This window comes from Eulemur rufifrons, chromosome 4 (assembly GCF_041146395.1).
Source record: "Eulemur rufifrons isolate Redbay chromosome 4, OSU_ERuf_1, whole genome shotgun sequence".
In the NCBI taxonomy this organism is placed as follows: Eukaryota; Metazoa; Chordata; class Mammalia; order Primates; family Lemuridae; genus Eulemur; species Eulemur rufifrons.
Genome location: NC_090986.1, coordinates 41,493,917 through 41,782,274, shown reverse-complemented (window position 1 = coordinate 41,782,274; position 288,358 = coordinate 41,493,917). Strand labels below are relative to the sequence as shown.

The 288,358-nt window shown below is 38.0% G+C and overlaps 1 protein-coding gene across 5 annotated transcripts; it reads right to left on the bottom strand.

Annotated features, from left to right (window-relative positions):
• Positions 1 to 88,132: 88,132 nt before the first annotated feature.
• TBC1D4 (TBC1 domain family member 4) lies at positions 88,133 to 266,063 on the bottom strand. 5 transcript variants are annotated; one of them, XM_069467150.1, is made up of 22 exons: positions 265,168 to 265,994; positions 151,893 to 152,477; positions 150,258 to 150,347; positions 146,839 to 146,943; positions 140,297 to 140,429; positions 135,718 to 135,809; positions 135,339 to 135,449; positions 133,575 to 133,694; positions 125,916 to 125,990; positions 123,696 to 123,922; positions 121,742 to 121,906; positions 119,149 to 119,172; positions 112,653 to 112,813; positions 109,762 to 109,971; positions 107,775 to 107,777; positions 106,403 to 106,561; positions 104,561 to 104,719; positions 101,916 to 102,160; positions 98,051 to 98,210; positions 95,484 to 95,653; positions 92,288 to 92,464; positions 89,009 to 90,501 (listed from the first exon to the last, which is right to left on the bottom strand). In XM_069467150.1, the coding sequence occupies exons 1-22, from the start codon at positions 265,645 to 265,647 to the stop codon at positions 90,268 to 90,270; spliced, it is 3,885 nt and encodes a 1,294-aa protein (XP_069323251.1). In that variant the 5' UTR covers positions 265,648 to 265,994; the 3' UTR covers positions 89,009 to 90,267. The 5 variants fall into 5 exon arrangements, with proteins under 5 accessions (XP_069323248.1, XP_069323249.1, XP_069323252.1 ...); XM_069467149.1 differs by lacking the exon at positions 107,775 to 107,777 and adding an exon at positions 106,988 to 106,990; XM_069467147.1 differs by lacking the exon at positions 107,775 to 107,777 and having other exon boundaries at positions 88,133 to 90,501; positions 265,168 to 266,063.
• Between the last annotated feature and the right edge of the window lie 22,295 nt (positions 266,064 to 288,358).

The window sequence follows — 288,358 nt, the reverse complement described above, 5'->3', positions numbered from 1 at the left end:
GGGAAAAGAAGACCTATTCAATAAATGGTGCTGGGAAAATTGGACAGCCACACATGCAGATCAATGAAACAGGACCCCTATCTCTTACCACTCAAAAAATTAATTCAAGATGGATAAAAGACTTAAATCTAAGGCATGAAACCATAAGAATTCTAGAGGGAAATGTAGGAAAAATCCTTCTAGGTATCAGGCTAAGCAAAAATTTATGACTAAGACCCCAATGGCAATTACAACAATAACAAAAATAAATAAATGGGATTTGATTAAACTAAAAAGCTTTTGCATGGCTAAGGAAATAATCAACAGAGCAAACAGACAACCTACAGAATGGGAGAAAATATTCATGGTCTACACATCCGATAAAGAGCTAATATCCAGAATCTACAAATCAGCAAGAAAAAATCAAACAACTCCATTAAAAAGTGTGCAAAAGACATGAACAGAAGCTTTTCAAAAGAAGATAGACAAATGGCCTATAAACATATGAAAAAACACTCAACAGCCCTAGTCATCAGGGAAATGCAAATTAAAACCACAATGAGATATCACCTATCTCAGTTAGAATGGCTTTTATTAAAAAGTCCAAAAACAATAGATGCTGGTGTGGATGCAGAGAGAAAGGACACTTATACACTGTTGGTAGGACTGCAAATTAGTACAGCCTCTATGAAAAACAGTATGGAGATTCCTCAAAGAATCTAAAAATAGAGCTACCATTCGATCCAGCAATCCAACTACTGGGTATCCACCCAAAGTAAAAGAAGTCTTTTTATCAAAAAGATACCTGCACTTGAATGTTTATTGCAACACAATTCACAATTGCAAAGATGTGGAATCAACCCAAGTACCCATCAATTCAAGAGTAGATTAATAAAATGTGTTACATGTATACCATGGAGTACTACTAAGCCATAAAAAGGATGAATTAATACCTTTTGCAACAATTTGGATTGAACTAGTGACCATTCTCCTAAGTGAAGTATCTCAAGAATGGAAGAACAAACACCACATGTACTCGCTATTAAATTGGAACTAACCAATGAGCATACATGTGCACAGAGGGATGTAAAACTCAATGGAAATCAAGCAGCATGGAGAGAGGAGTAGGGATGGGGCAAAAACCTACCTAATGGGTACAATGAACACTATTTTGGTGATGAGCACACTTACACCTGTGATTGAAGCATTACAAAAGTGATCCATGTAACCAAACACATTTGTACTCCCTTAATATTTTGAAATTTACCAAAAAAAACCTACTAGGAAAGAAGTAGTGCTTCTTATCATTTATAACTAAACATAGTTTATATTCATAAAATAAAGTATATATTTCAGCTTGCTTATGAACCTAATTTAGATTAGTAAAAGCTTATAACAAACACAAGAGATAGAAAGATAGAATTAAATACCTCACTTGGAATGGTTGTACACATTGCATATATGCTTTATTTTATTTCTCATCATCTCCTAGCCTATAAAGTCTATATAGAAATGCATGGGCAAAATTGAATATAATGTAAGCCAAAGATTTTGATTTGAAATACTTTATTAATTCTCTGCATGTACACACATGGTTTAGTCTTCAAATCATGATTATTTTAATATATAATACACATTGCAAAATAAAACCAAGTTAACCATTGAAATATTGATGGGATACGGAGCAATCCTATTCTGTATATCAAAAAGTGAATATGGTTGATTGTTTAGATGTTTGGTACAAATAAAAGAAATGCCAACTAAGAAGTCAGCTACTTTTAAATTGTTTCCTTTTTCAGGTGCTGTATTTTGCCACCTTAATTGTTTTGTATTTCCTGTCTAGAAGGAACATCCATCGAATGAAGATTGTCTTTATGTTTTCTATGGGATCAATTACATTCCCAGCCCTCAGTAAATAATTCCTTAGGAATAATTTGCCAGTGAATGTCTCCTGCAAGCCAGAAAAAGAGGCCTCGCCAGAGACAAACCCTGATGGCACCTTGATCTTGGACTTCCAGCTTCCAGAACTGTGAGGACATTTCTGTTGTTTACACCACCTAGACTGTGGTATTTTGTTATGGCAGCCTGAACAGACTAACACTGTTACCATATCATAAACAGATTTTACAAAATAAGGAGATTTTTTTTTATTTATTCCAAATCACATTTATTCACTTAGAAATCAATGATTTTAGTGGCAGAAGAGGCTGTAAAGATCATGTTCTCAAATCCACTGATTTTACAAATGAGGAAAGTTGAGATTTAAAATGAAAAGATTACAAGGGCAGATCAAATTTCTTTTTCTCATATCACCAACACTGCATGAGTCGTTCATGCTTCTGGTTTCTCACCAGCTTTACTCTGACCTCTGATGTAGTCTTTCTCCAGGACAACAACAAAAAAAAAATGATAAATTCTGTGAAAAACTAAACTACACAATCACCTCTACAACTAACAAATAGCCAAACTAAATTTAAAAGGTAATAATAGACTAAAAATGATTTGCATTAAATATAACATATTAAAGTTTCTCTTCAATATATAGAAAAGACAGATGTATAAGACCAACAGCAAGACTTCCATCATTAAAGGAGAAAAAGGTACCACAGATACTTCAAATGCAAACAGAAAAGAGATATGGGAAAATACTTCTCCAGGATAAATACTTTACATTTAAGACAATTTCAAGAAATAATTTTATGCTGATAATGACAATTTTAGAATGCCTGGCATGATTTTATTGAAAATGATACCCTGAACCAAAGCTGGTGACATGAATAAAGCAACACGTTTGTGGAAAACAAAATTCCAACATGTATCAAAAGCCCTAAAGATGTCTATGTCACCTGAGTTAGATTCTTATTCCTGAGAATTTCAAAAGAAGCAAAATGATAAAAGCATACAGAAGTTTATTGAAGAATTATTTGTTAAAATAAAAAAATAGAAACCTGTCTTCATCCTTAATATTACAAGAATAGTTAAAGAAATAATTATATATCAAAGTAGTATAGTATTGTATGATCACCAAACATTATAACTTTAAGGATTTTTTAGAAACTTTAAGGATTTTTTGGAAACAACATAGCATAATGGTTGAAAACAGAAGTGTTGAAATCCAATGAACCAAGTCAAGAATTGAATTCTGTCTCTGTCACACACAAATTAGATGAACTAAATTTTCTCAACTGTAAAATGGAAATAATAGGGTAACAGTGAATACCCGAACACTTACTGGGTGCAAGTAATCTTCTAAACTTATCACAGTCAACCATCATTATTTGCAGATTTCGTATTTGCAATCCTCCTATTCAATATTATTTTCTTTGTAACCTCAAAATTAATGCTCTTGGTGTTTTCAAGATTGTTCCTGGAACATGTGCAGAGGAGTGAGAATGTGAGGCACCAAGTGCCAGTTCCCAGTTGAGATGGAATAACAAAGCTCACCTTGTTCCAGCTCTCCTACACAGGTACACAGAGGATGGACATGCTAGGGGCGGTGCAGGCTAATGCAAGAGCAAGCTCTGGCTCTGGGGCCAGGGGGATGGGTTTGAATCCCAACAGTGGTACCTGTTAGTGGAGCAGCCTCAAGTCAAGGTAAGTCAAGAGTTCTGAACCTGTTTTCTTTTTTGTAAAATAAAAAGAATATAATCTACCAGGATGAATTGATTTTGTTCCTGAACCATACTGGGTCCACTCACCCAGCGAAGCAAAGCCAGACACTGAAGCCTAAAGTTGCAGCAGGACAAAGAGGCATTTTTATAGCATGGCGCCATGTAAGGAGAGTGGGCAGCTAATGCTTATGGCCACAACTCCCTGATGGCTTATAAACAAGGGTACATTTTAAAGGCAGGGGTACATTGCAAGAAAGCAGTAGCTGCAGGCAAAATTATAAATCAATACATGGAGGTTATACATTAGCCTGGCCCAAAAAGGTGGGATATCCTGAAGTGTAGGCCTGTGGGTCATAGATGGATTTAGGGATTCTTGGATTAGTGGAAAGGAATGTTAGGATGTGTGTGACTTTCTCCAGGCTGCTCAGGAAGAAATTTATAACAAAGAACAGCTGGCAGAGTTCAATTCCTCAATTCTCCCTTGCCTGCATTTTCTATCTGGTGGGGGCTTCTGAAAAACAACTCAAGTACATATGTTAAGATGTCCTCTTTTAGGTTCCACCAGGAACCAAAACACCTCATGACTCTGGCTTGCTTGGATGGCCATGGTTATTAATATTTTCCTGTTCATCAGGGTTGTCCATTATTTTTCTAGCTACGTGTCCAGAACTTCCCCTGAGGGGACTCAAGATTTTTCTTTATTTTTATGCTGGGGGCGTGGGGGGAGGTGCTGGCAGGCCCCTAAGAGGGGTCCCTGCTCCATCTCAATTTTAAGATTTAAGATTATAATCTGCACTCTGGGAGGCCGAGGTGGGCGGATCGTTTGAGCTCAGGAGTTCGAGACCAGCCTGAGCAAGAGCGAGACCCCACCTCTACTAAAAATAGAAAGAAATTATATGGACAGCTAAAATATATATATAGAAAAAATTAGCCGGGTATGGTGGTGCATGCCTGTAGTCCCAGCTACTCGGGAGGCTGAGACAGGAGGATCGCTTGAGCTCAGGAGTTTGAGGTTGCTGTGAGCTAGGCTGATGCCACGGCACTCACTCTAGCCTGGGCAACAGAGTGAGACTCTGTCTCAAAAAAAAAAAAAAAAAAAAAGATTATAATCTATGTGAGAGGGGGTGTGTGTGTATGTGTGTGTTTGTGTGTGTACACATTTCCCCTAGAGGCAATGTTTCGGTATTTGCTAATTTAGTGTTCCAGGCAACTTTACAGAGAGTAACTACAGGGAATAATGAAAATCGACTATAGGGCACTGACTCATTTAATACTCACACAAATCCTGGGAAACAACACAGAGTTGAAAACTGGAGGAAACGGCTACCTCCAAAAGCACTGGGCATACGGAAAGGAAGCAATACAATTACTGAAGCTGATACCTGGGAGGTCAAAGGAGATCACTGGGAGTGGGTGCTTGGAAGGGGCTGCCACCAGCCATGGCTGTTTCTGAGCATACAGGAGGCTGGTTTCAGGAATGGCAAAAGAAGCTGGAGGCTGGGGTCTCTAACCACAATTGGAGTTAACTGCCACTGGTGGGACCACACTGTCAAAAAGAGGGGAAAAAAAGTAAGAAATCCTTTCTTCCTCCTTCTTCTCCAACTTCAGATTTCCCTCTAGTCTTCCTGTTGGCAGAACCTGTCAGCAAACTAGCAAAGGGGTCTGGGAGTTGTAGTTTGCAGACTCACAGCTTCAGCATCACCTGGAAGACTGAAAGGTATGGATCTGAAAGGTTGTAAGTACATTTGTTAGCCTGAGTTCCTCAGAAAGCAGAGCTTGAGGGGAAACCTTAGGTTGCCATTTTATTAGGACATTCAATTTCAGGAAAACAGGAGTGAGGGAAAGGAAGAATGGGGCAGGAGAACAGGGAGACTCAATAACAGCATGTTAGCAAGTTGCCCACCATTTGGTATCACATGCAACAGGTTGCTCCATCTGCCAGAACTATCTTCCAAAAAGCCTACAAACTGCTGTGTCTCAGGAGGGAAAAGAGAGGACAATTTATCTGCTTGCTCCTGGCCCTCATTGACCAAATACTGGCCATATAGGCATCTCTCGTACATTCCACATTGCCCATGCATTGGGGACGGGGTGAGTCTTGTAGAGTTTCACTCCTCGAGGGCAACAGAGAAAGCCCAGGACAGGAGAGGAGAGGCGAATGGTGCAGGGACAACAAGAGGCACCACCGGGTTGTGCTCAGGTGAAGTCAGTTGCTTCAGACATGGCTGGGTAAAGCCACACAAATTTGGCCTTACAGTGGCTGGGGTAAAACAAATGGCCAAAGGCTCAAAAGACAACTGAGGCCAAGATTGTCCCAGTTGTTGGATAATAAGTATCTGATATAGTAAATGACAAGGAATGTGGGTGTACATGGGTGTGTGCACTGCAACATTTTGCTACATGAGGTATCAGGTACAACAAGGGGACTCAGACAATTCACAATCCAAATGGTCATTCTTTTTCCAGGATAAATGCTAACCTGGACAGAGTTCTGGAACAATTGCCCTAAACTAGGGGCTGCCTCTGACAAACTGAGATGTATGATATATGTAGATCTAGCTAGAGCTACATAAAAAGTAAAACTTCTGTTTAGATGAAGCACAAAAAAGGATTTTTTAAATGACTATGTTATTTTTCTATAAAATTTTGAAATTAAGTTTAATTTAACATTAAACTTAATTTTTAAAATAATCATTGATAAAATCATGGAAATGATATGCCATATGTGTAATATTCTGTATTTATTGTTATTCTTGGCCATTATATTTAAAACAATGCAAACATCTCTCTGGCTGTGGGTTTAATTCAGGACCTAGCCCTTCCTAGTGATCCTCGCTCTTAGCTATTATTGTACTGAAGTTCTATTTCTGAATCAGCTAAAGAGAAAACCAGCACCTCTGTTCAAGGCATTCCTTCTGAAAACAGTTTATTTTTTTACCTTTGTTAATTACCATTAAGCACAAAGGATCCCAAGAAGAGAGCCTCATAGTCCGAAAGGCATATATAATATTAAAGAAAATATTATTCTGACACTTTTTAAAATGGCAAGGAGGACTTTATTCAGGACAATTGCAATAAAAGAGAGAGATCAAGCTAAACACTAAGTACATCAGGGATTGATAGCCAAGGAGCAGAGCGAGGGGGTCAGTGGATGGAACACTAACTACTAAGAGGAGACATCAAGGTTAGGGAGATTTTTGTTACACCAACTTGACAGGATTCTTGCTGAGGGTGGGTCAGAGTGATCAGATACCAGCAGTGGATGGATTCTCTCCAAACTAATGTAGCAGGATTCCTGCTAAAACTGGACTTGGCAAGGATGAAATGGAAGCCTAAAGTTCAAAGCCATGTCAAGAAGAGGGTTCAGAGGACCCTAACTCAAGTTTGGTCAAGCAAAGAGTCCTTGTCACTAAGAAGGTAATTAATGTAGGGAAGCAACATGGAAACCCTCTCCCCATGGACTTCAGGGTTAGGTCCTAGCAGGTGACCTCATCTTTATTAATACTTTTCTGTACCTTCCAAATGTGTTACTTTAAAGGCCACAGTTTGCCTTATACATTTTCATGGGCAGGTGTTTCTGATACAATTTCAGGGAACACAAATCCCTTCTTTAGAGAAAGAAGGATGGGCTGTGCTGGCGGGCTAATGGGTTTCAGTGGGAGGCCCATAGCCCAGTATTCTGCCTGAGCAGTCCTCAGCTGGACAGCACTCACAAGCCCAGATGCCAAGCTGTGGACAACTGTCTCCAGGCAGCGCCATCTGCTTCCCTGCGAATCTCCCCAGGCATTTGGTTGGCAGCTTTAGGGTGGACTTGGGGTCACTCATGTGAGGAGAGTATTGCTGGGAGGCTGTCTGGCTTTTCTTAACCCTTGGAAGTTCATTTCCTATCCTTTACTCAAGTTAGCATTTGATTAGATTTTCTTTCTTTGAAGACAATAGTAGTTAAGTTCTCCTCAGCAGGAACTTAGCAGAAAGTAAAATTGAGTTCAATAATCTCTCCTTACTGTTGAGAGAATTGTGTTTCTTTTGTAGGACAGGCCAACACCCTTCTCAAAGGGTATATGGCAGACCTCAAGTTTGCACAAAATGCTTCAGGAAAAACAAAAGAGGTCCAAAAGTCAAGGAAGTTTGGGACATCATGCATATCACATCTTCTTGACAGAGATTCACAATGCACATTAAGTCGTAATGCTGTAGAAAAGTCCTACAGTCAAAAACAATTAACTTTAACATGGCTTAACCCAGTATTTCCAAAGCTTAGGAGAAGACAAAATTTCAATTAATTCAGTCATATTGCAACCCATAAATTGTGTAATTTGCTCCCAAAAAGGGCTTATCAGAATACACCGAGGCACAGCCAATCATCAAAAGAGCTTGGTAGCCTCAGGGCAGCCAGTGTAGGTTGCACAAGAGAGGAAAAATGTCTTCTCTTTCTTATATATTCTGTGGTGATTAGAATACCATGTGTATTTTATGAGCTTGGCAGAATTAATTTATTCTTCTTTTCCTGCGTTCAACAAATATTAACCATACTCAAACCGGACACACATTAAAGAAGCATTTATAATGAAATGCAATGTGCATCACACCAGAGTCAGGATTTGCTTCTGGGATGTTTTCTTTAAAAGACTTGTTAATGATTGAGTGCCACCCAGTATGGAGAACAGGCAAGTCTCCTGACAAAAAGCCTCTTCCAGCCCAACAGAGCAGTGAACAGGACAAATCCATCAGAGGGTGGTAAAAAACTAGCAAAGGAGTACTAACAGTGAAGATGAAAGACAAGGAATAAATCATGAGAATTTTTTGGAATCAAAACATATAAAACTCATCATAGCCCCCCACTGCATTCAACTTCTCAACAAAACTGTGTACAATGATAGAAGAGACTATCTTAAAATTTAGACTATTTTAAAGATTAATAAAGGATCATACTATTTATTGAGCCTCCTACATTCCAAGCAATTTGCTAGGATCTATATATTCATTTAATTTGTGCACTTCTTGAGGGCTGTGGCGGTTTTACTCAAATTGTTTCTATCACCTTGGTACCTGACACCATGCTGGTACTGCTAAGGGCAGGGTAAATATTTGTTGAATGGAGGAAAAGGAGAATAAATGAATTCTTCCCATCCCATGATTTAATCTTCAGGATAAACTCATGAAGAAGACACTAAACACCCTAACATTTTCAGGAAAAGATTGCCTTGAACTGTTCCTAAGATTGCCCAGTCTTTGAAAGCCTGGTATTCTGTGATCAATTAAGTACTCCTTAACTTCTTATAAACCACCTCTTAGAGAATTATTTCCCATTTCTATTCTCCATGAATGGAACATTTACTAAACACATCCATTTCATCTTGTCAATTGCCGTTTCAAATTTCTAGGTTACTATTTGAATTCTTGGAAAGAACATGTAGAATTCTAAGTTAAATATATGCAACATGCTGTATTCTAAAGTTCATCACGAATAGATATCCCCTCTTCCTCCAGACCTTGGCTAATATCACTCATCTTTCTTACGTTGAGCTTGGCTTGCTCAAGTAGTTGCTTTGGGACTCAGACAGCTCAGGGCCCACCCCAGGTTAGTGACTCCTCTATAGCTAGCCAGCCTGCCCCCTGCCTGGACTCTACTTGCATATGTAAGTGCCCACACACAGGCACACCCATATACACACGCACAATGCACACACACACACACACACACACTACTTCCCAGTTATTTTATTTCAGGCAAGTCATTTAGATACTTTGATTCTAAATCTTAAAATTGACTATGGGTCATCAAAAGAGATAAATAACTAAAAGAGAATTGTAAAGCACAAAAATAAAAGCAACCCAGCCAATGAGTAAGCTAAGTAGGCTGTGATACTTCTAGTTAATTCTCCTGGTTTTACTTTAAAGGCCCCTTGACCTTATTTATATAGCAGTGTATCTCCTTCATATTGCATCCTTAATGAGCTTATTTATCCTACATATCCAATGAGACTGTCTTGTAAGTAACATATACTATGTTCTGACAGATGAAGTGGAGAAAAACCACTTCAGCCATTGAAAGATTTACACTTTTAGCTAAGAAAGTGGAGCTTTTATTTCTGGAAACTGAAGTTTGCATCTCAAATTTCAGAGTTTTTTGAATGCAATTAAAGATGGATTATTTAGCAAACACATTAGAATTCTTGCAAATAATATACATCAATTAATTATATTGAGTACTTAACTGTAAGACCTTGTTTGCCTTTCTTGATAATCCCTAAACAATGATATATACGAGATAGAGATTAAATGAACACCTCATATCTTTACAAACATCAACTATCTTGAATCAGAGAGTCAAATTGTCTGGCTCTAGTAAAATCTCTTATTTTCTGTTTTGTATGAAAGAGAAGTCTTAGTGAATACTGAAACGTCTCAAAGTCAGGTAGCAAAAAGAAGGGGAAAAAAAAATCAAAGGATCAGGATAATTCTCATCAAGGTGATCTGCTCCCTGAAAAACTGAGGGCTGACATTCAGTGTGGACTGTGTGCTTTTAAAAGACCAGTTTTAGGTTTTCTCCCCCACTTGTCTTTATATGACTGCTCCAGATTATGGAGATCGGGCCTTTCTTCACTCTCTTTTAAATGGAGGAACACGTTAACAGAGGGTTAGCTCTCTCCCGACTCCTTCTTCAGGGCACGCAGTAATTCCCCTCTTTGAAAGAGATTAAGTTCCATGCAACCTAAACTTCAAGGAGGACAAGGCAAAAATCCAGGTTGTTTCCTGTAAATTCAGTGTTCTCTGCCTTTTGTTAAACAATAGTGATTGGACAGAGGCTGCTGTCATCTGTAGCCACCTCCTGTAAGGTGACTGCTGCCACTGCTGCCCCGTGTGTGTGCCCTGGTGGGCAGGAAGACAGGCACACGGCTGGGGGACCCTGGAGCCTCAGAGCAGGAAGGATTCATGGGTAGAACAAATTGACAGCTATAGAAAACAGACTGGGTGTTGAGACAAATCAATAATGATTTTAAGAAATTTAAACCCTGGCTGAAAAGGGGTGAAAAGCATGTAAGGCTGGAAGGTTGGAAGTAGGAATGGAGGTGCTAACCTGCCGAAGGAACTCCTGGGGGTTTTCCAGCCCAGAGCCCTCTGATTCTGTGTGACCATTCTCTAACTCCTTATCAGCTCATTATCTCAGATGACAGGGTTCCTGGCCTTCCTTGTATAAACAATTGCTTAGAGAAGAGAAGTAAATGGGTGGACCTGGGCTATCTTTGATTGGTATCTATTGCCTCTAAAAGGATTACTATATGAAAGCCCTGGGGTTGTCAGGGCGCTGATACAGGCTCACACCTCACACAAAGCAGCCCAGAGATGTTTTCACAAAAGAAGGAATGACACAAATACAAATAATCACACTGGAGGAAGTCCCCTCCTCCTTTGCAAGCATCCAGTTACCTAACATTTCTCCCTTGTTCCCAAAAGGACTATTTCAGAACATACACTGGGGAGCATGACCCAAAGCAACATGGAAATATGTCCCAGATTTTTAAAAAAATGCACTGTATAAGTGAATAAAAAACAAATTCTGAAGAATATTCAACACGGAACTACCTCCTCAACTGACATATAAAAGGTTTTTAGTAACATATTAATTTGATTAACATGCTGTTTAAAGCCAGCCTCACAAATTGAAGGCTTTGTTTTTATTTGAGCATGGAAGATGGTAAGAGGTTTTTGGTGGAGAAAAATCCACAGAGTAAGGAAATCATGTAACTCCCAAAGGCTAAAATATTTTCTTCATAGTCCTACCCACTCACAGAGACCCTCAGGTTGTCTGAGTTCATTCATTCACACGTTCATGACCATGCTAGCTCCATCCATGGGAGCTCAGAACCTCACTGGCAGCAAGGAGGGCGTGGGGCCAGAATAACAGAGGATGCTGGGCTGGCACTGTGAGGAGAGCTCTTTAAAAATGACTGCATTGGTTTTGCTGTGCCTGCTCTGGCCCCAGCTGTTCTATGTCAAGGTATATCCCTCAGATAGCATGCAAGGATACCAGTAAGATCTATGTTCATTTGGCTTTTTACATCTTAGAAAGGATGGCCTTTCATATTATTCAACTGATGAACATAGCAATCTGTGAAGTTGGCAAAGCAGGTATTTTTAAAATGCTAATTGATTTGCTCAAGATACCACAGCTAGGATGAGGCAGAGCCTGTGCAAGAACTCAGGCTCTGATACTTGGTCTGGGGCTTTTGCTGCAAGCTTTAGTGCAAAAGAGGCCCGGACCATTCTCAGGATATGGAAAGAATAAACCTTAAAGTCACCCCCAAGAGAGAGGCAGATAGACTTGATTTTCCCCTCTCTTGCCTGAAAGAGTTCAGTGATGACAAAAGCTTTGATTCAAATAAAAACTAAGCACTCATCATGTGGTAGGATGAATAATGAATGGGCCCCCAAATATGTTCATGTCCAAATCCCTGGAACCTGTGAGTGTTACTTCACGCCATGAAAGGGACTGTGCAGGTGTGACTGAGTTAAGACTCTTAAGATGGGGAGATTATCCTGTATTATTAAAGTGGACCCAACGTATTAATAATCACAAGGGTCCTTCTAAGAGGGAGACACAAAGGACAGAAAAGGTAGAAAAGGCAATGGGACCATTGGAAGCAGAAGTTGGAAAGAAGATACAGTGACAGAAGCACAGGTCAGAGAGAAAGAGAGATTGGGAAATGCTTCCCTGCTAGCTTTGGAGATGGAGAAAGGGGGCCCCGAGACAAGGAATTCAGGCAATCTCAAAAAGCTAGAAAGGGCAAGAAAATAGATTCTCTTCTAGAGCCTTCAGAATGAAAGTAGTCCTGCCAACATCTTGACTTTTGTCCAGTAAGACCTGTGTTGAACTTCTGACCTAGAGAACTGAGAATGAATTTGTGTTGTATGCTATTAAGCCAGTAAGTTCGTGGCAGTTTGTTACAGCAGCAATAGGACACTAATGTACATCATGGCAGCTTGCCCTCTCAATAGCTGCAAAATGTGTTTCCACAAAACTGAACCCACAACTTGCCATCTTGGCCCATTCAAATTTAAAAACAACAAGTAAAAGGCAATTATGTTGACTTATAGAAAAAAAAAAACAGCTAATATTTGTGTACTTAGCATGTGCCATGTAATGTTCTATATCCTGTGTGTGTGTGTGTGTGTGTGTGTGTGTATTTATTGACCTTTCTGTGCCTCATTGCCCCAAATGTAAGATGAGTATAATGAAAGCACCTGTTTTATACACTCTGTTGTGATAGCCAGCCTCCAAGATGGCCCCTGACAATCACCATATGTCCTGGTGTTCCTGTCCTTATGCAGTTCTCTCCTGCATAGATTAGGCTAACTTGTATAACCAATAAGATATTGCAAAAATGACAAATAATGACTTCTAAGGCTAGGTCAAAAAGCAACTGTATCTTCTACTTTGCTTTCCTGAATCATTCACTCTGGAGGAAGTCAACCACCAGCAGCCCTAAGGAAAGAAAGGACCATTTATTAAGAACTGAGGCTCCTGACAACAACCTGCACGTGTCAGTCATGTATGTGAGCCAGTGAGTCACCTTAGAAGCAGATCCTCTGGCTCTGGTCAGGCCTTCAGATGACTGCAGCCCCAACCAACATCCTGACTATCACCTCACGAGAGACCCTGAAACCAGAACCACCCAGCTAAGCTGCTCCCAAATTCCTGACCCTCAGAAAGTGTGTGAGATCATCAATGTCTATTGGCCCTTTAAGCCACCAGATTGTGAGACTATGTGTTACACAGCAATAGATAACTAATAAATTATTATAAGGATAAAATTGGCTAATATTTTAACTATTAATAATATAAAGAGTACTTAGAATAATGCATGGGATATACTAGATATTATTTAAGTGTTTATAGAATTAATTGGTTCATAATAGGTATGAATAAGCTACTATGAGCTGGATCCTGATAAGTAACTGAGATTACAAAGATGACAAATGTGTGATCCCTGTCCTCAAGCAGGCTCGCATTGAAAGGGAAGAGGGTAGAAAGAAATACATACATAATTGATACGTTTTGCATGGCACATGTACAGAAGATTGAATAAGCCATTAAAATATATAGTTTCTAATGCATTTATATCAACATAAAATGTTTCAACAATTAGAATGAATGTGTCAAGTGCCTTAATTTTTCTGTAATTGTTTTTCTCCTGCTTCCATTTACTTCTTCCCTTAAACTATGAACCAAACAGATTAAGAAAGGGTGGCATTTCCATGTAATGATAAGTTGCAGTTCATGTTTTCAGGAAGCTCTGAACATTAAAATTGCCATTATTCATTTATACTGTTAATTTTTGCATTCTCTACGTTTAGCCCATATGTTGAAGTCTTTAAGAAGATATCCTAAATCACTGAAAAGGTAAAATAAAAAATATCTTTAAAGGAAGTTAAATTTGTTCTTTATTTTCTTCTTATCATATGAGCCATTTGAAAGCAAATCCACCACACCAGCCTTTATCAAAGTAATGTTGAGATGCATGAATCAAAAATTATCTGAGTGAGTCTAAATGAGATGGAAACACCATGTCCATATATCTCTGCTCTTTTTGTGCCAAGAGACCCAGCAATTTAGAACACTGATCAGTGCAGTAATGGTTCAGGAGATTATTTTCATTTTTTAGCCTCTGCAACTAAGGTTCTCATTAGTTTTTTTGCAAATTCTGCAGTTGATAGAGCCAAAACCAAAATATCCTCTTAGCTGCTAAAAAATATATATTGAACATTCATTTTAGCATGTAGAAATGGTTTAAGAAAAAGAAGGGGGAGAAAGAACACCTGTGACTCTACAAGGACAATCTCTGGTTTCATGGAACACTGAGGATGTCGGAGCTATCAGCTCTTATAATACCTGCCTGCAGTTAATTTAATTTCTCCATTCAAGTTAAAATGAATTGCATAACTGAGCAGCCAAATACTTTCCATCTTATTAAACCAATAAGTAAGTTATACACTATGCTTTTCCAGTCATCCTATCTGGGCTCTTCACTCATGGCCCAAAGATTTTAATTGCATAACCAGCTGTTATTGTCACTTGAGGCCCTGTGTGGAATAATTAGGGAGAATACACTTAGTCAACCTAAGAGAACTCTGCTAGAATTACATTCTGCCCATAAATGTGCAAATAATCATGAGTGTGCATGTGCGTGTGTGTAGATAATGGCAGAGATACAGCTTTAGGCCCCCAAATACCACAGATACTTTCAATGCTGTACAAATTGGGAGTAGAGAGAATTCCTGGGCAGAAAAAGTTGATCCACCCAAATGGGTGCTCCAAATGATAGGCCAATTTGTGCACAAAAATAAACAGAAGGACAAAATAGCATTGTGAAAAGATCAGGTGTGTTTGAGAACAGCAGGAAGATGAGTCTTGAAGAGAAGCCAGAGCTGAATCTACAGTAAATGGTTCTGGCAGGATTGTGATGAACTTACATGCAAAGCTAAGGTCACTGGATCCCAACTTGAATGTAATAGCAAGGCATGAATGTCTAAGGATTTGTATGTATATGTGGGAGGTGGGGGCAGATCAAATTTGTTTCTTGGAAAGATAACACTGGCAGTGGACAAACTGGGAGAAGAGAGATTGGAATGTACTATGAGAAGTAATGAAGTTTTGAGCCAAATAAATAAATGTAAAGTTATCTAAAGAACTAGTAATAAACTTTATTTAAACCCATTTCTGAATTAAAAAATAAGCCTTATTAAACTAAATAGACTAGAGCAATTAGGAAGGAAGGAAAGGGAGGAAGGAAGAAAGGGAGGAGTATTAGTAGAAGAAAAAGCAGAATGGGGAAAGACATTTCTAAAATGTAAAATCAAACACACTTTGTGGTTAGTTTGTTGTGAGAATGAATAAGAAGAAAAAACATGGCTTGATAATTAGTTTGAGACTCAGTCTAAGAAAATGGTGAAGGTGACTTATGGAGATGCAGTTGGAAATGTGGGTCCAAGGTTTAGGACAGGTCAAAGTTGAAAATCAAAGATTTAGTAGTTATCAGAATATAGAAAACTACATTTATTAAGTACTCATTCCCTTCCAAAAACTCTGCTAGGTACTTTACACATATGGCCTCTTTTAATAAAAAGCATCATTAATAAAAAAATTACCTTTTACAAATGATAAACAAAGGTTCAGGAGGATAAGTAACTTGCTCAAAATCATAAGGTTGGTGAGTGATTAATCTGGGATCCAAAATCAGTAGATATTTGGCTTGGTGTCTGCTTAATCCATCTTAGTACTTCAGAAGACTTCTTATTCTTTCACAATCAGGATAAAAGGTTGTTGATTAAACAAATAAGGATCATTAAAATGGACGCATTAAACTTTAAATGTTTCATTTTAACTTGAGATAGATAGATAGATAGACAGACAGAGATACCAATCTTTAGATGTTGAGCCAAGATCTCTTTTTTCAGTATGGGTCCACCCATGGAGATATGCACCTCCATAAATCACACACATAAATCAAACTTACTATCCATTGTCTATGATTTCTAGTTTGTATTTCTTAGAGAGAAACTAAAAACATTTTGTGAGGCAATATGAGCGTAGATAGATTTCCCAATATATTTCTGTAGCAATTGCCCACATCTAATTTGATAGCAAGATTTAGGAGCTCATTTTTATCAAGTCTTTCCAAAGCATTCAAGTTAATTTTCATAAGAAACACAGCTTTTTCTTTTTGTACTCAAAGTCTAACAATTTATTTATTATCTAAATAAATTATGTCACTGTAGTAGGCACTCCTGGAATTAACTGGTTTGGAAATAAACACAGATCTCCTGGTAAGAAAACAACTCAAGTATTAGGAGCAGAAATATGCTGATATACATGGAAATGTTGCCTGTAGTGTACAAGGAATGTTTAATATCACCTGGGCATCAGTCCTCATGCATCAACAGGGAATGAGAGCATCAATTAACCTAGTAAGACTGTTAACTGAAAATATGTTAGGAGAGCTCCAACTCTAGTCTTATGAGAATTAATATTTGGAATAATAATCCTAAATTATAAACATTTTTGAACACATGAATCATTGTATATAAAAAAAGAATAAGACCTAGTTTCTGCCTCTTGAGTTTAAAATATAATCATGGAACTTACAGATCCTTGATCATAGGAGAAATATGCAAGAAGCTTTTTGTTGAGTACTTGCAAATACTCCCTCACACTATTCTAAATGTTTACATATATTATTTCATAATAACTCTTGTGTAGATACTATTAAGACCTTTGACTTGTCATGCAAGGAACATGCAGCAGAGAGAGCTTAAGTAATTTGCAGAAGACCCATTTGGAAGTGATGAGTAAATTTCAAACCCAGGCTGTCTCCACATTCTGAGCTATTAACTATCTCCATAGCCTGAACTATTAACCACTATCATATATCTATAATCTAACATGTGTCAAAAACTGGGCTGTGCCATTCATCTGTTTTATCTAATTTTGATCCTCGGATTACTCTTTTTGATATGTGTGTATATGTTAATAGTACCATTTTATAACATATCCCATGTAACAGAGATACAAAGCAGCAGAGATAGAATTCAAATACAGATAATTTAACTTTCATTTTAATATTCTTTATGCATCACTATCTCCCATTATGATTTATAAAGAACTACGTATTAATCTGTATGAAAATACCATGAAAATAACAGAGGAAAATATTAATGAATTACCTACATCTAACTTAAAGAACCAGTTGAGATGCTTAATAGAATGATGGGATGCCATAATGCTCAGATTAATTATCCCTGTTTGAAATAATAGAACATAATTTCTCCCCCAAAAAACAGAATTTAGATAATCTTTCTGTTGTGCCATTATAGAAAAATCAAATGAAGAAAATAAAAACCATCCTTAATTCCATCATCAGATATAATCTCTGTTAATATTTTTTAATATTATCTTCCAGATTTTTGTGTATGTTTGTGTGCACATGGGAATTTCTCCTACATAATTTTTTAATGTGATTTGGCAATAAAGTAATTATAATTAGGGAGCTCCATTTACATTATGTGGAGGAGTGTGTTTGTGATTTTGTGCTTTGTTTATCATCCTTATGGGTGATTAATGTGATGAGAATTTGAAAGAGATTCTTATAAAGATGGGAAATATTTCTTGGCTTTCTTCTTATCTCTTTCTGGCTGCTGCCTCTTATTTTCTTTGGCACGTTCCTTCTCCTCTGACAACCAAATGTTGATTTGCCTCAGGGCTCTGAACTGAGCTCTCTACTCTTCTTTACATTTTCCCCAAAGTGATCTCATCCACTCCCACAGTTTTCATATTACCTATGACCTCATATTTCCTGGATTTGTATTTCTAGTCCATTCCCTTCTGTGCTTGAGATCTGATATTTACAAACATGTACTTGACATCTTTATTTGAATATGTAAAATTTATCTCAAAATCAACTCTTGACATATGCTTCACACCTATTCCTCTTCTTGTCTTTCCTCACCCAGAACTTTGAGGGGCATTTGTGATATGTCCCTTCCACTCACATTCCATAGCCAATCTATTACAAAATCTACAGGTAATATCTCACAAATCTATCTCTAATCTTTCTACTCCTCTCCAGCTCTACCTTTATTCAAGTAACTGTCATGTCTCAGTCTAGTAGACAACAGTTTTATGTCTCAATATTTCCACTCTTAAGCCCTGACATCTCTTTTCCACATAGAAACTGAAATGATCATTCTAAAATTCAAAATGGATCAAGTCATTCCATTGCTTAAAATCTTACATGGTTTCTCACTGCACCTAGACTAAAACCTCAACTCCTTAGCATTGTTTTTGCATGACGTGACCCTTCTTATTTCTCCAACTTAATCTCAATCCATACTCCCTAGTTCATTGCTCTTCAGATACCTTCTTCCAGTTCCCCAAATATTGTAGTCCCTCCCTCAGGGCCTGGGAAAAACCACTTTGGTATTACCAAAAGTTGAACAGTGACTACCAGTCTGGACAAGAAGGCACAGACCTACTTCTCCCTGTTCTTTCCTGCTAAACACTATAAACCCTGGAAATAATACAATAGACAGCAAAAAGAGAACCCTCAAAGATGGTAAGTAGAACGCAAACTTGTTTAGAACCCCAAGACTAGAGGATCAACATTGCGGCAGGGTGTTGTGTGCCTCCTCACTTCCCCAACAAAATTTGAAAGTCACCAAGACCTAGTGTTTTTGGATCACAAACTAACTGCTAAAGCCAACCTTGGTGCCTTCTTCCCCTGACTGAGCAGGAGCCTCTCTGACAACATTAGGTTGAAACCAGAACTGGAAAGGGGGATCCATCAGGAGCCTCACTAACAAATGGCCCAGGGAAGGGAACTGATCTCTTTACTCTCTGGGCCTAAGACTCTCCTCCCTCACTGAGAGATACCAGAGATACCCAGGAAGACTGGAAGAGAGATGCAGGCACAGCAAGGGGTATAGTATAAATCTCACTGACACCCCCCCCAACTCCCCCACCCAGGCCTAAGACTCCCCTGCTCTATGTAGGGGCACCTAGTAGCCCAGCCTGGGAAAATTTTTTCTGTCCTCTCAGCCAGCACCAGCAGGTACTAGTGGGAGCATCAAAAGACAACTCATGCAGACCAAAACTAGCACTGCAAAGCCTCTGAATATTGAGCTGTCATTTTAACAACCACCTGAAAAAGTAGGGTGGGATCTGCATGTTAAACATTTAAACATGTTAACATGTTAAACAGCTTGCTAAAATAAAAGATTTAATTAGGACCCAGAGACTCCTAACATAATGGACAAAATTTCCAGGATATAATTGCATTCCTTGGCTACTGGCCTCTTTCTCCACTTTCAAAGCCAGGAGCATAGCATCTCTAAATCTCTATCTGACTCTCCCACTACTGCTTCCATCATCATATCCCTTTCTACTCTGCCTCCCCTTATTATAACACTGTGATTACATCAGGCCACCCAGATAATCCAGGATAATCATCCAACCTCAATATTCTTATCTTAATCACATATACAAAGTCTCTTTTTCCATGTATAGTATTCACAAGTTTTAAGGATTAGGACATACACATCATGGGGCCAGGAAGTGGAACATTTTCTTTTCCATGCCAATAAATTGTGATATACCATATCTATACATCATAATACTCAAAGCAACCACTATGAAAACTATACAAAGAGTTAGTCAGAAACACTATGAATAAATCAAGATCACACCCTAAAAAAAATTCAAGTAATCTGCAGAAAGCAAAAAAGAGAAACAAAGGAAAAAGAACAAGAGGGGAGAAAAAACCAAAATATATTAATATGGCAGACTGAAGAACTCACATATCAATATTACCTTACCTGTAAATGGTCTAAGTGTACTAAACAAAAGACAGTAGTTGGCAGAGTGAATTTTTTAAAATAACCCAATATATGTTGTTTACAATAAACTTGCTTCAAATTCAATGACATGTTTATTGAAAATAAAAGGATAAAAAATGTTATCTGATAAAATCATTAATTTAAAAAGCAAGAGTGCTATATTAACATTTCAAAAAATAGATCACAGAGCAAAGAGAATGACTAAAGCCAAAGAAGGAAATTACATAATGATGCAAGGATCAATACAGGAGGAAAACATAAAAATTCTATATGGGTATCCACCAAAGAACAGAGCCTCAAAATACATGAAACAAAAACTGGGAAAGCTGAATGGGAAAATGGACAAATCCACAATTATAGTTGGAGACTTTCAACATCCTCCTCCCAGAAAGCAATTAAATTACTAAACAGTAAATTTGCAAAGATATAGGATCTCTGAATGACACAATCAACCAACAGAATCTAATGGACACAGACAGATTCTCCACCCAATGACAGCAGAATAAATATTTTTTTCAAGCACCCATGGAACAGTCACCAACTAAGACCATATTTTGGTCATAAAGTCAACCAAAAAAAATTAAAATTATGCAGAATATGTTCTCCGATTATGTGAAATCAAAGAAATCAATAACAGAGAGAGAATAGTAAAATTTCTAAATATGTGAAAATTTAAACAACACATTTCTAAATAAGCTATGAGTCAAAGAGGAAGTTTATAAAGAAAAAATTTTTAAAGTACATAAAATTAAAAGAAAGCAAAAATACAACATATTGTTGTATTGTTGCTAAAGCATTGCCAAGAGGGAGACTTACAGCATTAAACGTCTGTATTAGAAATAAGAAACTGCCTTAAATTAAAAATCTAAGTTCTTACCTAAAAGAAAAAATATAAACCAAAAACAAGTAGAAGGAGAGAAATAAAGAAAATATTAAAAATCAATAAAATTGAAAATGGAAAAGCAATAAAGGAAATCAATTAAACAGTAGTTCTTAAAATATCAGTAAAATTGTTAAAACCCTAGTAAGATTGACAAAAATAAATATGTACAATTATTATGTGTCAATAAAAAACAAAATAAAACTTAATAAAAGGAGAAAGATGACACAAATCACCAATATCTGGAAAGAAATAAAGGATATTGCAGATCATGCCATTATTAAAAAGATAGGATGTTGACTCAAAATAAGTGACTGAAGCAAAAATCCCAATTGATGGAGGTTTATTAAGCCAAAGCTGAGGATGTGCCCAGGAAAAACACAAACCACAGACACAGCTGTTGCTGTTTTTCCAAAGGGGAATTTGGAAGGTCCAGCACTTAAAGGCATACAGAAAGAAAAAAGGTGAGTATGGGAGGCAGTAGTGAGACAAAATGATTACATTCTTGAGAGACTCAGGAAAGTCTACATTTTACATGAGATAAGGTAAATGTTAGTACAGAAAAAGGAGGTGAAAGAAGCATCAATTATGTAGATATCTCTGGGTAGGTGGAAGAATGTCTGATCCTGTCTTGTCTCTGTTCTGCAAGTGTAAATATAAACTTATAATTCATTATTAGTGTGAAATTGGAACAGACTTTTGTCTTTAGGAGCTAAACATAGCCTGCAGACCTAAAGGTACAGTTTGTATGGCCTTGCATATGGGAGGTGAGTAAGGAATTTCCTTAATGGATGACCCCTGGGGCCAGTTCTTCATAGATGCCTGAGGCCTTCACTTTCTCCTTTACATAAGAAGTTGGGGTGGGGGGTGGTCCTGAATTTAATTTTCTTTTTATAAGGTAATATTACAACCTTAAGCTCATAAATTCAATAACTTGGAAGAAAGTTATCAATTCCTTAAAAACACAAACTGCCAAAAGTCAAGCAAAATAAAATAGATACCAAAAACAGAGACATTAAGAAAGAAGAAATTTACAGACCAATAGCTTTCATTAACATAGATGCAAAAATCCTCAACAAAATAGTAGCAGCTTGAATCCAACAATGTATAAAAGAATTATACACATGACCAAGTGGGGTTTATTCTGGGTATGCAAGGCTGGTTCAACATTTGAAAATCAGCCATTATAATCCATATCAACCATCTAACAAAAATCATATGGTCATATCAATGGATGCAGGAAAAGCATTTGACAAAAATCTAACACCAGTTCATGACAAAACTTTCAGCAAGTTAGGAAGGCAGAAGTATATTTCAACTTGATAAAAAAAATCTGCAAAAAAAGAAGGTAACATCATGCTTAATAGTAAAAAACAGAATGTTTTCTTAATAAGATTGGGAGCAAAGTGAGGATTTGCACTCTTACCACTCTCATTCAACATAGTATGCCCATAGGATACTACTCAACAAAAAGAACAAACTCCTAACACTCTGAGAGGCTGAGGGGGGAGGATTGCTTGAACTCAGGAGTTTGAGACCAGCCTGAGCAAGAGTGAGACCCCATCTCTACCAAAAATAGAAAAATCAGCTGTGCATCATGGCGTGCACCTCTAGTCCCAGCTACTAGGGAGGCTGAGGCAGGAGGATCACTTGAGCCCAGGAGTTGGAGGTTGCAGACGATGCCACTGCACTCTACTGAGGGCCTCAGAGTGAAACTCTGTCTCAAAAAAAAAAAAAAAAAAAAAGGAGGAAACTGAACTCTCCTCCTCACTCCCCTCCCTTCATATAAAAAAGAAAAAAAGAACAAACTATTGGTATAAACAAAAGCTTGGATGAATCTCTGGGGTATTATGCTGATACCCAAAAGTTACATACTGTATGATTCCATTTACATAACATTTGAAATGGTAAAATTTTAGAAATGGAAAACAGATTAGTGGTAGAAAAGGGTTAGGGACAGGGTAGGGGTTGGGGCCCAGGGACAAAAAGAAAGTGGGTATGATTATAAAAAAGCAACAGTCAGAGACTCTCAAATGAAAAAGATTTGAAAATAAATAGAAATCGCTATTGTTAAAAGTGAAAAGCATGCTATAGTGGATAGTAACTCTTCAGTGAATATTTTTAAGTGATTTATCAATCTACATAGATAAATGTTATTAGACTGTGAGAGCCAACCACTGTTTTGCTTTGTAGACAGAGTGCATTTATATCAGTTAAATTCCTTCCAATATATGTGTTTACTCTCAAATAGAGGCAAAGCTAAATAAACATTGTGAAGTATATGCTTCTGGAATTCTGATAGCATTTATGATATGAATATTAATACTGTATATACACTTTACTACATGATTTTATTTATTTAGAATTAAATTCAATAAAATGTCTTTCGGTTTGCTGCTCCAACCTATGCAATTGTTCTTGCAGATCTGAGACAACTGACAACAGTTGGGAATCTATTCCTCCTCACACTCGACATGGAATACTTGTTCACATGTCCCCTTGTGTATTTTTGATATAACTAAATGACACCAATTATGTCTGTCTTAAATTATACTAACCTCAACAAAAATGTATTGCCTTTATTGATATCCTTACTACAGATTTGCTAATTAATCTGTCCCTACTGTCACAATTCTATATATAAATGACTGCCAGTTTAGAAATTATTTAGCCATATATCCCTCTAAAATTGCAAAATTTTAAGTCTATTATTAAATGGAGCTTTCGTTTTTTAGTACAAAAGCAACAAATTCCCATTATAGAAAATTCAAATTAAAAAATTCAAATGCAAATAAATCCATAAATTTTTCTACCCATAGAAAGTCACAACTAACACATTGCGTTCTGTCATTCAAGATTGTTGTTGAAGATGGCCGACTGGAGACACTACTTGTTAGACCCTTCCAGCTGGAAGGTAGAATAGTGGACTGAGGAGAGCAGAGAGCAATTGCAGCTCTGGCGTGGGTCATGGGGAGCAACAACAGAGATGTCTGGGGACCCCACTAAACAAAACTGCGAAGCTAAGAAAGAAGAAGAAGGGAGAAGACAGCAGCACGGGCCAAACTGAGAGAGGCTCGGAGCCCAGGGAAAGGGTAAGAGGATTTTCCCCTCCCCGACCTAGGTGCCTTCGGTGAACAGCCAGACACAAAGCATATTGGAGGCACTGCCACCCTCCAGGAGCTCAGGCACAGCAGCTAAATAGGAATAGTGGGTTGAACAAGCAAACTCCTGCAGTTCCTATATAAAATCAGGTATTGGAAGCTGCACTGAGACATCATATAGATCAAACCCACCATTTTACATTTAAGAAAAATAAGATTCTTAGATTTCATGAATTTCCCTTGGCCACACCCTTAATATCTACTTCTGCCAGTACTAAAACCTAGATCTTCTGATTCCTCCGGCTGCTAGAGAATTAAACAGATAAATGATCTCTTTCCCTTCTGAGAGAGGATGAATGAAATGCTTTGGCTGTGAACAGCTGGGGGAAATCTCCATGCTCAGCTCCTATTCTGTTTACACAAGTTCAGCCTGTGCTTGGCCTGATTCAGAGACCTGAATATGTCACCCAGCACCCCTTGGGTAAAGATGGGGTCTTTTGATAGCCACTGAGTTGTGCCGATAGCTACAGATGTGGAGTTTTGTGGATGACCGCCACAGCTCCCTCCATCTGGGGGGTGCTTTGGGGAAACTGTCTTCAGACCGTGCTTTCCTCTCAACTCTACAACAATCAACACAGACGCGGGCTTCAGTGACCAAATATGGGGTTTGTCCCCACACACCAAGCAGCGAACACCAGCTGGGTGTCCTGTAATTCAATTAGCCGAGATAGTATCAGAGCCCATAGGATGAGGGCTCAGTCCCCAATACTGTCCCCCTCCCCAGACACCAGTCACAAGTCTGGGCTGCCAGGGCTTCTGACCTACCAGCTTCAAGTTGGGGTTGCCATGACCTCCTCCGTCTTTGGGTTCAATTAATTTGCTGGAGTGACTCACAGAAGTCAAGTAAACACTTAGCATTTACCAATTTATTATAACAGATATTACAAAGGTTGGAGATGAAGAGATGTGTAGGGTGAGGTATGAAGGAGGGGCGCGGAGCTTTCCATGCCTTCCCTGGGTGTGCCACACGCTAGGAACCTTCTCGTGGTCAACTAACCAGAAGCTCTCCAAACCCAGTCCTGTTGGGTTTTTCTGGAGGCTTCATCACATAGGCATGATTGACAACCGTGTAGAAATGTGATTGGGCAAAAAGAGCAAGGCCTGTCTGTTCAGACTCTTCCTGGCCTCTCCATGTAGCATTCCGTCCTCCAGGCCATGGGGCAGGACCCTCTCTGGAATGAGGGTCTTTTGACCCACAATCAGATTAGAGTCCTGCCTTGAGCAAGTGAAAGGATAGGAGATGAGAGAGAGAGAGAGAGAGATTCTATCCCCTAAGACCTGCTCCTGAGGCCTAAAGCACCCCCACATTAAAACAAGGACTGTGTGGAGTTATGACCCAGGAACCATGGATGCAAACCAATACATATATCATAACACCACGGGGGGAAAAGCAGCTTTGTTAGTAGATGATCGCCAGGTATTTAACAAACTGTCTCATGGATTAAGCCAATAAAATAGAAAAGGTGAGAGATTAGACAATAAGAAGAGGGAATTTAAAATAGAAGAATGGCAGTAGTCCTTGGGAACTGGCAAAGTCTGATGCCCTTGGTCAACACATGCTCATTTGGGTCTGGCAAGCTACTTCTCCCAGATTCCAAACCACTGAACTTCCTTACGTTTTGGCCCACAAGGAAATGTTTCCAAGTCTCTGCTTTCCATGAGGCTGATAATATTAATGCTGTAGTTCTATTCTTGGGATTCAGGGAGCAGCAGAGGCCAACCTTCCTCTGTTGCCCTTGCCAACCAGCTACACAATGAGTGTCTAGCCAAGACCACGTGTTTAAAAAGCAAGACACATAGTGAACACCAAAAACAGTCCTAATTTTTCAACCTATGCCTTTCTACCTTGTCAGGCTGCATGGGTGAGTAAGATTTATTGAATCTGCATTAGAGCAACTCCTTCAGTGAAGAATGGAAGAATTTGAAGAGAAAGGCAGCATCAACAGGAACTGCTGAATATTTTGCTTGTTGAAACCAACTAACGAGAACCATATGCCTTTTCAATGCTCTGCTGAGACTAAGGCTCACAAGGTCAGAGCAGACTCTTCCCGCTTATCAGGATTAGCCACCACTGTCCAAGAACTTGATTTTAAAGTGCTTGATTACCCAGCCAAAGAGGGAGACTCTCCAAAAGGTTATAGAAAGGGAAAGTGTTTTTGCTGTGACCTGGTTAAAAACTGAGGCAGAGTGAAAGGCAGACACAAGGAATAGAGAAAAGGCTACATTGCAATGACTTACTGGAAGGAAAGAAGAGGCCAGATACCAAATCATTCTTTAAATGAAACAGCAGAAATCAGAAATGTTCTTATTCATTTACTCTATTTGCTGTATATGTATTTGGGGCATTTTTTAAACAATTCAATCTCTGAACCAAATTAAAATTATTCCCCCACTTCCCCCCTCCAAAAAAAAATTACATTGAAAAAAATCCTTCTCTGAACCATCGTTGCACATCTAATTATAGCATACACTACTTAGTGCTGTGATCGTAACCATTTTAAGAAGATGAAGATTCTCTTTGCTCAGTAGGGGAGGGACAAAAGGTCTGTTTTTCAGGAAAATATAGATTGCCAAATGAATGTGACTTGAAATAAAATCAGCTTTAACTCTGCTGGAAACCGACCCTGTGACCTCGTGCTTCCCAGACCCTCACCACCACACCCACAGGCCTTCATTTCATGTTTCACCCTGGCGGGTCCCCAGGATACCAAGCTACAGAACTCTCTCCCATTAGCTGCAGGAATCCAGAATATCCATGGCAACCGGTCTCTAACCCCAGGGAGAAGGCAGCAGAATTGAAAGGCTCCATTCTGTTTCTACATCCACAGCTCAGTGAATTGACAGCTTGGTGGTTCTCTTAGTTCCATTAGATTAGGATGCACTTTTCTCTCTTCCTTTGTGTCATCTTTTTACCTGGGTAGGTCTCAGCTGCGGTTAAGGAATTTTTCAAATGAGTATTTCCCCTCTCTCACACTGCTTCCACACCCATTCAGAAGCATGCTCCTTACACATTCCTTGCTTTGCAGCATTTTTCTAAAGAAAACAAAATGTAGTCCCACTATTGGTCTTTTTACCTTCCTACAAAAACACCCCAAATTTGGTGTGTGTGTTGTGCGAATTACCAACAAATATCTGATTGTGAGCAAAGCAAATCCTTTGTATGACAAAATCTTATAAAAACTGGCAAAGTGATTTTAAAAAAAATACATATAATTCTATCACGAAATTAAGTTGTAGCATCAAATAACTATAATCATGTTTAAGTGATTGTTTGTGCTACAGATATTTAGATGGGGTAACAGATTGCATAGGGCTCTCACTGTTTGCCAAAGGAGGCTGAATAACTAATTTGTACTCCCATGCCCTGTGGAATGGCAGCTGAGTCCCCGGTGGATATGGAGAGAACTTGCCAGAAGCAGACCATTTGGTCTGCAGAATCAAAACAAGGCAGAAGTGTTATCTACAGTATGCAACGTACGGTCATATGTTTCTTCCATGGTGGCCTAATAACAGGATTGCAAAAGGAGGTCAATCTCTTGGCCATTATTTCTTAAACCTTGAGTAAAGTGGGCCCCTCTTATAAAACTGAGAGCTATAGCTTCTCCTCCCAGGGTAATGTATATATGTGTAAAATGGGAAGTTAAATATGACATTCCCTGTTGCTCACAATTCTGGCAGAAGCCTTAAAGGAAGAAAATATGATTGGCACCAAGAACCCCCCTTCTCAATGGAGAAGTCACTCCCTAAAGCAGTAACTGTGGAAGTACAGGTATCCCTGGTGGCATCCCAGGTTTCCAAAGGGGAAAATGGGCACACATGGTTTTAAGAATTAATTTCTTGATTCTCAACTTTCTTAGATAGTTTTTCTTAAAATTTTTCTATGAAAGGGATGGTGCCTTCCATTTCACGGAAGCCCTTCTCTCTTGTTTTACAAGAAAGGCAGATGTCTCATCCATCCCTAACTCAACTCTGCTGTATTGCTTGGGATGTGAGTGGCTCCTCAATTCCAAACAAAACCACGATATGCATATTCATTCCTGTTAAGTTACTTCTCATCAAAGCCCCAGGTTTGAGTCTCAGCATATTTTGTGTGATTTCAGGAATGAAAAGGTAAAAAGATCCACCTTTATTAATTTGCTGATCTACTAATAACAAGTTAACATATCTTTGAGTAAAAGGAATACAAGTTGAAGATAGAGTATTACATTTTCTTGAATATTTGTTCAGACTGTTAAGAGAAAAATTTTTAACTTTTGCCAAAAGATTAAAGAATACTCTAAATATCTATTTGATTTTTACTGTTACTGTCATTCATTAACCTCTTCTCTCTTTTACTTCTTAACACCATGCACTTGTTTTATTTGGATTTACTTAATAGGAAAGTATTATAGATTTCACTGCAAATAATGCAATTAAGACTTGTAATAAGTTCTTTGTAGCCCCATACTAACTCGTAGCCAATACTTTCTTTTCTGGTTGCTATTGATTTCCACTAAACCCTAACTCATCCTCAAAATTGGAAGAAGAAGAAGAAGAAGAAGAAGAAGAAGAAGGGAAAGAGGAAGAAAAGGGGGAGGGGGCGGGGGAGAAAAAATAGCCTCATATCTCTCTCTCTCTAAAAAGCACGTTTCTTTCTGTTTTTAATATTATTTTAACTTTATTTAATGGGTGATCAAGTTAATAGAAAACATGAAATCTGGATTAAAAAGAACGTATAAGAATAAAAATGTATTATAAAATTACATGATCAAAGAAAACTAAATAGATAAATGTTCATTCCCTATTTTCCTTTGATGTCCAAAAAAAAAGTTTAGAAGGATGAAACCATTATAATAAAATCCATCTTGTATTTCTTTTTCTCCCTTTTTCCCCTTTTTAAAAATTTTAATAGATTTAGGGGGCACAGGTTGAATTCCTTTACATGTATACATTGTGCAGTGGTGGAGTCTGTGCTTCAGTGTACCCATCACCCGAGTAGTAGACATTGTACCCATAGGTAATTTTTCATCTCTCACCCTCCAAACCTCCTCCCCTTGTGAGTCTCCAATGTCCACTATACCACTCTGTGTGTCCTTGCATAGCCATAGTTTAGCTCCCACTTATAAGGGAGAACACGTGGCATTTGTTTTTCTGTTCCTGATATACTTCATTAAGGATAATGGCCTCTAGTTCCATCCAAATTGCTGCAAAAGGCATTATTTCATTCTTTCTTATGGCTCAGTAGTATTCTATGGTGTGTATATATAGCACATTTTCTTTAGCCACTCATTGGTTGATGGGCATTTAGGTTGATTCCATATCTTTGCTATTGCAAATTGTGTAAATAGCACATTTCTGATAAAAGTTTTTTCCCAAGAACCCTGAAGAAGCAACACAGAGAACTGGAAGTACGGGTTGAGTAGGGGGGTGATAAGTAGATGTGACTAATAGAGTTAAGCCCAGAGTCAAGTGAAATGCAATTTTGTAATTCCCAGCCATGGGACCATTCCTAAAAATGCACAAAAGAGTCCAATGACAGAAAGAGTCCATTTTTCATATCTTATCCCTCATAGCCAGACAGCATCAACACCAGATTAAAAAATAAATCCCTTTCTTGTTTTTCTTAGTTCTTTCCTCCCCTGAAGGGGCTTCAAAAACAGCTAGCCAATGGATGAAAAACAAAGAAATATTGCTTCCTCCAGCTAGAGGACTCTAAGCAGGTACTGCTAGCACTAGAGAGAAGCAAACTGGACTGGAGATTGTCATTATATGTTTAAGAAGTTGGACTGTATTTTTTAATTATTTGAAAGAAAATCTTGAATCCTACCCAAAATTTCTTCTAGTTAGTGGAGAATAACAAGAAGACACAGGAGATTTGAATGGAGCAGTGGTAAGAAAGAGCAACATTGTTTTTGGCTTCCTCCCTACTGACCTCAGTATGTTCAATAAGCCAGTTATATGTCCATGCTTCCATCATCAGGAAAAGACTTACACACACCTCTACACACAGACTCCCTCTTGGGAGGCAGGCAGTGATAAGGAAAGACTCCTTGAGAGAGAAGAAATCACATTAAAAGGAAACTTGAGTTGATGTCACATTTACCTGTGACATTAGAACTAGAAGATAATGAGTTAATTTAATTGGTTACTTAAATTTTTTTCCACCAATAGCAGGAATGGGGGAAAGAGGGTTGGACACAATTGTATCTGCTATTAAAAATAAGAAAAGCTACACTTTTGCACATCTAGTTTGTACTGCAAAATGTAGAGAATGATCAGAGAGCTGGAAGTAGATGAGATCATTGAAGTAGCGAGGTGGGGATGGACACAAAACAGAACAGAACCAACATTTAAGAAATTGTCCAAGAACCCAAGGAAAGGAGGAGAATATGTAGCTGGAGAGATGGGGAACCAGGGAGAGTAAAGTCGTGGATGCCAAGGAAAGAATTAATAGGAGGGAGTGGTCTATGTCTTTGAATGCTCACAAGAGCCAAGTACTATATGACTGAAATATGCTCTTTGGAGTTAGCAACGAGAAAATTGCCAGTAGCCTTGGCAGGAGCAGTTTGGAATGGTGAAGTCAAAACTCAGAGTGAAGAGATTAATTTCTTTAAAAAATCTAGCAGGAGAGAAAACTATTTTCAAAAAGTCTTTTAATAAAGAGCATATGGTAGGTTGCATTTTAATTATTCACTTCCCTTACTGTAGGAGAATTATGCATCCCTACCCATTACCTTGTAACTTGCAGTGCTTCTCTGCAGGAAGTGGATACTCCTCCATCCTATAGACACTGAGGCTAGTCTTGTGGGTAGTTTTGTGTAATGGAATGTGAGTAGAGTGGGATGGAAGTAGGTGGAATAGCAAATTTAGTCAAGAAAGATATTATTATTTAGATGAGAGAAAGTAAGACATATTTAAATGCTTATAGGAAAGGATCAGTAGGAAGGAAAAGCCTAAAGATACAGAAGAGATGGGATGATCAATGAAACAAAATCCTGAGAAGTAAGATAGGAACAGACACCCAAAATAAATGAGGAAGACTTTCCCACTAGATCAAGGTCACCTATCCCATCAACAAGAAGGAAAGAGTGGAAACAACCCAAGTGCCCATCAATACATTAGTGGATTAATAAAATGTAATATATGTAGACTATGGAGTTCTACTCAGCCACAAAAAACAATGGTGATCTAGCACCTCTCGTATTATCCTGGGTAGAGCTGGAGCCCATTCTACTAAGTGAAGTGTCACAAGAATGGAAAAACAAGCACCACATGTACTCACCATCAAATTTGTATTACTTGATCAAGACTTGAGTGCACATATAGTAGTAACACTCATCAGTGCCAGGCAGGTGGGAGGGGGGTGAAGGGGATGGGTATATTCACACCTAATGGGCACGGTGTGCACTGTCTGGAGGGTGGACACACTTGAAGCTCGACTTGAGTGTGGGGCAAAGGCAATATATGTAACCTAACATTTGTATCCCCATAATACGCTGGACTAAAAAAAAGGAGAAAGGATGGATGTGAGAAAGATAAGTTTGCAGGTTAAGCACTTAGATGGCATCTAATTTCTGTATGAAGAGGGATGTGACGTCACTTGTTAACAGCCAGGGAAGAGAAAGATAGGGCAGGAGAGGAAGGAAAAGGAAATGGTATTTTTGGAGCATAAAGAATTATTTTTAAAAACCTACTCCGGAAAACCAGAAAGAGCAAAAAGCAGAAGAATCAGAAGGCAATATTGAAGACCAAACTGAAGCTGGTGACCATTAAATTTTGTGGTGAAAATATTCATGATTGTGTGATTTTCCCCCAGCTCTGCTCAGCACACAGAGATAGGGTTGGGGAAGGTGAGGCTGGGGCTCCACCAGTCAAGTGGGCTGGAAGGTAACTCAGGAACTGAGTACTGGCAAGGAAGGATTGATGCACTTTATCACCCATGTCAGATTTTCAGTTGCCCTTTAGTCTTCCTATTATCCTGGCTGCCTCGGTGTACGTTAGACACTAACTCCTTTATTCTTTGCAGCAACCTTGGGATTATTACTTTATAATTACTCTCCACAGATAAGGAAATTGAAATGCAGAGATATTACACAATTTGACCAAGATCACCCAGCTAGCAAGTGACGGAAGTTGTAATTAAAATCCACATTGCATGACTCCAAGTTCAATGGACTTTTACCCACCACATCACTGTTGCTTCTCATTATTCTTGCTCTTTCTTTCTAAGCCTCTGTAAAAAAAATAACCCCTGAGTTTATGATTAAAATTACCTATAATCGTGAGTTCCAAGTAGGAAGTCCAAGTCGCTGATGAAAACTTAAAACCTCCAGCTAAGATTTCTAATTTCTTCCCTAACCTGTGTGAAGCTAATCAAATAAAGACTAATAGCCATGCAAACTCTTAAAATAGAAGTCTAGTTGACATCTCATTCCCTTCCCTTCCTCTCATCCCTTGTTCTTACTCTTATAAGTGTCCTTGCTGAAGAAACAGAGGATACAATGAACTGAGCCTTGAGAAGATCACTTTGAGCTGCCTGTTTCTGCTAAGACCCCTTAAATAAAAGAGTAGGGTCAGGTTGTAGTATCGGAACGCCACCTCCCACCTATGACAGCAGCCAGAGCTGCTGCTGTGTTGCACGATTTCAGGTACACCACTCATACCTTCTACATGGATGCTGCTCCCTGAAAGGATGCAGTTGTCACATTGCCAGTGTTCAATTTTTGACACTGTAGACGAGAGATTTCCAAGATTGGTCAATTTGAAAATATTCTGACCCTCAACCTCTGGAATTTCTATATTCTTTTTTCATTCTTGCTCCACAGATTTCCTTCTCATGACATTTACCTGGCATAAGGTCCCTTAACCTCTATCCTGCTTTGCCAGCCATGGAGTTTTGAACATACTTCCCTTAATTGGGCTAGTCCAAGATGAGGCAGAGACTGCTGGTTGCCTTTCAATATTCAACATTTGGTCCTTCCTTCTTTCTCAATAACAGTGTTGGGGCTCTACCCTATTAGTAATAAAATGCTAATATTTTTAGCGGAGTACATCACCTCCTAGAACAAAATGTTAGATTTCCCAGTTTCCCTTGCAGATAGATGTGGTCACATAACTAAGTTCTGGCCAATGAGACACAAGTGGATGTGTTATAGGCAATTCATAAAAAGTATACTTAAAGGATGCTGACCTAGAGTGTCCTATTTTTTCTACCTGCCTGGAATGCGAAGTTAAAAATCTAGATTTCCTGCAGCCATCTTGGACCCTAAGGTAACTTCGAGAGTGGAAGCCATGTTCTCAATATGGTGGTGCCAAAGGAGTCTGGGTCTACCAATTACTACTTCCCTTCCTATTGCCAATATTCCAGTCCTCAAACATAAATGTCTTCCAGCTCTTCCCATGCCATCTGATTCTTAAAATACCATGTTCATAAGCCACTCTTCTAGGTATAACCTTGAAGAGGCTTCCTATTGGCTAAGTCCAAACACCTTAATCTGCCATTAAAGGGTCTTCATGGTTTGATACCCACCTCTCCAAATTTTCCTTCCCCTATTCTTTTAAATATAGCCTAGGTTTTTTTCAAATTGGTCCCTCTACCTCCAAACTATTTCTACCTCTGTGACCATTGTCAATGATTTTTCCCCTGCCTGAAAAGTCCTGATCTTCTTTTTTAGTTACCTACTACATGGAAAATATTTGCCACACTGGGAATCACTATATAAATGAAAAAAGATTTTACTTTGTTTTGTTTGAGATGTATTGTAGTATAGTGGGAAAAACATGGAGCTTCTTAACCTATTACATTGGAATACAAATGCTCTCTCTGATTACTTATTTAATTGCCTGGCCACTAGAGTCTAGTTGAGGGCAGGGATTGTGTCTACCTGTCTATTGTTGACTTCCTAGTACCTGACAGAGTACTTGACATATTTGATGAGTGAATAAATGGTGAATATCTGTAACTGCTTAGTAAGTTGCAGAATTAGAATTCAACCTAAATCTTTGAGATAGTTTCCTTGGGTCTGTTTACCTATCTATAAAATAGCAAACTGTTTTCATACAACAAATATAACTTCTGCGCCCAACCTATACATTTCTCCCTGAGATTTTTCTCATAATATCATAAACTATCCTTTTCCTCCAGATAAATGATGGCAATGTAGGCTAAACTACAGCTGCTGGTGTATACTAGACACTAAATAATGTTTGGGGGAGGAATGAAAGAGCAGTAGGAACAAAAGAAACTAGGAAGACAAGATAAATTAAAGAAGAATGGAAGATATAACAGAGACTACTATTTGTTCCCAATACCTGTTCTTCGCCTATTCAATAATTATAGAATTTTTAGCTGGGTTTATGGCTGGACACAGTACAGACTAGTTTCCTTAAAGCTAGTTATAGCCATGCAATTAAGTTGTGGCTTATATGTAAAGACAAGTTTTATGAGACAAGTTCTGGAACCTTCCCCAGAGAATGCCTGGATTGTATCTTTTGCTACTCCTTCTTCATCCCTGCTTTCATCCTGCTGCACAGAAGGTGGTGTCACCATCCTGGACTACATCCTAAGGTTGACAGAGAGGTGAACCTGTAAGAGACTGGATCTCTGAAGTAGAGCCGCAGTGTGAGCCCTATGTGGCTTACCACCAGCCTGTTGCATGAAAGGTAAACTTCTACCCTGTTTGAGAGTCACAGTGAAACCTAAATCCTAAATAACAGAGAAGTCACGAATAAAGGGATAAGGGCAGAAACAAGTGAGGGAAAGTAGGCAGTGAAGCGAACATGATCCCTGCCTTCAAGGGACATAGAGTCTACAGGCATAACCAACTCCAGAATCCAGAACTACCTGATTCATGGGGATATCATGATGGCAAATAGATAGTAGCTACCAAGAGAGTTCTTGCTTCTTGTCTCAAAATTAGCTATGGAGACACTAACAGAGGAAAGGAATTTTTTAACTACCATAATCAAAAACTGTAAGAAGTATGAGGAAACTAAAAATTGAGTTGAAATGACAGAGGAGGGATAGGTGACCAGAGAATAGGCTGGAGGTAAGCTCTCAAATTCTACTTTTCTCTCTCTAAAGCCCTGCCTAAGGACAAGCTTTGCCTGGCACTTCAACACAGACGTTTGCCCGAACACCAGCCTCACATAACATCAGCTTAGAGCAAACGCCTCTGGAGCCTTCATTCCTCAATTTCCTCCTCATCCACAACACCAAACTGCCTTTTCCCTGTGATGCTTCTCTGAATGTTTAAAGTTAAAACCTTAATCCAGGTGTCTGGTAAAATGCCATTGAGGGTGAACATGCAGAATATAAAGAATAGAGTCTTTCTTCTCTTTAAGCCCACAAGAGTGGATGAAAATTTGGGCACAGCCTTTGACCCTTACCCAAAATACAGAACAGAGAAGCTGATACCTCTAGAGGGATATGAGCTCACAAGGCAAAATAACTAGACATCTGAGGAGCACGACTACCATAAAAACAAAAGGAAAAATATCTCAAGTAGAGTTATTGGAAATGACAAAGAATTTAAAATAAGCATGGCATTAAATATCTTTCAGAAGATAAGAGAAGTTACAAGTAACATGAAAGATAAACAGGAACTTATAAGAAAAGGAGTCCACTGGAAATATTAGGTATAAAAATATAATAGTTGAAATTTTTAAATTGAGCAACAGGATAAACAATAGGATGGAAACAGTTGGAGAACAAATTTGTGAGTTGGAAGATTAAGTTGAGAAACCCTCCTAGAAGGTAGTTGGAAAAGACAAGGAGAATTAAAAAATAAAAAATATATATTGAGAGAATATCACTTTAGATATTGATGAGTTTGTTAAAATGAGCAGAGGTAAATAAATATGAGAATGAATCTTAAGTAAGGGTAATGATCAAAGTATTTAAATAGAATGTGTACCTTTACAACAAGAAAAAGAACATTTTGATCTTTCCAAGAAAAGCAAGGACAAAAAGAATACAAGCAAAATAAAAAAGATGAGTGAATGAAAGTATAAAACAAGATGGCAAAATAAATTCTAATAAATTATAGTATTTAAATTATTAAATGTTAATGGGTTACATTCACCAACCAAAAGGCAGAGACTCAAAGATTGAATTGAAAAATAATCCAACTGTGTCATCAGATTAAAACAACAAGATTCAGATTAAAAATTGAAAAGAAAAGATACAAATGGACAGAACCAAAGCATATGAATCAAAAGAAAGCTGGTTTCACCATCTTAATATCTGATAAAATTTTTATCCAATGTTCCACAGAATGTATAACCCAAAACTTGGATTCAATTCAGATCTATTGGATTGCCAAGTCTATTCTCTGAATCTGTCTATTCATAGGCTCCTTTTCAAAAAACTTCTAAAAGTAGATAAAGTTAAAAGAAGAACACAGCTCTTCCATGTGTTCCAAATTAATTCTACACACTCTGGCAAAATCTCAAGGTATAATCAGATGTTAGGACATCTATAGAGAGGCAAGTAGTCAGTAAAGTCCTAGCAATTTTTGGATTACGTTGCCCAAGACTCTATTTTGTAATTTCCCAGAAACTGCCATTGGGTAGTTTTTACAATGCCACAGTCTTTTGCTGTGAAAATGATTGCAATGTCATAAATTTGGAATTTTAATTTTACAGCACAACCACGGAGGAAAAGATGACAAACCTTTCAAAGCGGTACAAGTGCTTCTGGTAATTATCCAGAGGAAAATGGAAATAGTAAAATGCACAGGGAGAAAGAAAATGGATATACAGGGCCAACTCCTTTAATTTAGGCCACAAAACTATCTCCCACCCTGCCCATGAAAGTTTTAACATATGGCCCCTTTTACCATTAATTACTGTGTGCCCATGGCAAAACCAGCGAACTTCCATTCCTTCATGAGCTGAACCATCTGTTCTTTGAATTCAATACCAAAATCTTGGAGTAGAGCTTGAATTTGTAAGATATAGTCACTGAACTTTTGAGAAGAGAAGCACTTAAAATGTTACAGTTAGAGTTTTTTCCTACCTAATTACAGCATTTTAAACCTCACTTTCAGAAGGAATTTTATATCACTTTGAAAAGGTGAATGAAAGACAATTTATGATTTAATTTAAAAATAAAATTTTGAAGATCAAAAGAAAAACACTATGTGTAGATCCATAACTCATAAATCCACAAAAGTAATCGTTCAGCTCTCTCTGATGCATGGTCACCAGGTTCTCCTTACTTGACATTATCATTTTGATTTTTATCTTCTTAAATTTATTTATAGCCCTACCCCAAACCTGTCCCTTGAGCTCAAGATCCATCTTACACAGATATATCTTAAATACCATGCACAGTTAGATCATTCGAATGTATCTTGAAGTCAACTTTTCAAAACCAAACTTGGCACTTCCTCCACACTTGGCCTTGTTCTAGTGGTCTCTATGTCAGCAAAGGGGACTGTTGTACAAGCCAGAAACCTTGGCCCCTCCTTGCACTGCACACCTTATCTTACCTTATCTTATTGCTGTGGTCCGAATGTTTGTGCCCTCCAAAAGTCACGTTGAAAACTAAACCCCAATGTAACAATATGAAAAGGTGGGGTCATGAAGAGGTGATGAGGTCATGGGGGCTTTGCCCTCATCAATAAATTATCCCATTCATGGATTAATGAATTAATGGGTTATCACGGGAGTGCATTAGTTATCATGAGAGTCAGTCCGTTAGAAAATGCCAGGTTGGCTCTCTCTTGTGTACCCCCTCTACCGTGTGCCCTGTGCCACCTCAGAACTTTGCAGAAAATCCCCAACAGTGAAGGCTCTCAGCAGATATGGCCCATCAAACTTGGTCTTCCTAGGCCCCAGAACTGTAAGAAATAATTGGTTTCTTTATAAATGACCCAGTCTCAGGTATTTAGTTATAGCAACAGAAAACACACCCGCCTTCAAGACCTATCAATTTTACCTCTCAAACAGCTCTCAAATCCATCTGTTTGACTCTGTTACCTTGATCACCACATCAGATCATGCTGGCTCCATTGCAGTAGCCTCCGAACTGATCTTCCATGTCTATTTGAGTCCCCTCTGCAACCGGTTCTCTATGCTGCAGCCTGAGTGATCTTTTCAAAATCCAAATCTGATTATATTAGTCTCCTGCTTAAAACCAGGAGATTGCTTCCAGTTTCTCTGCATTTTTTTTTCTTAAGAAATTGTGCTGTGAAAAAAAAGAAATGGTGTTGGGTATATCTGAGGTTTGCAACATGGTGTTAAACACATACAGATAGTAAAACGGTAACTATAGTGAAGCAGATTAACATATCAATCATCTCTCTTGCATAGCTACATTTATTTACTTATTTATTTTGTTGACAAGAGAAGCTGAAATCTACTTATTTGCCACAAATGGGTGGACCCAGAGGACATTATGCTAAGTGAAATAAGCCAGACACAGAAAGAAAAATATTGCAGTTTCTCTTAAAATAAATGTTCAGTCATGGATAGGGCCTTCCAAGACATACATGATCTGATTGCTACCTCTTTCTCCAATTTCAGCCACTGGCACTATTTTAGTCCTCAGATATATCTGTTTCTTCTCACTTTAGGGCCTTAGCACATGATGTTTCCTCTTTCTGAAATGCTCTTCCCACCCTCCATATCCTCTCAGCCCTTCACCTAGCTCATCCTCACTCAGCCTTAATTACCACTTCCCTGGGAAGACTTCTCTGACTCCAGGTTTGGAAGTCAGTTTATTATACAGACACACCTCAGAGATATTGTGAGTTCAGTTCCAGGCCACCACAGTAAAGCAAACATTGCAAGAAGGTAAGTCACCCAAATTTTTTGGTTTCCCAATGCATATAAAAGTTATGTTTACACTATAGCCTGTTGAGTGTGCAATATCATTATGTCTTTAAAAAATGCACATACCTTAATTTAAAAATATTGCTAAAAAATGCTAATGATCATCTAAGCTTTCAGTGATTTATAATATTTTTGCTGATGAGGGTCTTGCCTTAATGTCGATGGCTGCTGACTGATCAGGGTGGTTGTTGCTGAAGATTGAGGCAGCTGTGGCAATTTCTGAAAATAAGACAATGATGTTTTCCACATTGATTGACTCTTCCTTTCATGAAAGATTTCTCTGTAGCATACAATGCTTTTTGATAGTACTATACTCACAGTAGAAGTTCGTCGAAAATTGGAGTCAATCCTACCAAACCCTGATGCTGCTTTATCAACTAAGTTTATGGAATATTCTAAATCCTTTGTTGTCATTTCAACAATGTTCACAGCATCTTCACCAGGAGTAGATTCCATCTCAATAAACCACTCTCTTTACTTATCCCTGAGATGCAAATTTTCATCCATTAAATTTTTATCATGAGGTTGCAGTTCAGTCACATCTTTAGGCATTACTCCTAATTCTACTTTGCTTGCTATTTCCACCACATCTGCAGTTACTTCCTCCACTGAAGTTCTGAACCCCTCAAAGTCATCCATGAGGTTTGGAATCAACTTCTTCCAAACTCCTATTCATATGGGTATTTTGACCTCCTTCCATAAATCACAAATATTCTTAATGTCATCTAGAATGGTGAATTTTTTCAAGTTTTTAATTTGCTTTGCTAAGATCCATCAGAAGAATAGCTATCTATGAAAGCCACAGCCTTACAAAATGTATTTCTTAAGTAATAAGATTTGAAAGTCAAAATGACTCTTGATCCATGAGCTACAGAATGGATGGTGTGTTAGTAGACATGAAAACAACATTAATCTCCTTGTACATCTCCTTCAAAGGTCTTGGATTGTCAATGAGCAGAATTATTCTGAAAGAAATCTTTTTTTCTGAGTAGAAGTTCTCAACAGTGGGCTTAACATATTCAGTAAACCATGCTGTAAACAATGTGCTGTCATCCAAGCTTTGTTATTTCATTGATAGAGCACAGGCAATGTGGATTTAGCATAATTCTTAAAAGCCTTAGGATTTTTGGAATGGTAAATTAACAGTGGCTTCAACTTAAAATCACCAGCTACATTAGCTAGTAACAAGAAAGTCATTGAAGCTTTGAAGCCAGATATTGACTTCTCCTCTCTACCTATAAAAGTCCTAGATGGCATCATCTTCCAATAGAAGGCTGTTTCATCTATATGGAAAATCTGTTGTTTAGTGTAGTCACTTTCATAAAAGACCTTAGCTAGATCTTCTAGATAACTTACTACAGCTTCTACATCAGCATTTGCTGTTTCATATTGTAGTTTTATGTTATACAGACGGCATCTTTACTTAAACTTTATGAACCAAGCTCTGCTAGCTTCCACCTTTTCTTCTGCAGCTTCCTCACCTCTCTCAGCTTTCACGGAATTGAATAAAGTTAGGGAAGGGCTCTGGACTAAGCTATGCTTTAAGGGAATGCTGTGGCTGTTTTGATCTTCTATCCAGGCCACTCAAACTGTCTCTGTATCTGCCATGAGTCTGTTTCAGTTTCTTATCATTTGTGTGTTCACTGGAGTAGCACTTTTGCTTTCCTTCAAGAACTTTCCCTTTGTATTCACAACTTGGCTGTTTGGTGCAAGAGGCCTAACTTTCGGCCTAACTGAGCTTTCAATATCCCTTTCTCCCTAAGCTTAATCATTTCTAGCTTTTGACTTAAAGAAACATGTGACTCTTCCTTTCACTTGAATAGTTGGAGGCCATTGTAGGGTTATTAATGGGTCTAGTTTCAAAAGTGTTGTGTCTCAGAGAATAGGGAGGGCTTAGAAAAGGAATAAGGACAGGAGAATAGCAGGTCAGTAGAGCAGTAAAAACAAACACATTTATCAGTTAAGTCTGCCATCCTATAGGGCCATGGTTCATGGTATCCCAACACAATTATAACAGTAATATGAAAGATCACTGACCACAGGTCACCATAATCAATATCATACTAACAATAAAGTTTAAAATTGTTGTGAGGATTACCAAAACACAACACAGAGACACAAAGTGAACACAGGCTGTTGGAAAATTCGCACCAATAGACTTTCTCCATGCAGGTTTGCCACAAACCTTCCATTTATAAAAAATGCAATATCTGAGAAGCACAAAAAGCAAAGCCTAATAAAATGAAGTATGTCCATACTACGTTCTTTCATGGAATTGCATTCCTTTTCTTCAGAGTACATATGTCAATTGATAATTATACAATTATTAGAATATTTAATTAACATCTGGCTCCTATCCCGCACTATAAGCTACATGAAAACAGGCAAAATGTCTATTTTTATCTCCATCACACCCTCAGCTCTTGCCACTCTATCCAGCACATAATATATCCTCAAGGTATTTTTTTTAATTTATGACTAATCTGCCATTCATTGCGACGTTATCACAAATGACATTTCAAAAATTCTTTTAAACAATAGGTAACATACACCTGCCATACTATGCAGCCACTCTACTGCTAGGTGTACTTTTCATAGCAGTTTTATTCACAATTGCCAAAAAATGTAGAAATAACCCATCAGATAGTAACCAGTGAATAGATAAACAAAATGGAAGTATCCACATAACAAATCAATATACGGCAACAATCTATGCTCAAAAATATCTTTTATGCTCAAAAGATATTTAATAAAGGAATAAACTATTGATACAACAATATAGAAAACCTCAAAATCTTTACACTGAATGAGAAAAGCCAGACACAAAAATGTATGTGCTGTATGATTTCATGTGCTTAAAATTCTAGAAAATGCAAACTAAATTATAATGACAGAAGACAGGTAAGTGGTTGCCTGGGGACAGTGGAGATCTGGGAGAAATGATTGCCATGGGGGGTGATGGGAATGTTACCTTGATGGTGGTGACCATTTTATGTGTGTATACATATGTCGAAAACCATCAATTGTATCCTTTAGACATAGGCAATTTATTGTTTGTCAGTTACGCCTTAATAAAATTTAAAAACTATAATTCAGTAGGAATCATTAATATTTAAATGCAATTGGTTCAGACTTAACATAAGCATAATATATATTAAAGATATCAGAGGAAAGGTATGAGAAAAGGGATGTAAGATCCAGGATTTTGCTATTATTTCATTATGTATTTCATTTCATATTTGTCATTCCACAACTATGTCTTATTTCTAATAGAAATCAAGAAAATAAAGCAATTAAGAAATCCTAGAACTTGTAACTACAAAACTCTAAGAATAATATTTGCTCTCACCAACTCTCAAAATAGGTAAATTAAAGATAACAAATAAAATATTTTTATTCAACTATTTATTTGCTGGGGGTTACTAGGGAGTATCATGACTTAGAGTCCAGCGTCTTTGAGTATATATTGTATATAATGGCCTTGGAAGATGGCATGAACAGAATTTAAAATAAATCAGGAGGAGCATAATTTTTTAAAAGGCAGTATTTCTAGCAATAACAATAAACAATTCTTCCACTCTTTGCCTTCCTTTCTCTTTATTTTTTATTTGTGTCTAGCAATCTTTATTTAAGTAAAAGCTCTAAGCATTTTTGCTACAGGCAAAATTTTATATTCTCTTAGTTCTGTGTTATAGAGGAGTCAGCTATTTCCATTTTTTGCAGACTAAATAGAATATTAATGGCCCTAATGATTTTTAAATACTATTTGCAAGGTTGTTTAAAATGACTGTGTCATAGCAACAATCAATAAGATAATGAATGTGAAAATACTTTCTACATGGCAAAGGGCTACCCAAGCATACCTGAAAAGATGGAAAATATTTTTCTTAAATTATTCTTCAGATGAAAGTCATTTGAAAGAATAGAATGGATGGCAAAAAATCATAACTTATGCAAATAAAAGAAGTGATCAAAACAAAAAGTAGACTAGCAGAGGCCACTTGAGAAAATGGAAGTCTACAGTCAGTTGTTTTAAAACAGGGAGAAATGATTTTCCAAATAGAAAAATAAACCAATTTGAAATTATGCTACTTTTTTAAACACCCAGAAAAGATTTTTCCTTCATTATCTTCAGTTCTGAGAATCTTTAATCCAGAACAGTGTTTGCCAAAATATTTTCATAGGCCTGTTCTCTGTGAACAAGGAGTCTCAGAGTCAAATAAGTCTAGGGTATGTTCAGTCAGCCAAAGTTCAAAGGTTATTAGAGAAATTTTCATAAACTCTGATAATAATATGAAAGACAAGATAATATGAAGAGAGGAATACATTATGCAGTCTTCTCCAAACTTACTTGACTACAGAATTATTTTTGTCTCAAAGGCTCTCATGGGTCTAACATTGTCAATCCTTATTTAGAAACACCGTGAGTTAATCAACATAGGTGATTTAATAATCCAGGAGCCCTAATGAAGACTAGAGTACAAGAGCCTAGCAAATATGTGTGTCTGTGGATACATATGTATGTACACACATATGTATACACACACACACATAAAACTTGGGTTACATTGGTTTGAGTGAATGAGAAGATTACTGATTGCTAAAGCATTGCATAAAACCAGAAGGAGTTTGGTTACAGAGAAATATGGGAGGAGCTTGTGTCTAGACAGAAGAGTAAATTGTGTGAATAAAAAGAGCTCCTTATGTTGGCCAAATAACTTCTGTTTAGTAAAACTCAACTGCTGTGAAAAACCAGAGCTCCAGTTAAAGCAAATTCCAAAACCCAGAATATGATGAGAATTCAAGAACCCAGTGACAGATACAGGTAATTGTTTCTCAAAGTGGTATTCATGGAGCCCTGGCCACCTGTGTAAGTTTTCCATGAAATCTGTCCTGACTGGTCCCTGGGTACTTTGTGCAAGAGTGGCTGGTCTCTCAGCGTTCCTCATCGCCTGCCAATGGCCTGGTAAATCTCAGTCACATCTTGAACATCAGGCTGGAACATGGAGTCTCTGGGAAGTGATTCTTAAGCTCAGGGCTTCTGTGTATAGTTGACCCATGCGTGCACTGTACAAAGGCCTCTGGCCAAGAGAGCAAGTAGGGCCCAAAATCCAATCTTCATCATACTTGCCAAGCAGTGTTCCCTGGCACTGGGCTGCTTCAGTCTGGAAATAGAGGGCCTTTGACTTTAGCAAAAGAGCACTGGTCAGTTGGCTAAGCCAGCACCTGCCAGCCTCCCTCCATGCACTAATTCTTCCACTGAGAGAGACAAATTTTCCTAATTCTCACAAAGGCACCCTATTGACTGTTGCATTTTGTTTGGGCCCACCTTCGTTGACCCTTTGCTCATTTATTTCTAACTGAGAGGTGCTTCACAGCTCTGGTGACATAAAAAAAGAGCTTTTCTAACAGGACAGATAAAAAGACACCTGAATCTGAAACTGTTAGCCATCGCCAGGGAAAAAACATCAGGAGGACTTCAGAAAAAGAAACATAACTGCTGAAAAGTAGAGATACATCAGGGAGTATTTAAAAAAAAAAACAACAACCTTGTTACAGAACTTGTCGGCCTAACCCAACAAGTCGGATGGAACATTCCTGGGCCAAGTGTCCACCCACTCAGTCTGTTCACCATAGCAGGGCACGAGGGTAGGACTGGCCGCAGGCAGTGGGGTGTCCCCAGAGAAAGTGAATACACCTGGACAAGCACACCATAAGCCATCTGCTACTATTTTTCTCTAGCCTGGAGGATAATCATTTTTATATATGTTAAACAATCCTTCTTTAACTCTTTACATTGTATTTTATATCCCAACGTCTTGATCTATAACTTTAATATGCACTTTCTTCAAGTTTAAAGTCTCCCTTTAGGTGTAAAATGGAGAGTTTTATGAGCTCTCTGAGAAAGGTCTGAACTCTGAGACATACCAGGGAGAAGGCCCAGGTGATTCATCATGGTTCATGCTCGCTTTCTGTTCCTAAGAGCAGGTACACCTTTGAAAACATTTTCACACTGATACTTACTTGGCCCCATCCAGAAGGAATCTATAAAGGGAAAAAAATAAGCAAACCCTTCCACAGTAGGATAGCTTTGTGAAGCAGTGATTTCCTCCAACTCCTTCCCAAATTCCTCAAGCAGTTCTTATTCCTGCTGGAACCCAAAAATGATCTGGCCGCAACCATGACCCTCAGAGTTATAGGAAGGGAAAACCAAACAAACAAATGATTCAATTAGATACTGACAACGTAATAGCTTCACTCTTTGCCAAGGACATTAAGGCACTGTGGTTCTATGTGCCCCCGTCCTATGACATACCCCTGTCCACCTGGTTGACTGAGGTAGTGCACAAAGCTTTGCCTTAAGGAAGGTGTGAGCTAGGTAGGGGTAGAAAGAATGAAAGAAAAAAGAACCTCGCCTGACCTCACCAAGAGCCACCAGTTCAGGCCAAGGCCAGCACACAATTCCTCCAATCTAAAAATGTGGTTTGGTAACAGACACTGTAGGAAAGTGAGACATCAAAAGAAGTGACAGTGCAGCTCCTGACAACATGAATGAAATCAGAAAGACAGGCTCAGGCAGGGTCCTTTGGAATTCCAGACCCATTCCTTCTGCAAGAAGTTCCGAGGCTTCTTGCTTCCTCATTAGAGAAAGTTTACCACTCCTTTCTGATGCCCTCTCTGTGTGCCAGGACGTTTCTCATTCCTCCCCAGGATGTTTGGGGAAGGTTTCACCGTAGGAAAACAAAGAACACACCACAACCCACATAGGACCAGGCTCCGCAGACCGCTTTCTGCTGGAATCCTCAGTAGATTTCTCCCGAGCAGCCTTGTGCAAACCATTTTCAGCTGGGTGTTTTCCTACTTGCGAAACAACATTGTCTTCCCAGCAGAGCGGGACCTATTTGATGAATGATGGCAGAGGGCTAAGGTGGAAGCGGATTTTGATTGCTTTGATTGCAAGAATCCAGGCGTTTAAAAATAACCTACATGGCTTAACTCCTTCTTTTCTTATCTGTGGCACAGTAAATGATATAAGAAAAAATGTGTGTGTGTGTGTGTATACACACACTCCAAGACACAAAACAGAAGATGAAATAGGTGTTTTCCCAGTGTGTTTGAAGCACTGTGATCACATTTACAGTCACTTTTTAAAAGCCATTTTATTACATAAATTATACATTAATATATTTCAGCAAAAAAGATTCAAACAATATAGAGAGTGAAATGTTCAGGTCCACTTTTTCCCCTCACCCACTCTCATTTTTCCCTCCAAAGATAATCAAATTTACAATTTAGCATATATGCTTTAGTCATTTTTCTATAAATGTAAATAAAGAAAGAAATATACATTTAGGATTTTTCCTAAACATAAGTTTCTGCCTGTTGCTTTTTGCATTTAACAATACATCTTTGAGGTCCTTCCATGGCAGTATATACAGTTCTGCCTCATTGTCTTTAATGGCTGCAGAATTGTTGTGCTTTGATACAGTAGAAAATTATAATTATGTTTTCATGGCTAAAAAGAACTTTGAAAAGGAAGTATACTATTTGCCTGGTTCTGTAGTGACTTTTGGAAAAATTATGTGGTAGCTTGCAAAGGCATGCTTAAACTGCTAGTCATTGAAAAAATGCCTAACAAAATGAACCACCTTGCTCACTGCTCCCCGGAAGCAGCCTGGCATGGACCCCGCCTTGTAATCTAGCAAGTCTTGGAGGAAGTATTTTTGGGTAGCAACACTTTGCAATACCTCCTTGAAACTGGTCAAGTTCAAATAATTTCCAATCCTGACAATGCCTTACATATAACTTATATTATCCTGTAATTCTTCAAGTCTTTAACACAAAGAAAAGTGTGGCGGGAGATGAAAACAGGAAATAGAAGAAGTGCAACAATGAATTCTTAGGTTGATTTTCCTGACTGTGGCTACATCTTTCCCTAAGTCCTGGAATAGGTGAACAATCTTTCATTAAATTAGGTGTTCTTGGTTGGGTTACTCACTGGTGATTATTACAACATTGGTCTCTATTGTCCCTGTGAATGACTCTCTTGCTCTTAACAAGTTAAAGATTCTTTAGCCTTTTTGGTAACCAAGTTTCAGTTATTGCACAGATATGCATCACGAAAAGTTTTCTAGAACCTTCTTTTTCTTTTTAAGAAAGTAAAATGACCCCGAAGTTTAAGAAAACAAACCAGAACAGCATCCTGCTCTCCTTGGGAGCCTCTACTTTTAAGTGAAGGTGTATTTTAGCTTCTCCCAGCGGCTAAGAACATGGTCATTTCATGTCAGCTTGAAAGGAATTAGCACAACTCTTTGATCAATGGCATCAAAGGCTAATGATAGTACCAATAATATAGATGTTGGAAAATTTTGCATTGATTTAATGCCTGAAATCAATCGACCTTTCACCATCCTCTTTCCCTTCCATTGCTCCCGCAGACTCAGATAGCATTCAGATCCCCAATCTCCAGAACCCCCTATAAAGAGGGAGTGGGATCCACTGGAGAGTCTAACAATCCATAGCTACTGAGTTTGCATCCAATCCAAGAGAAGCTAGGATGTACCATCAAAAGTACATTCCTCCCTAAAGGAAATGTCAGAACGTAAGTGGTCTTGGCACTGTGAGATGGCCTTATTTGTGGAACTTTCTGGTTCCCTCTCTCTTGCAGTCCACCGTGGTTCCTCCAGCACAACGGTCCATGGTGGCAGCAGAGCCTCACAGCTGAGACTAAGTCTGAATGCAGCTCAGCTCTCCTCCACATGCCATTTGTTCAAGTAACTTTTCCAGGGCTATGCAGTCAGGCCAATTATCTCAGAAACAAGCAATTATAACCACATTCACAGCTCCCTAAAAGGGTGAGTGCATTCTAGTAACAATTTCTCATGAAAGAAAAACAGTAATTGAAGGATTGGCAAGGCTATTGCAACAGACCAAGACCTCTGGGAAGACATTTAATAGCATGCGCGCACACACGCACGCACACACACAGACAGTCCACTTGCTTTCCCACCAGAGGAATTTTTCCTTTCCATTCAAATCTACCAAATATTTTCTGGGGGAAAATATATATATATAAGCAATAGGAAGGAAAATAGATGACATTTTGGCTGGCATTCAGGGTTCTGGTCATACATTATTGCTTCATATCTGTATGCTCATCTCTTGCATACCTATTGTTGAATGTAATTCATAATGTAAAATATTTGCACCATCCTTTATTTTTATTTTTTTATTTTTATTTTTTTTGAGACAGAGTCTCACTTTGTTGCCCGGGCTAGAGTGAGTGCCATGGTATCAGCCTAGCTCACAGCAACCTCAAACTCCTGGGCTTAAGCGATCCTACTGCCTCAGCCTCCCGAGTGGCTGGGACTACAGACATGCGCCACCATGCCCGGCTAATTTTTTCTCTATATATCTTTAGTTGGCCATATAATTTCTTTCTATTTTTAGTAGAGACGGGGTCTCGCTCTTGCTCAGGCTGGTCTCGAACTCCTGACCTCGAGCGATCCACCCACCTCAGCCTCCCAGAGTGCTAGGATTACAGGCGTGAGCCACCGCGCCCGGCCTGCACCATCCTTTAGTCCTTTTGGAGCCTAATTTAGTCCTTTTGGGAACCTACTTCACATCTTTCCTGGTAGAGCACAGTACCAGCTCAAACCAGACATGGTACTTTGAGACAACCAAACTATATCCTACCTATGCTGCTAGATCCATTGCTCTCAAAGTCTGCGACAGTCTCCCAGCTCTCGACCTTGCCTGACTATGGCGCACACACCAATATACACCTGCAGCTGTCACGCACGTATTCACATGAATATATCTATCGTTTTAGCTCTGATTGTCCGAAGGCTATTTTCCTAGGACTAGGTAGTAAATTCTTTGAAGGTGAAGACTTACTTATCTTTGTATTCTCCACAACACAGAGTATAAGGCTTTGCACATCATCAGCAGTCAGTAACTAGTTGTTGAATTGATTAGCTATCAGACATTCATGATAGTTTTCCAGATATTAGACTTCTGAAATGACAAGTAAACATATGCTTTGAGTAGACTGGTGAAAACACTGTCTACAAACATTTACTTTTGCCCAAAGGAAAGAAATATGTATTGATATTTATTTACGTATTTCTTTCCTTTGGGCAAAAGTAAATGTTTATGGAATATATGTGTATACGCCATACATATACATATATATACTGTGCATACACAAACACACACATACGCATATCCGACTACATTTGGGCGGCAAGGCCACTCATTCCATTTGGTTCTGGAAAACGAGAAAGATAAACCACCGTGGGAAAGAAAAAGAACACGTCTAATCTCACCGCTTTGTTTTTCGTGCATCCAACCAGAGTATTAGGACAGAGGGGAGACAAAAGGTAATTGAGGTGGGATTCTGGGGAAGCATTTTGTAAGTGAATAAAAGGCCACAGTGATGAGTTCAGTGGCAGAGGGGGTTTCCAAACACATCTCCAGAGACTCTGGAGTGAACCTAAATAGAAAGGCATTCTTTCTCAAAATGCATAAAATGCTAGGGTTAATATTTGCCTCCTTCCTGCGCGGGTGACACCGGTTTTTGGTTTGGACCGCAGAGCCCCGGCCCCGGGTGCGGCGGCTGCCTGGGCGGCTGGGCGGGGGCAGAGCGCCATCTACTGGCCACGGGAGCGCCCCGCACGTCTCCCGGAGCAGAGCCTGCGAGCAAATCGTGCATCATCGGGTCAAGGGGGCTTTTGGAGCCCTGCCTCCCCTTAAGTTAGGCTCCAAAGAGAAATGACAACGTGCATACACTTCCCAGACATTCCCTAGATCTCCTCCCCCAATTATCCTTAGGAAGAAAACGCAGAGGTAAAGAAATGGAAATGTTCCCCTAGAAACATGGGCGGGGGGCGGGGGGAAGCGTATTTAGTCTGTCTGGGGAAGGGGAGAGATGAGGGCTGGTTTCTGCTTCTGGAAACCAGGCTTTAGAAATAGCTTAAACTCGTGCTGGGTGCTTGCTCCGCCGCCTCAGCTCAGCTAGCTAATGAGGTTGCTACCTGGGGGCTCAGAGGTGACCCGGAACAAAGGGACAGTGGGACAGAGCTGCAGGCAGATCTGACCCGGGCTGCATTGTGAGGCCCTGTCAAACTCCGGCCCAGAGGAGGTGCTTTCACCCCCAAGAGAAACAAAAGCCCCACCTCCCCTGTGTCCCAGCTTTCTGCGGGCTTGAAAGGGCTTCTTCCGGGGCGGTCTCTGTGTCTCCCACGACTGCCAGGGACTGGCCTGCCTCCGCAAAAGTGTCTCTTTGTGGGGTGGCCTACTTTCTGCCAACGGCTCCCGACCTGTCTTCAGGCCAGGGAATAGTTGATCTTCACAGCCTTTGTTGATTTCTGCCAGAGGGTGGGCCGCGCTCCCCCCGGAAGGCATCCCTCTGCCCACTACTAGATTCACCCACTATCGAGTCTCCACTTCCAGGAGTCAAAGAACCACAGGATTATCTATTTCAAAGCAATGGCATAAACAAAGCCAAAATTCACTCCAGGACCCAAATTAGGAACAGTTTCTTAGCTATCGTGTCGGACCAATAATACGACAGATCACACTCACTTCTGTAAGGTTTTTGACACATGACGTCGAAATGAGAAGCTGTTTGCTTACAGGAAAGCACAGTGACATCAGGTTAGCGAGTGTGACGCAAGCGGGGCGCTTTACGCCATGTCCTCAGTCTGCTGCTGCCTGAAACTCCTTCTCAAGGGAGGTCTAAAGTCAGCCCCACCGCCCACCCTGTTTCTCAACAACAGTCCTTACAGACAGATTTCAGAGCCTGGCACTTCTTTGACTGCACAGACTGGGGGCAGCCATCTGAAAAAGATGAGGATCTCTTTGAAGAGAACAAAAAACACATGTTTTCAAAGGATATGATGACTTTTTCTGAAAATGAGGCAAGCGACACTATGTTAGATTAATCCCAGGTTATCTCCATTTTGCCAAATACTCTTAAAATTAAAATAATGCCAAGAAATAAACCAAAAAAGCACACTGCTAATGTATTTACAGCCTTACAAAACTTAGCAGAAAGGGTCTATAATCTAATTGTGTAGGTTTGGGCTTTTAGTTCCTTATATCCCAGGAACAATCTCTGTGAAAGCAGAGATGTATTGTTATATATTAGAATGGTGGTTATCACAGAAATTTCTAGTATATCTATGGCATTAAGAACCTGAAAAACACCTATCCTTTTTTTTTTTTTTTCTTAGAGACAGCATCTCACTCTGTCACTCAGGCTGGAGTACAGTGGCACGATCATAGCTCACTGCAGCCTCAAACTCCTGGGCTCAAACGATACTCCTGCCAGAGCCTCCTGAGTAGCTGGGACCACAGGCATGCACCACCATGCCCAGCTAATTTTTAAAGTTTTTGGAGAGACAGGGTCTCACTATGCTGCCCAGGCTGGTCTCAAACTCCTGGCCTCAAGCGATCCTCCCACCTCGGCCTCCCAAAGTGCTAGGATTACAGGCATGAGCCACCACAGCTGGCCCAAACATCTATTTTTTGTATTACACCATGCTCCTTCCTTCTTCCAACAACTCTGCAATATTTAAGACGCTCCTTTTTTTTTTACAAAACTAAATCTTAACAACCTCTAGTAGATTTGCTTAATGAAGCAACACCTAAATATTGATGTGTGTGATGTGATTTTGATAAAACAGGGAGGTGAAGGTCAGCGGGGAGGAGGGAGATGTGTCCTGATGTATATGTGTTCATTTTGGGTTGGCCACACCTCTCTTGTTAAAGTAGCAACTCCTCCTCCTGGAAAGAAAGACTTTGTTTTCTTTCCTACTTCATGGTTTGGGTTTCTCACACAGTGCTTTATAGTGAGCAAGTACTCAGCAATACTTTATTCCCAACAGCTCATGCTGCAGTTTCTAAGCAAATCTGTACCTAAGGGAAAAGCATGAAAACTATCTAACTGGTCCTCTCAGACTCAGAACCAGGTAGCTCAAGAGCAAGCTCAGAACAGCAGCATTCTCTTGGCTCCCATATGGAATCTAGGTCCCCAGGGAGGACAAAGATCTTTCCCATGGCCCCAGAGATCTCCGTGCCACCACCCTCACTCCCGCATGTTGGCTTTGCCATAGATGGGCTTCTGCTACAGGCCTTGCACCTAGAGCCTGGCTGGTCATTCCAGCCTATGTCCCCATCACTCCTGAGTGCAAAGTCTCACCTTGCACTCCTTGTAGATCACTCAGCTCTGCTCTTGAATGAGGACCGACATCTGCTTCCCTGGCCTGTCAAACGCTGAATGCCCCTATGTCTCTGACTTGGGTTCCTACACACTTTATCTTATCTTGAACTCCATAACTGTAAATTTGCTGATTTTACTTGATTTGTTAATTCTTTGCACATCTTTGTGTGCCCAAGTGCCTGGCATGTACAATAAATGTAGGAAAAAAGAAACAAATTAACAAATAGATAATATTCATATTGTTCAATTGACATCACACCTTAGGCAGGGTCTGCAGCTCTCCAGACCCAACTCAATCCTAATTAAGTACATATCACATGCCTGGTCTCAGCATCGCCTGTCCCCTGGCTTCCTTTGTAGATACAAACCCAGAGGTAAGTTGGGTGCTTCCCCAGAGCCTGTCCCATTCCAGTGGGCAGGTGTTGAACCAGGTCTAGGTCTTTCGGAAGTACCATCTAGTCATGAGAAGACAGCCACCCCTCTGTGAGTTCCCAAGTTATAGCAGATATGATAAGAGGCAAGTTGGGACCTAGCATCCCCCCAGACCCACATTTTATTGATCTAACACTTACAGAGTACTTACTTTGTGCAAGGCACTCACTTAATCCTTATAATAACCCTACGGTTATCATCTCCTTTAGTCCATGAGAAAATTGAGACACTGCCAGGTTAAGTTACCTGTCCAAAGGCCCACAGGGGCAGGCCTGGGCATTTTGCACTTTGGCAGGCTGGCTCCAGAGCCCACATTCTTATTCTCTAGGCCACACTAACTCTCTGTGCTGTGACCACCCTCGTGGCTCTTCTAGTCACCCTATCAAGAAAGAAGACAAAGATAATTTGGCAAAATTATCAAGGCCACCTAGTCCATCTGTCCTTCAGCTGAGAGGTAAAACTAAGGAAAGGCAGATTGGCGAGGGTTTAAGAAGTTGAATGAAAAGGACATGATGTCTTAGGGAGGAGTTAAGAGAGAAGACAGAGTCTGGGATGGCTCCTGTGTTATTAGTGCTGTTCGATTGGCACCTTTGACAAAGGTTAAGCTTACACGTGTAAGAGCAGGTTTGGGTGGGGAAGGAGTGGAATGTATGTACTAAGAAACACAAAGATGATTAAGACAGGCTTGGCCCAAGAATAACACACGATGTAAATGGTAACACATTTACAAAATCGCAAAATGATTTGAAAACATTTTAATCCCATAGAAATTTGCATTTACCTAAGATTTGTTTATGTTCTATTCACAGGATCATCCAAATAGATCATTGAATGCACAATATTGTATACACTTTCATGATTTCACATTTTCACACTCACACGTGGACATGATTAAACTTCCAATAGCTGGGGCCACACTCTGGCCAGAACCATCCGGGAGGTAGAGGCCCATCTGCACGCCAGATTCCCGCTCACCTCCCCAGGTGGCTTCCAGGAGACCAGGGTGTGTTGAGGGAATGCTGCCAGGCGGGCCCCAGGTGCGGAAAGCACACACAGACGTGGTCTCACCCAGGAGGGCTGGGCCAGCTGGGTCCTCCGCAGACGGATTCAGGATTGAAACCAAAAGTTTGATTTAAAGCAGGACATTTCTGGAGTAAAGGAATCACAGACCATCTAATATTAGAAACATGTGTGAGATTCTTCACTGAGACTTTGGTTGGGTGCAAGTCAAAGTACAGAAACGTTAACATTAGACTAGGGAGGAACAATTCAGATAATCTTTCTCGAAAAGACATTTCAGACCAGTGACAATGACTACAGACCCACTTACATGGAAGTAACATATTTTCACAGGTAGCCAGTTTTCCAGAGACTCACTCTCAGATTTCTGCAATCATCCTTCCTCTTGCTTTCCCGATTCCAGCCTCACAGAAAGCATGTGTGCAATCCATACCTACACTTCCTGTTTCAAAGCACCTGTAACCATTGACTACATTGTCAGCAGGCGCTTCACAGTGTTTGGTATAATTTGAGTGCAGCCAATCAAAAGCGTCTCCTTAATGAGGACATGGAGGCCTACGGTTGCCAGCCAATAAAAATACAAGACTTCTAGTTAAATTTTATTTTTAAAAAATCATTGATTATTTGAAATTCAAAGGATGTCCAATGCAATATATGGACACGTGTATTCTAAAAAAGTATTTGTTGTTAATCTAAAATTCAAATTTAACTGGGCATCCTGTATTTTACCTGGTAACTCTATGTGGGGCTACAAATTGTTTGGATTTTCACAGCTTTGGGGCTTAAAAAAAATCCCCTACACTATGCAAGTTCCCACAGGAGAGGCAAAAAGTAAGCTGCTGCTAAATATAATTTCATAAAGGACCTAAAATTCATCTTCATGCAAACCCTGCTGGAATCTTCTCCTCTTCCTATTTTCCTAATCTTACCATTCTCCAATACACCCAAACTGCAATTCTGGGAACCATCCTAGACTTCACTCTTACCCTCAGCCCCTACACTCACTAGGGAACAAATCTACGTCCTAACTAACTGCTATGGACTGAACTGTGTCTGCTCAAAATTTGTGTGTTGAACCTCTAATGCTCAATGAAAGTGATTGTATTTGGAGATAGGGCCTCTAAAGAGGAAATTGAGGTTAAATGAGGTCCTAAATGCAGGGCCCTAATCCAATAAGACAGATGTCCTCATAAGAAGAGAAAGAGACACCGAGGATGTGAACAAAGAGAAAATGCCACCTGAGAACATAGTGAAAAAGGTGGTCACCACCTGCAAGCCAAGCAGAGAGGCCTTAGGAGAAACCAAACCTGCCAACATTTTGATCTTGGACTTCTGGCTTCTGGAACTGTGAGAAAATAGATTTCTGTTGCTTAAGTCCCTCCCCCCCAGTCTATGGTATTTTGTTAGGGCATCCCGTAGACTAATACACTACATTTGTCCCGCTCCTTCTGCCACACTGCTCAGCCTCGTAGCTGAAGTATTGTCACAGTCTTCTAAGGGGATCTCCAACTCCATCGGACTCTATTAACGTGATCTTGGAGACACAGATCCATCTAAAACCCACACCTAATGGAGTCATTCTGCTTAAAGCTTTTTAACAATTCCCTGCTTGGACTTTTAGACTGTCAGTGGCCTGCCTTGGTGTTGTCCTGGAGCCAGTTCACACAGGCTCGGGATGGCCACCCGTGCACATCCCTTCTCAACTCCACCCTCAGTAGCACCACATTGGGAGCTGGAAACTAGCCAAGGTGGGAGTATTCACACCATGGAATCTGCAAACACTACAAATCACAGCTTTTTTCTTTTTAATTAGAGAAGCAGTTGTTAAACATTTACCAGCCTGTATAAGTTAGGATACGTTCGGCTACAGAAAACAGAAAATGCAAACAATGATATTAATAGATGAACCAGTGATTCTCAAAATGTGATCCCACACCTGCAGCAGTAGTGGTAGCTTAGAACTCATTAAAAATACAAATTCTCGGCCGGGCGAGGTGGCTCACACCTATAATCCTAGCACTCTGGGAGGCCAAGGTGGGCGGATCGTTTGAGCTCAGGAGTTCGAGACCAGCCTGAGCAAGAGCGAGACCCCATCTCTACTAAAAATAGAAAGAAATTATATGGACAGCTAAAAATATATATAGAAAAAATTAGCCGGGCATGGTGGTGCATGCCTGTAGTCCCAGCTACTCGGGAGGCTGAGACAGGAGGATCGCTTGAGCTCAGGAGTTTGAGGTTGCTGTGAGCTAGGCTAACGCCATGGCACTCACTCTAGCCTGGGCAACAGAGTGAGACTCTGTCTCAAAAAAAAAAAAAAAAAAAATACAAATTCTCAAGGTCTTTCCTAGACTTACTGAATCAGAAACTCACCCAATAATCTGTGTTTAAACAAGCAGTTCAGCTGATTCTGATGCCTACTAAAGTTTGACAACTATGATTTAAACTTCTGCTCTCACACTTCAGTGTTTCACGTTAACCAGTGATCTTGCTAAAATGTAGATGCTGACTCCGCAGGTCTAGAGTGGGGCCCGAGATTCTGCATTCACAAGCTGCCTGGTGAAGCCAATACTGCTGATTCACCAATCACAGTTTTGAGTAGCAAGGGTGTAAGCCACAAAGACATTTGTAATTTATTTAATAAGAAGACTACAAGGAGGTTGTTCAGAACTGGTTTAGAGGGTCAGTGATATCATCATGTACTCTGTCTTTCCATCCATTCCATTGGTGTACTGGTAAATTTTAACAACTGGCTAGGGGCGTGGAGAGGCACTGCTGTTTTGTAGCATTTACCAATTTCCATGGTGTAAATACTCCCCACCATAGTTAATTTCAACCTACTGATGGGATGCCAACTGGCCTGCAAAATTCCTGAAAATTTTACAATCAGATCTTGCAAGCTGGTATGAGCTGTCTTCAGTGCACCACTGGTTATTGGGCTGTGATTCCAGAGTACAGGAAAAGTTAACTCTGGTGGGGATGGCAGTGTTCTGAGATGGGATTCCTCAGCTTTCTGGATTCATGCAACTCAGCAATGTTTTGTTAAAGGCCTATGGATGAGGTACACACTTTATTTGTGGTTTAAATTATTCTAGACAGATGATGACTCTCATGTTTGGAAATTCTGGGTTACTATATGAGGGGGAGAAGTGCAAAAATAAAAATAAAAACCTGTGGAAAGTGAATATTATCCATAAATTAATTCACTGAACAAATGTATATTCAGTACCCATGATGTCCCAGGCATAGTGCTTGAGTAAACAAGACAGCTAGAATCCTTTTCTTAAAAGTGTTTACCATCTAAAAGTAGAGCTGATGCTCCAATCGTAAAAATGAAATTTTTGATGTAAAAGTACAACCATAATGTAGGGGAAAAAATGCCAAATGTACAAAGCAGAAGACTATGTGCTACCTGAGGGCAGGGATTTTGTCATTTTGCTCACACTTTTATCCCCATTACCTGCCATGGCTATATAATGCTCAACAGCTACCTGGTGAAAAAAATAAAAGAAAGCCATTCTTCTGGGTGGTATCACAGCTCACTGTTCAGACCAGAAGGGGGAGCAGGGAACCGTGAAATATGCACTGGAATGACTCATCAGACTCAGGTAAGGATTCATTAAAGTCATGTTTCTATAGGAAAACAGAGTCAAGAAATGGTGTCTACTATCCTGTGAGGCTCTGCAATTAGTTCAGGAAGAAATCCCATCAAATTTATAGTAAGGCCTAAACGGGACAGATGTTAAGAGACAAGAAATACCCAGATCCTGGCAGAGGGCTCTGAGTCTTCATGTTTCTTGGCATTTCCCCCTAATTCACAAGAAATTAGCCAGAAGTTAAAGAAAGCCATTTGGTCCTCTGTGTGTGGTTCTCCCAGGGTTTTGATTCGCTTCTATGAATGAATTCCTTTCTCTTGAATGTTTAACTGTTTTCCCTGCTACTCCCATGAGCTAACCCCAAACTTTGTGTCCTAACACCCCCTTGTGCAATTTAAACTAAGTAAAGAAAAGAAAAAGGTTTCAGTTTTAAATCCTAAGAGTGAGCTCTGAAAAGGATAGGTGAGGGGGACTTAAAGTAGGATCATGTCGATGGCCTGAGAGGAGACTCATTAGCTGAGAGAAGCCTCTACAGGCAAGAAATTCCACTGCACTTGAGATTCACGGGGAAAGAAGAACTTCTTTAAATTAATTGCACTTTAATGGGTCATATTGCTAAGTCTTCCCTCTATTTTTAAAACTGGTTAAGGCTAAGTTTCAAAATTGCTATAGACTGAATTTCGTGCCCCCACCTAAATTCATATGGGGAAGTGCTAACCACTAATGTGATGGTTTTGGAGATGGGGCCTTTGGGAGGTAACTAGGGTTACGAGAGGTCATGAGGGTAGGGCCCTCACGATGGAAGTAATGGCCTCATAAGAAGAGGAAGAGAAAGAGAGAGAGACAGATCTCCCTCGAGATACACGCACCAAGGAAAGGTTAGTAACCGTGAGGACACAGCAAGAAGGTGGCTGGACATCTAGACGTCAGAAAGAGAGCCTCCGTCAGCACCTGACCATCCTGGCACCCTGATCGGAAACTTCCAGCCCCCTAGAACTATGAGAAAATGAAATTCTGTTGTTTAAGCCACCTGGTGTATGGTATTTTGTTATGGCAGCCTGAACAGACTAATGTAAAAACTATTTGAATCAAAGATAAGGCAAATAATCTTTAGGCTACTTTGGGGAAGTGGGTGCTCGAGCCTCCCTCCAGCACCTAGCAAAAGCTATCACTGGCACCAGTAGCAGGAGCTGGTTGCAAAAGGGTTGGGAAGGCCACCATCTCCTCTTCCCTGCTGGAGCTGAATACAAATGAGAGAGCTAGGAGCACCCACTCTTCCCCACACCACGGCAGCCTGGGGGAATTCAGTACGATCAAAGAGCAGTACAAGTTGCATTTTTCTTATTCTGCTCCCACTCTCTATTAAAGGAACTTCAGCCTTCTCCAAAAGTCCCATCTGCCCCTGTAGAACTATTTCCAGGTGTTCCTAGGGGATAACTTGAATCCAGACTTCTCCCTTCTGTAGAACTCCCTGTGGTGAAATACTAGTGAGATGTCTTCCCCTGAAGGAGCCAGGGCACCTTGAAGACATCCTGTGTCTTCCAGAGCATTCCCCACCCACCAGCCACACTGGCATTTGCTGGGCCTGGGGCTGCCACTCTGCAGCACCCCGGAGCTGGGCGAGAAACCTTCTCCACCTGGATTTCTGAGCTGCGGCACCGGACCACGAAGGTTCCCCAGTGAGTGTCATCCTGCGTCAGGCTCGCGTGCCTTCATTCTCGCTGCCCTACACATGGGTTCTTTCTTTGAAGGCTGCTTATTCTTCCTAACACATTGGAAACTAGGGACCACCTCACCATTCTCCATGTCAGGCCAACTGTACTTGGTTGAGTTAGGGGACGCAGTTTGAGTCAAGCTGACTTCCTTTCTCCCAAGGGGATCCAGAAAGCAAGCCTTGGGGCACAGAATCTGAACTGAAATCACAGAAGAGAAGTTGTTTAGAAAACAAATAAATTCAAAGAAGGGACAGAGGGAGCACTACTTTAGCCAAAATAAGGACCCTGAAATTTCACTCCTTCACAAAAGCAACAAAAATACTAGCAAAAATGGTCAAAATCAACTTTTTCAGAACTCCAAAAATTAAGGAAAGGCTTGCAACAATCTGGAGGCAGTTTCTTTTAGATCTGACTCATTAGGAACAGCAAGCTTTGTGGCATTTTAACTCACTCTGTTTCCGTCACACTTTCCCAGGTCAACTTCACAACCACTGTGCCTGTGAAGACCAGCAGCGTAACACCACCAGGGGGGGAAACATGAGTTTGGAGCTCTCTGAAAGCCCCATTCCCAAAGAACTTGTGACAAAGAAAGCCTGGGGACACATAGTTTCACTGGCAAATACTACCAAACATTTAAAAAAGAATGCCAGTCCTTAACAAACCCTTCAAAAACAAAAAAAAATAGAAGAGGAGAGAAAATTTCCCAACTGTTCCATATGGTCAGTATTATAATAAACTAATACCCAAACCAGAAAAAGCTATCACAAGAAAAGAAAAATACAGGCCAATATCCCTTATAAATATAGACACAAAAATCCTCAACTAAATACTTGCAAACCTAATCCAGAAACATATAAAAAGAATCATACACTATGACCATGACCTGAGATTTATTCCAGGAATGTAAGTGCTTTAGTTCGTTTTATGCTGCTATCACCAAATACCACAGACTGGGTAATTAGAAAGGAACAGAAATTGATGTGGGTCACAGTTCTGGAGGCTGGGAAGTCCCGGATGACCGGCTGCATCTATGAGGGCCTTCTTGCTGTGTCGTCCCGTGGTGGAAGGCGTCACGTGGTGAGAGAGCACACATGAGAGAGAGGGAAGGGTGCTGAACTCATCCTTTGTACGGACACCACTCCCAGCCCAACTGCCTGGACAACCACATTAATCCACTCATGAGGGCAGCCCATCTCCCAACACTGTTGAGGATTGAGTTTCTAACACATGAACTTTTGAGGACACCACATTTAAACCATAGCAGCAAGGTTGGTTTAACATCTGAAAATCAATGTAGTACACCATAAAAATAGAATAAAGGACGAAACCACATGATCACCTCAATAGATGCAGAAAAAGCATTTGGCAAAATCCAACCCTCTTTCATGACAAAAACATTCAACGAACTAGGAGTAGAAAATAACTCCCTCGACTGGTTAAGAACTCACGAAAACCCTCAGCTGAGATCATACTTCATGATGGAAGCCTGAACACTTTCCCCCTAAGACCTGGAGCAAGACTAGAGTGACACTGTCATGCTTTTGCTCAGCACTGGACTGATGGTTCTAGCCCAGGGGATTAGGCAAGGGGCTGGGGGAAAGCGCCCAGATTGTCAAGGAGGAAGTAAAACTATCTCCATTCAGAACCCAGCCTTTTGTCCTGACTGTGCTGCAGCCCAGCCCCACCCTCTGCTCAGTCTCCCTTCCTTTACCCCTCTGACTTCCCCCAATAAACCACCTGTGAGCCTGTGTAGGTCTCAGAGTCTCTCCAGGACTCCTTTCAAAAAGGAGATAATGTAAATGAGTGTTATTTTGCAAACTGTGAAGTGCCACTACTGTTTTACATGCCAACACCAGCCTGTGGGTGCCCTGAGGGCGTAAATCCTGACAGCTGCAGGGCACTCCCCTAGCTCACTGGGCCAAACTCCCCCTCTCTTCACCACTCCTCAGGCCAACACTTTCCTCTGACCCCGACACAGGGCTCACAAACAGCTCAGATGCGCCATCACCAGACAAAAGCTCCCAGAGCACCCTTGGCTGCCGGGAGCACCCTGCCTCCACTCCTGTCTGCAGGGCTGCTGCTGCCCTGCCATCCTCTCGCTTCCCTCTATAATCCCTGCCCAGCCTCTGCAGCAGCGCTCCACTGTCTCTGCAAGAAACGTACAGCTAACACAGCCTCCTCCCAGGGCCCTTGCAGTTGCTTTGAAGTTCCTTTTTTTCCCCTGGGTCCGTGGCAAAGGGAGGGTGAAGCTGCCTGGGTCTTAGGATAAGCCAAGACATTGCGTGAATGCAGGATGGTGGGAGGGCTCTGCGGTGTTCTTTATATAATCCTCTCTCCCTTCCAGAAGTTGGCTTTCTCCAAGGCCCCCTTCAGTCAGCCACATTCCCCACAGGATTCCAATGACAAGTCCAACTCTATTTCTTTTTTTTCTTTCAGGCTTGTGTAGTACTTTAATGATGAGGATTGTCTCAAGAGGTAGTGGCAAGGTGGACATTCTAGGAGAAGAAACAGTACAAACAAAGGTGTGGGGGAAAAGATGTGTAATTTGTCTTGCAGACTGAAGGGAACTCACATAAGAGTATTGGAAGGAAAGGCTGGGAATGTGCATGGTAGTTGGATTGTGGAGGGGCTTAAAGGCCAGGCCAAGGAGTTTAGAATTTGCATCTCAGACCAGTAGTTCCCAAACTATTGTCCAAATAGAACTAATCCCATGAGACTAACTGTGGGTGTGGGAAGGGGAGTGTACTATGGCCAAATGAGCATGGGAACCACCATAGTAGACACTGCTTCCTGGAGAACATTCTAGGTTCTCTCAGGAGTCCTGCAGTGAAAACTACCATGTCCAGAGCTAACTTGTTTTATTTTGTTTACCCCAATGTTTTCACATCTTTAAAACCTTTACTTTGGTCAAAGACCACTAGCACATGTTGCGGGAACATACTTTGGGAAATGCTGCTTTAAGTGAGGCATTAGTAACTGAGGGTGTTTGAAAGAAGAAATTGACACAGCTAAACTAATACAACTGGAAAATTAATTTGAAGTTCAGAATGCAAGAGAACGGGAAAGAGAAATCAATAAAGAGTTTTTGGCAATAGTTTAGATGAAGGTATACAGATCTAAGTCATGGGTGCTTCAGTGACAATGGAAATGAAGAATCAAAAATTATAGAAATTGCTGGCTGGAGTTGGCAGAAATTATTTACTGACTAAATTTAGGAAGATGCCAAGGAAAAGAAAGGAGATGAGAGTTAGCACCTGGTTTCTGGTTAAAAGAATGATTTCAAGGCTGAGAGCAATAAGAGATATCAGAAGGAGAAAGGTAGTGAATTTGATTTAGATAGGGAGATTTTATTTCTGTGATATTGGGGAATTTGTTTCGCTTGTTTTACTGTGAATTGCCAGTGCTTGACCCATGCTAAGCTCTCAATTAATGTGACTGAATAAGCGAAAAGGACTCCAATAAGAAACTTTAGTAAAATACGTAAGAAAATAAAAACTATGGGGACTTCTGTGCCCAGAAATAGTGCTGAGTCTGCAACTAAGGCTGCAAAACTGAGTCATCTTGGTTTTGCACATCATCATCTGTTTCTAAGTCTACATGTAGAATAGGAAATTAGGGGTCCTAAGAGCCAGAAAAAGAAATGATGGAGAATGGAGATGTCCCCTTTCAAACCCTAAGTAAGTTGCATTTTAAAGAGGACAAATGGGGAAACGAACGATCAAAAGAGATAAAAACAGTAATCAGTAAGGTGTGGGGTGGGACAGGAAAAGCTAAGATAGTGATTGAAATGATGTCAAAGAAATAAAAGGGAAGACTAAAGCAAAATTCCTCAATGTAGACGGGATTTTTAAATATATTGTACGTGCTTATATTCTTACTATTTTTTATGTGAAAAAATACCTTCTGCCTCAGAAAAGAGGAGGAGAAAAAGAGCTTTAAAAATTGCATGCTTCAGGCTTGTGGAAATCTATTGCCTGCCAACATCAGACATGGTATTTACTGCAGTCCATATTCAGCCATGTACAGTATTTCAGAATTGCCACCTAGTAATTTAAAATGACAAGAAAAATAATATAATGGATGCATGCCTGATTTCTCCTTCTCTCAGCCCACAATAAGGGTGAGGGGTCTGAAGGCTCTTGATTATTGTCTCAGCAGAAGTAGCAAAGACTTTGAAAAGAGCGAAGCTGGATTTGATTTCTAGTTGGCCGTTTCCTTCCATGACCTGAAATGCGATGCCTCATTCCCCGGGAAGGGAGGGAGCACACTGGGAGGACCCTGGATTAGGGCAGGAGCAGGGATTGGTGGTGCTGTGCTCTGAATGTTTGTGTTTCCCAGACTTCATCTGTTGAAACCTAATCGCCAACATGATGGTATTAGGAGGTGGAACCTCTGGGTGTGATTAGATCATGATGAGGGGGGGTCCTCATAAATGGAATTAGTGCCCTTATAAAAGTGGCCCGAGGGTGCTTGTTTGCCCCTTTGCCTTGTGAGGGGACAGAGAGAAGGTCCCATCTATGAACCAGGAAACAGGCCTTCACCAGACACCGAACCTGCCAGCACCTTGACCTTGGACTTTCCAGTCTCCGGAACTGTGAGAATAAATTTCTGTTGTTTATAAGCCACCCAGTTTGCGGTATTTTGTTACAGCAGCTGGAACAAACTAAGACAGGTGGTGTTTCTGTTTTCCCTGGGTAGAGTCCTTTCCCTTTCAGGCATGTGTGCAAAGGACCTTGCACGGCACTGTAACCACGTCTGACCCAGCCACTGATTACAGACGTTCAGAGGTGCCGTATGATAGAACCGTTACACTACAGCCCCAGTCTACGTTTCCCCCAGGCCTGTCTCCCCTCTGTCCTTCCCTGGACTCTGTCCCCAGGCAGGCACATGGGCACGCTCTCAATTTCCTGATGGAGTCAGGCTCATTCACTTCGCCCGACTACACACCTCCTGTTCCCTCCGTCTGGAACCCCCTCACCCCAACTCTGACTCTTCCTTAAGGGGCATTCACCTCTCTATTTCACATTGGTGGGGAGAAAAAAATAAAAGAATTAAAAAAAAAGAGGCATTCACCACCTCAGGGAAACCTTCTTTCTTACTACTCCACCCCAGTGACTACCCACAGCCATGAAACATGCCAAAGGACAGGTGAAGATGAAGCCTAGGAGAAAATGAAGCTGATGCCATTTATTTAAAACACAGGGCTCGTCCTTAATTTTTTTTTTTTTAAAAAAATCAATCTAGGCAGTGATAATCAATGGCTACTAATATCACAAAAACAGAGACAACCGGTCATTTGGAACTCTTGTTGGAAGTACACGGCACCCACTATGAAGTGTTCTCACCCCAAAAATTACACCTAAGTCTAAGCAAGCCTCTCAATCTAACACCTGTGTGTAGGAAACACAGGAACAAAATTCAGGTTAAGGAAAACTCTACAGGATGAATGATCACCTTTTGTCAACAATGCAATTACAAGGAAAATAAAAAGAGATGCTGGGAGGAGCTTCAGATTAAAAGAGATTTAGAAGACATCTCAGCTAATTGCAATGTATGGATCTTATCTGGATCCTAATTCAAACAAACTTATTCAAAATACATGAAATTCAAGAAGGTTAAATATAATTTTTAAAAATACATGAAACATCAGGAATCAGATTTGTTAATATTAAATACTTATTCATTTTAAGGTATGAGTATTGGTGTTATGATCATGCTTGAAAAAGGGCTGTTCAGACCTCATATGATACCCCACACCCCTGAACTCACTCCAAGCCCAACAGTGAGACCCCATAGCTTAGGGATAAAAATACAGAACCCAAGGGAAAAAAGCAATGCAATTTTTGACTTCTGAGATCAAAAGGGCCTATCACAGTGTAAGACAGAAAATATTTAGGAGGAGACATGAGCAGATTGCTAAGGGATAATTTTCAAAAGATTAAAAGCATGACTCTTGGGCCAATGTAAAATTAGCATGTGTCAAAGATTTTATTCAACCCATTCATTAATGAGGAAATCAGTAAGATATTAAAACCAATTCAAAAGATAGACAGATCTCAAATAGGAATGCTGAAATAAATTTGCTAATAGATACAAAACTAGATAATATCTTATAGGGCAATAAAATATAATACTCAGGGTCACATTTTTCTATAGGTGGAAATCAACAGTGTCTCTAGTGATCAAAATTCATTTGCATTGCTATGGATAAGAATCATTTGTATTACTACAGTTTTTAACAAGTTAACTTCTTCCACTACAGTGATACAAAATAGACTAGTCTAGAAAGACAATCAAAAGTACACACCCCTATAGAATCATATAATCTCCAGAAGGTTCACTAGACCATGGTTTCTCAGCCTTGGCATCACTGACATTTTGAGCCAGATAATTCTTTGTTGTGGACGCTGTCCTGTGCAGTGTCGGATGTTTAGCAGCATCCCTGGCCTCTACCCGCCAGATGCCAGTAGCATACCACCCTGCCCAGGGTGACAATCAAAAGTGCCTTCAGACATTACCAAATGCTTCCCAGTTGAGAACCACCACGTGAGACAATACCCGGCGTTCCAATGAAAGGACTCCAGCTTCCTCTTTTGTCCACTTCCCAGTCAGAGTTTGCTGATAAGTCAGAACCACTTTTCCCCCACACCTTTTGTGCCTCCTCAAAACTAGGAAAACCCTCTGAGTTGGGCAGAAATAGAGTTTTTAGAGAAACCCAGAGGTGTGCTGGAACTCTACCCCCTTGAGTTAACTACCAAGGCTGTAGTGGGAGAAAGGACAATGGAACCTCCTTTAAATGAAGGGATCCAAGAGCAGAAAGAACCTGAACCACAGTTCCCAGATACAGTCAAGGGATACGGTAAACCTCAGAGCAAAGGTCCCCGTCTAGGTGGCATAGATTAGAAAGAGCAGGTGGCTTATCTAGGCACAAGGGGGACAACTTCTTGAGTTTTATAAGACCTAGAAGTTCAAAACCTAAATGGGACCTGGTTTGGGATGAGAAAACTAAGATTGAGGCTGAAACAAGGGGAGTGTCTCCCAGAAAGATGCAGTATGGACAGTCTCTACTGGGGACAAGTTGCGTGTCAGAAGACCTCTGGCTCCAGGGAGCTGAGGAAAGTGCCCTCGAGACCTGCAGGTCTTCTGTGAATGCGCCCACATTGCCTGTGCCGAGGGGCCGAAGGAGCAGTTCCTTTGCTGGCACAGGACACAGTCAGCACAGAGAAGAGGGCGACTCTTACCCCTCCACCGCCTCCTCCTCTGCCCGCATTCCCAACACGGTGAACCCTCAAGTCCATGGGGAGAGGCGAACAAAAAGTAAAATGTCCTGACGACGGAGCTAAGTCTGAAGTGACTGAGAAATCATGAAATGTGATCAAAATTCCCAGGTTACTGGATTGAGTTTTATGCCACATTCAGAATGGGAGTTCAGGGCCCCAGAATAAAATGTTATAGACAATAAAGTTATATTTTTGCACACTCAAGTTTACGACTATAAAGTTTATACCAGTACAGGGATAAGAAAGCTAGTTCTGCACTAACTAGAAACCTTCGGTTTTCTTACAGACAGATGTGGACCTTGCTGTGGAAAAAGCAATACTGAACTGAAGAGAATGAACATTAAATAACCAATGAAAAAATCTGGACTCTCTGTGAACTGAACCATCCCCCAAAACCGTAAGAGACACTGGCTAATGCTCATTGCATGGTTGTGAACTCCCGCAAAATGCCTGCAGCATAACATCTAAATAACAGCTGGTTATTTCCAAAGCATAATTTCTTTTTCATGCATTTTAGTCACCACAAACAAATGAGTTATATTCAGAAGATAGGAATATCTGGAAAACAGATATTTTAACATGTCAATATACTGATGGAGTTTCAATCAAATGTATAAATCATTTATTAATTCAAACAACTGCTCATTGAATATGTTATGTGCTCCATGCTGGTCTGGTCACTGGGGTTAGAGGGGTGACAGGCAGCTTAATACCTTGTACTGATGATGCTTGTGCTCTAGGGGGATAGACATAACCCCACAAAACAAATAAATGTGATAGGTACCATAAAGAAAAATAGAGCCAAGGAAAGGGACAGAGAGGAACATATCTTAGGCCAGGTATTCAAGGGAGATGTCCTTCATAAAGTGACTTTTGAGCAGAGTCATGAATAAAGCAAGGGAATGAGTTATTGGCTAACAGAGAGAAGAAATAGTAGAGTCAAAAACCCGGGGATGCAAATATTTGAAGAACATCAAGGAAGCCACTGGGGAAGGAGCAAGTTAGCAAATGCAGAGGACGGTAGGAGGTAAGGACAGACAGGTAGCTGGGAGTGAGATTATTAGGGCCCTGTAAGTCTATGGTAAGGACTTTTGTACCTGATTCTGATGAGATGGGAGCACATCAGACAGATGTAAAAGAGAAGCATGGAGTACTCTGACTTACTGCTGTGTTAAAATTAGACTATAAAAGCTATAATGGACACAGGCAGACAACTTACAGGTTTTGCAATAATCCACCCAAGAGATCATGTTGGACTAATGTAGTAATAATAGAATTGGTGAGAAGTGGTCATACTTAGGATACATTCAAAAGGTAGAGTCAACAGGATTTGTTGAGGGATTAAATACAAGGAATGAAGGAAAAGAGTCAAAAATAACTCACAAATTTTTGGCCTGGAGTTATCACTTATTGCAGATTAGGTGAAAAGGCAGCTTGGCAGGAGAATCAAGAATTTGGAAATGTTAAGCAGACATTGGATATTTGAGTCCAGAATTCAGGAATAAGGCTAGGGCTGAGCATATTATACGTGGAAGTCATCACCATATGGATGGTGTTTAAAGCCATGTCCCTAACGAGTTCCCCCAAGATACTTTCATCTGAAGGACTTCCAGATTTATGAAGAAATGTTGTTGATTTACAGCCTGAAAAATAAAACTTGTAGAATAGATATTTTTTAATCTTTTCATCTGTCAAAACACTTTCAGCAAGATAAGGAAAAAATTATTTCTATCATGACAGATAATGCTCCAGCTAGGTGAGGTTAAAAATCCAGATTTATTGAAATTCCAAAACAAGAAACTGACATTTCCCTTCTTATTGCTTTCTACCACTGCATGATAGATATTAAAAATATTTGTGCTCACTTTTCTGAAGCAGGCTCTATGACAAGTGTCACAGATACAGTTGTTAAAATCATTCAGTAAATATGTGCAAATTATTAATCATTGCCAGGTAATAAAATTGTTAAAACAAATAGAAGACAATCGATTAAAAGATCTGTGTCCTTTGCCAATGCTGTTTGTTTGAGTAATGGAAGAATTTTATAAAAGTTTATTGTGCTGTTAACTCCCATTAAAATAACTAAATTGGGAGGGTTTTGGACTGAGGCTGCTCCAGTGGCCTGGGTTCTTACGTGAGCAAACTGAAACCCAACTCAGTGTAGTGTAAACAATCATATTCTAGGAAAACAAAACTTAAGCTTAATTAATCAAAACCTGCCAACTAATCGCCAAGGACTATCCACTGAAATGATCCAAATAAGGCTACTGTTCAAGATTTTCTTGGAACAAAGGGAATGTTTGCCAAATATTTAATAATCAAAGACAAAAAGGGGCAATGTGACTTCTGATTTCTTGCAGATATTCCACTGCATGGGAATGAGCTAAATTTGAACTACCAAGAAAAGGGAAAGCTTATTTGTGACTTAGCTAAACAAAATACAAAAATTTGTATTGAAATTGAAATTTGTCATAATACATGTAAATAATAATGATTTTACACATTTTTCTAACATGAATCAATATGCAGAAGATTTTAATTGTTATGTAATTATGTAATGTAATGTAAACTGGGTGTAAGACCAAAAGAAAAATTTGAAGACTACTTTGCTGATAAATTTAATAAATAATCAAAAATAAATATTGATAAATTTGAAGTTGTTTTCCAATTTCTGAATACCCCCTTGAATTTGATGTTAAAAATACTATATTGTCATAAGTTAGTGAATTTATTTAACTTGAACAAATACAGTTTTGAAATTCACACTTAGTTTCAAAGTAAAATTAATGCTACTTAAAAAAATGAACCAGTTTTATGAATGTGAATATAAATATTATATAAGAGAAAAATTATTTTTGATACTCAATTTAGTTATTAGAAAATTTTAAGTATGTTTGGAAAAACTTCGGTATGTGAGTCTACTTTTCAACCAGAAATTTTATAAAATCTGAATCCAGATCAAGTATTGCCGATGAAGAGTCTGCATTTAGTATCAAAATTGAGATGTGCTGTAAGTGTATATAAATACATGGCAGATTTCAAACAGGAAAAGAGAATGTAAAGTATCTCATGGATACATTTTATATTGATTGCTGAAATGATAATATTTTGGCTATCTCAGGTTAAATAAATTACATTATGAAAATTAATTTACCTGTTCCTTTTCAATTTTGTTAAAGTGGCTACTAGGAAATTTAAAATAACACATGGCCTAAGATATGGACAGCCATGGAAGTGCTGGTGCATTGGAGGCCGTGGGGCAGCCAGGATGTTGCTATGTAACCAGTATGTATTGGATGGGAAATGTTTAAAGACGAACACCTCCAACCCTGGGTGAAGTGGCTTGTTTTTTTAATCCGTTAAGTCATTCACTTTCTGTTGAGACCTTAAGCAGGAAGTGGTTCTTCCCACCCAAAAAGATCAAACTCATCTGTTGTCGTTAAACTTGACAAATTTGGCAGAGAGGACACAGATAACAAGGAACATAGATCCTAAGCATTCAGATGAAAGGGAGACAGAAAGTATAACCCTGATATTTACAGGGAAGCAGGTATATCCCTGCTGTATAAAATGCTTTATAAAATATTAGGGGTATTTTATGAAGTATTTTATAAAGAAGTCAACATACCTGAATAGGACTTAAAATATAGATATTATACAGAGAGAGATATTACACCTTGAACAAGCGGGTAAGCAAAGGTCAACTTTCCACATTTTGTAACCTGAGTCCTGAAGCAGCCAGGCCAGCAGAGACTGTGATGAGTCTATAAAACCGGATCTGCAAAGTCAGAAAGAGAAAGGGACTGGCCCAGGCCAGAAGCAGGGCATTTCTGTTAGGCATACTGGCTAAATATTGCCAGCACTCATTTAGGAAAAAAAGAATTGGAAGTTAATATTAAAACTCACGATAAACTATTCAGACGTGGTATGTATGTTATGTAGTTATTATCTATAAAGTAAAAAAAAAAAATAGAGGTCTCATTCAATAATATGAGTTAATGGATTCACAACTTAAAATTTTAACATTTATATGAAAATCTAATTTAAACAACCTATCTAAGGGACATGAGAAAGAAGCTGATACCTCTTCTAATGAAACCCTTAGCTGATCCAAAGACAGTTGGGCTTTCTTCTTGCGATTTGTATATATACTTTTTTAAAAGTTCTGACTTACAATTTTCAGCTTCATTGTTTTTATTTTTTACTTATGAATCAGTTCACACTACATTTATACATTTTGTATCTAACTACAACAAAACTTTTTTTTACAGAGACAAACACATCAACTGCAGGTAACTAAACTTTTTTCAAATACTTGGAAGATTTAGAGTTTCCCTCAGACTGGTGTTACCTCTTTTATATTTTGACGTCTCAATTGGCTTAGATCACGAATATGTGCAATCTTCTGCTGAAGAAGTTCAAGTGGCATCATTTTATGTACATTTGTTACTTATTTATCTTTTGTAGCTATTTTCTATACAAATTTTTGATGGATGGAAAATGAGCTACTTCACTAATAGTCTTACCAAAAAAAAAGGCTTTTCTTTCAGGCCATTTGTGTATTGAAGTCCCCTTTGCCCCTTGAAGGGAGTTAAACTAATACTTCAAAGTATTAGTATCACCTAAATATTCACCAGTCAGACTCGTTGCTATTCCTGAGGCCTCAGAAAAGATACTACTTTGGTTAGTGCAACTTCACTTAAAAATTTATTAAGTTTATTAAAATAATTGTTATTTGGCATAGTTAGACGGTGTCTAAATGAAAATGACAGCTTTACAAATAGTATATTTAGGTGAACTTCAGAACTACCGACATTAAAAAAATGATGGCTGGGATTTATGCTTTTTGTCTGGCAGCAAACAGGTTTGTCCAGATTCTAATGTCGCAGTCACACCAAAAATTTGAATTTGATAGAAAGATACCGTGACTGAGTGGACTCTCCCCAGCAAGAATAGAGGTTGGTGCTGTAACAGGGAAAAACAAATGAACAGTCCCTCTTAAAGAATTCTGCCTGATGCCTGTTTCCATCTGGATGTGCCACAGCTTGTCCTAACACCTTCACAAGTCGGGAGAGAACCAAACATGATCATATCAACACTTGCACTGTATGTACCTACTCTGAAGAATAACAGAGGAAAGAGATTACTTGGAAGATACATTTATATATTTAATATCCTCAATAGATTTAAAAGAGAAATGGCCTGAGTATTAGGTATCTGGCCTTAAGTCTATCACTGAGTGGTATTATTTTACTTCTCTGAATTTCGTTCTTTTATTTTTCTCCTTCCCCCGCGTTTTTTTTTTTTTTTTTTTTTTACATGCGAGTATGAAATTTATGGTTCTCAGCCAGAGAATCCTATCAGAATCCCCTAATAAGTTTCTGAAAATATACATTCCTACCTCTGGGGGATTCTTACCTGCCATGACTGAGGAAGGATGGGGCTGATCAGAAAGAGGAGGTTTGTCCTGTGGCTGTTGACAAAGCTCCCAGGATGAGTCCCATGCTCTGCTGCCCTGGTCCCCACCCCATCCTCTGCCACGCTTCCCAGCCAGTTTAGAACCACATAAATCACCACGGTCCTTTCCAACTAAAACAATCCCTAATTCTATGACTCATTAAATCGTGAAATAATCTAACAGATATGGCATAATCGAAGGGATCTCTTGCCCACTGAAGTCTGTAACATTTGACCGCAACTAGCCCATAGGGGATAGTGAAGTTCTCCCGACTGAGCACTCCCACCTCCCGCCAAAGAAACCTTCACACCCTCCCTTGGACTTGCTGAAATCAGTTTCACATATCAACCAGGACCAAATTAGAAAATGAAACAGAAATGCACCACACATTTGCAGAATAAGCATGTGGAAAGTACAAAAATCAGTTTTTATTATGAAATTTGTAAAAGCAACTCGCTTCCAATTTGGAATCTTCTTCCTAATGAAATCATTTTTCTCATCCTGCCAGCTGCTCAGGGAGTGTGACTTATCCCAGTTCCCACCGTCATAACTCAGGTCCGAGGAAGTCAGAGCAGTAAATGAGCTGCCCTCTCATCACACTGAACTGATAGAGGGGATTTCATATTTTAGTCAGCCGAGAGCACATCCTGCGTGTGTTGTCTTTCTCAAATGTGTGGCCATCATTTAGCATATATGACAGGGTAACTGACAAAGGACGATTCAACCAATAAACGGTTTAAAGTGTTCCCCTAGTCTACTTTGCATTTAAAAAATAAAGTGTTGTTCTTGGATTATTTTGCTTTGATGATATGTTTTGAGATTAAAGCAACACTAAAAATTATATTTTTAAATAATAATATTTTATATATGAAAGAGAGTGCCTGAAAGATTTTGCCAGGCTTCCTGAAAAGATGCCAGCGGATCAGCTATCCATCTTAGAAATTTTATGTTTTTGTTTTTTTTGAGATAGGGTCTCCTTCTGTTGCCCAGGCGATAGTGCAGTGACAGCGTCATAGCTCACTGTAACCTCAAACTCCTGGGCTCAAGTGATCCTCCCGCTTCAGCCTCTGTGGTAGCTAGAACTACAGGCATGCGCCACCACACCTGGATAATTTTTTTCTAATTTTTGGTAGAGCCAGGGTCTTGCTCTTGCTCAGGCTGGTCTCGAACTCCTGACCTCAAATGCTCCTCCCACCTCAGACTCCAAAGTGCTAAGATTACAGGTATGAGCCACTGCACCAGGATGAACATTTTAGATTAATAGTAAAATGGTATGTAAACACAAATGGAGGCTACACTTTTACTCTCTTTCTGCAATAAAATTTTAAAATGACTTCTCTATTTTTATATGCTTTATAAAAATGATGACAAATTACAAAATGGAAGATGAAATATAGTTTAAATTTATATATATATATATATATATATGTGCATTCAGAGTACCATTAAAAAAACTAAATAAAAAACCAGAGCAGATATCTTTAGATTACATGCACAGCCTGTCACTAGCACTCACATTTCAGAAAGTAAGCAAATAGTGCAAGTGACTAGATATTTTTATGAACTATTGATAATTGGGCTTGAAATAACAGAGGATAAAACCTATAGACAATGTCATGTTTTATTCTCAAAGATAAATTCCAGCTCTGGTGTGTGTGGTTGATATCTTTACCTCTAAAGCTATGAATTTATTTGCTTTATATCTATTTATTTTACTAACTTATAATATTTTATTTTTCAAATAGCATGTATTTATTGAGAAAAATAAGGCAAAATAAAGTCATACTTTATAATATTGTCCAGAAATGGTTGCTGTTAAATATTAATACTCTCTGTGAACTTTAAGATAAAGAGAATGTGTGCTGAGAAGAAATTTTAAAATAAGCATTTATTCCAATAATTTTTGTATCTATAGATAGACATAACAAGGCATTTTGGAGCAGACTTCTTTTTCAGGGAAGAGTCACTTGACTTTCTCCTCTTAGTTACACAAAAATAAGGCTAGCAGGTTCCTATCACCTGGGAGAAAGCTATAACAAACTTATAGAACCTAACAAAGTCTCCTCTACCCTATATGCCTTGATTAGCAGAGTTAGCATTTGCAGAGAAGGTGGACAAATTTGAATAAGGGTCTAGGAGCCTCCTGAGGAAAAGAAGGAAAGTGAGCCTGATCTTTTTCCTTTTTTGAAGTTCAACATTAGTAGAATATTTGTAATGGTCTTGACAGTGGCCCAATAGTAGGAAAAAACATCAAGGGCCTCAAGAAGAGCTCTCCAGAAGGGTAATTCATTCTTTCAAAGCAAAGGGCTCAAGTCTGGGGAAAGAGCTTGTCCTCGCACAGTGTAGTCACTGAATCTAGAAGATCTTCAAGCACCAACCTGTTATGTGAGTCCCACGAAACAAACGCAAAAGAGGTAACCTTGGGATTCTGAGCATGGAGCCCCTTTGTAGCCTACGTAGGGATCTGAAGTAGCCAACAGACTGCTGCCTCCCTGTAGTAGGGAACAGAGACACTCCAGCTCCTATTCCTAGAACAGTATGTGGCCCAGAGAACGAACTCAATACAGATTCAAGGGAAGAAGGCAGGCAAGAAAAGATATGGGTTCAATCAACCAAAGCAAGGACTTCTAAAAACAGGAGCCACCACTGAATTGATCAGATTGTGTACGGAGCCTTTCACACTCAGTAAGTTTGTGCGGTTCTTGAACAATTCAGGGTGGAATGGTCCTCAAGAAAAGTACAGGGCTTTCTCCTAAAATAGAACTGTGGGATTTCAAAGGATTTAAGAAATGAGAGGGATGTGATTGTATTTGTACTTCAAGTTGGTAAAGTAACATGCATGAATATATATATATTTTAAAACAGAACATTGCAGGAAACATAAATTCTTTTAATAAATTGCTGATTTTCACTTAGGTTTATTATATGTTGATTCAAATATTCATTCATTCAATCAACATTTCTCAAAGACCTATTATTTACCAGCACAATGTGTCCTAAGTGGAGCAATACACTGCTGAGCCCTCAAGGGTTTCAAGTTTAACAGGAGGGAAAAATAAATTGCAACACACCTTGGTAAGTGCTATCGTTGAGAAATGAACAAGGCACTGTGGAAGCCCAGATTAATACTACATACAAGAGGTTTTATTTCCTATTTCCCTGACCACTCTTCAACATCCTTCATTCTTCCTTCTTTTCCGCTTTGACCATAAATAGGGAAGCCACGAAAGGCCAAGTAGGGTGCTCACCACTGTCAAACAATCAAGTCATATGAACACTGATGACATCATTGGATTTGGTACTGAGAAGGCCATTGGTGAATCATCAAAAAGAACATTTTTTCCAAAAAAAAAATATTACAATCTTTGCATTTCATCAAGTTAGGACCCAGCGTGAAGGTGCTTTTTGTAGAATTTCATAAAGAAAATTTGCTAATATTTTAGTGTATTCCACAAACAGTAGTTGTTATTCCAACTCTGGATCTCTGTCAGCTTTAGATTCAGAGCAAGGAGAATAACCTAACTGTTCCTTTTGGATACACCCTCTTATCCCAGAGCAGAGGGAAGACTGTCTTCGCCCCACTCAGAGTCTCTCATCCCCCGCGTGCAGAGATAGCTGGACACAGTGTGCAGCCCAGGCCCCTCCTCCCTAGGTTATGGATTTTGCATAAGGGGAAAAGGCTCTGTCTCTGGAGGCAGGGGGTTAGGACGGCTGTCCTTGAAAAAGACAAAGGGAATTCTTTCTTTAATTCATTCTGTAACCATTCTTCCCTCTGTGCCTCTCTGGCTTTCCAGAGTCAACATGACGCCTGTACACTGAGGATGAGGAAGAGAGAAAATGACTTCCCATTCCTCCAACTCCATCCTCACCAGAGATGCTCCTTCAGCTTCTCTCCATTATTTTCTGCCTCTTTTCCAAGAAGGAACTTAAAAATGGGAAATGGGGCTTCAGGAGTTGGAGCTTTACAAGCGGATTTTTTTTTTAAGTCACTTGATGGATACATTCACTCATCTGAATTTACCTGGTTGTAATGGCAGCTGCCCACTCAATTTCCCTTTAAAAATTCACAAATGTGTGTGGGGCAATAATTGTAGGTCTACTGGCAGATGATCTGTTTTTACAAAGTGCAGGAGTCGCCATCTAAAACCTATAAACTGTCACAGTCTGTCATCATTGCAAGGATGCGGCCATTATTTAAATTAGACTGTGAATGATTTTTTTTCCCTCTGTGATAGCTTTCAGATGATGATATGTCAGAAGCAAGCCACAATAAACTGGCGTTAAGCATTCTCAATGCATTAGTCCTGCCCATAATTTCGTGCTTTCAGGAAAGCATACTGATGACATAAAAAAGATTTTGTCTCTGTTTATGCCTGCCAGAAAAAAAAAAAAAAAAAAAAAAAAACCTTCAAAGAAATATATTTGACACAATTACCTGAATATGAGCTGGCCACTATGGCTTCTGCAGGTAGAAAAAAATAAATGAGCCTCACTTATCGCCAGCTAGGATAGATCCTTGGTGAAAAGTCTCTCTTGAATACGGGTGAAAATAATCCCTCGACTTTGTTTAGTATTCAACAGTTCATAAAGCCTTAAAGCAACATAATCTATTTTAATTTTCACAATACTGCTGTGGGTTAGTAGAGTACATTGTCTCATCATTATTCTCGTTTTACAGCTGAGGAAACTGTGGCTCAGAAAACTTTTGGTGACTCACTCAACATTCCATGGAGTTAGTCAAGGATAGAACAACCTAAACCCAGGTCTTCTACCTTCAGAACACCTCCCCTCCCTATTAACACCTGATGTTGAGTCTCTTCTGGCTTGAGTCTCTCTTTTCCATAATGAATTCAAATGTTTCAAAACTATGAGCGGTCAGGTGCAGGAGACAGAATCTTAGTGCAGTGATTCTCACGCTTCTCAAGCTGCACATTAGAATCACCCGGGGAACGTAAAAAAATCCTGGTTCTCAAGCCACACCCTAGTTCCAATATATTGGATTATCTGGGAGTGGGACCAGATGTCAGTAATTTTTTAACTCCCAAGAGATTGCGGTATGCAGACAAATGCTGCATTTGCAATTTATTTCTCTAAATTGCTGGGCATTAGAATCTCCTGAGAAGTTTGTCAAATAACAAACAGTTCATCCCACCCTGGAAGATCGGATTCATTAGACACGGGTAGAATTCAGGTGCCTGAATTTTTAACAAGCTCCCCCATTGCTTCTGATGCACACAAAGTTTGAGAACCTTTGCTTTAGGGGTTAGGATCAACTTTTGAGAAAAATGAATCTGGAATTGAGAGGGCTGCCAGCTGTGTGACTCTAGACAAGTTCTTAAACCTCTCTAAGCTTCAGTTTCCTCATCTATACAGAGAAAATAAGAATAGTACTTACATTTACAGTTGTCTCGTGATTAAATGATACGATGTGGTGGTTCTTACATCGTGATCCCTGGGCCAGCAGCATCAGCATTACCCAGGACAATGTCGGAAACACAAAATTATAGGGCCCCAGCCATACCTATCGAATCAGAAACTCTGAGGGTGGGCCCTGGCGGTATTTAACAAGAAGCCATCCCAGGTGATTCTTATACATGCTAAAATTTGATCACTGCTGTAATGCTTATAAAGTGATTAGACCAGTGCGTGGTACACAGTCTGTGCTCAATAAAAGTTAGATATTATGTTGTGATTATTCACATCACTATCGTCATCCTCATTTGTGCGACTAGCTTCTAATGCATGGTAAAAATAACCTCAAAAAATCACAAAATCACAGCTGGAAATAAAATTACAGAGGAAGAGCAGGCCCAATGTCAAGATCACTACTACAGTTATCGGCACAAATGGTCTTTGTCCTCACAAACAATACAACATTCCTGGTAAATTATGATCACCTGACCATACTATTTCGCTCTTCAAAAACCCATCAATAGTTTTAATTGCCCGTAGTTCCGAGTCTAAAGTCTGGCCTGACGTCCTTCACCAGCCAGGTGTGTGTAGCTCTCTCCCTCCGCGTGTATGTCCTTGGCTTCTTTTCAGATCTTTGAATGAGTCATGCTCCTGTCTAACTCCTCATTCCTGAGAATTACCCAGCTAAGAATCATTATCTCTCCAGAAGGGAAAAGAATGCAAATAAATCAGGAATTAGCCCAGTAGTTAGTTTAAATAACCTGCTGCGTTCCTACTGTGTGCCTACTATACCCCTAGCAAAGTGCTGGAGATTTGTAGTGGAATAAAACAGACCTCATCTCTAACTTAATAAAGTCTAGTGGGGAAGGGGGGAAAGACATTGACCATAAACAAAAAATTAAATTGCTACGTATGCGCAAAATTCTACAAAAGACAGATACAAGGCACTAAAGGAGACTATAAGGGGGTACCTGACCTGGTGCGCAGGGCAGCCGAGGGTGTGTGCGCAGGGAAGCTCCTGGGAAAATGGTGCTACCCAACCCAAAAGGGGTCCAGCCTAAGTCCGGTTGCTCACCACACCCAAAGCCAATTACTGAGACGAGGAGGATTGCCAGGGAAGAAAGGTTTAATTACAATTGAGGACAGCTGGGAGAATGGGATGGGAAGCCTCAAATCCATTTCTCTAACAGAAAGTAGGGGCTTCTAACAAGGGGCTGCGCGCGTTAGGGCAGGTTAATGAGGGATGGTGAGTCTTGGCGTCAGAAAGTCTGTGTAGGGGACTTGCAATCTCAACTCCTCTGTCTTGCAGAAATTCTGCCATTCCTGGGAAACAACTCAAAAAGGTCAAGTAATTAGTTAAAAGTTACAGGCTTCTGGTCATCAAGCCCTACTGGCCTGAGAATCTAAAACATGAGAGGGAGAGAATTATAAGAAACATATAAGGGTCGTGGAATTTTGTGTTCATAGAGCTGCCTGCAGAGGTGTTGAACCTGAGGTTGAAGATGTGTAGAAACTATACGAGAGGAAAGAGCATAGGGTAGAAAACTGTGAGCATCCCTGATAGGGGGACTAATAAGTACCAACATCCAAGGGTGGGTAAGAGCATGGTACATTCAAGGAGGCTTTGGCCAAGACAAATCAGAGTTAATGAACACCTGCCCACTTAACCTCTGGCATCAACCTCAGACTGAAGGGTGGACGCTTGAACCGCTATTAGCTTCACTCTCTGTGTCTGTCTGAACCCATGAAACTATTGTTAGATCACATTGCTGAAACTTTGGGAGACTGAGTGAATTGGACATGAACAAAATTAAACTCCTTGGAGTATTTTGGAGTCCACTTGGAATCCATATCTTATCAAAAATCATCAAAAATTAGGCAGAATCCCTGGTAAGGAAATGTGATGAAAAGTTGAAGGAAATGATATTATTTTTGCCTTGAGGAAAGACAGATGAAAAACAATTTTATATTGTTCTTCTGTATTTGAAAGACATATATATAAGAAGACGATCTGTTTTTCCTCATCTCCATTGAGAGCAGAGAGAGAAGAAATGTGTTTAAATAGCAATATTAAAAATACAGATTTGACATAAAACAATAAAAAGGGACACTTAAATAGATTCCCTAAGGCATTTCTAAATAACCTATATTTTCCTAGATTGGAGACATTTTACCTGGAAGCAGAATAGCAAACTACATAATTTCTTCAAGTAAACTTGCTATCTTATGACGTCTATTCCAAAGAAAGCCAAGATCAGTGCCAATAAATTGAGACACCAGTGCCATCTAGTGGAAAACTCAGTAATAACACACAACATCCCAATCTATGATTAAATAAATCCCTATATACTTTAAATATGAAAATTAATTTTTTAAAACCTAGATGCAAACTTTTTTCAAGATTATATTTTCACATTCATGCCTCAGCCACATTCACTGAAAAAAACCCCAAAATCATCAGGCTGATTGACAACTGAACCCCCCAGAGGGAACTGGCAGATTATAAGTACTTCAGTAGTCACAGTTTAAAGGCTAAACCCAACAGAATTGGAATGTTTCAATTAAATTCTTAACAGCCACACTGCTAGTGGACTTTCCAGATTTGAAGTCAAGTACAAATCCCCGTTGCTGAGATAAAGAGTGATTCCAGTTAGCAGGCATCAGGAAGCTAAAATGACTGACAGGCCCTTTTGGCTGCTCTCCTGGTCCCTTCCAGGTGACTCCTCTCAAACATAGTGTCATGAGAGACATCTGTTGTCAGTGGTCTTCCTCACCGTAGATCCAGACACTCAGTATAGCCAAAAATACGTAGATTCACGAGGAGTGCTTAAAGCCAATAAAACATACTTGGGGCCAGGCTCACACCTGTAATCCTAGCACTTTGGGAGGCTGATGTGGGAGGATTTCTTGAGGCCAGGAATTCAAGAATATCCTGGTCAACACAGTGAGATCTGGCTTTACCAAAAAAAAAAAAAAAAAAAAAAAAATTAGCTAGGTGTGGTGGCGCACATCTATAGTCTCAACAACTCAGGAGGCTGAGGCAGGAGGATCGCTTGAGCCCAGGAGTTTGAGGTTGCTGTGAGCTAGGCTGATGCCACGGCACTCTAGCCTGGGGGACAGAGTCAGATACTGTCTCAAAAAAACAAAACAAAAAAACTTACTTGGGATAGACAGGGTTCCTATAAGAATTAAATGTGAGAATATATATGACTTACATGTAGAAACTGTAGGTGCCAGTAATTTGAGATCCAAATCTACTCTTTATTCTCTGTTCTGTGATAATGAAGCTAGAGCCTACATTTTCCCTTTGAAGATTGCATGATGATAAAATTGAATTTTGTCAGTTGAGGGTGCTGGAGGGACCCTGCAAGAGGAAGGAGCTCTGCCTCCTGCTTCCACGGTACCCCTCTGGGTGGGCTGCCAGGGCCAGGGCAGCTTCTACAACACCCAGCTCTTACAGGACAGGCAGCTTCTCCGGCGCTGGGCTCCTCGAGCACTAGCTGGCCAGCGGTCCGCGGCATCTCCTGTGTGTGGCTTTCCTCCACACTCCCTTAGACAGCTGCTTAGTGAAGTGCCACTGGGCTGGCACCTTCCCTGGCACTCCTTTTAGGGGCTTCCCAGCCTCTGTACACTTCACCATTCAGGGAGCCATAGCCATGCCTTCTCCAATAAAATCCGGATCTCAGCCTCGGGGTGAGGCTGGGAATGGAGAGACAGGCTATTCCAGATGCATTCCTTTCTTGGGGTCTCTCTCTCAGCCATCAGTGGCTGCTCCCTGTAGCTGCTACTGCTGTATTCTTTGCAATTCTTTTCACTCACTAGCCAATTCCCAGCACTCCAGTTCCCTATTATATTTCATAAATTTTTGTAGTAAACATCCCCTGTTCAAATTACTGTATGGTTTATGTGTCCTGATTGAACCCTGATGCATATACTATACAATAAATCCATAAATGGTAAATAGGAACAGACCCGCGTTTTGTGGGATCTGAATTTTTCAGGATTTGGAGTCCCCCTTCAAAGGGAATGATATGACATTGTTCATACAGAATTAAGGATAGAATCTTGGAAAAATCTCATACACATGAGGGCCCCTGAAACATCGGCTTCACAGCAAATCCACCACTAATGGTAGTAGTTGTTTTTATTAGAGGAGTATGTGGAATGCATGTGTCAAATATCAGCTTACCCTCTTCCTTGATATCATGGTATTTGGGAAGCAGATTGGTCACCAGAGAGGTAGAGTGTTTTGAGGAATCACATATCAAGGAATATGAAAGCCTGGATGATAGTCTCTGTTTCTGCACCTTCCACACTTCCCCACACCCCCCAAACACACACCTCTTAGCTCCCTGTTGACCTTCTTCTGACTCTTTAAGGCTCAATTAAAAGGTACTTTGCTTTCCCATTGCTTTCCTGCCTGCCCTCCTGGGCACAACTAATTGCTTCCTTACGTATATACAAATAAAGCTTCAAACATACAGTATCTCATTATGGGATTCATCAAACTGAAATGTAGATATTTTTCTTTCTCTCTTTCCTAGTACAGCGCACACATTAGATATTCAGTATATGTTGTATGAATTTAATTGAATCAAACAATGTAAATTTCAGACATGCCTGAGATTAGTCGGTGCCCTTCAATTCACACTTTGTGGGTGACTGATTATTATTCCTATTCAAAGTTATGACACTGAAACGATTAATACAAAAGAAGGCACTGTCTCCCAAGTTGAATTCTATAGACACTAATCTTAGATTGCACGATACATGTGTTAATCTAATAAAACAAATTCCCCAAAATCAAAAGAGGTGATGCAACTCTGAGTTGAGAAAGTAGGTATCAGAGAACCAAAGAGATCCATAAAATGTTTTGAAATGGTTTTCATTTAAGTGATAGTAACATAGAAGTTGCATCCATAATGAGTCATTTTCCATCTTTTCTCCCAATAAAAAGGAAGACCATTTCCTGTAAGTCTTAGATCATCCTATCAGGGGCAAAGAGCCCCAAATTTTCTAATCATACTGCTTAATTACTATTATGGCTTGCATATGTCTCCTAAAATTCATATGTTGGCTGGAGATGGAGCCTTACGAAGGTAATTAGGATCTGCTGAGGTCATCAGGGTGAGGGCCCCATGCTGGGACTGGTGGCTTTATAAGATGAATAATGGAGACATGAGCTGGCACACATGCTCTTGCCCTGTCACCATGTGATGCCCTCTGTCCTGTTATAATGCAGCAAGAAGGCCCTCAGCAATTACCAGCACTGTGCTCTTGAACTTCCTAGCCTCCAGAACTATAGAAATACATTTCTTTTCTTCATAAATTACCCAGCGGGTGGTATGCTGTTATAGCAACAGAAAACAGACTAAGCCAAATACTAATGCTCCAAAATGTTAAGATTTCTTCTATCCATTCACCAAGTCACCCAGCCAGCCGACCAATGCAATGCAAATGCTAAGCATAGGTCTAATCTCAGGAATCCCTTATTCTAATCTGCCTTGTCCTTCCTTTCCCCACATTGTTTCTCAAAGTAAAGCAAAACATTTTCTGTTATACAACTTGCCTAGTCATAGAAATTCCTCCCTAAATAGATTAGGATTTAATCAAGCTACACAGGTTTCCTTTCGTCACACAAAAACATCTGAAACCATGACAGATAAATCTGATGGATAAATCCATCATGAATGGAGGTACTCAGAATGTTTGCATGTTCACGTTGCTCCTTCATCAGCCTATTAGGCCAACATGTTGTAGCTCTGGTGCCTTCCCTGCAATCATCACCTTTTCTAGTTGGAGCCAGAATATAAGGCCAGAGAAAAAGATGAAGAGCTGAACTGCAGAACATCAAGACATCTCCTCTTAGGCACTTCCGAAGGCCCCCTGACTGGCCCAATGTGTAGAACTTTGGGTGGGAATGGGGCTTGCAGGATATAGATTGGGATCCTCTCCAGGGATTTCCTTAGCCTTTAGCAGAAGTCTATTGGAACAGAAATTGACATTTACCTAATTCATTGTGGCTGGGCACCAAGGAAAAAATAAATTGCTAACTGCTATAAATTTGTGTCGATATGGAAATCCAGTAAGAAATCAGTAGGAGTTCACAGACACTCTCTGGCTTTATTTAAGGCTCTTTTCATCTATAACTTTGAACATCGTAGGTCATTGGAGACCAGAAGAATTCTAGCTAGATTTTTCTTTCTTCTCTCCTCGTGCATCCCCTACACTTCTGTCAGTTATTATTGTTACTGGTGCTATGTCAGAAACTTTCTTTACTCTTCCAACTTTCATATCAGTCAGAACTAATGAATTCACTTGCTGAAAAGGTTGATGATGTAGGGACCCTGAAGGTTTGCTGAAAGATCAACTCCCAATAAGGCAGATTAGCAAAACAAAGGGATTACGAATTTACTTACAGTGCTCATGGGGAAAACCATAGAGTGATTGCCCAATATCCCAATGAGGTCCAGAAGCTTATATACCTTCTTCAGGTTGCAGAAAGAATGGGGGTTTGGATCCTTGTAAAACAGGTTATGGAAAGGAGGGGAGAAGAATTCTATTGAGGGGCAATAAAAGATTACCAGGGAGAATGATTGAGTGGGAAGCAGAATTTAGCTTGTAAGTAGTTTTCTTGGAATTTAAATGAACTTTGGAGACCGTCATTATCTTGTAAAGGGGTCTGCTGGGATGTGGTTACATTCTTGGTGTTAGATAGTGAAATAACAGGTAGGGGAACATGGACAATTGTTCTCCTTAGTGGGTCCATCCTGTCTTTATATGATTAAGGAAAAGGTCTCTTCCAAAGCCTGCTGATTTCTAATTTTAATTCAAAATACTCATTATACCAGGGAGCCATATTTTGGGGTGAAATTCCCTGAGCTCCTTCAATGACTTGCCAGGTCAACACGTAGTAAGTGGAGGAGACAGAGCTCACTCTGGCTCTACATCATGACAAATGCTGCACCCAAAACACTGGGGTACATGGCCTTCTTCCCCACTCCACATTCCTCCTGAGGAGTTGCAGCAGGGTAAAGGTTTATGTATTAAATAGCTTAATCAATTTTCTCCCACATTTATTTGGCCATAGAACCTGTTCACCTCTTAGCACCTATGAGCATTCTCCAGGAATAAATTTGGGTAAGTCAGAGGTAATACAATTATCCTTGCTACAGAGTCATGGGAACTAGGTCTCACAGGTGCTACCAACAATCCATGCGGTTATCAATCCAAAAATGCACTGGATGGAACCAGCTCTTTCATGGAACTTGCTGTGTACACAAATAAGCTTGAGCTGGTGACAAACCAACTCAATAAAATGCTTACAAAAGCATGACGGTTTGCTCATGCTGACTTTGCCTGTCACAGGAAAAGTCAACCTGCACAGTGAAACAGCGCATGCCTGTCATCCCTTCACACAGTCCTTCAAACAGAGGATTGGCACTGTCGCACAGAAAGTGGTGTTTTAATTGCGATAATGCCTTCCGGGCAGAGGACTCTGCTCTTAATAATTCTTTTGCCCACTTCCTCCAGGCTCTGCAAGAGCAGAGGGATGAAAAAAATACAATTGTAAACAAGTATATTTTCCAAATTGGAGCTTGTGTTATATTTTGTAATCCTATCATAGAAACAGTACGTGCAATGTATTCTTTTGATTCTTTGAATGAGCGGGACAGTTTATCCAAGGACATGAATAACTAATAATAAGTTTAGCTTCAGGAGAAACAGGAAGAAAATTAAGCATATTAACTCATTCAAGTCACTGGTACCTCCCTTCCTGTCTTGCTCTGTGATTTTAAATATAAGTACTATTAGAGGACTAATGAATGCTCTAATTACGCAAGCTTTAATAGACTTATTAAACAGAGAACAGCGATTTCTCCCTATAAGTACCCAATTTAATATAGAAAGGCTAAATTAGGGAGCGAGAAGACTAGAACAGAGTAATCGCTTGCTAGACAAAATAGAACATAAATGTATTTTAAAAAATTGAATATGCCCAAGTTTATAAAAAGTTAACACAGGAAATGACCTCATTTCATTTTGAGATATCTCATTTCTGAGATGTCCTTGAACATAAAGCATAAGATGTATTTTAACTGAAATAATGATTCTTTCTGAATAATAGCACGTTCTATTGAGAATAACATCTGTGAATTTGCAAATTAACTCAATTTGAGAAGGGAGACAACATCAGACTACATAAGAATTTTACTTTGCAAAAGGAAACTTGAATATTAGCAACACTTCAATAGCTCTTAGAAAAATAATCTTCTCCTGTGTTTGCAAAAGCAGCATTATTAAGAAAACCAATTTGCCTAACATCAGACCTGTACATTCCAGGGTTCTTCCCATGTAATAATAATAACAATAAATCACACGAAAATGTCATCTACTCTGGTGATTTTCTTCCACTGTGGGCCCTTAAAGGCTCACCCATTTGATTTCATCAGCACACAAACCACAGATTTGTTCTTCATGGATAGCTTCACAAAAACCAAGGTCCAGAGACTGATGTATTTGTACACGCATGTCCACAGCAGCATTATTCACAACAGCTAAAAGGTGGAAGCAACCCAACCATCTAAGTAAAGAGGAATGCAAAAACAGAATGTGATATGGATACATACGATGAAATTTTATTCAGCCTTAAAAGGAAAGAAATTCTAGCACATGATACAACATGGATGAACCTTGAAGACATGCTAAGTAAGACAAACCAGTCACATAAAGGACAAACACTCTACGATTCCACTTATGGGAGGCACCCAGAGTAGTCAAATTCATAGAGACAAAAAGTAGAATGAATGGTAGTGACCGGGGGCTGGGGGAAGGGGTGAATGAGAGTTGTTTCATGGGTATAGAGTTTCAGTTTTGCAAGATGAAAAGAGTTCTGTGGATGATGGTGGTGATGGTTACCCAACGATGCAAATGTAGTTAATACCATTGAACTGTGCCCTTAAAAATGGTGAAGATAGTAGATTTTATGTTGTATATATTTACCATAATTTCAAATATTTGGAATCCCTGTTTTTCATTTATATGCAAAAACGGAACTGTTGCAGGGACTTGAATATTTGCAGTTTGCTAACGAGCTTAACCTTTCCCTGTGCCAGAGAGAAAAGTTAAATTGCACATGGCGGACTGCTTTGAGGGCTGGACTTGAAACAAGGGGAGCACAATGAGCTGGATGTTTAGGACACCTGTCTGACACAGAGGACACATCAGTCTCACGACGGGGAGAGACTCGTCACAGTGTCCACAGCACTCTGACTGGGGAGGCCAGGACTCCCTGTGTTCACTGTAACAATAAGGACAGCTTTGCCAGGGTTCTTGGCTAAGGTTTCCCCCAGCAGAATCTGCCAAAACCTGCCTGATTTTCTTCCTCCTGTTTTTCTAAGACTAATCAATCCTTTTCTGACTAACCTAATCTTTCTTTAGATATGCAAATATATTCTATTAGATCACAGTCAAAGCTTTCAGATCAGGAGGTATTTTGTCTAAAGTCACCTTACAGATGAGAGCAAAGATTGATTTCACTTCAAAGAATCCCATATTTCCCTTAGTTATGAGGTTTTGGAGGATACCTCATTATAGTGCCCAGGTACTAACAATTATAGATCTTATCCACATGATAATAAATAACATATTCAGTTCAAACCCATTTTTTTCCTGCATTATATTATTGGTATCTAGGAGGTCAATACTGACTCTCTCCCTAGGAGCCCCCAATTATGATATGAAATGATGGGAATTACTGAGAGATTTAAGATAGACGTATCTTTGGGAAAAGAGGACTGAAGAGAGAAAGTTGAGAGTAAGATAAACAACGTAAGAAGGAAAATGAGAAAATAGTAGCATGTACTGTAGTCACCCTTATCCACAGTGTTACTTTCTGAGGTTTCAGTTGTCTGCAGTCAGCCAAGGTCTGAAAATATTAAATGGAAAATTCCAGATATAAACAATTGATAAGTTTTAAATCACACACCATTCTGAGTAGTGTGATGAAATGTCACACCGTTCCACTCTGTTCCACGTAGGACATGAATCGTCCCCTTGTCTAGCATCTCCACACTGTCTACATTCCTGACCCAGCAGTCATTTAGCCCTCTCGGTTATCAGACCGAGTGTCAAGCCATCACAGCGCTGTGCTGAAGTATCCTTATTTGCCTTAATAATGGCCCCAGTGCATGCCGGTTGTGATGCCAGCAATATTTGGATGTGCCAAAGAGAAGCAGTCAAGTCCTACCTCAAAGTGAAAGGGTTAAATTTCTTGACTTAATAAAGAGGAAAAAAAAATGTATGCTGAGGTAGCTAAGATCTACGGTAAGAATGAATCTTCCATCTGTGAAATTGAGGAGGAAAAAGAAATTCATGCTAGTGTTGCTATTGCACCTCAAACTGCAAAAGTTATGGCCCACAGTAAGTGATAAGTGCTTAGTTAAGAAGGAAAAAGCATAAAATTTGTGGGTGAAAAACATGAACAGAAACCTGTTCCAGGCCGGGCGCGGTGGCTCACGCCTGTAATCCTAGCACTCTGGGAGGCCGAGGTGGGCGGATCGTTTGAGCTCAGGAGTTCGAGACCAGCCTGAGCAAGAGCGAGACCCCACCTCTAAAAATAGAAAGAAATTATATGGACAGCTAAAAATATATATAGAAAAAATTAGGCGGGCATGGTGGTGCATGCCTGTAGTCCCAGCTACTCGGGAGGCTGAGACAGGAGGATCGCTTGAGCCCAGGAGTTTGAGGTTGCTGTGAGCTAGGCTGACGCCACGGCGCTCACTCTAGCCTGGGCAACAGAGTGAGACTCTGTCTCAAAAAAAAAAAAAAAAAGAAACCTGTTCCAACTGATGGTATGAGGGCGCCTAGAAAATAAAAGGGGTAGAATGCAAATCTGTCAGTTGGGTTGCTCTTTTTTTTTTTTTTTTTTTTCTATTGTCATCAGCAAAAGTCTCCACTGGGAAAGAAGTTAAAAACTGGTAACAATGTACTTTCATAAGTGCCTCTTAAAACTATCTTGGTGCCTCAGATTCTATGAGGCAGAATTATCAGTGTAGCAATCTTAAGTAGTAACAATCCACCCCATGCAGATCTTTAAAGGACTCTCCCCAAAAGCTTCTTCTCTCCCGAACAGTAACAAAAGTAAAACCAATAAGCCAAGGAAACTGCAGCGATGTATTTATTGGAAATGAACTAGACATTACATTAACCTGATAAAGATGTAACAATGCAGGAAACATAACTGGTGCAACATTTTAAAAAATCACAAATGAAAACAAAATCATTTTCAAAATAAAATATTGTATCCAAGTCACCTTAATCTCTGAACACCATAATGTAACTCATAATGTTGATTCTAAACATCCAGAATAAAGTTTACTTTAAACTGAATAAACAAAAAGAAAAGGTTTCTTTCCCCAACATAAAGATTCCTTGGCTACCACCTGTGTATCATACCCATAAGGTAATTTTCATCACCAGATAGTAAAAAGATATTTGTCATATTCCTGGTAGAAAAAAAAGACCCTCCTACAAATAGAGAAATTTTCAGGAAATCCAAGCAACAAATCACTTGGTGGCCCCCAACTGAATGGGGTACCCAGAATCAGCATTTTCTCGAAACTAGAAGTTACATTAATTTTACTAATAAGTCTTTATTGTCTTTTAAGAAACTGCCTGGATTCAAGGGCATGCTGATCTGTAAGGCGAGTCATTACATTCACACTAGAAACAGTGTGCAGGGGGTTTCAGATGTTTATCTGTTCATCAAGACTTTCTGAAACCTTTAGAGCTTTACTCTCCTACTCCATAACAAATTTTAGATTGTATATAACAAACTCCCTTTGAAGAAAATTACCCCAGATAATCCATCTGTGGAAATACAAGTACTGCAAAGAACAGTGATGATAAATACTGCCTGGAAAGGCGTAAGTGCTGCATGAACTTTCAGAGGCTCTATCATAGAATCATCTCCCAAATAGAGAACTGCATGTGTACTTTGAAAATTACCTTCCTTCCGTCCATCCAGCATTTACAAATGTCCTCTAATAAGCTATCTGGGGGCTGAGGAAGTAGGGAGTCCGGATGCAGAATTGCAGGTTTTAGTCAAGCTGGTGCCACTTTCCCTGTCTGTTCTAATGGATTTCAACAGTTTGTTCCTAAACATTTCACAGTTTTCAAAAATGTTCACATGAAAGGGGACCATGACTAATAGCTTAGTAGATTCTGTCAATTGGCACAAAAAAAAAAAAAAAAGTATTTCAATACAGCTTGTCATCTTTGGAAAATCAATCACAATTGCATTTTCTTGCACTAAATTAAAGGTAGAGAACTAAATTAAGAGCTTTCACAATTTGGTGGAAAAATGCAAAACCTTGTCATTCCGTGACTATGGCACCAAGTAAACTAGGGAGTCTGTTGACAACTGTAGGAGTCATTTAAATAAAAAGGTAGAAAGCTAATCTAGACAATTTAGGTCCTAAACGAAAATTTTGAGGCATGATATTTTTAGTTTGAGTAACAATGCTGGTCTAATTTGCTAGAAAATTAGCAACATTCTCCTTTACCTTGAGCTGGGCAGACTCAGCCACAATGTCCTGCTCTCCTTATGCATGTCCAAAGTAACTCCTAACCAGACTCAAAATGCATGTAGATGCAACATGCTAGTTGGCACAAAGCAGGCGGGGAGAGAGGCCCCTACCTCCATGAAAAACCCATAGGAGCATGACTAGCACTCACTCATTTTTCTCAGATAGACAATGTCAGTAGAGCTGAAGACAGATACACATAAAGTTACATAAATGTTTCCACCTTTCCACCGTGAAGTGAAACACGCCGTTCTTTGGAGAAAAAAATACATTCATTTTTTTCAAGTATATTTCAATATACAAAGATGCTCTAGCTTTGTTTCACTTTAAAGACAAAAAGATTTCACATGTGTCCAAGGGGGATTCCACTTTAACTTCCCTTTGGTGTGGATTTCATGAAGTTTGACTAAAAAAATTGCTCTAAATATACATCTACCCATTTTGCTCTAAAAAGCATGAACTCTCTATGTTCATTTTATATATATGTACATGGAGACAACAACAAAAACCAGTCTACATATGTACAATGGCTTAGGATTGGCATGCTCTGATGACAGTGAGGTCCACCTGCTGTGACTAGGGGCTGAGCACCGGTAGGAGGTGGTTCCATTAGCGTCGGGGTCCAGCGTGGGGCCAGCAGCATGCAGGCCCTTCCTTCCCATAGTATTCTAAGGAGCACTTTCTGCTGAGACCGCGCCTCTTAACTTATGGCTTATTTCCTGACTTGGCTTTGTTGTTAGGGTTGCAGTTGAGGTCTCTCAGCAGCACTTCACAATTGGCTAGAGCATCGGCCGGCAGCAGCTTCCGGATTTGCTCCACGGTCTTTTGATAAGCCATTTTTTCTTGTTCCAGAGTCCGGATTAAAGACTTCATTTTGGTCTCTCTGGTCAAAAGGTTTTCCAGGTTTGATTCCAAGGCCTGGATTTTAGCATGAGCCACCTGTTTGGGGAAAAAAAAAAAAATCCTCCAAATCAAAAATCTGAAGAGTCTGGTTCTTCATTAAAGCAGCAGCAGCCAGGCCATATGAAGTGGCTTGGTAAAATATTATGTGAAGGAAATACTCTGGAAACCTCCATGAAATGGAGATTTATAGGTTTCTCAAAAAGATAACTAGGGTACTAAGAGGATTCATCCCCTCTCACTGAATATACCCCCTGACGATGGTAGGGTCCTCACGTCACACCCACTGATGCTCCCTGAGAGAGTGGGACCCGGCCTGGCTGCAAAACAGGAGATTCCTGCCACTACCGTGTGGTGGTAACAGAGGATTTTCACTCTCCGACTGGAAATGCACGGCTCTCTAAACCTATACTCAGAATTTCCATTCGTTTTTATGGGTGTCAGGGGCACCCAAGTAACTTGAGGATAACTACATTGAACTGCCAATGAAAACATCTGTAACAATGAAGAAGAATCATTATAAAATTAAACAGGTGCAAATCCACCTTCCCTAACAAGGAAATGCTCCAGTTAATCACCATTGAAATATACAAGTAATAAGGGATAAAACGCCAAGCATTTATTTTTCTTCTTGAAAACAGACCATGTGGGCTCTTTTTTGAGTAGGAAAAGGGATACAATTTTCTATGAGCCAGAGCTAATTTAAGACGAAGTGAAGGAAGTTAACTGTCCCTATTCTTGGGGGGGCAGCTACATTAGAGACCAATCATTTCTAACCCTTTTCTCTTTCCTAGCAGATCTTAGCAGGGGATTCACCACACAGAAGCAGAGTTTTGGGGTTTTCTAGTCTGGAGGCAGATGAAGTGTTAGAGAAAAGCAGAAACCAAGGAACTATGAGGCACTTCAGCTCCAACTCAGTCATCTCCCCCCAGGGAGAATCACCTGCCAACCTCCTCCCTTGATCATTCCTAAGCCTTGACCCTCAGGGCTTGGCTACACAGCACACCTTATACGAGCTGCAATGCAGAATATTACTTTATAATAAATTGTCTTTATAAGTGTGTGTTTAAATAAATAGATAGCATTTTATATTCTCTTACAATTGTGAGCTCCTTGATGGCAGTATGAATTACATGTTTCCATTCAATTCACTTAGAAATGCCTCCTTCTCTTTCCAATTCTTTTACTCTAGACAATTCTCATCATCCCCAATCAGATTTTTGCTAATGTCATGCCCTCTGCCCTTCTCTCCCCATTCTAATCTGTCCTCATCAAGGTTTCCAGATTGATCTTTCTAAAGCGTGGCTTGAAAACTTTCAGGAAGTTCCCTCGCAACAAGATTAAAGCCACGCCCTTTGGCTTGACACTACAAGTCACCTACAACTCTGCCTCCATCATATTTATTTTACTTGTCCCCAACACGAAGCTTAAGCTGACACAAGCTAACTCTGCTGCTCTGCCACGTCCTCCTTGCTCCTTTCTTCCGCCCACCCCTCGGATTCCAGTTCAAGCACAAGTTCCTCACAACTTTCCTAATTTCCCACTTTCACTTCTTCCTCCCTTGAACTTAACCAAATATGCACAACATGCAACAGGTATTTAACCAGATTCTGCTTTGAATTGCCACTTAACTATTTCAAGAGTATACATTTTCCCTCCCAAGTGATACTAAATTCATATGTCATGTGCAGCCTTTAGAGCACTTGGACACAATCTGATACCCAGGCCCTTGGTCAGCAATGGTTCATTCCATGTGCATCTCTACCATTCCTAGTACAGTTCTGTGCATGCATGTACTTCTGTGGTTGAAACCTTATTTCTTTACCTGTAATTTTTCTAGGAGGTCCATGTTTTGTCTTTTCAGTTGGCTATTGGCCCTCTCTAGCTTTTCCATAGGTTCACTATCCTCACAGGCATAGGATGATTCCTGCAGCTCATCCTGCAGCACGTGATATTCCACCTCATAGGCGTGTAACTGCTTAGAAATATCCATCTCGAAAACCTGCAGTGAAAGCACCATGGGTTAGACTGCCCTTTGGTATATATACTAAGATACAGCCTATATGTCCTGGTGTATTTCAGACATATTTCTAAATATTTATTAATAAGGAACATTAAAGCATCCAAAAAGGAAAACAAAAACAGCTGTGATTGTCAATACAAGAACAAATTAGATATAGATTAGACTGTCAACATCAGAACAGATAGATTATTTCTATGCAATTGAAATAACTCATTCTCATAATGAGACCAAGTTACTAGAAATGTCCAAGGGTATCTGAAACCAAGATATTCATAATCTAGTAACTATCTCCTAAAATGTAGTATGCCAGATAAACATTAGTTATTGAGTAATTATTATCTATGGTAGAGATAATCTTTGCTGATTAGTAAGCAAAATTGCATAGGGAATTACTATATTAAGAGATTAAAAACATTTCAAATGTATGTGTCAGTGGAGTAGAAAGGTCTTAATAAATATTTTCATCCACTTGCTATTCTATGTGAAACTCTTAGGAGTAATCTACATATTCTATTGCACAAAGAATTCTCAGGATTGCACACCCTGAGCACTGTCCAGAGCTGTAAGTTTTAATTAGGGCTGCTGCCACTGCCCCACATCACCGCCAAATAGGAAGGCAGTTCTCTTTGAAGTTGGAATACAGGTAATCCCTTCCCTAGTCTAAAATTGCTAGGGGAAGGAGAGGCAGCAGCTGCCATTCAAGCAGCTATTCTAATGCTGTGAAGAGAAAAAGAAATCACAAAAAAACCTGACTTACCCTACCACTATTAGAGATAATCAAATATTACAATTTTATTAAGGGGATTTCTTGACTAACTGGTCATTCCACTCAAATAATCATCACTTTTTCCTTACCTAGTGGATATGGGCTTAATGGACTATGATACATCCATTAAAAATGATGACATGGATCTATATTTATTGTCATGGAAAAACATCTAATACTCTACATGTGTTTTAATTAAAGATCAGATTGCACAATAGCACATGTAATATGATTTCACCTATGTAAAACTGTATACGTTTTAATGTGTATATAAGCAAAGAGACATGAAATAGGAAGTTTCAAAGGTTATCATGTCTAGATGTTGAGATCTGTAGTTACTTTTATTTTTTTTCCTTGTGCTTTTCTGCATTGTTTCCATTTTTTACAGTGTCCATAAGTAAAGCTCATCAAGGTCTCCTTTAATAACAGCAGTTCATTCCGTAGTTAATGAACTCTAATGGCCAGAAAATTCTGTCAAATATCAAGTTCAAACCTACCTGTCTATAAATTCTACCCACTAATCCTAGTAGTAATCTAAAAAGCCAGGAGATTTTCTCATTAATTTTAGAAGGGAGGTGATGTCTGATTTCAAATCTCTAAAACCACAATCCCTGACTGCTTGCCAGTCAAAGAAAAAAAAAGATAATTCTGAAAAATTAATAAACAAGTAAATATACAAGTAAAGACTATAAGTTTATGGAGCATTTTAACAAATAAAAACTATTCACAGATATTTACTGAATAATCTAATCATGATTTAGATTCTATGAAATGGAAAGAAAATTTTATGTGTAATAATATAATAAGAGTTCACATTCTAGTGTGAATGACCGTGTACGAAATACTTTAACTCATTGGTTATATTTGCTCCTAAAAACCATATGAATCTATTAGGATCTATTGTTACCCCCATTTCATAGGGGAGGAAGTTGAGACTGAGAGAGGCTGTAACTTGCCAAAGTCACAGAGCTGGTAGGTGACAGGACACCAGAACAAGATTCCAAACTCTCTTTCCCTCATTCTAAACTCTGTCTTCTTTCTACTATCCCAAGTGCCTCCAGGAAAGTGGTAAACTTTATCAAAGCTCATAAAGCATGACTACCATGCCTACATATCTGACCTTAAGCTCGTCTACTTCACCTGAACAGCATCAATATATAACTACCACTCACCTGGTCCCTATGGAAAGTCAGGGACTAGATACATGGTGTGCATATAACTCTCCATTGGCTTCCTAGATCCATCCTCTGTCCTCATCCATTCTACTGTACCCTGGGAGGCAGACCCCTGTGAACTGCATTCCCCACACTTCCTTTCTGGCTGGCTTCTGGTTGGGTTTGGCCAATGAAAGATACCAGCAGGAGATGAAAAGGGGCGGGAGAAAGAGGTTGGGCATTTCTTCCCTGATCCTTCTCTGCTTCGTTCACCAAGACTACCACAACCATCAGAGACCTCTCCTCCACAGTTCCGGCTCCCACGGGCCCTGGTAACTCTGTCACGTCCTCCATCTTCCACTTCCCCCCTCAGCACTAGAGGTATGAACACCTGCCCTCCGTTACTAGTTTCTGGGCACTGAACATCCGTGTTGGGTTCCCTTCACCCTGCCCACACCTCTGTAAATGGTTCCTTCATCTGAATCATTCAAGGGAGAATGTTTCCTATAGGGACCAAGACTGGTAAGTCCAGTCTCCTCATTTAAGTTTCACAAAACCTCTCAGATTGGTATTGTCCCATTTTGGAGCTGAGACAACTAGGGTTTAGAACATCATGGTGATGTGTGCAAGCCAAATAACTAATAGAAGATATAAATCCAATATTTTCTAATTCCAAAGCCTGTATTCTTCTCACATGACCTCCTTGTATATATTACTAATAAAAGAGAACTAACAATATAACAGAGACAAGTGGATCTCATTTTATTCTCAGGTCTCCCTGACTCTGTCAGTTCTAGCTTCAGTCTTCCTTAGCATTGGTTTAAACTGAAAGGATTCCTAAAAAACTCATTATGTAGCACTAAACCACATTTCCCATACATAGCGAGATAAACAATGTCACAACGTATAAATTTCACAATAGTCTCGTTTCTAAATAAAATGTATCTGATCAAAGTAAAAAAAAAAAACCTGAAAAAAAAATCTGTCAAGCAAAACTATGTTTCTATGCTAAAATATTTAATACATAATCAGCATTGCTATATAATCTTATATCTTGCTATTAGCATTTAAATCATACCTGGGTAATAATTTTTTCCATTTCAGAGGTATTCATATCAGGCAGCGTGCTTTTCAGAAATTCAACAATATTCTCAAAGTTTTCACATTCCATTATAAGTGCCTCTTGGCTGCTCAGTAGGCTGAGTGCAACCTTAAATATAACTTCAGTTCCCTGAAGAAAAATAATATCTACAAGAAGAAATATATTTTCGTAATCAAAATTATGCATCCACTATTGTAAAAAGCATGCTCTCTGTCCTAAATGTTTTTGTTTGTTTTATATATTGTGTGAAAGGAAACTGGTCAAAGCCCTATAGAATTTTTTTAAAAAATTCAATATGACTGAAACAAATAAACAGATGTTTCCCCTTACTTATTAAGAATCTCAGGTAAGGCCAGCATAAAAAAGGACAAATTATATGTTCTTCTATGTATTATTTATAATTTTAATGACAAATTTAATGCAGACTAGGTAAACTTCAAAGGCACATATTTAACTGATATTTCAATTTTTCTTCAAAACAGGATAACAAAAATCAACATAACTAATTAGTACTATCCAGACTCTCATTACCATAATTAAATAGCAAATGAACCAGTTAATATGTAACTAAATCTATATCAGAGCAGGAAATTTAAAAAAACTTTACCAGAAAAATCAAAACAAATAAATACACAATCTCCATCAGAGGAGAAAAAGAAAAGCTACCATAACTCTGAACTCTACTTTCTTACAAATACAAGCATGCAATAGTTTGGAAAAGTGCCAAATATTTTTTCACGAAAAGTTCTCTCAATCTATATCATTCTTTAATCAATAATATACAACAGGGAGTCTTAAAAAAGAGGAAACTATAGAATAATTATTTCAAACATGGTAATTCTTCTTGTTCATGCATCTTTCCCTTTCCTGACAGTCTCTTTTCTTTTCTAAATTCAAAGAAAAGTGTTGAGTAGCTACTAGATAGCCAACAGCATAATTTATATTCTCATAACAAGGAACAGAATATGGGGGACATTTGTTTCTTGAATTCTGATACCAGGCTTCTAAGGGTAAGTCTAACAGACATGCCCTGAAACACCATGGTGATTTGATATTCTCTGAGAAGAGAAACACACACACACACACACACACACACACGGATTTCTAGAAGAGCCATTAACAGGAACCCAAGCTTCAGAGAAAATGTCACTAGAGAAAAGCAATAATCTATATTCAATAAACAAGAAAAATCAAGTGAACATTTGACTCAGTGCATCTTGATTTTAGTCTTTTGCTGCACTTTGTCTATAGATTGTATTACTGCTAACACAGTGTTTAACTTTTTAAACCACAACCCCCAATGAGAAAGACACTGTACATTGTAATCTGGTTTATGTATACATATTACACATAAATTCTCAAAACTGAAGTTTCTCCAAACAACGTATTTCCTTACTATTTGTAATATTCTCTGATATCTTCACTGTAATCTATTCTATTTCATTTTTTAAACACTGATAATGACCTACAATTGGGCCAATACTCACAAATTGACAAAAAGTTCCAATTTATTAATAGCCAAAGTGCAGTTGTGAATGAATACTGACTACTTTGACCATGACTACCAGATAGATGAACAGAACATAAAAATGGAGCAAGCTCTTTCTAAGGCTATTGAGGTCCTCAACAATGTCATTAGAACAAACCTCTAGAGAATAGTTGATTTTTTTTTATTTTTGCTTTTTAAATATTAGTAATAGACTTAGACAAATTTAAATAAAGATTTATGAGTAGATTTAAGGGTCCCCAAAGGGAGCATAAACTATGTTATACTTTTTCTCTATTACCAGTGCCAAACACTGTGATCAGAGCAAGCTGGCTACTCAATCACTTGCCCTGGGCCCTGCTGCCCATGGTTAGTGTTTTTCCCTGAGCCACCCAGTCTTAGCAATTGTCTACCACGACTTCATTAGCATGGAAAAAGAGTCACTTAAGCAATGAAACAGGAATTAAAGTTACTCTGTTAACAACAAAAAGTCAGATTAAGAAATTCCATTAGAAACAACATTGATCTAGGAAAAACATTGATCTAGGTACTTCCACTGATCCAGTGAAAGAACACATTTCTGTCTTTTGAATCTAAGTTGAAGAGGACAATAAGGAAAGAGAAAGAGAAAGGGAAAGGAAAGAAGAAAGAGGAAGGAAGGAAGGAACAAACGAGGGAGGGAGGGAGAAAACAGAGGTAGAAAGACGTATATAAAAATCTGGAAAATTATACAGAGTATATCCTTAGTCTAGATTTTAAAAAATGTATACTCCAATTTTTATGCAATATAAAAATGAAAATAAGAGCTCCGTTATGGTCTACAGCGTACTCAAATATAGAAACCCAATTCTTCTTCTTTCCCTTTTAATTTCAGTTTTACTTAGGATCAATATGGTTTCAAATTACCATCAGAATAGAGCCAGGCACATTTATTCAATTCCACTAGCAATTTGCTATTCTGTGTAACACATGATAAAATAATCAGGATGTGATATGGCTAGAAGCATACACCTTGAAATAAATAACACTGTTCTCTTTGATCATAGGCATCTCTTACCAAAAACTCTGGCTACGAATCCTAATGAAAATTGAGAGGCAAACAATGTGAGGAACCAGGGGGCAGCATAAAGACTGGGGCTGATTTCATTTTCTTCAAGATGATTGTAGAGAACTCTGTGATAGTCATGAAGGAGCCTGGACAGCTGGTACATCTGAATCTAAAGTTAATTTGGAGAAGAAAAATAAAATATTATGCATTTATCTGAGTGTACATAAAATATACTAACTTTAATTTTATTGCTCTGATATTTAATAACAAATTTGCATATATTAAATACATAGTAAAAGTATTATCACTTTATTTTTATTATTATTTTAAAGTTGATGTTAAAATTCAAGTTCACTTAACTAAAGTCCTAAAGCAAGTCACTGAAAGTTCATCTAAGCCTATGGAGCAAGTTTCTCTATTGTCTGTGTTTGAGTATCACACATACACATGAAAGTGGTATTTTCCCTCTTGTAAGAAGGCATTGCTTCTGGAATTTAATCAGAACTGTCCTGGCTCAGGACTCTCACAGACAGTCCCTTCTAATTTCAGACCAATTCCAGAAAAGCCTCCATTCTGAAGAATCTACCACATGCAGGGTAGAAGCAAAGCTTATCTCTATTTGCTGGGCCCAACATCTGATTTATGATAGAGTTCTGGCTTAGATCCACCCGACAACCTGCGCTGCTAGGACAGAATGAGGGCTTAGATTGTCATAGGGCCTAAAGCTGGAGGTGTTACTGCTAATATCCAAATTATTCCAGCAGCATACTTTTTATGACAAAGGGGATTAAGGCCAAAAGTGCAGTTATTTCTGAATGTTTCTAGAATTAAAAGAAGAAATTATTTCATTTGGCTACTGAATTAATTACTGGCATTTCAAAAAATATTATAAAGACAGCATATAAAAACTTTTAGACTCTTATGTCTGTGATACTAAAGGTAAGGCAGTAGTAAATAATAAACAAATTTGTGGTATGTGCTTTAATCTAAATTTTTTACCTACACACAGATGTGTGGTGGTTCCCTGATCAGTTATATCTGCTTCATATTTTGGTATGAAATGTACACAATATTTTTTTAAGTCTAGTGGAACTTCTTTCACTAGAAGTAATCATTAAAACATCACCCTTAAACTCTATGAAAATACAGAAAAATAACCATGTGTTGTAAATTCAACAACTGTTTTCAGAGCACAGAACTAAAAATCAAAAGACTCCTTTGGAAAAGAAAATCATGAAGTACTGTACATAAATACAACAAATTATTTGTTTCACCCTTGTCTGTAACAAACATCTTTAGAAACTGAGTTTCCATACAAACTGGCAATGAAAAAAAAAAAGGAATTAAAGAGCCACAGGAAGTCATAGCTATAAAACAAGAAGCAGACGCTTAGCTGGAGTCAAACATAAAAGGTTTAAAAAAAATGAGATTATTATCTCAATAAGTCATGTTGAAAAAAGATCATACATTTCCCTTAGGCATTCACATTTTAGAAACCAGACATACTGGGCATCTATGAACAGAAGAATCAGTATTTTGGGAAGCACAAAAATCAAATAAGTCTAATTAGCAGAACAAAAAAACAGCACATCATCAAAAACATACTGTTCTTGTTCATTTGTGCTTATAACAAAGAAGCAATCCTTCAATGTTTAATTTTTCCTCCTACATTCTCAAGAGGGGCTTGAGAGCATTTCTTCCATCGAAGTATACTCTGGCAAATAAGAACACAATTTGGGCTTCCTACCAAGGAAGCCTTAATAATAAAATTGTATTTGCTAAGAAAAAATAATTCTTCAATTCTACGTTATAGATAGCACAGCAAATCTTCTGATGAAAGAGGTAGAACTGGAGGAGGAAAGGTGCAGAGACAAAGGAGACTGGGGAAAAGAAGATGGAAAAAAGTGGAGACCAAAAACTTTAGAGAGAAAGATAAAATGCTTTTATGCCTATCACAGAAAACAGCAGACAAACAGGATGAGATATAGACATTCAAAGTTAAAAGAGATCTCAACCCCCTCATTTCACAGATAAGGTAACTGAAGCCGAGAGCCTGCAGTGCCCAAGCCCACCAATAGTGAAGCAAGAAATCACAAATCCTATCATGTAAGCCCAAGCCCACTGTAATAGGCACTTACACATATAAATACTGTTGAAAGTCTATTGACTGGACCCAAAACACTAACTTCCTGCTCTAGAAAGTGGAAAAGTGTTATATCTCACTTTATAAAGTAAAAAGATCTATTTTCATACAGTAAGTTCCCCAATACTATGGCTATACAAGAATGCTGCTACCAAAGATTTTTAAAAACTTGTATTTTCAAAATTATAGACATAAAATATTTCCTGGTAATTGCAGGTCATATTAAATTAATGTATAAATCCAATTTTTACATGAACTTTTATAATGTCAGATTGACAAGGAAATTTTAAATTGAAAAATCATTGCATTTTTAAGCTGATAGCTGGATGTTTATATGTATGGACCAAAATCAAACACCACTCATGGGTACTTCCCATTCTTTGAAATTCTAATGATAGCAACCAAATTGTTATTTCTAAAAATCAGAATTATTTCATTCCTTACAAGGGTGCCAATGCGTCCTAACAGATATTAAGATACAGATAAACTGTTAAAGTAAAAAATGAAACCTTTCATAGTAATTATTTGACTTGTTCAATAGACATATGAATAGTCATCAACTAGGAATCAAATCACTATAATTACGTATCCTGGTGAACACTCAACATAGGAACTCAGACCAGAAAACCCAGTGTTGAGGGCAAAGCCCTAGGTCCCTAGCCAAAATTTCATCTTTAGGAAGTAAAGAAACATGAAACACTTCCTCTCCACCCATATTCTCAAGAAAATGCCATTTATTATAATACTCATAGTGTAAAAACACAGTCCTTTTTTGCTTGTAGATTGGCAACTGAAATATTAAATGTAAAAACTGATTGCAAACCAGGAAAAAGAGTATATTTTAAAAGCATCTTTAAAGTATTTTGCTTCTTATCTAAAGCATAAAATTATGACTAACAGGGAGTCATGTTTATATCGTTTCAAGGAAGAAGAACCCTGACAGTCCTCTTTAAAGTTTTCCTTTATATTTTTGCTACTAAAAGCTTTCAATTGCAAGGTAGCAGTTGTTTGAAATATATATCTACAGACAAAATTTAAACTGCTTGTTAGCAACCAACCCATTTACGGAAGTGATACTTAAACTAGGGGAGAAATGTGTAAACAGGGAGTTTGAAATAGGCTAAAGACAGCAGTGACCGTAAATACTGCATTTAAAATAACTGAAAATCTGAATGGTGCTTCTTCAGAACCTGCTCAGAAACGTAGACTGAAAAAGCACCACTGGCTTTCACCCTGTTCCTTTGTAAGGGCCTATCTTACATTAAGATAAAGGAAGTGAGACACAGTAAGTTCAAGAAGACCAATGACATGACACTCAAAGTAAAAGGATAAAGACATTATATTTTCAGATTTTAAACAAAGGATATATGAGCCTTTTCAATTGACAAGCTGAGGAAAAGTGAATAAAGATGGCTTGATACTTTCTCCATGGAACCTACAGACTTAAGGGATAAAGGCTTGGGTAGCCAACACCTACCTTCCTTTCTTAAATCACTTATTTACTCATTTTAGGAACTTTATGGAAAAGTTATCTTATGAGCCTCATACACTTAAAAGTTTACTGAAATCCCAAATCCCACACCAAAACAGTGAACTAAAACATGCCCCTACATCTACCCAAGTTCTAAGACAATGAGTCCAAATTTCTTTAAATCTGAACTGTAATTCAGAAAAGGGCCAAGACTTCTGGTAACAGTTTTACGTGGACCTTGGGAGGAACAACCGCCTCACCTGTAGCGACATCATGTCAGGTCTATACTGCTTGCGGAAGCCGAGGTCATACATGAGGAATTTCAGCATTTCAAAGGCTTGCTCTTCACTCATGTGCAGAAGCAGGACTCCGGCCACAAAGCTGATCCCCTGACAGTAACCCACTTCTTTGTCTAGCAGAGAATACGCTTTCAGGAGATTAAAGAGTGACAGCTGTCCTGCCCCAAGCTGAACTGAAAAGTAAGGGTGCGTAGGAAATGTCCTTCCTGCAAAGCAAAAAAAGAAATATTTTTGAGATGTTCCTGATGCCTTGGAGACCAGGCTGAAATTGCAATTCAGTGACCTTTAAGAATAAACGAATACTCCCAAACCAATGAGGGTTGCTTAAAGTACCGATCTAAGAGTCTCTCTTGCTCCCTCTCTCTCAAAAAAGCCCCAAGTCCTACAGACCAGGCTACCATTCTACCTCCACATAGGTGATACGGGAGGAAATATTTTATGCTAACCAGAACTTTTTTCTAGCAAAAAAATAAAATAAAATAAAATAAAAATTCACAAACTAATGATATATTCAGGAGAGATACCAAGAGAATGGAATATAGAATTTATTCTGATGATAAAGCAAGGCAAATTCTAAACCATATAAAGACCACCTTCTAAATGGAAACAGAATTCTGTAAGAGGTATCACATTATTTAAAAAGAAATCTTTGTAGTCCATAAAGAGAATTATTCCTGCTTTTCTTATAAAATGAAACCAGAGAGGCTTTTTGGGTTTGTTTTGCTTTGCATTCAGATTACCATTCAGGAAATACTTCTTTTTCAAATGTCCTTTGCTCTCTGTTTCTTAAAATACCTGCATGAGCCATGTAAACCACTTTTCTTTTTTCAAAATATCCAAAAATTATAGGGAGAGTAAAGGGTCAAGGCAATTTCAAATAAATTCCCCTCTAAAATATACCTCTGGATATAAAATTACCATAGAGACACTTCAGCTAGCAAACAAAGTCAGTCCTGCAGCACTAAAAGGCCAGTAATAAACACTGAAATAAACCCATCTTTCCCACCAAAGCTGTATATACTGGCATGGGACTTTCCTTGTGCCACAAAAATGAAGAGCTATATTAGCTTCCTTGTGAAATGATTACTTGTGACAGTTAGAACTCACAAAATTGCCAAATTTTAAAATGTTTTCTTCCACATATGCTTAAAGTGATTTTTCCCCCCTAGGAATTGATTAGGATTAATTCTATAGAGTAAGGAGAAGATATGAGAAAATAATAACATGCTAAAGAAACACAGATGGCCAAAAGTAGAGTCAAATGAGCAATTCTGTAAATTACCATTTTACTTTCTCACTTAAAATTTTTGCTAAAGAAAATTATAAGTATACTATCTACCCATAAACTTGACTCTAGCTCCATTTCTGTCTGACTAGCATTTCCTGCAATCTGACCTCATCCTCTCCCCTCTCTTTATTAGGACATCTTGACCAAGCCTGATGGCATTACTAATTTACGGTCACAGAACCATAGATCTGCCGGGGGCCATGGGGACTGCCTAGTTCAATGACTCCATTTAATGAAGAGGATGAGTATTCAGAAGCAAAATAATTTATCCAACACCACAGTTGGTGGTAGAATCAGGACAAGAACTCAAGTTTTCAGTTTCTCTATAAAATCCCCTTTTTAATACTACTGGGCTCAAAAATAATTTAACTGAGCTAGACCCTTTCCCAACAAAAGCTATTTGTTGTCCAAAAGGAATAGAAGTAAAAACTAGGTTTGGGCCAGTGATTTTTTGTATGCCCTAATATTAGATGACCTCAAATATATAAGGTAACCCATTAATTTTCCAAATGGGCTCAAATAACATCCCTGGCCACCTGAAATGTATCACCTGTTAGGAGTACAGATCAAATAGACAGATGCCAATGTATAATATTTAATCTAATAATTTAGATATTTTAAAATAATGAAATATATTAATTTGGAAAAATTAGAGAAAATATAATTTTTAAAATCAGACCAGTTTTACTTTCCATAAATTCTTTGACATTTAGCATTTTAAAAAGACTGCTGTCACTGGAACTTCTCCCTCAGGTCATTAGTACCCATTTCTGTAACATTAGGACAGCAACATTTTCATTCACCCTCTGGGTACGTAGTCAAGACTTCCACGACATAACCACGTATTGCATTGCTTTTCAAAGTGCTATTTAAAGGCCTGTTTTCAGCAATCCATCCGGGAATACTTAGTATACCTTTGTTAAAATTTTTGTTCCCCTTTTAACCTTTTCTAACCTATTTCAAAACAGGCATTGACCAAGACATAATTGACTATTCCAAACAAGAGTCAGTTGTTCAAAATGCAGTAACTAAGAGCACCCCATATTATGACCTTTATGATGATTCAAATACCAGATGACTCCCTCTTCAGAGGGAAAGTTTTGGGGTGAAAACTTCATTTTATACTCAGGCACAGATGGTATCTTTAAGCAGATATAAAGTCAACTTGCTCCCAGAAAAGGACAAAGTCAGCAGCTCTGTGTATGCCAGCAGACCCTCTCTGTTGACACCAAAAAAAAAAACAAACAAAAAACAAAAAAACTCCTTAAAAGGACTGATGTTTACGATTGTAAATTATAATTCATTAAGACAAACATACCTAAGTCCACGAGAATAGCATGCTGCTGAGCAGTGAGCTGCTTCAAAAGTTCTTTATAGGATATGTCAGGCGGCTGCTGTTTATTAGGCAATCGGTGTCTCAGGCGATACTGCAAAGCTAGGAATTGCCAGATTTCTCCTCGACGGCTTTTGGGAACTCCTACAATCAAAGAGAGAAATAAGCAAGGCCTTGCAGTTGATTAACTATGTAATTCTGGAATGGGCAGCTATAGGTACTGCATGCCACTCTGAGATCACATAGTACAATGGACTGACCGAAGCATATTGTGACAAGTTTCATCCTGTAGCTCCTGGTATCTTGGGAAAGAACAACAATAACAATAACAGCACTATTAAAACTAACATCAGCCAACAATGAGCACTTAATAAAACATTTATTGAGGCTGCCTTGCTAATGCACTCAGAAAACAACCCTGAGGTAGGTAATTTCTGTTAGCCCCACTTTATAGATGCAAAGCCGAGGCAGATTAGGTAATTATCCAAGTTCACACAGCTAGTAAGTGGTAGGTTTAGAGTCAGAACTCCAGAAGTCTGGTTTCAGAGGCTAAATACTGAAATCCCAAAATGTGTTACTGCCTATTTTCACCTTTGATTTGGCTTAAAGACAATAACAAATGCTAATCTTCACTGACAGTTTCTAAATATTTGTCACCAACAACTAACTTTGTAAAAGAGAATCAAATAGAATTCTTACATGATGATAAAAGAATGAAATAATAAAAATGGTAAACAATAAGAAGGCATAACTGAAGCGCTCCAGACATCACTCGGCCTTTGAGAATAAAATACTTAACACATACAGATACATTAACTCTATCGTGCTTGAAAACCAAAGGGTACCACAAGCTGTTCACGGTATGCCATCATGATGCTTTTTATGCCAGGGGACATGAAGTCAGCACTGAGAGGGACAGAATTCAGTTCTGTAAAGTGCAGGCAACTTTACTTCATTCATTAAGAGTTTTCAGTTCAGAGAGACCAGATCTGGACTAGGTTGAATGACAGCAATCTCTCCTGACCGCATGCCAGAGTTTGTTTAAGCTCTAGGGTGAAACTCCGGTTTGCTGGCATGATCTATAAGGCCTCTACAATACAGCTCCAAATCACCTGTTTTAGCCCCACTACCTCCTAGGCTCTACCATATACTTGAAGCTTGTGGTTATTTTCACTCCTCTTCCTACTGTTGCCCTTATGGAATTCCAACCTCCCTCACTCAATTGCCTAGCGTATTTCTATTCATTTTTATGGATGACCTTGTATGTCACCTTTTCTGTTGAAGTTCTCCCTAACTTCAGGTGTAATCACTCCCTTTTCACATACTGTTTGATGCATACTGTAACATTATTGGATTATAGTTAGCTTTATACTGTATGTTCATCTATTTTCCCCACTTGGATTGTGAGCTTCTTGAGAACAGTATGCATACTTTCATCTCTGTATGATGAAATCCAAGACTATACCCTGCTGCTTAAACATCTGTTGAATGAATGAATGTTAAGTATGAATTATTTTTCTGCAAGTGATCAAAGATTTGTAGCAATGCATGCACTTCCTCCTTGGAAAACAACAACACAGAGCGGAAAACAGCCGGTTGAAGTAAGCAGAACAGTCTGTAGAAAAGGTGTCTGCTGCCTCCTTAGGGATAGTCACCCCATTAGCACCGTTTTCTTACCAGTCAAGTCACTAAACTCTAGGAAGAAACCAATTACTTTTCTTTTTTTATAAGCAAAGCACAAAGACAAAATTACATCTGAGCTCCACAAATCAAAAAAATCTTTGAGGCTTTTCTTAAACAAAAGATTATTGAGATTATCCCTAATACCTTCTTTAAGAGATGTATGAATATCTTCCATATCACATCTGATTTTAGCTCTGCAGTTTAACAACTTCTTATCCCAGGTTATTAAGACCTCCTTTTGACATACACCAACTTCTTCATAGTCTAATTTAACTTTTCTGGACTGCAGTTCATCTCTGCTTGCTAAGAAAAAAGAAAGAGAATTTATGTAAGACCAATGTGTTTTTAAAATGGTACTTGTAACATTTTATTGTATTTGTAAAACCATACCAAAGGACTTTCAGGAATTAAGTGCTAACGTTTTTCTCAAAAAGAAAACAAAATAATTGAGGATACACGAAAGGGTCTAAAGCTTGAGTCATTTTGAGTGAAAAAAATACGAGGAATAACTTCCTAAGGAGATTTTACTCCGTATCTACACATGGCAACTCTATTAAGCATAAAAAAAAAAAACTATGTTGGCTATTCTATAAATTTCAATTTTTTAGCCTCAGAAGTGACAGCTCATATTTTACATACCATTGAAGTGTTAATATGTCACATATCACATATATAAAAAGACAATGCCTCATGCTAACCTTGATTTGAGAAATATTTGACCATGATAACCTCCTACATTTTTTATAACTATTCCCAGAGTTATTCACCCCGCCCTTAAAAACACTAGATTATGTATTCCTGTGTTCATTTTTATAATCTTAAAAAGGAAAATTTCTTTCACTGAAGTTAACACTAATTCCACTTTTAAACAATACAGAATTTCCTCTCATTTGATGGTCTAAAATATAGGCCCAGAGCTCATTAAAAGAAATGCCTATTAAAGCAACCATTATCTTGATTTGGTCTTTATTTTGAAAAATTGATTCCAAAAGGGGAGAAGGAAGAACAGACACATGAATATATTTCTTCTCTTTCATCAGGATCATGACAGACAGGAATTTCTCAGAGCGATCTATATTCATTCAAGCTCTCAGTGTTCAACCCACCTTACCTTCTGCAACACAAATCTTTGTCATGCATCCAAAGTCCTCGATAGCACAAAACAATAGCAGAATGAATGTTACTCTTTACTTAACGTTTGAAACCATTTCAAAAAAATTAAAATATCTTATAACAAACTGTTATTCAAGCAAGGGAGTAAAAACTCCTACTTAAAAGTCCAGACATAATCAAAAGATAAATCACACCATAAAAATATTCCTCCTGGACACCACTAGATGGCTTTCTAACACAGTTTACCTTTGCTTCTCAGTATCTACTTTATATTTCTCTACGATAACCAAATAATTTTTAAAGGAGTAGGTTTATTAAAGCTAATAACAAATACAAATAACAAATCCTACATAGAACTTTACTAATAATTTTCTCCATAATGGACAATTTTTTTTTCTCTAACCTTCTGTAGATTATTGCTCATTTAAAATAATCAATCATAAGCATCTACTACTATGTGCCAGCCATAGGCCCTGAGGATAAAATGGTGAGTAGGAACATTTAATAGCTGCTCTCAATTGGTTAACTAGGCAAGACTGAGAACCATCAAGAAATGATTATCCATTGGCTAGAATTGTAATAGGTTAAGCTATTTTTTGTCTTTGTTACTTTAGCAGAGAAATAAATACAAAAGTGATATAGGTTTCTGAGAATATATTCTAAATTTCATCTCCTTTCTTGCCCTGTAAAATAGTATTATATAACTGACCTCAGAATACACATGTAGTCACTTATATTAAAACATTCCATTTCCTTACATTAACACACATACTTGAAAAATACTGTGGCATACTGGAAAAAGCCCAAGAACCATGATGAATAAACCTGAGTTTTGGTACTTGCTCTGGCAGTTTATTCCTATTTGACCTTGGGCTAACAGCCTTAACCTTAACCTCCCCAAGCCAATCACTAACTCAGCTATTGAACGAAGAATCTAGCTAAATAATCTCTAAGGCCATTTCCAATTCAAATTCTCTATGATTTTAAAACTATCCATTGATATTTAATATAAGATTTTATTTGTACACACTCCCCATTGAAATACAATTTCATGCCTTAAAATTTTTGAAAGGATGACCATCTTTTTTTCAACCTCTTTTTCTGTTTGTAAGTTAAAGATGTAACCAACTGCTTAAAAATATCAATTCAATTTCTTTCAAAAAGTTTAAGTGGGCATAACATTAATCACACTGAACTGTTAAAAGCTATGTCCATAACAATTAATTGAATTTTTAATTTTAAAGAAGATGTATTCCTAAGGATATTTAAAATCATATGTACTTTTCATTCTGCTTAGAAAATAGTAATTTAAAAAACTGTGATCTTGCAAACTAATATTGTTAAAGTAAAAAATTGAACTGAATAACAGGTATAGTCACAGGAATCTTAAGGTAGATGATAAACTCAGAAATATGAATACCTGTACTAAAAAAGCTTTTTGGAAGACAACACAATAAAAGCAAGTGAGAGAAAAACCTAGATTATACATTTGCCAATAATCTTAAAAGTCAAATGGCTCACTTTAGCTAAATCTTTCATTGTTTTCTTCTTTTTATTTTTGTTTGACTTATGTGTTAGTCCAAAATCTTTCATTTTACAGATGTAAAAATGAGGCCCTTTCAGGTTAAGCGATTTGCCCAAGATAATGGCATTTATGCATTTTTCAAATTTTAGTAGTCTGGGCATCTCTTTGCATGTGGTTCTATCAGTACTGGAGTAAATTACTCCATTCTTTGAAAGTCTGAAAACGCATTATAGAGCATTTGGTAATCCTAAACTTTGCAATAAAGTATCACAAATAGCACAATAGCTATTATAAATTATTTGATTATAAATTTAATGATTCAATATGATTTTGTTAAATAGAAATTTATAAAGCATTAACAAAGTAGGAACTTTGATTTGATAACTGGTATTATAATAGTTGAATCGGATATAATTTTTTTTAAATGAGCATATTTCTCCCATTATGAATATAATTAACCAGAAAGTTGAAAATCATATTGAAAAAGAAGAAAATTTGCTTTTTCATATTTAAGGTTTTTTTCTTAAAGTAATGGACTATGACATTAAACTTTCAGTCATAGCAAATACATTGATTTTATGTTACCTAAATTCTGTATTATCCAAATATACTCACTCTAAGGGCTTCTTATGCTTTAAATCTGTTTGAAATGCAAACCCATATAAAACAAACACACAAATATCTTAAGCTGATGTTACCCATGTCATAATCACCTCACAAAATGGAAATAAACAAATATAATCAGTAGATATTCTATCAAAGTGTGTATACAGTCCCAGACGGAGTGTGCATATATGTGTGAGGCTGGAGGGTAGGTGTAACCTACACCCTTAAATAATAGCACCATGTCATTTAGTCCTCTAACCTTCAAGCTTCTGGTTTTCTTTTTCCATTCGAAGCAACAAGATTTGTTGGTGTATAGCTTTTCTCCACAAACTCCTCAGTTCCTTTGATTTCTTTTTTTCTTCAATCATTTCTGGGTCATCGTCACCGGCCAGGAATATAACCAGTGGTTCCTCCTCCATGGTGGGAGCAAGAGGGGACAGTGGCAGCAGCTCATTCCTGTCCAGCCCATCTGCGTAGAAGAAAACAGTGAGAGGCATTCCTAAGCAGCAACCAGACAACAGAAGTTTCTCTAGAACTGACACTCTCTCATCTTATCTTCCACACTTAAAGGTTTTCACAAAGCTACTTTCCCAGCAGCTATGGGTTTCTAGAACAAATGTTTAGAGTAAATTCACTAGACTGAATTCCCCTTCCAGATTTCCCTCTCATGGTGAAATGAAAGCACAGGTCATTTCACCACTTCTTCTTTCTACACAAAAAAGATCTGTAAGATAGGTGCTCCAAAATATACTGGCCCATCCCCTGAGTCCAACACTTCTGCAATTTACTTATGTATGTCCTCTGGCTGTGCAAAACAAGAAGATTAAGTGGGTAGGTGTTAGTGATCTCCTAAGGTCTAATTCTACCATCAAAACTCATCAAAACCAAAGCAGCTGGGCACCTCCAGGCCTCTCCTGGCTGAGGATAGCACTCCCTTTGCTCTTTCCTCCTGCAACACACCCTCTTAACTGATCTCGAGGCACCATTCTCTCCTTTGTTCTAGGCCATCCTTCACACTACTGCCAGTTATTTTCCTATTAACAAACATGATCACATCCCTTAAACCATTTCAATGTTTGCTTCCATCCCAGAAAACAAAGTGCGGACTAGTGGGAATAGCATATAAATCCCTTCAGATTCTGGCCTCCAAATAAACTGTTCAGCCTCATGTTTTAGTCTCCCATCCTGTGTGCCCACCCACCATGTTGAATTTCTCATGATTCTCTGATCTGCAAAATTTGCTCAAATGACCCTAGAGCTTTGCTTTTCTTTCTTTCTAAACATGGTTCTCCCAGCAATGAGTTTAAGTAAATATCGAATTGTTCTGTGAAGCATTCTCTGACTACCTTATACAGAGTTAATTTCATCTTTAGTAATGCCAGTTGTATTCTTCTTCTTTTTTTTTATTCATTGACCTCTGGCCTTACGCTTATTTACTTCCTTATGTTTTGTTGTTTTTGTTGTTTTAAAATCTTACTCTACGGCTCCACTTCTAGCTTTTTCAGTTGAATATTCAGTACAATTGATTTGGGGCCTTCATACTGTTAGATAAATGCATTCATGGATATTCACTGCCCTCCAAAGCCACTCAATTTTGATATGTAAGGCTCTGATCTTTGTATTTTCCTCCTCCTAGTTTCTAAGAGTATAGTTTTCAGTTCCTAAACACATATCATTTTTTTTCTTTTTTTTTTTATTTCAGCTCATTATGGGGGTACAAAAGTTCAGGTTATATATATTGCCCATGCCCCCCCACCCCCCCGAGTCTGAGCTTCAAGCGTGTCTATTCCTTAGACAGTGCACATCACACTCATCATGTAGGTATGCACCCCTCCCCCCACCCCCATCCCCCCCAGTCAGAACTTCAAGCGTGTCCATTCCGCAGACAGTGCCCATTGCACTCATCAAGTAGGTATGCACCCATCCCCTCCCCCCAGCCCCCACCTCTGTCCGATACCCAATTGGTGTTATTCCCAAATGTGCACTGAGGTGATGATCAGGAAAACCAATTTGCTGGTGAGTACATGTGGTGCTTATTTTTCCATTCTTGGGATACTTCACTTAATAGAATGGGTTCCAACTCTCTCCAGGAGAACCAAAGAGATGCCATATCATTGTTATTTCTTATAGCTGAGTAATACTCCATGGTATTGGGCATCTACCCAGAAGAACAAAAGTCATTCTATAAAAAAGACACCTGCACCCGAATGTTTATAGCAGCACAATTCACAATTGCAAAGATGTGGAAACAACCCATATCATTTTTTTAATTGTCTCTAATTCTTGATTTCCTTCTTTCTTTTCTTGGCACTATAGTCAGAGAATATCAGTATAAATGATCATGATTAACTGGAATTTATTTAAAAATATTTGTGGCCAAGTACCTAATTACATCTTAAGAATGTTCCAAGTGTGCTAAAAATGAATGAGTTTTCTCCATAGGGGGCAAAGTTCTATGTAAATATTAGATCAAGTTTGTCCAATTGTATTACTCAAATATTATCTGTATTTAATTTCTCTATATTGAATTTCCAGAGAGGAATATGTTAAAATCTCCCACAAGAGCTTCTAATTTATTTACTTCTCTCCAAAATTCTTTTAAACATTATTTTCTAACTCTCAAGTCTGTATCATTATATTAATATATAGTCTCATTATCATAGTTGTTTTGTTTATTGTTACATTTACCTTGCCCTGTGGATGCTTTTGCTTTAATTTCTAATACGCCTAATATTCAAAGAGAGCTTCCTGTGCTCTGCTTTGGTTGACATGTGCCTAGTGTATTGTATCCATTTCTTTATCGTTCGACATTTCTATGTCACTTTGTTTTATGCATGACTCTTGTAAAAGACTTTGTTGCTTTTCCAATAAAAAGACTTATGACTTCTGTTCTAGCACTATCATAGTTCCCTATGCCTTGTGAAGTAGGCCCAAATATAGGTTTTTGAAATTCACTCATTCATTCAGCAGTAGTGAATGACTAATGTGTTCTAATGATACCTGAGAAGTAAACCACTATATCAGATACAGAAAGGGAAGTTATTTCTCCACTGTAATCACTGAAATCTCTTCATATACAACATGTTTGCATCCCATTGCCTAATTTCTGACACTCGTAAGGAGTAATGCCTTAGGGAGCGCCACACCGACCTTGCTGCTGCATCGCGGAGGGAGATTTGTTCATGGGAGATGCAACCCTGAGGAAAATGCGCTGTCGCCAGGAGATCCGGCGAGGAGTGACAGAGTTTCCTCCAGCATTTAAGGACTCATTGCTGCAGGTAGATGAGGTCCTTTTTCTCCCTTCTCCATCACTGTAGAAAGCAAATAGATACACAGCTTGTAAGGAGAACCACATAACATGGCACTTCCCAACGAAATAAGAGAACAAGCCATTCACAAGTTCCACTGCGGGCAAGCAGAAGCCACAGCCAACATGGAGCAATGCGTCACCCAGGCCACCACAGTCTGGGAAAAGTGCAATGTAGGCTACAGCTCAGTCATGAGCAGCTCACCTGTTTCTACTCATTCCTTAGTAGCCAACCAGTTCTAGTTCTAATCTGAGGAGCAGAAGTACTTATAAGAAGGAATAAAGGTTGCCTAAGTAATGAACCCATGCTTTGCTAAGGAAATAAAATTAATAGCTTATTCCAAACAATGTAAATATTCCATAAAAGGCTCAGAAAGAACTTTTCTTATAGCTCTGATAGAATAGGTTGACAAAGATAGCATCTAATTGCCTATGATTGTTAAGATCTGTCTCCAAATTGTTAGCTACCAAGAGCTGGATCGTGACAAAAAATAATCTGAATATAGGCAGAACGGTCAACTTTGGCATTATTGTTAGGTGACATATTAAAAAAAAATTGGGGTAAATAAGATAGGATTGGCTAAGTTTAAAAATATTAACCAGATTTCTTTATAGCAGAGCTCCTTAGAGACTTAATATGCTGGTGTGCATTGTGACTCTCCAACAGAGAAATATGTGTATAGAAATCCCCTAACTTATTTAAGTCCACTGACCCTACAATCACGTCCTCCAATTTTGGTGGGGGAAGGTGGTGTCACATCGTTCTACATTAGTGCTTTGTGAAACTCCCATGGGGAAATACTCCTCTGCTCTAAGAATTTCATTTCCTAGAAAAGACCACTCTGTTATGCTAGGCTTCTCTGCAATAAAAAGTCATTATGACTCAAAATTACTTTTGAGACCAACTATGTTTGCAGCTGGAAGACGACACAACTGCTGTTGTCAGTGGTAGGAATACTTTACATTTTTCAGTTTCACAGTCTTTGAGCTTTCCTGAGAGAATAATGAAGATACCAATATTTACAGGCAGTGGTACCAACAAGGGAAGCTATAGGTGGGACTTTTGACGGAATAAAGAAGTTCAGTACTTAGGTCAGAAATGACGCTCAGCTAGAAAAGTCACAACTCTCTCAGACACTCAAAGGAACTCAAAATTGCTGAGGCAATTAAAAGTGAGAGGAGCACTTCAATACCTGCCTGTCATATTTTTATGTACTCTATATGTCCACACTTACAGGCAATTCAGTTCTATTCTGGATCTAGCTTCTGGAAATATGACTTCTAGATTAGCTAAGTTAAAATTAAGAAAAGGACATACCTCTGAGCTGCTATGCAGACAGCCAGCATCACGATGTGTTATTATACTTTAGAAAGTACAGTAGCTGATATATACATCTTGATATAATCAAGCCCACTTTGCTATGTATCCCGGAAAAATTATAACCCTAATATGTGTCCACTGTTCAAAACTCCCTGCAATACTGAATAAATATGTTCCCTTTCACTTCCACTTTGGAAGTTATATATATAGTTTTATATATGTAACTATATATAATAGTTATATCCTGATAAATACTCTTGAAGTACGCAGTATCTTCATTTTTGTAACACTATCTCATTGGCAGTTATTTGTTAAATGCCCAGTCAACAGGTATATTTCTAGCTTCTAGTGTAGTAATGGGTAAATAGTAAGTGCTCAACAAATACTCATTGAATGAATTAATACTTTATAAAACCAAATGAAATATTAACTCAGAAGGTTAACTTAAATGGGAAAAACCTATTGGCCAGGCTAACATGTCAGGAATAAACAAAGACCTATCTTCTTAAAACTTTTTATTGGCAGTCATGATTTTAAGTCTTTTTGGCAGAAAGTCCTAATAGCTTTGTTTCCCAAAAGTACGGACTAAGTTCTTAATGGCACTGGTAGGTATTAACCACAACAATACTGTTAATAAGCAGAAAAAGGCATCTTTTTTCTAGTAGGTGTTGTTCCTTTCCTGTATAAGGACATCTAATTTATAATCTAAGGTTTGAAAGTTAAATGAAATACTTATGGAAAAGCACTATTCCAATGCCTCACAGGGTAAAATTTAACAAATATCAATTTCTCTTGACTTTCTTAGTAACACTAACAAAGAAAACTATAATGCACCAAATCAAAGGATTCTGAAATGTTTGTATTTTAATGCTGCAATTAAAACATCTTTTAAAAATCACTTTCTGGCCGGGCATAGTGTCTCCTAGTGCTCTGGGAGGCTGAGGCAGGATTGCTTGAGCTCAGGAGTTCGAGACCAGCCTGAGCAAGAGCAAGACCAGCCTGTCTCTACTAAAAACAGAAAAAATTAGCTGCGTATGGTGGTGCCTGCCTGTAGTCCCAGCTACTAGGGAGGCTGAGGCAGGAGGATCACCTGAGTCCAGGAGGTTGAGGTTGCAGTGAGCTATGATGACACCACTGCACTTTACCCAGGGTGACAGAGCAAAACTATCTCAAAAAAAAAAAAAAAAAATCACCTTCTAATTTACCATTAATGACATATCAAGTGTTTAGAAAGTACTAAAAATAAAACTGGGCAGTACTCATATCAGTTTCATGACGTGTAAAATATAAGCCTTCGGGAAATATGTTATAAACATAGATGCCCACTGATAGCCATTTGAAAATTTCATTATATCTTAATTTTCAACCCTGCAATATATATAAACTGCCAAATGACAAATTTTCCTCCCATGTCTTAAATTTGATGGCCAGTATTAAGCCAAGAATTAGCAGTCCAAACATAAGATATAATAATATACTGAAAAGAAGAACTTATGTAACAGACCACTGAGCTTTTATCTTGTACTAAAAAACGACATCCTGAAAAAGCAGTTTGATTGCTGAGATAAGGCAAAAGCTGCTCTGCTTCATTTAATAAGGGAAGATGCATATTCAGAAGTCAGGTTCCAGGTAAGGGTTTAACCCAGTCAGTGCAACCTACAGCAGTTTACTATTTCATTTACATTTAGTCAGCAATCTGACATTCTTAAGGTGGTCATTTCAAGAATCAAAACTGTATGAAACATTTTGCATCAAAATTCCTGTACTCTGACTTAGAAACTACACTGGGATGAGGAGGCAAAGTTTATTTCTTTTGTTTTTTGATTTTTTACTACAATATTAGTTTCACTTTAAATTCTCCTTCGATTAAACTTAGTATGTAGGCAAACATAATGTCTACTTTTTGAGTGAAAATAGAAACAAAACATGTGGTGTTTACTACAACAGTAATAGTAAAACTAAGACTCACAAAAGCACATACTGCATGCCAGGTATTGATTGTTCTACATATTTTACAAGTAAGAATGAATTTCATCCTCACAGCAACCCTGCAGGGTAGGTGTTAATTACTATTGCCATTTTTAGTGAGAAAATTAAGGTAGGAAGAGGCTAAGTAACTTGGTCACAGTCACATGGATAATACGTGAAGGAGCCAAGATCAAAGCCCAGGTGGTCCAGAGCCCGGACACTCAGGCACTGTAGTTTATGATGCCAATATAAACACTCTTTACATTAGCTCTAACAAGCTCACAAGGACCACAACAACAAGGCTGTCAGGACTCCAGAATCCTCTCTATTTCTGGTGGAAAAATCAGTCTCGAATTGGCATTAAGCCTTTTAGTTAGGTACTTCTCTTTCCATTTTTAATGGAATAATTTCATTTACTTCAGCAGAGAAATAACTTCAGTGTACTATTAGGTGCTTCCTTTATGTAAATGTCTCACTTCCTTTTCTTTGCTGTGAAATAATTGCATTCCAAAATGTATAGCCCTTTTTTTAAATAAAAGGACCAAATAAAAAACATATTAATGTAGTAGAATATAATATATTGATATTTTAATCATCTCTACAAAAATTATAGAACAAGATATAACCATTCTCTTATTTTTCCATATAATCTTTTTCCTTCTTTTGTATTTTGGAATATAAACATATGTGTTATAAAATTGATTCTCAAGAGACATATTCAGGAAAAGTATTTTGTGCCAGCCTTACCTCTCTCAGAAATTTACAAAATTAGAAATAATAACTAGGAAGGAAATACAACTTGGAGAATTCCCACCCAGTTTTTATTGGTATATTCCAGATACGCTTCCTATTACTGCTCACCAATTAATCAAGAACCACATCTATGAACACAAATGATGACCTTATAAGGGGAGAAAATATCCCATATTACGTGTATCACCATGTGGGCTATTTCCAAGTTCGCTGTACACAGCATCAATCAAAAGCTATGAATAGAATATGATCCCATCAAAGCTTCAAGATAACTTTTTAATATATCCTCGAACAAGCACATATAGCTTTCACCACATCAACTATTAAATTAACATCATACTTCCTATGTTAATATGGAATTTTTAATGCATACTTGCCTACTTTAATAAGAATTAATTTACTGGCTATTGTACGGAATAAAGGTGTTCCTTCTAATGACTATTCACAGAGACACAACTTTAAGAAGGATGTAGTTATGTTTTATTTCCTGCCAGGGCAACACAGATACACCTTTGAACAAAGGTAAATTCTTCTGCCAGGACCAGTTTCACAAAGGTGTTGTTCTGCTGAGCAGCAAACTCCCTTCCATCTCCCAACCCTTGAGCACCCAATTAAAACTCCTAGCATAGTAAAGTACAAATAAATGCACACTGGATAAACCTATATCTAAATCACAATGGATTACAACTCAGGATAGATAACAATGCTTGATTAATGTAATACCAATTATTTAACAGAGAGCTGGAAAAGCTTTCTCTTTGTAAATGCCTTAAGAAAGGGTGAATGGAACAACATAGTGATGAAACTTTAGTTTTTTTCTAAAGGATCCACAGTACAATTGAACTCATAATTGCATCAGGTGCACTAACAGTTTATATAAGTTCTGGTTTTCAATCAGGTACATATCTGTTATCCTACGGAAAATCTTTGCTAGTTAAATAAAACTGAGGTTAAATCATTCTAGTGGAAATCAATATATAGTATCTGAGCTATGAGTCAAAAGAGATAAGATTAGTCAGCGGACTAATGTGTAGAAAAAAACAATGATGAGAACAAAGAATTTTATTTCCTAAACTCTATACACTAAATGCATATTAGAAAAAAAAGGTCTGTATATTGAAATTTAAAATATCTCTGGGTAGCTCTTATGTTTATTCACATTCTTACAACCTAAGATAAATAAAATAATATCAAGCAAAATATAAAACCTCTCTGAGGTTCAATCTATCCATGTGTAAAATAAGAAAATTATAGGCCAGATGACCTCTAAAGTAACAAACAGACCTAATTCTACACCTGTGGTAGACACACTAAAGGGAACACGGTAAAACTAACATTTCCATTGGGCTTTAAAAATAGATAAGAATTATTATTTAAACGGTCTTATATCTAATCACCAAAAAGTATAGGTCAATCACAAGTCTCAAAAAGTCACTTTTGTCTAATCAAGGTGGCAAAAATGATTTTCCAAGGACTTTATTTTCCTTGAACATCTCATTCTAGTCCAATCTTTAATACTATGTTCTTACTCCAGCTACAAAGAAATCTTAATATCAGCGGCCCCAAATAAGAAGACAGGCATGTATGTTTTTCGTTGGTCTCGTGATATGAGCCTGGTGTAGAAATCAAAACGATGCAGACAATAGCCTTTTGCAGTTAAGTTGTTCACCAGTGATTCTGGATGTTTACCACAAAAAAAGCATGTGAGTCAAGAGAAGACATGTCATCACAGATGTGGTTAGACTTCCATAATAAGGAACTAAGTGTTTTTCTGTGTGTCCAGACAAATGGGAGGTCTGTAAGGCTTTAGCAGTGTCTCAAAGTGACCAGTGTGACAGGAATTAAGAGGAACAGAAATAGATTAATAATCCTCTTCAGTTGAAAACGAGCTTCAATTTTATGAGTATGTTTCTTTTAGGATGCTCATTTCTGCATCTTCTCAGCATTTGGAATAATCTCCTCATGTGTACATATGTAACTCTCAGCTAGCAAATTCACTTCTATTAATTTAAAATTAAAATTAGGCTTTGATTGAAGGCCACAGCATGACTGTAAGGAAATTTCAACGTGGAATAGAGTAGAAACAGGATTTCTGTTTGCAGTCAACATCATATACGGTTATTCGTGATCTTTGATTATGCCGGGGGTCCCATCTTCCCTACTATACAGACCTCAGAGCACCCAGGAAGATGGCATGCATTCAGGAGACAACCAAAACTGCTTTTTAAACTAATGGTGATATTCAATTGAAAGAGCATGTGAATTTTTCAAGCGAAAATATTTAGACCTCTAATCACCTTGATTCTGAAGCAGTGTCCTGTCTAGTACAACAGGAAAACAAGGAATGGCATTAGCACACACAGAGTCATATGTCCAAAATCAGGATTTCGAATAAAAAGTCATTCCCATAAGTCATCACTAAGTCATAGGTAAGGTTACTTCAATAAGGAACTATAATAAATAATTATATTATTTTTATCAGTGCATATAAGAGAACTAGAATGAAAACTTTACCACAAAGTACTTTATCAGCAAAAATCTTATTTTCTCATCAAAAAGTTTTATAAGTGAATAGAAGTAATGACTGTCATTTACTGTTTTTTGACTATCATTTAGTTTTGAGCAATGAACAAATAATTTTTTAAATATAAGCTTAAAACCTGAGGAGCAATTATAAGTAACAAACAGGCCTATTGGTAAAAAGAATATATTTAATAAATGAATGTTATAAAAATATACCATATCATCATATAAAATTATAATTTGGCTACTAAACAACGAAATAACAGCAAATTTTGAAAAATTAGTTCAAAATAAGGTAAAACAAAAAATACACTTATTCTCTTTCCTCTATCATTTCAGTGCTGTGCAAATAAATCTACTAAGCAACTGTGCAAAAGATCTTGGCTCCTTCTTCTCAGCCTGCTTAAAAACAGTAACCTAACATGTTTTTAATAATTCAGCATAGCACTCCTAGAAAAGGATGCCTAACCTGAATTTAAAATTCCAAATTACATGCTTTTTAAAAAAGTAATGAGTATTATTAGCCTAAATCCTACCCTACTCTATTCCCTACTTGACTATATATAGAGATCTATTTTATACAACTAAGATATTATGTTCCCAAGTGACAAGAAAATTATAATTGATAGTATTATGAAACTCCTCCCCTCATTATTCTAAATACATACCACTAAGTAGAAACTCCTGAAAGCAAATAAATAACCTTATATTCAACAATATAAATAATCTTTTAAAAAAGAAGTCACCACTTTTGTACTCTACATCCTATTCACAGCTAACCTGTGACCTTTTTGATGGCTATTCCTAATTTTCACTTTCAGGCATAGTTCTGTTTCAGGAAGGAAACTGGGGTTCTCTATAAGTTTACTTTAACATAACAATAAGAAACTACAAATAGATTTGAATGAAAGTGTGGTATTCTCATTAGTAGGCAGTATTAATAGAGACACAGCACATTGAAATTTTTATATATGTAGACTCTTGGTTCTCTAAATGCATTTCATATTCCATATATATTATATTATTTTTGTGGCTAACTTCCTTTAAAACTTCTCCCGTTAGGTTGTCCCTGAAAGCCCTTTAAAATAGATTCTTCATCTACTTTCTTCACTAGAAATCAAATTTGATGTTTGCACATGACTTTGTGCTGATGTAGAGGAAAGTTCAGATTCAAAATTATATTAATTCAATATTATTTATCTTTCTTGGAGTGAAAAGAATGGGCACACATGTACAAAAGTTACTCAGAGATAATCTGAAGATTAGTCTACTTTAACTAGTTAGTGAGGGTTGCCTAGGTATAGGCTAAGTTTAGAATTTCATAAGTCTAAAAGAAAATAGGCCAAAAGAATATCTGAGAAGGTCTTAGTGGCACGGAGGCTGGCCGATAACACGTATTCCTCTCCTTGACTACAAGAATTGCTAATTACCACACAACTAGAAACAACCCAAATGCCCATCTGCAAGAGAGTGGATAAACTGTGGTGTATTAAATGAAATACTATACAGCAATAAAAATGAATGGGACAAGCTAGACACAAAAATAGGAATGAATCTCACAAACTTCTAAGCTAACAACAATCGCTTTAGAAGGGTTCTCAATTTAGCCCACGACTTTCCAGAGGCTGCCCATACCACACTAAGAATTTGAATGATTCATTTAATATCATGCATAATTTAAAATTTAAAAAGAGTCAATTCTCCAAAAATCACTACATCTAATAAGCTATATTTTCCATACTGGGGACAAAAACAAAACAATATAGAATGTCTACGAGATTCAAGAGATCCTTCAAGTTATCTGAGAGTTGCTATCAATGTGATCCTGTCCACTGTGACGTACATTGAAATTTAAAAAGTCTGTCATTGAAAAATCAAAGAAATGCCTAAGAAATATTCTGTATACTTAAAAATAAAGATATATTGTATTTATCATTTTAGAACTGTTGTTTCAATCAGTGGCTTTTGGGTTCCATAAAACATATCTAGAGAAGCTAAGAAGAAAAAAAAAAAGGCATGATCAGGAAAGGTTTGTTTAGTATGTGTTAGCACCAGTTCTTGTTCCAAACAACACAAAGCTTACACTCTGGGGTCCAAGGCAAGAAACACACAAATAATCAAAAAAAAAAAAAAAAAACCCACATAATTCAAAAAGATAATCATGTCATCAAAAAGCTTTGAAACTACTGGTTTAAAAGTTTTCTTAATAAAATTAATTGGAATTGAAACCAATATATTAGAAACAGAGTAGAACAAGCACAACACAGGGATGCATAAATGTCACTTCAGAATTAAACAGCCACTTTTTAGTAACATATCAGTATATCACTGCAGAAAATTTTGCTTTGCAAACAACACTGATCTCACCTGATTTCATTTTCATACTGTGGGGAGAGTCTACCTGAATTCTGGTAAAAGCTTTTCAGGAAAGAGGGGGCAGTGAAGGAAGGGGCAGAGGAGGAAGTGTGAAGACTTGGAAGACTGGAGGAAGAATTACTCTCCTTTTGTATGCGTCGAGCTGAAGGAAGAATGCTGAGTACAGAAAACACAGCAAATTTGTCTTAATTTATATTTTGGCAAAATCTTCATTCACTATGAAAAAGCATATAAACAGGTTCTTGCTATTAATTTAATCTTTCCTTTCAAGGCTCCGGGCTGGATCATACATGGAAAAAAAAAAAAAAGAAGCATGCAGTTCTCTATTTAGATGACTATGACCTAATTTCACTCTTTCACAAATTGAATTCCTCATCTATGTAGTATTTCTAACCATCTGTGTTTGTCGCTTAAAAACTCTTAACAACTTTAGGACAAAAAGTGTTTGTTTTTACATTCAAAAGACACTTCAAGGGAAAAAATTTAGGAAAGCACAAATAATTACAGGAAACAAGTTTCCAGAAGGAAAAACTGATTATCAGCAGTTCAAAGACTGACTATTTTAAAGATATAAACCCTTCTAAATATTTACGAACAACATGTTTGCTTGTTGGAAGTCATCATAATACCTTTGGCTTAACAAACATCAGTGTCCATGTTCTTTCCCGAAGACTGTGGAATTGTGCCACTATGGTTTAATCCAAAGCCCAAAATCTAGAAAATTCTTTTCATAGCAAGTTTTCACAATGACACAAATAGCATCTTTTTATATTGATAGAAATTTTTTGAACTTATACATTATAAAATGTGGAAAATGTAAGAAAGAAGTGAGATATCACTTATAGTCTAAAATAATTGATGTTTTTCATTCTTAAAAGTAATTTTTCCTGGGGGAAAAAAAAGACTTCTATTGCCTTGGGTATATATAAATAAAGTGATCATTAACAAAACCTTGGTATATAAATGGATACTTAATCTCATTCACATACAAAAATAAAATCTGAGGACAATTAATTCTGTTAACTTTATGTCATAATATCTTATTTTTTAATTTCAAATCATTCAGAAAACAGCAATGAGAATAAAACTGTATACTTAAAAGGAATGATGATAAATTTCAACACTTGATATAAAAATTAGCCTTCTTGTTTTACTTCAAGTTCTGCTTTTTTTTCCCTTTCCAACCACCATCCTTATCCAACCATTTTCTGTATCAAACTCAAAGGTAAAGAAGAGAAGCAAAATTAGTTATAAGACATGAATTCTGATCTGTACTACACAGTAAGGAGTAAATCATTCTATAATTCCAGGTTTACTCCCTTTAACATTTCTCACCAAATGTCAAATAACTTTGTTAAATTATTTTTTAAATACCATGTAAGATCATTTCTAATGAACAGTGCCTGTCAATTATGGTATGTATTGTCTTCTTTATAGTTACTACTTGATTCTATATAAAATTTGTAACAATTTTCATATTTAGCTTTAATTTACTATATAATAAAATAGAGCCAAATATCTCATGTATGAAGGTAATTTAGGTGATTTTTTAAAACCCTGGTATTTTATTCTAGGCTAACAGGAAGTTCTACTGCATTGTTATTTTCAAATTTGCTGACTTTGTTTCTCTAGAGCTGTCATCAAGACTGGGTAATGTGCTGTCAGCATGTTTTCAGACAAAACAATTGCATGATACCTTGTTTTCTCCATTTTTCTGAAAGCAAAAAAAATTTCCACCCAAAATGCGTTAACTCTTCTCTTTGGGTATGCCTTAACCTCGCCTTGTTTCCCTTAGTAAGTAAGTTAAATTGATTTAATCTTATGGTGTTTCTAAAAACTAAAACTTGGTGACAGCATGAAGTCATAATCCTTCTTGACTCCAGAGTGATCAAATGGGGTGATGTGAGGATTTGAGATGACATTCTGGAGACAGGCTGGGACTCACCTGCACTGTTCGATGGAGCTCTGCCTCAGCAGCGGGGAGCGCACACCGTGAGCCCTGCCGTCCTGTAGATGCAGCTTTCTCTTTGTACTTGAAGGTGGGTGGCTGAACGTGTGTGCCCGTCTTCGAAACTGCGGGGAGTCGGAATCCTCTTCAGGGAATGTTTGCCAAGCTGAAGACAGAGGGGAGGCTGGCGGTGTCCCCGGTGGAGAGTCCCCCGGTGAGTAGTCCTGAAACGCAGGCAGAAGGGAGGTCTTTCTTTCCTACGTGGGTCATGGCAGACCTGCCCTACCGCAGAGCTCAAAAGTGACAGTGCGCCTCATCTTCCTCCTGAGTCATGACAAACCTGTTTTTTTTTTTTCCTTTTACTCAATCTATGCTGAAGGCTAATCGGTATCACCACAACCCATTTCTTTTGATAAGCAGCTGTAAGACAACATCCGTAAAGATAGGCCAGAAAGTGAAAGGCATGATAAGAAAAGGTATTCTTTACCCTGACACTTTGTGGTAAAACGCTACCGCTACTGCACTTTGCTCATTGTAGTCAGAAAGATGAAAAGAGATCATGACCAAAAGAGGGTGGAGTCTGTGTTTACATGTCTCCCGATTTCCGTGACATATCAGTTGCATGCTTCCTGTACTGTCAGAACAATGTCACTATGCCTAAGTGTCCAAGTCTCATGGCAAAGCCTTTGGGAAAATAAAATAAAGCCTGTTAAGTATCTTCCTTCACTGTGGATATTTCTATCCAATTACATGCTCCCTGAGGTAAATTTCTTTTATAACACATGAAAAACAGGAAATGAATGAAAAGTGAGCTATGCTGGAATGCATCTCATATTGCATGGATAGACATCATAAATCTTTCAATTTAGACAGGTATGTTGTTTACGCTTCCAGAACAGGCACCGCTGTAGAAATGTTTAGCCTTATGAGCATGGGTTAGGGACAACAGACTCCCAGCCGGACTGAGTCCTCAATTCTATGAACAAAAAGTTTAATAAAAATATTTTAACATTTTTCCATTAAAAAAATAAATTGCATATGCCTCAGGTTACATGCTGCACAATACAGGAAACAGGAAACCAAACCTACTGAGAGTTGTCTATGAGATAAAGAAGATCCTAATGTTGCAGTTAACATGATAAAAAATGAGGGGAAAAAGTAACATGGGAAGAGAAAAAAAAAGATCACTGTACTAGTAATTAGTAATTATATTGGTCATTTTTATGTGACTTTGGATCAACAGTTGCTCAAACATTGTCCTCCAAAGCGTACTAGCTTCAAATAGTAAAAAGCTTGGTAGGCTGGGTGTGGTGGCTCATGCCTGTAATTCTAGCACTTTGGGAAGCGAAGATCGGAGGACTGCTTGAGGCCAGGAGTTCAAGACCAGCCTGCTCAACATAGTGAGACTCGTCTCTACAAAAACTACAAAAATTAGCCAGACATGGTGATGTGCACCTGTAGTCCCAGCTACTCAGGAGGCTGAGGCAAAAGGATCGCTTGAGCCCAGGAGTTTGAGGTTGTGGTGAGCTATGATGATGCCACTGCACTCTAACCCAGGTAACAGAGAGAGATCCCGCCTCAATAAAACCAAACAAATAGGCCAGGCACGGTGGCTCATGCCTGTAATCCCAGCACTCTGGGAGGCTGAGGCGGGAGGATCACTTGAGGTCAGGAGTTCGAGACCAGCCTGAGCAAGAGGGAGACCCCTGTCTCTACTAAAAAATAGAAAGAAATTAACCAGACAACTAAAAATATATAGAAAAAATTAGCCAGGCATGGTGGCGCATGCCTGTATTCTCAGCTACTCGGGAGGCTGAGGCAGGAGGATTGCTTGAGCCCAGGAGTTTGAGGTTGCTGTGAGCTAGGCTGATGCCATGGCACTCTAGCCCAGGCAACAGAGTGAGACTCTGTCTCGGAAAAAAAAAAAAAAAAACCCAAACAAATAAAAAAATAAACCAATAAATAAAAAGCCTGGCTGAGCACAGTTAGCCTGTGAGGGATGAGCTCTGTCCCAACATGAGAAAGCTGAGCTGAATAAAGAGCTACATGCTAATATCCAGAATCTTCTTATATAAAATAATAAATCCTCAAATATTTATTTTTTAAAAGCCATAAAGAACTCCTAATAAAATGATTAAGCATGCCTATTACCATATCAGTGTTGGTTTGTGCTAAGTCGCAAATAGTAGTAAACAAGGGAGAGCTCTGACGAGATACCTTCTCTGAAGCAAGACTGTTGGATCGTTCAAAGCTGTCCACACTTCCAAGCCGACCTCTCATTCTGTTAGCTCCCTGAGTGAAAAGAATAAAATTAAACCCTTCATACGATTTAAATTTTTACTTCAAAACTATGAAAAAGCAGTTTCAGGTTGCGTCTTCATGTTAGCCTTAAATTGATCCTTTTGTGGTTCACTCAAATTTGTTGGCTATATTAACAGCCATTACAGCACAATAAATAGAACTATTCTCAATCTGTTTCCATCATTTCTAAATTATCCGTTCGATAACTCAGACCAAGCTTCTTGAAGTGATTTTGGTTAACAGGTTACACATTAGTCATCTATAAGATTAGAGAGAGCCCCATTTAACTCTGTGTCTCACACAGATAAATACAAATTTGGAAGATACAGCAAAACAAACCAAAAAAGTTATAATGAGAATAGTTTAACACATAGAACCTCCACACAATCTAGACTACAAACATCATAATTCACATTATAAGATAATAAATACAGGTTAAAAACAAAATAGAAAATGGCATTCTAAAATTTATGGATTTTTCTTCTTTATTCCATAATGCAAAACTATTTCAATAAATTCATTTCCCTTTGGAAGACTAAATATTAGTCTGCTTCAGTATTGGTGAAATGGTTATTGATTTTCTTTCTACTTAATCCTTTGGTGTGGACTTCATAGATGACTGCACAAAAAGGGACCTGAGAGATCATCTTGTCCGTTTACTTAACTTTAAGCAGAGGAAACAAGCCAACTATTTAAGAAAAGAGGACACCAACGCAGGTTGGGAATCACATTATCTACAAGGTCTTAAGAGACAAAACAGAGGGATGCTCTACACAGCTCTAAAGCACATGGAAAAGTTCTAAAAAGAATGACTGGGAATACAAATCAGATCAATGTGACAGTGACACTGCAGAATAAAAAAAAAATGCACAATATCTGCATAGTACTTTACAGTTTTAAAGTTCGCCTCCATACATTCTTGGGTTTAATTTTGGGGGAGGAGGAGATTAAATTTCATTTTAATTTTTAATCAAAGTAATAACTGCACCAAGTTTCAAAAGTCTAATTCTGCCACCAAGCTTATAACGAAAAGTGGCAGTCATCAACCCCCTCACACTGAATCCCACTTCCCGAAAGCAAATCTTGTAACTATTTATATGGATCTCTCTGGTATTCAGTTTATAGTACTATTCCTTCATTTTTCCATTTCAGGTACTATCTGTTGACTTCCTAACTCTGGAACCCACCTCCACTACCCCTCAGCCCCCACCCCCAACACACACACTTCTCTCTTCCCCTCCTCTCTCAACATAGTTACATCACAAGCTTCAGTGAAATCAGTATTTTGTGCTTAGACTATTATAACTTTGCAAATGTTGTTTGCAGCTGGGCTACATACTTTACTATGATTACGTCTGTTTACATCTCATAGCTTTTACATTTTGTTTTTCATGGAGTTAATGACTGCTTCAGCAACTGCGACTTTATTACAAAATTCTCTAACAGATCACGCTGTGGTCAAACATCACATAATCCACCAATTACAATTTTTTCTTTTTCTTTGAGCTACCCATTATGGAGAGCTCTGTGTTCCTGGCCCAGTCTGGGCTCACCACAATTTAGACTTGCTCTACAGATCTTCCTAGTACTTTCCTTCACTATCAACCTAGAAATTTTCTTTGAACCTCTCCTCTGTTGGAATTTCTGTTCCCTTGATCCCATGGTTTCCTCTTTTTTAGTTTACTTCCTCATTTTGGTAGAGGACATTCTCCAGGTGCTTTCTGAGACAGGGAGAGTGGAAAGTAAAAATTTTTTTTAAATTTACATGTCTGTAAATGTCATTATTCTATGTTTATATTTTAGTAATAATTTGGCTGACTACTGTATATAATTCTGGTTAGAAATTTTCCTTTAGAATACGTTAGCAGTGCTCAAATGTCCTTTGGTTCAGAAGTCTAATGTCATTGTGATTCTAGAGCCTGTGTGTATGACCTATTATTTCTCTTTCGAACAGAATCTAAGCTTGCCCTTGGGCATTCTGAAATTTCACAATGTGCCTTAGCATGACTTTTACTCACTAATTCTATTGTGCATTTTCTGAGTTTACTAAATCTGGAAACTCATGATTAGCAGCTCTGAGAAATTTTTGAAATTATTTCTTTGAAAATGTCCTCCATGCATTTGCTGTTTCTGGAGCTCCTACTGTTTGGCTCCAGACTGACCCTTTAACTTTTTACCTCGTCCTCCTATTTTCCATTTCTTTGTCATTTTGCTCTATTTTCTGGAAGATTTTTTCAACTCTAGTTTCCTAGCATTCTATCGGATTTTTCTTTTTATGTCAACTATCAGAAAGTTTTAAGAGTTCTTTCTTGGTCTCTGATGACTGTTTAATACTTATATCCTATCTTGTTTCACAGAAGCAGTACTTATTCATATCTGTATATTAAATATAGTTTTTTATTTATAATGACTCACTATATAATAACTATAATAATAAAATTAGTAGCTCCATCTGATATTACTGAATGCTTAGCATTTGCCATAAACTGTCATTTTGCTGCTTTATCTCATTTAATCCTCACAATTCTATACAGTTATTTAGCTCAACTTCACAGATAAGGAGACTGAGTTCTGATACATTATGTTGCCCAAGTTTACACTGCCCCATAAAGGAAAGAGCAGCAATTTGAACCTGGGAAGCACAATTTAAAAGTGAAGCCCTTGAGCTCTTACTCACTACTACCTCCCTAAGAGTTCTGTGAAAAACAAAATTGCGAATAAAGCTAATTAGCATACATAGGTTAAGTAGAATTTTGCATCTATTCTAGAACCTCATCAAGATCCTTTCTGTTCTTCAGTTCTATGCTATACTTGACATACTTACAATAATAAACTATACTTCTGGCTAACAAATCGCTAGGTTAGCATGTGTGGCTAAGAGGAAAATACACTAAAGACCAGGTTACTTCCTGTAATTTTTAGCTGTGATTTACACACCAACATGCCTGGTTATCTCAAACAGGTTATTGGTCATAACAGGGAAAGTAGTCAGATGAGTCTCAAACCATTTCCATCACCAGAAAAGCAACTTAAATCACACAGTTGACTCATAGTAGTATTTGATATACATATGCTATTTTGTGCACAAAATAAAATTTTACTCTACCACTTCACACATTTCAACAAGTCAAGACAATGGATAGTACACCTGAAGAAAGCATAAAATCAGGACTGTTTTCCAAATGACTTGCACTTTGTATTAGTAAATATTTCTCTTTTGAAAAACTTCAACTTAAGAAAAAGAAACAGACAACAACCACAATACATGATTCTGATTTTCACCTTTGAAGAGAGAGTTTTTTGAGTTTTGGTACATTGTGATTTGGTAATGCATGTGGCAGGCCCTTTGCCTTCAGCCACTTTTTAAGAGTTAATGAGCTGAGCTTCTAAGCATGTTAAAAATGGATCCTATTTCATAAACAACTATAGTTAGCTAAATCAGATATTTTGACATTTAAAAATAGCAGCGATTATGAGCTAAATTCCACAAGTGGAGTGTAAATATTCTGCTATACAACTCAGAGAAGAAAAAAAAAAAAAAACTGATAAGTTTTAGAAGTCACAAAAGCCCTTTTGCCGCATAACCTTTCATGCCACATGGGAAGCTGCCAACCTACCCAACAAGTGCATCTGCTGCACATGGTGCAAGCAAGACCTTGTTAGGTCACAAAATTTATGGCATTTGGCATCACTTTGGGACACAAAAGCTACAGTATCCACCTTGACAAAAATAGATTGGCTGTGCCCTTGCTGAAAGAGCCATTACAACAATTCAAGGCATGCGGAAATGATACTTCAAAGTTGGCCGTGCACGTAAATGCCAGGATGCCAAGGTACTAAATGGAGATGAAGTAACATTTGAAATACCCTTTTGCCATTTTGTAAATGACAGAGGTTTTCAGCTTATCACTGAATGTACCACCTCATATTTATAATGTGAGATTTTCCTGACATACTGACATTTAATCCTCACAGTAATGGGAGGTAACTGGGTATTAATATGTCCATGTCACAAATGGGGAAACTATGGCTTAGAAAAGGTAAATAATTCATCCAGAATTATAAATATAAAAGAATTGTGAGGACCAAGCCTTGCATTCAGGTCTCCTGACACCTACTTAAAATGATCTTTCTACTAAAATGCTCACTGAACACTGTGTTCTATTCGGGTCGCTAATGCTGTTTATGACTCTATTGCTTTAAGAATTGCATTTATCTAAAGTAGTAGGCTGGGCGCAGTGGCTCACACCTGTAATCCTAGCACTCTGGGAGGCCAAGGCAGGTGGATCATTTGAGCTCAGGAGTTCAAGACCAGCCTGAACAAAAGCGAGACCTCGTCTCTACTAAATTAGAAAGAAATTATATGGACAACTAAAAATATATAGAAAAAATTAGCCGGGCATGGTGGCGCATGCCTGTAGTCCCAGCTACTCGGTAGGCTAAGGCAGGAGGATTGCTTGAGCCCAGGAGTTTGAGGTTGCTGTGAGCTAGGCTGATGCCACAGTATTCTAGTCCAGGCAACAGAGTGAGACTGTCTCAAAAACAAACAAACAAATAAATAAATAAAAAATAAAGTAGTAGTCTCAAAGTTCAGCTTGCATCAGCATCACCTGGAGGGTTTATTAAAACACAAATGACTGGACTCAACCCGCAGAGTTTCTGATTAAGTAGGTCTGGGATAAAGGCCAGGATATTATAAATTTATAAATATTGAAGGGAAAAAAAAGCATGAAATTTGTATGAAAATTTGCCTTAACACACTTCTGACAAATCTCCTATATGTTATTTTTGGAAATTGTTTTGCCCTGATAAATAATAGCATTCACAGCTGACCATGCTTGCTTCAGGGCTTTTGTTAAAATTAGAAGAATCTCACTCATTAAAGACAAATACCTACAAAATATTTTGAACCATAGCAAAGATATAAAACTAAGAACAGCAGATATCAGAAGTTACTATGTCTTTAGGCTCTATTGTACAAACATGGAATAATTCAAAACGTATCTAAGTGTTTGACCAAACATATTCTCATAATGCTATTAATGTTAGACCTAAATAATGTTTTTAATATCAATACACATTTGCAAATAGAGTTAAATGTTTACTTCAAAGCCCCTCTCTAAGTTTAAGAATATATATCATCCATTTTTCTCTTTAGAGGAACTTAGAGATCACTGAAGAATACATTTATAGACTGAGAGTGAAATATTCTTTCTGTATTAAGAAAAAATCCAAGAGACTTTGAAAAAAGTTCACAAGTGCACATTTTGAAACTTTGTTCAAAGGAGTTAAAACACCTACCACCACCTAACCAGTCTTACTATCTGGTAGTAAATGTGAAATGTGCTGGGGAAAAAAACAGCCTTACTGACAGCAGTGCACAATCGTATTGCTGACCCATGAATAGTCTGAGCTATAACACATGAACACAGGAAAAGAAAAGAAAAAAACAATACCCCGAGCAGGCTTTGTGAGGTATATGTGATAAGTAAGTCTACAAGAATCACTTTGTTTTTCTTTTTTCATTTTGCAACAATCTCAAATGTAGAGGAAAGTTATCAGTAACAGCACAAAAAATCTTTTTTTCCAAAACCATTTGCAAATAAGTTGCCAATATAAGCTCCATCATCCGGAAATACTTTAGTTTGTATTTCCTATAAACAAGGACATTCTCCCACATGCCTAAAATACAATTTTCAAAACCAGGAAACTAGCATTGATACAGTAACACTATTTAATCCTCAGACTTCATTCCAATTGCATCATTTGTCCCAATAATGGCCTTTATAGCAAAAGGATTCAATTCAGAATCTCCGTTTCCACTTAGTTTTCTTTTTGCTTTAGGTTCCTTCAGTCTGGAACAATTCGTCTTTCTTTTTTGACTCTCTTGAGCTTGACACTTTTGAAGATAACAGGCTTGTTACTTTGCAGACTGCAGCTCAGTGTGGGTTTGTTGACATTTCTGCATGATTAGATTCAGGTACCACCTCTGTCAGAACCACCACAGAAGTGGTGCTGTGTTCTTTGTAGCAGGTGGCACCAGGTTTCAATTTGTCTCATTTCTAATAATGATCGGTTTGATCACTTCATTAAGGTGGTGTCTGCCAGCCTTCTCCATTGTAAAGTGATTGTTTCTCCATTAATGAATATTAATGACATACAGTAAATATCCTGTTCATGATCAAACTTTCAATGTATTCATTTATTTTTCATATCAGAACAGACTCATGGTTTCCTATTTTATGCAACAGGTTAGATTATCTGTTGCAATCCTTTATTTTAATACTCATATGGTCTCAGATGTCACCAGTAGGAGCCCTTTTAAGGTTTTTATGTCCTTAAGACGTATCACCATCTTTATTTATTTCCTTACTATCTAGAACACCAAGATGTTCAGGTTTATCTTGTACTTTCCCTGCAGTCTTGGCATCAGCCATTTCTCTCAGAATCCTGGTTCCTTTTAGAGGAGAAGGATATATAGAAACCAAAATCTGGATACTACATGTCACCCAACCAGGCTTATTATCTGGTGTATATAGAAAAGATGCTCCCAAGTTCTCTCAGTTGGAAGAGGAAGGAGCTATATGTACACATTTATACACACACTGGATCCCACTATCTTTAATATATTTACTTATTTGATCAGTCCTGTGTGTAATCAGTCTGCATGTACACATCTAATTTGACCAGTTCCTGTACGTAACCAAGCTCTAGAACTGCCACTGCACACTCTCCCGGCCCCAGCCAGGCTGCCACCCCAACACATGGGCATCCTCACCCTGCTCAGATGCTGCCTCCCATACTGGGCACTGTTCTCCGTGAATGCCTTCTCCTCTCCACTCTGGCTCTGACACCACCCCGAGCCCTCCCTCTGCAAGGGCGCCCGCCTCCTCTGACTTCCTAAACCAGGTTGCCCTCCTCACATATGGGGCTCCTACACTCCGTGTCGAGCCACCCCCACACTCTGTACCCTATATGGGCACGTCTCCCTCCTCTGAGTCACTGTGGCTTCCCCCGCCTCACAGCCCCAAGACGCCTACCTAGCTTGATCTCACCTAACGGCTTTAAGATTGAATTGTTTAAGAACATGAAAATGAAGTGGAAAGGGAACCATTTTGCTTATTTTTAAATGCATATATAAATTTACTAAAGGAAATAAATTTCCATTAATTTATACTATTTTCAGCATTTCCTATCAGCCCCTAAGAATGGGCAAAACAGGGCTTCTTTATAACTTTATATGGGAAATGATTAAAAAAAAGTTTTATAGTATCAGGCATCAACATCCTATTTCCTCTTTTATATACATATTTGCACTACTAAGTCTCTATTGCCCAAATTCAGATAACAGAGGCCCCAGAATAAATCTAGAGCTCCGAAGGAAATTTATTTTGAGAGATCATTTTAAACAAGTGTCAACTAATTTAAAGTTATCTTAGTAGGTTTTTTTTTTTTCCCCAAAAAGGAAATCTTTTCTGAGCCACTTGAGAATGAAGCAAAACAGTTAAAAAACACAGACACATATACCTAAAAAAAATCCTCAGTTTAATCTTACCCTTGACAGTTTAATCTTACCCTTGAGAAGATATTTTCCAGGGAGCTAGTTAAGGATCTCTTAGCTTTATTTTTCAGAATGTCAAGTTTGAACCTTCCACTGCTTGTAGCATTTTCCGGGACTGCACTATTTAAAATAGTCTAAAGAAAGAAAAACAGATACATTTTCATTTGGAAATATTCAAGGTTAAATGAGGCTTTAAATATAAGCTTAAGACTAAGCCATTAAAAAACACAAAAATTCTTCAGTAGTTCTATTAAGAAGTAATCACTTCACATTAGGTCCCATAATGTGAACACAAAAGTTATAAGGAAAGGGGTTTATTTTCTAATACCTTTAGTACTGTAATATAAAGACAGATATAAGATCTTTCCTTCATGCCTTTCCTTTCCACTAATATATACCTGCTGCATTTAACAATAATTAAACTTGAGATGTCAGTTTTCACTGCTGTTATTCTGGCTAGCAACTAAAACCATCCTTTTCTAAGGTGCGTATTTTATATCTAAATTACCAAAAAAACACAGGATGCAAGTTGCAAAAAACAAAGCATCTTCCAAACAAAACTGGATTCTGCTAACGTCTGTTATAATTCCATTTTCACTTGTGAGTGGGTCATTTATCTTTTAAATCAACAAGTATTCACTGACAGAACCAAACTGTGTGAGAATTTAGGATGTGTTCATTATATTAGGTTCCCTATATATTTTACCCCACTGAAGAAAGCAGCTACTATGTATATTACCTGATCTTTAGTGCCAGAAAACTTTCAAGAGAAAAACCTTACAATTTGCTTGGGGAGGGAATAATAGCACAAGGTATATGCTGGTATCAATACTTCCTCAACTTTTCTAATAGCAAACTTTATTTCCCCTAAAATTCCAGCACCCCCCCCAAAAAAAATCCCTTCCTCTTGAATTCTTCTCTACTCCAGCTCTAAAGCAAAGACACACCCACTTTTGTACACATTACAGATTCTTTCAAAAAGCCTCTTATTGACTTGATCCTATGTATCTATTTATGTCTGCATTCCCCTTTGAAATATGTGAACTGTAGTCTGGAGGGGATATCATTCATTCATCCCTTCTTTGGTCACCCTTATCACACAGCTTAGCTCACAGTAGCTTCTCAAGCACTTGTTCAACAAATAAATGTGTATTATTTATACATATTCCTTCATGTACTCATTATGATTTGTTCTGAATATAGTGAAATAGAGACATGACCTGAATTAGTGTTATTAAGAGATAAATATATCATGATCCCCTTCAACTTTGCTGCTGGAGGTCCTGCTTTATCTATATATGCAGCGGGAATAAATTCTAAATCATGGACACAAAAATGCCACCCTTTAGTTGCAGTTAGGGTACCCTTTACATGCTGTTATTACTGCTTTGGTCCTTACTTTTTTCTTCATTGGTGTGGTCTAAGCTTTCGACGAAATAAAATGTTCATATGAATTTGAAATAAAATAATAGATTAATATAACTAAAAAATATACATTCATTCTAAAACATTTATTATTGCTTTTTTATCAAAAAGCCACAAATTCTTTTACATTTTAAAACCATCATTACTTTAGCTCAGTGTGTCAGTGCCTACTAAAATTTCCTGTAAAATGACTAGAATGCTTAAAAAAAAAAACCCAAAACACTCTGATAGGACTTTAGCCCTAAGGAAGATGAGAGCAGCAAGGGAAAAAATTCCTTTTACATCTTCTATGATATTTTAACTAAATCCATAAACCAAACACCAGGCAGGTCAAGGAGGAAATATCTTCTCACCAAAGGGCCTTCCCCAATGTGCACGTGTGTCTTCTGCTTGGCTTCACACAGCTGCCTCAGGTGTAAAATCACAAGTTCATTTTCTTCCTGGTCACTGACTGGCTTCAATTTCTGTGCAACAGACAGACCAAGAGCACACTATGGCAACACAGCTTCTCTGCTTTTATTTTATTTTGTCTGGCAGACAAACATAAAGAAAGCTGAGAGTTTTAACTACACTCAGAAGCAAAAGTAACAGAGGCATTCTAGTTCTCCCAAAGAATACTATCGGATATACATCTTTAACTTCAGGCAGAGGAATGAAAAAAAGAACTCATAAAAACAGGACCCAATTCTCAATTCCTTATATCTTATTTATGAGACCTACAAAGAATGTTACCTGAACTCTTTCAAAGATGTCAGCTTGCTCATTATCTGTCAGTGATGAGAGATGCCTCTGTATCACCAGCTTGGCTCTTGGCGGGTAGAGACCTAGGAACACCGATGAGGGAAAGTATCAAACAGAGTCTAGCAGCAGAGATGTAATGCACCACACTTCATCCCTTGCCCAGCAGGCTCTGAATTTACATCTTCTCAAGGAGATGTGTTCCTGCCTACAACAAACCTTGAAACACTACACTGAAATGATTAAAACTCGATGAAAAATCTCTCTACCAAAATCAACAGCTCCCTAGGGTGACCCTGGAGTTAGAATTACTAACACAGAATTTCTAAATGATACCAAGCACAATCAGATACCACCTAATGAACCAACAAACTGAGCCACCGTAGACACTCACAGGTGAATTAACATCATTCTAGGACTTGGCAGGGAAATAAAGACTAAATACTAGCCTTGGCCAAAATTTCTAAGCTTACAACTTGACAGTTAAGAAGAAAGAATAAGGTCGTGCGCGGCGGCGTGTGTTTATAGTGCCAGCTACTCCAAAGGCTGAGGCGGGAGCATTGCTTGAGCCCAGGCGTTGGCGGCCACAGTGCACTATGTTTGCGCCTGTGAATGGCCACTGCGCTCCAGCCTGGGCAACACAGTGAGACTTTGCCTCTTAAAATAAACAAACAAATAAAATAAATAACAAAAGAAGAATAATCATATTCAAAGGCAGGACCGCAGCTTAGACAGGGATAGCTCCCATTATGCGGCTGTTGTTCTATAGAATAAAACTTCAAGAACGGCATTAGTATTAACACATTCAGTGTTATTATTTTACCATGAAATTGTTTATTTCTTTATATCATGATATTCATAAATCTATTGCATTTTTATATTCAATATATAATTTATATTAAATCTTCGGGGAAAAAATTTCCATGAAAGCATCTCTGTCTTTATAATTTTTTTAAAAAGTTTAATTCACATTTACAATGATTCAACTGACCATTCATTTTTAAAAAACAGATCTCCATTACATAGTTATGTGCTACTTAGAGTACTGCTACTGTATTTTGATTATAAATAAAATATCTAGCTATACATAACAATAAACCGTATAGGTAGATTGGCATTTTAAAATCATTTGTTATAAGGCTACCTTTGCTACTTTTCTCAGGTTACAGTTAAATGCGTTACATGATGTTAAGCCATAATTTGAATGTTTTCAATGTATTCATTATTTTTATTTACAAAGAGTAAGACAAAGTAATTGACTAAACATTCTTACAATTTGTTTTGCTAAGTTGCATCACAGAATTTAATAATAATGTGATAGTCTATAAGCACATTGTGCAGTTTTCTAATTGTATTTATGTTTCAGAAAATAGGAGGTGACAGCTAATTGAAATAAACTGATTTGATCACATCTGGGCTATTTTTTCAATTAAAGAACTATCAAGATCTCTACACATAGTGTGGGAGAGAATCACCTGAAAATACACATTGTTTTAAAAGAACTAGAATTCACTCCATGATCGCCGGAATGCATACAGTGCTGACATGCTGTGGCCAAGCTACCACTTGACCTGTTGAAACCGCTGTGCAGTATAGAATGGCAAAAAAAGGAAAGTTTCTGAAAACGTCTCCACTCCACCTTTCATTGTACAATATCACGAGGAGACACCAGACAGGCCAAACTGAGGGACATTCAGCAAAATAACTGAGCAGTACTCTGGGAATGTCAAGGTCACGAAAGACAAGGAAAGACTGATGCATGGGTACGTGCAGACTCCAGGAGACCAGGGCGGAATAACAACCACATACTATTTGGGACCCTGACTGGGATTCTGGAACCAAAAAAAAAAAAAAAAAAAAGACCATTTGTGAGAAAACTGGTGAAGATCAAATGAAGTGTTTAGTTCGGATAACAGCTTCGTACCAGTGTTACTTTATCAGTGGGGGAGGGTAGGGGAGGAATATGTGGAAACTCCCCACAACTTTTCTATAAATTTAAAAGTAGATCAAAGTTTTTTTAGAAAGAGATAGATGGGCTGGGTGCAGTGGCTCACACCTGTAATCCTAGCACTTTGGAAGGTCAAGGCGGGAGATCACTTGAGGTCAGGAGTTTGAGGCTAGCCAGAGTAATACAGCAAGACCCTCATCTCTACAAAAAATAGAAAAATTAGCTGGGCGTGGTGGCACATGCCTGCAGTCCTAGTTACTTGGGATGTAGAGGTGGGAGGATTGCTTGAACCCAGGAGTTTGAGGTTATAGTGTGCTATGATGACACCACTGCACTCTAACCCTGGCAACACAGTGAGACTCTGATGAAAAAAAGAAAGAAAGGAGAAAGAAAGAGGAAAGAAGGAAGGGAGGGAGGGAGGGAAGGAGGGTGGACATTTTTCCAGACATATATATGCTGTATATGTTATTCAGCAAATTATTTTTTCACTGAACAGTATAATTTTAAGATGTATCCATGTTGACATACAGTTCAAATTCATTCCCATTAATTGATTCACTATATGAACATACTTTCAATTATGCTATTGATGAACATTTAGATTATTTCCAATTTTCCATTATTTACAAATAATACAGTCTTGAAAATGTCACCACCTGCACCCATATAAGAGTTTCTCTTATCAAGACATGGAACTTCTGGTTAACAGAGCATGTGCAAGTTTAGGTTAAAGAGTTTATATCAATTGTCCCCTAAAATGGCTATACCAATTTACACTCCCATCAGTATTAGATAAATGTACCAATATCCCTACAATTTCTTCAACAGTTAATCTGATGAGTATCTTGTTTTTATTTTCATTTCTCTGGCATCCATGGAGGTTCTACACCATCTCATTTTTTTTTATGAACCTTTTAATTTCGTTTTCTGAAAAGTGTTTTTTAATATGATTTATGCAATTTCCTGCTGAATGATTTTATTTTTTCTTATAAAGTTCTTAACAGAATTCTGGATGCCAATCTGCTATCTCCTTGTTTGTTACTTATTTAACTTCCAAATAAGCATTAATTGGCATGTAAATAATTTAAATTTCCAAGAAGTCAAATCTAGCACTATCTTCTTTTAATGGTTTTTGCATTTTTGTGACTTCATAAAGCCCTCTTCTTCAAGGCCTAAGAATATCCTTTTTGCTTTCTTTTAATGATTTTAATATTTTCTTTGTTTACCTGAGGAGTTCGATCCATCTAGAATGTATCTTGGACAGGATGAGTGTAATATATCTCTCCCCTTTTGCATAGCTAATTGACCCAATGCCATCTCCTGAGTTATTCAGCACCCACACACACAGATTTATTATGCTCCCTCATACATCAAAGAATGTCCCATTTTTGTAAATGTCTTATATGTTTGAAAACACTGTTCATTCTGCAAAATTATAATTATACACTTTTGAATCTGAATATTACATTGAAATAGTCCTTGATCACATAGTTGCCCAGATACTCAATAAATATTGCTGGTCATCGTTGATTATGCCATGCGCCTATGATTCCACTGCCTACTGAACAGAAATCACAATTTGCATTTACAATGTCTAGATCATTCTCTGTTTTGTTTATGCATAACTGAGGCTCTTCTCATCTATTATAACACCTATCGTACTGAACTGCATTTATTTGCTCACATGCCTTTCTTCCACTCTGGACGGGAAGCTTCTGGAAGCACAGTCTATGTCTCAATCACTTCTGTCTCCCCAGTGCCTAGCACAACGCCTGGTCCAGAGCAGACACTTAACAAGTATGTATGAAACTGTGTTTCTTCTTTTATGCAGTTGTTTTCAAGCTTTTTTGTTAGTAAGAGATAATGAGAAAAAAGGCAAGTGGTCGCCTCTCCCTCATGCCCCTTTCTCCTCTTCAGAACACATTTTTTAAAAAAACCTGCCTCCAGCCTGGGCAATATAGCGAGACCTATCTCTACTCAAAATAGAAAAAATTAGCTGGGCGTGGAGGCACGCGCCTGTGGTCCCAGCCACTCGGGAGGCTGAGGCAGGAGGATCACTTGAGCCTAGGAGTTTGAGGTTGCAGTGAGCTATGATGACATCACTGCACTCTAGCCTGGGCGACAGAGTGAGACCCCGTCTCAAAAAAGAAAGAAAAACAACCCTTATGATACCACCTCTATTATCTCTGTCATTTACAAGTGTCCTTCAAAAGCCAAGCAAGTTTCATTACAGTTCTAAACTTTTAGAAAAGGAACACATCAGGTGAGGGAGGGGGAAAAAGGAAGACTAAATAAACAGTAAACATTCTGTGATGGTTTTTGCCTCTCTTTGTTCATCCAGCAAATATCTGGTCAACTGTCACTATGTACATAGCAGAGTCTTAGGAACTGTGGGAATTATAAGTCCCTTCCTTGAGATTGCCCTCAGAAGAAAAAAAAGAGAGAGACAGTCAAGCACACAGCAGAAACTGACAAGCACACTGCAATTTGACTGGACATGAGAAATGATTCTTTGGGTTCTTGTTTCACATAGAAACAAAGGACTATTCAATGACAGTAGGGACTTTCTCATTTCCCAAATGCCAAAGCAAACTCCTCTTGTGCCAAGGCCACGTTATACTGTACCTTCAATCCTTTCACAGAGCTTATGCAAAGAGTGCATAGGGCAGGCCTCACACAGCTTGATCTGGGTCTTGGCGCTCTGCAGGGCAGCGGCGGTACTGAAAGCCTGTTTCAGAGTCAGCATTATTTCATCCACCTACAGGAAGAAATGAAACTCAGGTCTGTAAAAGGCTGCTTTCACGGTAACATTAAAATCTCAACAGCAATGTGAGTTTTTGTTCATGCTGACTACACAATAAATAATTGAATTTTGATGGCTACAGAGCTGGCAGAGAGAAAATATTAAGGCTTGAAGTTGGACTTTTCATACATACAATTGAAAGCTGGATGAAATAAGACCATCTCAACTTGTGTAATATCATACTGATCTGTTACTTGAATGCTATTTTCAAATCCCACTGAGAACCATACTATTCCAGACAGTTTCATTAGTCTATTAGGTCTTTGTTTAATTAAATGGTTGATCAGATAAAGACCTTTTTGGAAGTTTTGTCTGCCACATACAGGGAGCAACAAAATAGATTCCACACTCATTTGTGTTAAAAGGTATCCTATTTACTTTATTCTTCTGAACCACTTTTAGTGTTAAAACCAACGAAACATGTGTTTAGGTGAAGTTCTGGGGGAAAATGAGTTCCATTTAAACTCTAACTTCTGATCTATCATCATTCCACTTCTGATTTGTGACACTAAGTCCTGACATCATGGTGTCTAATAGCTGGGTCTCGCCATGAAGCCCAGTGGCTTACAAACTCCAGTCCGTTTCTTTCTTGCTCTTTCATTGACACAGTCAAGAAGAGTAAATCTAGACTTTCCTGCCTGCTTCTCTGAAACCAACTAACAGCTCATCCTCATGCATTGTTAAACCAGCTTTAGGCTGTAGCTCCCTTTCTGTGACACAGTCACCATGTATGGTGTGATTTTTCCTCCCTCCGTAGAACTTATATCAAATTACGACACTTGCATGGCAGGGCTATTTGAGCACTAAGGGCCTCATCCAAACCAGCTTTGATATTCAAAACCATTTACCAATGCTTGGTAAACCATGTTTTTATTCTCTTTTTCCCCCTTCCCTACGGCCTGGCTTAAGAATAAGTTGTTATTTAAAGGATTTAATCTACTTCTGCATTTGAGTATGAGGAACCTGGAAGAAAAAGAAACTTTAATATTAGAAGGAGAGATCAAACACTAAGTAGTCAGTCATTATTCAGTCATGTTTTATTATGCCACTAACCCTAAAAAGACTTATAAATAATTTCACATCACTCCATGAGTAAAAATGAATTATTCATAAAATATTTTATACTGTAACCAGAAAATAAGGATTTCTAATTCTTGGAAATAAAAGCACTAACTACATGTTTAATGCCTTTGCATTTTGATTTCACTTGCCTTGTTATGTATTCAAAAGCAATTTTAATTATTTATGCAGATGTGCATTTATTTCAATTTTCTTGTTTCTCATTTATTAAAGACACTGAAGGGGTTAGTAATCTGCTTAGTAATATAAATAGCTTTCACAAAGGTTATTTGTTATTTAACAATATTGCCTTGTAAAAGGCCTCCAAGTACAAATATTGAACTTTGGCGTTTTCTTCCCTATTTCTAGATGAAACAAGAGGCAATTTCAATGGTGTGTGAAATGTGGCTACCAACTTCTCCTGGCCACAAGTATCACTAAAAATTTTATTTGACTTCTAAAATTATAAATGTTTTGTCTTCTAAAAGCCACCACTTTTTCCAGAATTTTCTACAAATTCTATTGTGAGATCAGTGCAACTGAAAGTTCAAATTAGTGCACCACGAATAACTTAATTATTTTAGTCTAGATATAACAACAACAAAATCATAGGTCGTGTCAAAAGGTTAAAAGCAAAGGAAAGGCAAAGATAAATCAACCATATGCAAACAAAAAGTAAGTAACTATTCTTGGCAAAATTAAATTCCTAGTGAAAAGCATCACATGGGACAAAGAAGCCAATTTATGATCCGAGGGGGGAAATCCATAAAGAAAACAATGCTGAGAAACATTTATAGTATACACCAAACTTAGGTATTTTGTGGCATTTTAGAATAAAACTAAGAATTACAGGATGTGTAAGGACTTCAAGAGATTATCTAGATTAAATTTTTTGGAAAAATTTAAATTTCAAACTGTCCAATAAAGAATGGCTCAATCCCATTTTGACTATTGCTAACAAGGCAATGTCTACTTCCACGTCCATTCAATCACCCACATATTGAAGTGCTCTCCATATTTGTTAGATTTTTAAGCCCATTTATCTCGTTCTATACTGTGTGTAAATTCTCACAATTGCTCATGACTAAAGGCAAGTCCTACACTTCTTGTTCTTAAGCTAAATGATGTCAATTATGCCCATTTTCCTTTAGATGAGACACTTTTCATAGACTATTGCTCTTCTCTGAAACATCTGCAACTTGTCTTCATTATTTAGAAATGTAGATCTCAAATCTGAACCTGTCTCTTTACCTGCTACCCTCCCCACTTTTCTTGATCTTTAATTGTTAGATTTAATTTTACAAGTATATTCAACACCTGATGTAAGAGAAAGATAACTTCTTAGACTTTATATGTCATTCCTCTATCAATATACTAATACTTCATTTCTAATGAAATGCTATGTTTATTTCATTAACTATTAACATCATACAAATTCTGGGTCTTGAGTAGCTTGGCTCTTTTTTTTTTTTTTTTTTTTTTTTGCTTTTGGTTATATTTTCCCTGAATAATTTTGTCTGCATCTGTGGAGTTTTCTTTTTCTTCATCTATAAGTAGCAGTAACCTGGACAGGTGCAGTGGCTCACACCTGCAATCCTAGCATTCTGGGAGGCCAAAGTGGGAGGATTGCTTGAGCTCAGGAGTTTGAGACCAGCCTGAGACCCCCGTCTCTACCAAAAATAGAAAAAAATTAGCCAGGCATGGTGGCGTGCACCTGTAGTCCCAGCTACTCAGGAGCCTGAGGCATGAGGATGGCTTGAGCCCAGGAGTTCGAGGTTGCAGTGAGCTATGATGACAACACTGCACTCTAGCCCAGGCTACAGAGCAAGACTGTCTCAAAAAAACAAAAAAAGTAGCAGTAACCATAACCTGCACTTTTTTTCACACTCTTTAATTTTGGAGAAAGCACTTTTGAAGAAATATTTTCTACAAATATCAAGGGTTGGTTATACAAGATTAAGCTACCTGCCTACATCTGTTTTTAAAAAGAAAGAGAGAGAGAGGGAGGGAAGGAAGGAGGGAGGAAAGGAAGGAGAAAAAAAAGAACTGAGCATTCTAAACTTCCAGTGTAACCCTGCAAGGCCCATCAGAACACTATACTGTTTACAAATTCATAGCATTGTCACAAAAAAGAAAAAGAAAATGCTACCTGTGTATTGGTACTTAGAAAAGATAAGTCAGCACACCAGGTTTGGCAATACTGTCTTACACTAGCCACATCAATCCTAACACTGCTTAGACCGACAGTATTTAATTGACTGTTTTGTTTTGTTCTATATGTCAGCTGCTTAAGTCATCCCCTATTATGCAGGAAATTTACATCTAAGTTTTCTTCTAGCTTTCAGTTCTGATGCCTCGCTCTCCAGTTAAGATGCTTATTGATAAAATTAGAGTAAACAGGGTTTGAAAGGTCCTAGCATGGGCCTGTTTTTAAGAATAATGATGCCAAAACTCAGATTCTGACACAGCTTCAAGTAACAGGAAGGCATTCACAGCCAGTCTGGTCTGTTGCCTTAGTCACAGAGATGTTAGGTGGGAAAACGCAGCCTGTCCCCAGACTTTCTACTATGAGTCTGTTTCCAAAATTCACTCTCTATGCGTGAGGGCAAAATGAAAACACTAAAAACTAAAAGCAAAACAAAACCTGTAAAAGAGACTGGCAATAAGAAAGCTTTATTATTCATATCAATAGTTTTCCTTTTAGTGCAAGCTATCCAGTGATCAGAGACTCACCAGCATCTAGAAAACGACTGCCTGAAGTTACGAGTAACGCAGTCATTCAATTACTCAAAAAAAATTTCAAGCACCTGCTATCCTTGAAACCCCAGTGACACAACATAAATAAGAGATGGTCCTAACAGTGAAATTCACAATTGAGGGGAACAGATGGTTATGCAACCAAAGTGTGGGCATAGGCAAGATGGGTTAGAGACCTATGAACAAGTAAGAACACTCACAACAGAGCAGCTAAAGGAGCCAATTCCTAGGAAAAAGGGGGTCAGAAAAGGTTTCAGTAGGATGTGATATTTAAGAAGGGTCCTGAAAAATACGTAGTAAAAAAAGGAGGGGAAGGGTACTCAGGTTACAGTAGACCAGGACCAGGCCTGCTTTACCTCCAATAAAGCAGCAAGAAAAAGCCCACGAAAAGATAACTAAAGTACTGCACAAGCTCCTTGTTTAGTAACATGTGGGCCCTTGAGGCTGACACGGCCCACTTCTCCGCCTGACAGTGTGAAAAGCAGCAGGCCCGGTTCCGGCATCCTCTGACAAGGCAGACTCCTCACTCCACGCAGTGCACAGTGGCCTGTGGGCTCCAGCTGCACTTCTGAGAGCCCCGGGGGCCTTCAGAGAGCTAAGCCGTGCATGTAAGCCGTTGATCTCATGTGGGTCCCCTACACTGATCATTTGCTGCTTTCACTGGCAAACCAAACTAAAAGCAACATCACACCAATCATCAAAGCAGTCATTGTGGTCATGCCCAGAGAACAGCTTGTGAGACAGAACAGTATGTGTGAAGACGTCATGAAAGGGCAGGGCATTCCAGTCCAAGTGTGAAACTACAGCAGAGAAGGCTGGAGAAGGAAGATGGCCCTGCTGTGGGCCAGATGCTCTAGGCATTTTCCCTTAATAGTGAGGCATAAACTAGGTTCTGGAGAGGAAATTTTGTGAGAAAAATAAAACTTAAGCATAATGTAGAAAATGAATAGATAGCAGATTAAACCAGTGGCTGGGAGACTAGTTAGGACACTAATACAAAAGTCCAAGTAAAGAAGATGATGCCAGAATCAGACAGCAAAGAGGAAAAGGAGGAGAAATGGGTCAGGGAGACATTTCTATCTTTGAATCACTAGGATTTGGTGAACAACTGGATATAGGTGAAGGAGAATGCATTTGGGTTTCTAAACAAGGAAGTTGGGTAAATGATGCAGCCAAAATAAAACATGGGATAAATGAGAGGTTTGGGAAAGGCAGGAGAGGAAGGCAACCAAGGCAAGGTAGAAGGCTCCAACTTAGACAGGAGGAGGGACAGAGGGAGGGAGAAGTGTGAGGTGGGCGGGGCATGGGTGGGGAGCGTGGCGAGGGTGAAAGGATATCCAGTATTGGGGCATTGGCTCTTTCTCTCTTCTCCCTGGGTACTCATCCACACCCAGGTTTTCGCTGTCATTTACATAATGACAACCTCAAATTTCCATCTCAAGTCCTAAACCGAACCTATTTTGCAACGGTCACCTAGATATCAATATGTGGATATTTCGTAGGTATGGTTAATTATTTAGAGCGAGCAGGAAACTCAAATGGAACTCTCCAGGGCAGGAAACTGTTAGGGATGGGAGTTTTATATTCCCTAGAGAAAAAGGTGGAGACCCCGAGGGTGCCTTTGTAGCAATTCACTCCCACTTCTTCATTACTCCTAACCTCAGTGTCCACCTGGGGAACGTGGAAGGCTCTTGAAGGTATGACTGTAACATGTAGCAAGGACACAAGGACAGTGCTGCCTGGATGGCTTGTGTTTTGTCTAAATTGTATGTGCTTCCCTGGGAGAAATGCTGGTGGAAGGATTCTATGTCTAAGAAAATATTTTTCTGTAAACTTTTCAAAGACTGATTATCTGAAAGTTTGTGTTAAAATGGCTAAGGCAGACAGCATAGGTAGAAGAATAAGTAAAAACTTTGAGGGGAAAAAAAAATCAACATATTTCTTAGTCCCTTAGATGTATTTCCAAGCCTGCCTTATATATCTTCTCTTGAACTCCCATTGCCCCCACAATAGAGGGCAAGAGGGCCAAGGTGTTGGAGAGGATTGACTTTTAAATTCCAAAGAAATTAAATAAAGGTTAGAAAATAAGACCACAAGGAATAAAGTATTTAACAGACGAAGGCAAGAGCTAATAAAATAAAGAAAAAGAACAAAATTAGCTCTCTACTCTGTGAATACAAGCATTATCTACTCTGAGATATTACAGCAGTTAAGAAAACAGGAGATCAATGACCTTCCTTATCTTCACATACGAGCAATGGAAAAAGTAACAGCTTTTCTCCTATTTGTTTTTTCCTACCTTTTAAAAATACTCGTGGTTACATGAGTGGGCTTGCTAAACCCCAAGAAAGTATCTAGGCTTAAAAATTACCATGACAATTTGTTTTTGTTTTTCTACTATTGTGCAGCTATGAAGGGCAAAAACATATTTCTAGTTGTCTTTCCACTGCCCACTGATAGCCATTTTGCAAGGCTTGAGTTCCTAAGAGATGGGCCTGTTTAACGGCTGTGTTGGCAGGAGCACGCGGACAGCAATAACACCACTTACCAGAGATTCACTGGCGCACTGGAACACATAACAAATATACTGGCTCAGCCCCGGCTCTGGAGACTCCCGACAGATAAAGCCAAAGTGATCCACATGCTTTATACCCTAGATGGCAGGAAAGAAGTGCAATACAGGATTCATGGGAATATGTCCTTTTAACCAACGATATGGAAATCAACATCACAGCTGTGAAAGGAACTATCCTTTCACAGTTCTACGAATTTCTCTTTCCCAGCAATGAAAGGGGGACGTAATGTCATAGGAAACTTACACAGTGGCCTGTTGATACACAAAATAAAGGGGTGAGACCAACTCAGATTATTTTGTTTCCGATAAAACCCTGTGACTCAGGGCCACAGGAGGAAAAATATTGATGGTACCATCCACTGTATCTTGTGTTGAAACCACTACTCCATGTTTGCAAGTAATGGAGTTTTCGATTTATTGTCTTCTTGGAATGGCAGTCTGAGGATTCATCATAAACTCTGTTCTTGTCTACAGAGGCTAAGAATCTGAGAAAGATTAATACTGACAATACTAGAATTAAATGGCATGCAATTCCCTAAAGTATATATAAAAGTATTAGCCTATTTGTCTACTTATAAACACTCATGTATATACACTGTCAAAAGACTGATAAGTTAAAGAAATCATTGCAGGTGCCAATTATCCACATTCACAAATCATTGTACTTCCTGGACCCAGGCTAAATAACACCAGCTATATTAAATAAAAAATTCAGAATCATCTGTGACTTTCATTCAGTCGGAATACATATATACCATTAAGTAGACAACACCTTATTATATTTACAGCAAGCACAATACCTGGAAAGTCAGGTAGGCAAAAAATTAAAAGTTGCCTGGAAGTCACCTAAATCCAAGTGAAAAGAAAACAGGCTTTCGAGTCAGATTTGTGCTTAAATCTTGGTCCAACTAATCTGCTAGGTATGGAATATTGTGCTGGGTTGCTATCTCTGAGCACCCACTTCTCATTATAAGACAGTAGTAACAATACCTATTGTCAGGAATGTTTGAGATTTAGAACTAAGAAATATAGTTGCTGGAATGTTTGATAAGTGGTAACCACTACTTTTGTTATAATAAGCTCACTATATCCTATGGATTAGAAAAAGGACATCAACTCTGGTAAAAAGAAGAAGTCGGTAAGGAGGAGTGAGGTTGCGATTCACGAGGTGGAAATAAGCCATCCACATACAATAGACATACAGATCAAATTTGCCCTGTGACCACAAATCCTCCATTTGACCTTCAGATAGTCAACCTGGATTTTAATCTCTTCCTCTGACTTTTATTTCCTACTACACTCCCTTCTCACTCCCTCCACTGCAGCCCCACTGGCCTTGATTTGGTACAACTCATTAGTGAATTAAGAATATCTTTTACCAGCTTAGTACTACTTGGGAAAAATTCACAGGATCTCGTTAGCTCAGTGAGTCCTCAGGCAATGGCAATGTTTCCAGTAAAGAAAACCACTCCTTATTCCCCATGCTTTTCAGGCAAACAGTCCTACAGATTTTGAAGAAAGGAACATTTGTAGGTGTGCAGTATTAAAAAGCAGGCTGTTCCTGAATACAGCCACATTATATCAGTCCAGTGCTGTGGGAAGAAGTAATAAGAGCAGGGCCACTCACTGAGGAGCAGGTGGTTAACCTGACAATTATTCTGATTAAAGAAAGGCCTTTCCACAAATTTCCCTCGTGCTTTTGTTTCATTCCTTTTCTGAACGAGAATATCAGAATGCAAAGCTTACCTTTAAACAAAAATAAAAAAGAAAAGCAAAAATCATATTTCAACTCCCCATTTCATATATTTGGTTTGATTAATTCTTTTTTCTATTTATTTCTTATTTTGTTTTTCCTTTGGATGCTTGATGAGCATTGCAAGTTTTCTCACTGGGACTGGAAGACTTGGAGATTGTGGGGTGGGAGGCACAGCATTTGAGGATGCCTCTTAGTGCTCTGGGTGGGCAGGACCTCCATTTGGTTCATTCACTTTCTCTGCAATACTTGGCACAAGGCCCAACATGTAGAAAGAGCTCCATCATTCAACATTTACTGACCACCTCAGGGTTAGTACTATCTTAGTACATGAGATTCTGATGTCCTACAGAATAAGACAACACAGCATAAGGCACCTGCCCTCATAGACCTTATGATCTTGCAGGGACCCCCAGTAAACTGGCAAGTACAAGAATGCCAAATAAATACTTTTCAGTATACTTTAGAGCAAATAATCTTTCTACCAAATTTCTGTGTCCTTTAAATAGGAATTTAGAAATCTGCAATATATTCCTCCTATATTCAACACCTGCCCCTCTAAGTTATTAGAGTAGAACATTTTTATCTACACAACAAAATTTTATGTCTCCATATAAGAAAATAGATTAAAACAAAATAGATTAAAACAAAATATTAGAAGCAAACTCTATTAGCTGAGACTGGAGCAAACAATTCACAAGATATATAAAAACTCTCTTGTCATCTTCAAAGGAAGAATGTCAGAATATAAAATCTTTAGCAATGCTAACTCCAAAAATTTTTTTAAAGAAGGAAAATAAAGAACAAATAATAGGTAGTAGTCAAGATTTTTCAACATTAAAATATAGGTAGGAGTCTTGGCAAATCCAGCTCCTTGAAGGTATGTTAAGTCACTAGGTTAGAAAAGAAGTTAATTCTCAATTCCAGGGACTTCCTCAGAGGTGCATTTTTAACCTTCCCACACTTAGATTTAGATACTCCTCCTATTCTGACACCATCAAAAATTCTTTTTATGCTTACAATATATTTAGGTAGCTCTAACTTTTGGATAAATATTCTACATTATTGCTATGGTCATTAAGACATTAGTTTATGAATAATATTGTAATCATCTACATTTTTGACTATATTAATTATTTTTAAAACATTCAAATACATAGTTTGTGAATCAAAAATATAAGAAAATACCAAAACCTATTTTCAAAATTTAGCATTTACATTAAAATAAGTTGAAACCACTAGTTCTCCTTTTACTACCCACCATGGTATAAAGAGCAAACATGACTCAGTTACACCCACAAGTCCCACGGCCCAAGATTCTGAGGAACACTAACTGTGAAGTTATTTTCAAAAGAACTCACCACCACAAAAATTCCATCAGTGGAAGGGATTTGATGAAGTGGCATTATGAAGAGAAAGAAGTTGACTCAAATGAAGACAAACTGTTATAAAAGATACTAAGGGACCCAGACAGGATTTTGTTACTGGCCTGGACACAAACATGTGAGCACTCAGTTTAAGATAAATTTTCTTTAAAAAAAAATTAACATTTCAAAAAACATTAAAATTTAAAGGGGTTTAAGCCCAATTATTGATTTAATTGGTTTCTTCAAATAGTACAATATATTTTGATACATACCTGAGAACAGGAGGAGATATCTTTAAAATTCTTTTCTAGCACAACTGATTTTGTGTCTGGACTGATAAGGTTAATTTCAAATCGCCCAACCTTAAAAATAAAAGCATTCCAATTAATTTCAACTCACAAGCATCTAATGTATTACAATTACATATTCAACTAATAACATAGATTCAAATGCTATATCCCAGATATTCCTACTTCAGATTGGCTGTGTTCCAACATCTAATCCAACCAATACTTTACTCCTAAATATCAGCTGCCTCAAAACGCTTCTTCCCTTTGTCAAAAAAATCATGAAAATTAAATTGGTCTTCAATTGTAAGATACAAAAAAATCTTTTTTTTCAGATTGGAAATAATTGTCTTTTCAAAAAATATGCAACCTTTCCTTACCTTATGATTTCTAAAAATACCAATTATTTATTTATAAGTTATAATCATATATTCTCCCAAATGGCCAACAAAATGATATGTAAGTCATTGGGCTGACAAATCAACATTTTTGGAAATAAACAGTCATTCAGAAAAATTAACAGCAAGGACTGTGACTAGCTAAGAAGAAGAACAAATCTGATAGTCTAAACAAGAGGGGAAAGTCAGTTAACACATCACCAACGACTCTCTAGTGAGTCTTAATTACACGCCTAGAGTTAACACAAAACAAAAAACAACAAAAAACACAAAACATGAACTTCCGTTAAAGCAAATATTACATACTGGGACTGTTCATCACAGTACACTGTAGAATTTCCTTCTCAGGGGTTCTTTAAAACAGGATAAAAGGACAACCACTCTTTTTTTTTTTTCCCCCCCCAAGAAACCTCAAATCTTACAAACTGAGGGTTAAAGATTCTAGAGGGCATTGTTTTGAATTAAGTTCTTCTGAGTGGAACTTGACATTTTCTATACCCTGTACAACATTCAAAAATTATTTTCAGAATTAGAATTATCTTTTACAACAATAATATAGCTTGTATAAAATTATTTTAATTTTATTATTAAATATTTAATATTATTTTAATGGCTGATTCAGCACATTTTCATGCCAATAGTGTTTCCTTTAACCTTCTCTTCCGTGTGACAGAGTAAACCGGTGTGTTCTCAACTGAAAACACACCTATGAGTCTCGGGGCTTTGTGTTTTTCTCTAAAAATTTCCGTGTTTCTCCATGCCAAATCACACTATCCCAGATTCGCATCCTTAAATCCTCTACAAGACTGGCTTTCTACAAATAGGTTTTTTTTTTAAGCATTTATTTAAAAACCAATGCCAGGCAAATGCCTTGATAGATAGTAATAATCTATTATTCTTTCCACAGGTTTCCAAGAAGCTCCCTGACTTGCTTCTTTCTCCTCCTCCCTTGCGCCCTTACTTCTCACGACCCACACTCCACGTCTGCCTCCGGCCCCTTCTCTGCCTCCTCTCTCTCTCTCTCTCTCTCTCTCTCCCTCCCTCCCTCCCCCCACCTGCCTTACGTGCTTTTGAAGGGGAAACAAATAAAAGTTGGATAATTCACTATATAGACGTGGCCTCTGGGGGTCAGCGGGACGAGGAACTTGCAAGAAGCAGACGCCCAGCTGCTGGTCTAGCAGTTTCTGCGGAAGCCCGGGATGGCGCCCTTTCGGGCTGGTACCTGAAAGAGCATCGTTCTGTTCTTCTCGGAGTCCGACGGCTGAACGTGACTGGGAGCGCTCGCGTGTCTCCTTCGCGGCTGTGGCTTTTGGCTGCTCTCGGGAACCTTCCTTTGCACGCCGGTGACACTGCTGCACCGAGACCGAAACTCCTGCTGCTCGTCGAAGCCAGAATCTTCCAAAATCCGCTCAGGGAAGCACACCCGAGCGCTGGGCGCGGCGGGCTGGCTGGCCAAGGCAGGCAAGCCGGGGTGGGTGTTGGCGACGCCGTCCACCTCCTCGGGCAGGCAGTTTCCGGGGGATCCCGGCGCCGTCACCTCCAAGACGGCCAGGTCCTCGCTGGGGTCCGCGCCGCGCTGCTCACCCTGGATCTTCAGGCGCTGCTGTTCGTGCAGGCTGAACTTTTCGATGCAGTCATCGATGAGGCTGGACGGGGCCTTCTTGTGGGTCACTGTCACCTTCCCACAGTATAAGACTTCGAACTTCTGAGAGTTGTAAAAGGCGTCCTCGTTATCTTTGCTGGGTTTGGCATCCTCTTTCATGGCCGCTTTAGATAACTGCCTTATGCTGCTGATGACATCAGGAACCTGGAAAGCAATTCGAAATCCTCATTTTAGTTGAATATTTTGTGACAATTTACGTTCACCTAGACGTGGTTATTACCATATGGAATGCATTTTTATCCTAAATGATAAGACCCAGAAAGTAGTAGACACTACACAAGATAGAGCATAAACTTCAATTATACTATCTGACATACATGACTTGAAGGTAAAACTGAAATGTATTGAAAATTAATTGAAATTAAAATTTAATAACAGTGTTACACTTTCCCTTAAATTAGTTTCAAAAAACAAAACCATGTGACTGTATAAGCCACTGCCAACCTTTAACAAGTCATGATAATATCTTTTGATTATTTTTAAAAGTTATTATGGGCCTCAGCTGAAAGAAACTAAAATGCCAACAGTGAGGATAAAATAAGCTTTCTGGATGGAGAGATGAAAACCTAGACACCCCTCATCAGCATTAACCATCAGAGAAAACACAAATTAAAACCACAATAAGATGTGATATACCTATTAGAATGGCTAACATCAATAAAAGACCAAGTGTCAGCAAGGACATGGAGCAACCAGAACTCTCATACATCATGTGCAGAAATGTAAAATGACACCACCACTCTAGAAAACTGCTTGGCAGTTTCTTACTAGTTAAATAAGGACCTACCTCATGACCCACCCATTACATTCCTAGAGATTCATCTAGAAGACTGAAAAACACATCCATACAAGGACTTGTACACGAATATTCGTAGCAGATTTACTTACAATACCCCGAAACGGCAAACAACCCAAATATCCGTTAACAAGTGGATGGATGAACAAAATGTGGTACAATCATAGGATAAGATACTATTCGTTGTTCACGCAGTTTACTGCAACAGCATTTAACTGGTTTCCCTTGCCCCCTTCAGTCTACTCTCAAAACCACAATGATCCCTTTTAACTCATCATATTACTTGAGAGAATCAAAATATGCCATCCGAAAATATGCCACTTTGGCAAATTCATTATCTTGAGTTAAAGACACTTGAAAAACAGCTGATGCAAGAAGGGAACTCCAGGCCGGGCGCGGTGGCTCACGCCTGTAATCCTAGCACTCTGGGAGGCCGAGGTGGGCGGATCGTTTGAGCTCAGGAGTTCGAGACCAGCCTGAGCAAGAGCGAGACCCCACCTCTACTAAAAATAGAAAGAAATTATATGGACAGCTAAAAATATATATAGAAAAAATTAGCCGGGCATGGTGGCACATGCCTGTAGTCCCAGCTACTCGGGAGGCTGAGACAGGAGGATCGCTTGAGCTCAGGAGTTTGAGGTTGCTGTGAGCTAGGCTGACGCCACGGCACTCACTCTAGCCTGGGCAACAGAGTGAGACTCTGTCTCAAAAAAAAAAAAAGAAGGGAACTCCTGACTTTTCTTTTTCTTCCTGAAAGCAGGAGATAAAATTGCCATGTGAAAGGTGCCCTCCCTGTACCAGGAGGAAGGAAGACATTCTTATCACCAGAGACAGAGAGTTGAGGTTGAGAGAAACCTCACAAACTAACTAGCTGTTAAACTAATCTTTATCTTCCTAGTCACTTTTCCACAATTAACTGCCCTAGCCCAAACCCTTTTGTCATGTGACACTGTCACAATTCACTCCTCTTTGTCCAACCTAGTATATAAATGTTTGGCCCTAGCTGCTTCTTTGGGTCTTCATTTTTCTTGTACAGGCTCCAATACATATGTAGAAATTACTGAATAAAATCAATAGGCTTTTCTCCTGTTAATCTGTCTCATGTCAGTCCCAGCCAGAGACCCTAAGAGGACAGAGAGTAAATCTTACCTCCCCTACATTACTCACCTGCAAACTCTCACATAGCTCCCAATTTCATTAAAAGACAAGATCCTTACAGTGTCCTATGGAGCACTCACCAACTGCAGAGGACAGACATACAGATTAAATTTTCACTGTGACTACAAACCCTCCCTATGACTTTCAGATAGTCAATCTGGATTTTACTTTCTTTTTTTTTTTTTAAGAGAGGGTCTTGCTCTGTTACCCAGGCTGGAGTGTAGTGGCATGATTATAGCTCACTGCAGCCTCAAACTCCTGGGTTCAAGTGATCCTCCGCCTCAGCCATCCAAGTAGCTGGGACTACAGGTATACACCACCACACCTGGCTAATTTTTCTAATTTTTTGTGGAGACAGGGTCTTGCTATGTTGCCCAGGCTGGTCTCAAACTCCTGGTCTCAAGCCTCGGCCTCCCAAAGTGCTGGGATTATAGTGAGCCACGGCACCTGGCCCTCAATCTGGATTTTAATCTTTCCATCCTCACCTCTCTTCCTCTGACTTTATCTCCAACTACACTCCCATCTCACTCCCACTGTTCTAGCTACGCTGGCCTCCTTGCTATTCCTTTGATATGCCAGGCACATTCCTCCCTTGAGGTCTCTGAATCCACGCTCCTAACCCAGACACCTGTATGGCTCGCTCCCTTGCCTCATCTGAATCCATGCTCTAATGTCACCCAAGTGTTTCCGACCCTCATGTGCGTTCTGTGAGCATGCACACATTCACACTCAACCAGCATTCCTCTAGATTTTTCTCTGCTTTATTGCTCTCCATAGCACTTACCCCCTTTAACATTCTGTATAATTTATTTATTATATAAGCTAGAATGTAAGTTCTAAGAGGGTAGTGATTTCTCGGTTTTTTTTTTCCTTGTTGTATCCCCAGAGCCTAGAATAATTCTTGGCACACAGTAGGCTCTCAGTATATGTATTGGTCCCCAAAAAAGCTTCTTTGGTAATTTTTATTTTTGTAAAAAAAAGGGAAGATTATCTTATATTCAAAGGTTCCTTCATATTCAGACATATATGATATGTCTTTAAATCTTCTAGCGCCAATATGAAAACGAGAATTTCTTCTCTTTCGCATACAGTAGTCCTCCCTTATCTGAGGGGGATGCATCAGACCCCTAGTGGGTGTCTGAAACTGGGGATAGTACCCAAATCCTATGCACACTATGTTTATTCCTATACATGCATCCCTATGATAAAGTTTAATTTATAAATTAGGCACAGCAAGAGATCAACAACTAATGATAAAATAGACCAATCATAACTATATGCCATAATAGAAGTTATGTGAATGTGGTTCCCTCCCCAAAAATATCTTACTGCATTGTAGTCACCGTTCTTCTTGTGATGAAGAAGGAACAGAGTGGGACAGTGCGAGATTTCATCACACTACCCAGAACAGCATGCAATTTAAAATTTATGAATTGTTTATGTCTAGAATTTTCCATTTAATGTTTCCAAATCATGGTTGACCACAAGTAACTGAAACTGCAGAGAAGGGGGGCCACTGTAATTATTTGGGATATACTGCTAGAGCATTCATAGTTTAAAAATCACAAGAATTGCAGCTTGCTAGACCAAGTATATCCTACGAAAGGATAAAGTCCATATGCTATGGTTTTAATGACTCGCCCTGAACATTTGACAAGTCTCAGGAACAAAGTCAGGTGTTTGAGTGTACATGTGACTAGAAACCTTAGTCCTCTGTCATTTTCTTCTTGCCTTAGTATGTGATTTACCTTACCTGACAAGGGCCAAAGCTACGGACAGTGAGCTAGCGGGCATTCAACCCTGGGAAAAGTAAAATGATTCTAATGGGTTGGGCAAAGTCCTAAGAGAATGATTTCTTTTCTCACTAACTGTATTCCATTAAAAACTTTTCATCTGATTTTTAACCCAAGTACTCCTAAATCTCTAAAGGTGTGTCTACAGAGTATAAAATCATAAATATTATCTGTAGGATTTCTTTTAACCTGTAGAATTTTGACCTCATGACAAATATTTAAATGATGTAGTGCAGCCTGAAAGTTCTAGTCTACAATTCAAACTGCAAATAAAGCAATTCAACCTTAATTGTGTCAAGTGCTCTGTTTGTCCTTTTTTCTCTACCATTATATTGAGAGCTCTTGAGTGAAAAACTTCTTAGTGGCTGAATTTCTACAGTTTCCCAAGACCCTTCCCTATAACCACAGGTAAAGGCTCAACACCTAACTCTAACTCAGTAAATGACCCAATTTATATAAGCAAAGCTTATCAACTTTAATTCTAAACTGAATAGGCAATCTGATCTTCCAATAATTTGAGGTATTAATGTTATACCATAAAACAATTCTAGTTACCCTTACTACCTTCTCTCAGGTTGCGACTGGCCACAACTTTCAATGACATGACTGATCTAACAACATTCAGCTCTATTTTTGCTAACCCTTATGTGAAAGACAGTGCAAAATTTACGATTAGACAGCCTCTGACCACATACTCAGTCCACACCAGAAGGACACCCTGATCACGTAAAACAGTAAAATATCCACAGTGGGGAAATGAGCTATCGGAGAACCATGAAAAACTTTTATTGAGGCATTTATTAAGGGATCCATCAGAAGCAACACAAGAGAAATAAAATCTCTGTCCAGTACTTGCATATACATACAATATTTTGGAATAACAGTATTCTCCTACAGCACAGTGTTAACTGACATATATTTATATATACATTTATAAATATTGTCAGATGAATTTGAATCCCTCTTATATGTGTTGCATCTTTTCAACATCTCTTTTTCCTGTACCTAGAACCCTGATAAAAGTTCACCAGGATTGAGACAGGTTTAGTCAATTCCTGTTGATGACTATGACTCAAGAGATCTGCCATGGAAAGCCATGGCTTCTCACTCTGTTCATTGTTCACTCAAACTAGAAAGTGACTGTTTGTTTCCAGAATGTCTCCAAACACTGCAGAGCACTTCAAGCTACGTACTCTAGCTACATATTCTAGTTATTCATATTCTAGCTACAAATTAACTCCATTGCTCAGAATCTGTCCACAACCCACAGAGCCTGGTGTGGATTTACACCAATTCAAGGCAAGGTTTTTACTCTGTGGCAGCATTTTGTCTTTAACACCAAACAATAATACTTGAAAAAGACTGCAGCAGATTAAGGACTGAGAAGTTTGGATTCTATCCCCAGCTTGGCCAATATTTTGCTCAATACCTTTGGGAAGAGTTGTTTCACCTCTGCCACCTAGAGTTTCCTCAAGGGCAAAATGAATGGAGTACTAGATACGTGGTCAATTAGGTCTCATCTAGATTCAAATTCCGTGAGTTTATTTTTGGATCAATGTTAATATAGGAGAAAGATAACGTATAATCTGGAGAGAGAAGATCATCTTTATTATTAAACCAGAAATAGTGTTAAGTTGTTGAAATGATTCATTTCAATTAACACACAATAATTACTTCAACAACCAATAAAACGAATAGGGCTTTTTACATGCATCTCATGATATTTAGAAAAAGCACAGTGCCACCTTTAGCTAGTATTTTGTTGTTACACCTTCAGTGGCCTCACTAAAACAATTTAGATTCAAGTACTAAGACTCTGACATTAAAGCAATTCCTTCTCTCAACAGTAACAAAAATTGCCACTAGATGCCTTGAGGTCATGCTGTTATTTCTCATTAATTATCATAATTACTTAGCACACTCCAAGAAACCCATTGGTATTTTAAAAACTACATTTCACCGAACTTCAAAAGAAAACAAATTCTACAACTACCACACACTGATGTTTAAAGGCCTAAACAAACAGAGGAGAAAAATCTGGATAGTAAAAAGCACAAAGGAAAAATACCTTGGATTGGGAAGCCGGTTGAAAATTGGAGTTGTTCACGAACAGCAATGATTATGCCAAATTGTTGAAGTCCTCAGTATTAGCCCTTAGTTGCACTTAAGAAGTTCTCTTTCTTTCTTAATAAACCATCAGTAATTTCATTGTATTTGCTAAAGTCCACATTATCACTGTGGAGCCAATTATAAAACGTCCCACAAGTAACCGTTATTGCTTCAAAAGTTAAGTATTTCCTGACTCTGCAATCAGGAAATACACAGATTGTTCAGGACAAAAAAGCAAAAGCTTTAGCTTTCTTCAAAAGGAACTTTTAATTTTGATAAACATTGTTTCTCTCATGCTGTATACATAATCACAAGTGTCCAACGCTTACTAATTATGAAGATGAGAGAAGATTAATCTATAGTATGGTGTCTTTTTTCCTCATAGGGTTTACTGATAGAATAGAGGAACTTCAATAAACATTTAAAAATGGATACAAATATGAATGTGAGAATAACCTTACAAAACATATTTAAACAAAAAACTGAATGAATTCTTTTACAATTTATATGAGTTCAACTACTTGATTCATTATTAATCTTTTTAATAATTATAGTAGGCACAGCAAGATTTAGACAAGTGTAGGCACAGCAAGATTTAGACAAATGTGAAAAAATAAAAGTTGAGGGAAAACATTAGGGAACATTTCAAGCAAACTGAAACAACTTCATAATGTGAAGGAATAGCAATTTAAACTAGTTTCACTCAGAGACAGTATGGAAAAGAACTATATTTGCTTTGGAAGTAATGTATGCCTTAGAGGACAGGCAGATTTCCTTTATAATCCTGCTTTGCTTAAGAAATGATAAGATTAGTTTATAGACTGTCCAGGCAACATGGAGAAGATGTCAAAAATATAATGGCATGATATAAATTTCAGCATTTTGAGAAATGACAAATTTTGTCATTTAATGTTATAACTTGTATTTAGCTTTTTAAAATCTCATCTTCAAATAATGGAAAACCATGGGAAGGTACATAGATGCCATGAAACAGTTCGTTCATATTAAAGGAATACTAAGCATTCCTAACAATTTTTCTAGCCTGGGAAGCACACCCAGGCCAAGCTATCATTTTTAAAGTGAAGCTGTCTGACAATCTCATTTTAACTTTTATCCGAAAGTATTTCAGAGATTCTCTATATTTAGTTAAAAATCTAAATTATTATTTTGGAGTAAATTTTCCACAGTAAAATTAAATCTAATTTTGACTAAGTCTAGGTGCAAATTAGACTGGAGTAATACAGTGATTTTCAATCATATAATTATAAAACTAAAGGTGGCCTTAAGGAATCACTGGCCCCCACTATCTTATTTTACAGATGTAGAAACAAACTGTTTACATCAAAAGTTAAAGGAATAAAGAGGAAACTAACGAGATAACAAGACAGGAGGCTACTTGGGGCCAAAGAAAGCAGAATATCTCTGTGACTGAACCCAGAGTCATACGAGTAGCTTTGTTTTTGATCCTTGGGCTGTGAGCCAAGACAGTTTCCTCTCAGAGCAGGCTTTGGTTCTTAGATATTCTCAGCCACTTTGCTCCAAACCCATTTATGGTTCATTCTTCTCTAACTGCTGCTTCCTTGATGGCCTCTGAGTTAGGCCAAATATCAGAGAGAGAAATTCCTTCAACCTTTCTACGACGTCCTCCCCTCTCCTCTGTCTCACCATTCATGTGGCTGAATTCCTTCTGTGGAAGATATTCTTACCCCATGACCGTTGCAAATTTGTAAACATAACCAAATGTAAAATATACAGCAGTAACTCACAGGAAAAAATTCTGGGCAATCATGTGATTCAATTAAGAGAATGGAATCTCCTCAGAAGTGGCTGAGGTTAGTGCTTGAGGGAAATATAAATGCAACAAGAAAGAAGATGGGTGTGTGGTAGGAAGTCAGATGGCAAAAGAGTAGGCAAGGACAGTGGTTTTTTCCCTTTCAAAAGCGACGACATTATTTTTAAAGAGAAGCATGCATACCAGGCTAAGTCCACAACATACAGTTAGAGTGCTTCTCTCTAAAACTCCACTCCAATACCTCTATCTATAGAAAAGACACTAACCCCTCCCAGCCTTGGGTTTTTCATCTGCAAAATGGAAATCACGTTTATCTCAGAGGTAATCTGGGAAAAAATGAATTACATGTGAGATACGCCTGACATAGTGCTGGGACAGTGAAAGCATTCAATATTGTTTAATTAGATCAAAATATAATTCTGATTTGTGCTATTTAAGGAGATGAAAGAAGTGAGAGGCTATTGCTAAATAAAAACCCCTGCCTTCATGAAAGTTAAATGGGAGGGGGAAGGAATAGGGTAGAAAAAAATAATAAACAAGATAAGTCAAATATAACGGATTTTAGTGAAAATTTCCAAAGAGAAAAATAATCCAGGGAAGGGGGAAGTTTGGAGGGCCAGAAAATGTGGAGGGGGATAGTTGCTATTTTAGACAAAGGACTCTCTATGACATTTGAGTAAAAACCTGAAGTCAGGAAGGACATGAGCCACACAAATATCTGGGGGAGGAACCTTCCAGACAGACAGAATATCAAGTCCAAAGGCCCGGAAGAACAAATTTGCCCAGCGTATTCAGGGAGCTGTGAGGAACCAGTGTGACCGGATGGGAGTGAGCCAGCACGAGGCTGTGGGAGAGGCGACTGTGAGGGACAGGGAGATCTAAATCACACAGGCCTCGAAAGGACTTTGGCTCTTATTCTGGCGAGACAGAAAGTCACTGGTACAGTGCTGAGTGGAGGAATGACATGATGTGGCTGCTGTATGGAGAGTGGGCAAGGGAGACAGGCAGGGGCCCACTGCACTGGTGCAGGGGAAGCCACTGGTGGCTCACACAGGAGCCACAGCAAGGGGCCCGCTTTTGGATATGATTTTAAAGGTACAGACACAATGATTTGTTAATGGGTCCAGTAGGGGGTGCAGGAGAAGGAGAGGAGGCAAGGATGACTTCAGGGTTTGTGGCCAGAGGAATTAGAAAAACGAAGAACAGATTAAGGTAGGGAGATGGCTTAAGAGATCAGGAGCTTAGTTTTGGACATGTTAATTTTGAGACACTTATAGACATCCAAGAGGAGATATGTGTCAGTAGTAGGCAGTTGAATATGTGTGTCTAGAGCTCAGGGGAAAGATCAGAGCTGAGATAAAAATTGGAAGTTATTGACGTATAGACGGTATTTAAAGCCATGAGTTAGATGAGTTCATCAAGAGAGTGAGAACACATGACAGAGAGAGAGAGACAGACAGACAGAGAGGGACATAGAGAGCCAGGCAGAGAGAAAGCAGTATCCCCACGGACTCAACCCTGAGGCACACATGCTTACAGTCTGGAAGATGGAGAGATGTGAACAAAGGAAAATAGAGCAAGAGCCAGGGGTAAAAGCAGGTGAGAATGGTACCCTGGAGCCAAGTAAGAGAGGTTTCCTGAAGGAGGAAGTAATCAATATGAGATCATAGGTGACTTTGATGAGAAAACGTTTGATGGGGCTAAGGGTAAAAGCCTTACAGGAGTAGGTTCAAAAGAAATTTCAGGAATGAAGGCCAAAAACAATAGGAACAGACAATCTATTAGGGCAGGAGCTGGAGGAACAAGTGAGTCAAGAGAAGGTTCTCTCACAGATGGAAGAACTGACAGCTTCCAATTGAAAATATGTAACAGTGACAAGGACGCTGTTATCTCCAGACAGAGGGCAGAATTGCTGGAGCAACATCCTTAAGGAGGCAAGAGCGGGCGGAGTCTGGGGTCCAAGGGAAGAGGGGGGCAGGGGCAGCTCATCCGAAAGGGAAAGGCAGACCATAAAGGCACAGCCATGGGCAGATGGGGTGATGTGAGTTTGTAGAATTTCTCCTGTGACTGCTTTAATTCTCTCTGTAAAACAGAAAGCTTGCTCATTAGCTGAGATGAGGGTGGGGAAGAAGATCTAACAGAGTATTAAACATCAATATTAAACTTAATTCAAGCCTGAGTATAGGTGAAATTGTGAGATGAAGTTATCTCTAGAACCCTCCTGCTACCCTTTCTATGCTCTCTGGATGGTAAGATGTGACCCCTACCTGGAGGCATTTGCATTGTAATCTAAGGTTTAGCCGGAGATCTCAAGTATCTTAGGTGAAACTCAGGAATCTGCCAATGACTGGAAAACAGGTTTGCACTCTAAAATGAAGCCACGTAGAAAAACTGCTTTCTTTGCCTAGGAAGAGATTGGGAGCTCGTCTATAAAAGTAATATTTATATAAGGTATAAATTTTGAAAAAAGTTTGCATGTAATTAGGAAAAAAACCCACTATTCTGTACCCCCCCAAAATAAGCATAGTTTGATTATAAAGTATTTGTGTCACTTAAGAAAAATAACTCTGTATTTCTTTCCTGGGAGATGTATATTTACATGGACATGGTTTTTAGAAAGATGAAACAAGAAACAAAATCATCAAAGCAAGAAAATGAAACTTCTCATGAACATGTTATCAAGAAAGTTAATCTCCATTTTCTAGGGGCATCTAAGAAACATCCCTGAAATGTTGTTTATTTACTTATGGGGACATCATGAGACCCATAGTTTCAAATGCAGCATATCCTTCTTTCCAAACCTTAAAGTACCTTTAAGGTGAGATAAACCTACCACCTATTTATTCAATAAGGTGCTTTCTATTTACAAATTAGTCCTATTATCTGTTTAACGCTCACACTTTTTAAAGTATACAGTTCAATACCAGTTGTATTTTCTCCAAAAAAACACTAGAGGGCGCTTTCCCACATAAACTAGTTGGAGCCAAAAAAAAAAAATGCAAAAAAGTTCCTTATCATAATGAAAAAATGCCCCCACTGTTTATAAAATATTACTACTGCTGCTCTCATTTTAAGTTCATAAAATTAACCACTGTAAGGTAAATTTACTGGAATTTTGACTGACTACACAAATCTGGCAATAACATTAGTAAATTAATAAAGTTAGACTGAAAAAATCAGAGTACAGCAAAGTCAAGTCTTGATGACATTTAATCCGTTAGATATTTTTGAGCTGGATATAATAAGCATAGTAAGAAAACTGTCTTGGTCCTTCATTATGATATAGAAGAGTATAAAGTCATATAGACAAAATGCTAAAACCATACACTTAATAAGTAGTTTTAACTTATGAAATGTCTGAATTCATGAGAAGAGAAAGTTTTGAGCAAGGCTCAGTTGTGCAACGAAATGGGCCTTGGGAAAAGAGGCCAGGGAGCGAAGGCTGAACCCAGAGGGATCTGGGCATGACAAGCTCTAGCTGAGATCAGTAGATAAAGCTGTAATACTACCAGGAAACAAAAAACGCCATGCATTTCTCAGAAACCTATTTTTGTCCTGGCCTTCCATATTACTTCAGATATTTATACCACTGCAACAGATTTTTCACCTTGCAAGTGAAAATAATATGACATTCTTGAACTTTTATTTGGAGACTTCAGTTACTTATAAACATCATTAACCACTAAAGGAACATGTCTTCCTTCTTCAAAGAAGAAAACTTCTAACTGCAGGACACCCGGGGACAAAAATGAAAACACAACTTTCGCCTCTCTCCAAGATTAGGCTGGAAGGAAAGGCAATAGCAAGTGACCAGATGCCTAATCTCTGACCCAGATTTGCACTTTTCATGGGTGAAGGAAAAGCGCTGGTTTCCATATAGTTGCAATTCACACTGGAGCTCTATATGCGCGCTCTCCAGCCCTCACAGTGGAGCCAAACTCCTTGAAACAACATGAGTCATAACGGAGTGTGCCTGATCTGGCTTCTCCTAGGGAATGAAAACTTAATGCTATGACATTCTGCAGCAAAGCAAGATTGCCTTTCTGGACCTTATTTCTCCTTCCTGTCTGGGACTACAGTGACCATCACCAGGGAAAGGTTCTGATCAGAAAAGACATTTCCAGAGATAAGACTGGCTGTTAAAATGTATGTCTCTTTGTTCATTAAATATCAAAGACCCCGTCCCCTCCCCTTCTCTTGTGTGGCCTGGCAAAATGATACCAAGGGAAAGTGTATGATGACTTAGGTGACCCAAATGACATCACTCTCCTGTCATCTTTGCAGAAAACAATGAAAAGCTTGAGACTTTCAAGAGCCTGGAGAAAGTACATGTGCCTTCTATGCACCTCACACACATCTTACTGGAAACCAGATTAATAAATGTAACACTTCCACAAGCAATACAGCTCTACCTGTGAAGTCTCTGAAATGTTACCATATTGCTTGGAGAAGCATGTACCGTGTCATGACCAGCCTTTGCCCAGCCCAAGCCAAGCCCTATCCACCCACGATATGCCTGCCCTGTGGACAGAGATCTCCTCTCCCCTTCTACGGAACTCAACACCATGACACCATTACATTTCAATGAATTGCTCTTTCATGATTGTGTAAATATTTCAAGTAAACTCTGGTAACTCAGTATACCAACGCCCCCCCAAAAGATATTTTTACTTATCAAATTGTATGTGTGTCAAACATATAACTGTCAGATTTTAATTCCTTAAAGAAGCTCTCACTTTAGAATTTTACATAGAATTTGTGACACTAAAATATTTTTCAGGATGTCATAGCCTTAATTCTTTAATATCCAAAACACTTCTTTGGGTCTACATTAAAAAGATTAATGATTACAGCAATGCTTCCATTATAACCAACATGACCAAAGAAAAAAGAAAATAAGGAAATTGTTCACTGGTTACTAATAATCAGCCTGTATAATAAGATAATGGGGCCTGAAGTCATTTTCATCAACATTCCCAAACAAGGGGTCTATGTGAGCTGCGGTCTTGCCAAATTTCACAGCTTCAAAGTCACAAACCAAATTCAAAGCAAAGCAGCAGCCCTCAGTTTTTTCACACATGGACTGCTTTCAGGAAAAAGTAGTATGATCTTAATTGTAAATCATTTATAAATGACTTATCAGCTTTAATAGACACTGCTTTGTCTAAACAGCACCCATTTAACAAATGGTTTCAGTGGATGCTGCCAACACTTGCACCCTCCCCCGGTCCCATCTTCCCACCCACCACAAAGTAGCCACAGCAAAGGGCAAGTAATCCAAGTCCAGTGAACAAGTCAAGGGGGAGGCATGTGACTCGAGCCAGGTCACTCTGAGTTTCTCCCTAATATTTCGCCACCAGAAGATGAGACAACAGCCGTTTTCCATGTCAAGTCTCAAGCTGTTGAAGAAGTTAGTCTGGGACCCTAGCTGGCCAGATCCATTCACTGGAGAAAGCCAGTCTTCAGTAACACAAAATGAAAGCAAGAGGAAAACAGAATTAGAACCAAGATATGGAGAGAAAGAGCCCTGGTGCGGTCAAGTCCCTGGTGGAGACATCCTTGCAGGTATGGCAAATGAGCCCTTGGTCCTCTCCAATTCTGGGGGCCACTCCAGGATCCTTTCATACAACTGGTGTTTTCACCGTTGCCTGTAAGAGTCCTAACTAGTATACGAGTCTATGAGAATACATACTAACATAGTTAAGGAATCAGTTAGTGTTACATACAACCTGTTGAACACAATCATGATGACTGGGTGCTTCTGCTATGACTGAAACCCAAAATAGCAATTGGTTACACAAAACAGAAGTTTATTTCTCTCTCACATAAAAGTGCAGTTAGGGGTTCAGGGCTGTGTGGGTTCTTCATTATATCATTAAATAACAAAGACTCAGGTTCCTTCTATCTTGTTTCTCTGCCTTGGGGGCCTCAATCACAGGCTCCCGAAGAGTTGACAGTGTATTCCAGGCAGCAGGCTATGAAGAAGGAATGAATAAGGAGAAAAAGAGAATGAGGGGCATCCCCACCCCCACCCACCCACACACATAATAACCACTCTCTTATTTAGGAAAGGTTTCTTAAGGAAGCTGCCACACAACAAATCTACTCACACGCCACTGGCCAGACCAGAGGAATGCCTAGCAACAAGAGAAGCTAAGAAACGTAGTCCTGACTCTTGATAGCCATGTGCCTAGTTCAAAATTCCATTACTAAAGAAGGGAGAACAGACATCAGGAACAACTTGTATTCTTGTCATAATTATCAATGATGCTTTAGAGAAAACACATTAGTCAGAGCTCTTCAACAAAGAAAAGCTGGAGATAGATGCAAGTCAAATTATTTAAATCATGCAATGGTTCTAAAAAAGGACTCGAGTCAAAGCTGTAGAAATATGTACTTAATAAAGATAAGACTGAACTAGGTGTTTCAAAACTTTCCCACATTGAAGAAACAGAAACCTCATGACCAACCCTCAAATACAGTCATGGGACCATTCCTTGTTACCCAAAACTAACAAAGCGCTTCTGATGGTAATACCAGTAAGTTACACCTACAGACAACACTGAAATTTATAAATATTTTTTCAAATAGAACTATGTTCGGCTGGTGGCCTTTAAGGAAACTTTTATACATCTGTAGAGAAGGCAATAGGGCAATTACCCACAAATAACCACCTAAAACTTATTTCAACCAGTCATGTGTTTCTGCATGTTTTATTCCAGTGCAGTCACAAAGCAATGTGACTAATTAATAAATATAATTAATACAAATTAAAGTTATTAATTACATTTCAGCTAAGGAAATATAGATCCAATTCATCCCAGTAGGCCAAACACAGGCAACAGCATCATGTTAACCAGCATTTATCCTATTACAGGAATTTACTGAGCAACTGAGGGCTAACTCTTGTTGACTGTAACTTTTCATTTTAATCATTTGGAGTATGTATTATATACATCTCTGTCTTCATGAACAGTATATATTAGGCATAATATAATTTTTTTCTGTCTGACTCAAAGTGTGAACATCATGCCTTCAGTGTAACATGGTAAGGTTCTCCAGTTCCTGGGCAGCTGCTAAATAAATATCAAAAACTGTTTGCATAGCAGGGTGGAGAACCTTAAACTTCAAACAGAGTGAGGCAGTTAAATGTGAAATTGGCCCAGACTGCCTCTAGGAAATACATCCCTTTATGAAAGCTGGAGCCCTACTTGAATGACAGCTATGGCCATCTACCTGCTTATTCTCTAAAACTACAGAAAGGAGAGGTCTGACATATAAATTACTTTCTGATTCTTTACTATTTATAACACCATGCTTATTCGTAAAAGAAAATGTCTCAGAAATTCTCTTTAATGCAGGTTTCCCAAAAGGTCCTGAAAGCCAATGGGAACAAAAAGGCCCAGTTGCAACAATTATGTGACGCAAATAACACTGTACTATCCCATGGGCACTACAACTGTATCCTCAAACACAAATGAGCAAAAACAAAGAATTTAGTTACTCTAATATTATTCAAGTATGATTTAACTAATAAAAACCAATCAGAAATTGTAAAAATTTGAATTATAAAAATATTTTAATGATACTCTATTTTATATATACAGTATATGTATACATATATACATCTATATACACATACATATACTTACAAATATATATATAAAATATATATATACACACACACACACACACACACACACCTTAAACCAGGCCTAATAGAGTTCACTGGGGAGCGCTACTGCTACAATGAATACATAAAAGTAGCATGCAATAATATATTAATGGCATGCAAATATACTTCTAATTCCTAGAACCCATTTATTGACTTAAGCTTCCATTTTGAAATATAAAAATCTTATAATTTGGAGTTTTCATACTGTAAAAGTTTCAAAGCCAAAAATAACAATTACTGTACTATGTTAAAGAGCTGTACATTAGAACTATGGTTATGTGTGGCATTTGTTAGTGCAAAATCCACCAACATGATTTTATTCCTTATCCTTTGGTTAAACTTTGGCCACTGTTTTCCACACATATCAACTTGTATAATAAATATTCATCAATATATTTTGAAATTCTATTTTAATAAAAGTAAATTGAAATGATTAAAAATTCTTCAAATGCATATTAAATCTACATTAACAATTAGAAACTATTTTCAAATGTTTTGTTTTAAAATGATCAGCATATGAAAAATATCACAAAAAATCACTTACTTATTCTTATGTTGCTTTCTCTTGATCTCTAAATTTTCATAAAACTCCATAATTAGAAAAAGGAAACAAACAAAAAAAAAATCATTGAGCTAATTACCTAAACAGTGAGAGAAAACATTAAATGGTAGAACAGATTCAATGTGGCAATTAATGATACAGATAGAAATTTGGGGATGACAATACAATTCTTTTATTAACTATTAATAAAAAGATAAATATCTAGTTCTCCCTCAGTGCAGGAGTTAACATAAGGATGAAGGAAAAAAGTTATTCACAATAATAATAGTTGCTTAAGAATGAAGACCTGCACCCGAATGTTTATAGCAGCACAATTCACAACTGCAAAGATGTGGAAACAACCCAAATGCCCATCAATTCATGAATGGATTAGCAAAATGTGGTATATGTATACCATGGAATATTACTCAGCTATTAGAAATAATGGCGATATGGCATCTCTTTGGTTCTCCTGGAGAGAGTTGGAACCCATTCTATTAAGTGAAGTATCCCAAGAACGGAAAAATAAACACCACATGTACTCACCAGCAGACTGATTTCCCTGATCATCACCTAAGTGCACATTTGGGAATAGCACCAATTGGGTATCGGACAGAGGTGGGGGCTGCGGGGAAGGGGAAGGGATGGGTGTATACCTACTTGATAAGTGCGATGCGCACTGCCTGGGGAATGGACACGCTTGAAGTTTTGACTGGGGGAGGGGATGGATGCATACATACATGATGAGTGCGATGTGCACTGTCTAGGGAATGGACATACTTGAAGCTCAGACTCGGGGGGATGGGGAGGCATGGGCAATATATATAACCTGAACTTTTGTACCCCCGTAATGAGCTGAAATAAAAAAAAAAGAATGAAGACCTGTGCTAAGACTTTTACATTCAATAATTCTTATTCTCACAACTCTACAAGATAGGCCCTATTAATCCCACTTGCAAAAATAAATTGGTTTATCATCTCAATTTTTATATAAATCTAAATATGTTCTAAAAAAATGGTGTATTAAAAAATAATAAATTAGAAAACTGATAACCAGAGAAGCTATTAAGTGTTTATTTGTTTCAAATTTAGAAGATTCACATCAAATGAATATGTATGTTAAAAGAACAGTAAGGTTTTTAATATACTTTAGAATTTCTACAGAAACTTTCAAGTTTCTAAGTTTCTGCAAAATAGTCAACATTTCTAGTATGGCAGCTTCATAAATTATTGATGCCGATTGGGTAAATTTATTATTTAACAAGTCTTAGTTTCTACTTTCAGGGACAAAATGAACTAATTTAGGTTTTGAGAAACATTTTAAAAATCAGCATATAAATATCTCAATCACATAACACAATGACTGAATTTGACATCAGAAACTTTCACAAATTTCCTCTATAAATTGCCATATAATAAATAAGAAAATGAAAACCCAGAGAAGCTAAATGACTAGCTCAAAGTCACGAAGCTAAATTATTACAAGTGTGAATTTTTATATACACAGAGATTTTCCGGATGCATCTAAAGATAAATCTCTAATGTTTAATAAAATCAAAACCTTCAATGCCAAATACTATCACAATGTATGAGAGTATATTCATCCGCGTAACCGTCTGTTTAAAGTCTGCCAACCTCACTAAATTTTAAGGAATAAACTGCTGGAAGATGTCTATTTTCTTCACCACCGTACGTACACTCCATGTCTGCCACAGTGCCTAACATGAGTTCAGTACTCAATAAATATTTGATGATTGAATTGAATGCTTTAAGAATTCAACAGCCCCTGAGGTAATATGAAATCTCATATACCAAAATGTCTATTTGACTTACATCAATTACAAACATAGAACAGACTGAGATAAACGCTGTTAAAAATATTTTATGGTTAATTGACATTAGAAGTCCTTGAGGCTTTATATACCCGCATTTCAGAAAACAATTTATCAGCTTCAAAGCCTTTTTACTCTCCTGGGTCAGCCAAAACTTTCAGTTGATTATACATCAACTGAACAACACATTTATCATTATTGATAAAATTAAGATATCCAAATGAAAGCTAGTATTTAAGTATGTCTGTTTTGTTCATCTGACTCTTCTATCAAAAGGCAGATGTTTTTTAATCTGTTTCTAAAATGTTAATGAACTAGGTAAGATTAAATTTTCTTAAATCTTCTGGGGTTATAAAATTGCATTTACAAGCAATCAACTGCCCATTTCTTCACTCCACCCTCCTCAGCATATTATGTTCCTACATTTTAACTCCATCTATAACAAAGGAAAAGAAGCAAGTAAATCCACACTTTCTTATTCTTTATCATGGCTTCCATAAGACCACCTCCATGCCCTGACAAAGGAAGACTAATACAGGCCCTAAAATTCCTGGTGTTATGCCACTGGGAGAGTTTTCATCATCACCATTCAAGGAATAAAAGAGAATTTTTGTTCTAGAAAAAGGTACTTATTCCCCCCCCCCACCATTTTGTTCTAGAAAATGGTACTCCCCCACCTTTTTTTTTTTTTTAACTCCAAAATGCCCTCTCCATAACTTCTACTCTGCCCAGTTATGACTGAGTCACAGACTTATCAGGAAGACAGATCTGCGTTCCATTCCCAGCTCAATCACTTACTAGCTATGTGATTTTAGGCATACTTTTTGACCTCTCCTAACTTCAGTCTTATCATCTGTAAGATGCAGATGATACCTGTAACCTATAAAAACTGTGAGAATAAAATTTATATAAAGCGCCTAACATAGGAAGCACCTAAAACAAGAAGTTCTTAATAAATATTAACTGTTTTTGTACTTCTCCTCATCAACCAACTTCACCATGTACAAAAAGCATCCAATTTATTATGAGAAAATCATTACCTTCCCACAAGCACTAGTCCCTCCTCATGGTCCCTATTTGTCCAGGGAGTTATAACTACCACTCAATTATTTATCTTACTGTCTAAACAACTGTATCTGGTTTCCACTTTTAGCCTCAGGACACTTAATTCTAAACAAATTGCAAGGGGTAATAATATATGCTGCCTATATCAAGTTGTAGGATTCCTCAAATGACTTAGGATTCTTCTGTATGCTTGAAAAGAAACATGAGAATACCATAAATTGCTTCATATTTTTGCGTAAAATTTTCTCCAATAAAAATTTGACTTGAAAACCTCTGGCAATTCACCGTGAAATGAAATCTCCACCCCCAGCAACTTCGTCATTGTCCAAATACAAGTCAAGACTATTGGCATCCCCAAGTCTGTGCCAGCTACAAACTGCCATCATTCCAGGTCCACTTGAATCAAAAAACATTTACTGAATTCCTTCTCCGTGCACAAGAACACGAGAGACACTATGTATTACGTGCTAGGTATGCAAATATGAAAATGCAACAGTCCTTCTTCTCTGATAGCTCAAACTCTAAAATGAATACAAATACAGACACAAAATACAGAACAATACAGTGAAATAAGTGCTGTATAGCTATATGTTTACAGTACCCACCTATGAATATGGATGTGAAATTATTTAATAAATAAAATATTAGCAAACAATATACTGGAGACACAACATAATATTTGTAACAGAATAGAAAGATAGTTGACTGTTAGGAACCTGTTGAGTGAGGCTGACTTAGTAGAAGGGAATCATTTTAGGACGGGGATGTCTTAAGCATTTTTCTACTTCAGGCTTTCATTACCTCTTTCTACCTAGGATTAGCTCAAATATCATTCCTGGTTTCTCTCTCACTACCTCATTTCAAATAAATTACACTGGGCTGCTGGCTGCTTCCTCAACATTGCACAGACTTTTTTCTCTACACTTTTGCATATGCTGGTCTTTCTACCTACAAAAGCCTTCTTTCCAATAGCTTTAAAACTGTTGTTATCCAATATGGTAGCTCCTAGCCATAGGTGGAGATGAGCCTAGTATGACTAGGGAAAAGATTTTTTAATTTTAATTAATTTTAATTTATATACACATAAATTTTAAAAGATACCCTAGTAAGTTACTGAAAAACTTTTAAGTATGATAGGAACAAACTGCATGCGAATCTTCTTTTTCAACTGTTAAGTGTTATAAATTCCACATATAGATCGAGTATTTCCAATGAAAAGTTAGCTTCTGATTTAAGATGTGCTGGATATGGAAAATACATAGCAATTCCAAGGACTTAGTACAAAAAATGTACAATATCTCAGGAACTTTCATACTGATTATGTGCTGAAATTACAATATTCTGAAGATGCTGGGTTAAATATATAATTACAATTAATTTCACCTATTTTTTTTTTTACTTCTTTTAATGTGGTCACTAAAAAGTTTTAAATTACATGTGTGCCTCACATTATATTTTAATTGGACAGCGTTGCATTAGATCCTATCTTTACATACCCTTCGAGGTCAAGTTAAATGTCATCAACTCTATTAAAAGCCTATCCTGAATTCTTTAACGTGAAATGATCTCACCCTCACCCCACCCATGGCATACAGTAGGCACTCAATAAATATTTACTGAATAAACAAACAGCTAAAATATTTTATCTTCATGGTACTTAGTACATTTTGACTTGTACAGTAGTCCCTCCTTACCTGTAGTTTCACTTTCTGCAGTTTCAGTTATCCTCAGTACAGTAAGATATTTTGGGGGAATGAGACTCCATTCACATCACTTTTATGACAGTATATAGTTATGATTGTTCTATTTTATTATTAGTTGTTGTTGATCTCTTACTGTGTCTAATTTATAAATTAAACTTTATCATAGGTATGTATGCATGGGAAAATACACAGTATACATAGGTTTCAACACTAGCCAGGGTTTCAGGCATCCACGGGGGGTGCTGGAACATATCCCCCACATATAAGGCAAGACTCCTGTATGTAATTTGTCTTTTGCCTCGTGTCTCCTACAAGACTCTAGATTCCTTGTTCAGCATCCTTTCCCACTTCATTATCTGTTTCCTGGGCACACAGTCTGCCAGCTTCCCTGAACTCTTCTTTCTTACTTCCTGCTCTCCAGCTCTAAAACCATTTCAAACCTTATTTGCAGTGAGCTACAGTCCTTTCTGGACACTCCTGCAAGCACTGCATCAAATCACTCTGACAGTCACTCTCCAGTTCCTCAAAAACTCTACTTCAATTTGGGAATATGAAAAGATTAAGAAAAAAATAGAAAAAAAAAGGATGCTACTGTAAAAAGAAAGAATATGAGCCCAAAGATTTGAAAATTTGATGACAATAAAAGATTTCTTTATACAGATACCAGTTAAATAATTTTCTTATGATTGATCAATAGTGTGTGGTCCGATTCAGTAAAAAAGAATTTGGGAAAGATTCTATGTTCAACATCTCTGAAATAAAGAAAAATATAACCCTTCAATTTTTAAAAAATATATTTATCTATTTGTTTATTTAGTTTTAGAGATGGGGTTGCTCTGTCACCTAGGCTGGAATGCAGTGGTGCAATCTTAGCTCACTTCAACCTTGAACTCCTCGGCTCCTGCCTTGGCCTCTAGAGTACCTGGGACTACAGGTGCATGCCACTACGCCCAGATAATTTAAAAAAAATTTTTTCGTAGAGATGGGGGTCTCACTGTGTTGCCCAGGCTGGTCTCAAACTCCTGGCCTCAAATGATTCTCCCATCTCAGCCTCCCCAAGTGCTAGGATTACAGGTGTGAGCCATCACATCCAGCCCAATCTTTAAATTTTTAATAACTCCAGTCATAGTCAAAAGAATGTGAAGAAAAATCTTTCAGAACCCTCCTTACCTTCATTAAATATTCCTAAAAATTCCGGATGACCTGTAAATATTGGATAAACACATCTGCTCTCTTTTAGCCTAGTGAATAGAATGTGAAGAACATATAAACCTCACTATTAAATCTCCCATGCAAACTGCCTCTTAGGGGTGAGGAACCCGCAGCCTCAAGGCCACATGTGGCCCTTCAGATCCCCACGTGCGGCCCCTCAACCAAATCCAAACTTCACAGAACAAATCTCTTTTAATAATGATTTGTTCTGTAAAATCTGGATTCAGTCCAAAGATCACACTCCCACATGTGGCCCCAAGGCCGCAGGTTCCCCACCCCTGCAGGGCATATCCATCAGTAGATGATAAGGTGTCCTCAGAGAACCAGGAACAATCGAGAAGAACAAAGCCTGTACTGCTCTTCAACCTGGGAGACCTTCTGCCCATGATTCCCCTCAGGGAAACCTCCCTCCGTGGGCCTTTCCCACCTGCACCCTACCCTACAGCAGCAACACCTACCTCCAAATCTCCGACAGCACCCAGGGCTGCCCCCTGAAGAGCACTTAAGACACTGTATTTAGTCACCCAATGGTGGCTGTCTCTCCCACAAATGTGTCTCCTGCCTCTTATCTATCCCTGGCATGAGGCCTAGCACAAGGCTCTCACTCAACATGTTTGCAAAATGAATGAACTGATGAATGAGCAAGGAAAGAATCAAAGAGGAAATAGGTGGTTCTGCTCACCTTCCTAGATCACAATACTAAACAGGCTGTTCCCTGGACCCAAAGTGTTTTCATTTGGGAAAACAGTATTAATCAAATTAACAGTGTCACCTGAAAAGCAGGTGCCTGCTCTAAAAAGAGAAGCTGATAATAGTCTTTGCATGACCATGGCTAATGTACATACATGAACCATTTATAAGTGAATATCTGGGAAAGTGAGGCTTTTATAAATAATATTCACTATGGACTTCTCGTGTGCACTTTCTAGATAGTAATAGCTATCATTTAACGAGTACTTATTATATGCTAGGCACTGTTTTAAATGCTTTATATATTTTATCTCCTTTAATCTTCACAACCACCCTTTGAGATGATTCTATTATTGTCCTCATTTTACTGATAAAAAAGTGTCCTAGATGCTGCTGATTTATTTAGCCCACTCACAAAATCACATTAAGTGAATCAACAAAATAAATATGACATTTTCCAATCTTGACACAAAGATGAGATCAAAGGTTGTGTGATTATACCAGAAATTAGACATCAAACACTTGGTTTCTGTAACGGTGTTTTCTTATGATTCACTGTGTGTGCCATAAAGCCTCTCCGTCCTGCTATGATCTTGAACAATTAATGATATTTTTATAAACATCAGTTTAATTCTACCCTACAAGGCTTATTCATAAATACTAAACAGAAAACAAGAGGATTAGTAAAGTTGTGAGTGCCCTACTGCATTATCAAATATCTGTATCAGTATCTACTGGATCAAGCTGCCAATAACATCGTAAACACATAAATTCTAACTGCCACATTAACGTATTGGGCAATAAATTTGGACCAAAAACCTGACTGTTATTTAGCACCTCTAAAAAATAATGGACTACAAGAGCAGTTTTTATGAACACATTATATGCTTTTTATATGGCCTCATAGTTCTTATAAAAATGACACATGCTATAAAATAATAAAATATGCTTTTTAATACAGCTTTGTTGTTTTCTTTAATGATATTAATACATGCTCATGGTACAGTTATAAAACCGTAAAGACAAATACAAATATAAAATACTCATCCAGACAAAACCACTACTGAAATTTTAGTAAACACCCCTCCACTCATCCCTCAATGTTAAAATAGTTAATATAAATATAAAAGATGTTAAACACATAAACAAAGTTTTATGACCTTCTTTGTGCTTGAAAACATGGCTTAGGCATTTTCCCATATCAATAATTTTGGTCTTTATCGTCATTTTTAAAATGCTTTCTAGAATAGCAATTCTCACTTTTTAAAATTATTGAGAGACCCCTAAGAGCTTCTGTATGTGTGGGTATATCTATCAATATTGACCATTTTAGAAATTACCATTAAGAAATTTTAAAATATTTATTTATTAAGTCATTTAAAATAATAATAGAGCATTACATATCAACCTAAATAATATATTTTTATCAAAATATATTAAAAAACTTATTAAAACTTCATTTTTCAAAACATAAAATTTTGTGAGATGATCAGTTTGTTTACATTTTTGCAAATCTCTTTATCATCTGACTCAATAAAATGTAGCTGGATTCTCTTACCTATTTTTGCAATCGATCTGCCATGATATGAAGAAAGTCCAGCGTCACACAAATATATATAAATGGAAAGGGAGCATTTTAAGAGCCTTTCTAGATAATGGTTAATATTCTCTTTTGATACTATGCCCAAACCCAACCAGTGATAGTTTCTTAAAGGTTTATGGCAATGTGAAATCTAAAACCGTATCAGTGAATTTTCTATACACTCTTCCATTAAAATCCATTTCTTTAACTTGCACTTCAAAGGGATCTTTTAACAACGCATGACTTTGTAACTCACAGATTGGTCTTTTGGAAAATTGGTTCCACATTGGTTCACTGAGTTATGCAAATTTTGACACATTTTACTAAATATTATCAAAATATCATATTTGTTAATATTACCAGTAATCTCATCAGAATCATTAGTACCAGCAAGCTATCAAGCTCACAGTGACAAATACAAGTTTTGCCCAAATTCTAAATATTGTCACTTGTTTTCTTTGAAGTGGCAAGATCATTTGGTTCATTTTCAAGAAAATGTCCGCCAAACACCCAAGACTGACTAAGCACATTTTGTTATGAGTCGTTCTTTCAAGTAAAAATGGCGCTCCATGAAAAAGAGGCTAGTTCAGCTCACAACTTGCATTTGTTTTCTGTTGCTGCCCTAATAAAGTACTATAAACTTCATTACATTACAGTTCTATAGGTCATAAGTCAAATGCAATTATGCCTTTATGGGTCTTATAGAAAAATAAATTAAGTCCAGTACAAGTTTTACCAGACAGAAGTTATGAGGCTGGCAGACTGTGATCCTTTTGGAGTCTCTAGGGGGAAATCCATTTCCTTACAATTGTAAGGCTGAGTTCCCTATTTTCTTTCTGGCTATTAGCTGAGGGCTGTCCCACCTTCTAGAGAGCATCCACAGTCCTGGTTTGGGTCCTTCTTCTTCCATCCGCAAAGCTAGCAACAATGGGTCAACTCCATCTCACATCACATCTCTCTGACTTTATCTTCTACCTCCCTCTTCCCTTTCTAAAGACTCATGTAATTAAATTGGGCTTCTCTAGAAAACCCAGGATAATCTCCCCAGCTCAAGGTCCTTAACTTTAACGACATCTGCAAAGTTACTTTTGACGTGCAAGGTACTACACTCACAGGCTTCTGGGATTCAAGCATGGACATATTCAGGCGGCCATTACTCTGCCGATCACACAACTCATACAATTGTCCAAATGCTTTTTCTCTACACAGCCATTGTATTTGGTATGCCGTTCCCGTTTTATCAAATATTATATTTTAAAATGTGTTCTCAAGGGTCAAATTTTAATAAATTTAATAATTTCTACTGATTCATCAAGGACATTCTTAAGCAGATCTAACCTTTTTTAAAAAACTGTTACCTCCTGATGGTGTAGAATGTAATGAATATTAGTAGAGTTTGGAACCACTCATAGATTCATGCTAAAATGAAGGTGGTTTTACCTACAATTTTTTTTGCACCATCAGTGCAAATGTCAACGTAGTGAAAAAGACAAATAACATCTTAACATTATGATGAAAACAGTTTTGATTTGCTGAGTCTCTCTAAGTATTTCATGGAATCCAAGAGTTCTGCAAACCACACTTGAAAACCATGGTTCTCAAGTTTTCTGCCATGCCCACAGAAATAAAGTATTATAATGCTGACCTAAGTTACTTCCATTTTGCTCAATTATTTGTTAAACTTAAAAACATATAGGTTATACTTAGAATTGAATGCCTTCCAAAATGTTTAAACAGGCCCTAATACCAGCTCTCCAATTTACTGGCTGTGTAGCCTTATATAAATTTTTTATTAACTGCTCTAACTTTAGGTTTTTTTATGTATAAAATGTTTTACTGATAAGCACTTCAAAATATTGTTGTAAGGATTTGTGAAACTAAATGAGGCTGTATATATGCTCGGCACATAATAAGTGCTCACTAAAATGGTAGCCATTTAGCCATTGTTGCTCACCATGTATTCTGGGATCAATTTTTTTGCATGTGATTTTTTTTTTTTTTAAATAACAGACTACAATATTCCAGACTTTTCTTAACTCATCATACTTAAAATAGGACAGCATTATGCTTACTTGACTCCCATATATTTCCAGGAGTACTCACTCTACAGACTAATCCTGCTTCTGTCAGTTAGCTACCCTGCAGTCAAAATGAATTCTAAACAACCTTGAAAGAAGATTTGGAATAAAGACAAAAACATTAATCATACTATTTATGTTTCATATTAAAGTTAAGTCACCTGAATCCAAAGACAGAAGAGAAAAAGTCCTCACCGCAGACAATCCACTTTTAATTTATGGACTGGCCCTGTGCGACTACCTCGCATGAATGTTCTCACGTGTTCCTATTCCACTTCAATATGTCACTGTCCCTGTACCTGCCTTCTCATACCTTCCTCTAACCACCGAAGACATTTTTCTTTTCTTCTTTCGAGTGAATCCTTTCATCTTTACTGAGCCCCCATCCATCTCATCTATCCTTTACTGGGACTCCAATTCCAACAGACTGTCTTCATTGAGACCTACGATCATTTCTTCCCTGTGAGCTTCATCCCTTTTGCAACCTTAAAAAATTTACATTTAATTTAAAATACACACACACACACAGCCTTTGTTTGTTTATACTGCTGCATTTGATTTTGCTTTTCCTTCCTTTTGCTGCCAAACACTCTAAACATGAAGTATACAGTCATTTCTCAGACACCACTGGAACCCTTGCATTCTCGCATTTGACCCCCATTCTACAAAGCTGGCCTCTGGAATGTTACATCTAACTATCTTTTTACTAGAGCAATTAATGTTGTCTCCGTTTTTAATATTTATATAATAAAATCATGTAGGGCATATTGTCTGCCAGGCCCTGCTCCAAACACTTTGTAAGTATGAATGGATGGTGGGTATCCCTTTGCTGCACTGGATTCACCAGATTAATACACTACCCACTAATAGTCACTTGGCTTGCCATGCACAGGCCAAGTCTACAAAAAGTAGACTTTCCAATGCAACAACGTAGCAGTTTGGAGTTACTCAGAATTGGGAAATTTGTAAGTTCCACATTCTTAGATATAATTTTTTAAAATAGTATAAATAAGAACCTTTCTTGAATAACAGATACTTTCCTAGGGGAAGAATATGAGTCAGTTTATCACATGATTTGGTTTCTGAAAATGTCTACATGAGTTGCTTTGAAATGAGGGTTATAATATGACTTGGTAATTAGAATCTTACATATATAGCTAGTAGCTTATAAAGTGCTTTTCAACTAATTTTAAATTGATTCCTAGAATTACCTTATGAGAGAGACAGGACAAGCATAATTAACTTAGAGAAGGAAAAGTCATGCAACTAGTAAACACAGAGCTGATACACAAACTCTGATAATTAAAAGTATCAGAGTGGGCTGGGCGCGGTGGCTCACGCCTGTAATCCTAGCACTCTGGGAGGCCGAGGCGGGTGGATCACTCAAGGTCAGGAGTTCGAGACCAGCCTGAGCAAGAGCGAGACCCTCCCCCCCATCTCTACTAAAAAAAATAGAAAGAAATTATCTGGCCAACTAAAATATATATAGAAAAAAATTAGCCGGACATGGTGGCGCATGTCTGTAGTCCCAGCTTACTCAGGAGGCTGAGGCGGTAGGATCGCTTAAGCCCAGGAGTTTGAGGTTGCTGTGAGCTAGGCTGACGCCACGGCACTCACTCTAGCCCGGGCAACAAAGCGAGACTCTGTCTCAAAAAAAAAAAAAAAAAAAAAAAAAAAGTATCAGAGTGTACTGTCACCTCCAACCCACTCGTTTTGAGCTCAAACTCATATTACCATTTTACTCCCTTATTTACTAACATAGGCTTAGCAGAACCATCTTTTAGATTCTACAGATTTCAGATCTTGCCACAGCCCTTACGAATTCTAAAAAAAGAAAAAAACATTAATAAACACAGGAGGTCATTAAAAGCACTAATATTCATGGAAAGAACAATGGTAATTTTGCCTGTGTATTAATATAAACCTTGTTATTAAATAACACAAATATTTATATTTCATTTTCAAATACAATGGAGGCTAGATTTGCCAACCAATCTTTTACAAAATTAAAAAGTATGTGACTAATTGTTTTGTTTCATTCACTCATTTATTCACTGTTACTTCTCAGTATAAGCTGCAAATCAAATGTGTTCTTGGCAATGACCCTGACAGCGATGAAGGGCAGATTTGAGTGAAAGAGAAACAACAACAGGAACAGAACTGTAGCTAGTTAATTTCATTCAGCAAACACTTACTCAGCAACTGAAATGTACAAAATCCTTGCTAGAATTTGGCACAGTATACAATGGAGGAAAAAAAAAAAATCACTGCCCTCTTAGAGAATGAAATGCATCCAGTATAGAAGGTATCAAGTACAAAAACAACCACTTAAAATAAGAGTGTAGGCACAATACAGAAGTGTGTTTGCATGTACAAGTGTGTGAAGAAAAAAAAGAGGTTATTCAACTTGAATATATTTTCTAAAAAGAATATTGCCATTCTTTTATGTGTTAAAATAGTCCTGAGAGAGAAGTTGTAGGACAAAGGTAGAAGTTCCCTAAAATGTACTGATGGTCTCCACTCAGCAGTGGGTAAGGGTAGACATCAGGCAGACACATCTAACCACTACTTCCTCTCTGCCTCCTCACCAGGGAGGCTGTGCCTCTTAACTCTGTGGACTGTCTAACCAGGAACGAACATATAAGTGGCTGAGTTCAAACTAAAAGACTCTTTTCACAATTTTTTTAACTGAATAGTAAAGTACAAAAGTCATAATATGAAACCCATTCCTCCAGTATTATAATAAAATACCCGTATACTATCAAAGACAATTTATAAAGATTCCTTGTACTTCTCTAGGAGTTTCTGGAAACAGAAAGCCCATACACAGTTCATAATGTTCACAATCCATAGTGAAAATAAGTGATACCTTGGTATGTATCACGGCTCCAGAACCAGTTAATTTCGGGGCTCCTTCCATTTATATTGGTTGGCTTATTTAAGCTTCCTATTTCCATACAGGATCAGGTTAGTTTTGTAACCCACTGGCCCTGGACTTCCCTGCAAAGCCCCTCCTTTGTCTCATGACCTGCTGTTAATGTAGCTCCTACATTCAGGCAATGTTTTCCACAGGCTTATTTCACTTGCTTATAATTAATGTGAAGGGTAAATGTTTAACCCAGTTTCCTTCATTAAAAGCCATAAGCTACAAATCTCACAGCTCCACAAATGTAGAAAAAAAACTCACTGCAGCCTCCCAGACAGTTTCATTCATTATACTAAAACAGTAAAGCATGCTTTTCTTCCAACCATGAATGCTGTTAGTGGAGTTTATACCTCAACCTTTTCAATTCAGCAGCTGTTTCAAAGAAGGGGTAACAGATTGACCTAAAGAGCACCACTAGCCACAGGCCTAAAACCTTTCCAGATCTTGTTACTGCATTTTAAAAGATAAAGCTCAAGTTCACTGACAGAGACAAACCTTCCTGAAACAGTTTTAGGCAATCTAACCTTATCTCACCAGGGAAATAGCAAAGAGACTCTTAAATAAGGACTAAAAGGGGTAGATACTCCAGATATTTTACAGTTTTTTTCTAAAAGAGGCCTATCTATTTGCTTCATAATAATGATTGCCCAGGAAAGCCATTTAAGGAGAATTTCACAAGTTTGTCATCTAGTATAATTATCAGTTTTTAAAATGCAGTAACTAATGTCTGGATGTAATTTATAAAACTCAAAAATATGAACATCAAAAAGAAAAAATTAAACAACAATGATGAAGCAGAAATGTAAGATCATAAAATAGATTTAAGGCAAACAAAAAAATGTAATCATACTCCCTTACATTTATTTATAGCACCCTTAGGAAAAAATATTCTGAGCATTTTAAGTATTTCTTTTCCTAATATGCTGAAAAAAAATTCTGATCACAGAATAGACACATTCTCAGATGAGAAAGGATTCAGAAAGTTTACCCATAAAAGCATTTTGGAGAAGTTATTTAAAGATATGCTGGAGCAAGGCAAGAGAGTAGGATAAGAAACAGGAAGCCACAGGATCTAAGAAAGAATCCCACCTTGAGGACTGAGTGCCATCAGTCCCAACTGAAACAGCGTAACTGAGGGCTCTAGCTGAGAAGTATCTAGGAAACAAATGGTTTCGGATTAGTTAGTATGCTTGAGGTGTCAAAAGAATTTAAGGGTCTGATTAAAACAGAGAAGGCAAGAAAAAAATGGTAACTAGAGATACTGAGAAAAATAAAAAGCTGCAAAACAAAAGAAGCATAATCATGGCACACTGGGCTCCTTAGTGAATATTTACCCAGTCACAGCAGCATAAAACCTATTACTATAGTAAGGATCAACTCTTAAAATCAACCTACAAAGCATGAAATTAGTTATGGACACATCACAATATAATAATATCAATTTTAACAACATAAAAAATAAAGGGCAGATACCAGAAACTGGAAAGTGGAAGTGGAGGAAACGAGATAAAAAAGGAAAGGTGGTAAAACTGACATAGAAATTTAAGAGCTACTGTCCATAGCTGATAGAAGAGGAAACAGAGAAAATGTGTAGATGATGTGAAAAGACTAATGTAACTATGTGGTGAGGAGACGACAAGGAGGGTCAGTCAGTCTATAACTTTGGCAAGACTCGGTTTCTGTTCTTTTCTTTGTTTTTGTTTTGTTGTGTTGGAGTTGGTGTCTTTGAAATGTATCGATAAATGAACCATGACCTTTCCCAGAAAACCCAGTTCAAGTGAATAGTATCATAATCTACCAAAGTTACCCAAACCAGAAAGACCTAGGAATTATCCCTGCATAGTGGATTAGGGATGGCTACAAATTCTCTGGACTCCTCCCTTGAAAGATGAGGTTATTTGCCTCCTCTTGAATCAGGGCTGCCCTCTGGCTGCTTTGACCAGTAGATGCAGTTAAAGTAACATTCTGACATCTCCAAGCCCACTCATTAAGAAGGCTTGGCTGGTTCCACTTTCACACTCAAGCCAGCAGCTATCACAGAAGTCATGACTACCATGAGACCGCCATGCTGTGAGGAAGCCCAAGCTAGCAGCATAAAGAGGACATATGGAGGGAAAGAGATGTGTTAGCCACACAGCTGAGGCTCCGGATAAGAGAGTGAAGATGTCATCTTGAACATTTTAGTTCCAGCAGATGCCAAGTGGAGTGAACATAAGCTGTTCTTACCACGGAGAATCCAAATTGTAGGGTAGTGTCAACCTGAGAAAGCTGACTGAAAATAAAAATAAAAATAAAAAAACAAATTGCAGGGTAGAGAGTAAATAAATGTTGTTATCATTTTAAGCCACTAAGTTTGGGGAAGATTTGTTATACAATGAATAAGGCAAAAATCAGAATCTAGAAATGGGTGCTGACATGATAAAATCTAAAACACGTGGCATTGGCTTCGGGAGTGGGCACTGTGGAGCCTGAAGGGCCTCAAGGAGACAGCTAATGGGAGCTGGAAGTGGGAGCTACTAGTGCAGAAACTGCTACTGAAGACTAGAGAAAATGGGACACAAGGGTCTTAAGGGTGTTGTCCCACAGCAACCTGACACTCAGCCTAAAGTAGAGAAGAACTAATCTATCTCAAAGATATTCTAGGTAAGACTCTTGTCAAATAGAGTAGACTGCAATTTGATGTACAGAAAGCCCTTAGAATTTGGAGGAGCCATACCAGCTTTGAGTAAATGAAATGAAACATTCTAAAATGAAGAGGCTGCTGGACATCCAAACTCTATAGGCAGAAAGCAGGCTGAAAAAGATTCAGTGGCAAACATCAGTCAATTCTTATTAGAAAGAAAGGACAACACAGAGGATGGAGCCAAGAACCACAGAAAACCATTCACAGTAAGAACTGAGCCCTAATCAAGGTACCTTCCCAGCCCCCAGAAGAGGGGGCTGAGTTTCAGAATTGCTGTGGACTAGTACCTGCTACATGGCTCCGTAACCCACTCCTACAAATCCATTTTGAACAGGGGTGTCTATTGTGCTTATATTGTCCCTACATTCCCATTTTATGTTTGGGTGGAAGTGGGGGACAGACAACTTGTTCTTTCAGTTCACAGGTCTCTGCACCTGAGAAACCATACCCAACCCACCTCATCTGCCCCTCGACATGATTTAATGCATGAAATTCTGGTATTTGAGTCTGAGTTTGATGCTTTAATGGACTGAGACTGCTGGGCATCTTGAGAGTGAATGAGTATATTTTGCCTGTGATGGAATATAAGTAATTTGTGACCAGAGGGCAGACCGTGATGAATTAAATATGTGTCCATACATTCTTTGAAGGGAACTATTTTCCCTCATCTTGAGTCTAATCTGCCCCTGTGACTTCTCTGACCAATAGAATGGACTGGTACAAATGTTCTAGGACTTCTGCACCCTGATAGGAAGATCTTTGTCTTCTATTTTTGAGCTCTAAGGAAAAGCCAGCCACCATGTAAGAAGTCAAACTACCATGAGACTCACATGCTGTAAGGCAAGTGACGCCAGGCTGGGGGAGAGACCAGCAAGAGAGAGATTCCTGCCCTGCCTCTAGATGACACAGCAAGTTCAGCTGAGGCCCCAGCCAGTGAAGAAGCCATCCTAAAAATTCCAGCTCTAGCAGACGTCATATGGAGTACAGACGAGCCATCCTCACCAAGCTCTGCCCAAACTGCAGAACAGTGAGCAAATAAACAACTGTTGTTGGTTTAAGCCATTAATTGAAAAGGTGGTTTATTTTGTACCCTAAAAAAACAAAACACCTCATTTCTCTATCTCTTTTCAGCTCCTTCTATCACCAATATCCAAACCATCATTAAATCCTATCTCTCTACATCTTGAATATTTCTCTCACCAGTCCCTCCTTCTTTTTAGTACCACTGTTTATATTTGCCCATCAATTTTTGCATGGACTACTCCCAGTAGCTGCCTAATATAGCCTTTCATCCATTCACCACCACCACCACCCCCGACATCCCATTCTCCAAATCACAAAGTGTCCTTTCTAAATGCAACCCTAACACCATGTCCATGCTTATCACTCGTCACTAGTTCTTCACTGCACACAGGGTAAGTCTAAGTTCCTCAGGACGGCACACAAGGCCTTCCACCATATCCACCTTCTTCAGCTTCATGTCCCACCAAGTCCTGTGGGCAATGAGCACTCCAGAAAAAGAGTAAGTCTCACAAGAAAAACCTAGAATAAGTTTCTAGAATTTAGATGCAGATATACTGCCACTAATTAGCCGCATGAACTTGGGCAAGTCACTTTAAAACATCAGTTTCCTTTATATATTAGTGTTAGACCAGAACAAGATGATCTCGTGACCTCTCATCCATCTCTGATAGGCTGTCATTCTCAAAATGCTTTGAAAAATAAGTCAGAAAAGAAAGAAAATACGTTTCAAAGGGGAAGTTCCACATACCCCCCTTCTCCCTGCCCCAGCTCTACCCTCAAACCTGCATGACAGCATGTCTCCAGGATCAGTTTCCTTATCTGTTCTTAATTTCCCCCTTTCTTCTTCTTCTTCTAAGGTCACAGCATCTTCATAAACCCCAAGCTTCCTTGCCATGATGGCCCCCACCATAGTGGGGGATTGAGAGTGGCGGAGGACAACTGCTGTAATTTGTCTGCGTGAGCTGTTTTGAGTCAGGAACTTCAAAGTCCACCTGTACAACCATCTACAGTCAGTGCCTAATACTAAGTGATCTTGGCATTGGGCAGATTTTTTAATAGCTGAAAGTAAAGTATAATCAGAAAGAACACAGGACTTGACCTTCACACAAGAATTGCACAATCCCTTGTTATCAAAAGTTATGTACAAAATAAAAAATACAATAGTCCAGCAAAAAGAAAGTCTCTTTTTTTAAGCAATAACTAACAGAATATACAGATTACTGTACATTCTCTCACAGAATGCAGTAGGTTTATTCTCCAGAAAATGAAGATGATTTTGGTTTGAATTTTTTTTTGTTTAGCAACCAGAGAATAAAGGCGAGAAGTTCAACTAGTTTTAGTAAACATATTTATCAAACTAGAAAACTATAATACACTGTAAACTCCATGAAGACAGACACTTTTTCAATCCTACAGACTGGAACATTTGTCAAATGAATGAAGGGATGTTTGAATTAATGAAAAGTGAACATTAAGCAGTGAAGAATTACTCAAGTCATGAAACTTGTTCCTCCTCCAAAGCTGTTTAAACTAAGCTATGTGTACTCTGTGGGACGTGTAATAGTCTGCCAAGAGTGCCCCAAAGTCAGAGATAAACATAGCACAGATTTTAGTAGAATCATTCAGGCTTATAGAGAGGAGAGAAAGAGGTTAAGTAATTTTACTGCTAAGCAATTTAAAACATTTTTATATTAAAATAAACACGATACACCTGCATTCTTCCCTGTCCTAAAGCTTTGGTTGGAACATGCCAAAGGACTGAATAGAACATTTCACCATTCTTTCAATACAAGGACTAACCATTTCTGTAATAATGGCTTTAGTATAATAAATACTTCCATTCTCAGGTTATACCTTCAAAGAAAAGGATAAAATATTTAAAGTTGAACATTCTGATCATATTCCCCATTTAAAAAGTCATTTGTCTACCTCAATTCATATATTTTAATTGGTACATATACTTTTACTTTAAAAATCATTTCATTTTCCATGTAGTCTTCCACCCTTAGTAAACACACACACACACACACACACACACACAGAGAGAGATACACACCAAAAAAATGTATCATGATCTGTGATGAAAAGATTTTGAATAAATTATTTTGTATGTGTATTTTAATTCAGGCTAGCACAGAATAAAAGGTAAAATTTATAAAGAAGGTAAATGTAAGAGATACAGGAGACTTCTTATATACTGCCTAAGCACAAAAGGAGAAAATGGAGATAAAGTTACACATACACAAGGCGTCTGAACATCTTCCGTCCCCTGTCAAATCAGAGGAAGCTGTGAGGGCTGCCAGCCATCAGGCCCCGGGTTAATGAGCTCTGCAGTCCAGTTTCACAGTATGTCTGGCATTTACAGTCATGAGGAAAGAACGTGCAGCCCCCGTGCTCCCCGGCCCCTCTCTCAGGGACTGTTCCAGGCAGGCAGTTCCAAAATAAACCAAACCAGGAGACTGAACTGCCTTTCACCCATGAATGAAGACCTATTCCTGCACATGGTCAGGTACCAACAGGTCCAGGGTCAATGCATTTCTAATTCTTCACCACCCACCAGATCCTCAGCTTCATGACATTACTCATTTTATTTTTAAGAGAAAAGTTTGTGGGGTTACTGGGCAGCGGAAAAGATGATTAAGATAATTATTAGTTCTAATTTCATAGCTAGCAATAAAATCATTTGCTAAAAACTAGTTTTCATTATTACCAGACAAAATATTTTTATTATTGGCTCTATTCATATTGCTTAAAAAAACTATATTTTAAATGTTTTGGGGTTTTCTTGTATACTACCATATGGTGACAAAACTTACTATTTTTGATTTTGCAAATACCTTAAAGAATAAAGGCAGGAAGTATAAATAATTTTGTTAAACAACTCCAACATTTCCAAAATCCACATGATGCTCCAAAATAATTAATGCATATACAAAGAAAATGATTTTCTACTTACTATTATTCTGTATTTTCTTATGATACAAATTTCAATTACATTAGTTTTTATCATTAATAAATTATATTTTTTCTTCTTCCTAGTTGCATTCTACTGTATCAATATAAAAGAGTACTTATTAATAAGCTCAATCTTCCATCTTTTTTGGGGTTGACTATTAAAAGTTTTGTGTTTACTTTTTAAAGAGTTCCAGCAAACTGACAAGAAAAACACAAACTTCAGTGGGACAAGAGGATATAAACAGAGAATTCTTAAGAGTACTAAAATAAATATAAGGAAGAGATGTTTAAATTCAAAAGATAATTAAAGAACTACAGGTTAAATCAAGAAGATGTAGCTTTGGAAAAGATTATGAAACAAAAGATTATACACAATGCTAGAGAAGGTTCAGGAAACCAGGCACTCCTATCCATTGGTGGTATATTAGTGTAAATTAAACTAGGCTTTCGGTAAAACCACTGGCTAAAATGTTTAAGATCTCCATACAACTTGAGCCCATAATGCAACTTTTAGCAATTTGTTCCCCCAAATCATAAATATTAAAATATATTTCTGTAAATTATTAAATTCTTAAGTATAAATTTTTTTAAAATTCTTATTTAAGTTTTTTTTAAAATCTTCTTAAAAAGAGGGCACAAATAAATGATACAACTGTTGATGGGCAGAGAATTACCAATTATTGGAAACAATTTACATGATATTTATATATATTGTGTGTATATATAGCATATATATATGGCACATGAAAGAAATATACTGATTAAAGCCTATTCATTCTGAGAAATAGCAATCACTAAATTTTTTTAAAAAATGACACAGTGAGAAAAAGAGTTCAAAACTGTATACACAGTATTATTATAACCCTTTTTTTCAATTCTAAACAAGACTGTGTTGAACAACTTTAATCTGTAGGAGACATATGACAAAAAAAGAATGAAGATTCAACAACATATTTTTCAGTCATTTGCTCCTAGCATTTATAACATGGGCTTAAGTTCATACTTTATGTCCCCCTAGAAAGTTCTGCCTTCCTAAATTTTCTGGAAAACACACAAGCACATGTGATGTATGATGCATATTTCTGCAAAAACTTCTGCACTCATAAATTCTGATGAGTAGATTTTACATTTCCAAAGTATCTGTTTTGTTCAGTTTCCAGTGGCTAACTTTTGCCACTCTCCATCTTCCTCTTATAGATTATTCATTTAAAAAAATGCTCAAATAAAGAATTCTCATTAGCACTACTGGTCAGACTTACTATACTATATTACATATGGGAAAATTTTATCTCAAGGACTATGTTTCATGGTCAACTGTTCTCATCATTATTTTTCAATTTCCTTCAATACATAATTTTGTTAATTCTGACAGAACTCACACCAGAAACCTTTGTGCTGCAACTCTCCTAACACTTAGAAATAATAAGTCTTGGTGGAGCTCTAGCTGGTCTTGTGAACGGCTGCTTCTATTAGGGGATTTTGTGAACATGCATTATGGATCCAGATATGGCAATTGGTCTCTGAATAACAAAAAGAATAATCCTGCCTATGTTAGAATGGCTTTCAGTACTCTTTAAAACTTTGGTTAGAATTAGATTTACAGCCCATTAAAGGTGGAAGAGACCATAATCTAGCCCACAGAAAATATACACAAGAAAACCATGTCCTGGAAAGTTAGACAGCTTACTCATGGTAATATTGCCATTTCAATCTGATATTACAACATTTTTTTAAAGATTTATTTTATTTTAGAATAGCTTTAGATTTACAGAAAAGAAGATAGTATAAAAAGTTTCCCTCTAATCCATACCCAGTTTCTCCTATTGTCAACATCTCCTATTGTCAACTAGTGCAGTACGTTTGTCACAATTAATGGACCCATCTGAATACATTATTATTAACTAAAATGCAAACTTTATTCAGATGTCCTTAGTTTTTTCCCAAATGTCCTTTTTCTGTTCCAGGATCCCATCGGGGATACCACATTACATTTAGTCATCAAGTCTCCTTAAGCTCCTCTTGCCTGTGACAGTTTCTAAAACCTTCCTTGTTTTTGATGACCTTGACTGTTTTGAGGGACAGTCATCAGGCATTTTATAGAATGTGCCTTAAATGGAATTTGTCTGTTGTTTTTCTTAAGATTAGACTGGGGTAATTGCTTTTAGGGAGGAAGACCACAGAGGTAAAGTACCATTTCTAATAAGAGATTTAATAGAAGCATTAAAAAAAGAAAACAACAAAATGTTAACAATACTTGGGTAATGAGGGACTATGAATAACTTTTTCTTATCTACATTTATCTAAGTCATTCTTTTAAATATTTCATTAAAATCATTTTTTGTGACTCCAACAGGAAACACCTAAAGGGACACCCTGTAGTTAAAAATGGAACAGTAGTAGAAATATGGCCATCTGCTGTCCCTCCTCCTGTGAACAGAAATGGGAATGGTTACACTTGTCCACCAGCTGCTGCTGCTGCTTCTCCATGCCACCAGCAGCCATGCAATTGATTTGACAGCTGTGAAATGACTTCTAGGTAATGGCACATTCATTTAAGCTAGGGGCTGAGAAGCGAAAACTATTTGAGTAGGGTTGTAGTATCCCCTGACATCTTTCTTACATACCGGCCATCATGTATCTAACACTCTTATTGATACAAAAAGGAAGAATTCAGCTCTTTAAATCTCATCTATATGGACAGAAGACCATTAAGTATTAGATGAAAAAAAAACAAGCTGCAGAATAGGAAAAATAGTATAATTTTTACAAAAAGATAGAATTTATACATCACAATAAATCACATATATATGTACTTTTTAAGTCTAGAAGGGTATGCGTCAGTCTATAATTTCCTCAGGGGAGGAAAACTTGAAAGGGAAGTTTTTTTATTTTATATTTTTATATTGTATAAACTTTATCATAATCATCTTTTATTACTGCCAAAAAAGGCAGCAAATAATAATACATAAAAAGTTTAAGCCAAAAACTCATTTATTTAAAGAGTTAAATTGTTAACCACTACATACAAAATAAGGCACAGTTCCAAAGAGTTAACCAATAAAGGAAGTTTCAATCAACTTCAAGCATGGCATACCAAGATTATAATGCTTCATTTATCTTTTAAATATTAAATGTCATTGTTTTGTGTTTTGTTCCTTTTTTTTTTTAATTGAAATTAAATGAGCCTGTCTGTATTCCTTGCACATCTCTCTTCCCTCGGCTGTCATTATTTTAAGAAGGATATTCACGACAAGCGCTGACATGGGAGACAGAGGTTTCTCAGCCATAATTGAATTAGTTCACTCAGGCCTTTCAAACAGCTGCAGTGTCTAAAAGCGTCCAACTGTGAGGGTGATATGTCTTCATGTTTCTGTGCTTTTTAACAAGCTGATCTGACACACACATCTCTAGAGAATTTGTTAAGAAACACATCCAGGAGTCCAACCCAGAAATGAAAACATCTCCACAGCCACTCAGAGAATAAATAGTGTTCCTTATAATTTTATTATTTACATACTTTACTTATGGCCAAGATCACTGGGCATTATCTGGATTTGAAAAATGTCAAAGGTATTCAAATTTCCACCCAACTCAACTCCTTTGACTTAAAGTATTGCGGGCCTTTGTTAAAACACAAGTAAATATGCCATTTTGAACAGACACACATTTTATGCTTTTGTCCTTCAATTCTACCTCACAACAATTTTCTCTAAGGACATGTAGCAGAACAGAGCACCAGGGAAATGAAACTCTGCAAGGTAAGTGTGGATGAGGATATAAGAGGATCAGGAAGGATTTAGCCCATCAGAGTAGCTGGCTCAAGGCAATCCTGAAGTAGTTTCAGAATATAGGGCCTTTGGGGAATCAACTCTGTGAGATATATAGATCTATTTACTCTTTTATGATCATGGGAGAGTGGAATAAACAAAGGTGATTTATTAGAGAAACAGAGAGCTCAGGAAAAATCAGGCAATTTCTCCCATATCAGATGGGAAAGGTCCTGCATGACTAAACTTGATGTTATGTGATTTGTTTAGCCACAAGCAAAGTTTAGGGTCGTTAAGGGTAGAAAAAGTGAATCTAAAGCCACGGACTTTTGGAACACAGGACCAGCACCTAAGTGTCAATCAGGGATCTAGCACATTCATTCAGGTGCATGCAGGATCTGAGCAATTCAGATCACCAATATCCCAGTGAGATTGGAAACAGAATATGAGAGTTATGCATGATTTCAGAAGCTGTTGATAAACTGAGGCATGTAAAACAGAATGCTGAAGAGCTGACCAAAGCTTCAGAAGTGTTTCTGATCTATACCAGTTAAGGAAGGGAAACAGTTCATCCAGGCACCCTGAGTGTCAACACTGGCAAGTGGGTACCAGCTATAAACTGTAGCCCACTTCATTCAAGCTGTCATCATCTCTCTGCACAGCAACATTCAACAAATTCAGCAGCATTCAACAAATGTTTAGTAGGGTGTTTAGTAATGCCAGGGCCTGCATTAGGTGCCATATTTTCAAAGACTAATAAGCCACTAGCTCTTTACTGAAGGACGTTAAAGTCTCCAGGACCATACCCTCTGTTTTCATCAGACCAATTCCTTCCAAATCTCTTCCTCAAATTGTCCAAAAGATGACACTTCTGAATTCTAGAAAGATGGCAGCAGCAATAGAAGCATAATTTTTGGATCTTCCCAAATCTCCACACAAAAATAGAGTAACTGACACTAAGACCAAAACCCATGGACAACGTCCACAACAAAATTAGGTGAGAAAGTATCTTTTTGAATCCAACAAGACAGATGCGTTCAGTACAAACCACATACAAGACTTGCAGAGTCTCAGTATCCCTGAGGACAGAAGCAAAGGGAAGCAATGAGGTGACTAAAGGCCCAGAGAACAGAACTCCAAGGCAGCCAAGAGGAACTCTCTGAAAATCATGGCCTCTCAATTTGAGTACACCAGCTGAGACAAGAAGGATCTGGCCACTCCAACTAGCAGGTGAGTGAGAAGGCCCACAGCAAAGTCCGAGGGACCAACCTCTGGAAACTAACTCTCCAGGACTCATATTTAAGAAGCCACACTGCTGGGTGTGAAATCAAATGTGAGCAGGACAGAGACAAGAGAAAAACAGGAAAGAGAAGTTCCAAATAAAAGAGAAAGAGGGAAACAAGCCAGGAAATCTCAGAAAATAAGCTACTGTAATTTTTAACAGCTTTATGAATATATAATTTACATACCATAAATTCATCTTTTTAAAGTCACTGGTTTTTAGTATATTTATGAAGTTGTGTGCTATCACCATCATGCAATTTTAAAACAGTCATCACCCCAAAAAGAGCCCTTGGACTAATTACCAATCACATCTCTACATCTCAATCTTACCCTCTTCTCCCAGTCCTGGCAACCACTGATCTAATTTCTGTAGGTATAGACATAATATACACATATGTGGTGAGGGTTTTTGTTTGTTTGTTTGTTTATAAGGCTAGATATATATACATCAGAATCTCAACAATGTTCATATCACACTGTTGGCTGGTTATGGGCCCATTGTTCTTATTTGCTCAATTTCTTTTTAAGTTTTTTCTACAATAAAATTTTTTCTAATTTTAAATTTGTATTCCTTTTAAACAGTGTGTTCCCACTTCTTCCCAGGACGTTCAAATGCCTCAATTTAAAAATAGAAAAATAATGGCTGGGTTCAAAATTGTTCATTCAGTAGTCCATTTTGAATCAAAAATTCAATTCCTTTCCAGAGTGGATTTGTTCACAAACACTCATGAGAGGTTTTTTCCCCACTTTAAAATACCCTGGCTAATAGATAATTTAAAGTATTAGGTCCCTCTTGAAGTTTTGCACATTGGTTTAGTTCATTCCCCAGTTTAATTCAGTAAAACAAACAAAATCCCAAATATAATTTTAAAGAAAAAAACCACAAATCTCCTTAATGCTGTCATCAAAAACCTTCAAGGAAGCAATAAATATTCTCTGCAATTCCAGCTTCTCCTTAGAAATTTATGTAATTTCCATTAAATTTAGCAAGTCCTTTTCTAGATAGCTATAAAAGTTCCTTCTACTCTTGGGATGTTAAGATACTAGTGTTAATTTATACTTGCCCAGCTATGTCACCTCTGCAGGGAATGAATTTGAATGCAAAACTTCTTTGGAATGCTCTGACCCGCTTGATAGAAGTTTTAAAGGATATCCCCAGCTTCAGTATTTTTAAATTTATCCACCAAATTTGTTTATCTTATCCAGACTTAACACTTACCTTAAAACTCAGTTGCCTGCTTTGCACAAAGAAAAGAACAATGCTGACAGAGTATTTTTATTTGGTGAGGCTAAAATAAGCTAATGTGTAAAGCACAATGTAGTCTCATGATAATCATTTAGTAAATGGTAGCTACAATTAGTAATATTTAATATATTTTCATTATGTCCCATTTAAAAGCTTTCCCATATGATGGCCATCTCCCCTTTTGCACTAAAAGTTCCTATTCTTTCAGTCTGCCCTCTGCTAAGGTCTGCCTAAACTACACCCCCCAAAATGCACACAATAATCCAGGTGTGGACACATCTCAGGATGATGCAAATATTAGGACAGTGGTTCTTCTTCTGTCTCTTTCTCCTCTGAGCTGACCCCTAAATAGCACAACCCATCACCCTAACAAATTATGTCCAAATAAACTAGAAGCCAATGAAGACTAGAGGTCAAAACTATAAATAAACTCCACACGTGCTATATTTGCTTAAGAAGATGGGTCAGGGCACAGTGCACAGCATGAACACCACTATGTGACGTGCAGATCTATGTTTGGTCACCAAAAAATTAAACACCTGTCTTTTTTTCAGAGATACCACAAGGAAATTAAAAGTGAAAATAACTACTTTAGAAATAAGAAGGTGAAAATTCATAACCTATATTCTAAGCATAGATATAAAATATTTCAACCAATTTAAAATGCCAGACACTTCACACAGACCATGAACCAAGTGGTAAAAGCTGTATCAGGCCACAGAGATAAAGAAGCCAAAAGTACCCTAACATCATACCGCATATTTTACAACAAATGGTTTGAAGGCTCTTCTCCACAACTGCTCCTTTGCTTTATTGAGCCTAAAAGGCAAGCATATGAGAAATATGACAATTCATATTGTAATGCAGATAATTAGAGTAAAATGAAATACTTAAGGATGTAATGTGATGAAATGGAACTAGTTACCACTTAGTATGAAAAAGAAGGTCTTATATAAAACCCAATTAATATTATCCATGTCTGCCCCGTGGGCCTTTTGGAGACCTCTCAAACCCACAAACATTTAGGGGAAAGCACTTTTTGCAAAATGGTCTGGTGGCAGGGACCATTTGATGACAGTGTTTCAAAGAATAATAATGAATTGTGTATGAAGCTGTAGTGATAGTCCCTACTTGCATTGCCTCCATTTGCAATATCAGCTTCAGTTAAACCTATACATTTTCATAAGGCTGAGGATGAATCAATCAGCTTACCAAGATTCACTGAACTGAAATGGCACTAGTCTAACTCCAAATAATAAACAGGCAATCCAAACATAGATTGGGAGGTGAGCATGAGGACAGCAGGGTTTTGTAAGCATGTGGAGAAGAGAAGCTTGTAAATTACAGCGACCGAGAGGGCTTGAAATTTTGCAATGGCTGTGTAAGTTTGGGCTATACCCTCTCAATTCACCCTGAATTTGCTTCCCCTCATACAAAACACATTTCTGAATGATAATACAGTTTTTCACCTCACACAACAGCTTATTTTTAAAATAAAGTATAAGTTAGGTAAGCAACCCCCTTATGGGTTCTAAATGCACAAGTGGCCTAAAAGACCTGTTTTTCAAGTTTTGTTTTTCAGAATTTCATCAGGGTACAAATGTTTTGGTTATATGTATTGCTTTTGGAATGATTAAGACAAAGTTTTAAGTGTGGCCATCTCCCAGATAGTACACATTGTACCCATTAGGTATGATTTCACTCATCCCCTTCTCCCCACTCCCACCTGTTTGATTTCCATTGAGTTTTGCTTCCTATTGTGCACCAGTGCTGTTTCGTTAGTTCCAATGCAATAGTGAGTACATGTGGTGTTTGTTTATCCATTCTTGTAATAGTTCACTTAGGAGAATGGCCTCCAGTTCTGTCCAGATTGTTACAAAAGGTATTATTTCATTGTTTTATGGCTGAGTAGTATTCCATGGTATACAGATACCACATTTTACTAATCCACTCATGTATGGATGGGCACTTGGGTTGACTTCACATCTTTGCAATTATGACTTGTGCTGCAATAAACATTCAAGTGCAAATGTCTTTTTGATAAAATGACTTTTTTTCCTTTGAGTAAATACCCAGTAGTGGAACTGCTGTATCAAATGGTAGGTCTACTTTTAGTTCTTTGAGGAATCTCCGTATTATTTTCCCCAGAGGTTGTACTAGTTTGCAGTCCCACCAATGGTGTATAAGTGTTCCTCTCTCTCTGCATACATGCCAGCATCTACTGTTTTGGGACTTTTTGATTAAAGCCATTCTCACTGGGGTCAGGAGATATCTCATTGTGGTTTTGATTTTCATTTCTCTGATGATTAGTGATGTTGAGCATTTTTTCATATGTTATTGGCCATTTATCTATCTTCTTCTGAAAAGCTTCTGTTCATGTCTTTTGACCACTTTTTAATAGGGTTCCTTGGTTTTATCTTGCTGATTTGCTTGAGTTCACTGTAGATTCTTGGTATTAGCCCTTTATCAGATGTATAGCATGTGACTATTTTGTCCCATTCTGTAGCTTGTCTACTCATTCTGTTGATTGTTTCCTTGGCTGTGCAGAAGTTTTTAATTTAATCAAGTCCCATTTATTTATTTTTATTGTTGCTGTGGTTGCCATTGTGGTCTCCTTCATAAATTCTTTGCCTAGACCAATATCTATAAGAGTTTTTCCAACCTTCTCTTCTAGAATTCTTACGGTTTCTTATCCATCTTGAATTAATTTTAGTGAGTGGTGAGAGATATGGCTACTTTTTCAATCTTCTACATGTTGCTATACAATTTTCCTAGCACCATTTATTGAACAAGGATTCTTTTCCCCAATGTATATTATTGTCTGCTTTGTCAAAAATCAGATGACAATACGTAGATGGTTTTATATCTGGGTTCTCTGTTATGTTCCATTGGTCTATGTCTTTATCTTTGTGCCAGTACCATGCTGTTTTGGTTACTACAGCCTTGTAGTATAGCTTGAAGTCTGATAGAATGATGCCTCCAGATTTGTTCCTTTTGCTTAAGGTTGCTTTGGCTTTTCGGGCTCTTTTCTGGTTCCAAAAAAACCATAGAATTATTTTTTCTAGATCTGCAAAAAACGACATTGGTATTTTGATGGGGATTGAATTGTATCTATAAATCACTTTGGGTAGTATGGACATTTAACAATGTTGATTCTGCCAGTCCATGAGCGTGATGTTTTTCCATTTGTTTACATACTCTACAGTTTCCTTCCTCAGCGATTTGTAGTTCTCCTTGTAGAGGTCTTTCACCCCCTTGGTTAAATATATTCCTAGCTACTTTATTTTCTTTGTTGCTATTGTGAAAGATATTGAGTCCTTGATTTGATTCTCCACTTGACTGTTGTTGGTGTATACAAATGAACTGATTTGTGTACCTGAGACTTTGCTGAATTTATTTATCACTTCAAGGAGTCTCCTAGCAGAGTCTTTGGGGTTTTGTAGCTATAAGATCATGTTGTCAGCAAAAAGTGATACTTTGGCCTCTTCTTTCAAGCAATACCCTTGATTCCCTTCTCTTGCCTGACTGCTCTGCCAAGCACTTCCAGCACTATGTTGAATAAAAGTGGTGACAAGGGCAACCTTGTCTAGCTCCAGTTCTACATAGGAATGCTTTCAATTCTCCCCCACCCCCCATTCAGTATGATGTTGGCTGTTAGGTTTGTGGTGTATGCCTTTTATAATTTTGAGGCATGTTCCATCTATGCCTATTTTGTTGAGAGTCCTTATCATAAAAGGGTGCTGAATTTTGTCAAATACTTTCTCTGCATCTATTAAGATGATCATGTGTTCTTTGTTTTTTCTTCTGTTTATGTGGTGAATCACATATATGGATTTATATATGTTGAACCATCCTCGCATCCCTGGAATAAAGCCCATTTGGTCATGGTAGATTATTTTTTTGATGTGCAGCTGAATTCGGTTTGCTAGAATTTTATTGAGAATTTTTGCATCTATATTCACAAGGGATATTGGTCTGTAATTTTTTTTCATCAGCACATGGAACATTCTCTAACACTGATTACATCTTCGGCTACAAACATGTCTCAACAAATTCAAAAAAACAGAAATTATACCATGTATCTTCTCAGTACACAGTGGAATAAAATTAGAAATCAATATGAACAGAAACACTCATCTCTATACAAAGTCATGGAAATTAAACAACCTATTGCTGAACGATTATTGAGTCAAGGATGAAATTAAGATGGAAATCAAAAGATTCCTTGAACTAAATGATAAGGGAGACACAAATTATAAAAATCTGTGGGATTCACCAAAAGCAGTCCTAAAAGGAAAATTCATAGCCTTAAATGCCTACATTCCCGTGATGCTCACAGTGACATGCAGTGATCAAGCAAACCCACTGGCAATTAGAAGTATTTTGCCCCTTATGGAAGTGCAACATTACAACCACATGCACGTAGTTGAGTTCCTGCTCAGTTTTCAACATGATAGAGGAATGATTCTAGGCATAGGCCATTGAATAATCCAGAATAAGTTCTGGATGATACCACAAAATAGCTGATTTTGTTAAACAAAGATGAGTTCACTCTGTAGAAAGTCCTGATAAAGAGCACATAAATTTCCTCCTACCTGCCGAAAGCCAGGGGCATAGCAGAGGAAGGTTCTTAAAAAATGAACTGAAAGATGAATTGCCTGCCAGGTCAGACTGAAAAGTACACACCACACCCTATAAGTGTGAGGAGGCACCCACTGAAAGTTTTTTAGTATGTTGAAATGATGGAAGTACTTTAGGACAATTAATGTGACCAAAAGGTAGATCAATTAAAAATGTGTGCATGTGTTTGTCGGGGGGACGAGAAAATAGAGGAAGGTAGACTAGTTAGGATGCTATGGCAATAATCCAGATATGAGGAGATCCTTAAACTAGGGATTTGGAAATGAATAGGAAAAAATGCATACAGAGGCCATTCAAAGTCAATAATGTGAAGATTGTGTGAATATAGGAGTGGAAAGAAAGAAAATCAAAGGTAACGGTATGAAGCTTGATAATATAGGTCAGTGAATTATTACCATAAATTGAAATGAGGATTTCAGGAGAAATACTCAAGACTTTAAAAAGATGAGTTGCTTTTAGATATACTGAGTTTGGAGCGACACTGACATCCAACCGTAGATATTCACCAGCACTGGTGGCTGGTAAGCTGTGGAGTCCCAGTGATTGCAGTCTTCGAGACTGGGTGACACTGGAAAAATACTGGATTGATGAAATTTCCACTATAGGTGATTAAGTTGTCTGCAAAGACAAGTTCATCAAGCCATTTTCAAACAGGCATACTATCTGAGAGTACTTCTAATTTCAGCATTATTTACTTTAATAATTTAAACATACTTGTGAACACATAAATATTAAATAACATCCCCCATAACAAGATGAAATAAAAAAAATATGGCAAAGAAATTAAGAAAATGAAAAAAAAAATATTAAATAACAGACCAACAAATGTGGTTCTAGCAAAGAGTGATAAAGTGTAGGTCACACTAATACAAAATTGATTGTGTTGCTTGAATTTATTTAGGGGCTTTTGGCTTTTCAAGTATTTTTCTTGTATTAACTGACTTTTCTTTTGTAATTATTCTGGGAGGAAGGCCACAAAATTTCTTTGAATCAGAGATACAAAGGCTGGGCTGTATTTACAGGAAAAATTCTTGGATTCAAAAGTTTTACTGGATCACCTCCTTGATAGTTTGTGGTTTTGTACAAAATTACCTGAACCAAAAATGATCTTAACTGTTAATTCATGTTATTTCTGGCAACAATATGAAGTACTCCATCATAGACGAAAGACGACAGACCACATAAATATCAAAGTCTCCTTGGCCATTTTAAAGAAAAGCATAACTACTTTATGAAATTCAAAGATCAACGGACTTAGCAACGTGATTCACTAGGAATTGCACAATACACTTTGATTTATAACAGAAATCAGGAAGCATGTTACTTGTAGAAAACAAACTCACAAAAAAGTTAAACAAATAATATGAAACCTGATCCAGAAATCAAAATGGCTACTCTTTGAAATAAATTCTGTGGCATTCTTTCCTTTATTATCTTATACTGTAAGAAGCGTAATTTGTGTGGCTAAAAAGTAATCACTGGTTCATTGGTAGTGACAAATATAACATGTTGATGTCAACAAGAAGGGAATCTAGGCATAAGTTATGTGGGAACTCTGTACTATCTTTGTAACTTTTCTGTAAATATAAAACTACTACTCTGAAATTGAAAGTTTCCTTAGAAAAAAGTAATCACTGTACTTTTAAAAATTTTTTAGTACAAGACCTTATTTGGCTTTATTTCATATTCAACAAATATGTATTGAACAAACGGGTGCTCAGCTCTGTACAGTTTACAAAAATAACTAAGTCCTGATGGCTGAGACTTCATCCTCCAATTTCCCAGCAGCTGCACTCAGGACCTTGAAGTCCAGGAGACGAGAAATAAGACCCAGGGACACTGAAAGAGTGATACAGAGAAGTCATAAAACAACTTTTTCCCTACACAAGCACGCCTGGAAACCTAGTCCGCCAGCCTAGCTCTTCCTCTGGCCTGGATTAAATTGAAGACAGGCCCCACAGTTATGCAACAGGAGTTGGATAATAAAAAGTCCCCCAAATAGTCTCCATTCGGTAATTAAATACCCAGCCCATGTAATAACCACACTCTGGACTTCATTCAAAGGGAGAGCATCGCCTCTGCTGGCTTAGGCCTGCTGCGGGGCGGAGAGCAGGCTGGGCTTCCCCTCTTCATTTGCCAGCCCTCGCCCCACTACTGGCTGACTAGCAGTTGCTTCTGACAACTGGGGAGGGAAAGCCTCAGGGAAAGTCATAACCACCGTGCAAATGTCTACATCGGTTTGCTGTTCAGATGCCCAAAGCTGTCTGCCCCGCTCACAGGTAGGTCCTCTGCCCCATCCTTGTCAAGCACGAATGCATCTTCTCTGGATGGTCACTTACAACTCCACCCAATACCTCTGGCCCACTGTCAGCGGGACAGCAGTTACTTCCCATCCACCATCCTCTACTTTCTGCCACCGGCATGACTCACACACCATCCTCTGTCCCCCCAGCCCCAGGGCTCATGTGCCAGGCTCTCCTTGCCACTTTCTCACTGGCATGGGGCTCACAGCACACTGGCCACTAGCCCTAGCAACATCACCTGCTCCTACTTTCCAAACTTTCTTTCAGCCTCGTCTCAGGCTGAAGGTGGGTGTTGAGCTGGCATCCCCACACCTGTGTTTCTCAGCACCTGCCCTGGGTAGGTCCCACTCAGGACGGGTACCACTGCCCTTTGGAGTATGAGAACAGTCAACACAGAAGACCTCAGCTCAAACTGAATTTCATCTTATCATCCTGTTGAAATTTTAACACTAGATAGAAAAAAAAAAAAAAGAGCCATAACAATAAAAGCACTGCATGGTTTCAGGATAGGCTGCTGCTTCTGCTTCTAGCTTAGGGGATCGGGATAGGTTTAATCAAAGGCCTTCATTGTGGAGAACAGGTGCAGGTGGAGACCAGGCACAGGGAGAGGGGCACATGCACAGAAGGATGTGGCCTCCTTCAAGGAATCGATTGTGTTTTGTTTTGTTTTTGTTTTTCAGGTAGGTAAGAATTAACATAGGAAAACCTATTTTAACTGTAGTATTTATTCTTATTCCAGTGATTCATGTGTTAGTAACTCTTATAAATATGCCTCAGATGGCTGCTTGGCGTTTTACCTTTTAGTTCCAATTCTGCTGACTGATGGATAAGCTCAGGAATCAGACAGACCTAGGTTGAAATCTTGCCAATTACTACTTATGCGACCTTGACTAACTCAATTTCTTCCACATCGGTCAATGTGATAACAACACTACCACCACCACAGGGTGGTTGTTAAAATCAAATGGAAGTGAATATAAATCACAGTATGTGGAATATAAAAAATCCTCTGTATATATTAACTGTATTTTCATCATTGTGATTTTATCATCATTGTTGATGACTAAAAATTAAACATTTCTTCCGGGAATCCTAATACGTTAGACCTGGCAACGACCGAATTGAAAATCATCTAGTGGGATTCATTTGAAATTAAGGTAATCTAATTTCTAACATTTTTTAATCCAACCAATGTTCGAGTGCTTGCTTTTTGCTAATGTCAATACTAAGCCCCAGAGATAGAGTGTTGAGTATGCCATGGTATTTATTCTTACTACTGGGAAGTCAGAATATTAAGAAACATTGTAATAAAATGTTTGAAAAGACCTGTTTAAATGATAATCCAGATGGAGGGATAATTACTTCTCCTGCCAGAAGGAGATGGATCTGGGACAGTTAGTTACATGGAGCATGTGGCATTTGGTACAAGCCCTAAGGGATAAATAGCAATTTGCCAGGTGAATAAGGGGAGAAGAGAATTTTTAGTAAAGATCCTAAAGCAATGAAAGACATACACAGAGGTTTTAGGCCCAAACTTCTTGATAATTTACTCCAAGAGATGTTCCCTTAAGCTTTTCAAATAAATCTGCATTTTAAAAGTAGAATACTTGTTATCTAAACAAATATTTAATTGACAGTATTGCAATCAATGTTAAAGTGAAAACTATAGGCAACGTGAAGACAGTCTTACATAAGCAATTGCTAATGATTTGTCTCAGAAGGGCCAGCTCTGCTAAACACTTCCCTTCAACAGTTTGTCTTTTCTCCATTTTTTAACTCACAGATATTCTAAAAAATCCCAAACACTGTGTTTGAATTATTTTCTTTATTCACTCCCTTCTCCCTGTTGCAGCTCCCCGGAAACAAACACACATATGCCCTGTGCGTATCACAGCAGCAGTTCTGGTTGGGCCCTAAAGGAGCACTGAAGACAGGCAAAACCGGGGCAGCCACTATCCGATGACCAAGCCACATGTGGGATCACTTGGGTGTCACACTTCAAAAGGGTTGGTTGGGACTACTGATCTAAAAGCTTGTTTCCTATAATCATTCTTTCTCTCTCTCTCTCTCTCTCTCTCTCATGCACACACACAGAGATTATATAACTCAAGGCACTTTTACAGTAATTCAATTTTAAATACGACTTTCCTTGGCCCCTTTACTGTAAGCAATCAATTTTTACAATTCCCTCAGATAATTGCTTAAGCAAGTACTGCTGGAGGATATTTTGCTGGTCAAGTTCTGTTGCAATCTAAGAGGTGTTTTTAGCAATCACTTGGCTTCTTTACAGTTCTGCCCTCCAGATTCCAATGCAGGATGGGAAAAAGAAAAGCTGTTAACCTCCTCCCTATTCCTTGGTTTTCTGCCTAACAATTTAAGTATCTAGTTAGGATTTTACCAACCTTCTAGTCTTAGTAGTCTATTGCCAGCTTTAACAAAATACAGATAGCAGCAAATATCTAAGTTCTGATCATAGAACTTACCTCAAAGTTATATAGTAAATGCTATTAAAAATATTATTAAATGAGGAAAAATCTTCTTCCAAATATTCTATTATATAATAGGAGATGAATGAGAACCACATGGTAGTGTAAGGGTTTATAACAACTTAAACACAGTCTTCCAAAAGGTGGGGCTGAGTGGATATCACACATCAACTGTGGTCTCCCAGTCATTACCATCGGGTACACGGTGGTATGTTTGAAACTCTCAAATTTCATGAAATCCAAACATCTTAACCAAGTGCTTACCGGGTGCGCCTGATACCATGCTAGGAAAATATAAAAATAAGTTATATCTTATCTCGTTAGGGGTGATAAGACACACATAAATAACCACATTAGAATGCCACGTATGACAAGTGCTAAAAGAACACTATGCCACTACTAGGGATTAGTTTCTTGAAGGATCAGAAGGCCTCATGCAGAAAGTGGCATTGGAGCTAGATTTTAAAGGAAGAGCAGGATGACACCAGACAGAAATTAGAAGAACACTGCATGAACAAACACAGAGAGAGAGGAGAGGGAAGAAAGCATTTGAAGAAGGGCAAGTAACACATTTTGGTAGAGAGAGAATAGGCCACAGAATGTCGGAGAGCCTGGATCTGGGAAACTCCTACGTGGCGTGTTAAGAAGGTAGATGCTGCAAGCTTCCGGAAGAGGTGGGGAATTTGGAAGAGGTGGGGAATTCATGCCGGGCAGAGCAGTGGAAATAGGAATGGAAAAGAGAAGTTCCAGTGAATGCTCACCAGCTGGAGCCAGCCTTCGACCTACATGGCCTCTGCAATGCAGAGAGCAACTGAAGTAGTCAAAAAGATGGGTTAATTTATAGTGTGTAAGTCATAAGTATAGAGTCAGCATGATTTTTACATTTTAAAAGGTATGATTTTCTTTTTAGAGTGCGATATCAGTGAGTAATCAACAAAATCTACACATATATCTTTTCATAGTTTGAAACTACATGGGCCTCAAGTGTGGATTCCGTGAGGCAAATAAGCAAGGAATGTAGAAGTACATAAAGCAACCTGAAATGCAGAGGCTTCTATTTTCAAGAAGATAAGCAGGAGTCATAATCAAATTTCTCTTAAAGCTTCGTGAAACATAATCAGAAATAACAGACGTTTTCAAATAACCCCACACAATTATGCTTCTGGAGATTCTTGCGAATTCTACACAACAACAGAAGTTGGGTAAAACAAGTTAGGCCTAGTAGAGTGGGGTATGTAGATGCCATGGGGTCAGGAAGAGAATAAACAGTCCAAGAAAACATTGTTACAGCCTTATCAGGTTCATTGCCCGCTGCTCAAGAGGAAGCCAATACACTGAGACAGCAGGGGTTACAGCAGAGAAAAAGTTTAACATTGCAGGTGTCATGCGAGGAGACGGGAGGAAGTTCGCCAATCCATCTCCCTGTGAATTTGGGACAAAGAGTTTTTAAAGATAGTTTGGAAGGCAAAAGGCTAGGCAATTGGGTTTGCTAATTGGTTGGGTTTGGGGCAGAACCATAGGGGTATAAAACTGTCTTCTTTGCTGAGTCAGTTCTTGGATGGGGGTCGAAAGACCAGTTGAGTCAGTTCCTCAGCATGAGCCACTGGTCTGGATGGGTCAGGCCTTCCACCAGAATGTACGGCCTGGAAGATACCTCAAAAACCAGCCTTAGGTTTCACTAGGGGGACGTTATCTATGGGAGCAACGAAGAAAGCTAAGAGTCTCTATGACCATCAGCTATGTGACTCCTGAGTAGTAAAGAATTATGGGAAAGCAAGCTATGAAACAACAGCTAGTTTTATGTATATACGTGTAAATAGGTACCACAGTTCCCACCTTGTGGTCCTTTCTTAATTCCATAAAGGGTGGTTTCAACATTAAAGCAGGAAATCATTCAAGGGGGAAGGGTGAACATATTCTAGAGAAGAAATGTACCATCTATAAGAGTCAAATGAGGAGTTTAGAAAACGGACCTTGAGTAAACAGAAAATGCACACGAGTTATTAAAGTGGAAATGATTTAAGCAGAGGTACACCTGGTTATCAAGATCCCAACCTCAGGCCGGGCGCGGTGGCTCACGCCTGTAATCCTAGCACTCTGGGAGGCCGAGGCGGGTGGATCGCTCGAGGTCAGGAGTTCGAGACCAGCCTGAGCAAGAGTGAGACCCCGTCTCTACTAAAAATAGAAAGAAATTATATGGACAACTAAAATATATATATACAAAAAATTAGCCGGGCATGGTGGCGCATGCCTGTAGTCCCAGCTACTCGGGAGGCTGAGGCAGTAGGATCGCTTAAGCCCAGGAGTTTGAGGTTGCTGTGAGCTAGACTGACGCCACGGCACTCACTCTAGCCCGGGCAACAGAGTGAGACTCTGTCTCAAAAAAAAAAAAAAAAAAAAGATCCCAACCTCAGACAGTCAGACCCAGTCAACGAATCAAAACATCTCTCTTGGTTTAAACTTTAAAGAATAACTTATAAACAGAAAGCCTATTCACTTATTACAAGAAAGCACTAATAAAATCTCTGCAGTCCTTGCTACGTTTGCTTTCCAAGTTTTTTTCAGAGAAGGGATAAACAGAGGAACAACATGGTGGCACCACCACAGCACAGGTACTTGAGGTGCTTCTCACTCACTACGGTGCAGATGACATCTCAGAACAGTGACAATAAAACAAACCACTCTCTTCACAAACAAAGGCTTTGCTGGCCCTTTGGCCACAGACAATCTCTCTATCCTTGGAAGGATCGCTGTACTTGGTTTTAGTCTCTCTTATCCCATTTCCAACTTCCCTAACTGCATGATCTTACCCTCCTACTGAGTTCACAGAGGTCCTTTGAAGACAAGGAGTTCAGTCACACTCACCTTCACAACCCCTGATGGCAGAGAAAGTCCTCAGTAACTTCTTATTGGATTGGAAACTGTGTTACTAAATATTTCTTTGGAGTATATTTATACATGCTTTCCTGTTACAAAACGTTCTATAACAAAAAGTCCACAATAATTATTTTTGCTAAGAACAATTACACTTCAAAGGGGCACAAATGGTACTTTATTGGTTCTGTGTAGTCTTGGAAGAAAAACACCATATGAATCAGCATATTGACTGGGCAAAGAGAACTTTGTCTAATAAATTATGTTTACAATAAAACATAAGCTTAGGCTTAGGCTTTAAAATGCATCTCTTTTCTTTTAATATTAAAAAGAAGGAAGTATTTTAAAAGTGACAACTTTCTTAGCAAAAGACAGCCATATTCTAAATCTATAAAAGATACTTGTTTTAAGTTAATTATTTTGACTTAATCTCTGACAATGATAAAACAATCACTTATGTTCTTGTTCTTCCATCTTATCAAGTTCTACAAATACATTTTCTGCCCCATACATGGTGTTCAAAGATTGTGCACTCAAATGCACATTTAAGGCATTAAATACTGTTTTTAATGTCGCCTATTGTAATACACAAAAATCTTATTCCAAGAAGCTAATAACTGCCCACCCATATTGTAAAATATTGAGCAAAAATAAACCTATCTGCCTGCCCCCCAATCTCATGGAGTTCCCTGGCATGCTTACAAAAAACACAATGTTAAGAAACCGGCTGTGAAAAAAAAAATCAAAATAATTCAGGCCTGAATTTAGGAAGCCACTGCAGAATGCAATCATAGTGTCTTTTCTTTTTCATAACTAAGATGAGTAGCTGCAACACACAATCCTAGATACTAGTTCATTTATCTCCATCATGAAAACCTTTGAAAAGCACATTATCTCTGTGTCAGGCAAAAAGTAATTAACTATTCAAATGGAAAATTAATTTTTGATCATAGAAAAAATTGGAGGTTCACTTTAAAATACTGGCAGTCTCTGGGTTAGGGATGAGATATGTCACTGAGAATGTCTTTAGATGCGATTTGTATGTAACTCAGATCCCTGATAAACAACATATATAAAGTAATAACAATAATAATATTATAATGCCTCATATGTGCTAATAATACAGTATAATATGTAGTAATAACCCTATACCATAATAAGTTACAGAAACAACTGTGTTCTTTCTTTTAATTCAAACAAACAGAACTTAAAAACAAACTCATAAAAATGTTTAGATAGGAGAAATTTCAGAAAGGAATATTAAAGGTTAACACCTGATGTTGTATAAACACTAGGCTAATAGGAATGTTACGCTTATTTTGATCTTCTAACCAAATCAATAATCACCTTCCATTTCAATAATTAATCCACTATGCTGCTTATTAATACTTGACGCTTTCATATGTTCCATTATCCTTACTTTATCCCTTACAATTGTTCTGAAAGTCAAGGGACTGAAGCCTCACGCTTTCCCAGTGAATGATGGTATCTGGCCTTTCTCTGAACACTTAATGATCTCTACTTTTGTTTCCATTGTAATCACCTTTCCCTTAGCTGCAGGCTCACCTTGCAGTGGACTTTCGCTTTGGAAGCATGGTCATAAAGGTAAATACAGATTCACAAATTGAACAAAAAGTCAAGACAAAAGTGATGCTGTGCGTAAGCAACCACATAAACAAAGAGATCAGTTGCTAGTATAAGGATGCTGCGCCAAAGAACTGTTTATGCCGTGCTGGCTTGTTTATATACGTGGAAGAAACTAATTCCCAGATTATTAATTTAATTATTGTTATAAATTATCTTATGGGGAGCCTGGAGAACCCATTCATAAGTACGGAATGCCATAAGTCAGGTCGTCCATAACACCGGGACTGCCTGTATTGAGAATTTCCACTAGAAATCTTTCTTTCATAATCAAAGAAAATCCTTTCAAAATTCAATTCTTTATAATACTTAAATCCATCTTTAAAAAACTGCTGTACTTCTGTTACATGTTTATTGAGTTAACCTTTTGTAACTGTGCCAGGAAAACTGTGGAAAGGTTCTTCTCTGGACATTTAAAGATAACATCAATTTAACATTTTTCCTAGTAAAAATGGGACCTAAGGGGGAAAAAATTTCCTCAATGCATTTATAAATGTCACCAGATATTTAGGATTATCTTTAATTTGATAATTTGTCTACACAAGCAAAATAGAGAATTCAATCAAGTATTCAGCTACTTTTGGATTTTTTAAAAAAAGGATTTTTCCCTCAGTTTTTCCATTAGTGTGTATGTCTAGCCACTATCTGTTTATCAATTCTTCTTTATTTTACCTTATAGCTTTTATTCAAATTAAACTTCAAAAATTCAGGCCAATTTTACAGCTGCATTCACTGGTAGTTAGACTGAAGGACCCAGTCAACAGAGACAGTGTATCATAATGACATTATACCATAACTAACTAATCTTGAGGGGAAAAGTTTGAAAAAACAACAACACTCTAAATTGGAAACTGGAAATATTAGCCCAAAGTTATCACAAACTCGGTCTAAATAGAGAATTGGTATTTGCCCTCCATCTGTGGAAATTTGCTACAGTTTTATTGTAACATATCCATATTAATTTTTAATTTATATAGTTAGAGAACTCTATTGTATTTAAGTGTTTCTTCTCTGTTTAAAGCCAATTGGTAAGTTTTCAGGAAATACCTCAGCTATGTAACTTATTTCCAAAAGAAAGCAGAATAACATGTATTTTTCACCCAATTATTACAGCAGTAAAAATACAAGGAAGTACTGTTTCTAACAACAGATGGTTTGCCAGGGCCAACACCTTGCTACAGAAATTAAAATTTATTTTAAGAAAAAAAGAGAGAGAGAGAGTTTTCCCCTAAAACTACAGGGGGTGGGGCAGTAAAGCAGTAAAAGGAAAAAAGAGATTAAATAACAAAGTAAATTAGAGGAGATGAAATGACAAACCAAAGCAGGTGAAGACATCAATCAATTCCAGACATTTTAATTCCTCTACTGATTCTAGGTATCGAAGGCACAAGAAGAAAGACTTCTCTATGAGTTCATAAACAGAAACGTCCTTTATAGAGTAACTCGACAACTACTTTTCTGTTTAGTCTCCATTTTAAGGTCTTCCTAGGGCAATTCCTTTTAGGGCTTTTATACTGCAGGTTTTATTCTCTCTCAATAAAAAGTAATTTTAAAAAATCATGGATCGGGTGAGTGGAGAATGGGAAGTTGCTGTTTAATGGGCATAGAGTTTCAGTTTTGCAAGATGAAAAGAGTTCTGGAGATTGTTTGCACAACAATGTCAACATACTTAAAACTACTGAACTATATTTAAAAATGATTAAGATGATAAATTTTCTATTATGTATATTTTACCACAACTTGAAAAAAACTATGAATAGGGAATTGCTCCAAGAAAATGATCATTTAATGAATTTAAAATCTTTTAAGAATATTGGATCCTTTTATTATTGCTTTTTTAAAAATCATCTTTAATAATTACCATTGTAAACTGTCCATACTACCCAAAGTGATCTACAGATTCAATTCAATCCCTATCAAAATTACAATGACATTTTTCATGGAAATAGAAAATAAAATTTTAAAATTCCTGTGAAACCACAAAAGATCAGCAATAGTCAAAGCAATCATGAGCAAAAAGAACATAGCAGAAGGCATCCTACTACATGATTACAAAGCTATAGTAATCAAAACAGCATGGTACTGGCATAAAAACAGATACATAAAAGAATGAAACAGAATAGAGAGCCCAGAAATAAATCTGTACACCTACGGTCCACTGATTTTCAATAAAGGTGCCAAGAACATACAAGGGAGAAATGACAGTCTCTTCAATAAATAGTGCTGGGAAAACTGGACATCCACATGAAGAAGAATAAAATTAGACAGTTATCTCACATCATATACAGATATCAACTCAAAATGGATTAAAGACAAACATAAAACCTGAAACTCTAACACTACTGGAAGAAAACATACGGGGAAAGCTCCATAACATTGATCTGAACAATAATTTTTTCTTTTTTTTTTTCAATTTTTTTATTTCAGCATATTACAGGGGTACAAATGTTTAGGTTACATATATTGCCTTTGCCCCACCCAAGTCAGAGCTTCAGGCATGTCCATCCCCCAGACAGTGCGTACCGTACCCATTAGGTGTGAATATACCCTTCCCCTCCTCCCACCTCCCACCCACCAGACACCCAGTGAATGTTATTACTATATGTGCACATAAGTCTTCATCAGTTAATACCAATTTGATGGTGAGTATATGTGGTCCTTGTGTTTCCATTCTTGGAAAACTTTCTAGAATACGCTCCAGCTCTATCCAGGATAATACAAGAGGTGCTAGATCACCATTGTTTTTTGTGGCTGAGTAGTACTCCATGGTATACATATACCACATTTTATTAATCCACTCATGTATTGATGGGCACTTGGGTTGTTTCCATGTCTTTGCAGTTGTGAGTTGTGCTACTATAAACATTCTTGTACAAATGTCTTTTTTATGGAATGTCTTTTTTCCTTTGGGTAGATGTCCAGTAATGGGATTGCTGGATCAAATGTTAGTTCTACTTGTAGCTCTTTGTGGTATCTCCATATTACTTTGAGGTATCTCTATAGAGGTTGTACTAGTTTGCAGTCCCACCAGCAGTGTGTGAGTGTTCCTGTCTCTCTGCATCCATGCCAACATTTATTGTTTGGGGACTTTTTGATAAAAGCCATTCTCACTGGAATTAGGTGATATCTCATTGTGGTTTTGATTTGCATTCTGATGATTAGAGATGTTGAGCATTTTTTCATGTTTCTTGGCCATTTGTCTTCTTTTGAAAAGTTTCTGTTCATGTCCTTTGCCCACTTTTTAATGGGGTTGTTTGATTATTTCTTGCTGATTTTCCTGAGTTCTACATAGATTCCAGTTATCAGCCCTTTATTAGATATGTAGCATGTGTATATTTTCTCCTATTCTGTAGTAACTAAAATAGCATGGTACTGGCACAAGAACAGAGACATAGACCAATGGAACAGAACTGAGAACCCACATATAAAACCATCCTCATATAGCCATCTTTGACAAAGCAGACAAAAACATACACTGGGGAAAAGAATCCTTATTCAATAAATGGTGCTAGGAAAATTGGATAGCCACATGTAGAAGACTGAAACAGGATCTACACCTTTTACTTCTCACAGAAATCAACTCACAGTGGATAACAGACCTAAATCTAAGGCATGAAACTATAAGAATTCTAGAAGAAAATGTTGAAAAAACTCTTATAAACATTGGCCTGGGGAAAGAAATTATGAGCAATAATTTTTTCAATATGATCCCCAAAACACAAGCAACGAAAGCAAAAATAGGTAAATGGGACTTTATCAAATTAAAAAGCTTCTGCACAGCAAAGAAATCAATAGAGTGAAGAGACAGAGTGGGAGAATATATATATGCATGCAAACCATATATCTGATAAGGTGTTTATATGCAAAACATATAAGGAACAACTCAATAGAAAGAAAATAAATAACCTGATTCAAAAATGGACAAAGAGGCCGGGTGCGGTGGCTCACACCGGTAATCCTTAGCACTCTGGGAGGCCAAGGCGGGTGAATCGTTTGAGCTCAGGAGTTCGAGACCAGCCTGAGCAAGAGCAAGACCCCGTCTTTACTAAAAAATAGAAAGAAATTAGCTGGACAACTAAAAATATATAGAAAAAATTAGCCGGGCATGGTGGCGCATGCCTGTAGTTCCAGCTACTTGGGAGGCTGAGGCAGAAGGATTGCTTGAGCCCAGGAGATTGAGGTTGCTGTGACCTAGGCTGATGCCATGGCACTCTAGCCAGGGTGACAGAGCGGAACTCTGCCTCAAAAAAATTAATTAATTAATTAATTAAAATAGACAAAGGACCTGAACAGACATTTCTCAAAAGAAGACAAATGGCCATCATGTATATCAAAAAAAATTCAGTATTACTAATCATTGGGGAAATGAAAATTAAAACCACAATGCCTCACACTTGTTAGAATGGCTATTACCAATATATGACCAACATATGACCAGATAAGTGTCGGTGAGGATGTGGCAAAAAGGGAACCCTTGCACACGGTTGGTAGGAATGTAAATTAGTATAGCCATTATGGAAAACAATATGGAGGTTCCTCAAAAAATTACAATTAGAACTACCATATGAGCCAGCAATCCCTCTACTATATCTCCTACATCCACAGGATATGATATTAGTTTGTTGAAGAGATAGCTGTACTCCATGTTCATTGCAGCATTATTCCTGATAGCTAAGATATGGAAACTAACTAAGAGTCCATCAACAGATGAATGGATAAAGAAGATGTGGTATATATACACAATGGATTACTATTCAGCCTTATAAAGAAGAAAATCCTGTCATTTTCAACAGCATGGATGAACTTGCAGGACATTATGTTAAATAAAATAAGCCAGACACAAAAAGACAAATACCACATGATCTCACTTATATGCAAAATCTAAAAAAGTCTGACTCATAGATACAGAGTAAAATGGTGGTTACCAGTGGCTGGGCTGTGAACAGATTGGGGAGATGTTACTAAAAGGACACAAATGTTCAGTTAGACAGGAGGAATAAGTTCAAGAGACCTAGTGTATATAATGTTGACCACAGTTAGTAACAATATATTATATACTTGAAAATTGATGAGAGAGTAGATTGTAAAGGTTCTCACCACAAAAAAAGTTATGTGATATAATGCATATGTTAAATAGCTTGATTTAGCCATTTCACAATGCATACATATATCAAAACATCATGTCTGATACCTCCATATATATAATTTTTACTTGTCGATTTAAATAAAATTTTTTAATCAGCAAAAGACTTGACATTTCTCCAAAGAAGACATACAAATGGCCAACAGGTATATGAAAAGATGCTTAGCATCACTAACCATTGGGGAAGTGCAAAACAAAACCACAATGAGGTATTACCTCTCACCTATTAGGATGACTACTATCAAAAACACAAGTGGCCGAGTATGGTGGTTCACACTTGCAATTCCAGCTACTTGGGAGGCTGAAGTGAGAGGATCACTTGAGGCCAGTTGTTTGAGACCAACCTGGGCAACACAGCAAGACCTCCATCTCTAAAAAAATTTTTTTAATTAGCCAGGCATAGTGGCATGTGCCTGTAGTCCCAGCTACCCCAGGAGAAGGATCCCTTGACCCCAGGAGTTTGAGATCAGCCTGAGTGATATAGTAAGACCTTGTCTCAAAAAAAAAATAAAATAAAATAAAACAAGAGATAAGTGTAAGGGAGGATGTGTAGAAAAGAGAACAAACTCATTTTTGATAATGTCACAAATCAAGTCCCCTCATTTTTTCAACTATAACAGTGAGTGAAATTACTAAATGATTTCACAGAAAACATGCATCCAGCTAATAAATGAATTGAGGTCAACCCTTTTTGTTGTGATTGGCTATAGCTAAGCCTGTGATTCTAGACATATTAGGATAAATGCATATAAATCAAATAATACTTGCTCTTATTCACCTCACAATTGAATTTATTCCCTAGCACCACTGGTATGAGACCCTAGGAACTATTCATCCCCTGGCTCAACTTCTTACCAGATGGAGCAAACACCTACACAGATTTGCAAGCAATCTTATGCAATCCAATGTCTGTTAAGAACCACAAGAGACTATTCATGTCCGAAACTAAATGAAAGGGGAAAATTCCCAAAACAAAAATTAAACAAAAGTAGAAAAAGTGAATATCTGCAAAACACTAACTTTTAAGTACTTGTATATATCTACAATGTTAAGACAGAGCTTTCAGACCAGCTAGTCAACCTCACATCTACACTCACTCTCAAAGTATTCATAAACATCGCTCTCCTCCACTAGACTTGTAAGATCTTGTAAGCGCTGGGACCACTGGTCTCACTCACCTTTGAATCCCTGACACATTTACAACTGTGCTTGATTCACTGTTTAAGCAAGAAGTCTTTAAAGCCCATATTCTTGTCCTCTTTTCTTTTATGTTGCTTAGAAGAGCAAAAAGAAAATGCTAAATTACTTTTCTCACTAATTTATTTTGTGAACTACACATTGATTTCTGATAAACTTTGGGATACTCCTCCAATAATTTATTGACAGGAGGGAGGCCTAAATAAAGGAATAACACTGTAAGAGGAAGAACCATAAACACAACATCAGGAAGCAAGCATTTAATACCTGGTGTTTCTCTATATGTATTAAAACTTACAAGGGATATAAAATGCAGCCTTCGCCAATGGAGTGCTTCAGCACTGTGGATTTATTTGTTTACTATGTTTGGGAGTATTTGAGAGGCCTGGAGGGGCAGGGATAGAGCAAGCAAAGCTCAAACATTACAGTATAAATGCTTTAACTAAGAGACAGATCTTAAACATATAACTTCTTTTGTACCATTCTGTATTAAGGTCTGATGTGAACTACCAAATAAGATTTTGAAGGAAAGAAAATTTTCTCTGGGAGATGTTCATATTTTGACACACCCCTCCAGCATGTTGTGCCCTCCACCCTTACTTTTGGTAGTCATATATAGATTAAGTACAGTATTGGAAAACCAGTATGATTTTTGCTGATACGGAGCTATACTAGATTTTTCAAAAAAGCAAACAAGTCAGGAATTAATGCATAACAGTTTCCTGTAGCTCTTCTGAATAAAACCGATACTCTTACAAGCTAAACCACTGTATATACAGAATCAGGGGACTGAACACAACAGAAATAAAAGTATAATAGACAAATGCAGAACAATTTTCTTCCAAAATGGTTTTTGGCAACATAGTTCCCTGGATTAGCTCATCGTTTTGGTTTTGAAATAGAATCACTCTTCTTCATCTGAGGCAATACCGCAAAAGTCTTTGCCTTCTCAAACAGAGGCTTGCCATAAGGAGCAACAGGGCAGATTGAGGAGAGGAAAACAGGAGCATGCAACTCCTCGCTGTGACACCCCCCATCACAAATTTCCTATGCTCCCATATTGCCAACCATTATGGCTTTGGTCTTTGGTGGAACAGGGCCAACGTTCAGAGCAGCAATGCTGATACTAGCCCCACTGCCTAAACACCCCTGCATCCTATGAAGATAAGAATGAATTAACTGTGGAAACTGCCATTGCTCAATCACCCAACCACCACGAAATTTCTCATACCACAAACCCAGGTTATCATCACACAGAGTCACAAGTGGGGGCAATCCTGGTTTTGTGTAAGCAGTTTTTTTGTTTTTTGTTTTAAAGTATCAGTGAGAAATTACAACCACCAAATTTATGTTTTTATATCATACAATCACGTGCTAGAGAGAAGAATGGTGCCTACAACAGACACCAGGCCCCTTGTTCATAGTTTATGAGAATCAAGAAATATCACAACAGCAATTTGCTCAAATTTAGTATTTTATGCCTCTGTGTATGTGGATGCATGCTTAGATACAGGCATGTTTACATAAATGCATTCATAAACATAGAGGAAAACAATGCAAACTGGCACCCAACATTTACTCATATTGGAAGTCATGTCCATTATCACGGTCATGGATGGTAAAAAGCAGATATGTAATCCATGCATGTCTGTATCCTTTCATAGGTTTATCATTTACTGATACCATCACACAGATTAACATACAAGTATCCTTGACTATCCAAATCTATTCACTTCCTGAGTCTGGATAAAATATGTTTCAATAACTAGGGACATCCGTCTTCCAGATTGCTAAAAAGACCCATCCTCTATGAAGCCAGGCTCTCCATCAGCAGGCTCCCTCTTGCTACTGGTTATACATTTCCTGTCCTGGTTTTTTTCACCTTATGATGAAGGAAGAATCAGTTCCACTTCACTATGCTCAAAAATTTAGTCCAGTATCTTTAAAACTTGCACACAAAACATAAAATCTAATTTCTTTATTCTGTTTAATTGCCAATGCTGAGTTTTCCATCCCATTTTTCATGTTAATAAAATGTATATCATGGAACTGGAGACCATTATCCTAAGCGAAGTATCTAAAGAATGCAAAAACAAACACCACATGTACTCACTATTAAACTGGAACTAACAAATGAGCACACATGTGCACAGAAGGAAGTAAAACTCAGTTGAAATCAAGCATGGGGATGGGGAAAGAGGGGAGGGGCAAAAACCTACCTAACGGGTACAATGCAGTGGGTACAATAGTACCCTAACGAGTACTATTGCAGTGATGGGTACACTTATAGCTGTGACTCAAGAATTACAAAAGTAATCCACGTAACCAAAAACATTTGTACCCCCTTAATATTTTGAAATAATAAAAAAAGAAACACTGCAAAAAAAAAATGGCTAAATGAGAAGATGCCTTTCACTCTAAAGCTTAGAAGGAGCTCACTAACACCATGGCATTGTCAGTCATTAAAGACATTGTCTCAATAATGATTGTTCCCTTCGATCAGTCATTTTCCAAAATTCGGGTCAAATGCTATCACCTCCAGAAGTCTTCTCTCAATTTAACCTACAGTGATAACTCCTCTAAGCCCTTTTTCTATGGCTTGTAGCCTTGATTTACAATTGCTTGTTTTGTTTTGTATAAAAAGAACTTTTTATTTCAAGTATAACTTTAAGAGAAAAAAGCATATCATGCAAAATATACCAGGAGCTATCATAATGCAAAAATAAAGCAGACTACAATGTTTGGAACAAATTTTGATACATATTCTTAAGTAGTACTTTTGTTTAAATTATCCATCTGGTGATAGAAAAACAAATCAGCTCTCAAGATTCACATTTCTAGGAGGGCCCATTAACCATATCTATGATATTCATGGTTATAAATTTTAATTAATAGTAATCTCAGAGTACTTTAAGCAATCTAAAATATTAGTTAATTACGTTTTTTGCATATCCTGAAGGGAACTATTTGGTAATTTGAAAAGATGATCTAAAAAGATTATCACACCAAAATAAGAAACTAAGAAAATCCTTTTTTTTTTTTTTTTTTTTAACAAACAAATCTAGGTATTGAATAGATTGGGGGAAATTATCAAATAAAAAATAAATGCTTTTTAAAGGAATTAATAAATGAATAAACCAAGTGGTTAAGGCAAAGATTTCAAGGACAGCTCTTTTAAAGAAGAACAATGCAATCCTAATGCTGGAGGATTTTTGTGTTATATTTAACACAAAAGTCAAACATAAAATTTCAATGCCACACCAGAATTCTGCCATACTGCATCACCAGCTTTTGACCACTCTCTCTTGGTTTCTGTTTTCATTAAGGCAACAATGTGAAAAAATGAGATTGAGTGGGGAGGTGGCTCCCTAGCAAAGGAAACACATCTTCACTACAAATCCCATGGCTGGAGTAGAAGGCTGATGATGTCACCAACACTGCCTTTTGAAACTCCAATGTAAAAATTCTTATACCATCCTTTTAATCAAATGTCCATAAATCAAGTTACCAGTGTTTATGGACATTGGTTATTTAAAGAAATCCTCTGTTGTGATTTATTGTAAAGTTCAATATCCTTCTATGAAATTAACAGTCTGCATTGCAGAGGGAATACCATTTAGTAGAAACAATAATCAACACCAGTATCCTTTGTTCTAATCCCAATTTCATCATTAAAGCTGCTCTGTGATCTTCAGCATGATACCTGTCGCACAAAAGCTTATTGTCACATCTATAAAACTGAGATAAGATCATATGCCCTGAGTACTTACCAGGCTATGCTGAGAGTCAAACAACATGATTTATATGAAATTGCTTTTTAAAACCATATCCAAAAATATTAGCTACTACTTTAATTTTCTTATAAAGTTCAAGCAAGATTAAAACATATTTCAAACAGAAATACTTCAATTTTAATGAGTGGGTAAGTACTAAATTGTCCCATGCTCATCCCTAAAGAAAATCAAACAAAAGTAGAACATAGAGATTCAGGAATACTGCATTGCACAGAAGGATCCATGGAGTAAGCAAAGTATCACAATAAAGAATAGTCAACATTTCTTTAAATATTTTTACTTCGGATGCTTCAAGTTCATTATCATTAATAATACACATCCATAAAAAAATAATAATAATACACATCCATGACATCCTTATGTTTGATGACTTTCCCTTTCAGGTAACATAGCAAAGAAAGTTGAATGTTAAAAAATGTCTTACCTTACTCTATAAAATAAGTCAATATGGAAATTAACATCCTAGAGAAGGCAAAGTAAACCTTCTCCTCTTTCTAATCTCCATTATTAAAAGTAAATCTTATTTTCATCTAATCACGATGAAGTCCAGTTCCATAGTTCAATGACTAAACTCAAAGTCCCAATATGGAACAGAACTTCTGGAATGTGTTCATAAATCAGAGTGATCCAGGGTTGACCCAGAGCTTTTTGGATCTTCTGATCTTATTTTGCAACATCCAAGGCTTCAGGGCTTTACAAATATGGTGCTATCTACTGAGATTTTCATGCCCAGGCATTTATATTTCTGTCAGATAAAAAAGTCTATGCAATTTTTCTTCTAAAACAATACTTGGTAAAATAAAATAAAAGGTATTAATTTAAATGATCCCAAAATACTTTTTAAATTTATTTGTGTAGAACTGCTACTTTTTAAAAAGAGGGATTAGGGGAGAAAAGAAAAAAGAAAATACTTGGGCCAAATTGGAAAAATATCTAAGAAGGAAAAAAGATGAGAAAGTTGAAAAAAATCTGAAATTATTCATGGACCCCCCCTCCCAAAAAAAAAAAACTCAAAAACTTTAAGACACTGAAATACAAAGAGGAATTTAGAAAAAACTTAGTCTGAGAATTCATAGGACTTTCAGAGCATAGACAAGCCCTGAAGAACTTGAATAAATAGATACTTATATGAATTTTTTAACCTACATTATAATCTATTCCAAAATATACCAATCTGGAAAAGGAGGAAAACTAGAGTTAGTCCACATAGATAAAAGGTATTGAACACGAAATCTCCAGAGAAGGATTAAGCAGAACAATTTATTCATTTACTACTCCAAGCAGCCAGTGAACATAAAAAAAGAAAAATTATGACAAATATACATGACAGTTGAGAATCCAGACTTACATGAAATATTCTCACAGTATCTGTAGCTGTATCTCACCATAGATTTACTTTGTAATTGGAAATTACAAAATTTACTTTGTAATTCTGATTGAGAGTTGACAAAATTTAAACTTTGAAATTGGAAGACATCTCTTTCTCACTGTGAAACATACATAGCTTTATAGGCTGACAGCTTTCTACTTTGAAAAAAGGGGTTTCACATTTCACATTTCATTTCTTCAAAAACTTAAACAAATGGCATTTTTTAAAAATTAAATAGGCCATTTTCAGAACAATCACACTGCTCCCTTGCCCCACCCCAAACACACACTTCAAAATCTCTTTTCGTTCATATCCCTATCTTCTTTCCAAACATGACCAAATGGTCACTACTTGAATTTATAAAGCAGAATGAGAAACTGGCATAAATAGGGAAGATGCTCATTGCAAGGGCTTCTGTTAAGTGTTGTCGCTTTACATCAGCTTAGTACTCCAGGCTCATTAGGAGACAGATGGAGAAATCGCAACTTACCAAATGTTTATTATATGTGCAGATGGCTGATTCTGTTTTGAGTCTTCCATTCTTTTAGTTCCCCATTTATTTATGTAGATACGAACAGGTGCTCCCTTAAGGCTGTTTCATGTGTGATGAGGGCTCCTCTGGCATCGCAGCTCCCTCTCCATCCACCTTTTCTTTTTAGTATGGCCAATCCAGGTCCATCCCTGAGTGTGTCTGTTCACACTTGCCTTCCCATACTACCCCACCCACAATCCTGCCATTGTAACTGGGAATATCCTTGCCAATTCTCAAAGACAAGGTGAACCAAAGCTTTGTAGCTTAAAATGAACTGGACTCAAACTCAGCTCCTAGGGGTGCCCAGCAAATGAACACCCTGGCAAGCTTAAGCTAGGCTCTTTGTAGGGCTGTCCCACAAAGAATAAAAGGGAAATGAGGCTGTCATTGGGCTTTACAACAGTTTTACTAAACTCCTTTAAACCACCAATTATACAAGATTATCTAGAAATTATAACTGGTATAATTTGCTAATTGATATGTAGAAGCTGGTAAGTACACATGCAAATTAATATTATGAGCAATGAGTTTTGGCTTTGTTTCTATGCAATTTTCATTCTTGAGAACTTTGAGGAAACAGGTATCAAAAGTCTATCAAGCATATGGGTAGGAGGATTATAGGAAGCTCAGTTGCACATTTTCTTTTGTTTTTTAAATTGTGTAAATGGTCTTCATTACTATAATGATCAGAATTAGAACAACTGTAATGACAAAAGTAAGCAAATGGAATTTTAGGTTGCATTCTTGTTACCAAAGATCTTTCTTAAGGAACTATTTGCATGGAGTTCAGAAGGAGGCAAATCATTGTCTTTTTAGTGAATTAAACAAACATTTATTGAGTATCGACAAAGTGCCTTAATCTATACTGGCAGTAAGGATTCAGACAATTTATATTCCAGAAATAGAATATAGTAGGAGACACAAATGTGTGCACATATAAGTTTAAAAATATTAATAATTCAATAAGTACAAAGAAAGAAGTATTGAGAAGAACTATAAAAAGAGAGAATAACCTCAGTTCAGTCTAAGGGTCAAGAATAAGAATAGACTTTTTAGAAGAATTGAATTTGCCTGAGCTGAGCCTAGAGAGATAAGTGAAGCTTAGTCAACTGGAGTGGGAAAGAGAAGAATTCCAGGCAATGTCCATACTGTTTGGTGAAAAGTAACAGACACCCAACTCAAACTAGCTTAAACAAATAAAGAGCACATTTTCCTTGTGTAACTAGAAAGAGCCAGTATGGTGCTGGCTATACGGACAGCGGAAACCAGCACCCCTCTAGCTCTGTGACCAGATGGGCTCAAGTGTGAAATCTCCAGGGAAGAGCTCTACCTAGCCTGGCGCAGCCCTGGAGCAACTACCTAAGCCAAGGGGTACTGACCACTTCAGATGAAGTTCTATGGCCCCAGGGACCACAGGGGACTGTGAATAAAAGCTCCACTGAAACTACATATTCTGGGGTAGCAGTTTCCTGGAGCAGACTGGTCCTGAGCAGACCAAATAATAACATCCATGACAAAGCAGGAATGTCAACAGCCACACAGATAAACGAAACATCATGGTAGAGCGGACAGGAGGGTTAAGGATCATTCTGAGGACACTCCACTAGCACTATATGGAAAGGTAAAGTTTGACTGGGAGGTGTGGGGATTTATAACCATCATCAAATAAAAAAATGAAATGGCACAGAGAAAGCAACTCAGAATGTGTACCTAATACTCAAACAGAATAACTATCTACAAGTAAAGAAGCAGAAGAGGGAAACTGATATTGTTGAGTATCTGATACACTTGCTATGGCCTTGTAACCACAACACAAAGGTAGGTATTATCATCTTCATTTTATAGATGAGTAAACGGAGAATGAAGATTTAAACTGCCTGCAAAGGACGTACGGCTGCCAAGAAGTAGAGTTGGCATTAAAAATCATGCCTGTCTTATCATGGTGCTTATCTTCTTTGCATGCTGCCTCTCATGAGGATTAGAGCAAATAACTGGAAAAAAAACACAACACAAAACAGCCTACTTCACTTACACTTACTGCCTCAAGTCTCACTCACCATTCCATGCCATTCAGTAAACACTGACTATCTACTACGCCTGAGTCGTTTTCCCAGTCATGTCACGGTGACCTGCATACCCATCCATCAGATCCATCTCAAGTGCCAGTGGCATTCCCCAGCCTTGTTCTCTCACACTCTATGGGGAACACAGAAAGCTGCTCTTGTCCACTTATCCAAAATGTTCTCCAAACCATATGGCCCTACCGTGTAGCACTCTCTAAGTATGTGAGGAACTGGGGATTTTTAAAAGGGCTTATAGATTCCTTGCACAATTTGTTCCTATTCCTGCCCTAATACATCCATGCAAAGCATCAAGACATAGTATGAGTCATAAAATAAAAACAATCTACTTTCCCTTGTTAAGGAATGGAAATAGGAAATGATTTTCCCTATTACCAACACTGAGGCATATGAATATAAGGTAAAGGCAATGGATGTCCTTTAACCCATTAAATAAATTACCTGTAGTAAAGACAGATGTTTCCTAAGATATTCAATTCATCTATTATAGTACATATAATACTTATACCACATTATATTGATTCATACTATAAGGGAAAAGAGAATCAATGGCAAATTGCAAAGCTTCAAACAGATAACTAAAAGTATTTCATATGTAAGATTTTCAAATGTTTTAATAACAGACTCAACCTAAAAAATCATGTAAGTTGCATATTTCAAAATCTGTAAAACGAAAAAGTTCTGAGAACTTCACAGACCTAAAAATGGTTGTTTTCAATTGCTTCTAATTATATTTGCCACATTAAGAGGAAGTGAAGAAAAAATCTCCACTAAAACATACACAATTAACAACTAAAAGAAAAAAACACTGATATCAGTGACATAATTAAAACATCTTTAAAGAGGACATAATGTGATTCATTCATGATAACTTCAAAAGAAGATTTTACCAATAATAAATAACTCTGTAACAGGGGTTTCTAACTTAATTGTTACAAACTTTAAATATTAGATATTAAAATGCCAATGCAAGCAATAATCTTTATTACAAGGACATATTGTTCTAGATGTAAATAAATGTGTATGCATAAACATTCATATATTTCATAAGTCTGAGAAACCCTAGAAGCTATGACACCCAATGGCAACTTGCATACTAAATGTCCAGGTCTTGATTTCTAAGTACCATCCTCCACTAAAAGATTCTGGATGCTACACATCTGATAAAGGGCTGATAACTAGAATCTATGTAGAACTCAGGAAAATCAGCAAGAAAAAAATCAAACAACCCCATTAAGAAGTGGGCAAAGGACATGAACAGAAACTTTTCAAAAGAAGACAGACTAACATGGCCAACAAACATGAAAAATGCTCAACATCTCTAATCATCAGGAAAATGCTAATCAAAGCCACAATGAGGTATCACCTAACTCCAGTGAGAATGGTTTTTATCAAGAAGTTCCAAAACAATAAATGTTGGCATGGATGCAGAGAGATAGGAACAATCATACACTGCTTGTGGGACTGCAAACTAGTACAATCTCTATGGAAACTAATATGGAGATACCTCAAAGGGTTACAAGTAGAACTACCATTTGATCCAACAATCCCATTACTGGACATCTACTCAAAGGAAAAAAAAGACATTCTATAAAAAAAGACATCTGCACTAGAATGTTTATAGTAGCACAATTCACAATTGCAAAGATGTGGAAACAACCCAAGTGCCCATCAATACATGAGTGGATTAATAAAATGTGATATATGTATACCATGGAGTCCCACTCAACCACAAAAAACAATGGTGATCTAGCACCTCTTGTATTATCCTGGATAGAGCTGGAGCCCATTCTAGTAAATGAAGTATCACAAGAATGGAAAAACAAGCACCACATGTGCTCAACATCAAATTGGAATTAATTGATCAACACTTACGTACACATATAGTAGTAACATTCATTCACTAGGTGTCAGGCAGGTGGGGGGGAAGGGGGATGGGTATATTCACACCTTATGGGTCCAGTGTGTGCTGTCTGGGGGATGGGCATACTTGAAGCTCTGACTCAGCCGGGGCAAATGCCATATATGTAAGCTAAACATTTGTACCCCCATTATATGCTGAAATTAAAAAAAAAAAAATCTGGAGTTCCTTGAAGAAATGGTTGATTGACAAGCTGAGGCAAGGTAAGTATAAAATGAGCCTGAAACCTATTTTTGTGCCAAAAGGAAGTGCTCAAAGAATGATGGGAATGTGGCAAAAAGATATAGAAGTCAGTGTAAGGGAGTTTCCACCAGCCAATCTGGGAATTCTTGCCTTTCAAAAATAATAATGACAGTAATAGATTATAGCCCATTGACCAAAATAAGAATCCATGAATCCACAACGGTATGAATAAATAAACAAGCAAACAAGAAGAGAAAGCTCTATACCACCTAATCCATAAGGAAGGAACACTGGAATCAACAAAATTACCATTTCACAGCCATCATAGTAATAATGTATTCAGGCAAGAATCATCAGTGAACACTAATGGTTAAAAGTTTGAAAAGTATCTCCCCATAAAACACTTATTATTAATTGACAAGTGCACAATTCTTATCAACTTGACATTGGAGAGACTCGGAAGACACTATCTCAATCAAGTGACAAAAGTTAACATCAGTAATGAGACAAACTGACATCTCATGCCTCCTGATATCAGGCACAGAGAAGAACACATGTCTGTGGCATTCCTCCCCAAAACGCATCATTCGCAACTAACCGTGAGGAAACATCAGTCAAATCTAAATCGTGGAACATCCTAAGGAAGACTGTTCAAAAATAACTGGTGCTATTCAAAAATGTCCCAAAAAGGTAATGAAAGAGAAGACAAGACTAAGAAACTTCCAGACTGAGGGAGACTGAGAGAGACATAACAAACCAATGGATTGGATATGGATCCTGGACCTAAAAGGGGAGTTATTGAGATCATTGGTAAAATCTGAATGGGGTCTGTGGATTAAATGATAATAACCAATTGATACTTATTTCCCGATTCTTATTTCCTCGTTTCTAGGAAAACCCCAATTAAGTAATAAGCGGGTAGTGGAGCATGATGTCTGCAACTTGTTTTCAAACACTTCTAAAAATTTATAGTAACATGTAGAACCATATTGCAAGAGAATTATAAGGCAAATTTGGCAAAAAAAACCCAAAAAAGTTAGCAAATGTGAAATTGGAGCTAAACAAGTAAGAGAATTCTTTGTACTATTCTTCCACTATTTTGCTGTAAGTCTGACCTTACTTTAAAACAAAAAGGTTGTTTAAATCTACTTGAATGTCCACAGTATGCACACTGCCTGAGTCGAGTAGGAAAATTCTTCCCTTGGGGTAAATTCCTTCAAGTGAGTTTCTCATTATAAACATTTTTTTTAATGTGGGGTCCTTCACATTTTTTTAATTCTAGGTCCTTCACAAAATACTAATATACAACTTTTTACATTTGATACACTAAGAAGTAGTTGATGTCTTTAAAAGTCTGGCAGTTCTGCAGTAAATAAATGACTCTCAGAGAACAGCTAACTCACCAATAGCAGTTAATTCCTCTATAAAACTCAGCGAGCTGCTAAGTGCTCTGACCTTCCCAGTGAGAAGTTGCTGCTATTTGCAGTTAACTCCTTGAAGATGCATTAACTTTTTCTGATTGCTAGGAGAGGGCTGCCTAAAGAGTTGAGTTGTGCTTGATATTATTAATAAACCTGTTTTTTTAAAAATCCTTTCTAAAAAACTTTTAGAGAAAATATATTTGCAATTATTACTCAAAAAGCTAGACAAATACAGAAAATCTGCAGATTCTCCCATTACAACCCAATTTTCCAATGTCATAAACTCTTTTTCTAACTGTTATATACAATAATTATTATGATGAAACTGCTCTTTCAAGAGAAAACGTCCACCTTTTGAATTCTCATAGTTAAGCTTCCCTCTTGAAGCACAGCCCTTTTATTCATATCCCACTAATTAGATCTGTCTACTACCTCCTAGAAACTTATAACTGATAAAAAATAAAGTAAATAAGCATCTCTATTAATAATCTCACCATGCTGAAAGAAATTTCAAATGATTCACTTGAACAATGCTTATGTTCAATTTTCTCTAAAACATTTCATTAATGATGCCTTTGAATATTAGCTGCTCCTGAAATACCCATCTTAACAAAAGCCAAGTCTCTTGTAAATGCCGAGGGATGGCAAAATTGAAAAGAGCTCCATCATAAATATATTTTTTTAAAGGCAAATCTAATCAATGTTCTCCAAAGCCCCTGTCTGTCATTGTAGAAAGCCTCACCAGCAAACTTATAGCTAAATTCTATAATAATACATTTAAAAGGAGAGAACATGCAAGGCCATAACACTCTGAGAATTCGAGTTACAAATAGTACAATATAATGGAAAACTTTTACAATATTAAGACCTTTCATCCAGAAACACGGCATGTCTCTTCACCTATGCTTTGCAGCAGTTTAATGTCAACCTCATCCACTACAGATAAACAGTGGCTAATCCAAGTCCTTTAGACTCATATTTTAGAAAATCTAGAAATAACTTCACACACATATGTGCCTATATAGTAAAAAGGGCATATAATACGAAATAAAAATATTTACTATTTAAGGTAATTTAAGTGTAAAGCTACATTTTTTTACTACCAAATGTTTCATACAGTATTACATGGACCATACATTTTGAGAGCAAAGGGCTTAGCTGCTGCAGCTGAAGATAAGTTCAAGCCACATAACTATTAATGCTTCTCTTTAAAAGTTCTAGAAATATGTTTGCTATAGAGGAAATCTCCAGAAAAATTGCCTTGTTCCTCATCCAAGAGATAATTCCAGTTTCCTGATGGAGACTTTAAGTAAAATTTGCCGCATCTAAACTTCTTTATGCTAAACTTTATACATAGATTTTGTTCTTATAGTATTTATGCTGATTTTGTTTTATTTAAGGCCAAATGTTGTGATAAAATTCATAATTTTTACTTTTCACAGTTTGAATTTAATACTCTGTCATCTGCCAGAATATGCTACTTATAATTCAGTAAGCCTAATACACTTGCTCTTTTAAACTTGTATTCTTTCTCCAGTGCAAATCATACTGCCCACTCAAAGATATCATATTAATTATACAAAACAACAAGAATGTTAGAATATTTAACAGAAATTTTAAACCACTGACCATGTCCAAATCTTGGTATAGATAAATACCTCACGTGGGCTTGCGTAGAACATACATAGATCCCTCAGTCTATGCTTCTTTCTTTCAGTTATTATTTTACTAAACTCACTGTTTAGAAGAACAAGGTTTCAAGACAGTTCAATCATTGCGGTAGGCAGAATAATGCCCTTCACACCCTAAGATGTTCATATCCTAATCCTTGACAAATTAAATGGTGTAAGTGACTTTGCAGATGTCATTAAATTAAGGATCTTGAAGTGGGGAGATTATCCTGGATTTCTCAGTGGGCTCAATGTAATCACAAGTGTCCTTATAAGGGAAAGAGGGAGGCAAGTGAGTCAGAGAAGGAGATAAGATCATGGAAACAGATGTCGGAGTGATGCAATTGCTGGAAGGTGGCCACAAGCCAAAGAATGTATGCAGCTTCCAGAAGCTGGAAAAAGCAAGGAACGGATTCTCCCCTAGAGCCTCCAGAAGGAAGGCAGTCCTGCCAACACATTGCCTTTAGTCTCATAAGACCTATTAATATTTTGGTTATCTGACCTCTACAACTATAAGGCAATAAATTTGTGTGGTTTTACGCCACTAAGTTTTCAGTAGTGTGTTACAGCAGCAATAGAAACCTGATACAGTCAATTTTATTAATATTAATTATATGAATAAGTTGGGTCAGTATGAAAATTAACTGGTATACAGACAATATTCAAAACTTAGAAATAATATAATAAATATTAAAATTAACATCTGACTTTAAACAGTATGTTTTACTGAAGAATTTTTACATATATTTAGTAAGTATAATAATTTTGCAGGACTCTGAGGACAGAACATAATCATTAGACAAACAGTTTTTGATCTATTATGTGTCAGACACTGGTAATTAAAAGATGAATAATATAAATATACCAAGGCAGAAATCTCCCCCTTTAAGTGCAGGAAGCCATGCACAAAACTGGACTTCATTCTCTAAGCAATGAGAAACCGGGGGGGGGGATTTTAAGCAGTGGAGTGACTGACACAATTCAATTTTAGAAGAAAAAAACACTACCTGTAATGTGAAGGACATGAAGACTTGACTGAAAGTGAAGGAATACACATTGAAGAGTGAACCGATTACTGTGTCCCTATGTGTCCACATTTTAAAATTAATTTACAAACGTTCAGTGATCATTTACTTTCTACCAGGCTGGTGCTATGCTAAGGCTAAGTGATTGAAAAAAAAAAAAGAGGATGGCATGATTAATGCCTTTGAAATATACAAAACAGTAGAATTGTATATACAACACACAAAATGTATACAATGAAAGCAGCTGTCCTTACTTTAGAGACTCATCTGGAAACCACATTTTCAAGAGTAGGAACCAAATTCATACCACAATAAACCACTAATCAATATTTTAAAAAAACACATATTATGTGTTTTGTTATGTGCATACTTTTCAATGATCTAATCAATCTCAAAAAATTAAAATGGAGGAAATTGCATTTATACGTCCCCCCAAAAAAGATGCAAATAGCTTTTCCCCCCATAGGTAACTTAAAGGTATTATCTTTTTAATATCTCTAAAAAGATTAAAAATATGATTGCTTATCTTTCACAGCCTAGGGATGTCTACGCACCACTTGTACAGACTGCATACAGCACCTACTTTTTTGGGAAATTATGTAGTTATAACAATTTGAAACAATTTAAAATTGAAAGCTTTAACAAGATCAGTTAAACTCAGAAACAGAATGGGAATTATAGCATCTTCTTCAATTCTGCCAGTAAAAATCAATCACTTCATTTCTCTGTTCCTATTACAGTTTTCCCCGTGAATTACAGCAGTGATCATAATCTGATCTGTATTACAACTTAATTACATATGTGTCTGTTTCATATATGAAAAAACAAACTATCTTACACTTGTTTGTATCTATTGGCATGGTGTAGCTATACTCAATTTTTATGTTCTATCAATGTGTTGAAGGAAACTGAGCTAAATGTACTTAATTAACAATGAGTAGTCATAATTCTCATTTCAGGGCTACTTAATGGTTTCAGAAACTACTTGGGCAATTTATAAACATCATAACATATACTATATATTCCTTTTTTTAACTTCCTCAATTATACAGGGTAACCTCAAAACATAGAGGTTGGGTCTCAACAAGTAAGAAGTGGTATTTCATTAGTTTTTGTCAAACGCTCTTTTACATTTAACCTCTTAAAAACTCCATTTCTTCATCTGTAAAATAGGGCTACTAACAAAACTTACCATAGGATCATTTTTTAACTAAATTTTAAAAAGTATTCAGTAGAGAATCTAGCAAATAAATAATCAGTTCTCCATAAACAGTAGTGGTAGTTAGGATTATTAATGTTATTATTAGTAAGATGCTAATAATCAATAGTAATAAAAGAAAGCAATGCTATGGATATCCCAAAATAGAAGACGAGTTTAAAATCACTTAAATTTGGTTCTGGAATAATATAATCTAAAACTAACATTTAAGTTTCAGGGTGACTGATTTGGGAGGGGGAAAAATGACGAAAAGACAGTGAAGGATGACAGAGCAAAAAAACAGAACACAGTCCAGGCTCCCTATCCTGCCTGGGCTGAGAACTCTTCTCTGGGCCTATTCTTGCTAAAAATAGTATCACCACTTAACCTGATGAAAAGCGCTAGTGGTGGTAAACTGCTACATGGATCATTGCTCTGTTTATTTTATAAAGTTTATTATAGCTCCTCTGGGCTTAGGTAAGTAATTAGCTACTTCAGTTTAGATACAGGCCTCTAGTTGGATGCAGCCAGATGCAAAAGTGAATGCAAACAGTGGCTAAGGTACTTCTCTGACAAGTAACTGTGTAACTGCTTTCTTCCCTCCCCCTTGCTGAGGTTAGCCATCAAGAATTAAAACGCAAGATTTGTCAGAGAGTTTCTAAAGTTTACTAAAGGAATACAAAAATAAGAATTAGTGACACAAAGGCAGGTAGATTTGCCAGATATCTCGTGACAGTGTTTGAATTCTTCAGATAAATATGTAAAGTTTTCCAGTATTTTGGGTATAATCATCTGAAAGTGCTAAGTATAGCCTTAAATAATACAAAAACATGAGCTGGGCAAGGTGGCTCACACCTGTAATCCCAACACTTTGGGAGGCCAAGGTGGGAGCACTTGAGGCCAGGAGTTAGAGAACAGCCTGGGTGACATAGGGAGATCCTGTCTCTAAAAAAAAAAAATTTTAAACTTAGCCAGGCGTGGTAGCTCACACCTGTAGTCCCAGCTACTGGGGAGGCTGCCATGGGAGGATCTCTTCAGTCCAGGAGTTCGAGATTACAGTGAGCTACGATCAGGCCACTGAACTCCTGCCTGGGCAACAGAGCGAGATCCTATCTCAAAAATAATAATAACAATACAAAAATGTAATTATATATAAATCAAAGCATACTGTCAAGCATGGACAAGATGAGATAAACAGTTGGACAAGTTCTCATCATAATATGTCTAGTATAGAGGGGAGGTGGCCTCACTTATCAGTGAATAAAACATCCATCAAACACGGCCTTCCACTCACCCTTCCAAAGCTGAAATTACAAGGGAAGCAGCAGTCAGAGGACTGGTCCCACTTTTCCTTTCTCCACATCAGTGATTCTCAATGAAAGGGAAAGGAAGAATGTCAGTCCAAATCAGCAGAGAGGCTTTTTCCACCCAGAATTGCTTTCCTTCACCCTGAAGAGACAATATATTCCCCTGAGAACACTGTTCTGTATTTGCCACTGAGCCCTGTCCCTGCTCAGAATCGTAGCTATCTGCAACTGCAGAAACCAGGAAAAACGGTCTTGGCATCATGAAAGTTTGTCACGTCTTCCACCTGCCTTGCCAAGCACTCTGGACTACCAACAACTTTGAAATCCAGGTTGTGGGAATTAGAAGAAGATAGAAACATGACAATGGGGTAACTTTCATAATTTTCTTAAAGCATTTTATAAGTAGATAGAAGAAAAAACAAACACCTGAAAAAAGCTATAGATGCTAGGGTGACAGACAACAAAGGCACATAATCGCTGATACTGGACATCCTCAAAAGCTCAAGAAAATAAATTTAGGCGGGGCGTGGTGGCTCACGCCTGTAATCCTAGCACTCTGGGAGGCCGAGGCGGGTGGATCGTTTGAGCTCAGGAGTTCGAGACCAGCCTGAGCAAGAGCAAGACCCTCTACTAAAAATAGAAAGAAATTATCTGGCCAACTAAAAATATATAGAAAAAAATTAGCCGGGCATGGTGGCGCATGCCTGTAGTCCCAGCTACTTGGGAGGCTGAGGCAGAAGGATGGCTTGGGCCCAGGAGTTTGAGGTTGTTGTGAGCTAGGAGGACGCCATGGCACTCTAGCCCAGGCAACAGAGTGAGACTCTGTCTCAAAAAAAAAAAAAAAAGAAAAGAAATTTAGTTGTTAGGGTAAAGGTGAAACAACGTAGTTGTAGAAATGAAATTATGTTCTTCAGTAAAAAAACTTAATGCTCTGGTTATCAATTTAGATAAGAGAATAATAAAGTGCAAGGAAACTGAAAAAAAGAATTGGATCAAAAGTTTAATAATTTCACATTATAAATAACAAATCAATTGTTGTTCATGCTTCATGTCTTTATTTTATTGCATCCTCTGATGAATCCTGGAATCCTGGATTTAACACAACTGTGGTACAGCTTTTCTGTAAGCCACCTTGAGACTTACAAAACAACTCTAAAGAGGAAGAATAAATAAAATAATGGCTCTGGGGTTGATCATTTATCACTGCAGTCTGGATGTTTGTTCATAAGCCTATATTTTAACTTTCGTGTTAGCATTGTTACTATATTAAATTACACCATAAATTAATTGACTATGGTTTTTTATTTCTCTACCTTTAATTTCAATATTGGAAGGAAATGATATTCATGGCTATCATTTATTAATGGCTTACTAGGGGCAGCCAAAGTTTTCTAGGAACTTTATGAACATTATCTCTTTTAACCCTCACAAAATCTCTGTGAATGGATACAATCACTTGTTTTCCAAATAACATTCCAAAAGAAGTCACTTGCCCAAGGTCACAGACACTTGACCATTGGAAGAGCTAACAGTTGGCCCCAGGACTATGTGAACCCTAGAACCCAGACTTTTTCTTCATCCTACACTGAAACTGAGTTTTTCTAATAGTATTGTATAGACGTCAGAGAATATAATCACACAGATAATTGCCCATTTCTCAGTTTCATGTCTTTACAGAATTTTAAATAATCTATGGGTATACATTGTACATCTCTGTATCCCATACAGCATACCGAAAGAACAATGCATGGAACTGTTCTCAAAAATGCTCAAGTTACTGAATAAGTAATATCTTACAATATGCAGAACAGCACACTTCCTTGTCTCTATGACACACTGGACTTGGGGCGACTCAAATGTGAATTAGCTATGGACCTTGGGCACATTATTTTCTCATTTGCACCAAAAGGATAATAATATGTGGTATTGTATTTTTCTCAGAAATCATTGTTAGGATCCAATGAGATAATACATGCCAAATACTTTCTAAACTGTAAAATCCTCTATAAATGTAAGGTCCTAGAGCACTAAAATCAGCAATCCCACCCAGAGTAACGCTTAGTAGTGACAACATTCATTTCATCTTATTTGTTATCTATTATTGGTATAAAAGGAAAGAAAAAATTTGTATTGGCAAAGCTTACAATTTACCAACACGCAACATACATTGATTGAAGACAGAAAACGTTTCAAGTCTAAATGGAATTTACCATTCACTACTCCCTAGAAAATGTACACAGATAAAAAGTTGTGAAATATTTCAGTAAAACACTTTACTATTGCATTCATAATCTGGTTTGATGATTGATGATTCAACAGGCCTGAGTAAGAGCCTGGAAATCTTTGTTTTTCAAGTTATTTCGGGTAATTCTAAATTATAGTTGCTTTGGGCACCAGTTCAGTAGACTCTCCCAGATATAATTGCTCTCCTTAACAAACCCAGGGAGCCCTACTTTGTAGGACACTTTCATACTGCAGAGACATTAAAAGGTGCGAAGAAACTGCATTTTATAATTAATGAAAGATAGGTAAATTACAGACTCACCTCTTTGTTTTAGGATAACCCAGACCGCTAGAGGGCACCCAACTTAGTAGCTCGGTAGCTGTGCTTGTACAATCTATACACACCTCTGGACACTCCATGTTTTTAAAATAAATCAGAAACAAATCTTGTTTTGTTTGTATTTTTTTTAATCAGATCAGCTTACTGTAACTATTTTTGGAGAAACTCACTACACTATTGATCTTAATTGTTGCCAAAATAAATGATCATTTATAATAGGTTAGTCGGGCTTTGAAAGATTTTCTGAACTCAAATTGTTCTCAACCCAAGCCTCTATTATGAGATCTTGAGAAAATCCATCACACTCTTGTGATTGTCATTTCATCTGTGAAGAGAAAGGATGAGAGTAGACTATTTCTAAAGTTCCTTCTTGATTTAAAATTCTACTTCTATCATCAATGTTCTAAAATTGCTTCTTACATGTAATCATGATACCTCCAATCAGTTCCTTAAGGACAAAGACCTTAAATAACTTTCTCCAAGATATATACGTACACACACATGCATGTGAACACACACACACACACACACACACACGCACAAAGTGCCTAGTACAACTCTGGGCTGGGTCTCTGCCTAGCTAGCACTGGCCTTTTCTTTTCAAACTGCCTGTTCTGCCACCTGGGATCCTCTTGGGGACATGGAAGTTCATGCCCTTTCTCTTCCCATGGAGAATTTTCCAGAACTCTTGATCACAACCTCAGTGGTAAAACAACAAATGCAAACATCTAATGCTGGCCCCTGATTTTACTTCTCTTTCAGCTCTTCCAACAATTTTGTAATTTCCTATATTAAATCACTACTGATTGGAAAAACCTGAGTGGTATCTGTTCCCTGCAATAACCCCTAACTAATGTAACATTCAATTTACATTGTTTATATATTCAAATAAAACAATATAAAATGTATCAGAGTTCATTTATTTGGAATCATCAAAATGTCAAAATGCCACTGTACCCACTGGCCATTGTAACGGACTATATAATGTTAAAACTACAAATTAAAACTATGTTAAAACTTACGTTAAGGTTAAAGACTGTGTTAGTTACAGTAGTCTCCCCTTGCCCCGTTTCACTTTCGAGATTTGTTACCCTAGGTCAACCGCAGTCCCAAAATATTACATTACAATAAGATATTTTGAGAGAGACTGCATTCACATGGCTTTTATGACAAAATATTGTTGTAATTGTTCTGTTTATATTATTAGTTATTGTAAATCTCTTACTGTGCCTAATTTACAAATTAAATTTTATCATAGTGGCCAGGCACAGTGGCTCACACCTGTATTCCCAGCACTTTGGGAGGCCGAAGTGGGAGGATTCCCTGAAGGCAGGAGTTCAAGACCAGCCTGAGCAAGAGTGAGACCCCAGTTTCTAAAAAAAAATAGAAAAATTAACCAGGCATGGTGGCACATGCCTGTAGTCCCAGCTATTAAGGAGGCTAAGGCAGGAAGTTTGCCTGAGCTCAGGAGTTTGAGCTTGCAGTGAGCTATGATGACACCACTGCACTCTAGCCCTGGTGACAGAGCGAGACCTGTCTTAAAAAAAAAAAATTATCATAGGTATATACGTACAGGAAAAAAACAGTATACATAGGGTTCAAAGGATTCAACACTATCTGTGATTTCAGGCACCCTCTGGGGGTCTCCCCTGAGGATAAGGCAGGGGGGAGACGACTGTATACACACACACACGTTAATATTATGTGCATTAATACTAGGCAATATAAATATAATTGATTTATAATTATAATCAGATACATATCATTATATATGATGCAATACAAATGTGTGAATATATATACATAATTCTTCCCTTGTTGTATGTGAATTTCAAAAGCTGTGCTGTATCACTTTCACATTTTAGGAGTCAATAACTGGAGCAATTTGTACAAAATTACATAATCTGCTATAATTTCAAAGACTGATTTAATTCATTTTTAAAGAAGGGAGTTGCTAAACGTGACCAGAGAAATGTTTTAGATCCACTGGGGAAAACTGCCCTATAAGTTAATTATATTAATTTACTTTCTCATTACCAAAATATTTTGTTTCTTTTGCAAAAGGCATACATATTTCACATGGCTTATAGCTTAGATTTTACCAATTCATAGAGCATAAAGTGCTCTATTTTAGAGGACACAGTGCTTTTTAAAACATGGGAAATCAATTTTCACTCACATAAATGCAATGTGACATTGCATCCAACTTGAAAGAAAGAGACCTCCCTTCCAGCTCATTCATTTGTTCATTCAATAAACTTTTATTATGCGTCTACTCCATGCCAGGCCCTGTACAAGGCAGTGGAATGCAACAATGCTTAAAATAGTCCCTGTAGAGGATATTCACATAGTCTCAAAGTATCATCCCATACCTCCTCTATTAATTACAAAGGAGAAAACTTTAGAAGGAAGGACCTGGCAAATACCACCTTAACCTAGTTATCAAATGCAGCATCACCAATAACAGTACAAATGACATATGTGTCCCTTGGTGTGATGAAAGGGGAAGAACACAACTTCATCCATATAATAGTCTTTTTTTTTTTTTTTTTGCATTCGTGCCTTAATGTTTAACCTTAATCTAACAGGAAATATTATTAGACAAAACCAGACTGTGGAACACTCTATGAGAAAACTGACTTGTACTCTTCAAACCCATCATATTGTGAAAGATAAAAGGCAGCAGGGGCTTTTCTTTTCTAGATTAAAGGAGACTAAAGAGGCAGCACAGCCAAACAGAAGGCATGTTCCCTGTTTGATCCTGGATTTGGTGGGAGAGGGGGAATGGGGAATAGCTATAAAGGATATATCTGGGACAACTGGAAAAATCTTAATGTAGACTGCATATCAGATAACTTTATCAACATTAAATTTCTTAACTGTAATAATAATACAGCAGTTGTGGAATGAATATGTCCCTATTTTTTAATAAATACACACTTAAATGTCATGTCTAAAACTTTGAAATGGTTCAGCATTTAATAAACGAAATACCGCAAATGTTTCAAAATCTTTACATGTAATGAGTCTGTATGAAGGGAATACAGTGTCCATAATACTATTTTCCATATGTCATAGGCTTGAAATTTTTTTATATAAAAAGTTTGGGGTAATATATATAGAGAGATCATGTCCATCAGCTTATAATCCGATGTATATCATCACAGCCTTCAGTATCCTCATCCAAAAAATAAACAATAAGAATCTCTTTTTAGCATTATATTAGGAAAAAAGTGTTACGGATTATACCCAGTGCTTACAAGAATGCAATGAAACTGGAAATCTCATAAACTGTTAGTTGCACTGTAAATTAGGAATAGCAACTTGAAAGCAGGTATATAGAACTAATAAAATCTCTACCTTAAGCCTTCTACACTTCCACCCTTGATAACAAACTTATCAAATATCATAATTTCCGCCTATAAATATCCTATTATTTACTACCTTTGTCACCCACCAAGTCCATTGACTAAAAGAAGTAACTCCTGTAACCACATGCAATAGTTGTGTATCTTTGTGCAGAATGAGGCTTATATTTTGTAACATCCATGCCTCATTGCATAAACACATAAAAAAAGATTTTAGCCTCCAGTCTATAATATTCCACTACTGACTGCAAAACATATATCCCTGGCACAACCTGGCCCCACCCCCTTGGGACCTGCTGAGGGCACTGCCTTGGCCACCGTGGCTCCTGCTGACCGGGGCCTGCTTAAGGGCTTCCTTCAATCTCACAGTCTACCTGTCTGTAATTCAAAACACAATCTGGACTAATTTAAGATCAAGCAAGTAGAGGTCAAATATTTATGGTTCTGCTATCTCTAAAATTTGCCTTTATTAAAGGTTATTACAGAAAGGGTCATATTAAAAATGCTTCTATATACACTGGGGAAAACTCTAGTTGCTCAAAGTCACTGCAAGCCCCAGTTGAAAATTTTCATTTAGAACTGAGTGTCAAGACAAACCATTTCCTCTGAGGAGCTGCAATTCTTCTCTACTTTGGGATAACTTATCAGATGTACCTTTATGTTCTATTGCTGGAAAGCTTAAGTGTCAAACTTGATGTTGAATAAAAACTTCATTAAAGCTTGCAGATTACATGTTCACTTCCTTCTCCTCTCCTTGGTTATGATTTTCCATTTCTATTTTATTAATAGCCTTAATTAGAAGCTACTCCCAAGCATTTTTTAGAAAGAAGCACAGTATAAATAAACTCAGTAAATAAATTTGAAAGTACAACATAGTGATGAAAATGTTCTAGAACTAAACAGAGGTGATGGTTGCACAACATTATAAATGTACTAAATGTTACTGAATTGTAAAAATAGTTAATTTTATATTACAAAAATTTTACCTCCATTTTTTAAAAGAATACATCATAATTCCAACAAATAGCATATAGTTAGCAACCAAATAATCCTATTACATTCTTCTCATTTTCGCTGTGGTGAGTGGAGAGAAAACTACTCTCTTCCCTGCCACCTGTATTGCCTGTCCTGAGCTATACTCCTCTGTTTTAGTATAATTTTCTACTGCTCAGCTTATGTCAAAAGTACTTCAACATTCTGTTAGGCCAGTGGTTTCCAAACCAGCCTGGTTTTGGAACTCGGAGAATTCTTTGTTTCCAAGGACATCTTTCATAGAATGCCAGCATATAAATAAATAAAATAAAATCAGTTGCTCTGGTTGAAGACGTGTCCTCCTCAGGTTTCCGCACCACACCAACAGGCCACACTGAGAGCTGGAAAGGGACACTTCACGAAGAGAAGAAAACTTTTCATATGACCTGTCTAGATAACCACAACTAAAATGTTATCTTCTCTCCTGTGATCCAGATAATTACTTTACTCCTCCATTTCACTCACATAAGGGACTGAAGTCTTTTAAGACTGCGTTCCCCAAACCCCAGGCCACGGACCAGACTGGTACCTGTCAGTAACCAGGTGGCGTGGCAGGAGATGAGTGGCAGGGGAGGCAGCGAAGCTTAATCTGTATTTACAGCCACTCCCCATCACTTGCTGGCTGGCATCACCACCTGAGCCCGCCTCCTGTAAGATCAGTGGCAGCATTAGAGTCTCACAGGAGCGTGAACCCTACTGTAAACTGCACATGCGAGGGATCTAGGTTGCACGCTCCTTATGAGAATCTGATGCCTGATGATCTGAGGTGGAGCTGAGGTGGTGGGGAAGCAGCTGCAAATGCAGATTATCACTAGCAGAAAGGTTTGCACAATAAATGTAATGCTTTTGAATCATCCTAAACCATCCCCTACCTGACACCCCACACACACTCTGGCCTACAGAAAAACTGTCTTCCATGAAACTGGTCTCTGGTGCCAAAAAGCTTGGGGACCACTGTTTTAAGATATAATACTGTATAGTTTAACCTCCACCAGATTCTTTGGTAAAAATCACGTATGGCAATTTGTAACAACTTCTATAGAATGGTTATGCAATGGAATGTGGGTTAATGTTTAATCATAAAAATTAATTGACAAGCACTTAGAAAACTAAGAAATAAAAATGATTTCTTTATAAACTACTTACTCATGTTTATTGCTTTTACTGCTACAGTTAATAAATATTTCAAATTGTATTTCCCCATTTTCAATTGGTATTTTAATTGATCTTTGTCAACCAATGTGCATTTTAGAAAGATATGCTCACAGATTTATGAAGATATGTTCATATGTTCATAGTTTCTGAATATATGGAGCTTCCCTATATTAAGGCATTTTTGGTCATAAACTCTAATATGGTATTTTATCTTCTATGGAGGAGTTGCAAAAGCTAATCTAATTTTCAATTTCTGGGCAGACAATAGCATTGACTAAGTAATCCTAGGCATTATGAACCGATTTTAAAATAACTGTAATAAACAGTGAGCTTACCTGGAAGGAAGCACAAACACAACATGTACATAAAAAATATAAGCAACCAGAAAAAAAATACAGTCAAATCTCAAGTAACTAGTATAATGAAAGCAGTCAAGAGAAAAGTGACACAAAACTAGTCAAAATACTGTCCAAGAGATTAGCTTAAACAAAATTATATCCTATATTGAGGAATTAATTTACAGATATCATCCAAAGTATAAAATTAATTCACCAGTCATTATTTGGTTGGCTTAACACCTGTAATCCCAGCACTCTGAGAAGCTGAGGCAGTAGGATCACTTGAGGTCACCAGTTACAGACCAGCCTGAGCAAGAGCCAGACCCTCCCGCCCCGCCCCCAACCTCTACTAAAAATAGAAAAGGTTAGCCAGGTGTGGGGGCACATGCCTGTAGTCCCAGCCACTAGGGAGGCTGACGCAGGAGGATAGCTTGAGCCTAAAAGTTTGAGGTTACAGTGAGCTATGATCACAACACTGCATTCTAGCCAGAGTGACAGGGCAATATTCTGTCTCAAAAAACAAACAAACAAAAACTTGATATGATATGATATGACATGATATGATATTATATATATAAAACAAATAGCCAAGTTGGATGAAGATGCAATCCTAGCTGTATGTTCATAAGCAGCAGGAAAAAAATTATCTACTGATTCTTAATACAGCATTTGACTGCAGTATAAATATGCTCATAATAATAATAGTTATTACTTTATAGAGCACCTTTTATGTGCACTCTGTAAGGCACTTCATTTTTTCTCTAATAAGTAGCTGCTATTAGCTCCATTATACAGACAAGAAAATTGAGGCTCAAACAAGTTAAGTGATTTGCCCAAGCCACATAACTAGTGGCAGAGAAAAGTTCTGAATTAAGAGCTCTTAATGCCTACTGCAATTCAAATATGGTAAAGAAATGGTACATAGTTCAATGTTGCCAGCACCTAATAAAATAACACATACTATATTCTGGGGCAGTTTAGAAGGGTATGTGATAAGAATTTGGCTAGCTTTTGCCCCAGCTCCAGTGAGATAACTTCTAAATCTTTGGAATTTCCCTACTGATAAGAATATCTTTCTTATTCATGGGAGTTAGGGGGAGGGCCCTCTAACCACTCTTGATATTAAAATAGTTATGCAAACAAGGTGAGTTATACTGAGCCCTAGACAGTTTATCCTAATAAGATGCCTTAGAATGGAAATTGGCCAAGCCAGAAAGACCAACCATGTGATTAGAGGGCGGGGCTTTGAGCCATGTGATATCAGCCCAGCCTCTGAGGAGGTGGGGAGGGCTGGAAATTGAGTTCAGCCATGTGCCCAATGATTCAGTCAATCATGCCTGTGTAATGGAGCCTCAATAAAAACTCTGGACACTTGATTGTGATAAGCTTACCTGTCTGGCAATACTGTTTACATATTGTTACAAATTGATGTTCCAGGAGGTTAAATCACAGTATCAATCACAGTGTTTTTATACTTGTAAGAGGAGGTCAAAGCTATCAGTTTCATCCTTGCTATTTGTAATTTCCTGGGAAAAAGCCAGAGAATATACCTGCCTGTGTTTCTGTGGGCCTATTAAAACTTAAATGTCAAAGGTGCTAGCAAAAGGCTTAACACAAAAGGGATTGGCATCTCTTTCTGAAATTATAAGGTAAATGAATAGACAATAGTAAAATTTGATATGCACATCTTTTCAAGAGTATTGCTATTACATCAACTGAAGTATAACTCTAGAGGAAAATGGAAATTCTGGCACTACATAATTGAAGAAAAACAAGGGAAACAATGCAAAAGAAATGAATGGCAACTATGGCCACTGTGATTTAAGGTAAGGGCTCAATAAACACAGGTTTAGTAAACCTATAAAATGACATTTATGAAAATATTAGCATTGGTAGATTTTAGTCTTTTCTGCCAAAAAAATAAGCAGAATTCCAGGAAATTATTTTCAAATGCATCAAAACCCTTATCAGTTTTTGCAAGTTTTATTCTGTATATCCCCAATGTACCTGGCACAAATCAGTCACAATAAATGACTCCTGAATTAAGTAAATCAGATAATATATTGCTTTGTGAATAGTATAAGTAAGATTTTTTTGTTTCCAAGTATCCTCAAGCATTGAGCAGCATATTAGAATTAAGTTAGTCATAAAGTGTTCCTGGCTATTCAAATTCAAATTCCCTAAGATTCTCTAACAAGCAATACATTTCATGTATCATAGCCTTTATTTTCAATACAATAATTGCATTATACAATTAAAACTTAAGTCTGGATTTTGTTTGTTTGTTTCTGGCTATACTTGGAAAGAGGTTAAGTCTGGATCTTACAACAATTCATATTTTCCTCCTCAAATACTGCCAAATACTTGAATTTCACTGAGACATATTTACACCAAGTTATTCAATTTGATTGAAACAATAGTTATTAGTAATATATATGCTTCTACCAGCAATAGAAAACATTTTCTATTTTAACAAGATTCTTATTTAATAAAATTTAACAAGGAAAATCATGTGTTATGGATCTGGGTGCCTGTCATTGCCAATAATAAATAAGGTCAAAGTGAAAATAAAAGGAATATTCTGTGAAATACAATATTTCTAACAATTCATCCTATAATAAATCTCTATTACAATTTTAAAAAGAAGTAGATAGTCTAACATTCTGAAATGTAGTTTAAAATATCTACTCATATTATTTAATAGGGTTCTTTTCAGGCTTTAACAAAAAGAATGATACAAATGTTAAGCACAGATGTTCCATTTTAAATTCTTACATGATTTCTGCAATATATAAAAATACTGTTCACGTAGAATTAAAGCTGCGTGCAAAAACTGCTTCCAACTTTTAAGTAAAAGATGCGATCATATCCAAAATTAAACACAGATTCTACCTTGCTATATTTGTTCAGATTCCACAGAAAACTTATAGAAGCTGGCAGACTTTATTAAGCAATAGGCAAGTTCAAATTGGCAGATTGCTTTCCAACAGAATTTACGGGGTGTATCTTGGCGTGTTAGTACAAGGATGATTCTACATACAAACAAGCAAGACCTAACAAGAACCTGCAAGTTCCCGGTCCTTTTTCCCAGGGTTTATAATGATTCCATCTAAAGCTATATTTTTTTCTTTTGAAATATGAACTGTAAATTGCTTTACATAACTACATTGGAAATGTACTCAAATATAACCTTTTATAGGTGTCAGCTTGCTCTATCGAATTCCAAACTATTATTTCAAATTTGAAAATTAAGTACTCTTTGGAAAAATTCAAACATGAATATATATGCTTTCCCTAGTTAAATATATGACTACTCTTTCATCTGCTTCTGATTCTTTCTTCAGTTAAAGAAAATAGAGATCGTTTCTATGTAACTGACCAAAAAGATCAAAACATCTGGTTTTCCCTCCCTCCCATCCTGTCTTCCAAACTACATGGCTCAATGAGAAGTGGAGAAGCTTAATCAATTGTCCCATAAATGAGTTGATGACTTGCCCCTTGCTCTCCACCGCCTCCATAAAACATGCACATTCCATGTGCCCCAGCCCATGAGCTACAAGGGGTAGCTGGAGTCCCCCCGCCGTATTCCAAAGCATCTCTGTCACCTAAGTCAAATCCTATGCTTAAATATGTATCATGTCCCCAGTCCTGTTTGCATTCATCATACAGCTATTGTAATTACACTTATATAATTAAATATAATGTAGACTGATAAATGAGTTCAAAATGAAAAAAATAAAGTCTTACATGACACAAAAAATTGTCAAATCAAGCACAGACAAAACAACCACAAAAGAAAATGAAATACGTCCATAACAGCTTTATCGATCACAGCCAAAACCTTGAAACAACACAAAGCCCATCAACAGTGTGGATAACTAAACTGTGGTATACATACCACAAGAATAAAAAAGGACAAATTTCTGCCGTATGCAACAACATGAACATACCTCCCAGACATAATGGTGAGCAAAAGCCAAACATAAAAGAGTGTGTACTGTGTGATTCTATTTACATACAGTTCAGACACAAGGAAAACTCACCTATGATGACAGAAGTCAGGATAATGATTTCTAGTGGGGATTGGGTACCAAGTGAAAGAGGGTATTGTAAGGCTGGTGGCAGGCACCCCTCCCCTCCCTAATGGAAAAAGAAGAAGCCCACGAGACCTGCCAAGGACAATGCCTGCAGGGCCCACCTAAGTTAAAGGACGACCACATCTGGATGGTTACCCTGATAAGAGTCTGGGTTCCTAGAGTCCACACATACCACCGGCCCCTCCTATTTCTCAATATCCGCCCTAAAACTGCAAGGGACAATTCCTTGCTCTCCCCACCATAAATCTTCCTGCCAAAGAAACCCCTACCCCCTGCCCTAAAAACATATATAAACCCACTCAGACTTCTGGGCAATGCTACTTCTCGGGTCTCTCTCTCTCTTCCAGGACCCGAGAATCTCGCCCAGGCACCCCTCTCTTGGGACCCATTACCCTCACCCAGGAGCGCCCCAAAAAAGCCTCTTTACTTATCCCTTTGAACTCTGCTCGTCTTTCTTTCTCTGGCGCCGGCCAATCCAAAAAACCTTACATTTGGTTCTGAACCCGGGAAGGTGCTTTGACTTTCAGCTGCGCCGCCCCTCCCATGGACTCCGGTCTTAAAACCTTACATTTGGTGCTGAAACCCGGGAGGGGCGTTTGGCTGCACCACCCCCCTCCGCAACTCATCTTTCTTTCTCTGGCGTCGGCCACTCCAAAAAACCTTACAGGTATAAGAAAGCACTTTGAGTGTTGGAAACGTTCTACATCTTAATATGGATGGTGGTGACATGTGATATATATCACACCTCAACTTAAGACTTCATTAATTAATTAATTAACTTATGAATTAATAAATACAGACAGACCTTAGGGGTTAACCAGGATTTCTCGACCTTTGCACTACTGATATTTTGGGCCAGATAGTTCTTTGCTGGAAGCTGTCGTGGGCACTGTAGAATATTTAGCATTATCCCTGGCTCTCTACTCATTAGATGCCTGTCACACCCACGGTCCCAGTGTGACAACCAGAAGTGTCTCCAGATATTGCCAAATGTCCCTTGGGGGATAAAATCACCCTTGGTTGAGAACTCCTGTATTAAACTACTGGTCTAACTAGGAGAATATAGTAAACCACCCTTAAGACCTCTAAAGTAGGAACCGGAGTACACTCAGGCCATGATTTAGAAATTAAGCACTACAATCCCTGACCTGTGAGAAGGACTTAAAAATCTTTCATTTGACACAGGCAGTGCCTATCCCAAGTTGCCTAATCACAAGCACCTGGAATGCTTACAAACATGAATTCTTAGGTGCTAGCCCTAGAAATTTAGTTTCAGTACTGAGGTGGGGCCTAGAAATGTCTGTTGTCCAACAAGCACTTCAGGTGATCTTTGTAAACAAGCAAGTCTGAAAACAGTACTCCAAGACCACTTTACTTAACGTGAACCCCTTAGGTAGAAAACCTTTTGACTGTAACGCATGATAAAAATCCTGAACATTTCCGTAAGCATAAATTTTAAAAAGATTTTCTTTTTTATCTCATAGTTAAAATGAGTCTACTAAAGCACTAGACAGAGGAGTTGGCTAATATTGTGAGAAAGACAAGTAAAGCAAGTGGCTGTGAGCTCTCCTCGGGGCCTGTGACACTGACACTGTCTCTGGATCACAGGACCTAGGGCCTTAGGAAAAGAAAGCATTAGGCAAATTCAAGCTGGGATCTTGTTTCCCACGTCCTTTCAGCCATTCTTTTGCCTCAACAGTCTCCCTCCTTTCCTCCACCACTACTCTCTCTCTCCACCATCTGCCCCCATGCAATCCCCATTTTCCACTTTAACCTAATTGCTAGCTTACCTGCCTCCACCAGCAGCAGGCCCTGGGCTGGTCACACTCTCTGCAATCCCCATTTTCCACTTTAACCTAATTGCTAGCTTACCTGCCTCCACCAGCAGCAGGCCCTGGGCTGGTCACACTCTCTGGCTCCAGGCCCAACGGGAAGCAGATTTTTTTTTTTAATCAGCCTTGGGCAAGCCATGCCTCAGCTTCAAGGTCATTCTTTTCACTAGTTTTTGTGTTTTGTTCTCAACTGCTCTTCCAACTTCCCTGTCATTCCCTCCCCCATTCTCCTGCACAGACCCGATAACCTGTTCATTCCCAATTTCCTCTTGACTAATCTGATTGCCCACCTATTACCTTATCTTCATCTTTTCTGTGATTCTAATTGATTGTCTGGCTTCACTTTCTATGGTTCCCTCATAAAGGTATGTTTTTATGCCTAGCCACTACTATTTAATGATAAACATGATAACAATAATAAAATTAGGCCAGTCATGGTGGCTCACATTTGTAATCCCAGCACTTTGGGAAGCCAAGATGGGAGAATGGCTTGAGTACAGGAGTTGGAAACCAGCCTGGGCAACATAGCGAGACTCTGTCTCTACAAAAAAATTAAAAAATTAGCCGGGCATGGTGATGCATGCCTATAGTCCCTGCTACTCAGGAGGAAGGAGGATCTCTTGAGCCCAGGAGTTTGAGGTTACAGTAAGCTATAATAATACCACTGCACTCCAGCCTAAAGGGTACAGCAAGATTCTGTCTCCAACAAGAATATTAATAATAATAATAAATGCTATCATGTGGGCACTTCCTTTGTTGCAGGCATTGTGCTAAATGTTTTACATGAATTATTTCATTTCCTTTTCATAATTCTGTGAGATAGTTACTAATATTGCTACTTTATAGACAAGGGAAAGAAACTTAGATTAAGTAATTTGCTAATTCTCCCAATTCCATCTAGTCTCTGTACTTTGGCACTGCTATGGTCTTGCATTTCCTCCTGCAAAGTACATGCATATTCTCTATTCCAGTTCCCTATGTCTCTCCTCTTCTGTATAAATAGAACATCTTTTACCTAGTTCTCTGTTGAGGATCTATATGCTTTCTCTGTGTTCTTTTTCTTAAAATGGTGGTAGTACCATTCATTCCCTTTAATTATTTAACATTTTCCTTGTGTGTACTTTGTCTTCCAACTACAGTATGAACCTCTTAATGCCCAAGTCAACTGTTACACTTTTTTTTTTGAGACAAGGTCTTAAATTCCTGAGCTCAAGCGATCCTCCCACCTTGCCCTCCCAAAGTGCTGGGATTACAGATGTGAGCTACTGTGCCCAGCCTTGTTATACTTTTTATATCCCTGGACACATAGCACAGTGCTACTCAGAAAGAAAACACTCAACAACACAAAAAACCCCAAACATTCTGTTAAAATTATTTCAACAAAGCATATGATGAATGCATATTACTCACTGTGCTAGATGCTAAGGATACAACAATAGCACTATCTCTACTTTCAATGAGTTTACAAACTAGTGGAGAGAGGCTTGCAAAACAAAAACATACTAGACAACTGCCTTAATAAAGCTATAAATAAGGAAGTACAAAGGAAGGGGCAACCTTCAAGTGGAGGATGGGAGATGATGTCAGAGAAGACTACAGAAAAGGAGGGACTTCTAGGTGGAGTTTGTAAAGATCAGGGGACCAGGATGGTGAATAAGAGGGCATTCCCAACAAAAAGACCAGCGCATAGAGATGTGGAAGCCCACATGAGCATGAGGAATGGTGAGAAGTCCAGAGAGCTGGAAAGCTGAGCTGGAGTTTGGGGTGTGGGAAATAGAAGCAGCAGAACCACTAAGCATGGTAAGGAGCTTGGGCATTCTCTGATTAACTGGACTGGGCAGAAGAAAGGAGAGAGACAAGGGATAAGCAAAGAGTTGAGCCAAATTTATCCCTTCAATGACTACCCAGTGTCGGGTCCAGCCTCTTGGCGGACTGTTGTGCTGCTTCTTTGGCTCCTTGCTTGGAAGAATCACAAGCACAACCCGTGCAACAGAGTGACTGCGGAATAGAAACATTTCTACACAAACAGCTTGTATTGCAGAAAAGGAAGATACACAAAGCGAAAATACCTTCCAAAGAGAGGAACGGGACAGTCTCCACAAGCAGACAAAGACATTAAAGACTTCCAGGTGGTTTCCTTTTATAGGCCTGGTCTGCCGCAGGGTTTACAGATGGTTCGAGATGTTACCGAATGATTGATTTACATGATTGTCAGGTATTCTGCATTTTCCTGCAGTCCCTTCCCCTGATTGGTCCCCTGGCTTCTCCACCTCTAGGAACTGCCCTCCTGGCCTGTGTCTGCCACCTGCAGATTTGGTCCCTGCCTAACACAGAGTCTTACAGATTGGACACCAGCATTATCCAAGATGAAGCTGCGCCCATTCATACTCAGTGTGTTTCCATCAATAGCCAGCATCACTGTTCATCATCATCTTCAATACCATCATGATCACTTTAGCCACTAGCTTAAGTTCTGTATGTTTGGGGGCCATTGAGTGTCTACCAGCAAATAATCAGGAGCCCAAATTCAGTTTAGCCAATATTTTTAACCATTTTTTCCGTCTTAGAACCCACAATACATAATGGCATGAAAGAAATGTAAGTAATGGCTTAAAAGGAAAAAAGATTTAAAGACCATCTGTGTTTATTTGTTCCTCACCTACTTCCAGAGAGAACTCCCAGGGAAAGACTATCTGCGGATTTCAATTGTCATATGCTCTCACGTCCCATTTCCATATATAATGGAGCTATAAATTTCTTTAATATTATAGCTTCAAAAAATTACTAGGTGCTATAAACTTTCCAGCTCTACCAAAATGCTCTTTCAAAGTGTATGATTATATTTCTAAGCAACTTTGAAATCACCATGAAGCCAATTCAAAAAATGTTTAACCTGATTAAACCCATAAATGCCACATTCCTTATAGAAATGTAAGAATAACAGAAAAAGCATTACCATTAAAATTTCCTGATCATTGAGTTCTTCATTTCCTACATACAGGTAGCTATACTGACTTTAAAAAGTCTCTGACAGATTGAAAGACATTTTGTTAAAGAATGAAAACCTGCAAAAGCTTAAACGTTAATTATTTATGATTTTACTCTAAACTCTGAACCAGGTCTTGAAACTTCCACATTCCTTGAGAACAACTGCAGATCTCACGTCAGGGAATATCAAGTGCCCCAACAAACGTGTATTCTCTCAACAGCTTCCCTTATAATTAACATGAGCTTAGGCCACAACCAGTGTTTACCTGTTTCTGTACAAATCACTTAAACTTCTTATTCCCGGTTGCTAGGCCCGCTAATCTTACACTTGATTAGCCTCAACCAATATTTGCTAATGGCCATGGCAGAGCCGATGACAATGGTGGTAATGAGAATGATTAAAACACTGTGACAGTGACAAGATTCTCATGGCTCTCACTCTCTACTATGTAACCAAAAATTACCCTCTAAAAATCCTACACTGACACCTTGGTTATTTTTGTTATTCTCAGATCAACTATAGTTTTAAATACAAAAGCCAGTGCAATTATGGATAGCAAATAAACCAAAGGAACAGAGGCAAATGTGTCCAAAGTTCTAAACCTTATTTTCAAATTGCATACTACCTCAAAAATAGATAAGCACAAAGAATGTAATATTTACATCTGGCTTTCTTTCTGGGGAAGTCAAATCAGAAACCTATCTCTTACTAGGTAGAAAAGTTAGTATGTTGCCTCCTTCCAGGACTACATGTTCTCCCTCCACCACTCATAAACCTAGGAGGGTAGAGGGTAGAGAAAAGAAAGAAAGAAAGAAAGAAAGAAAGAAAGAAAGAAAGAAAGAGAGAGAAAGAGAGAGGGAGGGAGAGAGGTGAGGGAGAAGGGAAAGGAAGGAAGGAAGGAAGGAAGAGAGAGAGAGAGGGAGGTGAGGGAGAAAGGAAGGAAGGAAGGAAGGGAGACAGAAAGAAAGAAACAGAGAAAGAGAAAGAAAGAAAAGAAAAGAAAAGAAAAGAAAAGAAAAGAAGGAAGGAAGGAAGGAGGGAGGGAGGGAAGGAAAGAAGGCAGGAGGGAGAGAAGGAGGGAGAGAGAGAGAAACAAAGAAGGAAGGCATGCAGGCAGGCAAGAAAGAAAGGCAGGCAAGAAAGAAAGGCAAGAAAGAAGGAAGGAAGGAAGGAAGGAAGGAAGGAAGGAAGGAAGGAAGGAAGGAGAGAAATTAATTGATTTGGCAAAGCAGAGCTAAATCACCCTCGACTCCCACCCAAATGCCTAGAACATCATTTCCCAAAGCTGAGAGAATCATTACTACCTTGGGCAAACTGACTGGCTGCCAATGTAGCCTCAAATGACCATAAATAAAGTCTTAATTACATTAATTAGGGTAATTGCTTCCTGCAGATCATCTCATTATTTGGGGGACCTGTCTCAGCCTTGGAGCCAGTACCCTCCTTGGATCATCACCATCACAGATCGTCTCACCTCCACGTTGCTTGTAACACTGCTGCTAATTACTCTTCAGTGTGAACTAGACTCATTTCTTCTCACCATCTGACAACAGACGTCATCTCTTGGTATCATCTAGCTTCGGAAAAGCACGACCATGCAATGACTACAGAACATAACCTTATGATTAGAGGCCCACCTACCACCTGACTTCTTATGAAATTACCCAACTATTGATATGTAAAGTGATATTTTAACTGCTGTTTAAGTGACAAATGTTCTAATAACCATCAATCAAATAACCAAGCATTTAGTAACTGTTAATACACTCACAATATTGCCAATATGCCTGAAGTCAGAGATAGTGTTTTGACTATCACTATAGAGAAAAAACAAGTCATAACAATTTACCCAGAGGTGGTGTCAAAAAGCAGTAGTGTAATGATGCCACTCATGGAGTTTTAACAAGAATGTACTATGGTAAATCCTATGGCTCATGCTATTTCCTAAGCTTAAGTTAACTGGAATTGGTTCCTGGAATTGTAATCAAAAACCCTGTACAGGAAGGGACCTTGGGTCCCCTAATACCATGGTTCCCCAAATCCAGGCTGCATACAAGTGCTAAGCTGATGCCATCCCAATTATCTATTTTTAAACAGAGATTCCCAGGGCCCACCTAAAGATTCTGATTCAGCATATCTGCAGAAGGACCAAGAATCCAGTAGATATGTATATATAAACTCTTCACAAGGTTCTTACGTGCAATCAAGTCAAAAAACATTGGAATATCACCCTTCCCACCCGCTCTACTAAGATTCTGATTCCATCAACCCCGATGTTGGTGAAAATGGTTCTCTAAAAATCACAATTACTTATGGAAAGATGTCATATCTCTTGGGTAACTTAGGTCAGAAATAGGAAAAGTTCACAAATCACTGCTTACATCTTGCCCTCTCATTTTAGAAATGAGAAATCTTGGTTTTGCTCCTAAAGCTTATGTCTCCCCAACCCACCTTCCTCCTATCTATAAATAGTACCAAATCCACCCATTAGTTAAAAATAAGCAAATCTGAAAGTGGTCCTTCCTTATCATCTCCACAAGGATCTTTCTCTGACCCATCTCTTGCTGTTGGATGCAAGTGGCAGAAAACCTAACTCAACTCATGCAGACTGAAAAAGTACACAGGAAGGCAGTGATTGGGTTTGTATCTATCCAAATTCAAGTACAGTTTTTCCAGTACTCGCAACATTCCCCTCCTCAGTGTGTTGACTTCATCATCACCCTGGTAGTGAAATAACTATAAAAGTTCCAGGTTTTAAATCTACACACAATAACCAAGGAGAAAACTTTCTCGGGAGCCCCTAACAAATTTCCTTTATCTTGCATTGGCACAAACTGAGCCACATTCCCTGAAACCACTGGATCTCCAGGTACAAACTTACCATCTGGCTCGGGCCTGGATTCCTGGACAAATTGATAATAATTCCCACCTTAGGGATAAGGACAAGACCAACTTTCCTGCAGAATATAAGCTGAGTGGCAGAGGGAGAGAGAATTACCCCAAAATTTAAGACTATTAGGAAAAGAGAACTGCAGAATGTGTATACTACACAACTCAATCTAGAATAAGTTTCCTCTTTTTATTCTCTCACATCACACCACCTTATTTTCCTTAATAACCACAATCACAATTTGAGATTGGATATCTGTAGATATGTATTTAATAGCTAACATCTACACAGCACTTACTATAGGGCACTGTCCTAAGTTCTTTATACAGATGAATTCACTCACTAGTCAGCACTTTCTGCCCATCCTCCAGCACAGATGAGGACATTCAGGTACAGGGGGTGCAGGAACTCGTCCGGGGCCACAGGTGGTGGAGCTTGGAGTCCCAGCAGTCAGACTCCGGAGCCAGGCAAGCAGCTACTACACAATGCAGTTTTTTACTTAGTTTTGTCTCACTCCTCCACACAACTATAAGACACATGAAGCAAAGAATGTGTTTGTTTTATTCACCACTCCACATCAGTGTCCAGCACAGTACCAGGCACAAAGGAAGCACCCAGTCTGCTACGTAACTGAACAAATGAACAGATGGTTGAGGGAATTAGCGAATGAATGAATGACATAATGAACAAAGGAACAACTAGTAAATCATGATCGAGATCAACTAATTGTCTATGTTACTGACTAATTATGGAAGAGTAGGGTCCAGAGCTCCAATTTCCTGGGTCCAGTCCAGCTTCTCTTGCTGAAGGTCTGTTACCCTTGCTTGACATGGTCACACCTGCACAATCAATAAGTGGTCTTTTTCCCTTTTGCAAAGCCACCAAACAGCAAACGAAAACTCAAGCAGCCATCAGTCACTTCTTTTGAGACAGATCATGGTGAACATGTTCAAAACAGAGAATGGTATGAGTTAAGCATGGGATTTTCCTACATTTACCCTATCTGCATCAGACAAGTGAACATTTTGTTCATTGACAGCAAGAACCCAAAACTGAAAACAGGCACAAAACCCTGTGCACTATCAGGTACTGCGGAAATTTAACAAACACTTTTTTAAATCAACAATTTTAATAAACTAATCAGTTCAAAGTCTCCACTTGAATTATGGAGATCTAAGTGTATGCAAAGCATTTTTTGTAATTCTCTTTCACGGTAATACAGCTTTTAAAAATAAATCATCTGAAAAATGTAAGCAGCTAAAAAAAACTACAAGGCCATATACATATGTCAGTTCCTACTGCCAATGTCCAGAATCAATTCTGCTCTCTAAAGAAAACTCACAGTTAATAAGATTTTCAGAGAAACTATTAATTGTACAATCCATGCACAAAAAAGCTATTAACCTGACTGGTTCCTAAGTAAACAGGGTAATGTATTATGACTCAAATCCAATGCTAACAAATATCAACTCTCATACTCAATATGCACATTACAGCTTATCCCTCTACAGAAGTGACTTACGAGTTTATCCTCCACTCCAGGAGCAAAAAAAAAAATAGCCTGAATAATAGGCAAACATGTTATGAAACTGGCTACTTACATGTTTGCCTTTTGCCTTAATAAGCAGCTGTATTTGCTGTGTTGAACAACGCACCATCAGCAATAGCTATGTCTCCAGGCCAATCTTATAATGGAAAGCATGTTTTCAAAGATTGTTTCAATTATTCTTTTTTAAAAAATCGCAAAACAGAGAAGCACATATATAAACCATACACTGCTTCATCAATGGAGTAAAAGGGAAAGCTATTCAGAACTCATTAGTATAAGAGAGTCTCTGACCCCATACAAGGAACCAAACGTTGAAGAAATGTGGACAAGGGTGGTGCTCATATGTAGGCTGACTGGGAAGGAGAAGACAATGCCCTTTTGGGGGTGGAGGAAGGGGTGTTGGAGGCAGGGAGCCTATATTTATAAAGGCATATGACTATGGCACTTTTGACTTTTTCCTAGAACCATAAAGTCATCTTTCCTTGTGTAGTTTTTCTTTAAATAGAACCCCAACCCATGGGAATACTGCAGAGCATGAATACCATCTTACTTGCAGTTTGGTTCATGCTCCAGCAGCCACTGAAAACTACAGTCAACCTAGGCTGCTATCTTATTGCAAGCATTAGATAAAATAAATGCAAGGGCAGTGACTATTCTGTCACAAGAGCATGCTGTTTTAGCAAATGAAGAAATTCAGAATACAAACCCCATGTCTTAGGATTCGTTGATAGTTCACTGTGGACATTGGCCATAGTTTTTTTCTTTCCCAACCCTGGCTTCATTTAAGTGGATCTCCTCTCCAATCATTCATTTCCTTATTTGATTTTAAAAGAATCTGAGACACCTCCCAGGCCTGCCCTGACTATTTGTTAGATAGGCCTTAAAAATCAGGGCCTAAGGAAATGGTCAGTTTTAGATTTGGAAATAAAAACTTACAGAAGCCAGTCTCAAGCACCATGTAACTCAGTAGGCTTCCAAATGAGATCATGTTTCCAATGGGAAGCCAAAAGAGCTGAACTGAAAAATAATCCAATTATTGCAAGGATATATTCACAAAACCACTCTGGCTGATTATCTTGCAATCCCCAATACCTGATTCACATAAGCCCTGGAGACACCCATTCCCCTGTTGGCAGCTTTCGTAAACTTCTCATGTTTTGATTAGGAGGGAGAAAAAAAGCCCTTCTCAAATTAGTCTACAAAATATTTTTGGAAAATACATTAGCTACTTATTTTAAAATGCTTGCTTTATAATCCCATTTAATATTATAAGCAAGATGATATCTCTTAAATTATAAGTATCCATAACAAAAAACAATTGTGCAACAGAATACAATCACCACTTGTTAGAGACAATAACTAAAGGCAACAAATGTGAAAACATACATATATCCTTGCCAGCAGACTTTAACCTCCACCTGTGGACTTAAATTCCTTGAGGGCAGTGACCAATTCTTACTCAACCAAATTTCAACTGGTTGGAATGAACCCCTACTATGGAACTCTGTCCTGGGCATTCACCCATGAGCAGACAAGATCTCTCTCAGTACCGAGCTTACATTCCAGACTTGATGACAGTAGGTGTAAAATAGAAAATTAATTTTTAATGTTGTTAAGTGTCAAAAGGAAAACAAAAGGCAGAGACTGAAGTGAAAAACAGATACCTACCTATTAATACTTTAGATAGAGGGTCACTAGAGACCAACCTGAGGAAGTGACATTTGCATTTGAGCAGAGAACTGAAACCTGGGGGAAAAGCTAAACTCGCAAAGAATGGGAGCCACACAAACAAAAGCTTTGACGTGATCTAAGAGTTGGGCCTGTGTCTAAGTATGGGAGAGCAGCTTTGAGCGGATAAAGTGTAAATCATGCAGGAGAGTGGTGGTGGCGGGGCGTCACACAGGATCACAAGACAAGGTATTTGCATATTACTCTGAGTGCAAAGGGAATCTGATCTTGTTTGTATTTTACAAGGACCATTTCTGCTGCTCCCAGGAATTAAGGATGGATGGGAGGGCAAGATGAGAGCAGGGAGAATAGGTGAGAAGCAGTAAAATAGTCCCGGAAACAGATAGAGGGAGGTAGTTCCGGGTGGTGGCAGTAGTGATGGAAAGATGTGGACATGAGTTCTGGAGGGAGAGTCAACACACCTTGCCTCAAGGACTGAAACTGGGGAGTGAAAATGTAGGACTCAAATATAGTGGGTTAGCAACATGGACAACTACACATTCAAGTGCAAATGTCAGGTAAGTATTTAGATACTAAAAGACACCCTACAGGGCTCAGGAGGAGAGGGCTGGGCTACAGTGATAGTTTGGGAGGCATCAGTAGAAATTTACAAAGTAGTTTTTAGAAAGCTAATGGGGTTTGGAATCCCAGATCTGCCACTTACTAGCTTCGGTCCTTAGGAAAATTATTTGAGCCTTAGTTTTCTCATCTGTAAAATGGGGATAAAAATATTTTCTTTTTTACAAGATTGTCTAGAGCAGGGGTTACCAAACTTTTTCTGTAAAGGGCCAGATAATAAAGGTTTTAGGCTTGGGGGCCATCAGGTCTCTGTCACAAATACTCAGCACTGTCATTGTAGCATGAAGCATAAATAATACGTAAACAAATGAGCTGGACTGTGTTCAAATAAACTGTATTTACAAAAAAGTAAAGGCCATAGTTTTGCCAACCCATGGTCTAAGACAGCACTTGTCAAAGTGTGGTCCCCAGACCAGCAGCGTCAACGTCACCTGAGAGCTTGTCAGAGACACAAATTCAAGACCTCACCCCAGACTTACTGAATCTGAAACTCTGGGGGTGGGGAGCTTAGCAATCAGTATTGTAACAAACCCTCCAAGTGATGCAGGCTAAAGTTTGAGAATCACTGGTCTAGAAAATAAATAAACAGTCCGGGCGCGGCGGCTCATGCCTGTAATCCGAGCACTCTGGGAGGCTGAGGCGGGAGGATGGCTCAAGGTCCGGAGTTCGAGACCAGCCTGAGCAAGACCGAGACCCCGTCTCTACTAAAAATAGAAAGAAATTAGCCTAACAACTAAAAATATACAGAAAAAATTAGCCGGGCATGGTGGCACATGCCTGTAGTCCCAGCTACTCGGGAGGCTGAGGCAGTAGGATCGCTTGAGCTCAGGAGTTTGAGGTTGCTGTGAGCTAGGCTGATGCCATGGCACTCTGGCCCAGGCAACAGAGTGAGACTCTGTCTCAAAAAAAAAAAAAAAGAAAGAAAAAGAAAAGAAATAAACATAAAGTGATTAATTACTATTACTATTATAGTTAACCTGGCTCCTAGAAGTTTAGGGTATAGTTCCTAAAGATAAAATGGAATGCTGGGTAATTATGGTAGATCAAAAGAAAGAGAGATAATAATCTGTTTAACTATAAAGTGGGCTCAGGTGAGAATACTTGAGAAATTAAAGGTTATTTTTATATACTCTTTATTCCAAAGAACTTCACTACTTTCTCTTATATTAAGATAGATTTAATTTTGCCATGTTCACACTCCACTTACTAAAATGAACAGTAAAATTTCAACTATATATCTCCAACCTGACTTCCAATAGAAAGTCTATATGCCAATTAACTTCCAGATCCCTAATGGCAGATAAGCTATTGCTATAACTAATGCACTTTATTTACATGAACAGAGAATAAAACAAGTTTATCAAATGCCATCATTACTTTAACAGAATATTTCGGTCACTGGAAAGGTTTAGCATCCAAGGGAGAAGTTAAAATATAAAGGGCTGTCTACTAATAAAATATACCACCACCCATTTTCATATTGTTTTATTACTGCTATTAGAAACTAGACAAAGATCTGCCTACTTGTCTCAAATTAGATAAAAGAATTATGGATGGATATCCTGGATCATGCCCACCACCACCACTGTGTTCATGCCAATAGGCCTTTGCAAAATTCCATATGAAAAATCAAAATAAAATCTGTACACAAATGGTTAATAGTCTTGCAAGGAACTAACAGGAAAGTGCAAGGACCAGACAACAAGTCATCTCTCAGAAATGAGAAGACCAGTTTCCATGACTGGAAAGAAATCCAATTAGGCAGGTAGTGCACAATATTTAAAAGGTAAGGCAACAGGTGTGATCTTCAAAGGGAGCAGCAAGATCAGGGAGGTTCGACACAGAATATGAGATAAACCCACTGGTATCCCAAGGAACTTACTACTGGAAACCTAGGAGCAAGAAATATCTGGAGAACCAAACAAGAAGGCCATCAGTTTAATTCAGGTAAACCTAGGAAAATCTCTGCCCAGCCAATGGGAATTAAATGGTGAAACCAAGGCAAGAAGCAAGCTGAAACAACTTGCGGACATCTGGGGCCTGAAAACAATTTGCTTATTGATTTGCAAAAGATCTTAAGCCATAAATGTACTTGTTCAGATTACACATTTTATTACTAAAATGTATATGAAGATACAATTTCAATATACAAAAGATACAATTGTGAGATACAAAAGATTACTGACTTTGTTCAACCAGAAGGACTGTGTTTGACCTAAAATCTGAAATTGATAATAAACTACTCACAAGTTATATAATATTGATAGTACAATGGTTCTATGGTTCTAACTTTGAGAATTTTAGAAATTCGTGTGAAAATTCACAAAAGTTAAACGTGAAGGCTATTCAACTGGCTAAGAGCATCACAAAATAAAAGAACTAGGGCAGCAAATTTAGGCTTCTATTTTTAGTCAGGAAGATTCCATTACTTGGAGATCCTCTTTCCAACCCCAACATCTTGCAAGAAATAGAACTTGGAAGAGATCAGTAACTTAAAAAATTAATACTAGCCCCGATACCCTCTTGGTGCAGCTGCACAACCCTACGTCAAGATTATATGAAATTAAACCAACCAAAATTTTAATCCCATATTTTGTCCTTTTTCTGTCATGCAATCATAGGTATGAAAGACATTTTTAAAGGTAAATTAAGATAGTAACATAATTGTTTTACTATTATGTATTAGGTTGGTGCAAAAGTAATTGCGGTTTCAGACCGTGAATTTTAAATCATTATAACTAGGCTCAAACACATCTTTATTAATCAAAATAGGAACCATTAAAATCAAGACATTTTTGCCAAGAAGAAATAAGTTTGTTTATTCCTGTAGCATAAAAAGCTGTGCTTCAGGATTCGAGGAACTCTCGGAAAGCATTTCTGCATCTTACTGGTTGTGGAAGCATTTTCCCTGCAAAAAGTTGTAGAGATGCTTGAAAAAGTGGTAGTCGGCTGAGGAGAAGTCAAGTGAATATGGCAGATGAGGCAAAACTTGGCAGCCCAATTCATTCAACTTCTGAAGCACTGGTGGTGCAACACGCGGTCAGGTGTTGTCATGGAGAAGAACTGGCCCCTATCTGTTGACCAAAGCCGGCTGCAGGCATTGCAGTTTTCCGTGCATCGCATTGATTTGCTGAGCATACTTCTCAGATGTCATGGTTTCGCTGGGATTCAAAAGCTACAGTGGATCAGACTGGCAGCAGCCCACTAAACAGTGACCGTGACGTTTTGTGGTACAAGTTTGGCTTTGGGAAGTGCTTTGGAGCTTATACTGGGTTGCTGGTTGTCGTACAAAATCCACTTTTCATTGCACATCACAATCTGATCGAGAAATGGTTTGTTGTCATTGCATACAAGAAGAGAACACATTTCAAAACTATTTTTTTGATTTTCAGTCAGCTCATGAGGCAACCACTTATTGAGCTTTTTCACCTTTCCAATTTGTTTCAAATGTCGAATGACCATAGAATGGCTGATGTTGAGTTCTGTGGCGACTTCTCCTGTAGTTGTAGAGGATCAGCTTCGATGATTGCTCTTAATTGGTCATTATTAACTTCCACTGGCTGGCCACCGTGCTCCTCGTTTTCAAGGCTCTCATCTCCTTTGCAAGACTTCTTGACCCACCAATGCACTGCATGTTCATTAGTAGTTCCTGGGCCAAATGCATTGTTGATGTTGCGAGTTGTCTCTGCTGCTTTACAACCCATTTTGAACACGAATAAGAAAATTGCTTGAATTTGCTTTTTGTCTAACATCATTTCCATACTCTAAAATAAATATAAAATAAACAGCAAGTAATAAGTCATTAGCAAAAAAACATAAAGCGAGAGATGCACATTAAAATGATGTATAACATAACCACATTTAAGAATATTTCCAATATCAAACTGCAAATTTCAACAATGCTAAATCCACAATTACTTTTGCACCAACCTAATAAATGTTCACAAAAAACTAGATATAAATTTCATATTCTTATAGCTCTAACTTTTAAACAACACTTAACACCAAAACCAATTTACAAAATAACCACAAACAAAAGTATAAAACCAGTAACATTTATACTAACAACCTAAACTCAGTGTGATGAGAGATGTTCATTTTCAAAACAAGGTAACTACAGCACAGGTTCAGCATGATGATGCTACTAAGGACTCTGTGATTTTTTTTTTTTTTTTTTAATCACTTTACTTGAACTCCTGCAAAACCATACAGCAGCCCATCAGGTCATGGGGCTGTACCTAACTTTAACATTTACATATTACAGCCATCTCTGTTCTTTCCTCTTTTACCCAAGGTAATGAAGACAGCATCATTTAGTGCCAATGTTTCTGGCTTTATTATGTGTATTTTATAATGAAGGTAAGATGCATTATTTTTATATTTTATAATTTTATACTTTACATTATTTAATTATATACTTCATATGTTATGAGCATAGTTTAATAACTTATCATTTATACTTTGTAATACCTTATAACATTTATGTACTTTATAATTCAATAAAATATATTCAAATACATGGCTGTACCTGTTCTTAAGTACATATCCTAATGATTTTTTAATTCTAAGCTAAAAGTATAAGGGTTTTAAATACTGTTGAGTTATAGTTTATTTTCCTGCCATTCCTAAAAACACCAAGTAAAAGAAACACCAGAGTTCAGCTTTACTAGCCTAACAATCACACAGACTTTTGTCAGTCTTATAAAATTTTATGCTATTACTTTTTCCTACTCATATTTACCTCCACAGTTAAATATGCTTATTAAGTTTGTAAGATAATATTTAATGCTGAATGCATGCTTGGATATAGTTATGTCAATATGTACTTTTGTTTTAACACCAGTAGTTGGAGCATCACCAGGGAACTTCTTAGAACTGGAAACTGAGGGTAGATTCCAGCATAAGGCTCACATCATAACACATTCCCTTGCAGCTGGGAGCCTCTGGGCACATGTCTGTACTTTTCCCTCAGATATTGCAGTCAAGATTCTACCACAGAGCCAAGGTAAATTAACTTCCACCTCAGACTAGGGGGAGGAGAGAGAAAAAAATGATTATAGCAAATAAAAGAGATAAATCTACCTGTCCCTAGTACAAACTACTAGAAAGCAGAGAGAGGTGAAAACTTCCAGATTTCTCTTTCTATCTTATTATGTATGAATAGTATATCCCCAAAGACACTGATCATCAACTACAAAGAACTGAGAAATGACTTTGTTAAAATATATTGACAAAAATTAAGTTGAAAACCAGTTACCTAAATAAAGCTCAAACAATATTAAATATTTTCAAGAGGAACAACAAAACTGCAGATTCAGAGAACTGATAGCTGGAAAAAACTGACATTAAAGTCATTTGTTAAATGGCTTTTATCAAAAAGACAGGTGATAACAAATGCCAGCAAGGATTGTGGAGAAAGGGGAACCCTCATACACTGTTGGTGGGAGTGTAAATTAGTGCAAACATTATGAAGAACAGTATGGAGGTTCCCTTAAAAAACTAAAAATAGTACTACATATGAACCAGGAATCCCGCTGCTAGGTGTATATCCAAAAGAAAGGAAATTAGTATATCAAAAAGACATCTGCACTCCCATGTTTATTGCAGCACTGTTCACAATAGCCAAGATTTGGAATCAACCTAAGTGTCCATCAACAGATGAATGGATAAAGAAATTCTGGTACATATACACAATGGAATATTATTCAGCCATTAAAAAAGAATGAAATCCTGTCATTTGCATCATCAATGGAACAGAAGAACACTATGTTAAGTAAAATAAGCCAAGCACAGAAAGATAAATCTTGCATGTTCTCACTCTTATGTGGGAGCTAAATATTAAAACCATTGATCTCATGGAGACAGAGAGTAGAATGATGGTTACCAAAGGTTGGGAAGGGTGGCAGGGAGGGGGAGAATAAAGTGGGGATGATTAATAGGTGCAAAAATATAGACAGATAGAATGAGCAATGTTTGATAACACAACAAAGTGACTACAGTCAACAAAAAGTTATAGTATAATTTAAAATAACTAAGAGTGGAATTGGAATGCTCCTAACACAAAGAAATGATAAATGCTTGAGGTGATGACTATCCCAGTTGACCTGAGTTTGATTCATACACATTGTATGCCCACATCAAAACATCACATGTACCCTATATATATACACAACTATTATGTAGCCATAATTAAAAATTAAATTTTTTTAATTCATTTTTTGTTTTAAGAACACAATTTGTGAAGTCTCTTTAAAGTCATTCTTATAAGCTTCAAGAAATAGATACACAAACAAAACCAATACAAATTATAACAATCATGTTTTTGCTTTTAAATGATTGTTCATCCTATAATTCTGAAATATAATCATGCTGTTAAAGTCACCTTTAATTTCCAGTATTTATAAACAATAACACCACCTGCTTTATTTTTTATTGCAGTGAAATACATATAATATAAAACAACTTTTTAATAATAGAAATTGAGGTAATGCTATATAGTCTCTTTTTGAGAGTAGATAAAAATAAATATTTGCAGAATATTAGTGACCTACACCAGATCTTAGGAAGACAATCAGATATTCTTGCTTCTCCAACCAGTTTTAAGTCTACAACTCACTTTATGCCAGTGGGATTTTAAAGAATAGTTTGTATAGTTAGGCCCTTTTCCTAGTTCAAATATCCAAGTTAGCCTGAAATATTCTAAATGTGTTGACATTCCTCTTATATAAGACTACATAGGCTTGAATAAATAGAGACAGATCCGTGATAGCATACATTTAACCCCCACCTCCACCTCTCCCCCACCGCCTGGGAGAAACGGCTGCACATCAGGCCAGTGTGGCTGAGTGATTCTGACACACATCCTTAAGTTGACTCTGACCTACCAGGGAGGCAGGAAGCCAGAAGGCACATCACTGTGGCAACTTCCCACAACAGACTCAAGCTATGAGCACGGGACTTCCAGCTCTGAAGTCACATGTAGATCCATCCTTGAATAAGACACTTGAGTAGATATTCTTCAAAATATTATCCTTTTATCTCAGAAGCAACAATCTTCCAAGTCCGCGTGGCTCTGCATCAACACAAACTTTGCCATTTAGCTATGGTGACCATATGTCCCAGTCTGCCCTGAACTGTCCAGGTTATGCTTGTGTAATTATTGGTGGTGCCCCTTTGGGCAATAAAAGTCATCCCAGATCAAACAATAAATTATATGGTCAGCCTACAGATAGGCCCATTGCAGAACAGGAACAGGCATGAGAGACAAACCAGAGGCAAGTATATTTGGAGACGTTTGCAGTCCTACTGCTCTGGGCTACCTTCCAGACTTTCTTCAATGACTGCAGAAAACACTAAGGAGACCCTCTTAACAATGATCTTAAGTCCAAATAAATAATTCTCCACTTCAAATGCAGAACTCAGGACAAAGCAAACAGCAGGTCTTCTTCCTTCTGACTTCAAGGGTACCTAGAACCATCCAGAGCCTATTCTATATGAAGCATAGTCCTGGATGATAGTATGTTGAACCGACCCGTTTTACACAACTAGCCACAGAATCATCACTTTTGGGAATTCTACTTGTAAATTCTTCCAAAACAATGGTCCCAACTGCCTCTACTACAAGAGCCATATCGAGTGAACCCAGATGCTCAAAAGGAAACGTGGCAAATATCACACAGTGTCAACGACTGCACTCATCCATTCAACAAATACTTAAACCAAAGATCAAAGGCAGCAGCCCATGGATCTCTGAAGCCACCCCTCGGATGTGTATTGTTTGGCCCAGAGAAAATTCTTAAATGTTTAAAATATTTGCCAATACTTTAAAATGTGGAGTCATACATAAAAATTCAGATTTCCACTTTCTCTTGGGAAATCAGCAGCTCCGGCAGCAGTAGGCTTGCATACCATTCTTGCAATTTCCAACTAGAGCTAGTAGCACCTTGAGAAAGAACACCCACTATCCAGTCCTCCATGGTCCTTACTCAACCCTCTCAGAGGTACCAGGGTTTGTAACCCCTGATTAATAGCGAGAGATAATCCCTAGGGAGACTATATCTGGCCCTTCATATTAGTGAGCCTCTGGCAGGGATTCTCCATGTTCAGAGCAAATACGAATTCGTATCTTTAGATCAAGGACTTGTGGGGAATGGCAATAAACAGGAAAGTTGGGTTTTTTCCCTTTTATCAGAAAGCCATATGGTTTCCACCCCTCCCCCTGGACGAAAGGAGGAAAATGAGCCTAAATATGTTAATATTTGTAAAGTAATAGCACATTCAGCCTCGAACTCCTAAATATATAATGGAGGCAAATAAAAGGATGTTTTTAGTTGACCTCTTACCAGTGAGTCCAGGAGGCACACAATGGCTTTTGTTGAGAATTGAAGGTACAAGGTACATGACCATCAATGAAACCAGCAATAATGCGTCATGTATCAGATCTGAAGAAAGTAACTTTAACATAAACCACCATCAACAGTCATGAAACATTCCTTAAAGTCCTGGAAAAATGCAATTCGTTCCATTTCACCACCAGAATCAGAAAATTTTAATATAATAAAGATGTGATAACTTTCAGAAACTTTCCAGTTTCAACATATGTGAGAGCTAAAAATAAGTTTTGAACAAATGATCCTGAAATTAAATTCATTTAATCATGGTGAGGATTTTGAGATAATTTGTAGTAAAGTATTTTGCCATAAATACAACAATGGTTACAAATTAGAATTGCTCTCTTCACATTGGGAGTTCTGATTGTCACGATATTAAACTATTTTACAAAGTGATGAAATCTCAGACAATGAACTTTTATTTTCTTCAATTCAGCTACAGGCCTTTTGTGAAAAAGCTACTGGACAGTCTTTCAATTACAGACACAAGAATTATGAAACAAGAAAAAAATTAAAGCCTTATTTATAGGATGTTTTTCTCATCTGACTATTATTAATTTCTCAGCTCTCAAAAGAAAGCCACATGGTGCAACCTGAGACTTTATTTATTTTTATTTAGACAACACTATTTTTTCAAAGAATCTAAAGTACTCTGCAAACATTAAATAACCATTTTTAAAACAGCACTTTGGGAGCTTTTGACATGGGGGGGAAACTATTCATTAAAGGAAAAAAGTCTGTTTTCAAAGGCGCAATCACTTGTAGTAAAGTCTTCCTCTGGCTGTTAGAAAAGGAGTGTATCTGTTTTTATGTAAGTAAAAGTTCACTGGTAACAACACTTCGGTTTAGTAAACTCTGAAGAAACAATATCAGAAACAAAATAAAAAAATCATTTTTAAAAATATTAGAAGCCTCTTCTACACTGATTTTTAAATCACCCACGTTATGTATTGATTCTTCCTCCAGTAAGTGTGTGAAAAACTGCAAAAAGGGACATCTTCCCACTCAAAATTCAAATGCAGAATCGTACTTTACTGACGATCTGACAATGTCTAGCAACTTTTCCTCAAGCCTCGCTCCGAAATCGCCTCTCAGACCGGAGAACTGCAGGTGTTGTGTGACGATGACGCGACCTGCCAAACGGATTAAGGTGCAGAACTCCACCGAGATCGAGAACTAGTGAGCAGCCTCTAGGAACCCAACCTTTTTCTCCCGCGTTCCCTCTTACACACGCACATACACCCACGCACACACCGGCGAAGGCCCGGCAAGCCATCTCCAGTCACACCCCAGACACTGCGCTCCTCCTGGGACGCGCGCCCCTCCCCGCGTCCTCCTCGGACTCTCCAGCTCCTCCTCCATCCCGGGACCGCTCTCGGTCTCCCTCTCTCTCCCTGCTTTTGCGGGCCGTCTGCTCCCGCCGCCCGCCCAGCCCCCGAACACCTTCCCTCCCACTCCAAGGTCCCAGGAGGGGGAACAAGCCGGCGCTCAAGCGCGCCACGTGGAACGCGCGCGCCAGCAGCCCGGGCACGGTCGGTCCTTAAAGTGGGGTCCCTGCCCCTCTGGCCGTGCTCCCCATCCCGAGGGCCCGGGCCCGCCCCCGCGCCTCTGAGCCCGGGTCTTGCCTGGTTCGGGTCTGTGGCGCGGAAAACGTGGCAGGCCATCTGCGACTCGGGGTCGTCTGGCTGCGCCTTGATCAGGTAGGCAAAGTAGGTGAGGTCGTGGCTGTTGTGGATGAAGCGCGAGATGTGCTGCGCCTTGTGCTCGAAGATGAACACGGCCGGGTTGGGCTGCGCGGCCGCGGGGCTGGTGCCCCCCGAGGCCCCAGCAGCCGGCGCGGGGACGCAGCGCAGGAAGGGTGCGCTGAGCACCAGGATCACCTCGCGGGCCGCCGGCGCCCCGCAGCCTCCCGCCTCGGGCTTCTGGCTGCGCCGGCGAATCTCAGCCATGAGCCAGGGCAGCATGGGCAGCGTGGTCCTGCGGTCCAGGCACGACCCCCCCACGTACCACAGCCGGAACCGCTTGTCGCCCGGCTTCCCAGCGCCCGGCTCGGGCTCCAGGGGGTGAGGGAACGGCTCATCCTGAATGCAGCTAGGCGGCTCCATAACTCACGCCTCACGAGGGCACCGGGGAGGCCGGCCAGGCGCACCGCGCCCCCAACTCCCGCGCTGAAGGCGCGCCGAAACTGTGCCAAGTGCTGCACCGGGCACCCGCGCCCGCCTTGGAGCGGCGCGACCCCGAACTCCGCGCTTCAGCGGCCCTGCCCCATGCGGCACTTCCCCGGGCGCGGCTCCCAGGCGCCTGTGGCGGGCACTGAGGCGAGTGCCCAGCAGCCAGACGGGCAGCAGAGGACGGGTTAAATGGGCATCCTCCCTTCTCGGGCCCGCGCCTCGGGTCCGGATTTCCCCGTTTCTCCGCCGCGGGTCTGCAGGGTCAGAGGACAAGGCCGAGGGCCCCCGCCACCGCCTGCTCGGGCGCTGCAACCCCGCTGCGGCCGCCGCGCTCTCCGCGGGCAGGCACTGGGAGGCTGGGCGGGGAACGGGGCTGTGGGCGGGAGGGGGGCGACTTGGGGCGGAGCTGACTCCTACCAGGGTGACCGGCTGTCACCTGGAAGGTCGGGGCCGCCCGCTGCGGCGCGGTCAGTCCTCGGGAAGGGCCTCCGAAAACTATTCCGAAGGAAAATAACAAAAACAAAACGTAGCCTCACGGGGCCTGTCCTCCTCCCGCCGCCGCTGCAGCCCAGCTCGCTGCTCCTCCTCCTACTGTTCCCGTCCCTCCCTCGCTCCTTCCTTCCTTCCTTCCCCGCAGCTTCTTTAATCGGGCTGCTACCCCGCCTCCCGTCCGGCGGGCGGAGAGCGTCGCCTGCGAAAGCTAATCTGTGAAGTGGCCTCTCTGCCTCTTCCTCCGACCCCCGCCCCTGCAACCCGCCCCTGGGGCAGCAGTCCTGAGCCTGGGGCGGGCACTGCTGGGACCAGCCCAGTCTCTCTTCTGTTGCTGCGATCAGTCTTCTCCCAGGCATCTCTGCTGCCCCCTGGAGAGGGGGCCACTGGCAATGGGGCGCTGGGATGTTTTTTTTTTTTTTCCCTTGGTTTCAGTTCCTTCTAAAGTCAGCACGTTAATTTCTGAATTCTCTTTCCTAATAATATCAAAAAAGCTCTTCTTTTAAATCACAATATTATGATAAAGTATTTTTAATCCCAGTTTTCACTTTAAAATATAGCGTGACTATATTAAAATAGACATATCTTTTCCCAGTTCTTAGTTCAACCAGCTTCTTAAAATATGGAGAAATTATATTTTATTTGTTATATGTTCCCAGTTAAGAGCTAATGTAGGGATTTCTTATTCTTTTATATGTGGTAATGCATGTTGCCAAAGAACTCAAAAAACATGTTAGGGAGAAGTTGACCATTCTAATTTTAAAACAGAGAAGTATTCCTTTTCCCATTTTAGAAAATTGGACTCATTGTCTCTTTTTACTCTTACCGAATGGTAAGCATTGGGTAAGTGGTAAACACAAAATAAATGTGAAAAACACACCTTCGTGACTTTCTTCCAAGTTGCTTAAGAGAAGAATGAAAACTCATGTTTTTCTTTGTTCTTTGTTTTGTATTAAGGGTGCTCTCACTTTATATAAAGCCCTGGGACCTATTTATGTAAGATAAATATGACCAACTACCATTAGTTTTATGCTGAATTTTTGGTGGGCACCCTAATGACTCTCTTACTAATAAGCATCTAAGCTTCAAGATGGTAACATTAATTGATTAGAGTAAATCATTTGTTTACATTCCTTTGAAAACCTTTGTGCAAAATAGACCCACATCTTCAAGAAGCAATGAAAAGTTCTTGGAATGTAGATCGACACCTTCTAGAACCTCTCCTACACAGAAACTCTCTTACACAGATCCCATTTCTTTAGGCTACATATCTGAGATGTACAAAACGAGAAAGAAATGAACAAAGATATGGAGAAAGCACAGAAGTCTTGTAGATTCTACCAAATCAACCAACTTAGGGGCTCAGATTGAATGTGGAACCCTAGCAGGCCAGTTCCTACTAGCATAATAAGTAAAGTAGCAAAGAACAGACTTTTGCTTATTGAAAGAAAGACAGCGGAATTGTCTTTTATTCCATGTCGTGCTAAGTGTGATTGCTTTCTGCTCTGAAACGCTCTTTGCCCTTTCCTTGTAATGTTTCTGTGATGTTTATTTTACCATACGTTTATGAGCCTTATAACTGTCTTGTTGATATCTGATCCTCCCTGCATCCTGACGCATGGGAAGATAGCTCTTTCCTGCCCCCCCTGAAGTTAGCCACCATCCTATGACTTGTTTTGACAGTGAAGTATGAACAGAAGTGACGTGGGTCAGGTCTAGGTAGAGGCATTTAATTGCCAGGAGTCCAGGCCCCAGCTTACTGTTGCTCTCCAGCCCACTCTTCCCCTCTGGCAGTCGTAGTGGGAACAATGTATACCTAAGGAGGTGCCTCCTGATCAAAGCAGCCCAGAATGCTGAGCCAACGCACCTGGGATGGCTGTCCTAGAGAATCTCCCAGGCCCACAGCAGACTCCTCATAAGTAAAAAAGAAACTTTTGGCCAGGCACAGTGGCTCACGCCTGTAATCCCACCACTTTGGGAGGCCAAGGCAGGAGGATCACTTGAGGCCAGGAGTTCCAGACCAGCCTTGAGCAACATAGACAGACCTGTCTCTACAAAAAAAAAAAAAAAAATTAGCCGGGGCGTATACCTATAGTCACAGCTACTTGGGAGGCTGAAGCAGGCAGATCGCTTGGCCCAGGAGTTTGAGGTTACAGGGAACTATGATGATCTGATGATGATGTGATGATGCCACTGTAGCCTGGGCAGCAGAGTGAGACCCTGTCTCAAAAAAAAAAAAAAAATTAACTTTGTTCTGTTAAGGCACTGAGATTATACGGTTGTTCCCTACCTTTTATTAATCTATCCTATCCTATCAAATGAAATTGTTACACTCTAGTATGTATTAACAATGTTTTATATAAGTGGTTTTGTAATCATTTATACATTAGACTTAGTACATACATGAACTAGATGGGAAGCTATTGAAATTATTAGCTCCTTACAACCATTGTATCACTTGCAGACTTTACAGAATGATGTACACATAAAAAATACTCACTTATATATTTGATCACTTGAATTTAGAAAAAGATAAGAGGACAAGATACAACTAAAAAATATTTAGTAGGTGTGATACAGAATATGAAAGTCTATAATGTTTACTAACCAGTGAGGCAATAAATCAACCTCTGGCCCCCAGCCCTTTTACTCTCAACCCTACCTAACCCCTTGAAAAATGGCCCAAAGAGTGTGCTCATGAAAAACATTTCCAACAAACTGATGGAAATTTATTCTGAGTGGTTTTGTAGGTACCTCTACCAATGATGTCCAAAAGTGAATGTTTATTTTCTTGTTAAGTGTTCCTGGCTGGGCACAGTGGCTCACACCTGTAGTCCCAGCACTTTGGGAGGCCGAAGTGAGAGGATCACTTGAGGCTGGGAGTTTGAGACCAGACAGGGCAACATACCCAGACCCATCTATACAAAAAAAAAATTCTTAAAAATTAACTGAGCATGGTGGTGCATGCCTGTAGTCCCAGCTACTTGTGAGGCTAAAACAGGAGGATCTCTTGAGCCCAAGAGTTTGAGGTTACAGTGAGCTATGATGACACCACTGCACTCCAGCCTGGGCAACAGAGCAAGACCCTTTCTCTAAATAAATAAATAAAGTGTTCCTCTAATATCCCAGTCTAAATTAATGGTATCGATATTAATTAAAAGTTGTAAGATGCAGTTAAATCCTAGTTTAAAAGTTGATGCCACATGAGAAATATAAGGGCCTGAGCTGGGGTGACGGTGTAAGACTGGAAAGATTTATTGTAGTTTCTTACCGTGTTTCCCTGCTCCCAAGCACAGGTATGCTCGCTCTCTCTCATTCTCTCTCTCTATCTCCCTGCCTCCTCCATTCTCTGCCCCCATCACATCCACTTTTCTTCTCTGCTTAAAAATCTCTAAATAAAGGTACATTTCCTAAGCATAAAGCTTAAACCTTTCTAGTTATATTTGCCACTTCCCACTCCCCTATTCTCACATCCAGACAATCTCTTCACTCTCAGACATATTACAGTACATGTTCATGTCTTCATGGGGTTTCACCGGCTTCTTGCTCTCCCTGATTGCCGTCTCTTCCCACTGCCCCAAAACTTGAATTTTCTCCATCCTTAACTACTTGAATATCCATTCATTGTTCAAGACCCAACTCAAGAGTCATCTCTTCTGTGAAGATATTTCTTACTGCCCCAGCCAGAGTTAATGGCCTTCTCTTCTTCGCCCCCTTTTCCATGCATTCCATCCTCATCACATTCTTTATAATTTGGGGGTAATTTATCTGCGTTCCTACTACAACCCAGAGTATCTTGACAAAAGGGATTATTTGTTTTGTCTTATATTTTCTTCCAGCAGAAAACACAGTAGATGACACTTACTAGCTACTTAATAAATGTTGAATGAATGAATGGAATTGAATAAATAGCAAATTAGAATTTAAGAAACTAAAGATTAAGAAGGGAGTTTTAATACCACAGAGGTGACATACCAAATGATTTAGTTAGCTAATTTCAGGTTACATACTAAATATAGGCACCAGCTAATTAGAAAATACTAGAAAATAACAGAATGCCTCCCCAAAATTGTGATGGAATTCTGACAGGGGAGGACAAACAAAATACAAGCATTTGTGACTCAACGGAATTTTGAAATATTAACAGGGTTTTCCCCCATTGTTTCCTGTGACCTTCCCCTAGCCCAGGCAGCTGGCTGAGGCATTCCGTCTTCTCGCTTCAGGGAATGGATGACACAGCAGAACACAGAGAACAAAAGAGTCCATTCTGAGCTTTCAGGCTTCGAAAGCCAAGGACCTGGCAAAGGCAAAAGATTTGGAGTATATGCTCTAGGAGTCAATTTCTCTTGCTCTAGATACTAAAGAGTTTCCTTAAACTTGGGAGATAGAAAAGAAGAAAGAGGGAATAAGAGAGTTTAGGTCCTATGGATCTCCAAAGAGGAGATCTGGGCTCTGTCTCCCTTAGCTGAGCCAGTGAAGGAGGCCATCAAAACCCAGAGCAGAAGCCTGTGCTGCCCCTTCCCAGGGGTAGCCCAGGAAACCTGCAAGACCTTAGCATTTTCCCATGACCATCCTGGAAGGGAGAGCAGAAGAAGGGGAGAGATCATAGGAACAGAAGACCTAGAGCAGCCTCTGGAAATGACCTGTATGCCCTGCATGGCAAAGAAAGCACAGGTTATTTTCTTATGCAACTAAGGGAAGCATGCAGAGGCAAGCCAGCGTCAGCAAACTGAAGAGGTCTTGCAGTCAGAACGAGGAGGACAAGGCAGTGACTGTGTTGGCTGCTGCACTGGCTACACCTACTAGGACATACAGCAGAGGCCCAGGATGACAGCCCTATAGGAAGTCTACAAATTGTCCTGTCCAATCTAAAGCTGGAAAGCAGAGGTCTCCAAAAAGAAATTCTCAAAAAAGAAAGGAAAATGTGTTTATGATTAGGCAGGATACAGGGAAGATTACATAGAATATATAATATAATTGAATTTCGGTTAATATAAAAGATTGGCTTCCCATGCACCCACAGTCCAAATACATTAAAAAAATGCTAGATACAAAAAAAAAAAAAAAAAAAAAAACTTAAATAACTGAAAATAAGAAAGATATTTCCAAATGCCGGAAATGAAGAGTTAAGCCAACTCCAGAACGGTAGGTAAGTGGCAGCTGAAACCAATGGCTTATGAGGCTATAGGATCTAGAAATAGGCCTTGGTAGCTGGGACCAAGCTAATATAGAAGTTGGGAGATGAAACTGAGCTCCCTGATTAGGGACAAAGCTTCTGACTAACAAGCTGTCTTATCTACAAAACAAAGAGTAGAAGACTTCCATCAGCCATCCTGGGGAGGCAGTGAGGAGTCTGGCATAATCCCAATAAACTTTATGTGCACTGTGGGAGAAACTGAAGTTAAGAAAATGACAAAAAAAAAAAAACCAGCCTTGAACTACTGCAAATGGAAGCTCTCTCTGGGGATCTCCACAAACCAGTCTCCAGTCTTTATATCTGGGTCTTTCTTTATATCTCAGTTCTATCTTCCTCACTGTTGGTCTCATTTTTAGCCATTAAGGTAGGTTAGACCATCAAGGCTGGTCTGGGTTCAAATATTGGCAAGGATGTTAACTGGAAATTGGTTAACATTGTTTTCCACTGAACCAGCAAAGAAACCTTGTAAAGTCAATATTACACACTCCCTGGGGTGTCTTAAATTGGATGTTCTTAGCAGCCTGTCTGTACTGAGGAATCAAACATGTCAGAGATTCCTAGAATCTCAAGGGATTATATTGCCATGACAAGAAAATCTTGCTGCGCCACAGTTAGGGACCAGCACATTCTATTTTTCTGTGTGTCAACAGGCATTCATTAGGATTGACCACAACTAGGCTCTTTCCTCTCTCCCTGAGATTGCAAAAGCTTATAGCAACTCCAAGTTAATGTCCTTACAGCTCCAAGGACAGCAGAAAAGTGAACACTTCCATCCTGGTTGCTTGGGGAAAAGTTTTAGACTTAGTTTTGAATGGACTTGGTTGGCTCAGCTTAATCAAATGTCTTTTCCTGAAGAAATCATGGTACCAAGAGGATTTAATACTCTGGTTGACCAACCCTGTTCTCATGGCCACCTGTGGAGACAGTTTCAGGGTGAGTTGTAATAGTGTTCAATAAAAAGAAAATTCCTTATGTTATTTTAAATATTCTTGAGTGGAACAAAAATTAAAAGCCTCCCACCTCTACTATGATACTATGATAGCCAAAATTAACACTGGAAAATAATTGCAAAAAAAAAAAATTATAAACCAATCTCATATATAAGTATAGATGCATTGTTCCATAATAAAATTTGCAAATTAAATACAATACATGTGTATGAGATACATATACACACATATATAAATGTGTGTAGGCCGGGCGCGGTGGCTCACGCCTGTAATCCTAGCACTCTGGGAGGCCGAGGTGGGCGGATCGTTTGAGCTCAGGAGTTCGAGACCAGCCTGAGCAAGAGCGAGACCCCACCTCTACTAAAAATAGAAAGAAATTATATGGACAGCTAAAAATATATATAGAAAAAATTAGCCGGGCATGGTGGCGCATGCCTGTAGTCCCAGCTACTCGGGAGGCTGAGACAGGAGGATCACTTGAGCTCAGGAGTTTGAGGTTGCTGTGAGCTAGGCTGATGCCACGGCACTCACTCTAGCCTGGGCAACAGAGTGAGACTCTGTCTCAAAAAAAAAATAAATAAATAAATAAATGTGTGTAAACTTATCTCAGAAACATAAAATTATTTTAAAATTAAGAAATATATTAATATAATCTACATTAAAAGATCAAAAAGGTAAAACTACAATCAAAAAATGCCTAAAGCAGCATTTGCTAAATCTCAGCAGTTATTCGCAATATATAACTACTAGTTTAGCTAGAAATAGAAGAAAACTGTCCTATCTTGATAAAAATTATCTCCCAGAAACTTATAACAAACATCATACTCAATAATGAAATATTTTAACTTATCCATTAATGTAAGGACCGATAATTAGAAACATTGTCCATCAACAGATTAATAATTACACAAATTATGGTACATCCATCTATGAAATTCCATAAGGCAAGTAGGAAAAAATAAGGTAAATTAATATTTACTGACAAAAAGACCTCAAGATAATCAAGTGAAAAAAGAAGCAAATTACAGAACAATACATATGATTCCATTTATATTTTCCTTTCAAGGGACTATACGTATGTATTATATTTATCTACTTTTCTGTGAGTAAATGCATGGTAGAAGATCCAGAAATATACACAACAAGCTATGAACAATGGTTACCTCTATCTACAGAGTGACTTAAATTTGGAAGACTGAAGAACTGATAAAAGGAACATTTCACTTTTTATTCTATGTAAGGAATTTTTATAATGATTATGTACTCTTATATAATAAAAATATAAAGATTTTCCAAAATATTCCTCAATTAATATGTTATTAGTTGGTTACAAATAGGAAATAGTAATGTGAAATATTAATGAAGAATTGGCATAAGACTTTTACTCATTTTATGCATACATTCATTCAGCAAATATTTATTTAGCATCTCTCATGACTTAGGCCTTGAGGACCAAAGGTGAAAAGTGACTACTCTTAATCAAATTAAGGGCTTATAATAAGAATAAGCATTTATCTTAGATACTGCTTCATTTACACTGACTTCTTGTTCAATTTCTTGGTCTGCAAGAAACTGTGTAGCTTCACTTTGGTAGTTTCTTTCCACTAGAATTGAGATTATGAACTTGTGTCATAAACCAGGATACTGCTAGGTATGTACAGATTTATTGATCAACAACTATAGTCTGGCAAAGTGCCTTTTAATCCACTGAGTCCTTCACATTGCCAAATCCAATGGGAACTTTTCAGAGATGACATTTCCTTCTCCTTGAAACTTTGTTTTCCCTTGGCTTTTATTATATTAATATTTTCCTTCTTCCCCCCCCCCCGGTATTGATATAGGGAAACTATAGATACTAAATGAAGGCTATAAGATGCATTATATCTTTTCAATTAAATGTGTTTACATTATTCAATTCATCTATGTATTCACTTACTTTGGTCTGCTAACTCTGCTTGGTTTTGAAAGAATTGTATTAAAGTTTGTCACTATAATAGCTTTCTTCAAATTCTACTTATATTTTTAATAGTTTTTTCTTTTCTTGCTGGAGTGCTTCCTCTAAGAGTATTTTCAAAGGCTGAAGCAGGAGGATCAAGACTGCAGTGGGCTGTGATCATGCCACTGCACCCTAGCCAGGGCAACAGAGCAAGACCCTCTCTCTAAAAAGTAATAAAAATAAATTTTTTAAAAGTCTATTTTTGAATTTCTTTTACTTCAACACTACCAAAAATAGATTATGGGAAGAAAGGAGGCCCAATAACTTAGTATACTTTACTGTAATCTAAATAAGAAAATATATGACTCCCTCCTCTCACCAAAATATAATAATAATAAATAATATATCCAAATCTAAAATTTCAGATCCTTGTTTGTCAAAGTGAAGTGTGGTTTTTAGACCAACAATATTTTTACTGATCAAGGGGCTTGTTGGAAATACAGAATTTCAGCCTCCCCCCAACATTGAGAAACAGAGTTAGTATTTTAACAAGATCATCAGGCAATTCAAATGCACATTAAAGTTTGAGAAACACTGTTCTGGATGAGAACACCAAGTAGAGGCATCAGGGGGCAGTCAGAGGAAGATGAGCACATGCTAAGGTACTTGTGATTGTCAGAGAAACCATGGAGATTAATAAACTTAAGAAATTAGTGGGGAAATAAACATCAGTATGATCTTAATAAGAGGTAACCACTAGAAAATCGGATATATTATAGAATGTATGACTTCCAAACTAGCAGAAGAATATTTGCTTTATCTAATGGAAGAAAGAAGTAAGTAAAAAAAAAAGAAAAAAAGAAAGAAGCGAAAAGAAACAAAAGTAAAATGTAGTAAAAAGAAAACCAACAATGATATGGCTGAAGTTTCTACAATAAATATAAATTAGTCACTCTCACCAACCAAAAATAGAGTCTTAAAGATCCAAGACTATGTTGTTTATAAAATTACTTTTGAAACAAAAGGACACAGAAATGGTGAAAAATATACAAAAGAAAATATATCAGATAAATATGAATGAAAAGAAAACCAGGATAGTGGTTCTAATATCAGATGAAATTTAATTTAAGGTTAATAAAGAGGATCATGAAGAAATATTTACCAGTGAAAGAACTAAGAAGATATTAGTATTTTAAACATAAATATGTGTGTATGGGCCGGGCGCGGTGGCTCACGCCTGTAATCCTAGCACTCTGGGAGGCCGAGGTGGGCGGATCGTTTGAGCTCAGGAGTTCGAGACCAGCCTGAGCAAGAGCGAGACCCCACCTCTACTAAAAATAGAAAGAAATTATATGGACAGCTAAAAATATATATAGAAAAAATTAGCCGGGCATGGTGGCGCATGCCTGTAGTCCCAGCTACTTGGGAGGCTGAGACAGGAGGATCGCTTGAGCTCAGGAGTTTGAGGTTGCTGTGAGCTAGGCTGACGCCACGGCACTCACTCTAGCCTGGGCAACAGAGTGAGACTCTGTCTCAAAAAAAAAAAAAAAAAATATGTGTGTATGTACTTAATAATATTGCTCCAAATACATAAAGCAACAATTAAAAGTATTACAGGAAAAATAAATGCATCAATATTTTTAGTGGGAGACTTTGACAAATCATTTCCAGATACTATAAAATCAAGTAAATGAAATATAATCAAATTTATAGATTTCAATAACATGATTTATGTCTAAACATATATATCGCCCATAAATAAATGGAGAATTCAACATTTTAATAAAGCACATGTGAAAGAGTCACAAAAATTGACTAGACACTACTATCACACAGAAAACTCATAAATTCTAAAAAATTTCTATCATATAGACCATGACTTCTGATTATCATTCAAGGTAACTCAGAAATCAAAAACATAGTTTTAAAAATCCATATATCTGTAAAGTGAAACACATGGTATTGAATAATCCTGGGTTAAAAAGAAAGTCATAAGAGATGTTAAAATATATGAAATTAAATGACAACAAAAGCAATTTATGTCAACCCTTGTGGAATACAGGTAAATGTATTGATTAAAGTATATTTATCAGGCCGGGCGCGGTGGCTCACGCCTGTAATCCTAGCACTCTGGGAGGCCAAGGCAGGCGAATTGTTTGAGCTCAGGGGTTCAAGACCAGCCTGAGCAAGAGCGAGACCCTGTCTCTACTAAAAATAGAAAGAAATTATATGGACAGCTAAAAATATATATATATATAGAAAAAATTAGCCGGGCATGGTGGCGCATGCCTGTAGTCCCAGCTACTCGGGAGGCTGAGGCAGGAGGATTGCTTGAGCCCAGGAGTTTGAGGTTGCTGTGAGCTAGGCTGACGCCACGGCACTCTAGCCCAGGCAACAGAGTAAGACTCTGTCAAAAAAAAAAAAAAAAAGACAATTATGTGAGATAATGCCTATGTTAATTAGCTTCATTTAGCCATTCCACAATGTATACATTTCAAACATTATGTTGTGCACAATAAATATATTATAATTTTATCTGTCAATTAAAAAAAAAAATAAGGACTGTGCTTGCTACATTTAAATAAAAAAGAAAAGAAAATAAAGAAAGTTAACTTCAAAAAGTAGGAAAATAGAGAATGGGAAAACAATAGAAAAGAATAACAAATAATCTCTCTTCATGTTTATTGAACATCTGGATTTCTCCTTGAAAGATTTGATGCTCTTATCTCCTCCCTATTATTAAAACTGGGGTCAAATTATAGAATCTTCTTTTATATAGTACTGTTTTTCTATTTTTGGTAGAGACGGGGTCTTGCTCTTGTTCAGGCTGGCTTCAAAGTCCTGACCTCAAGCAATCCTCCCTCCTCAGCCTCCCGAACTGCTAGGTTTACAGGTGTGAGCCACCACACCTGGTCTACAACAACTTTATTTTTACACACAATGGCAAGCATGTTTTTTACATGATATGGATGATAATTATAGTGTTAAGACCTGATGACATCAACCATAGAGAGAGCTAACAATGAGAGAAAGATTGCCTAGAAAACCCTGAGGCACATCAAAAGACAGACAAAAATGTAGCCTGCAAAAGGACTGAGGGAGATGAAACAGAGACATAGGCGTAATGTGGTATCATGAAAACCAAGTAAACAAAACAAGTGGTCCACATTTCAAAATGCTGCATCCAGATCAAGTAAGACGAGGACTGAAATGGTTCCATTCAATTTAGCCACAAGCAGGTTGTTGGTGACCCAGTGAAAGCACTTTTAGTGGTAACCATAGGAGCAAAAGCCAGACTGCTGTGAGTTGTAGAATGAATGAGAGACAAAGATGTGACAATACTAAGTACAGACAATGCTTCCGAGATGCCTGGCTTTGAAGAGAACAAAGATAGGCTAATAGTTGAAGAAGGAAGCAGGGTAGAAGGAGAGATTTTTTCAGTTTGATTTGGTTTAGTTTTTAACTTGGAGAAGGCATCAAGCATGGTTAAATGGGAAGGGACCAGTGGAGGGAGAAAAACTGAATCTACAAGAGAGAGGAGTTAAGTGCTCAATGGAGCATAGTGCCAATTACAAGGAGATGCTCAATAAGTATTATTAAATAAATGAGTGGATTCCTTGAGAAGACAGGAACGTATTTAATCCAGAAACCAAGTGAAGGAATTATCTGCAGACAAGAAGCAGGATATCTCCTCTCTTAGAAAGGGAAAAAAGTGGAAGTAAGTGTGGATACAGGTAATTTGGTCAATGTGGTGTCCAGAACTTGAGAAAGTTCCATCAGATGACTTCTGTTTTCTCTGTGAATGAAAGATGAGGTCCTCTGAGGAAAATAAAGGAGGGATGGTAGATTGGGAGAGCTGGGAAGAATGAAAAAGGTTTATGAAATGATTTCTTGCATTCTAAAAGGATGCTTCAGAGGAAAGCTCCTTGAAGCTGATGCCAGCCCCCACAGTGTGCAGTGGCAGGTAAAGGGTTGTCCGGCGGATTTTCTCTCTGCTGGGCACTGAGTCAGATAATCCATCATCCCCTGGCACCTTTTCCTGTCCCTGTAAGCCACAAACTTCCATATTTGTTCTCTCCTTTGCTTTCTTTGCATTGTTGCACCAGATTGGATGCATACTGATAGCCTCCTGGGAGTCCATGACCTTGGACAATTCTGCCTCCTTACCTAGGCTTACCTGCCTACCCACATACTCACCTTCCAAGGAGAAAATTGGAAATCAGTTATAAGTAGTGGGGTGCTATGGACTGAAGGTTTGTGTCCCCCCAGAATTCATATGTCAAAGCCCTACTCCTCGATGTGATGGTATTTGGCGGTGGGGACTTTAGGAGGTGTGTTAGTTCTTTTGCGTTGCTACAAAGGAAATGCGTGACACTGGGTAATTTATCAAGAAAAAAGGTTTATGTGATTCCCAGTTCTGCAGGGTGTACAAGAAGCATTGCACCAGCATCTGCTTCAGGGAGCTTCCAATCAAGGTGGAAGGTGAAGAGGCAGCGGGAATGTCACATGGCAAGAGAAGGAGCAAGAGTGGGAGGAGGTGCTGCAGGGAGGAGGTGGTGCCAGCTCTCACTCTAATAAAGTGAGAACTCACGCATTATCATGGGGAAGGCACCAAGCCATTCATAAGGGATCCACTCCCATGATATAAACACCTCCCACCAGGCCCCACCTCCAACACTGGGGATCAGATTTCAGCATGAGATCTGCAGGGGCCAAACACCCAAACCATATCAGAAGATAGCTAGGTCATGAGGGTGGAGACTCATGGTGGGATTAGTGCTCTTATAAGAGACAGAAGAGAGCTTGTTTCCTCTCTCTGGGCTGTGGGAGGATCCAGGGAGAAGGCAGGTGTCTACAAGCAAGGAAGGGAACCCTCTCCAGACACCAGATCTGCTGGCACTTCGATCTTGCACTTCCCAGCCTTCAGATTTGTGAAAAATAAATGTTTGTTGTTTAAGTGACTCAGTCTATGGTATTTTTGTTATAGTAGCCCAAGCTGACAAAGATGTGGCATAGGCTTACTTCACTGTCTACTCAGTCCCTTTCCACAGTGCTCGGGTCATCTTTGGGCAGAGAAGCAAGGGCAATGGAAGCCTGCCCTTAACTCCCTGCTCTACCCAGCCCAAGGGCGTAAGTTACTCCACTTTCTCAAGTGGCTGACAGTGGAAAGAAATATCCTATCTGAGTAAATATCTGGCAGTGTTGAAATCGATGATGGAGATCACAAAATAAAGGTTCCCAATACCCTAAAACGCCAGCTGGATTTCATAGTTCGGGAATGAAGCCAGAAGTGTGGTGAATCTTGTTTGGTGTGCATGCCAAGAGACAGTTTTTGGATTGAGCCTTGGGAAAGTGAAGTGTATTCCACTGCTGTACTACTATAATATGAGACCATGTGATATTTGAAAAAAACAAGAATTTCTATGTCGCCTCCTCTTTAATGTTATGATACTGTCTACATTTATCAATAGAATACCTCTTCTATAGCTATTGCCTCAGTTCTAAACATTAACTTAGAAAAATTCAATTAAACAATTGGAACATGCCTCTAATTCTAGAAGTAACACAATTCTCAGTTGGTTTTGCAGCATGAGGTAAAAGGGAACAGAATATGGTTCTCTACCTCCAGGTATCTAGTTTAGAGAGTTTTAGGTATCTTTAAGTATCTGCCCTTTCAATTTAACATGCATGTGGCAAGCATTCATTGTAACAGTATTAGCTTCTCTATTACCTATTTGATCCTAGAAGTTTTCCTCATATGCACATGTGCTTTACTTATTAAAACACAAAGTTTATATAGAAAAAACTAAGAAAACTCAGGATATAATTTTTTTTTAAATTTAAGGAAGCATAAAGAAGAAGGAACACAAGAGCAAATAAAAACAACAAATAATGTCTCAACAGAAATAGATTAAAAGGAGGAAAATGTTAAAAATCAAAATGAAATGAACAAAGAGGTGAAAATGATTTAAGAGAATGTGTCAGAAATAGAAGATAGTCAAAGAAGAACTTTTTTTATGTTCTTCTTTGTATGTATAGTAGATGTACCCAAGGAAGAAAAGCAAATCAACAAAACAAATTTTGAAAATGTGACTCAAAAAAAATTCTCAAAATTAAAAAAGTACTTGAAAATACAAACCGTAAGGCCCACTATGTATCTGGAGAAATTGACTGAAAATGGCCATCAGCATATTCTGGTAAAACTATTGAATTTTAAAGAAAGATTCTCAATATTCCATTTATATCCAGACAAAAAATCAAATGACGTACAAGGGAAATGATAACAAATTGTCATCAGATATTTGTACTGTAACATTTTATGCTTTAAGATAACATAGAATGATGTATTTAACACACTCAAGGGAAGAAAATCTGACTTAAGGGTTTTATATGCATGCAAACTAATATTGAAGTATAAGGATCATAGACACACTGTTATGAGCATTCAAGAACTTAAGGCCGGGCGCGGTGGCTCACGCCTGTAATCCTAGCACTCTGGGAGGCCGAGGCGGGTGGATTGCTCAAGGTCAGGAGTTCGAGACCAGCCTGAGCGAGACCCCGTCTCTACTAAAAATAGAAAGACATTATATGGACACCTAAAAATCTATATAGAAAAAAAAATTAGCCGGGCATAGTGGCGCATGCCTGTAGTCCCAGCTACTCGGGAGGCTGAGGCAGTAGGATCGCTTAAGCCCAGGAGTTTGAGGTTGCTGTGAGCTAAGCTGATGCCACGGCACTCACTCTAGCCTGGGCAACAGAGTGAGACTCTGTCTCAACAAAAAAAAAAAAAAAAAAAAAAAAAGAACTTAAGGAACATTGTTTCCATGCCCCTTGCTGCAGTATCTCCAGGAAAATGAGCTTCTAGCAACCAAAATGACTGGAGAGACATCAACATAGGGGCTGTGGCGAGCAATAAATATCTATTGACCTGAGGAACTAAGACTAAACAAGGGATGTAAAGGACAAAGTATAATATGTAATTGGCCATGTGCTTTGATAATGTAGAGACTACAACTTTGAAAACATAGGAGGAGAAAGTGAGGAATGCGGAGGACATATGAAAAGTAGAACAAGCTAGCTGATTGCTTTACTGTTATTACCTAGAAATGAAAGGCTATTGCTTCAAATCGGACACTGGGGGAGTGGAAGAAGAAAAAAAGAGGTTATTAGCAAATTTCAATATTTCTTATAATAGAGAATCAATTCAAAGAGTATTATGTAAAGGTATTACTGTATAAGCAGGCATTCAATGAAAAATATAAATCTTACCAATAAAAGAAAAAACTGGCCAGACGCAGTGGCTCACGCCTGTAATCCTAGCACTCTGGGAGGCCGAGGTGGGCGGATCGTTTGAGCTCAGGAGTTTGAGACCAGCCTGAGCAAGAGCAAGACCCCATCTCTACTAAAAATAGAAAGAAATTATATGGACAGCTAAAAATATATATAGAAAAAATTAGCCGGGCATGGTGGTGCATGCCTGTAGTCCCAGCTACTCGGGAGGCTGAGACAGGAGGATCGCTTGAGCTCAGGAGTTTGAGGTTGCTGTGAGCTAGGCTGACACCACGGCACTCACTCTAGCCTGGGCAACAGAGTGAGACTCTGTCTCAAAAAAAAAAAAAAAAGAAAAGAAAAAACTTCAAGAAAGAATAAAATAGAGAAAGATTATTTCCATAAAACACATACTGAATATAACATAAAAATATGGCAAAATTAAGGTGAAATGTATACAGCATGGATTTCATGTATTTTATATTATTAAGGTACACTTAGCACTAATCAAGTTTGAAATGATCGAAATTTCCTAATGAGTCAGATTTAAAAAGATGTACTTCATTATATCAAGTAGGGGAGGGTCTCAAATTCAAATGGCTACAGGGAGAAGAGAATGAAAGAAGTTGGCTGCTCTAAGTGTGAAGGCATTTATTGTGTGTACCTGTGTACGTGTGTGTACACACACACATGTATGTGCACAGAACATGGATAGAATTCAAACCCCATCTTAAAGGGGTAGTTACTACTCAGCTCTAGCCAATTGTTGGCACTGGAGAATGTAAGCCCAGTATTTCTGTTCCAATTTTTTGATAGAATCTCAAATTAATAATTAAAACATTGTGGAGACCTAGCAAAATATTTCTGCTGAACCACTAATTGTGTGACCACTTAAACTGAGGTTAAAGAAAATCACTTATTTATTTTTATATTTGTTATTTGATGATATTGTTTGAAGACACTGTAAAAAGATGACGACTTGATTTTATGATTTTTGCAGCTTTATTTATGTTTCACATATAGTCAAGCCATAATCCTGCCTTCAAATAAACACCATGAATTGAGAGGGCCTTTTGTTATGTCTAGATTATTATGTTCATCTTAACACATCCCTCTGTCTTACCTTTTTCTCATTTTTTTAAGAAACAGTTTAAAGATTTTAGCCAAATTAGTATTTCCAAATGATTTGAGTGTAAAACTACTTTTGGAAATTTGTTAGAGTCAAACAAGCATTTTTTACTGCCAGTACAATTATGGAGAAAGCTGCTTACCAATTTATGTATCACTAATCAAAATATAAAAAGCACATCGTCTGGCTCAAAATATACTTTAATTATGGCAGTGCATATGATTTAGTCCAGCTGCATGATAAAAATTGCTCTATGATATATCTTTATCTCCTATATGAGAATATGCACAAATATATTTGTAAACTAAAAATGTTAATATCTTTTGATTTTTGATAAGAAATGGTAAATTCCCAGGATTTAAAACAATCATGGCCGGGCGCGGTGGCTCACGCCTGTAATCCTAGCACTCTGGGAGGCCGAGGTGGGCGGATCGTTTGAGCTCAGGAGTTCGAGACCAGCCTGAGCAAGAGCGAGACCCCATCTCTACTAAAAATAGAAAGAAATTATATGGACAGCTAAAAATATATATATAGAAAAAATTAGCCAGGCATGGTGGTGCATGCCTGTAGTCCCAGCTACTCGGGAGGCTGAGACAGGAGGATCGCTTGAGCTCAGGAGTTTGAGGTTGCTGTGAGCTAGGCTAACGCCACGGCACTCACTCTAGCCTGGGCAACAGAGTGAGACTCTGTCTCAAAAAATAAAAAAAATAAAAAAAATAAAACAATCATAACAGAAATTTCTACACAAATAAAAAAGACTATAGTATAAGTTCATTATCCAACTCTACCAACTAACAAATGGCTAATCTTTTACCTCCACCTACCACCACTTCATCTCTCCCCAATGATTTTTAAGCAAATCCCCTTCATCATATCATTTCAGCTGTAATTATTCTAGTATATTTTTTAAAAAATCATAATACAATTGTCAGAGCTAAAATAACAAGTTAATATCATAAATATCCAGCCAGTGTTCACATTTCTCTGTCATGTAATTTCTTTTACAGTATGCTTGAATCAGAATTAAAATAAACTCCAGGCATTGCAGTGGGTGGGTGTGTCTCTTAATTGTTTTTTATTGATTCCTCCTCTACATATTTTTTTTCTTGCCTTTTCTTTTAAATTTTAAAAACTGGACTATTTGTCATATAGTGTTTCTTGCAGTCTGGATTTTAGTAATTGCCTCCCTGTGTTGTCATTTAACATGTTCCTCTGTCCTTATATTTCCTGTAAATTGTTCAGTGCTGTTCACTAAAATGTTCTGCCATGATGGACATGTTTTACACATTGCCCAATACAGCAGCCACCATCTACATGTGGCATTGAACATTGGAAATGTTGCTTTTACAGCTGAGGAACTGAATTTTTTATTTTATTTCATTGTAATTCATTCATTTACATTTAAATAGCCACTTGTAGCTAGTGGCTGTAGTATTAGAAAGCAAAGATTTGGAATCTTGATCAGATTCAGGGTAGAGTCTTGGGGGTTTTTGTTTTGTATTTGTTTTTTGCTTTGTTTTGTTTTGTTTTGTTTTTGACAAGATCACTTCACAGGCAATGTTGTGTACTTTTCAGAAGGGACATACTGTCTCTCTTCACTTTGAAGATGATTTCCTTGATCCATTAATTCATTAGGACTTACAAAATTTTATTATCATTATGGAAAATTTAAAGCTACATAAAAGTAGACAGAATCATATACTGAACTCCATGTATTCATCAACCAGCTTATGGCCAACTGCTTAAGTTATATCCTACTTACTTTCCTTCCCTCCCATATTATTGTGAATCAAATTCCAGGTATCATATAATTTTATCCATAAATATTTCAGTATCTCTGAATACTGAAGCTAAGGACTCTTTTCAAATAAGCAATAAGCATAATCATCATTCTCACATCGATCAAAGTTAACAATAGTCTCTTAATATCATCAAATACACAGCCAGTGTTATTACTATGAACTCCAGATTTAAATATATTTGATGTGTTTCAATTCATTGAAGTTATTATCCTTACTGTTACTCAAATTGTCCCATCTTTGGACAGTTGGATCTCTTACGCGATAATTGGTTTGACAATATGTTCATCTTAACAATCCTCCCTCCACACACACACACAAACACACACACACACACACACACACACACACTATGAATCCATCATTTCTCGAGAGTCCTGATTTCTTTTCATTACATCATATCGGGGGATACGTTATATCAACCTGACTCATGACTGATGTTAACCTTGTTCATTTGGTTAAAGTAGTATTTGCCAGGTTTTCTCACTCTAGAGTTATTATTGTTTCCCTTTCTGTACTTTATTCTTTGGAATTGAGCCACTAAGTCCAGCCCACACTCAGAGGTGAGGGGTGGAGAATAAACTCCAGGATGTGGAAGAGTATCTACATATATTACCTGGAAAACTTATGTAAGGAAGGTTTGTCCCTTTTCCCCAGATGATTTATTAATTCAATCATTTATATCATTAAGGATTCGTGAATATTTATTTTACACTTGGATTGTAACCCAATACCCTGTTATTTATTTTGTTGCTCAAATTGTTTCAGCTTTGGCCATTGGGAGCTCTTTCAGGGTGACCCCTCTGTCCTTTCACGTCTCACTCTTTCTCAGCACTTCCTTCCTTTCTGGCATGATAGCCTAGGTTTGTCTTACATTTTGCCTGTCTTAGTCCTAGAATTAACCATTTCTCCATATAACTTACAATAGGACTTTAGCATATAAAGTTATATGAGAGGGGCTATGATTTTACTTGTGTTATGATCAAATCCGTGTGATGAATCCTAATAGCATTCTAGTGCGTTATACCCAATAATCCTGTGCTGATCTATTGGCGCCCTTTCTCATCCTAAAATGCTTCATATTCTGATCACACAGAGAAGTCAGAAGTCTTAAAAGAGATTTTAATTCTCATCTGTCTGAAATATCTACATCTATAGAAATTACTAAATGCTGTATCTCCACTTTAAGGTATAGAGTGCCATCTCTTGCCCACAGTGTAAAATCTGAATAGTACAGAATGACTATTGATTTTGGCTATCTGTTCAGGATGATTTAACTGAGATTTATTGGGGCAAATGTTAAAGTGATTTTTATTAATGAGTCAGTGTTTTCAGTAATTGCTGAAGATTGAACCATACCTGTGGATATATAAATTTTCCCTTGATAGCAGAATAACACCATAAATATCACCTCTGAAATAAGCTTGTTTCAATGTAAGATAGCATTGCAACTTGAACATTCTGTGAGGCTAACAAGCTTTTCATATTTAAAAGGTTAGGTTTGGAACAATTAAATAAAAAACCCAACTTCATAATAACCACCCCAGAAAAACAACTTGAGGCATCAAACAATTGCCCTATTCTTATGACTGTTGCCAAAGTCATTGATTTTATAGATGCTAATTTCACTCTGCTGATGCTTCCAAGTTTTTAACGTCTGGAATTTCCTTTTAAGAAACTGACTCACTTTTTTAAAATAAACAATATTACGGTTTTCTAGGGGACTCATAATTAACCGGTTTCCTCATCAAATCTATGATTGTTAGCTTCAGCAGGGTCTTTAGTGCTGCTGTCTGTCCTTCTGCACGTAGCTGTTAATTACCTTTCCCATTCTCCTAAGCAGCAATTCGAAACCTTTATCCCTCTCTACAAGCTCACAATCCAACCTTGCTCCTCCTCGTATTCTCAGAACATTGTTCATGCTCCGTTAATTATGGACAATAGACCACCAGGCCTTACTTTCTGTATCAGACAGGGTTCCAAGTTGCAAGCAACAGAAAAAACTCTGGCCAATTTAAGTGGAAAAGGAATTTATAAATAGTTATTGTATAGCTCACAAGTTCTGAAAGATGGGGGTCTCGTGATATTGCCCAGGCTGGTCTTGAACTCCCAGTCTCAGGCCATCTTCCTGCCTCAGCCTCCCATCGTGCTAGGATTACAGACATGAGGCACTGCACCCAGCCATTTTACATTTTTAAATTGAAGAAAGAGTAACTTGTTTTGAAAATAGTCTTCTAAACCACCATCATACTCAAGAGGAGCAAGGATTAATGATGTTTCTATCGAAAAAACAATTCTCACTCTAGTACAGAGATTTTCTGAGCAAATGGAATATTAGCATGACAGTTCTAAAAGTGATTCAAGTAATTCTGTGCTGCAATATTCAATTACATATGATAAAAGAGAGAAAGACTAAGAGGCACTGGAAATACTTTCTTGAAATGAAAACCAAATATTTTATGAATGCACAGTTACCTATAGCAAAAAAGATTCATGTTTCTGATCCTCCCTTCAAAAAAATAAATAAAAGAAGGCATTTAAAAAAATACCTCTTTAATGGGCTCTCTGATATGAGGCTTTAAGGACACAATCTCACCTCTGATATTCCTGCCAAAGATGTAAAACTGAATCTAACCATGAGGAAATATCAGACACACCTAAACTGAGAAGCATTCTACAAAATAACTGACCTGAACTCTCTAAAAAACATCAGTATTATATAAGACAAAGTCTGAGGAACTGTTCCAGATTAAACTAAGTTAAAGACACATGGCAACAGAATGCAACACGTCATCTTGGATTTTCTTTTGCAATAAAGGTCATTATTGGGAGACTGGCAAAAATTGAGCAAGAATTGAAGATTGGATGATAATATCAGTGCTAATTTTCTGATTTTGATATTGATTCTGTAGTTACATAAGAGGCTTTCATTGTTTTTAGCAAATATGCACTGCAGTACTTAGGGGAGAAGAGTGAAGGTAACAAGTGTGGGAGAATCCTTTGTAATAGTCCTACGACTTTCTATGAGTCTGAACTTATGTCAAAATAAACTGCTAAAATAATAAAATAAAATGGGCCGAGTGCAGTAGCTCATGCCTGTAATCCTAGCACTCTTTGGAGGCCAAGGTGGGAGTACCACTTGAGGTCAGGATTTCAAGACCAGTCAGTATGCACAAGAGCAAAGCCCTGTCTCTACCAAAAATAGAAAAATGAGGCAGAGATGGTGGTGCGCCCCTATACTCCCACCTACTTGGGAGGCTGAGGCAGGAGGATCACTTGAGCCCAAGAGTTTGAGGTTGCAGTGAGCTATGATGATGCCACTGCACCCCAGCCCAGGGCAGCCAAGTGACTCTGTCTCATAAAATAAAAATAAAAAAATAAAATAAAATAAAGGAATTGGAATAGGCAGACAAAGCTTCTTAAACATATCGATTAAGAGAAGATTATTTGAAGGTAACAGTCAAAACTACATCTTTACCATTTGGCCAACTAGTAGAAAGTTCAAAAAAACTTAACATAGCAACTGGAAATTTTTGCACAAAAATGGGATCACAACACAAATAATGACACCAATGACACACTTTATTTCTTAAGATCCCTTTTAAAAAAGATAAATAATATCATCTCATTTTTCATTTATCAAGAGTAATTTTTTTATATTTTATATAACACATAGTTTCTTATTTTAAATAATATTTTATTATCTTAATTACATCTGCAAATGATTTATGTCTTAGGATAATATATTTCCAATGTTCATATTTTTATAAACACATTTTATTTGAAGTTTTTAATGATTACACATTTTTATATTTGAAATATGTTCAATATTTAGTTCCCCTGTATTTTTTATTGGATTTTGAAACTTTTAATTAA

Excerpts from the sequence above, each read along its gene's own strand:
- TBC1D4 (XM_069467150.1), bottom strand. The coding sequence starts at position 265,647 with ATGGAGCCGCCTAGCTGCATTCAGGATGAGCCGTTCCCTCACCCCCTG. Across the intron at positions 98,211-101,915 it reads CTGACATGATGTCGCTACAG|ATTCAGATGTACCAGCTGTC; the intron begins GTGAGGCGGTTG and ends AATTAACTTTAG. Across the intron at positions 90,502-92,287 it reads ACCTCCTAGAAAAATTACAG|GTGGCTCATGCTAAAATCCA; the intron begins GTAAAGAAATAA and ends TTCCCCAAACAG.